This window comes from Talpa occidentalis, unplaced genomic scaffold (assembly GCF_014898055.3).
Source record: "Talpa occidentalis isolate TD23 unplaced genomic scaffold, MPIMG_talOcc4v2.1 talOcc4.9, whole genome shotgun sequence".
In the NCBI taxonomy this organism is placed as follows: domain Eukaryota; kingdom Metazoa; phylum Chordata; class Mammalia; order Eulipotyphla; family Talpidae; genus Talpa; species Talpa occidentalis.
This window is the reverse complement of record NW_023605305.1, coordinates 95,340,295-95,628,380: the sequence shown is the minus strand read 5'-3', so window position 1 is coordinate 95,628,380 and position 288,086 is coordinate 95,340,295. Positions and strand designations below refer to the sequence as shown.

The 288,086-nt window shown below is 43.2% G+C and overlaps 2 protein-coding genes and 2 pseudogenes across 3 annotated transcripts; 2 read left to right on the top strand and 2 right to left on the bottom strand.

Annotated features, from left to right (window-relative positions):
- Nucleotides 1–72,771: 72,771 nt before the first annotated feature.
- On the top strand, nucleotides 72,772–179,338 carry BCAR3 (BCAR3 adaptor protein, NSP family member). The gene is made up of 12 exons (XM_037500291.2): nucleotides 72,772–72,832; nucleotides 81,214–81,541; nucleotides 112,554–112,593; nucleotides 158,251–158,379; nucleotides 160,995–161,437; nucleotides 164,234–164,337; nucleotides 165,263–165,915; nucleotides 169,935–170,050; nucleotides 173,933–174,104; nucleotides 176,201–176,312; nucleotides 176,463–176,675; nucleotides 178,730–179,338. Exons 2-12 carry the CDS (start codon nucleotides 81,225–81,227, stop codon nucleotides 178,891–178,893), a joined length of 2,463 nt encoding a protein of 820 aa, XP_037356188.1. The 5' UTR covers nucleotides 72,772–72,832; nucleotides 81,214–81,224; the 3' UTR covers nucleotides 178,894–179,338.
- Nucleotides 83,000–83,923, bottom strand: LOC119236461 (glyceraldehyde-3-phosphate dehydrogenase-like; annotated as a pseudogene).
- A 6,669-nt stretch (nucleotides 179,339–186,007) lies between the features above and the next one.
- FNBP1L (formin binding protein 1 like) lies at nucleotides 186,008–274,560 on the bottom strand. 2 transcript variants are annotated; one of them, XM_037501074.1, is made up of 15 exons: nucleotides 274,370–274,560; nucleotides 229,714–229,829; nucleotides 223,107–223,160; nucleotides 221,462–221,609; nucleotides 220,646–220,708; nucleotides 213,088–213,192; nucleotides 210,930–211,058; nucleotides 208,094–208,240; nucleotides 206,253–206,456; nucleotides 197,371–197,480; nucleotides 193,791–193,923; nucleotides 193,356–193,450; nucleotides 191,055–191,203; nucleotides 189,575–189,733; nucleotides 186,008–188,291 (listed from the first exon to the last, which is right to left on the bottom strand). In XM_037501074.1, the coding sequence occupies exons 1-15, from the start codon at nucleotides 274,391–274,393 to the stop codon at nucleotides 188,284–188,286; spliced, it is 1,644 nt and encodes a 547-aa protein (XP_037356971.1). In that variant the 5' UTR covers nucleotides 274,394–274,560; the 3' UTR covers nucleotides 186,008–188,283. The 2 variants fall into 2 exon arrangements, with proteins under 2 accessions (XP_037356971.1, XP_037356970.1); XM_037501073.2 differs by having other exon boundaries at nucleotides 186,008–189,733.
- LOC119235847 (ubiquitin-40S ribosomal protein S27a-like) lies at nucleotides 239,642–241,581 on the top strand (annotated as a pseudogene).
- Nucleotides 274,561–288,086: the final 13,526 nt, after the last annotated feature.

Below are 288,086 nucleotides of genomic sequence, written 5' to 3'. Positions count from 1 at the left end.
CAGATCATATCAGGAGCTTTCTGGAGATGTTATATATATGTATATATATATATGTTCCATCCTTCAGGCCAGCCATACTCCAGTCCAGCTCATCTTCCCACAAAGGCAGCACAGGTTTTATTTTAATTCTGGCAGAATATCTTAAAGCTCAGAAGTTTCAATACGCCATCTTGGGTAAAGTAGACAGGCCAATGTCCTCAGAAATGGAGTCCAGTGGAAATGACAACCAAGAGGATCTGGCTAATTTATATGTGCCTGATTCATCTCTCGCCAACAAAAATGAAGCAACTGGCCCTCTCCTTGTTCCCTCACATTTCCCTCCAGTTAGAGATTCATTGTTTCCAGTAGATGCAAGGGAGCCATTCACAGGGAGAGGTGTTTTTCCTCCTCTTCCTCCTCTAGGAAGCATGAATGGAGCTTCCCAAGGTTATTCTCCTTAAAGAAATCTCCCTGGCACACCACTTACTACATTCACAGTGAGAAATGTCTATTCACGGAGAGGTTTTCCTCATTAAATTCCCCCAAGAGTTGGATTCCTTTCTCCCCGCCCATCCTGAAAATAGAAGTGAGTTACCTTTGGGGTAGATTCCACCTTCAGATACGCCCTACTGTGAAACATCCAGAGCCACGTGAAACTTAACAATATTTTTGGTCTTTCACCAAAAGTAATTTGGACTTAACTCTCATTTTCAGTTTAAGTAGCTGCTATTCTTTTTTTTTTTTAAAGATTTATTTATTTATGCATACAAGAACTGGGGTACAGACCAAAAGTGTGGTGAGTGAGAGGATCCACCAGAGACAGAGTGGGGAGCAGAACAGGCAGACCGACTGAAGAAATACACTGCTGAGGGGAGCAGCGGGCGAGACAGGAGAGGTCTGCTGTGCTATGTGGGTTGCTCCCTGGCCGGGGGTCGAACTCGTGCTACAGAGGCTGCGGACAGCTTCATAGGTTGTGTCTTAACCACCACTTGCGCCACCAGGGAGACCCAGTAGCTGCTATTCTTAAGTGATTATAATTTTGCTAAATTTAAGTTCAATGGAATTCTAATTCTAAGGATAGTATCTTGTAAATAAAAGTGATTTAGTATTTTTAAAAATTGCAGTTCAGTAAGTACTCTGAGAAACACTTTTACTGAGGGGTGGAAAGTCGTTTGCTTTAAATAAATGTCAGATGGTGAGCAGCGCCCTTGTCAAAGTTTGACAGGAATGTATAACTTGCCAAAGGTGACTCCCTGTGTAGGGCAACTTAATGCGAGAGCCAGTGTCTGAGCTAGGGGTGTGTGTGTGTGTGTGTGTGTAATGGGAAGGAGAACATCTAAGGGAATTTTGTTTTTAAGATTTATTTATGCATACAAGAACTGGGGTACAGGCCAGAGTTTTGGGGGGTGAGAGGATCCACCAGAGACAAAGTGGGAAACAGAACAGGCGACTGACTGAAATACACTGCTGAGGGGAGCAGCAGGCGAGTCAGGAGAGGTCTGCTGCACCATGTGGGTCACCTCCCTGGCCTGGCCGGGGATCGAATTTGTGCTGCAGTGGTGGTGGTGAGCTTCATAGCTTGCGTCTTAACCCCTTGCACTACCAGGGAGGCCCCTAAGGGAACATTTTTAACCCCCCTTCTCCTCAAAATTTCCTATGATTTGAGTCATAGTAACATTCCCATAAGTAGATACACTAAGAGCCCAAATGCCAGTCCAGTAGCCTTCATGGCAACTGGCAAGTGCTTTGGTCTTCCAGTAGCAGGAAGTACAACCTGCAGTCTCTCCTGCAGTCACTGGTTTTGGATGCTTATTGAAGCTCTAAGTGGAAGCATTCCCCCTGCCAAGTCTGGAACAGTCCTGACTGTGTGGGGGTCGCGGTTGGAGAAATGCCTGAATGTCTAAAGGAGAGGAGATTCTGCAGGTGGGCTGCCTCACAAAACAAAGCCAGGAAGGTAGACCAGGTAGAGTGAGGTTCACTTATCGTCTCTACCAAGAAACAGGCTTCCATGAGCCAGTGGAGCCGGCACCATTCCCTTTAGGTGTCAACATTGAAGATGTGGCTGCATCTTTGTCCCACATCCTCATGAGGGAGTTTATTACAATCTGAGAAACACAGTTTGGGACATGGAGACCTGGATTTGTAACCCAGCTCTGTGATTCATGTGCTGTGGTCTTGGAGCAAGACCTCTCTGAGGTCATTTCTTCACCTGTAGAGGGGGAGAAGGCCAACTTCAAAGGGTCTTAAATCCGAACCCACTAGAGTCAACAAATGTGAAAATTTTCTATAAGTTGAAAAAATCATAGAACTAGTGTTATTGAAAGGATTCATTTAACACAGTGTACCACGTGATTCACTGTGGGTCATCTGTGAGATATCAACTAGAGAGGTGAGGTTGCTAGTAATAAAAATGATGCCATAGCTGTGGCTAGGATGCTGATGTTTTCCTAAACAAACAGCAAATGGACAAAATTTTGCCAGTGTCAAGACAGTATTCACTTCTGTTTTGTCTGTTTCTTGAAAAGGTGTCCACCACCCAATAGTCCCTTCTCTATGAGAAAGGGTAGAGGAGTAACAACAACTTTGTGAGGCACCTGGAGTGTGGGTCTGTGTGACCTCACTGGTGGGCCCACAGTAGTTCTCAGCCTTTCCCCCATGAGGTGCAAAACAGGTGACTGTGTGTGACATCCCTCGGGTACCATTACCAGAGCTTGGACTGGCCTCCTCAGCCCTTGTCCTGTGTCAGAACAAGTGAGAGCAGCAACATGGTACAAAGGACCATGAATCTTCTCTTATTGCAAACCCTTCGTGCTTCTTTGTGTTGATAGCCAATCACTGTGCCACAGCTCACAGGCCCCTGACACCTGATGAGGTATCTGGAAGTCAAGACTGAGAACAGATGTCTTCTGTGAATAAGGGCAGGTGTTTGTCCAATGCATCTCAGATTTCCAGTGCTCGGCACATGGTAGAAGTTCAATACTGACTTGAACTGTTGGTGGCCATGGCTTATGAGGGAGAAACCTCCTAGTGCCCCACAGATGAGCTCTGGGGCTGTTCCAAGCCCAGAGGTGCTGGCTGGTTAGTCATACCTCTTTCAGGAGCCTTACGATCACCTAACAGGATGAGCCATGGCCTCTCAGGGATTTCACTGCTGAGACAGAGGAGCCAGCTCCCTTCACACTCTGTGGTAGTGACAGTTTTAAGTGGAAGAGTTAGTGCCTAACTTCTTTCATGTCTGCCTTTGAAGAGGGTGGCCTCTTGCCAGCAAGAGGTGCCTGAGGTCTGGGCTGGGTGAGGGCTGGACCAATTGGGTGAGCAGGTGGTACTTCGCAGAGAACAATGTGAAGCCAAAGTAGCATTTATGTGCGTGGCACTGAGTTGCATTCTGAACACTGTCCCTGAAATCATTCAGACATGTGCTTTTACCTGGGTCCCTTGGGTTGACCTGTGTACCAGAGCCAAAGCTGCATGGATTTTCTTCTCCAGGTTGGGAAGACCTTGCAGGGAGGCAGCCCGTGCCACACACCCTTGTGTGGGAGTAGTGTGGAGCTGGCAGCCTGCAAGAACTAGCTGAGAACTCTCGTATGTGGGCAACCTTCGAGATCATTTGTCACAAGTATGGTCATGGCTCTGAGGGCCAGGAATAAATGGGTCACACAGCATATTTTGAGATTAGGGTGTGAAAATGAGTTGCTCAGTGATTTATTTGTTATTTTCTCTACGCAACTCAGAAAAAAGCCTAAATCTGATGGGTTTGGCCTATGAGGCAAAGCAGGCTTCTTCCATGAAGCTGCACAGCTAGTTCAGCCTTCAGAGGAAGTAAAATGGCTGCCAAGTCTGAACATCTCCCTGGGTGGTACCAGGCCAGCTGATTAAGTTGACCAGATCAGAAAAGTGATAAGGTTTTATTCCATCTCTTGAAAGAAGAGGAACTATAAGCACATGGGAATAGTGAGGAACTGAGCAGACTGGGAGTGTAAAGGAAAGACCCTGGGCCTGGAAGGCCAAAGGTTTGCATTGCTGTCTGGCTGTCACTCTCTACATGGGAAGACCCAGCCTCTGGGGGGTGGACTATGAGGTCAGATGTCATAGGTCCTGGCCCTGTTGCTCATTCCCTGTGAGCTTGAGTAAACCATTAGTCTCTCTGAACATTTGTTTCCTCACTGTGAGAGGAGGACCATGGCTTCCCCACTGACTTCTGGTCAGGATACAGTAAGGTGTATGCCCTGCTTGCCACTGTGCCTGGACCAAGCATGATGCTTGATGTGGTTCCCGTGGTTGTTCTGGTGACTGTCACCCAGTGTGACTGTCTCCATCACTATGGCTATGCAACCAGCAGCACAAAACAGTGAGGGAAAAGCAACCATTTTATTATGCTCATGGACTCTTTGGGTCAAGAATTCAGAAACAGCACAGCAGGGATGGCTCCTCGCTGATATGTGATGTCTGGGACAGCAACTGGGATGGGTCCTTATCTGGGGCATCTCCATAATTGTGTCTGGAATCATCTGAAGGCTTTCACTCACATGTGGTGCCAGACCTGGGAGGGACTTGCCAACTGGGACTGCTGACCTGAGCAGAGGGCCTACATGTGTCCTCTCCATGTGCCTTCCTACACAGCAGCCCCAGGGGAGTGGCTTCACGAACATGATGTCCAGCTTCTTCCAGATTAAGCTTCCCAAGAGAAGGTGGTAGAAGCTGAATGCCTCTTCCCACCTGGCCTCAGAAGTCAGCTGCATTCTCTACGGCCAGCTGCCGATATTCAAGGAGGGCATTTTTGAATGGGAAGAGTTTTAAAGAATTCATCGACATGTTTTAAAACTACCAAAGTGACTGTAGAAAATAGTATCTTAAGCTTATCATTTTCAAAGCCCGTTCCCTCAGACCTCACCCTATCTCTGAGAGGCAGGCAGGCAGATAACATGACCCTGTTTTGCAGATGTGGAAACAGCCTCACAGAGGCCAGTCACTTCATTTCCCGAATGACAGGATAAAGAATTTATAGAAGATATCCTCTCTGGTCCCTTTCAGCTCTGAAACGCAGTGATTTTCTGCCTCAGGAAGCAGTCCCGAGGAGCTGGCGTTACTCAAGGAAGCAATGTGACTAGGCCTCTATTTACTGTTTCAACAATTTCTCTGACTTCCTGGGGCAAGCAGTAGTGCTCCCACTTAACTCACACCTGGATTCTGAAGGCAAATCATTTTAGATTCTTTGGCTCATTGCCAAGTATCAAAGACGAGTTGAAAGAAAACCTTTACTCAATTGAGTGCAAATTCCTTTGCTTGAGACCAATTCTGGTGCCTCATAGTAAGATAAGAAAATTCCCATTTATCACATATCTTTAAGCTGAAGCATTTCAACCAAAGCAGTAAAAGCAAAACATCAAAATCACTTTAAAGCAAATTACTCACTAAGCAAGAACAAAGACTTTTATGAATATAAAATTATTAAATTTGTACAGGTGCAATCACTTTATTCAATACTTGAGGCCCTAATTTAGTGAGTAGAAGTGAAACATTCTTACATTATTTTAAATGACTTGAAGGTATTATGAGAATGAAGGATTTCCTAGTTAAAAAAACAAACAACAATGACAAAAAAAAAAAAAAAAAAAAAAAAAAACCTGTGACAATTTACTTCCTAATCTCAGTTTTTTTAATTTGAGTTTCCGGAAATTGGGCTTCTTTCTAAAAGTGTGACCATACCATATCACATGGTTTCCTAGTCTCTTAAAGAATCTGATTTTAGATTCCTAAAATCCCTATCTGTAGATATATCCACCTTGAAGATATCAGTAACTGAATGTTTCCTTTTACTATATTCATGATTTATATTAAAAAATTACTGGGGGCAGGGTGATGAAAATGAGAATATGGAGGAATATTGGCCAAAACTTAAATTCAAACATGTTCTTCTATAGTAACTTTGAAAGGTTAAAACAAAATTACCACCACTCTCCCCATTGTTTTTTGTTGGAGGATACAGTACTGTGTATTTGAGAGGAACACGGTGCCCTGGAGCTGATGCAGATCATCTTGTGACTCTAACCTGAATGGTAATTTAAACATTTAAAGGACACTGAGCCTGTGCGGCGTGGTGGTAATGAGGCTGTGTCAGTGGCCAGTCAAGGTTGATTCAAATCCTCCCTTGTATTCAGCATCGTGCTGGGCACTGTGGGAAACCAAAGAAATGCGAGACACTGTTCCTACCCCTATACACTCAGTCACACACAGGCCACAGAGAACAATCCAGTTTCCCATACACCGTTAAATTAAGCAAGAATATGGTTCCAGGTATGTGATTGAAGAATACATAGGTCATTATATCAAGTGCTATTAATTATGTAGCACAGACAATAAGGACAGAGGAGAGTTGGTAAAGGAAAAGATGATATTAATGCCTTACATTTATCAGTGTTTAAAACATGTCCACAGTTTGCACTCCGACCAGCAGTGCAGGAGAGTTCCTTTTTCTTCACATCCTCGCCAACATTTGTTGTAGCTAGTTTTTTTCTAATATGTGCCATTCTCACTGGTGTAAGATGGTATCTCATTGTAGTTTTGATTTGCATTTCTCTGATTACAAGTGATGCTGAACATTTTTTCATGTGCCTGTTGGCCATTTGCATTTCCTCTTCGGAGAAGTTCCTTTTTAGCTCTTCTGCCCATTTTTTGACTGTATTATTTTCTTTGTTTTTGTTGAGTCTCAGCATCTCTTTGTAGATTTTTGTGATCAGTCCTTTATCATTACTGTTGTGTGCAAAAATTTTCTCCCAGTCGGTAGGGTGTCTCTTTGTTTTGGTCACTGTCTCTTTTGCTGTGCAAAAGCTCTTTAATTTGATGTAGTCCCAGCTGTTGATCTTTGCCTTTGCTATCACTGCTTTGGGTGATGTGTCTGTAAAGATGTATTTGATGTGCATATCATGTAGTGTTTCGCCTATATTTCCTTCTATATATTTTATGGCTTCAGGTCTTATGTCTAGTTCTTTAATCCATTTTGAGTTGGTTTTTGTGCATGGTGTGAGGTAGTAGTCAAGCTTCATTCTTTTGCATGTAGCGACCCATTTTTCCCAGCACCATTTATTGAACAAACTTTCTTTGCTCCATTGCATATTTGCTCCTTTGTCAAAGATTAGTTGACATTAATCTGTGGGTTTATTTCTGGATTTTCTATTCACTTCCATTGGTCTGTGTGTCTGTTCTTGTTCCAATACCATGCAGTTTTGATTATTATGGCTTTGTAGTATAGCTCGAAATTCTGGGAGTGTGATGCCTCCATTCCCTTCTTTATTTTCAGGAGAGCTTTGGCTTTTTGGGGTTTTTGGTGGCTCCATATGAATTTCATCAATATTTGTTCTATTTCTTTGAAGAATATCATTGAAATTTTTATTGGAATAGCATTGAATCTCTAAATTGTTTTTGCTAGGATGGCCATTTTGATAATGTTAATTCTTCCAATCCATGAGCAGGGGGTGTCTTTCCATTACAGTCATTATGTCATTTATTCCTGATAACACCTTGGTGGTAGCCTGAGCTAGGATCACAACTCTAGTATTAAGAATGAGCACATTGAGACCCCAGAGAATAAGTGGTTTTTATCTCAAGCATCCATGGACATGAACCCAGAGACCCTGAGTCCCAGCTTGATACTCTTTTCCCTAGATGACACTGACCCCAAATATGGCAGCCTTTTTAAGGGGAGGTTTTCCCAAGAGGGGCCATGAACTGGGTTTTGGGCCTTCTAAAAAGAGTGGACATTTGAAGAACCTATGAAGCTAGACCAGAGCTAAAGGGCCAACATGCTGGATGCAGGAGGCAATAGGAGACCAGCTGGACTATAGTGGGTGCTTTTCCTGGGGGAGAATTCACTGTCTTGTGTTACGCCACCAAGTCTGTATTAATTTGTTACAGCAGTCACAGGTAACTAATTCAATGGAAAATGATAACACTGGAAAAACAGATTCCTCTGGAGAAAAGGTATGATATGAGAGGAAGAGAAATTATGGTCATGCATACAGAATGAAAAAGATTTGGATGTTGAGGATGAAGGGAGGATTGACTGGACCTGGAACTGATTAAATGTGAAGGCAGTGGTGTACTGGAGCCAGCTCCTGCTGACTTGCAAGAGTCAATTGGCACATCTTTTTCTCAACTCCACTTTCAGTCCCATCATGTTCATGATTTGATATCAGTCACAATGAGAATATTTACACCATGGGACTTGGCAAACACAACAAAGCAAGACTTTTCTTCCAAAGAAGCAGTGGTTAAACATTTGCCAGCACGGCACCCAGTAAAGGGGAGAGGAAGGATGGAAGATGGGTTAGGTTTAGAATCTAGGACTAGAACACTAGCATTGTCATTTGTTCATCCCACTCCTTGCACAAGTAGTTATGTGTCATTGAAAGAAATGGGAATGTTAGAAGGATGATCTAATTTTAGGACTATGAATTTGATGTGAGGTTTGGATTTTTGCCTTGCATTTACTATATTTTCATTTATATTCTGTTCTACTCTGTCCCATTCTAGGATACACATAAGGGATACAATAATACTTTAGACATAGACCCAGCTTCATGAAGTTGAGTGAGGTAAAATGAATTATAGTAGAATTGGGTATTAATAAAGATATGAACATTTCACAGAACAAGTTATAGGGAAAGTGGGGATAGGGTTAGGACTCCCCTTAAGTGAGGACCTTTGAATAATCATAGTAAATATTTTCCAGACATAGAAAATCATGGTGGAAGAGTAAAGTATTATAAATAGCAAGACTTGCCGAGAAAGATGCTAATCAAAGAGGCTACTTCCCTCTACAGACAAGCTGGAAATGAATATCACAGAATCATTGTGATCATCTCTAGTTCAGCCTGAACTGGCATTAATAATCAAGGCATCTGACCCAAGGGATGGAGTCAGGCACAGAACCAAGGGCTTTTTAGAGGAACAGTTCTTGGGGACCAGTGAATAATAGAATCAGAGATTGAGGGTATCAAGCCAGGTGGATGAAAGGATATGGCAATTAAACTGCAACCCTTTGTGAGAGGAGAGTAAAAAAGGAGGTGGGAGCTGGCCAGTGGGGGAAAAGGGGAATTCTTGGAACTGACGTGGAATTCAAGACAGTGTAGAAACCCAGGCAAGTAGACTAGCCTCAACCAGTGGGAGCTCATCTGGCTCTGTGCCCTGGAAGACTGGCAGTGCCTATCTGTTACTGCTCAATCCCAACACCTACCTTAGTACCTAACATTCAGTGAACATTCAATAAATATGTGCCAAAGAAATAAATGAATGAGCTGGGATGAGAGAGAAAGGGAGGCTTCTAGAATGCTGTTTATTCCATGGGCACTGCATAGGATTCAGTGGAATAGACATTTTTCTTTTCTGAAAGTGAGGACCTTCCAGTGAACTCTAAGTGAGGACCAGTGAACTCTAAGTGTATGTAATGGTGCTGGGACATGGAGGAGACAAAATGGAGAGATTTAAGAGATACAGTAATTGATATGGGCAGAAGATAACAGCAAGGCATGTAATGTGATGCTGGTGCCAAGAGAAGGAACTTTGTAGAAAGCAGAGGGCTGGTATTACACTGATCACAGCCACAGCCTTTGGACTGGACAGTTAAGTGCTTTGTAGAAAAACTGGACGGCTCTTAACTGTCCAGGTTTTAACTGGACAGAGCATTTGCAAGGACAAGCAGGAGGGAAAGCCAGAGTATAGGGGCCTCAGGAGTGTGGGGGTTGAGTTAGCAAAGACAGAGAGTATAGACTATACTTTTGAGAAGTTTGACTGGGAGAGAAGAACAAAGAAAGAGAAAGCTGAAACTAAGGAGTGGCACAGTGGGAGGGTGTGGATTTGGGTTTTTGAGCCTGGAGCGCCTTGAGTGTGTTTATACGTGTATGTGCTGGGCCAACCCTCTGTTCCCCAAGGATGCCCACAGGCTGTGGAGAGAACCAATTTAGTAATGACCTCTCCCTTTCTGCTGCTCTGAGAAAGTTGCTCTGTTCAGCAAAAGGTATTAGTGTTCTTTTTAAGATTCTAAACACCCAGGAAGCTCTCCTTCTTTGGGGATTAAGAACATGGAAAGCCTCAAATTTACATCTGGTGTTTGCAAATGCTCATTGCGTGAGACATCCCGAAAGAGCTGAGCGGTGTATGGCTGGGAGGCTGTAACAGCCTGACCTTGCCGCATCTCAGCCTGGAGCATTCCTTCCCAGCTCCGGGACAGAAGGGGCACCAGCCCAGTCTCCTCTGGAATGTGACTGATGGCTGCTGCAGCCTCTTCCTTCTGTCCATGGACACTTGGCAAGGTGGGTGCACTCAACACCCTCCTACCCCATAAGATTGCAAACCCAATAATCGATCTATCAGCACCTGCTTCTCTCCAAGGAGGGAAGCCCATGAAAAGCATCAAACCTTGAATTATTCATTAACATTGTAATTTCAGTCACTCCAAAGACCCCTAACTGACTAACTTCTAGACTCACATAAACACTACCTGTGAGTGAATAAAAACTTCTCTCTTCTGAAGAGGTCTAAATACTTTTGCTTATATTATCACTATCAGAAATGAGCCCAGGAGTAAAATCAGAAATGATCTCACTTTTCAGATGGGGTAACCGACCAACAATTAAGACAAACAGGCATCCCTCCCCTCAACCCCATCCCTTAGCTCCCCACCTCCAAAGTTGTAGACATCTGAAAAAGACAGCCTGAGACTCCAGAACCCTTTCTTTGCCTATCAAGCAATAAGAGACCAAAGACACCATGGGAGGTTTATTTATTGAGCTGGAGAGGGAGAGGATAGATTCAGGAGGAAAAGGTGGTAGGTAGAAAAGAAATAAATGCATCTCATTTGCATGAAGCATTTTAGTCCAGTGTTTGATAATTTCTGAATAATCAGCCAAGGCTATGACAAAACTGAAAGCCACCGAGCAGTGAGCCACCCTGATCCCCCACCATTGCTGCTGACAAAGACACTGCTCGTTTGCTGCCGGGGGACATCATCTATCATCAGAGTCCCTAACTCCCTGGAAGCAGGCAGAGGTGGCTCTGACTGCCAGCCCCTGGACACTGCCAAACCAGAGCATCCTCCTCTTTCCCTCCACACATGGTCTCTTGACTGAACCAGCAGGAGCCTGGGGAAGTGCATCTGTCCCCCAATGTGGGCTCCACCTGGGGTCTTTTGCCACTAGCTTCCCGAGTGGGCCTGTTCGTTGGTAGGAGAGAGAGTCCCATCAGACGTCTGACCTCACAAGCCATCGGCAGGGGTGTACCTGCCGCGCAGGGCAGACGTGTGTGTGCCTGATTTCCCGCTATGGTTCCCTGGAGATAATTAAGTTAAAAAGAAATGCCTTTGAGTCTTGGCCCAGTTCAAAGTCAAACTAGAGAAGGCCTGGAAGGGGAAAAAGAAACTGCAGTTTGAACGAATCCCTTTCATTCACAGTTCTTTCTTCTTTCAGACACCATGTCAGCTTGCTTCCTAAGGGGATTTCCTTGTGGGGAAGATATGAAATCCATCGAATTTGGCTGAGCATCCAGTTTAATGAAAGAAATAAATCATGTCAGTGAGGGAGGTCTGGGAGAGGTGAGCACAGGAAGGCAGGATAGGGGTTTGCAGGAAGGGCGGACAGGCCACCCTTCGGGATCAGCATACTGGGGAAAGTGAAGGTTTCCAGAGAGTTGCCCAGGAGAGAGCCTGCAGGGAAGCTCCATGGCTCATCTTCATTTCTCGTGGGGGTGGGGCAGGCATTTTTTTAAAAACTTGTTCCCTTGTGTGCAAAAGCCCTGGCCTCTGGAGCGTGCCCTGCAGGTGGTGGCCTGTGTGCCATGACTGCAGAGATAGAGCAAGGGAGAGTCCCACATTCTCTCCTGCACTCACTTGTTGCTAATGTAAAGTGTCACTGTTAGACACTTTTGGTGCTTCTCAATGTACCAGCCCTTGAGATGAGCTAGTTTTAAGAATATTTACCCCTGTTAGAATGTGTCCGGAGGGGGATGACTACTACTGAGCAGGACAACTTCATCGACAGCAGTTCACCTAGAGCTGGCCCTGCAATCTAGCTCCTTTGGCAATGAGTGATTTTGCCATGAAGTCCTGATGTGATTAAGACCCTCTCCTATTCTAAACCTTGGCTCTTCTAATCTGCAAAATGGGGGTGATGGCTACCTAGCAGGGCCATTGCAAGGGCAGAACGAGGTCACAGAAGTGGAACCTGGAAAACTATAAAGTACAATGCAGACGCTGAGGGCGCCCAGCCTGCCACCTCTCATGACCTGGACTCTTTGGGCCTGGCAGGTTAGATCCCCGGATTTTCCCTACACTCTGGGTCACCTCACTCTGCATCATTATGTCCTTCCCAGCACCCTTTTATGTCATGTTATATTCTTGCCACCATTAAGCTTTAGCCCTCCTTTTCAAGAAACGAACAGCAATAATGTAGACAAGAGATGACAGGCACACAGACTAACTGACAATCTCTATACAAAGAGACTCACTAAATAAATGCCCGTTCACTTTATGGGAAAATAATGAGGTCAGTGTACTCAGGAGTAACTTGGTAAGCATGGGCTTGTCTGTACTTCCTGGGGGATTGACTGCTCCAAGCAAAGTCCTCACGACATTTTCCAAACAGAGGAGTTAACCTGGGAAAGCGTCACCTGCTTGGAACTGCATTAGGCAGGTGGCCTGAAGAAAAGCTGTATCAGCACATTTCCCTGTGGGCCACCTATTAACAATGAAAGAGGTTCATTGGATCCAGTTAAGAGGATTTATTTTCATGAAGCTCCTAGTGCGAGGTGGCATTTAGAATTGGAATAGGTGATTGCTACAAGTGCTGTTTTATAGAGCTGCATTCCTGTGCATCTGTGACTGAAAGCAGGCGTCATCTGTGATGCCCAGTCTCCAAGGTGATGCTTCCCTACTGGTATTCGTGCCCTTGTGGAGTCTCCTCCTGCACTGAGTTTACTAGATGGCATGGTTAAGGTCACTGCTGTTACTTACATCACTCTGGGGGAAGGCAGCCCCATGCTTTGAGGACACTCGAGCAGTCCATGGAGAGGCCCACGTGGAAAAGAACTGAGGCCTCCTGCTGACAGTACCACCTCACTAGCCAAGGGAGCGAGCCTCCTTGGAGCTGATCCCGCAGCCCCAGTTAAGCCTCCAGAAAGCTGTGGCCCTATTGCACAACCTCTGTGATCTCATGAGAACCAAAACCTGCCTCGTGGAAACTGTGAGAGACAATAAGTGGCTATTACCTTTTTAAAACCTCTAAGTCTGGGGGTGATTTATTACATAGCAATAAATAATGTGTAAAAAATACAGGTCCTCTGTTACCCAATCCATTTTCAGTCTATTTTCAATTTCTAAAACTGATCAAAATAATTTTTATTATCTTTTATAAGGGAACTTGACAGTCTATGATTCAATAAATACTATTTAATAAAATAGGTGGCATTTCTTAAAGTAAGGAATGGTTTTTTAAAAGGCTTATGTATTTGAGCAGGATATGCATTTTCTTTCCAGTTCTCCTTCATGTCAGTGACATTTTAACAAGTACCCTTTTCTTCAGCTGCCTTCTTTATATGGTGGCATTTTGGCAAGAGGATTTCTATTCTGTGTGGTGGCATTTCTGAAATAGTTGCGTGTGGGTTCCGTTGTTTATTTGTTTTCTAAATAGTAGGTTTACAGAAAAAGCTCCCTGTTTCAATTTGTAAAATAATGTACTTCAGCAGAAGCTTAGGATGGTTCTGTCAGTGTTTCTAAACACAAGCGATTTTTAGTACCAGGAATTTTATTCTCAGTCTAATTCCACTGGAGAAGCATTTCTTTCACCAAAACTAGGTGCCGAGGATGGCGCGAGGTGCATGGAGGACTGCTTCAAGGGGTGTGCCTTCCACTCAGCAGGCCCAAGGGCTCACACCAATTAGAGAAAGTGCAACCTGACAGATGCTTACCAGGGTCCTTGGGGAACAGAGGTTTTAATCACAGCCCATGTGACAAACAGGAGATCTGGGAGATGATTAGAAATCATTAGCACCTTGTCAACCACAGCAAGCAATAGCACCTTTTGCTTTCAACCTTGAACTACAGACTTCCACTGTTTCCCTAAGACTATGGAAGACAAGATGTGGGTAGTTACATGGAGCAACTCTCTTACCAAAATGCTCCTCTAAGCCGCTCAGTGGATTATAGCAGGAAGGAATGGGGCAAGCCCCATGTCCCTCACCTTGATCCTTTCCACTCCTGCAATCTTCTGGTTGGTAAATTGTTTTTCCAAAGAGATGTCTTCACTCTGACATCCTGTGTCACAGTCCTCCCCTCTCCAGTGCCCTGGGTAGATGCCAAAAGACATCTTTGGGGTTGGGAATGCAGGCTAGAGACGCCAAAGCCAGATACTGCTCCTTTCTCCTGTCTGCACTGAGGCATCTTGGTATGAAGGTGTGTACCTGGGCTCTGACCTCAATCAGAGTTCTGGCACTTACCATGCATTCCTTGAACATGTTATTTAACCTTCTGAGGCTAGTTTTTAATCTGTCAATATGCATTCCTTATAATGTCACTGGGAGGATTAAAAATAATAATTAAAATAACTGATAATTACTTAACATTTTCTGTGTGCCAGGCATTATTCTAAGTGTTTCATGAGTATCTGCACATTTCATTCTCACAACACCTTATGAAGTAGGCACTTTTATTATTGCCAATTAATTGATGAGAAAATGCCTAAAGGTCACTGCAGGGGGAGGTGCAGCAGAAAACTAAGGCACAGAGAGGTTAATAACTTTCCCATGGTTCCCATGGTTAACAAGTTCTAGAGACTTCAGATCTAGTCAGATGACCCTAATATCACACTGTAACATCTCCATTGAGGTACCAGGCATAAACAATAATATCAGCTCTATTATTTGGCATGTTCTTCCCAAGTTGGTCTAGGCCTTTGTTATCATAAGCAGGTTGATGGAGAAGGGGCCCAACCCCAAGTCTTCACCACTAGCTAACCGTCCTTAGAGCTTCCTCCAAGGCCCAGCATCTTGAATTATGTCTCTGCCTCTGGTGAACCAATTTTCTGAAGCCACCTGGCAGATCTGGGCACTAGTCATTTGATGTGGCCAAGTAAGGACCCCAGAGCAGAGACACTGAGGCAGAAAACCAAGCTCCGCCCCGGGTCATCTGCAGCTGTTATCAATAACTCGGGTAGCAGAGGATGTGGCAGTCAGCGGGAGTACTTTCATCCCCGGCTGAACTCAGGCTGTCAGCTGGAAACACAGCTAGTGCACGTGGGTAATTCCTAACTTCCTACTAGAAATAAACAAAAAGTCCACTCTACTGAAACTCCCACTTGGCTTGTCGACTTGGCAGCCAGTCCCTAGTGCCTATCACCTAAGATAGCACAGATATTTGGCCTGGCCACTGGACCAGAACAAAAAGGATGGGAGAGGCCATCCCCTGCATGACCTCTGCTCTGCACAGCGACTGATCCTGTGGGAATCCAGATACATAAGGGTTTTCAGGGCTGGAAGGGAACAGACTGTTGAGGTGGGGAGGGGAGAACTGAGCAGGAAGACAAAAGAAGGAAAAGGACGCTGAGTGAGCAAAGAGGACAGCGAAGCACCCTCAGCTTGTGGGAATCCCCAGTCTACCCAGGGCCCAGTGACCCCATCCATGGGGTGAAGGCCAGCACCAGCCATGACAGATGCGGGTGGGGAGACTGTGAGGTTTGGGAGGTTGTGTTCTGTGGGACTACAATGGAGGTCCAGACTTGGCCAAGACAAAAGGCCCCCTCTCTCCACCACACACCCTTGGGTCTGTGCCCTTGTAGCTGCCTTTCCTGGGCCTGACCTGCTGCTCCTACAGCCACATCAGCGTTTAGAGTTGCAATGAGCAGCCTTCCAGGTGACAAGGTACCAGCCTGATTGACTTGATTTGCCTCTCCTCCTGCAAATCCCTTCCTTCCTATAATTTTATGCCAGCACATCACGAGTTTAGGGTTTTCAAGGCTGGCATTTCAGAAGTATTTTTCTTCTTCCATGTACTAAAAACTTGCATCTTTGGCCTATTGCATCCCCTTAGGGCAGGGTTAAGTACATAATTGTTGAGACTAGGTGCAAAATGAAATTGTGGGGCCTCCACTTAAAAGCTATTAAGAATTCCAAGGTGGCAACAGCAGAGCATTAAACCAAACACGGGACACCAGCAAGCTCAGAGCCCTGCCTGGGCCACATCCATGCAGCTGGCTCTGCCTTGAGGCCCAGGATGCGGCACACCTATGGGTAGGTGAACTGAGGAAAAAATACGCAGTATACATGTTTAGTCACTTTTTATTTTTAGAAATAGTACTATTAAAAGATCAAAGCATAAAGATCTTGATCAGCCAATGCTAGATTGGTAAACATATACAGGACATTAAATTCATCACTGTATAGCATACCCTAATTTTCTCCCAGCCTTGGTAGTTCCCATCTCACAGACTAATCTGATGTGCCCCTACTAAGCCTAAGGATGTGGCAGCCACCTTGGAGCCACGCGGATCAGAGGAGACAGTTCCCAGGGGAAGGGATAGTCCGCTCACAGTGGCGCAGCTGGAAACCCAGTCACCACATCTGCCACAGAGGAAAAGTTCAATAGTTGATGGCCAAGTCGATTGGAATTTGTGGTTAGAGGCAGTGCCAGGTCTAGATCATCAATCTCCTGGGAACAGGGATGGGGACAGGGAGCCATGTCATCTTCAGAGAACCAAAGCAAAAGCACATGCACACATACACACACACACACACACACACACACACGCCCCATACCTGTTCTCCGGACCTATCTCCAAGGTTAACCTGTGTGCACCGGAAGTGTCCTAACTAAGGTTGGATTTAGCAATCAAACTACGGGACACCCAGTTAAACTGAATTTTAGATAAAAAATGTTTAATGTTTTAGTGTAAGTATTGCACAGGACATACTTATAACATCATTGATTGTTTATCTGAACTTGACATTTAACTGGGTGTCCTGTAATTTTTCTGGCAATCCTAGTTCTAGCCCTGAAATCCTCACCTGACTTAGGATAGCGTATCCACAGCTATAATGATGCCAAGGCTTCCCCTATCAATGTCTTCCAACAGACTTTCCTGGGTTGGCTGCTATTAGACCTTCGCCTGCCCAGCCCTCTGGTGACAAACTTCACAACCATGCTGTCAGAGAAGCTGTTACCCACCGTGGAAAATTCTGGTGCCACTGGAGACCCATGTCTGACCCTCAACCAGCTCTGCCCAGCCCCATGCATTCCTTTCCTGACTATCTCACCTTTGGCCCTACAACCAGAGGTGGGGAAGCCACAGCTCCAGCACCAACTGGCAGGGTGGGCTCGGGTGGGTTCCTCTGTGACTGCGGCTGGAGGGTACTTGTTAGACAAGTTCTTCTCAATTTAATTTTTAATCTTTCCTTTTGGAAATGAGCATAAAAAGTATCAAGTGTCAGGACTGTACATATTTCTTTATGGTATGTCATTTCATCCTCATCATCCCACGAGAGGATGGGCAATTTTGTTCCTATTTTGCAAGAGAACTTAAATGCCAGGTGCCAAAGTGCGAATTTGAACCTGAGTCTTCTCAAAGTTTGTGCTCTGTTACTGCCAACTTCATTGGTCATCCAAGCAGAAACTTTTTAATAATTGATTGTTCATACCTCAGTCCTTCTCCAGTCTGATCCCCAGTATTGTTCTGCTTCCAAAACACCTCTTAGTACTGATGTTTTTCTAGTCCAGGCTCTCACCATGACTGGATAGGACAGTAGGCCCCTTGGCTGATCTTGTTCAAGACTTTTATCCTTCCTCAGCTCATTCATTGCTCAGGACTTCCCTTCTGAAAAGCAAATCTGATCACTTATTCCCCAAACCTTTCAATGACCATATATCCCCATGTCTCCAGCTGTGGTTCTCAAACCTGATTGTGGAAAAGGATCATTCAGACTATCAGGCCTCATCTCAGAGATTCTGACTCAGTAGGCCTGGGATGAAGCCCAGGAATCTGCATTTAGCCAGCTCAAGATGAATCTCGTGCAAATGATCCATAGACCGCCTCTGAAATAGCTCTGTAAGATAAAATCCAAAATCCTAACATGACATTTAAGAATCCTCCCAGTCCAATTTCTCTTTTCTATTTTCAGTCTCATCATCCAATTTTCCAACTCCAGCCAAGAAGTCTGTGTCCAATCAACTAGATGGCTCCCCTACTAAACCCCCACCCCAGTCTACATGGGTCATGATGAGGAAGTTACAGATGGGGCTCTGAAGCCTGACTGGGCAATTACTTACCTCCCCAGATACCTCGGCCATGAAGTGGAAAGCTATTCTTGCCACAAGAGCGTTAAAAGGAGAATTACTAACTGTGAAGTGCTTGAGAAAACCTGGCACATAGAAAGTTAACCATTGTTATTTTTATTTATATAGCTTTGCCCATTTTACCTCATCTCCTGGGATTTTTGTCCCCTTCTATTATCACCTGGAGAAATTCCTTTAATCCTTCAAGATCCAGTTAAGAAGCCATCTGTGAGATCCCCGGGGCTCCCGTGGGTTCTATTAATTACTGTCTCCTCATCACACTACATAATTACTGCTTTGTGTTCTTTATTCACACTGTCGTATTATGCTAGGTAATCACACATATTCTCTCTACATACATGAACCCCCTGAAGGTTCCTCCCTTTCTGTAGGCCTTAGTGTAATGCCTGGTATGTTCTATAATTGAACTCTTCATCATGATTCTTCAGTCCATAATTGGATGTTCAGTCTATTTCAAGATAGAACTTTGGGAACTTTTTCTTAATTCAATAGATGTAGTATTAAATTAGCTCTTCATTCTTTTTTTTTTTTTTTTTAATAGAGGCATGTTTATTTATTTATTTGTTTGTTTGTTTGTTTTGTTTATACATGCACTGGGTACAGTCAGAAGCACGGGAGGGTGAGAGAATTCACCAGAGCCAGAGCAGGGAGCAGAGCAGGCAGAAGGACCGAAGTACACTGCTGAGGGGAGCAGCGGGCGGCAGGAGAGGTCTGCGCGCCATGTGGGACCCTCCTCCTGTGGCCGGGGAGCAGCCGGGGATCGAACCGCCGCCGCAGCGGTCGCCGGCAGCCTCGCAACCCAGCGCTCAACCGCTGCGCCACGGGGGAGGCCCAGCTCTTCATTCTTTCTAGCTCTTCCTACCACTCTTCCCCCAGATTCTTCAAGTCTCACTGTGCAAGTCTCACTAGTCAATGTGCAATGACTAGTCTGGTGGGATTGTTTTGCATTCCAGATGCCTTATTTAGGAGCAGCCCTTAATGCTGGTGCAGGAATGTTCTTCCTCTTTTGTGCCTACAGAATCCATAGGAAGACTGCCAACTGCTATGCTTTGAATAGATGTGTCCAGACTCCTATAGCAGATCTGGGAGTTAGCTGGTGGTTGGGCCATGGAACACAGCTACCGAGCTCCCAGGACTACTTTATCCGATAAGTGAAGTGAATGAGCTTTTTATGAGCCTATAAACAATTTTGAAACTCGAAAAATTATATAAACTTTTCAAAATAAGAAAATGAAACTGAATCCCAAATCAGTACGTGTTTAATTAGATGTCTACAGAATCTAACATGATTCCAGCTAGTCAGCTGCCTCTGAACACACCTCTTCCATGGTGATTATATTTCATGTGGGGCGAGAGCATATTTTAGTAATTTTTGATATGAAATATGGTTTCCAAAAGCAAAGTGCCTCAAAATAACCATGTGTTGTCTGACAGAGCAGAAGGCATGGACTTGAGGAGTAGAGGAAGAAGGTTCTTATCAGGACAGCCAGATCAAGAGAGACAGGTGGGATGACAGCAAAATTATCTTATGATTCAGGCTTCTGGCTCAAGGTAGTTTCTCAGCATTGGACACTGCAGCCTCAGGCCCACGTGGCCAGGTCCAGACTACTTCTGACCAAGTCAGAAGATGCAATAGAGGTTTAGACCAGAAGGACCCAGAACTCACATTGTTTTTATTTCATTGACAGATATTTACTGAGCCCTACTATGTGCTAGTGCTGGGGAATGCAGAAGTGAATGGAGCAGACAGGGCCCTGCCCTCAGGGAACTTACAGTCTTATTCAGAAGCAAATCTTGAGTAGCTAATCACCAGCGAAAAAAGTTCCTGGAGAAGTACAGCGTGTGATGTTCATCTAGTCTTAGGGCCAGGGAGGACTTTCCAGAGAAACTGACATTGAATATGATAACTGAAGAGTGAATAAGGAGTGATCTAGATAGAGGGCATTTCACACAGAAAGCTCTTGTGCTGCTTTTAATCCTGGTATTGGGATGCCAGGTCACCCCTGTGTGCCCACTACTCTGAAGCCCCTCCATGTTGGCTCAGTAATAACTCTGCAGTCCTGTCTTGACTGCCCTGTGTTCTGCTGCAAATACAACTATCGATACTTTGAGCATTTCACAGGGCTCTGCATGCCTGCCCGATCTGGCCTCTGCCATTGGTGGCCCCTGCAAAGCTGTAAGACTGCCACCACCTGTTTACAAGCACCACCACTGGCCAGAACACCACACCCCACCCACACCATTGGACCTCCTCAGATCACCACTCCGTGGGCCCCCCTGCTTTGGCCTGTGTGACTGCAGGAGCCACCCCATAGTGGTCCCTCCATTCTGTCTGGCTCCTGCCTGAGGTTCAGCCTCACTGTGTGGCAGATCCTACAGGAATACCAGGTGTCCCAAAGCAGTGTTACTCAAACTAGGATACCCAATGAACCCAAAAATATATCCATGTACCCCACTTTGATGAACACACCACTAAAAAGATACACTCAGTCTTTCTCGATGACATGATTATAAACACGAGCAGACACACATATGCCTGGAAGCCATGTCGTACTCGGTTGTCAGGTGGCCAGCCACATACTCCAAACATTTATTTTAGATTAGCATCAAAATGAAGAAAAAGTTCATAATTCTTTTTTTTTTTTTTTTGAGATTTATTTATTTATGTACACAAGAGCTAGGGCACAGGCCAGAGATGCAGAGGGTAAGAGGACTCACCAGAGAAAGTGGGGAACAGAACAGGCAGACTGACCAAAGCACACTGCTGAGGGGAGTAGCGGGTGAGTCAGGAGAGGTCTGCTGTGCCATGTGGGTTGCTTCCTGGCCGGCCAGGGATTGAAGAATCAAAGGATAGAACACATGCTGCAGAGGCTGTGGATCGCTTCATATTGGGGTGCTTAACCCCCTGCGCCACTAGGGAAGCCCGAAAAAGTTCATAATTTTTACAGAGCATGTTCATGGTTACCCTAAAAGTTTCTTCAACCCCTGTGAGTTTGGACTTTGCAACCAATAGCCTAACTTTTCTGCACCTCAAGCTTTCCAGTCTCAGAAATGGGTTTACATGCCCGCCTTGTGCATGCTTCCCTGGTGTGGCAAGTATCAATTAGGTGAGGTCTGTGAACCACTTTGAATTCCACCTGAAGATGCCATCCAGTTACAAATGTGTATCATTGTCTGTCTACATCCTGTCTGCCAGCCGGCATCCTGAATGCAGCTGCACATTCACCTCTGCAGCCTCCAACTTTCTCCCCCAATACAGACCCGATTCCACTTGTGCCCACAAAAATAGAAAAAAAAAGGCCACATGTTCAGGAGGAAAACCTCTGGTTTCTACTCCTCAGAGATTGAATTTGGATTTGAGGTTCTGCTTTTCAAACTAAACTTTATTCCTAGGTGACCTCATGCTTGGGGGGGGAAAGGATGTTTGAGTAATATTTAAATTACACTAATACCCAGTGGGCCAAGGACTCTGAGCAAATGAAAAGATCAGGAACACAAACACATGCAAGGTAAACACATATGTGGACACAGGTGTGCAGGGTAGAAACACATATGAACACACACACACACATACACACACACACACAACCCCCGTACTGCCTTCTGTGTGGAGGAGGAGGAACCTGTATTTACACTGCAGCTTTCATCCAAGGGGCTCAAAGCTGTTTACAGAGGGCGGGTTTATTGCTCCCCACACCTTCTGTGAGGCTGCTGCCCCAGTGCAGTCTATCAAGATGGTCTCTAAATGCTGCTCTAGCCCCAGACCAAGGTCCTCCTGTCCCTGCACCCTGCAGGGTGTTTTGTAATACCCATGACAGCTTGGGGAGGGTTGGGGGGGGGGTGTCAGAAAATAAATAGAAATAAATAGTTGCACTTTTCAGTGTGCTTTCTCTTAAGGACCTTTTGTTTTTGCAACAAAATTGAGAGAACTGTACAGAGATTTCCCATCTACCTCCTGCCCCCACATATGCTTGCGCCTCCACTATCAACATCCCTCCTCAGAGTGGAACTTTTTTAGCCAAGGATGAACCTACATTGACACATCATAATCACCCCAAGCTCCTAGTTTGCTTTTAGGATTCATTGTTGGTGTTGGGCGTTCTATGAACAGGGACAAATGTATAATAGCACATGTCTGGCATCATAGGATCATACAGAGTATTTTCATGGCCCTAAAAATCCTGTGAACTCTGAGACCTATTCCTCAGAGACCTTTTCAAAGCAGCCAAGAGTCTAGTGAGGATTCCCATTCCCAACTCCTTTCCTGGAAAGACCTGATAAATGCACATTGATCCCTGTTGTGTATTTTGTGCTGCTGCTTGGCAGGGAGCTCAGATACTAACCCCACTAGGAGAGGGTTTCAGATGCAGGGCAAACACTTCTTCCTCTGAAGCTAGAGTTTGCAGTTGGCTGATGTTTGTACAGAAATGATGGTTGGTGCAGGTCAGGGAGGGATGGAAGGAGGCCCATTGGCAGGGGACAGGAGACTCCTTTATTTCCTTTATGTCATTTGTGGGGATTGAGGTTTTGCAGCAGATGATGTGGCTGAAGGACAGAGGAGGTTGCCTCGGGGGCTGGAGAAGGTGAGGAGTAGCCATTGGCTGAGATCCTGGTGGGTGACAGAGCAGGCCGGACTTCACAAGGACCCAGCTTAGGTTCTGATTCCCCAGCAACTGCCAAATCTTTTTTTTTTTTTAAAGTTCGGGTCTTTCTAATCAAGTTTTCCTTTTCATTCCCCTTTCCTTCTCTGCCCACCCCTCCTCTCCACAGACTTTTCCTGTCTCTTTGGACATCCAAGTAGGCCTACAGAGGTCCTGCACTGAGCACATTGTCTAGAAACAGGTTTTACCCCCAGGCCCTGTCTGTGCCACCCAACCTGCTAATTTTGGCTCCACACAATGAAGCTGGTTCTGTGAACCTTTCTTTCCCCTAAATATGCTAATTCATTATTTTCCCCTTTGCTCTTTCTCTCTTTCCCTGGAGAGTATGCTCTCTTGGATCTGCTGACCTGAGGAAGAAGTCACCTGCCCAGGAGGCTGGCTCTCCTCAGTCCTGCTTCACTGTTTTGTCCGCCAGCCCCAATTCTGAGCATCCCTGGGGATCCTCAGGTGGCAAAGCCTGACTCCTCTTCCCAGAGCCGGTGGAGGTGAGGAGGGGCCTCTGAGAGCCTCTGAGGACTGGTCCCCCCACCTCTGCTCTCCTGGGGCCTGGGGCCTCACTCACTCCCAAACAGGACTGTTTGTGAGGAAATTCTGGATGTTCAGGCCATCCACACTGGACCTGACCTAGAGAAGGGATAGGGGGGTTTGTTTATTTATTTTGGGGGAATCTTTTAATGACACATTGTGTCAATGGGAAACAAAGTTGCTTAGAGTCAGATGGCATCAGAAATATTTACTTTATATCTACCATTTATTTATATAAAACACAGGCTTCCAGGGATGTTTTCATCCCATTTAGAATGTGTTTTTGTAGCTGAGCCCCTGAACTTGTACCTCCTTCCTTTCCAACCCCGGAACCCATCCACCACCTCCAAAATAAAATAGGCCCATCAAAGGGTTAAGCGACTTGCCCTGGTATAGAATTGTCATTGTACTTCTCCCAGATTTTTTAAAAATAGGATAGATTTCTGAAGGCCTCCCTGGTGGTGCAAGGGGTTAAGCACCGCAATATAAAACAATCCACAGCCTCTGCAGTATGAGTTCGATACCCTGGCCGGCCAGGGAGCAACCCACATGGCACAGCAGACCTCTCCTGACTCGCCCGCAGCTTCCCTCAGCAGTGTATTTCAGTCAGTCTGCCTGTTCTGTTCCCCACTCTGTCTCTGGTGAATCCTTTCACCCCTCTGCATCTCTGGCCTGTACCCCAGCTCTTGTATGCATAAATAAATATTTTTTAAAAATAGGATAGATTTCTATCTATAGCAAAGTTATAGACAGGACAGCTTTCCCACATCCCTCTCACCTAATATTCCCTACTGTTAACATCTTACATTCCCCTGGATGCTGGTTATTATTAAGAAATCAACACTGGTACATGGCTATTAGCTGAACTCCACCCCTTATTCAGACTTCACTAGTTTCCCTCCAAAGTCCACCCCCAGATCCCATCCAGGGCACCCCATTGCATTTAGTCAGCCTCAGTTTCCAATGACCTGTGCGAGTTTCTGACTTGCCGTTTTTGGATGATGTTAGCAGTTTTGGGAGGGGTGGTCAGGTACTTTTAACAGAATGTACAACAATTTGCATTTATCTAATGCTTTTCTCATGGATAGACTAAGGTTCTTAATTTGGGGGGAGCGTTATTATGCAGAGATGAAGTACTATTGTCATAACAATTTATCCAGGGTACATGTGGTCAATATGACTTGTTACTGATGTTAACCTGAGCACCTGACCTAGTGACCCCATTACTCTGCTGTCAAGTTCTTTTTCCCCCTTTTCTGCATGCTACTCTTAGGAAGCCCACAGTCAAGAAAAAGTGGGGGAAGGAGTTATGCTCCTTCTCTTGGAGGAGGGAGTGATACATGTATTATTTGGGGTCTTCTATTGGAGAGATCCTGTAGATGTTTTTGTTTGTTTGTTTGTTTTTTAAGATGTATTCATTTATTTGTATAAGCACTGGGTACAGTCAGAAGCAAGGGAGAGTGAGAGAATTCACCAGAGCCAGAGCAGAGAGCAGAACAGGCAGACTGACAAAGCATACCCCTGAGGGAAGTAGCTGGAAGCAAGAGAGGTCTGCGTGCCATGTGGGACCCTCGCCCGGCGGCCAGGGATCAAACTGGCACTGCAGAGGCTGTGGGCAGCTTCGCAACCCAGCACTCAACCAGTGAGCCACCGGGGAGGCCCCCTGTAGATGTTTTTAAAGCAAGCCAGAGATTCCCTCCAGCACTTATTAGGAGTCCAGTGGTGCTGGATGCATGGATTTTGCCATAGGCCCCAAGTAGAGCATCTCATGGGGCCATGTCCTGAGGGGCAAGGGAGGGGGGTCTCAGTTCCTGGGTATTAGAGCCATTTGGACATGCAGAGTGCAGGATAGAGACAAAGATAGAGATATGGATATAGATATATTAATAGATATAATCTCCTTGTATGTAGACTTTAACATAAAAATGATGTCATGTTTTGACAATAGAGTTATACTTTAAATAATCTGACATATATGTATGTTTATACCTATATTTGTATGTAGATACATATGTTTGTGTGTGTATAACCAGCATGTATGTACAACCACTGAGTCATTCAAAAATGTTTAATAACTGTCCCGGAATGGATAGCATTCTGCTTGGTGCTCAAGGAGTAGAATGTTAAATAAGACTCAATCTACAGACCAAACCAGGGCAAGATTCTGTGCAGTTCAAGAAGTGGGTCTGTGTGTTCACTGTCAGCCCAGGCCTGTAGTTGTGAAACAGCAATTGCAAGTGTGATGAGGAATAAAAAGGAAAAGTTCAAGGAACTAATTTAGGGACATCCACAATGGCCCTCTGTGAAAATGGGATTTCAGTGGAGACATGAAGGGAGCCCATGTGGGGCTCAGGGAGAAAAATCTCACCAGACAGAACAATATGTGTCAAAAGCAAACTAGCGACAAGAAAGACATCTGGAAGAATTGAAAGGAAATGTATGGCTGGAACTGTGAGAGGTATATATAGAAAGAAAACTGTTTCCTGGAAAAATCACATGCTAAGTCAGTCATATGGAATAGTTCTGCTTCCTTAAAATCAGTATGTTCTATAGACTTTAACACATAAAACTCAGTGATGTTTTGACAGTAGCTTTATACTTGAAATATTCTGCTAAATTTATAGGCAAGCATGTAAAGTTCAGGTGTTTCTGAAACCAAAGTAAGAACTCAAAATGTGTATTAGAAAGAAGTATAGAAATGACTAGAAGGGTATTTTAGTGCTGCTGCTGCAGCCTCAGTTCCTTATTTCGGCACCAGATGCTGGGAGGGGTGGCTGCGGAAGGTTCATAGCTGGGATCTCCCCTGGTCTTGTCCTCCTCTGAAGAGAGCTCTCCCATCGAGAGTGTAACCCTTCCACGGGGCTGCACAGATCCATCTGGTTGATGCTGAGTCATTAAAACCTGCCTCCTTGACTTCCAGCTGGAGAGCCTCTCCAGGTTCAGGGGCCCACATATGCCAAAGCCACAAGTCCAAAACCTAAGTGTCAGCTGGCCCACACTTCCCTGAATGCTCTGGGGGAGAATCCCCCCTTGCTTCTTCCAGCCTCTGGTGCTGCCATGCTTGTCTTGGTTGCAGCAAACATCGTTCCAACACCAATCTTCCAACACCATGTCTGTTCCCTTCTCTTCTCTTCTAAGGGCTTTTGATTGGACTTAGGGCCCACACTTAGCCAGGATGATCTTGAGCTCCTTAACTTAAATGTATCTATAGAGCCCCTTTTACCAAATAAGGTTACAGGTGGGCATATCTTTTGGGATGCAAACCACTATATACACTAAAATATTTTTTTAATTATTTCCCAGAATGGGGGTAAAACTAAGGCTTTTTCTTTGTACTTTTCTGTTTATTCCAAAATTTGTAGTTACTATGTATTATTTCTGTAAGAATAATTTCTTTAAGTTGGTAGTTTGACGTAGAGTATGCAATCTGGGTTAGAATGTACCAGCCCATTGGCGCAAAGGATTAAGATGCAGCGCTATGAAGCTATCTGTAGCACTTGTTCAATCCCCGGCCAGGGAGCTGACCCACATGGTGCAGCAGACCTCTCCTGACTCACCTGCTGCTCCCCTCAGCAGTGTATTTCAGTCAATCCGCCTTTTCTGTTCCCCACTCTGTTTCTGCTGAATCCTCTCACTACCCCCCCCCACACACACCTCTGGCCTGTACCCCAGTTCTTGTATGCATTAATAAATAGATCTTTAAAAAAAAAAAGAGTATGTACTAGCCCTGAGTGAAGAGCAAGAAGCAGTGACCACAGATATGCTGAAGGACCCTTCCATTAGAAAACTACTGGATCCTAAATTATGAAATAAAGTATAATTTATTTTTTTAAGATTTATTTATTTTTGTACAAGAGCTGGGGTACAGGCCAGAGGCACAGAAGGGTGAGAAGACTCACCAGAGACAGACCGGGAAACAGAATAGGCAGACAGACCGAAGACGCTGCTGAGGGGAGCAGCGTGTGAGGCAGAAGAGGTCTGCTGCTCCATGTGGGAATCTCCCTGGCCGGCCGGGAATCGAACCTGCGCTGCAGAGGCTACAAACAGCTTCACAGCACAGCGCTCAACCCGCTGCACCACCAGGGAGGCACAATAAAGTATAATTTAAAATACATTTCTGCATTTACAAGAAGTGTGGTATGAATCTCTAAGTTCTCTTCTATCTCTTTCCCCTGCCCAAACCTGGAATGTGAAACTAGACCTGGGTGGAGCAGTAAACAACCAAGAGTAGAAGTTGACCAGAGTAGAAGTGTCAATACAGAAGCTGGGAGTGTAAGCATCAGGCAACCTGCAATGCAAGATGGCTATGTCACACCCAAGGACCTCAAGGGGCTTACACAGCCCTACATCAATAGCGTTGTTCCGAGTCTAGACAGAAGCAAACACAAATTTTCTCTAAAGGAAAGCACTCTGGTTTAGGCCCATGGATGCCCACAGATTCAGATCAAACAAAAATGAAGTAAAGGGGATCACAATTAAATTTCACCAAACACACAAGGAAATGAAACCACCATGTACAAGTCAGTACAAGAGATTATGCAGTATTATAAAAATAGTTTCACAAGGTTGCTGAATATAAAATCAATACACAAAAAACCAGTTGTGTTTCTAGTCACTGCCTACCGATAGTTAGAAACTTGATGTGTGTATTTTAAGGATACCATTTGCAAAGCGACAACAGTAACATATTTCATGGAATCTAAGACACTCTTTGTGATAAGATGCCCCTGAAGAAAGATGAAAGCCTGCTGATTATAGTAACAAGAGGCCAACAATTGTAAGACACAACCTGAGTGATGATCAGAAATAAGGGAACTATGTGGATAAATTATAACTTTATGAAAGGTACTGAAAGAAGATCCAAAAAGCCAAGATGATCCATATGTATAAATAGGAAAACTCAGTATCATAAAGGTCATTTCTTCCTAACCTGATGGATAGGATCAATGCAATTCCCATCACAATCCCAATAGAATTTTGGAGAGTATTGCATAAGATAACCCTAACATGTAATGGAGTATAGTATAATGTTAAGGAGTGTCAATAACTCTGGAGAAGAAGAATAAGAGGAAATTGTGTTACCAAACATTAGGTTTTCTTATAAAGCTGTAATAATTAAGACAAAGTGTATTTGTTAGGGGGAAAGGATGACCCACAGCCAGGCAACCCGTTCAATATCGGGGCTGCCCTATAACATATTGATGCAGGGTTGGGAAAAAAATGCCATTGGAACAAAATAAATAGCCCAGAAACAGACCCACCCACATATGGAATTTTGATATATGACAGAGGTGGTGTTGCAAATCTCTGGAGAGAGAAGAGGCAGGTCAATAAGTGATAAGATAGCTGGTAATTAATAAGAAAAAAAAAATACCCCTGTTTACACTCCAAAACCAGTTCTTAATGGATTGCAGAAAATATGTGAAAGGCAAAACTTGAAGAAAAATACTGAAGAATATTTATTACCTCTGGGCAGAAGTGAGTCCTTAAATAATATCAGATTAACACTGATCCTAAAAAGAAAGATTTGATAAATTAAATGACATTAAAATTAATATAACATAAAGAAAAGTAAAAGATAAGCCCCCAATTGGGACATACACACACAACCAACAAAGGATTGGCTTCCAGAAAATATACAGGATTCCTACAAATCAAAGAGAAAAAGACAATCCGAGAGGAAAAATGGGCAAGAGGCATAATGAGGATTTTCACAAAAAAGAAACACAGAAGTCTGGCATCATATAGAAGGATTCCCAGTCTCATCAGCAAAGGAAGTACAAGGCCGGCCAGGCTGTTGTAAGACCATCATAGTCCCGACCTATGTTTATTCTGGGAGGCTTGGTCTCATATAATATTTCACATACTATAATGAATCTGTTATAGGACAGGGAGAGGGGCAGCCCAAACCCCGCAAACCTGCCCATTCTAAATGGGTTCTGCCATCCGCCGCATCAACACAAAACATATGAGACTTTAATTGGAAGGATCTTTAATAAAACTAGGAAACAATACAGGTAAGGCAAAGAGTCCAGTTTCTAAATGAAGCACCCAAAGTTACCCGTCCCCTCGTGGGTAAAAGTCCATCCAAATGGGATTGGCCCAGAGCAAGGCCCCAAAGCCTGCCACAAGTCTAAAGCATCTTCCAGTGGGGACCCACAGAAAAGAGTCAGAAACAACCAGACAAGCCCGGAAGGAAAAGAGCAAAATCAACATCAAGATAAAAGCTGCCATTGTCACCTCCCCATGGGTCTCACCCACATCTGTGTCACCCAGTCCACGACCAAAAGGCAAGCGCAGTTTCTTCACGTGTCTCTAGGTTCCATGCGCCTCCTCCAGGTCTCCTGGCTCCATCCTGCTTCCTTCCTCAGTCTCTTCTGCAGCTTCTCCTCTTCCTGCTCAGCTCCACCCTCCCTTGGGTGGGGCAGGGAACCTCCCCCTTTCCTGGGGACCACCCTGTTACAATCCCCCCTTTTAATTTTTATTGATCGTATAGTGGTTAGTATCCCCACCTGTCACGCGGGAGGCCGGGGTTCAATTCCCCGACGGGGAGCCAATGGCAGAACCCATTTAGAATAGGCAGGTTTGCAGGGTTTGGGCTGCCCCTCTCCCTGTCCTATAACACATCCATGTCCCACATTAAACTCATTCTCTCCCAGATGCCTGAAAATGTTCTATGTGCTTGAATGTACCGTGAGTAAGAGACAAAGGTCCCTACCTTCAGTGGGACAGAGCATAAGGCAGCGACTGTGTATATAGTGTGACAGGAGGCAGCATGGGCTGGGGGGTAGGGAGGGAAGTAGAGCAGAGTAAGAAGAAATGGGTTGCAGGACAGAGGCTCTGAGGATGGTATTTAAACAGTGGGTCTTGATGTGTCCCTTACTTGTGGATTTCTGGGTCTGTTAGTAGGTTGCTTCTTAAGGTATCAACTTAGAAGGCTCCTCTCAGAGATATTTTGTGGTGGTTAAGTGGAGGGAGAAGTCCTTAAGGAATAACCCCCTCCTACCCCCCAACCTGTAGTGTTCAGATATACATGGCAGGTCAAAGGCAGCAGAGGCAGTGCAGTGGGGAGTGGGACACAGAAGGGACATGCCAGCCCCCTCCCACCATGCTCTGCTGCAGCCATCTCCAAGAACTGGCCCACCTCCCTGAAGACCCTCAAGAAAAAGCTTCAGAGAAGAAAGCTCTCTGACACCAAGGCTGGCTGGCAGGCGTGGACCCAGAGTTACTCAGACTGGATAACGGTTGCCCTTGTAGGTGCAGCCTCGCAGTGCTGGCTGCAAGCAAGCTTTTTCTGAAATGGGGTAACTTGATGCACCCCTTTGCATGAGAAAGAATTGAAGGAAGCTTTCTGAATCCTGCAGGCTCTGCTTTCCTGTACAAGTTGGGTGGGAGTCGATCTCCTGGGAGTTACCAAACAATCCAGCAAACAAGTGTTCCTGTGTATAGACTGGCCCAGAGATAGTGCCATTGGAGGCAACTGCTGGCCAGGAAAGTCCTTGGAACACCACTGACAGCGGGACCTGTGTGGTGGTCCTTGCTTTATAAAAGCCCCTGATCTCTGGGAGGCCAGCGGGGTGGGGGTGGGGAAGCCAGTCTAGCAGCCACATGCCTCCCTCTGGGCTTCCTCATTACATGCTAGCACAAGCAGAGGCCTAGTGGGATCAGCTCTCAGCCTTTATTGCTACCTGAACCTGTTCACCCAAAGCCCCTCAGCCCGGGACAGAGGCTCAGTCCATTTCTTCCAGGTCTGCAAGGACAAAGCCTCTGTCATAAAGTCCCCATAGGAAGGTGGCGGAGTGGCGGCTCTTTCACACTGGAATGCGACTTCCCTTTTTAATTAGAGACCACACAGGAGGGAAAATGAAAGCAGGGAGGCCCTTCTAGTGTGAAAACCCATCAGCCTTTACCAGCGGGAGCAGTGGGGGGCCCTGCATTCCAGTCCCACCTGTTTAAAACTCTTGCCTCCTTCATCATCACTCAGGCTTTTTTTTTCCTTCTCCAGTCAATAGACCAAACTCAAGGCTCTGCCTCTGAAATGCTGTTCATTTTGCTAGACGTGTCCAGTCACCAGGATCAACCTCCTTACTGTTCTGTGCCTGGTGTAGCAGAGAAAGAGATTTTAGCCTTTTGAGACAAAAATAAAAAACTAAACCAAGCAGGAAGTTGGTATCTATCATTAATGATATGCATTCCTCTGTGGTGGGAGCCTCTCACCCACCCCCCACCCAAGGTAGGAAAAATGGGCTCAGGATCCTGGGGGCAGGAACAAAATGAAGGTGAAGGCATGAAAGGGGCACAACCCTGGACTGTAGTCACAGGGAAGCCCTTTGCATCCCTGGTGGGAGGATGGGGGGACCACGCCCACATAGCAAGCACCCCCTTGCTGAGCAGGGTCCCTGCGCTTAGACGGAGAAGGTGTCTATTTGCCTCCCTGTCAAAGGGCAGCGTGGCCAGAGGGCACTGGATTATGTTTTTCTATTTCCAATGTCCTTTCAAGGTCAGCTTTCCTAGCTAATGTGTAGCACTCTGCGAGAAGCATCCAGTCTCCAGAAGCACCTTGTTCCCAGGGTCAAGTCAGTGTTTGGGGGAAACTGTGTCCCTCCAGCCACACCTCTGGGGCTGCCGCTGGAGTTGGGGCCTGTTGGTTGCTTTCTCTCTCCAGGCATCCTGAGGTCTTGTCTGGGAGCTTAGCTTTCAGCCCAAAGCCGACTAATCGCGGCTGCCTCTTTGTTCTTCAGCCTGTGACCTTTGGTGACATCATCTCAATCCCTCCCCCATCTACTTGAATCCCCCATTCTTTTTCCCCTTTCTGGGTTGGAGTGAGGGTTTTACTCTCAGGGACCTAATCCTGTCACTCTTGTGTGTGACTAATTCTCTCCCCTCCCCCCTCAGCTCCTGGCAAAGAGGAAGGGGCCTGTTGGCCCAAGCAGGGGGTCTTTGCCCCTTGTCGGCAATCAAAGCACAAACACATTCCTCTGGGTGATTTCCTGCCCTGAAAATCAGTCCTTGAACACAGCCTCCTCTGTTTCCTCAAGGCCCACCAGTTCCCTGGGACCAGGACTTGTACAAGAAGAATTTACAATATAGAAAGTAGTAACTTACCCTTTCAACCTGCCAGCCTCTGGTGTGAAAGCAAATTGTATTGTTGTTCAGACAATAGGACTCCCCAGAGAGAAGAAATAGTGTCCCTAAGAGCATGTCCTCTGTGAGGAGTGTGCGAAGGTGACTCAGAGCAGGACGGATGCCTTGTCAGCCTCAAAGCACCCTATGCACCCCAGCGGCTCAACTTCGGCTGCCTGGTTTCTGATGTTTAAAAAGGGCATAATTATGGTATTGTTCGGCTGCCAAGAATTCTGGGTTAATCTCAGTTTTATTTTGACTGCTACCTAAAATAGCCTGTCCCCAAGGACAGCAGCAAAGGCCAGGAGACCAAAAACAGCAAGACAGGCATGAGAGCCAAGCAGGCCCTCAGTGGGAGTCCTGAACCAAGGTGCAGAGTTAGGGGAGGGGGCGGCTCATAAGTGCATACATGACATAAGGCCCTGGGACCTGGGCCTCCCCACCCAGCTCCCTTCTAGAGGCCTTGCCACTACCGCTGGCCCAGGGCTGCACCCTTCCTTGGACCAGGCCTGAGCCCGCAGGACATAATGAGGGTCGGTCCCCACCACACTCTGTCCCCAGCATGTGCAGCTGTGTCTCTGAGTTCTGTAATCTGGGGAAGACACAGCAAATAGTAATAGTAATAGTAATGAGGGCTTCCCCTGGTGGCACAGCAGTTGAGCGCTGGGCTGTGAAGCTGCCCACAGCTTCTGCAGCGCCGGTTCGATCCCCAGCTGCTGGCGAGGGTCCCACATGGCGCACAGACCTCTCCTGCCGCCCGCTGCTCCCCTCAGCAGTATACTTCGTCAGTCTGCCTGTTCTGTTCTCCGCTCTGGCTCTGGTGAATTCTCTCAACCTCCTGCGCTTCTGACTGTACCCAGTGCTTGTATAAATAAATAAATAAATCTTTTTTTAAAATAGTAATAATAATGATAATAGTAATATTATCGGAGATTAATGAGTACTTGTTACATGCCAGATACAGTTCTAGTAATCATTCATGTAGTAACTTCTTCTATTTTCTCCCACATCTTCCGACTTCTCCCACATCTCTGTGGGAGGTACTTCTGTCTGATCTGCTGGCAGGTGGTAGAGATAGAATTTGAACCCCAGAACTCCTTGCTGTGGGGGTTGCACCTCCCTACTTTACCACAGGGCCTCTCAGATGAGCAGTTGCAGCATCCAAAGGCTCAGGAGAAACAGTCAGCATTGGGATCTGTGGGAGAAATGGGTTCAGTTTGTAGGTGGAGGCCACTAGGAGAATGTGCCTGGCAAGTGGTGCTTCTCCTTGGAGCATGAAGAGAATGCTTGCCTGAGGTGTTCGCCATCATGTCCGACTCACAGGTATTCACTGAGGGTCCCACTGTGTCCCCACGGTCTTGAGCTGCTGGGCCCTGCTTCTTAGGAAGAATTCAGTGTGGTTAAACAGAATGACAGTCCAAGGCATGTGTACTTTTACAGAGGAATGCTTCCCATGTGGATCAGAGAGCTTCCCAGGGGAGGGGACATCTGGGTTAAATCTTAAAGGATGCTGGGATTCTTCTCAATAGACAAAGTGGACACAGGTTTTCTAGCCAGAAGGAATAACCTAGTCAGTCTTCTGCTGCATCCACCAGGCTCAAGATGCTCTTGGGGATTCTGAGCCACTGGCCCTGGGCTCCAGTCTGCAACGCATGGCAGGAACTGAGTAACCACCTGTCTACCCCCTTACTGTGCTGACTTCAGAGGAGCCTTCTCTACCCTTCCTTCCTGCCACACCTAATTACTTAGGAAATTTTTCCAGTTTGAGGCATTTCTGAACTTCTAAGTCATCTAAAGCGGCCAATCTAGCTACTGCAGGGTCAGCTACCTGTGCACCCTCTCAATCTCCCCTACGAAGGGTGAGCATCACCTCGGCCAGCAGCACCCTTAGAGTCAGTGCATGCTCACTCCAGTTGCCAACACCTACACTCCCCCCACTGCACCCCCAAGCCAACCCAGCAGGTGTCCAACAGCAGGCAAGGGCACAGCAAAAGGCACAGAGCACTGGCAGTGACTCTGGCTGCTGCTTCATTCCTTTCCTCTCCCCCAAGACAGAAAAAAGGAAAAAGGAAAGCTAAAGGACCAGGTTTCTGGAAACTGTGTGTGGTTTTGGGGGTCAGGGGGTGGCTTTTGCTCCTCAGAATGTCCTCTTCTTTTATACTGCTTGTTGTCATTCATTTGTTTTAACAAAAGTGATTCTGAATTCCCTGAATTGTAAAAAAATTAAGACAGAAAACAAAGGCAGATAGGAGTTTTGTGTATGTGCCTGTGGAGTGGCAAGAGGGGGAGCAGCTGCCCAGCCCCACTTCTGTTCCCCACAGGTGCTATGGCTGTGGGGGCAGGGGGAAGGCTGGCTGTGTGGGCTGCCCCCCAGGGAAGGCAGGTGTGGTGGAACAGGGCTTGTTACAATTGACAGAAGACACTCCTCTTACCCGTTCCATACAGAAATTCCAAAGATTTTAAGAGCTCTGTGCTGGGAACTGGGGACAAAGACCAATTTCTGATTGTATCACTGTGTCACAGGAGATACTTCCTGGAGGACAGGACTCATGAATCAAGAAAGGATGTGACTTTAGTGCTTAAATTGTCACAGTGCCTGACACTCTGTAAACTTGCAAAGTCAACAATAGTTGTTGTTATTATGTTCAAGGGGTGAATGCATCGGTTTGAAGGGCTGAGTGTGTGGGTGTGTGGCTCCCAGTGACCCTGACTCCTGGTGCACACGCCTGTGTGCAGCCCCCTCCTGCCCTGCTGCATGGTGGGTCTCGGCTGACTGTGGAATACAGCCTGGGTGTGAGCGGACCAATGTGGAGAGGCCGCCATACAACAACCTGGAGAAACTAGACTCTTCAACAGTAATGCAAGGAACTTGAAAGCAGGCCTTCCCACCCCAGTCAAGCCTTCACATGACCACAGCCCCAAGACAAAGTCTCTTACGGTAGTTCCCTGAGTTCCTTAAACCATCACCTACCAGTATAGTCTGCCTTTCTCTCTGGTCTTTCCTTGCCCTCCTTGTACAGGGGCCGGTTTCAGATTATACCTGGGCTGTGTCCCCATGTTCTGGGGACCTCCTCCCTCAGTTCCTCCCTCCTCCTCCTTGCAGTCCTTGCCCCAAACCCTTATCTAAGTCTCTGCTTTAGGGGAAATCTGCACTAAGACATGTGAGAGTTACATCATCCCTGATTTCATAGGCTGAGCTAATACATCACGATTAATTCTGCACTTGATTGAGTTTTAAGCGGAAGAAATTTTTGATTTAGAAGCCAGATTATTGACAGCATAGGAACTAATATCCAGTGACTTTCCCAGCCAATGCCCTTACATCAACTCTACACTGTTTCAGGCCTTGGATAAAGAATATGCGGATCTTTTAAATTTATTTTTAAGAGGAAATAAATACACATGGTGAAAAATTAGAAAAGCACCAAAGATCAGGTTTATTTTTGTAATCATTTTTATCACCAATGGCACATTTAAATAGCCGTTGTCTCTAAGAGTGTTTTCAGCCACTGCAAAGCTAACTCTTGACTTCTTGGAGGTCTCTTCTGCAGCCTGTCCTGGCTATTGCAGCTTTCCACTGCCTGCAGGCCTCTCTGCTGGAAGTGAAACAGTTGTCCTTCTGCTAGAAAAAGACACTGACATTCTTGGTCCAAAGGAAACTTGGCAGTGTTGGCAAGTGTCAACATCTTTGGTAGATGCCATCTTTGCTCTCTGTCACCACAGATAATTGCAAGTTGGCTGAGCGCTATCCAAATGCATTAAGGCTGGCATCTTGTTCTGACAAAATTCTGAAAAGTGCATCGTCAAGGCCAAGCTTTCAGCTTTTATCTGTGAGCTGGGAGAGGAAGAGAGCATGATTCACAACACCTAGGTCTTTACATTTCTCCCCAAGAGCCACCATCTGTCCTTGACATGAGAGAAGTGCTGTCAGGTTAATTGCCCTGCATCAGCCAAACCATCTGCATTTATTCAAATCATGTCAAGTTCATAAATAGTTTTTGAGAGTCTGCTGTGGGCCAGCTCCAAGCTCAGCTCTCTGGGGTATTGAGTGCCCAGCAGACCGGTGAAGAGTCAGGGCAGTGGCTTTGCAACCATGCAGGTCTATTGAGAATCCCACCCCCACCACCAGCCAGCTGAGAGATCATTGGGCAATTTAGTTGCTCTCCCACCTTTAAAATGGCCCTGCCTGTTGCACAGGGATGGGTGAAAATCCCAAACAGTGCTTTGTTTCCCTCATTTTCCCCTTGAGGAACTGACACCTAATTAGGGAAGAAGACTACCATGTGAAAAGTAAAGAAAGCAGCTCTAAGAGACCGTCCACAATTCAAAGCAAAGAAGGAAAAGGATAGGAAGGAATAAAGAAAAGCAAAGAAGGGCTTCCCTGGTGGTGCAGGGGTTAAAGACAGCACTATCAAGCAATCCCAGCCACTGCAGCATGAGTTTGATCCCCTGCCTTGCCAGGGAGCAACCCACATGGTGCAGCAGACTTCTCCTGTCTCACCTGCTGCTCCCCTCAGCAGTGTATTTCAGTAACTCTGCCTGCTCTGCTCCCCACTTTCTCTGGTGAATCCTGTCACCTCCCCACACTTCTGGCTTACATCCCACTTCTTGTATGCATAAATAAAAAAATCTTTAATAAAAGAAAAGAAAAGGAGATCTACACAGGGGTGGTGATAAATGACCAAATGTATTAGCTTGCAAAGTACCTCAGATGGGGTGACTTGAACAATAGAAATTTATTCTCCTCATAGTTCTGAAGGATAGAAAATCAAGACAAAGATATAAGCTAGCTTGGGTTCTTCAGGGTCTCTCTCCTTGCCTTGTAGATGGCTTTCTTCTCCCTCAGCTGATCTTTCCTGTGTATCTGTGTCCTAATTTTCTCTCATAAGAACACCAGTGGTACTGGATTAGGCCCATCCATATGATCTCATTTTACCTTAATTATCACCTTGAAGTTACTATCTCCAAGTGTAGTCACATTCTGATGTACTGGCCTTTAGAATTTCAAGGGAATGAATTTTGAAGGGACACAATTCAACTCCTAACACCAAAACATGATGTTTGCTTTGGAGGCTGAACCGAGGAAAATATCAGGGAGGGGAGAATAAGAAGGCATTTCTGGTTTGTAATTTTATTCAGCTTTAACCTAATATGGCATTGCAGTGCCTGGAATATAGTAGGCATGCAATAAATATTTGTTGAATGAGTGAGTGTTCAAATAAATGACAAATGAATGGTCTATAGAGTTTTTGTCACTGGATCTTATGACAGAGAAGAGTATATAGAGATGGAAAACAGACAGAATGGGTGATGTTCATATTTACTAAGTTGTTTTTTTCCCAAGAACACGTTCTGACCTGTAAAGGTATATGTTGAAATGGCATAGTGACAGTAGTTTATGAAATTGTGAAAAACTATCATAATCTTTAAATCTTTAGCAAACACTGTGTTATAAGAAGTAGAGATATCTTTGAAGTGTCAGCACATAAGCGCAAAAAAAAAAAAAGAAAAAGAAAAGAAAAAACAAAAAGAAAAAAATTGGGGTCCTGTTTGTGATCAGTGCATTTAGAGGATTTTTTATCCCTTAAACATGAGAAGCTGAAAATATAACTACGGCAGGGAGTGATTCAGTGAGTTCACGGGAGGCTGATCTCGGCTCAAGTTCCTCCAGATTCCTTTGGGATCTTGACGCTCTTGTTGGAGACAGACTGGTGGACTGTGCAGATCGTGAATGCAGCCAACTATCTAAGTTCTGTAGTTTTATGTTCCTTCAGGGAAATTTTATTAAGCTCCCACTATCTGCCAGGCAGTGTTCTAGGGAGCAAGCCCCCACATCTGTCAGACAATGTACCAGCCCTCAGCTTCCCCAACCCCCACCTCGGTCTAGAGAAAGAAGCAGATATGTGAAAGGATAAATTGCAGTTTGTTGAGGTAAGTTTCATAATAGAAATACAACTAAAGTGCTTCATAACAACAACATAGTTCTGACCACTAAATGGCAGCCTGTGCGTTAAAGGAACTTGACAGTATTTGATAAAGAAATGAATAAAAGATACCTGATAAAAGTTATTGAGATCAGGGGCTCAATGCTATATGTCCTTTAGGTTATTACCTATTTACTTTTCTAATTGGAAAGAAATTGAATCTTTAAAAGTTGTTTTTCCGTTTTTTTATCACCCCTCTTTCCCACCTTCATTTTAGAACTTCCTATAAATTCAGGAAATGCTTGTGGGCAAATGGATGGATAATTGTATGAATAAATGAATAAAATTTTTTTTTGCCTCTAGAATGGGACAGATCTTTCCAGTAGAAATGTGTTAATCTTTGAAGGTTCTCCATAATCAAATGTATCAAGTAACTGTTTCTGAGATCTCTATGTAGAAGTCCTGAAAGTTGTTTTGATTCAACATTTTAAAAATGACATTTCAGTCTCTGGGACCATTGCTTATGAGTTTTTAATCTGCATTTCTAGAAATTCTGTAGAGTGGGAAGCTCTATAGAATTGCAAACTATAGGTCAAAGATCATATTGACTAAATATTGATTTCAGCAGCACACTCTACAGAAGGAAATCTTTCTTCTGGGCTTTTTCACTCTCTCCATTCACTGGAAAGATATTTTAATCTGTGTGTTGCTAAGAAAGCTTCCCTCTGGACAGCCTGCATAATTCCTAGGACCTGGCATTCTTGATGACCTCGCCAGACATTTGGTTTGATTAGATTGAAAGGCAGATGTCCAAGAAAGAAGTTTGGACCAGGAATCTAGACATTATTAAGTGATTTTTCTTTTTGAGGCGTCTTAGTCTTAGATGAATATTTACAGGCATATTCTTCTGTAGTTTCCTCAAGTTGCCTCTTTCCCCATTTGTCTTTTCCCACTCACACTCCCCTCCCACGCCCCATGTACAGACATGGATCCTAGAGTTCTGTTGTCCAATATATTAGCCACATGTGGCTATTAAAATTAGGTCAGTTAAGGGCCTCCCCAGTGGTGCAGCGGTTGAGCGCTGGGTTGCGAAGCTGCCTGTGGCCTCGGCGGCGCCGGTTCAATCCCCGGCTGCTCCCCGGCCACCGGAGGAGGGTCCCGCATGGTGTGCAGACCTCTCCTGCCGCCCGCTGCTCCCCTCAGCAGTGTCCTTCGGTCCTTCTGCCTGCTCTGCTCCCCGCTCTGGCTCTGGTGAATTCTCTCACCCTCCCGCACTTCTGACTGTACCCAGTGCTTGTATAAACAAAAACCAACAAACAAACAAATAAATAAAACATGCCTCAAAAAAAAAAAAAGAGAAAAAAGAAATTCCCTTATAAAAAAATAAATAAATAAAATAAAATTAGGTCAGTTAAAATTAGATAGAATTCTAAATGCAGTTTCTGTCATACTAACCACACACAAAAGTGCTCAAAATTCCCATGTGGATAGTGGCCACCACAGTGGACAGAACAAAGAACATTCCCATCATTACAAACATTTCTATTGAACTGCATTGCCCTAGGGAAAAGGAAAATGAAGACTGAGGAGGAAGGTGGTAATTTTCAAGATAACACTAATAACATCTAGACCAGCTATGCAGAGAGGAAAAGGAATATTCTAGCTGGAAGTTGCCAGGCATACACAACCAGCAACCAGAGAAAAGTGGGTGTAAAGTGGGGAAGAGGGTGTAAACTTTGGGACTAGAATCCAGGGCTTTTTTTTAAGATTTATTTATTTATGCATACAAGAACTGGGGTACAGGCCAGAGGTGGGGGGGTTTGAGAAGATTCACCAGAGACAGAGTGGGGAGCAGAACAGGCAGATTGACTGAAATACACTGCTGAGGGGAGCAGTGGGTGAGGCAGGAGAGGTCTGCTGCGCCATGTGGGCTGCTCCCTGGCTGGCCCAGATCGAACTTATGCTGCAGAGGCAGCGTATTGCTTCATGCTGCAGTGCTTATAACCCCTTGTGCCACCAGAGAGGCCCTAAAATCCAGGTTTAATCCTGGTTTTACCACCCACTGAGTATACAGTATGAACAACTCACGTGAGCTCTCCAAACCTCAATCTCGGCATCAGGGAAATGGTGGTAGTAACAGTTCTTATGTCATAGAGTTGATGTAAGATTGAATGAAAGTTACTGTAAAGTACCTTGACATGCTGCCTGGTCCATGGGAAAGGTCAAAAATAGTAGAACTGGTGGTGAGAGATTAAGGAGAAGGGGGGAGATGTCAAGGAGAAAAAAAAAGGGAAAACAGAGAGATAAGCCAGTCAGCCTAGGAACAACAAATGTCTAGAGGATTAAAAAGTGAATCGTGAGCACTGTGCTAGTGGCTAGAGGACAAGCAGTCAGTATGATGGAGCAACAGAAGGCGGCTTGACCTCCAAACACCTGCAGGGCAAAGGGGCCTCAGGATAAATTGAGCCAGCCTGTGGCAAAAATCATCTGTGATCAACAATTTTCCTTCCCATTGTGGCAGCAAGAATTGTACTGCTAATTGGGGTTTAGCTGTGCTCACATCTATACCAGTGACAGTGTTCCAGAGACCCAGAAATGTGTGGAACAGATGTGGATTTCCTGGGGGAGCCAGGGCTGGGATGGAGGGGTCAGGTGCCAAGGTAATGCAGGGCATAAGGTTGAGGGGAGGGCACAGTGTTGTTTTGGGTCCTGTCATTGTATTCAGTGCTAATATATCCAATTGCACTAAGCCTTAACAGTTCTGAGATAGGCGCCTCCATTTTGTCAAAGAAGAAATTGGGGCTCAGCTGGGTACAAGAGTGAACTTGTGCAAGATCACACAGCCGGTAAATGACAGATTCCGGGTCCAATCCCTGCTCCATCAGATCGCAAAGACTATGTGAATCTATTGTGGAAGACTTCAGCTTTGAGGAAGGCAAAGTAAGAGGTGTGAAGAGAGTATGTGAAGAGTTCATCTGAAAGCATTATGTTTATTCATCTCCACTGGACCCAATGCCATCTCAATATTGTGGGGTCACAATATGTGGGGTGACCCACAATATTGTGGGGTCACAAACATGTGAAGTTTCCCTTGCATAGCAGTGACAAGCAGAGAGCAAAATAAGGATAATGAAAAGTAAAAATTTTCAAACTCATTCATTCAAGGAATACTTTTTTCATCGAGAGGCAACTATGTGTCAGGCACTGTATCAAGCTAAGGGGATACTGTGGCTTACTGATGTAAATTGTTTATCAGAGTAACTCCATTTCGCCCCTTCCCCTTATCTACACCTCTCTACACTGCGATTTTGCAGCATCTCCTATTAAATGGTTATGTCAGTTTCATCCTTTTGAATCTGGGCTTCTCATGTGACCTGTCTTGGCCAATAGAAGTGGCAAAATGATGTTGTGCCTTTTCCATATCTTGTACCTTTCCATTCTTACTCTGGAGACTACAACAGTATCATACAAGCATGCCTAGTCTTGCCTGCTAAGCAGTGACAGACAATGGCCCTTTCATATTATTGTCCCAGCCAAGGCCAGCCACCTCCCAGACAGACACATGAGACCATTTTAGAGCCATGAGTCCCACCCACCCCAATCGCTGAGGCCGGACACATGAGTGAGCCCAGCAGAGTCAGGTGAGCCAGGCCAAGTCAGAACTCCAGCTGACCATAGACACATGAAAAATAATAAATGAATGCTTTTTAAGCCACTGAGTTTTTGGTTTATTTCACAGCAAAAACTGATTTGTGAGCAAAACAGATACCAAATGTGAAGAAGCTTATAATCTAAAGAAGGGAACAAGCTTTAATCAGAAAATTCTATGAATGTTTGCTAAAGGAAAGGAAGTAGTGATTGAGCCAGCTCCCTCATCTCCTGGTTTTCACACCACAGCTGGTCTCCTCCACACTGTACCTGGTTCTGTCTCCATGTGCTTGACCTTCTGCTTATGGCAGAAGGGATGCAGCGTCACTTCTGAGATTAGGTTACAAAAGACTTCAGCTTCTATTCTGGGCTCCTCTCTCTTTCCTCATTTTAGGAGGAGTCAGCTGCCATGTTCTAAGGATGCTCAGATAGTGCTTAGAAAGGCCAATTGTTGAAGAACTCACCCCCCACCCCACCCCCACACACACACGCACATACACACACACACACACTGCCCAAAAGGCATTGAGGTCTCCCACCCACTGCGTGAGTGAACAGGAAAGGGGGTCTTTCCACTCTGGATGACTGACACCCTGACTGACAACTTGAATGTAACCTCTTCAGAGACTCTGACCCAGAACCATCCAGCTAAGCTGCTCCGAGATTCCTGACCCAAAGAAACCCAGATAGCAAATTCCCATTGTTTTCAACTGCTAGGTTTTTGAGGTAATTTGTTACACAGCAACAGATAACTAACCAAAGGAATTGACTAGATAAAGGGGAGGAGGTGGCGTGTCCCAGACAGGGAATAATAGCACGGCCAAAGGTGCTAAGGTAGGAGGGAAGGCAGCACATTTGAGAGACTGAGGGAGACCCATGTGGCGGGAGTCCAGAGAGCAAACATGGCGCCAAAGGAGGCTGAAAGGTGAGTGGCCCCCAGGTTTGGGTCTTCACAACAAAAAATCAGATTATTAGGGACCAACACTGCTGGCTTCAAGGAAGCCCAGACTCTCAGGCTAGCAGGGAGAGAGCAGTGACACAAATCTAAGGGGCGTTGTTCTTGGACCTTGATCACGAATTCTAACTACTAGATTTGGGGAAAGCCCTTGGAAACTAAATCAGGGCCCATTCAGGTGCCCTGGGTGTCAAGGGTGTGGTGGCGGTCGTGGGGGGCAACAGAAAAGGCAGAGAGTAAAGAAAGAGTATGGAAGAGAGAAAAAGGTGACAAGAAGGAGAAGCAGCCAAAGAGGAAAAGGGGAGATGCTGAAGAGAGAGGGCAGTGCTGGGGAGGGACGGGGGAGCGGGGATGTCAGGTAGGAGCCTAGGAAGTCTGCACCGTCACTCAAAGAGCATTGGAGCCATAAAGAGGAAGCCTGCATTGGGGGCAGTAACATGAGCTAGAAAGCCACCATTCCTGGGACTGCAGAGGCTTGTGGAAGGGCTTTGGGGAGCAGCTTCAGGGAATTCTCCATCTTAACAGCCAGTCCTGGAGGGAGGGGTGAGATCTGCGCTTGAGAGGGGCTTGTCCTGGAGGCAGAGTTCAGTGGAATCTGAGGCTTGGAGGGTTCTCCAGTTAACTTTGCTCCAAATTAGTCTCCAGATTAGTGACTTTGGGGTTACTTTTTCCTACTCAAAAAGTACCCTCGAGGGGTAAAAGAAATGGGGCCCAGCAGGGGGACAGCTTCTCCAGCCCCAGCCACACTGGGCACAGCATCTCTAGCCCTAGGCTTGCTTGGCTTCCTGCGCTGGTCCCTCTGGCAAAGACAGAAATGGGGTGGGTGGGGCTCAGGCACAGGGAAGGGGGCCACTGCCTGGCTGCCTCTCCAGGTTCTCCTCTCCTACCCTTCCACCCTCTGTTCCACCAAGAGTGGATTTCTACCATTTAAAACGTACGGCAGTACCTGGACGATTATTTCACTCCCTTGTGGATTTGTTCCAACTAGTCTAAGCTTTTCCATCTAAACTGCCTTCTTTTCTCTTTCCACATCTGGTTCAGGAGATAGTCCCCTCCCTCCTTGCAATGCTGCAGAGCTTGGAGAGGAAGGTGCCCAGTACCGCTGTCAGTCTGAATCTAAGGTCAGAAGTTCCAGTACTTGCTTGGGGTGGCCTGGGCTGGGAGGAGCCTGCCTGTTAAGGGAGCCTGCAAACACCTGCGCAGACCATGGCTCCGCTCTACTGAAGCGCAAGGGACCCATCTAGGCTAAGCGTGTCAGGATGTCAGTGCCGGCTCAAAGCCACTTCCTGATTAGGCAGATTCACTGGCCTCTCTTTCCCTTGAGTGTGCTTTGAATGGACCACAGCCTGGGAGGATCCAAAAGAAGGGAAAAGAAATGTGGCCACCAATCAGCATAGCTTCTCAACTCTCAGGATCAGAAAGTCAGTCCCTCCTAGAAGGAGAAGGGACATAGCCCCACTTCCAGGAAGGCCTGGTGTTATCCTTGTGCCTGAACAGTTAGGAGTGCTCTGCTCAGGAAGCCTTGGGACACCCCCTTGTGCCTTTCTCCTCCTGTGGCTTTGATCATCTCAGAAGGTAGGAGCCCCTAGGCTCCCCAGCCCTCCTTTCTCTAAACACCCTGAGGGTTTAGATTCAGACTCACATTAGATTCAGACTGACAGGTTGCTATGGTGCTTCTGGTATCTTCATTGCCTTCTTCGCATGTGCAATCAGTTCTCCTTCTGATACTTCATTTGTGACCCCTGTTTTGACTAAACCTGAAGCTTAGAAGCTGATACCCCACCAGCATGAGCAGAAAGCACCTGACCATTCTGCTCACTGTCAGCTCTTACAGAAAAACAAAACAGCTTGTCTGCTTCCTCCTGCCTGGGTCTCGGCACAGCCCTGGTGGAAGTCAAGGCAGTCCCAAGTCCCCATCTTCTTTTGGAAAGAAAGAAGCCATTCCAGCCAGTTCAGATGTTTGGAGGGTTGTTGCAATGACCTTTTCCAGGTGGATATCATGTGGTTTGTGACTAGGGTGAGCTTACTTTATGGTGGTTAACACTGGAAAAGATTGAAGGAGGAAATAAAACCAGCTTCAGTCAAATGTTTCATTCAGCCAGCAACAATTTCAGAATTTGCAAAACTTCTAAAATACAGAGTTAAAAATATGGCTGTGAGAGCCTCCCCAGTGGTGCAGTGGATTGAGTGCAGTGCTGTGAAGCTGTCCACAGCCTCTGCAGCACAGGTTCAATTCCCGGCTGGCCAGGGAGATGCCCACATGGCACGGCATACCTCTCCTATCTCGCCCGCTGCTCCCCTCAGCAGTGCTTTCGGTCTTTCTGCCTGTTCTGCTCCCTGCTCTGCCTCTGGTGAATCCTCTCACCCTCCCGTGCCTCTGGCCTGTACCCAGTTCTTGTATAAATAAATCTTTTTTAAAAAATGGGTGTGAAAAGGATTATGACAACTTGCAAAAGACCCACGGTTTGTTGGATTAGGGAAACTAGAGTATTAACAGGGGAAGGCTGGCAAAGCCAGACAAGGCACCTTGAAAGTTAGGTTAAGGTGGTTTTGGGATTCCTCCGACTTCTGTTCTTCAACACACAGAGGATTCAGTTTAACATTAGCCCCATCCATCAAGTGGCGCCTGGACAAAACAAGCTAGGGATTTGTGAATCCCGGGAACAGGGTGAGAAAAAGCTTGATGGAGCAGGGAGTCAGCCTGTTATTGAAGGTCATAGCTTAGGAAGTAGTTCTTGGCTTATTCTTTCCTCCACCCAAGTTCTGCACAAGTGAGCAGAAACGAGAGAGAGATCTCCTTCCTTAATTCTAAAAACCTCTAACGTTCTGTTTTATTTCCTTCTTGAAACTTCTGACTCAATGTCTGGGAGAACGCTCCCCCTACGCCACCCATCCTGTCTCTGCGTGCAATTTTTATGACTCCCCCTTCGCTCACCACCTTGCAACTTGCACTCAATTCACTGATTTCACACACTGCTATTTCTTCTTTAGTTTACATATGTGGGTCACCAGTTGCTTAGGTAAGCTTGAAAACTGTTGGTATTGTTACCTCTTAATTACTCCCAAAAGGAAGAGGGTGGAGCATATGCATATAAACATGTATTATTGTTATTGTTAATATTGATGCTATTCGGCTAATTACTAAAAGCATGAGGTAGTGATCACCTCCCCTCAGCCTCAAGTGATCTAGGTCTGGGGACTGTCAGTGCCCTTCTGATCATTAATATAACCGTTTTAAAGCACAGCCATTTAATCTGGATTATGCAGTCTACATTTGAATAATTGTCTTTTATTACTGACTAATTTTATTGTTTTTTAATTGCTAAAGTAATGCAAAACACTGAAAACTGAGAAAATAGAAAAATGCCCCTTTGATACACACTTTTAGTATTTTCTCAATGTATTTAGACTTCTTTCCTTTTTTTCAAGAACAGTACACTGTCATGTTTAAAAGTCTCTTTCACTTTGTAATAGATCATGAATGTATATCCATATTACTCTTCTATAATAGAGATTATAATAGATATTTTAATGACTGTGAAGTATCCCCTTATGTAGACTTTATGTAGCCAGTTCACCATTTTCGGGCATTTATTTAGCACTGTTCTATAACACTAATTTGTCCAGCATAACTCTAAACTCTGGGTAGATACTGCTTTTTAAGCCCTCATAGTACCCAAGGGAAGTAAATACAATTATTATCCTCATTTTGCATTTTTTAAATTAATTTATTTATTTATACAAGCACTGGGTACAGTCAGAAGCACAGGAGGGTGAGAGAATTCACCAGAGCCAGAGCAGGGAGCAGAACAGGCAGAAGGACCGAAGTACACTGCTGAGGGGAGCAGCGAGCGCAGCAGGAGAGGTCTAGCATCATGTGGGACTCTCACCCAGAGGCCGGGGATCGAACTGGCGCTGCAGAGGCTGCAGGGCAGCTGCAGGGCAGCTTCATAACCCAGCGCTCAACGGCTGTGCTACCAGGGAGGCCCTCATTTTGCATTTGAGGAAACTGGGGCACAAAGAAGTAAAATAACTTGTCCAAGACCACACCGTTTGGTAAGTGGTAGAGCCAGATTAAGATTCACATAATTTTCCTCTTAGTTCTTAGTCCTTTTGCTTGCCTCCCTCTACCTCCTCTAGAAAGGAAATACCTGCCTTTACCTGGGAGAATGGTTTAATATGCATAAAACAGTTCTGGCAGAAAAGGAACTGTTGTTCAATGAGTCACTCTTATTTAGAATTTAAAGATGAATCATCAGCTGTTGAGGCAGTGGGCAAAGAAATATCCAAGCTGAGTGTTGGCTCTGCGGCCCAGGACGGTAATCCCAGGAGAAGCTGAGAGCCAGGTCCAGCCAGCCTGAGACTGGGGGTATTCACACTCCAGCAGAACCCAGAAAGTGGCCTGAGCTACCATAACTTCCTCACACCAATCAAAAAAGGCCTTTCTTTTGTGTTGGCCCGAGTTGCTGCTGCACCTGGCTGAAGCTGGTCTCCAAAGAGGGACAGGTGAGGTAGGAGGCGACCTGGGCCCGGAGTTCAAGGCAATGCTGAGCCAGAGGAAACCACAACTTGCCGGCAGTGGGGCTGTTGGATCCAGCCTCCGGGATGACTTCTGGGGCAGGGCCTGGAGCTTAGGAAAATCCTCTGACTAACCTGCAAAGGCTCCAGGGTGGTTATTTCCTGTGTGACTGTGGATCCTTTCCTCGCCTGTCCAGTAATGAGAATGTGATGTCATAGTGGTGTTGAGGGTTCTGTTTTGCTTCTGCAATTCTAACATATTTAATTATCATAACAGTGTTATGAGGCAGAATAATAGTCCTCACTCATATTTGAGTGATGAAGAAAGGGAGTCTGAGAGGCTGGATAACCTGAAGGGGAAAGGGTATCAGGTATGGGGAACACCGGTCGATAGTGATGTTGACTTGGACCTGTACCCCAAAATAGGTCACACTCTGGGCCTCAGACGATAACTGTGGCTGGGAGGGAAACACTAGTTGGGCTGTCTTGTTCCTCTTACCCCATAACTTCTAGAAGAGAAGGTCTGAAAAAACATAGGAATTTGAGGGAGAGTGTGAAGAACTGGAGGCAGTTAGGTTTTATATGTATTTTAGATTTACATGTATTTTATATGAGCACCCTGGGCAATTGTGTGCAGGAGCGCAAAGGTTTATATGAAATAATATCCCTGCATCTCACCCCATGAGATCCTTCATTTGCAAGAGAACCTGGAACATACAGACACCACATCCAAAGTGAATGTCACAGGATAAATCGGTCTGAGGACCCATGGTTTTCACCACAATCCTAATATCCACTAAATGCTCAAAATCAGGATGCTACAGTCCATGCAGTTCTTTTCCACAACCAGGGTTTTTTACTGAAGTCAAAACTCTACCCCCTCTGCCCCCTTCCTAACTGTGGAAACTACCCTGACAGGACCAAAATTCTGAGTTTAAAAAGCTCATTGACTTAATTGGATAACAATCTAGAGAAAATAGAAAAGATGCTTAAATGGAAGTGAGTATGATTGGCAGAGACTGTTTTCTTATGGCAAAATGATTGTTGGGGTGTGTCTATTGAGTTTTGGAGTTTTTTTTAGAAACATGCATTGTTTCATCTGCACGTTGAAGTCCTTGGAGATAAGTAAACCAAAAATAAAATTTTAAAAATAACGAAAGTTCAATGTCAGAAAAGCTTTCCAAAATAAAAACCAGGAATGGCTGTTATTCTAGTTGCAGCCACAGTGATGTCATTGCTTGCCTGGATCAATGAAGTAGCCCCCCTACCTAAGCTTCTGTGGTTTAATTCTCCCTCTATGAGTAGATCGAGCACTTAAAAATGCAATAGAGGGGCCTCCCTGAAGGCATAAGGGGTTAAGTGTCAGCACTATGAAGCAATCTGCAGCCACTGTAGCATGAGTTCAAACCCACATGGCGCAGCAGACCTCTCCTACCTCACCCACTGCGCCCCTCAGCAGTGTATTTCAGTCAATCCACTTGTTCTGGTTCCCACTCTGTCTCTGGTGACTCCTCTCACCCCCCCCCCACCTCTGGCCGTACCTCAACTCTTTTTTTTTTAACTTTTTTTTTTAAGATTTATTTATTTATTTATACAAGCACTGGGTACAGTCAGAAGTGTGGGAGGGTGAGAGATTTCACCAGAGCCAGAGCGGGAAACAGAACAGGCAGATCGATGAAATACACTGCTGAGGGGAGCAGTGGACGCTGCAAGAGAGGTCTGCGCGCCATGTGGGACCCCCGCCGCCGGCCAGGGATTGAACCGGCGCTGCAGAGGCTGCGGTCAGCTTCGCAGCCCAGTGCTCAAGCGCTGCGCCACCAGGGGAGGCCCTGTACCTCAACTCTTGTATGCATAAATAAATAAATAAATTTTTTAAAATAAATAAAAAGAAAATTTATTTTAAAAAATGCAATAGATTAGGCACTCTCCTGCCTAAAATCTTGCAATGACTTCTATAATACCCACACAGGGTCCCAGCTGCTCACTGGGCAGCCGTGACCAAGCCCCTGACTCTGGAGTACAGTGCAACACAGTGGCTGAGCCCAGCCATGCCACCTGGTGGGAAGCTGGCTCTGCCCTCTTGCCAACTGTGTGCCTCTGGCTAAGTGTACCTGCTTCTCTGTGTCTCAGTGTTCGCATCCATAAAAGGAAGATGACAGAAGATGCCTGGCACATAGTGAGCATTCAGTAGCCACCAGCTCTTTTATTATTATTTTTGACCTTACAGTTCTCCATTCTCCTCATCCTCTAGTTCATTCCTTTGCCATCACACCAACCTTCTTTCTGTTCCTCAATTTTGCCCACACTCATGCCTATGTTTGGACCTAGCATGCCTAGACGTCTACCCCCTCCCCCAACCCCACCCTGGTCTGTGAGCTGTTAGGGTTTCACTGCAAGGCTCCGCCTATCTCCTTAAGTAGGACTCCCTGGCTACTCAATCTAGGTTAGTGCTAGCGCGTAGAAATCTCTGTGAGGCTGGGAATGTTTTCTATCTATACCAGTAGCCACATGTGGTTATTCAGAACTTGAAAATTGGCTGGTATGAGCTGAAGAACTGAATGTTTAATTTTAGTAAATTTAGAGTTAAATTTAAGTAACCATGTGTGACTAGTGGCCACCGTATAGGACAGGCAGCTCCAGCCCTTATCTGATTGTAGGATACTTGCTCCCCGAAAATATCTTACTGATTCACCATCTGCTGTTTATGGTCTGTCTCCCCAAGTAAAAAGTGAGCTCAGTGGAAGGAAGGTGTCTGCTGCCTCCTTCCCCCTCTGCGTTCCTCCTTGTTTAGGAAAGTGTCTGGACCTTTGTAGAGGCTTATGAAGAGTTATTTATTGAATGAATGGGCATATAAGAGTGCTTTGTAAGCCATAATGCTTTGTATATATGTAATATATGTTATCACTTTATATATTTATATCACTTTATATATTTATACATGTAAATATTTACATATATATATAATTGGAAAGCCTACACATTAGTTTTACTTTATAAAATTCCCTCGCATGCACATTAACACATGCACACATATAGCTATTATTCTTTAAACACGAATAATTTTTTAAACATACTTCTCTTTATGAATGTTCTCTTCATTTCTCCAAATGAGATCCGTCAACACCCAGCTTGTATGTAGAATCTACTTCCCTCTGGTAACTACAGGAGGCTCCATCTGAAAAAATCCCATTTCCTCTGACTTCTAACCTCCTGTCTTTGTGCAAGAGCTGGGGGCACCTGTGAGCTCCTCTCCCAGTGCAGCTTCTGTGGCTGCCCTGGACCACAGAGAGCAGGACCTCTCTGCTGGCCTCCAGGCCTGCTCATCTGCCTCCAGAAATCTCAGCTCTGAGCTCGACTGGGATCAAGTCTCTGAAGCCTCTGAAGGGCCTGGGTAGCTGCCACACTGGCTGTAATGAAAGCAGGTATTCCTAAGGAGAGTGCAGTCGTCTTGAAATTTAAAACAAGGTGGGAGCAAGCCCCCTCCTTCCTGCGGGAGTAGCTGAAGCAGGAGTGTGCAGAAACATGATGCCCAGGACCCCGGGGAGGCTGGACCCCGGTCAGTTCCGTGCCACTGGCTGGTGTCTGGTTTCCAGCACGGACTGAGGCTGTTATCTGACCTCCAGTATTAATGAAGTGTTTTGACTGCCCATCTGTCCACCTCTGAGAGAGCTCTGTGACTGGAACAGCAGAGTCAAATCAGGGACAGAGCAGGTAATGGCCCTACTTGTGCCTGACGTGCAGGGCCTACAGGTCAGCACTCACTGCAGGGCCTAGCAGCTGCTTGCAGGCTCAGTCAAGTGCTGGTCTCGGGGGAGCCAGATCAGCCTGCAAAGATGACCATGACCCTCTCCTTCCCCTTCCCCTGAGCTGATAAAGTTGGGGGCACTGAGATGAGACTGTTGAACTATAGTTGTTTTTAAATCTCCTTCCTGGACCTTGTGCTTGGATTTCTTGTCAACATTCTCCCTCCTTCCATGCATCCTGCCTTTCTGTCACCTCCCCACCCAACCTCCTCCTAGACACACATTTCCTTCCATATCAGATAGGATTCTTGATCCATGTAAAGGAAGTGTGGGAGTGGGGAGGCTTCAGGAAGGGGTATCCTGCAGTGCTGTGGATATACCCAGATACATAGGCATGGGATGTGTACAGGGGTGGGGGGTGGGGGTGTTGGCTATGAGCATTTCTCTCCAGAAATACAGGTGGGACGGTCATTACCACTAGGAAGGTGAGGTTCCTCTGTGGATAAAGCAGTGTGTCTGCTCCTTGCCCCACCCCGAAACTCAGGTTCAGCTTGATATGGTTCGTGGGTTCACCCAGGGCCTTCTCTTGGCTGGGTCCTGCCCTGCCTTGAATGTGATTCACATGCTCTTCAAGGAGAGGGTAGTCACCATCTCCCACAGGTATCGGTAGGATGACGGGTGGTTCAAGCACACAGGAAGTGGCTCTTCTGCCCCAGGCACCCCCTGCTTAACCGATGAGTCACCAGGGAATGTTGGGCCCCAGGGTAACTTCTGTGTCCTGTGGGCCTGTAGACACCAAAATAGAGGCAGATGCATCTTTGGAAAGTGGTCCTGGGGGTGGGGCCAGAAAGTGGACACAGGGAGGGCACCGAAGGTCACCCTGTCAATCTGGCTTCCTGGGGGCAGTGCCCTCACCACCACGTGTGCTCAGTCTGCACTGTGATAATGGTCTTGATTCACTTTTTTTAAAAAAATGTCTGTTAATTTTGCTTTGTTTTTCAAAATAATATGCCTTTATGAGGAAATATCCAAGGATCTGTGGGGCTTTTCCCACTGCCCCGCAGACATGATATGTGCGTGGAGTTCAGGATGGACCTTGAACTTCTATTACAGCTGCAGAACCTTAGCCACAGGGTGATCCTGTACCCAGGGCTCCCAAAGGCACATCTGGGGTCAGGTGAGGGCCTTAGGCCCCTTAGGAAGTTCAATAGGATCAGTGACCATGGACAACACATACCACCCCCTCCCCAGGGCTCATTTCAGGGAAAGCAAAGTGTTTGTGGTTATCCAGCACCAGGGAATGTTGGATGTTGCACCATCCAGGTGCTGTACTCTGTGCTCCCTTCTATGTTTCAGGGGGAGTCAGTCCAAAAGATCAGCCCTCTTATAATCCCTGTTTTATGGTGGGGAACTGAGGAATGGAGAGCAGCAAAGCAGTTTGCCTGAGGACACATAGCCTCAAGTGGCGGAGCTGGTCCTCAGGTTCACATTTGGCTGACTCTAGAGGTTGTGCTTTCCCTTACCACCCACCTGCCTTCTGCTCGATGCTGTCCACTCAGGGCTCCCCAACCCCACCCTGCAGATATCAGGGCTACGACCCCCCAAACTGCTTCCCTTCCCAAAAGTTCCAACCATCAAAATCCCCTTCACTGAGATAATGTTTCTTCCTGTGGAATCTGCTGAAACATCACTCCCAACTGTGTCCATTTGTTCTCCACGGGAGACTCCTGTAGGGGAAAGATTATCAAAATATTTGCTGGCCTTGCGGGGTATGCTTGGACTCGTTGCCAAGCACGACTGGACATGTGAGGTGCTCGCTGCCTCCTGGCTTCTGTTTGTATCCATCTGCTGAGGAGTGGGGGAGGTGAGGAATCTAATGGAAACTAAATTTAATTTCCAGGAACCCATTAGGGTTGTGAAAGTAGAGTGCAGGTGTCAGACAAATAAATAGGTATTTAAGAAATTTTCTAGATCAAACTGTTAGTGGGCATCTGGAATCTGAGCCTGGTGGAGTGCACTTAGTGCTTAGCACACTCCTGGGCTCAGGTGCCAATGCCCCTGGGTGGTGACTGGAGCCAGGGTTCCAGTCAGAAGGCTGGACATCTGCCTGCCGCTGGCCTTGGCTAGCTGGGTAGGTCCACTGCCCCCTGATCCCACATTCTGGGCTTCTTCTGTCACCCATAAAATGGGGTGGGGGCAGCAAGGAGAGTCCATCTTTGAGAGGCAGGGCAGCCCCTCGAGCCAGGCTGTATGAGTTGATTTCAAGTTCCGTCAGCATTCTGGTCTCGGTTTCCTCAGTTGAAGTGTGTGTGTGCGTGTGTGCGTGCCTGCGTGCATGTGTGTGTGTGTGTGTGTGTGTGTGTGTGTGGATTTAATTGGTCTCTATGTAATGTCCTGGAACAGTGCTTAGCTGTTACATAACAGGCACTCAGTAAACATTACTATTATTGTTTTAGCCCCTTCCTGTTACCTCATTTTATTAACTAAACTGGGTCTTTCTCTGATGGATGATGCTTTGGTTGAGCAGTGGGTGGGTTGAAAAGCTGGCTGGCGGGAAGTAAGATTCTTCCTCGTGGTTCATGTGTAGTAAACTCATGAGTCCTTCTGCTAACAGGCAGAATGAGGAGCACCCAGGACCCCGAAACCTTCCCACTCTAAATGGGTTCTAACGTCTGTCAGATCAAGACAAAACATACTCTTGTGTGTAAGACCTTCAATAGAAAAGAATTTTAATACAATTAGCATGCAATAGAGAGAAGAGAAAGAGAAAAAATGTAGTTTCCAAATCAGGCACCCTAAGTTACCATCGTCCCCTCATAGGTAAATGCCCAGCCAAACAGAATGGCCCAAAAAAGGGCAGCTGAGACCCAAAAGCTTGCACAAGTCTAAGGCACCTTCTGGTGGGGACCTAATGGAAAGGGGCAAAGGGGCAGGCAAGCTTGGAAGGAAAAGAGCAAAATCAAAATCATGATCAAGTCTGCCATCGTCAGCCTCCCACACGGCTCTCACCCATGTTGGTTTCAAGTGTCTCCTTCCATGTCCCCCAGGTTCTTGGAACAAGTCCAAGGCCGAGAAGCAAATGCAGCTTCTTCTTCATTTGTCTTTCTGCTTCGTGTGCCTCCTCCAGTCTTCCTCCATCTCGCGCAGATTCTTCTGCAGCTGCTCCTTTTTTCAGTCCTTTCTCCCCAGTCCTTATTACCTTCACTTCCCTGCCCTACTCTTCCTTAGGGTGGGCAGAGAATTTACCCTGATACACTTCTACCCACTCTCACAAGGTGCAACTTCGATGGAATGGTTTCACTTGTAGAAAAATCCTTGGTAAGGTGGGGAGGAAAGCTGGTGTCCTTGCTCTCCACCCAAGCTCTCTGCTAACAGCTGTCGGAGCTTAGCAGTACTCACAAGGCAGGTTTGGGGAGACCTCCTCTGTTGCTCAGGTAACTTCCACCCCACTCAAGAATTGGGCTACAGTAATGACTATGCTGGCCATTCCCCTGGCTGTGGAGTACTTGGAAGTCTGGGCATGGGCTAGGAGGAAGTGGGCTAGTAGAAAGGGAGAGTGACAGGGAGTAGAACACATCCTGGACCTGGGCAACATCTCAATAGGCTCAAATTCTGAGCCCCCACCCAGATGGTTCTGTGGGACTCCCTAAACTCTTGGTTTCTCTTGCATCTACCCAAGTTTTCTTATTGCTGCTGCCAACATTATCTCCATCAAAGTTGTGACTATTCCAAATGATGCCTTTTTGCAAATTAGAAACAGGTAGCAGGACACACAGTTTGGCCAGTGGGTGCTCACCCTAGATTTCAGCCCCCTTGCATTACTTCAGCTGAGCAAATTTGTGCAGTGAACAACCTGCACAACTGTGCACGACAGCCCTGTTTTCCCTTCTCAGATTCAATGGTCTGGATTAGTCATGATTTCGCCTCCAAACTTTGGCTGTTGCCCTTGTAACCCTTCCCATCGCATCACCAGCTTTCAATAGGTTACACAGGATAGCTTGTCACTGTCAGTTTTTCCAGTTTGTGGAACTTAGAGGAGCTTGTGACCAATTTTCATTATGATTGGGTCACAAGACATTTGAAGGGCTCTACAAAAATCTAATTCAACACTTTTCTTTCTTACATTCAGCACTCACTGCCCAGATGAACTTCTTCCCTGTCTTCCATGGTAGTGTGAATGCCCTGCTAGTCCAAGGAACTCCTGCAGATGCTAAGGGCATCATGGCCCCTCCACTGTGTTCAAAATTGTTCACCTTGGAGTGCTGAGGATTCAAGCATTCCTTCTCTTCACTTTTCCTTCCAGAAGGGCTAACAGGCTATTAGCTTGTAAATAGCCCTCCTGAAAGTCTGCTCTCTCATTTCCGGGTTCCTGACAGGGAAAGGTATGTGGATTAGCATCCTCCCTCCTACCTGGACATCCACACAAACAATATCCCCTGAGGTGATCTGGCCCTTGGGGTTCAGGGTGGTCCAAAAATATGCATTTGATGATTCCATCTCTTCCCCTCTTTAAACCCATAGCCCTGCCAGACTATCTGGACCACCTGTTAGACATGAATAGTTTGAAGCCAAGTTTCTGGTAGCTTTGCCAAAGGAGAGGCCACTCCCTTTGAGGAGCAGAGATAGAGGTGGATTGATCCTTGGGTGGTCCTTGTTCTTCACTGTGAGAGGCAGAGGGAGGGGAGAGTTGGCTTCAGACACATTCACAGGTGCCTGGAAGAGCCAGTGCAGTCACTATGGCAACAACGAGGGGTGGAGGGAGACTATACATCTGTAAAATAATCCTCAAACATTCTCTCTTTCCACAGTTAATGTCCAAATTTGTCGATGTAATCTGGTATGTGTAGGGTGTTAGAGGAACTCTTTCGAGAGGCCCTGACTCAGCTTTATAGAGCCTGGAAAGACCCGGGGGACAAGATCCTGGGCTGACAAAGCTGAGACCGTTGATTAGAGAAAGGAGGGAGGAAACAGAGAGCAATGGCACACAGGCATGTATGAAGTGATACATTTAGGGAGCCATCCTGAGGAGTTGGGACTTTAACCTGTGGGTGGCAAGTTCTTGAGGGACTTTAGTGGTGGAGAGATGGGGTCAGGCTTGATTTTAGAAAATCACTCAAGTGACTGTGTAGAGACAGATTGGAGAATGAAAGAATGGGAGGGAGCAGACCAGCTTGGAGGCCATGGACAGTCCAGTCAGGGAGGATGAGGTCCTTGACTAGAGTGGAGGGAGTGGTGAGGAGGGCATGCATTTGAAGACTCTTTTAGGCATAAGGTCCCCAGTCTTGGCGAATGTTGGTGGTGTGTGTATTTGTGTGGGGGCTGTGATGGAGAATGACTGGAACCTAGGGTGGCTCCCAGAATTTCAGCTTGGACAACCAGTTAGATGGTGATACCATCCTGACATATGGAAATAGGAGGGAGGGAGACCTGACTTTGGGGTGAGCTCATTTTGAACTATCCATGTCATTATCAACATTCAGCAGATCATTTTGAATATAAAACTAAAGCTTCAAGAGCAAGTTGCATTTAAACTATGGAGATGTGTATGATGGCCAGGGAGAGTGAACTGAGTTCAGACCCTAGATATTGCCACTATCAAGGTGGTTGGAGAAAAGGACCCACAAAGAGAATGGACTGGAAACTGTCCAAATAATAGGAGGAGAGTTGGGAAATGGTGTTTCAGGAGTCAAGGGGGTAGAAAGATTCATGAAGGAACAAGTGGTCATTAATGTCAAATGTAGCAGAAAGGCCAATAACATAAGGTCTGAATCATGCCCACTAGTTCATGCATTGCAAAAGTCAGCATTAGGGCCTCCCCGGTGGCGCAGCAGTTGAGCGCTGGGTTGCAAAGTTGCCGCAGCCTCTGCAGCGCCAGTTCGATCCCCGGCCGCCGGGAGATGGCACATGGCACACAGACCTTTCCTGCCGCCCACTGCCCCCCTCAGCAGTGTACCTCATCAGTCTGCCTGTTCTCTTCTCCGCTCTGGCTCTGGTGAATTCTCGCACTCTCCCACGCTTCTGACTGTACCCAGTGCTTGTATAAATAAATAAATAAATAAATAAATAAATAAATAAATAAATAAATAAATAAATAAATAAATCTTTAAAAAAAAAGCCAGCATTAACCCCAGGGAGAGCAATTTCAATGGCAGGGTGGTGGCACTGGGCGACTGCAGAGAATTGCAGAGTCTTTGGCGAAAGGAAGAAGAGAGATTGGGTGATAGAAGATGACGGAAGAAGTGGAGCACAGTGCAGGTCGCTGGAGTTGAGAGGTCAACGGACTTTGCAACTGGAGCTTGGAACATATTGCAACAGGAGAGCTGTGTGTGGCTTTGAGGACTGTACCCAGCTCCAGTGAGTTAGGACGAGTGTCTAACAACAGGGTAAGTCCTGTCCAGTATTTCCCAAACATATATGATCATGAGGCCATGCAGATCTTGTTAAACATGGGGTCTCCAGGTCACCACCTGAAGCTTTTCAATCCAGAGGAGAGGAGCCTTAGAATCTGTGTGTTCAAGTTTTCTAGGATGATTCTTACGATAAGGCAAATGTGAGGCTATTGACATCAGAAGGATGTAAGCCTGCACGGGTAGAGAAGGGTACTGCAGGGAAGAATGGATTAAGGTAAAATTTGGAAGTCACCTTGAGGTGAGATCAGGGAGAGTTGGCCCATGTAAGAAGAGGGCCTGGACAGGGGTGAGGTTCACCTTTCCGACAGAGAGCTAGGGCTGCTTCTGGAGAGCTCTACTGTGAGTTCATAATAGGAGACTCAACTTCTGGTGTCCTGCTGGGGAAGATAGAATAGTGTGCTCTGGAATAACTGAGTGTGGAATCATTTGTGGGTCTGGGTTTGGGTCTTCTCTCCTCTGAGAAGTTGTCTCACCTATAAATAGTAGAATGGTTGAAACTTGGATCAACTCCTCGGCCTTTCTTTCCATTGTCTGGATCCTGTTCATCTTTCTGTATCCCTATTGGCTGGCTGTCATCCTGGCATTTCCACAGAGAAAATGGCCAGCTCTTGCCTTGGTTTCAAATTCAGAGGTGGTTTGTTAGGTTGCCTTATCTCTGTTTCCACAGAGAACCAATAACAAGCTAAAAGTCCAGCTAAGAAGGAGTTTTCACCATCTCCACTGACATTTGGGGCTTAGGTAATGCTCCCAGAACTGGGAGTTTCCTCCTTTTGTCCCTTGGTGATTCATAAAGGCATCTCCAGATTCTGAAGCTGGCACTAAACGGATATGTAAGTAGAATCCATAGTCACAGAGGTGATGTGATAGATTTTGAGGTACCAAGGATGCCCTCCTGTCCCCTGTTCCTCAACTGAAATTCCAAAACAAGCCAGGCGAGATTAAAACAGTCAGGTATGGAGAGAGAGACTGGGAGTTAAAAATCCCCGACAGATCTGTATTCTGGTCCTCTGATACTTTCTATACAAATGACCTTGGGGAATATAACCTCCCTGAGCCTCAATTTTCTCATCTGTGAAATGGGGATAATAATACCTACCTTGGGGTATTGCAAAGCCCACAGTTGGAGTAGGTGCTTGAGCAATGTGTCAGGCTACTTACTCTCTCTGGTGAGGAGAGTGTGGATGCTGGAGCATAGGCTTTACCAGAAGTAGTGTCATGGACGTGAACACAGAACTTGTGTTTGAATTGGCTACTTCTGCTACTAGCATGGTGCAGGGGTGAGGACCTGATTCAGGGAGTAACAAGAAGGGAGACTCATCCTGGGAAAATAGCAGGGGTGGCAGGGATTAAGAGACAGTCCGGTGTTTTATTATGATAATTGCATGTTAATTTTCATGTGTACTTAAAAAAACATAAAAATGGATCATCAAATAAAAAAAAAAAAAAGAAAGAAACAAGTACTGGAGCAAAAGAGAGGGCTGATCCCTATTGGTCACTATTGGCTACACTCCATCGTGAGACCGCAGAACCCATAGGAATGGAATGGGCAGGGGAAGAGGAAGGGTAAAGGTCTCTGGAGCTAGTTTCTGCCTGCCAATAGTTCCCAAAATGACAGCAGCTCATGTTTACAAAGGCATCTGATTTCTATTTTATTTTAACTTTGTTACCTGAAGTGGTAACAACATAATCTCATTTTTGTATCAAGTGCCTCAAGGTCAGGGACCACCTGACCTAAGGTCCCCAGCACCTTTTATGTTGGAGACACTCCCTAGGTGATTGTTAATAGAATATTTTGAATTAAGAACTAGAAACCATAAGTCTAATCATCTGATATGCACACAGTCCCCAAGAAAGGTCAGTATGACTCACTTCAGAATGTACGAGAATTGTACATTTATTTCCTTCACGTGGCGCATTTGTCACTGCCTGGTCATGCACTGAGGAGAGCTCCTTTCACACCCTCAAGTTGGTGCACCCTGAGACAGAGGTCACATGGGGAACTCACAGGGGTTCAAACTTCCTGGAAATCCTGACAACTGAGAAGTCAGCCTCCCACTCCCTCCCCGCTCCCATTTGGAGGGTTCTTTGAGGGACTGGGGTGGGGCTGGGGGTTAGCACCTGGTCTCAGCTCTCAGAGGAAAGAGACATTTCCTCTGCTGCCCCTGTGAGGATGACTCCTCCACACTACCCATGGGAGGGGGGCTGAGCCAGGACAGGGCCTCGGCACCAGTCACCTGGGAAGATAGTTAAATGCCCTTCTGAGTCAACGGTCTGGGGTGGAGCTGAGGGTGGGCATTTCTGACAAGCCCCTAGGGATGATGCACCCAGACCTCTCTGGGGTGGGAAGGTGTTGGGGCTGTGAGACTCACACCCTGGACTCGGTTCTGTGAAACCCTTGGGGAAATTCAATCGTACGTGAAAGCCTGGACAATCTGCTAGAGACTCGCTCCGTCCCTACTTCTCCTCCCCCACCTCTCCATGCAGTTCAAGAGGCCAGTTCACAAACACCTGTTGACAGTCTCCCAAGTGCCAGGCTAAGGTTTTCCCCCTCTCCTCCCCAAGTTAGCGTGCTTCTTTTAAGAATCACCTAGCCATTCAACCCCCAACTGTCCTGCTCACTTGGAAAGAGGGGTTCACACCAGGAAGTGATGTGAGCAGCAGCCTGGGAATCTGGTCAAGGGGCCTCCCTTAGTTATGTGAACTTAGTTATGTGAACTTGGTTGTTCTGCTTCTGTTTTCTTACCCCCTAAAGTAAATATAGCTAAATAACCCCCTCTCCGGGTTGCTGGAAGGATTAGCTGAGACTGGCTTTGTGTAAAGCTTAGCCTGGTGTTGGTAAACATAGCTGTTATTATTCAAATTTAGGCTGTTTCCTCCCACAACCTCTGGTGCTTTGCCTGTGGTGCGGACACCTAAAGCAATGTTAAGTGTGCTTGACTGTGTTCTTACTATTTGATAACCTCAGTACTGTCAACAGGGCCATTCAGAAGAGTTCCAAACCATCACCACCCAGAGGAGTGCCCCATACCAACCACCCATACCATCCATGGGGGATGGGGGAGAGAGGAGGGGGAAGGAGAGGCTCATGTGAGGAAGGAATCAGAGAGGAAAGGACCAAATTGATGGCCTCCCCCAGGTCTCAAGTTGCTGCCCCAGCTGCTCTTGTTGACTGTGCAATAGCACAGACTGTAAAGAACTTATTTTAGAAATAAACTGGGGCCTCCCTGGTGGTGCAGGGGTTAAAGTCTCAGTGCTATCAAGCTATCACCAGTGACTGCAGCACGAGTTGATCCCCGCCCAGGGAGATAACCCATGTGGCACAGCAGACCTCTCCTGTCTCACCCTAGTGCTTGCTCCCCTCAGCAGTGTCTCAGTCGATCTGCCTGTTCTGCTCCCTGCTCTGTCTCTGTGAATCCTCTCTCACACACACAATCCCCACCCCAACCCTGGCCTACACCCCAGTTCTTGTACGCATAAATAAATTTTTTTTGATCTTTTAAAAATTTAAAATAAACTGACAGACACATATCAACTCACTCATGCTGATTTCACACACTTGCATCCCAAAGGAATTTTAAAAGATTTTATTTTAACATTTCATCATGGCATTTTCGAGCATACGCAACAGCAGAGAATAGTGTAATGATTAAACCCTTGCTTTAATAATTACCTATATTTTAGTAGTCAAAGGATGACTTGAGAGAAAGGAAAGTTGTGGGATCACACTTCATGCCCTGGGATCACACCCTGGCACTCACAAGTGTCACCTGGCTATTGTGAGTTTTATAATATTCGTGTCTTGTTGGAAAAAAGATTGAGGACACCAGGTCTTTCTGATCCATTTCCAGTTACTGTCTCTTCTCTCTGAAGAGTGGTGATGACCCCTAACTCGCAGGTGTTGATTGAACCTAAAAATGGGTATCATGGTCAGAGCTTCATAAATAGATAGTTCTTCCTAGGTTCTTGTTGACTTCCTGTGTTCTTGAGTCAAAAATGAGGATCAGGCAGAGGCAGGAGGCTGCTTGGCTGGGAGCTGGGGGCTGGGGCTGGAGGTTGGAAGCTGGGGTCTGGGGTTTGGGAGCCAGGAGCTAGGCTCCACTTTGGACCCTCCCACTGGCTTCCTGCAGCCACCTGCCAACTGAGGCCACCTGTCTCCTCCAGGAAGGATTGTGTCCTGTCTAGTAGAACGACAACAATGAATGCTCTAAAGATAAGCACCATAAACAGCAGAGAGAAAGGGACAGTGTAATCTGACCCTGGGCTGTGCAGACCCCCCATGAATTTGTTCAGCTTGGAGTACCTGGGAGGCCATGTTCCTCACTCAGCAACAGCAGCTTGTAGGTTGAGCAGACACTTCCCCCACAGGCCCGTACTTACTGCTCGCTCTTATCATTTCTTCTGAGAGGCCATGCTCACCACTCCCCAACCATCATGTCCCAGTATCCCAGCACCCACTCAGGCTGTTGTGGAAAAGGGGGGAAGGGGAGAATGGCATTAGAAAATCTAAATTCCAGGGCCTCCCTGGTGGCGCAAGGGGTTAAGCACAGCATTGTGAAGCTATCTGCAGCCTTCGCAGCACAAATTCAGATCCCTGGCCTGCCAGGGAGCTACCCACATGGCACAGCAGACCTTTCCTGTCTCTCCCGCTGCTCCCCTCAGCAGTGTATTTGTCAGTCTGCCTGTTCTGTTCCCCACTCTGTCTCTGGAGAATCCTCTCACCTCCCCCCCACCTCTGGCCTGTACCCCAGTTCTTGTATGCATAAATAAATCAATCTTTAAAAAAAGAGAAAATCTAAATTCCAGTATTGATTCTGTTAGTTGGTCTGTTGACCAAACCTCAAACACTGAACCTCAGAAGCCTCATGTTAAAAGTGGGGATGAGGACACTTTACTCCAGAATGATTTTAAACACATATAAATATTATTTGTCGGCCTCACCTGGTGGCGCAGCGGTTCAGCGCTGGGCTACAAAGCTGCCCGCAACCTCTGCAGCGCCGGTTCAATCCCTGGCCACTGGCGAGGGTCCCACATAGCACCACAGACCTCTCCTGCTGCACCCGCTGCTCCCCTCAGCAGTGTATTTCAGTCAGTCTGCCTGTTCTGTTCCCTGCTCTGGCTCTGGTGAATTCTCTCACCCTCCCGTGCTTCTGACCGTACCCAGTGCTTGTACAAATAAATAAATAAATCTTTTTAAAAATTATTAAAAAAATATTACTTGTGTTTTCTAAACTGGAGTGGCTTTCACAGGCCAAACTGAAAAAGGTGAAATGTTAATTCAATACTGAATTTTCTCAGTCTGAGCCAATTCCCCTCCATCCCCAAGCCCCTTTTTAATTACCCTGTCAGACCATCAATCAAGAAAGCAGCCTATTAAATTAATATTCATTAAAGGACTAGTAATTTAATCTAATTAAATTAGGTTAATTTAATTAATATGCTGAGCTCCTGGCACTGAGTGTATTTTGTGTTGTCCGTACAATGGTCTCATGAGGTATGTGTCAATCATCCCCATTTTACAGATCAGAAAACTGACCTAGAAGCAAGTAAGACACTTGCTAAGAATCACACAGACAATCAGCAAAAAGTAGGATTAAAATGCAGATGTGTTTGATTCTAAAAGTAGCACTATTTGTTTATTGATGTAATCTTTTTTGAGGTACAATAACCTAGTGATTAAGAGCTTGAAGTCTGAGCCAGATGGCCTGGGTTCAAAGCTCAGCACCTTTACTTACGGCTATGTAAGCGGGCAGGGTCTGTGTCTTTATCTCTCACGGGGAATAAGAACAGTGCCACCTCATGCAAGTGTTGTCAGAATTAAAGTAGTGAATATACACAAAGCTCTTGGACTGATACCCAGCACGTAGGAAACACAATGTAAATTATTTTAAATTATGAAAGCAATCAGTGCTCTCTGGAAAAAATTCAGAGTTTAGAATAACATCAAGGAGAAAAGTTCCCTTTGGTTCACTTGTCAATTTCAACTCTCAAATAAACAATTTGAAGGGAGGAAATTCTTCCAGGCAGTTTGTACATGTGGACACATCGTCCACACAAATGCATGCTTATTATTTTTGCGTTCATGGGGCAATTTGCTTTTTCTCACTTAACAATATTTCCCAGATATCTTTCTTTGTCAACATCTACAATATTACCTCATTCTTATCAGCTGCAGAATGTGTTCCATAGTATAGACATGTAGTCATCCCTTTGTAGATAAACTTTTTTAAAAACAATACTGCCACGAATGTTCTAGTGTTTACATGTGAGTGTTCCTATAGGACAAATTCCTACAAGTCCAGTTCCTGGGTAAAGGGCACATTCAGAGCCTTTCTATTAGATCATCCATTAAGGATTAACATTGTTTTACAAGAAGCCAGTACCTACCTCATGGAACCAGGCAGCTAATGATGGAATTTAAGTGATAACATTGTTAGCAAGTTTTTTGTTGGTTGTTTTTTTTTTTTTAAGATGGAAGGTGAATTCCACCCACCTCTCTCTCCCAGTCTCTCAGTTTGAAGTCACTTCGTCTGGAAGACCAACTTTGCTCTCAAAGATTGAATTGGTATATCCATGGAATCTGGTTTTCTGTTGTCGATCTGTTTCTCTGGATAGGCGAGCTGGTAGGCTTTAAGTTCCTTTTATTTCCTCCAATTTATCCAAGTTCCTCCTGCACTACAAGAGCCCTGGCAGGGCGCTCTCTGCCCTTGCTGAACTGGGGCAACCTGCAGCATCACACCCGACCTTTCCTGTCATAACTCAAGCAAGCTGCCAAGTGGCCATTGCAGTAGGTTTTACATACATTTATTTCCTCCCTTTTCACTTTTATAGCAAAGGACTCCCCCCCCACACACACATCTTCTCTCTCCTTTATTTTCACCAGCATCAACACTCCATCCACTCAGTCCTTTTAAATAGCTCCCTTCTTTGAATTCCCACAGCACAGTGGACCTCTGCCACAGCTGGTCCTTCTCTCAGCCCTGTTCTTGATGATATGCTTGCCTTCTTCATCTCTCCCCAGGGCTAGCAATGCCTTCTATATGGTAGGGCCTCAATGAATTTGTTTTTTTAAGTGAGATTTTTAATTATAAAAATAATACTAAAAAAGCTGAAAAGGAGAATTGAGTAAATAAGGAAATTCAAATCATCTGGAATTCCAAAATTCCAGAATTATTCTAGATAATTTTTAATTATCTAGAGACATTTGGGAGTATTTCTTTCTAAATGCTGAGTAAATTAAGAAGCTAATTAAAAAAAAGAAGCTAATTAATGCAGAGCTGGTCATCAGATTAATGAAGTAACTGGAGACCAGGGTTTAGGGTTCCGTGTTGAAGGAACATCTCAAATAGGAGGTTTCAGACATGGACCATCTGGTCTAGGTTCACCTTGTGTGGAAGATGAAACTGTTTAGTCAAGAACTGCATCTCTTTTTTACTCACTCACTCACTCATCCATCCAGTAAGTGTTTATTGAACTCTGTTCAGTCACAGCCTTTATCCAGTGGCTTCCCTAACCAGTATGATGGTGAGTTTGCAACTATCATACGGGCCTTTTGTAAGCTGACATCCCCACTTGGTAGACTGGGGATTTCCATGACACCAAGTCCATGGCTAACTCTTCAGGAACCTAAGATGGGAGCTTCTGATATTTCACATTTGTATCTTTGGTTCATCTCAGAATTGCCAGTTCTTTTTTTTTTTTTTTTAAGATTTATTTATTTATGCATACAAGAACTGGAGTACAGGCCAGGGGTGAGAGGATTTGCCAGAGACAGAGCAGGGAACAGAACAGGCATATCTACTGAAATACACTGCTAAGGGGAGCAGCAGGTGCAACAGGAGAGGTCTGCTGTGCCATGTGAGTAGCTCCCTGGCAGGCCGGGGATCGAACTTGTGCTGCAGAGGCTGCAGATAGCGTCATAGTGCTGTGCTTAGCTCTTTGCGCCACCAGGGAGGCCCAGAATTGCCAGTTCTTTGTGTCAGTGGTTAATTGTATATTACTTTAGAGAATTGTCAGTTCCTCTGTCATTGTTCAAGTTCAGATTTTCCATTTGGTCTTCATTGATTATGGCTTAAATGCTCTTGTTGCTTACTTATTACCATTTAGAGTTGGGCAGAGTTGGAATTTTAGGAGTTATTCCTCCTCAAAGTGCTTTTTGCCCAATGCCTATCCAAACAGCCTGCTAACTAATGATGTCATATTCCAACTGCCTGTTAACTCATGATGTATTACCCTAGCAGCCTGTTAACACATGTCATATCCCATCAGCCTGCTAACTCATGATATTATTGGATGGAGCACAACAAATTGCTCTGTGGCCGTGCTTTTATAGCACTCCAGGTTAAGTGTTCCCTGACAACACCTCTTGCCCAGAAGTCCTTATCACATGTTATGTTGTCCTTCCATATGTCTTTTTGACTGAAGTGACCCAGGGTTTTGATGTTTAAACATTAGTGTGGAGGATGACTGTATACTTGAAAAAATTTTAATCCTAAAAGTGTTTACAGGAACAGCCCACATCCATGGTATTCTATTTATTTAGTTTACAACGAGCCTTACAATGTAGTACAAAAATGAAAAGATGAAAAGAAAAACAGAGACCTGGAACTCATTCATTCATTCAATAAATATGTCCTGACTGTCAACAACAGTCACACCCCAAAGTAGACACAAAACTAAAGCAAAACCAGTCTTGTGTTTTAGAGTCTGTAGAGTAACAGAAATAAGTGTGTAATTTGAATGGTGACAAATTCCAGGAAGGAAGGAGGCTAATGCCACATAAGGAAGTAATCTGCCTTCTTCTGGGTTTCAGGGAAGGTTGCTGGGAGAACTGAACATCTGAACTGGGATTGATTGTTTAGATTCATGGTGCCTCAGGCTTCTCATCAGTGTAATGGACATCAGAGGCACATCACAGAGACATTGTGGGAAGAATGATCATGTATATGAAAGACTTTTAGAAATGCTCACTGCACCTTAAAGTGATCATATGGCTCTCCAGCCAGTGGCAGCTGTTCTCTGACTTCTCCATTTGTCACCAAACCAGTTATTACTCAGGCACTCAGACTGCAGACCTTTGATCATTTCCCTTCACTCTACTAGGCAGCTGTGGTCAGATAGAGCTGACATTAGCCTTGGTTCTGTTATTTACATCCAGTGTGAATTGGGTAAGTTACTTAACTGCATAAACTCACTTTAGTACCAGCAATAATAGTACCAACTCATGGCTTAAAGCTTATAAAGCACTTAGCATAGGATTTGCTTGTCGTTACTCCCAAACCATTGTGGTTATCATTGCTAATCATTAACTCTTGCTGATCATTTCTTGGTAATAACTTTGGTCTTTCACTTCCATTCCCACTACCAACAGTCTAGTCAAACCCTTTGTCATGTGACAATAAGGCCCTAGCCTTCTAATCAGTGTCCCGCCTTGGCTCTCTCTTCTCTAGTTCATTCTATGTCCTTTCACAATGGGCTTCCTTATATAACAGTGCTTTGCATCTCCATCTTTTTTTTTTTTTTAAGATTTATTTATTTATGCATACAAGAACTGAGGTACAGGCCAGAGGTGTGGTGGGTGAGAGGATTCACCAGAGACAAGAGTGGGGAACAGAACAGGTGGATCTATTGAAGTACACTGATGAGGAGAGCAGCAGGCAAGACAGGAAAGGTCTGCTGTGCCATGTGGGTCAACTCTCTGGCTGGGGGTTGAACTCGTGCTGCAGTGGCTGCAGATAGTTTCATAAGTGTGCCACCAGGGAGGCACTGCATATCCACCGTTTAAAAAATGTTACTATTGAAAAAAAAATTTCAGCTTACATCATAAAGCACTAAGCTTCCTTACATTGGAGAAGGTCCTAGAAAGTTAGTAATAAAGTGACCTCTAAATGGATTGAAATAATGGCAGTATGCATTCCAAAAAGGCAAACAAATGGCCACTAAACTAAAAACTTGGCAAGCTCACTCATTATAAGAGAAATACAATTAAAATTGCCAAAAAATATATTTTAGTTATCAGATTGATAAAAACTCAAAATTTAATAACACCATCTGTCCAGGATATGGAAAATAGGTATTTCCTTACATTGCTGGGTAATAGATGTGGGTACAATCCCCATGGAAGGTAGTTTGGCATTGCTTATCAAAGTTATAAAAGCTAGTGCTATTTGACTCGACAATGTTACCTCCGGAAATCTATCTTACAGATAGATACACTTGCACATAATGATGATGTATGGGCAAGGTTATTCATTGCAACGCTGTTTGTAAAATGAAAGGACTGGAAACAACCTACATGTCCATCCACAGGGCACTGATTGAATAAATATGATACATCTCTATAAAGGGATACCATGTACTGGGGAAATCTCCAAGATATATTGTTGAGTGAAAAAGGCAAAGTGTAGAACTATGTGTGTAGTATGTTACTTTCTGTATAGGGATGAGGGTAATATATATACATATAAAACTCTGGTAGGCACACATAACATTTACAGTAGTTGTTACCTACTGTGGGAATGGGACTGAGCTGATGGGAGACAGAGTAAAGAGGAGGACTTTTTACTGTATTCCATTTTTAAATATATACTCAATTTGTGAACCATGTAAATAGCACTATGGGCACTTAACAGTATAAAGAGGGTTAGGAGGCTCAGTTGTTCTATTTTTCTGTCTCTGTTTTTCTCTATCCAAAGGCTTATATCCAAAGACTTAAAAAAAACTCCTGATGCTCATACATTAGTGTATGAAGCACTTACAATATATTAGGCACTAGGGATATAAAGTCATGTGGTGGAAGAATTTGAAATTAAAATGCCTGATTCAAATTCTGCCTCTGCTTCCCACAAATTATGGATCTTGGCACATAGTAGGCATACAACAAATTTTTCTTTGAATAAATTTATGGATGAAGTCATTAGACTTTTCTGAGTGGTTTCTCCTATATAAATGGGGATAGAGATGCCTCCTATCTCACTGGATATTGTGAAGACAAATGATAGACTGTGTCATCAATTCTAATAGTTAATGTTATCTACCATATGGTAGACACTTTGACATTCATTGTTTTCTTTAGTCAGTCACTCATAAGGAAATGGAGGGGAAGGATGGAACAGCCACTTGCCCAAGGTCTTTCTGGTTGTCAGTTGCCTGGTGATCTTTCTTTATTGCTACCTCCCATGATGCTCCAAACAGCGAACACCTCACATATAAGAGATTATAAGAAAACAGACTAACTCAGGCCCTTTCCCCGCTTCCAAACTATAGACAACCAGTAACCTTGAAATGAATCTGTTGTGTTTTCCACCTTTCCCATTCTGCAAACAACAGATGGTTGGTAACTTTGAAAGTGCCTTGCATGGGCAACAGTGTATCAGCTATGTGACAATGGGCACATAACAATTCCTATCTTTCTCTCTGTTTTTCTCTGGTTAGCTGGCTGCCTGCCTGCCTGCCTATGTGTCCTGTCCCCTAGTTCAGCATTAAAGGCATGTCACATATACCTGAGGCTCCAAGATTCTTTTTCCCTCTGTTTGAATCAACAGTGAATCTGCCGGGCTTGAGATGGTTACACAACAGAACAACAGAGTTGCTCAGGGCATTTTGAAAACCAAGAAAAGACAAAATTACTTTTACTACTGTCCTCAGTGATACTTTACAGCAGCAGGAAGCAAGTAAATGCATTTCTAAATAATTCACTTTGAAATATAATATACTAAGTGGGTGTCTGTTTGACATTCACTGCAATAAGTTGGGGAAAACCGGGCCTCCCCGGTGGCGCAGCGGTTGAGCGCTGAGTTGCGAAGCTGCCCGCAGCCTCTGCAGCAACGGTTCGATCCCCGGCTGCTCCCCGGCCACTGGAGGAGGGTCCCACATGGCGCGCAGACCCGCCCGCTGCTCCCCTCAGCAGTGTACTTCGGTCCTTCTGCCTGCTCTGCTCCCCGCTCTGGCTCTGGTGAATTCTCTCGCCCTCCCGCGCTTCTGACTGTACCCAGTGCATGTATGAGCAAAACAAACAAACAAATAAATAAATAAACATGCCTCTCTATAAAAAAAAAATAAATGAGTGAATGTACAGGTAAATAAAATAGGAAGGTTCCTTTTTAAAAAAATAATAAGTTGGGGAAAGCCAACAAAAAAATAATGTAAAAAGATAAAGACCAACCCATAAAACACCCATTAAAAAATGTAGAGATTCATTCTTATATATTTGCCAATAGTTATCTTATGTACTTGCCAATAGTTCTTTCTTAGGGGGATGAAAATGATGTGAAATATACCCAACATGGCACAACTAAAAAAATTTTATTGAAATAAAACTTATCTTCAGAGCAATGCACAAGTTAGTTTTCATTAATTGAAAGAAAGTTAAATTTTATGAAATAGGACACATCTATGTAACCAACATCTGGATCAAGAACTAGATTATTACCAGCACCCAGAACAATATCTGGACTCTTTCTACCACTTTGTGTCTTAAGACCCTCAAGATAACCACTGTATTCATCAAATATCACAGATCTGTTTTGACTACTTATGAAGTTTTTGTCAGTGGAACCATTGTGTCCACCTTTCACTCAGCATCAAATTTGTGACAGTCAAACATCCTATTAAGTGTAATGTGATTCATTCATTCTTATTACTATATGGTTTTCCACACAGTTTCTCTCTTTTCCACTGATGGGCATTTGAGTTGTTTCTTGGGGCTGTTATAAAGAGAGATGTTATAAACATTTTTACACTTTTTTGTGGAATATGTACATACACTTCTATTTGGAGATTCTCTCTCTCTCTCTCTCTCTCTCTCTCTCTCTCTCTCTCTCTCTCTCTCTCTCTCTCTCTCTGTAATGCCAGGAAGGCACAGAGTATGATTTCTATGATCTGGGCAGATGGGTAAAGGAGAGTTCCAGAGCCCTCGGTGGCTTTTCAGGCATTTATTGAGCTTTTTACAAGGCAGGGGTGCTAGGAGGCTGGGAGGCCCAGAGGCTGACAGGTCTCCCAGCCCTCCACTAGTCTTCACTCTTTCTGGGCTCTCTGGTGTGCTCTCATGGCCTCTGTTTTTCCTTTGCTGCTCTGCTGGTTCTTCTCTCATTCTGCTGTTCTCATTCTACTCCTGGCTTCCCTGAGACGCCCAGTGTCTCAGTCCAGGTGTTCCCACCTATGCATGCCCTCACCCTAATCCAGGAGTCCGCCATCAGGCATGCACGCAGGACAGCAAGGATCCATCATTAATGCTAATGGTGGGAGGGCGGAAAGCTTGATAATTTTTCACTTACCCTACACACACACACACACACACACACACACACACACACCTCCTAGGGATGGTATTTCTGGATCCCAGGCTACATGTTCATTTAGTTTTATTATAAAATGCCAAAGAGGTTTCTAAAGTGTTATCGTTTCCTAATTTTAACCATTCTGGTGGATGTGAGGTGAGCTCACATTGTATTTCAATTTGCAGTTCCGGAATGATTCATAAATTGAGAACCTTTACATGGGTTCATTGGCTTTTTGGAGACATGACTATTCCCTCTTGAAAAAATGCCTGTTGAAATCTTCTGCCTATTTTCAATTGGATTTTCTGCTTTTTTCATGCTGATTTCTACGTGCTTTTTATATGTTGCCATTACAAGCCCTTTTTTGGGTATATCTGCTCCAATCATGGTTTCTCACTCTGTGGTTTGCCTTCTCAATAATGGTGCTCTTGATGAACAGGTGTTCTTAATCTTAACAAATAGTTACTACTATTTGTGTTTAAGAGGGCTTTACCTACCTCGTGATAATGAATACCCTCGTGATAATGAATACATTTTTTATATTTACTTTGGATAGTTTTGCTTTATCATTTTCTGGTATCGTATGAGGTAGGGGATCCAGGCCCTTCTTTTGTCTCTGTGGGTATTCAGTTGATGCACCATTATTTCTTGAAAGACAGACATCACATCACCCAGTGCATCACATCACCATCTTGCACATAAATCAAGTGCCCGTATACTGTTGCTCTGTGTCTGGACTTTATTCTGGTGGTTAGTTTGTCTATCCTTGTTGCCAGTTACTATTTCTTTTTTTTTTTTTTTTTTTTAAAGATTTATTTATTTATTTATTTATTTATACAAGCACTGGGTACAGTCAGAAGCGCGGGAGGGTGAGAGAATTCACCAGAGCCAGAGCGGGGAGCAGAGCAGGCAGAAGGACCGAAGTACACTGCTGAGGGGAGCAGCGGGCGGCAGGAGAGGTCTGCGCACCATGTGGGACCCTCCTCCGGTGGCCGGGGAGCAGCCGGGGATCGAACCGTCGCTGCAGAGGCTGCGGGCAGCTTCGCAACCCAGCGCTCAACCACTGCGCCACTGGAGAGGCCCGCCAGTTACTATTTCTATAGCTATCTAAGGTGACATCTGATAGTAGGCTGCAGTTTTTCACCTCACCTAGCCACCTAGCACTGCAAAGCAAATCCACGTCGCACTTTGCTTTCAGTACGTCCAGGCAGGTGTGACTGATTTGCCTTTCCATGGCTTGTCGTTTGCCGTACCTGGGTCTTTGTCCCATCAAAGTCAATTAAACGGAAACCCAACCAGGTGTCTGCAGGGGAGCAAAGCAGATCCACTGGGTAATTAAATAACGCTGGGGAAGGGGGAGGAGTGGATTGAGGGGGGTTTGTCTTTTAAGACGGGCAGGCTTCTCCAGGAGAGCGAAATTCTGAAGTCGGGTTAGAGGAGGGCCAGGCGAGGTCAGCGCATGTAAATATCGAGGGGGGGTTCCGCGAAGCCTCGCGAATCGGCTCGCCGGGGTGGGGCCGCCAAGCCGCAAATCACCAGTTGAGGGCCCGAGTGCGCGCCGCTCGCTCAGAGCCGCGCCAGCAGCTGCCGGCGCCGGAGCCAGAGCGGGAGCCGCACGCGGGCTTCTCGGCGCGCCCCGCCGACCATGAGCTGCCTCTGCCCCGGGAGCCGGCGCGGCGCGGGGTGGACGGTGTAGCGCCCCTGAACCCCCGCGGGAGCGCCCCGGCGTCGGGCGCAGCGCGTGGTGAGTTTCGGCCGCGCGCCCAGCGTCCCGCGGGGGGTGCGGCGCCTCCGCGTGGAGGGCCCGCTGAGAAGTTTGCTGGAGATTGCTGGGCTCTGGGGAACCTTGAACCGGCGCGCACCCCCAACCCCCAGCAGAATTGGCGTTTGGGGCGGGAGTGGCTTAAGGGGGGACGGGATTTGCGCCCTCGCGGCTGCGGGACGACGAGGGTTCCCCAGACGTGGCCCCTGGCGGGCGGCGCTCGGCGACTAGCGCGAGCATCTTTCTCCGGGCTCTGGAGCGGCAGCTTCCCGGGCACTGGCTCTCGCGACCCCCCTTGCGGGTTCGGGCGGCTCTGCCCCCTCCCCCGCTCCGGCTCGGTCCAGCTCTGCCTGGAGGCCGGTGGGAGTCGGGGGCGCGCGGGTCCAGGGGCTGGGCTGGTAGCGCTGGGCTCGGAGGAGGTGAGTTTCTCCGGTGGTCTGGCTCTTAAAAGTTTGCGAAGAACGCGAAGGAGGCTCCCCTGTAATTGTTGACAACATCTCTCCCCTCCTTTTGTTGAGGAAGAATGAATAGTGTTGTGTGCGCTCGCTGCGTCGGGCGGGCTGAGAAGGGGAGGTGAGGGCCTGGGAAGGAGGGGTGATGGGCGCTACGGGAAGGAGGTTCGACCTCGGCCCCCTGTTTTCTACCAGCTGAGGCTGCCGCCGCTTTGAAGTTGGACCAGGTGTAGGCACTCGTGGGGGGAGGTCGAGTGGGCTCCGAAGCAGCTGGCAAGGCGTTGTGTTCTGTGATCACACCATGGGTCGTGCCTCGGTATTGGGGCTGGAAAAGTCTGATTTGGGTGTTAATTCACTTGAAGCCAGGTGCGAAGGGAAGACCGTTTTTTCCCCAATCCCCGTCTGCTTTTCCCCCAAAGCTATTAGCCGAGATAGAACACAGAGCCAAGGGTGCAGAGTCTCTTTCAAATCTTGGCTCTTATCTATCAAGGCTGTCCAGATCTCTGCAAGAGAAATATTTGGGCGGGAGAGAAGGTCAGTTTGAGAGGATAATCTCCCTGCTAGTTGCCAAGGACTGCGCCTTGGTGCTCCGAGCGCACTGGGAGACTGAGCGAAGTTCTCAGTAAGAAGGGGCTGTTAAGTTAACGTGGAAGCCACAGGCCAAGTGGTTGTACAAGGGGCGGATGGAATATATATAACCTGACAGGTGTCCTGTGCCAGGGCTCCCCTCACTCCAACTTTCTCTACAACTGTGGCTGAGAAATCTGACATTTCCAGGATGACTCACCAAGATCTCAATCTTCTTTTCGTTTAGAAAGGGCTGCTTGTCAAATACATGCTAATCTTTAGAACCTTATCATGTAAATCCTGTGCTGGGTTGCTTGAAATACAATCTGTGGAAGAATTATTCATACTTCAGTCATTTGGCTAGACTTCATAAGGTTGCTTCAAAAATAAAGGGATATTCTTAATTCCTAAACCCAAGCAAAACTTAATTCTAAGTGGATTCGCCAATTTTATATGTGCTATTGTTTCATTTCCTCTCCCAGTTGGACTGCAGAGAAGATATGAAATTACAGATCCACACTGTAAATTCTCTGTCATGGTCATAATGAGGCAGTGGAGGCAATGACATTGCCAGTGTTTAAAATATGCTAGAAAGTTCTTAAAACCCTTACCAGATGACGAATACAGTTTAATCCTTGAACAACATGGGGTTGAACTGCTGGAGTCTGAATTCAAGGGTTCAACCACTGGCTACTGTGTAATGAGGAAACCCAAATACAGAGGGCAGAATGTGGGAGACATAAGTATCCCTGGACTTTGGGATAGGGAGGTGGTTCCTGAAACCTATTCCCTGTGAATAGCAAGTGACTACTGTGGGTCTGTTTTGGGAGACTCACAAGTTACACCAGATCTTCAACTGGGAGGGTTAGCTTCACTCACCACCCTTGTTCAAGGGTCAGGTGTGTCTTATTTCAGAAGTAAAACTAGTGGGCTGCTTATCTCTGCCTCTACTTTAGCGGACGTCATTACTGTCTTTGTATAGTAAGTGTTTTGCCTTTTTTATGGGTATTTCAAATCACAGCCACTGGCCAGGTCAGGAAGGTTGCTCCTTGATTTGAAGCTTGTTAGGCTCCTTGACCCTGATAATGATTTCAACTCTGAACGTTCACATGAGTCTCATATTTTCACATCAAGATACAGAGTCTTTGACCTTTGTATGTATTTGAGAATGTGGTATTAGACCAAGAAAGGACATCTTTACCTGCGCAGTAGAGAGAAGTGAAGTCAGATGGCCAAAGTCTCACCTGAGCTTTTCTTTGAAAGCTGACATCGGTGTCTGTGTCCTGCTTGGTTTGGCGTGTTTATTTCTGTTGCTGTAGGTTAAAAACGTTTGCCTCATCTTTTCTGACTGCAGTCATCCCCAGAAGCAATGATTTCTTTTTTAAAGATTTATAAATTTACGCATACAAGAGCTGGGATACAGGCCAAAGGTGTGGGGGGTAGAGGGTGTGTGTGAGAAGACCCACCAGAGACAGAGTGAGGAACAGAACAAGAAGATTGACTGAAATACACTGCTGAGGGGAGCAGCGGGAAAGACAGGAGAGGTCTGCTGTGCCATGGGGTCAGCTCCCTGGCCAGGGATCGAACTTGTGCTGCAGTGACTGCCGATAGCTTCATAGTGCTGACTTGACCCCTTGCGCCACCAGGGAGGCCCAAGAAACAATGATTTCGTTAGTGAATGCTCCTTGTAATAGGGACACAATGACAAGCAAGAAGACAGGTCCCTGCCCTGCTTAGAAGGGACCAGAGAGAAGGGGGGCGAGAAGGGTAGCAGGGGGGTATTGGCACGGATGGTTTGGTGGAGGGTGAGTGGAACATGTACATATATGGGAGAGCAAAGATCTAACACCATTAAAAGCGATGTGGAGAGTTTGAGTTGAGATGTGCTGTAAGTGGAGTACTCACCAGATTCCAAAGACTTAACATGAGAAAGAATGTAAAACAGCTCAATAATTTTCATTTTGATTTCTGTTGAAAAGAATATTTTGGATAGATTGGTTAAATAGTACACCATAAATTGAAAAAAGAGAAAAAGTTCCTCCAATTTTACAGTTAAAAAAAAAAAAAACAAGCTATAGACTGAGTGCTTGCTGTGTGTCAAGGGCTTTCCATACATGGATCACATATATTTTCACAAGTACCGCAACGCAATAGGTACTGTTAATTGAGGAGCTGATGGTCAGAGTTTGAGTTACTTGTTCCCTGCCATACAACTAGTAAGTCAGTGGCAGAGAGGGATCTGACTCTGAAACATATCTGCTTTGATTTTATGGAATCAAGTGATACATCACCAGCCACTGCAGCATGAGTTGCAACCCTGGCCAGGGAGCTACCCACATGGCGCAGCAGACCTCTCCAGTCTCGCCTGCTGCTCCCCTCAGCAGTGTATTTCAGTAGATCCACCGGTTCTGCTCCCCACTCCATCTCTGGTGAATCCTCTCACTCCACACCTCTGACCTACACTCCAGATCTCGTATGCATAACTAAATAAAAATCTTAAAAAAAAGAATATGACTAGGGGTGTGGAAACAGACATCTCCAAATGGAGGAAAAATGAGAGCCAGACACTGGAGACTTGGGTTTGGGCCCTGCTCTTCAACAGTGTTTTCCCACTGCAAGTTTATTCTGGGGGTGGGGGTTGGTGGGGGAGTGGAGTCTCACGTCATTGTTACCTCTTCAAAGAGGCCATCCCGATCACTCTGCTCTAAAATAGTCCTACATCCTCATCCCCATGGTCTAGCTTTTCATTCTGTTTTATGTTCTTCAGTACATTTGCAGCTGAGCTACTCCCTAGTTTGTGTTCTTGTCTATGGTTGAACTTCCATCCCAGAGTAGGTTCCATGAGAGTAGGGCCTTGTCTAGTTCATTATATCCTTAGCCTTGGTACACTGTAAGCCCTCAGAGAATATATTTATGTGAATGACTATTGATGTTCTTTATCTGGAATAATGAAGGCATTTGAATCTGAGATTCTCTTTTTTAATTTTTATTTTTTAAAGATTATTTATGCCTCCAAGAGCTCGGGTACAGGCCAGAGATGCCTGGGTTGGGAGTAGGTGAGAGGATTCACCAGAAACAGAGTGAGGAACAGAATAGGCAGGCTGACTAGAACACAATGCTGAGGGGAGCAGCCGGCGAGACCAGAGAGGTCTGCTGTGCCATGTGGGTATTTTCCTGTCCGGCAGGGGATTGAACTCGGGCTGCAGAGGCTGCGGATTGCTTCATAGTGTGTTGCTTAACCCCATGGAGGCCCATGAGATCCTGTCTTACCATGCTAGCCATCACATAGGGCAGGTGGCTATACAGCATGTACTTTCACCTCTTGGATTTCCTCCAAGCACTTGGAGTCGGTATGACCCCAGCAGTTGCAAATGAGCACCTTCTACCCCTAGTCCCCCTTCTCTTAACTTCACCTTTAGTTTGTTTTGTCTTTTGAAGTAACATGTCTGGCCCGGGCCCACTGCCCTGATGTTGGACCCACTCAGGCTTGACCCAGGGCTCAGGACTGAGCCAACCTTTCCAAGTGCTGAAACCCAGGGCAAGGCAGCATTGTAATGGGGGAGAGTCCCAAGTTAGAGGCAGTGAACTGCCGCGGAACCCCGATTTATCTATAGCTGAAATCTCTCTGGAAATTTCAGCTTGCATGATCTCCCTCCAGTTACTAGACTCTGCTTTCTATTCTTCAGGTCAGTAGCCCTTCCTCAGGGGAGGGTTGACTACATTGAAAAGGCTGTGCTGTTGTGTGCTCCCCTGGGAATTGCCAACACTTCGGGCCATTTGTTACACTGTGCTTCTGTTGTATCGTGTTAACCTCCTGAGGACAGTCTGACATGGTCCCCAACACCGCGCTCACTATGTTGGAGGCTCTCCGTAAATGTGTGTTGAATAGCAGAATGAATGAATGCTTTTATTAACCAAGTGACACATCTTCCTTATCATTCCATTTTGTTGCCTGGGTAGACAAATCTGAGCATCAGTTACTCTGTACCAAAGACACTCACCTAGCCACTGGCTCTCAACCCGTGTTCTACATTGGGCAGTACTGGGTAGCTTTAAAAAAAAAAAAACCAATGCCAGGACCCTACACACTGAAATTCTGATTTCATTGGTCTGGATCAGCGTGGGTGTTGGAATTTTAAGTTTCCCAGAGGATCCTTATGTTCGGCCTGGCTGAGAACCACCACTGTAAGTTTTCAGAACTCATTGCTTGCTTTGGTCCTCATAGACTTGACACGGGCATGGTGAGAGAGAGCAGGAATATAATTCGTGGATATTGTATGCTTCTTGACAGTTTAAGAGGTACTTTCACATCTGTTATCATATCTGATAATAACAAGTTAAGGAATCTACTCTCTGGTTTAAATATTCCCTTTAGGTTGATGAGTCTTAAAACTATGTCGTGTCCTGGCTCCTCATTGCACACATTGATAGTTAACCCCCTAGACCAAGCTGTACCCCCGGTACTTCATGCTCAAAGCTCCAGTGGGGAGCTTGTTACCCGCCCTCCCCAGGGGTCCTGTCACTTGACTTGCCAAATTACAGCATTGCCCCATTCTCCAGCCAGAGGCTCCAGGCTCCTAGCCCTTCACTCTTCTCCCCTTCCCTGGCTGCTGCTGGGTTAAAGTTCCTTACCCGACCTTGCTGTAGGCTTGTTGCCATCAGCCTGATGATCTTCCCACCTCCCTCTCTCACCTGCAGAATTACCAGAGCAACCTGCCTGGACACACACTGGATTCTATCTCTCCTCATCTTCTCTAGCACTTTAAGTCAAGTCCAGACACCTTGGCACAGCCTTGAAGAACTTCATGATCTGGTCCTAAGCTGTGCTTCTTCCTGGAAATGCTTCTGAACTTCTCAATTTGGGCCGTTCCATGTGACTTACTGTTTCCAGAGCCTGTGGGGCACTCCCATGCTGTTGATAGCACATCCTCTCAGAAGGCTCTTCCTATACTTGTGAGCCTTTCAAAACCCTCATCTGTGGTGATGCCCTCTCTGAGATCCTCCCCTTATCCTTTGTCAGAATTAATTGTTCTTTCCTCTAGCATGTCAAGGGTGTCTGTGGATCAGTTATCTGCTGTTAGAATTCATGGTTGGGGCATGGGCTTAGGCATCTCTGTTTCTCCAAGTATCTTAGTTGGAGTAGGCACTTACATCTTGGTTGGATTGACGGTAGGAAGTGCAGGTATTAATGTTCCCTTAATGCTAGGGAATTGACTGATGTATGGATAACTTGCCAAAGGACATTCTAGAGTATTTTTGCTCGATCTTGAAATCTAGGTAGATCCGGGATAAGCATGGAGGCAACAGGCTGCTGGAGACACAGGAGCCAGGGTAGCTTTTGTCCATCATAGCAGCCTGGAACTAGTCTCATGTGGCAATGTGGCCCTTGTAGTGAAGGCTCTGTGGGGTGGTCTAGGCCTCCCCATGAGATTCGTTGAAATGATCCAGGTCTGCTTGGGAAGAAACATGGTGTTGATGGTTTGAGCAGGCGAATGTTCACAGCCTTTGGTGGGGAGGGGAGGTATGAGCGTGTGCTTGTAGGATGAGGAAATCCTAGTCATCTTATGTCACTGGTGGTCAGGTAGGGAGGGCCAGGGAGTTTGGTTGTTTTTTTTTTAATAACCATGATTAATGTTAAGCAAGTGCTGACAGTGTGCCAGGTACTGGCCAGACCTGGGAGGGGCGGCATGGGGACTCAGTCCTATTGTTCTTCACCCGCTATGAGCCAGGCCTTCTGTGTGGTCCCGTTAGAAGTGGAATTAGCATTAGGAGAAACGCTCAGCATGAGCACAGTCAGCACCCAAGTTGGGCAAAGTCCTGAGGACAGGGCTGGGCTTGTATTCCAGAAGCTGAGGGTCTCCTTCCTCCCAGATGCCAGTACTTTTGGTTTCTCTCTGTTGCAGATGGCAGCTGGAGGATGGGGTGTGTTTTTGTTGCCACTTGTTTCCTTTGCAGGCCCACTTACTCTAACTCTGCACAGCGCCTTGTTTGTCTTCAGGCCACATCCCAAGCCCCCCAGTCTGTTGTGGAACTGACTCTGCAGTAGTATTGCAGCTTGATGGTTTTCTCTCAGATGTTCATACTGCAGTGGAAGCGTGTTCTGTCAGGAAGGGGGTTGCAAAGCTTGAGAACAGACAACAGAGCAGAGCAGTGTTCTCACCAGCCTCCAGGAAGGTCAGTGCATGGTGCTTAGTTACACTGCTGTGTTGTCCAGACCCGTCTGATGCCATGACTAGTGGTGCAGATTCTGGATCCTTCCTGTCTCCAGGGACTTGCAGTGCTTTTATTCAGGCTCCTGTTTCTTTATAGGTTGGCCCTTTAAAATATCTTACATAATTTGGCTTACATCAAAACCAAGGTTTGCTTGTGGGAGTCATGGGAGTGACCCCCAAAATGTTCACCCATGCTCAGGGTGAATATTTCTACTAATGATTGCAGCTGGGAACAATTGTTGGGCTACTTTTGTATATGACCTCATGTGCTATTTTCCCTTTCTTTCCCTGCTCATCCCCATCCTTTTATTTCCTTTTCTTTCTTTTTCTCCCTTCCCACTCTTCTCTGACTGCCCAGGCTCCCGTGTGCACTGCTGCTGGCAGGCACGTTCCAGATCCCAGTGGGAGATAATGTCCATGGAGCCCCATCCCCAATCTTTTCCCTGCAGCTGAGCCCACTGATGTATGGAGGAATGACCCACCTCCTGACCCTGGCCATCTTCGTTAATTAGAGAACATTAATTTATTAATAAGCATCAGGTCTTTGCCAGAAAAATCCAGCCCTGTCACTCTGGGTAACACAAGTGACTGTCCCAGGAGTTAAGGAATTCTAACCATCTCCGCCTGTTCTTATCATTTACGGGGGGTGGGGGTGGGAATATGTGAACTAATTATTTAGTATATTTAGAACATTTTTTATATGGCATTTGTGACTACAACCTTGAGTACAACCTCAGTCATCTGTTTTTGTTAGTCATGTTTTCTCAGCAGCCTCAGTCATCTGAAATAATATAAAGTAGCTCATAGTCTTCTAGGGCTCTGAGGTGTGTTTGCTCTTTTCTTTCTTTATTTTATTTTATTTTTTTTTGGTTTGCTCTTTTCTATTGAAAGATCAGCTGCTTGCCCTGGAGAATGCCTCTGTAGCTCCTTTAAAAAAAAAAAAAAAGGGAGGGGGGAAATGAGTAAACTTCCCATTCATAGTAAATTTTACTAGGGATGCCATTGAATGTTTGTCTTTTAATGCTCCGTGAAGCACCCCTTTGTTCTGCAGTCTGTTTCATTTTGTGGGTGGGAAGTCACTTTTTAGGATTATCTTAGATTTACACCATCACTCTTTTCTTTCCCCCCTTAGAGTTGGGAGGCATGGCTGCGGGAAAGTTTGCCAGCCTTCCCAGAAACATGCCCGTGAATCACCAGTTCCCCCTGGCCTCGTCCATGGACCTTCTGAGCAGCAAGTCCCCTCTCGCTGAGCACCGTGCAGATGCCTATCAAGACGTGTCCATACACGGCACCCTTCCGCGCAAGAAGAAGGGCCCTCCTCCCATTCGGTCGTGTGACAGCTACAGTCACATGGGGACCCTGCCCCACTCCAAATCCCTGCGCCACCACTCACCCCTGACCCAGGACGTCATCCAGGAGAACCCAGCGCAGGACTTGAAAGGCGAGATCTTCACCTTCAGGTAACTTTTGAAATTTCACGAGTGAAGATGAGCAGTTTAAAGTGCTCCTTGAAAATGTCTTGTTGTTAGAGGAAATGTCAAACATGTGCAAGGTAGAGCAAGTGGTTTAATTACCCCATGGACCCATGTCCTAACTTCCTGGCTTGATCAGCTCAGGGCACCGCTGCTTTTTCTGTGCTCCCACCTTGTCCCTTTCCCTGGCATTATTTTGAAGTAAATATCAGACCTCCTTTTTTCTAGTCCATACATGTTTTGATATGCGTCTTTTAAAGATAAGAACTTTTATTTTTTCAAAATACAGCCACAATTTATTAAAAAAGGGCACACCCCCCAAATGAACTGTTTCTTATCCTCAAATATTAGAAAATAATTATTTTATTTATTTAAAATTTTTTTTTTATAGAGGCAGGTTTTATTTATTTATTTATTTGTTTGTTTGTTTGTTTGTTTTGTTTGTTTATACATGCACTGGGTACAGTCAGAAGCGCGGGAGGGTGAGAGAATTCACCAGAGCCAGAGCAGGAGGCAGAGCAGGCAGAAGGACCGAAGTACACTGCTGAGGGGAGCAGCGGGCGGCAGGAGAGGTCTGCGCGCCATGTGGGACCCTCCTCCGGTGGCCGGGGAGCAGCCGGGGATCGAACTGGCGCCGCAGAGGCCGTGGGCAGCTTCGTAACCCAGCACTCAACCGCTGAGCCACTGGGGAGGCCCGAAAATAATTATTTTAAAAACCGACTTCCTGTATCAAGTTGCCCAAAAGGAAGCATGAGTATAAGCATTAATCATAACATCAGATTGTGAACCTCATCCATCCAGTTCTATAAATTTGGACCTAAATTTACTTGAATTTGGTTGTCAACATGCTAAAATAAAATTTTGTGTTGCTGCGTCATCAGGTCAGCTGCAGAATACTTTGAAGCAAGAATTGATTTCTATTTCTATCCACCAGGGATCTGGGTAAATAGCCTTAAGGATGTCAAAGCTGCTCTGGGTTTGTGATGGATCTGACTGGATTGGTTTCTGTTTGTTGGGGCTGGTTTAGAAACTGCCCTCCTTCCCCTCTGGGGGAAGATCAACAACCCTGACACCATCAGGCAAAGCAGGAAATGGAAGTTGTTTCTTCTGTTGTATCTCCTAGTAGCTCTTTGTCCAATTTTGTAGCAAAGAAAGCCACTCTGATCCTAGCTTATTTGCTCAATGTCTATATATTAAGTACGTTGATTTGATAAGCCGTGCTTCACGAGGAAAATTCTACCCATTTCCTCTGAGTATCTCTGTTTTTGGCTCGGTACAGTATACTTTATTGATGGCACCCTCAGGCCCTCCCCTTCTGCAGGGGGTCCGGGATGGAGCTGTGACAGGTCAGGGGACGCTGTGTGGATGAGCGGGGCAAGGGCTCCCCAGTGCTGAGGGTGCCCCTCTTCCTTTTGTACTCACTGGGGCTTGTGGCACAGGAGGTTCTTACTCCTTGGAGACCATGAGGTCCACCACCCTGTTGCTGTAACCAAATTCATTCTCATACCAGGAAATGAGCTTGACAGAGTGGTCACTGAGGTCAGTGCCAGTCCCAGCACTGAAGGTGCAGGAGTGGGCATCGCTGTTAAAATTGCAGGAGGCAACCTGGTCCTCAGTGTCGTGGAGAATGCCCTTGAGGGGGCCTTGTGACACCTGCGTTGCCACTTTCTTGATGTCATCGTATTTGGCCACTTTCTCCAGGTGGTACATTGGGGTGGGGACCCAAAAGGTCATGCCAGTTAGCTTTCCATTCTGCTCAGGAATGACCTTGCCCACAGCCTTGGAGGTATCAGTAGAAGCAGGGATGACGTTGTGGGCAGCTCCGTGGCCGCCATGCCCAGCTTCCCAGAGGGGACCTCCAAAACCTTTTGGGGGGCAGTGATAGCAGATACTGCGGTCATGAGTTCCTCCATGATGCCGAAGTTATCACAGATGTTCTTGGCTGGGGAGCCAAAGGTCGGTGGTACAGCAGGCATTGCTGACAGTCTTAAAGGAGTTGTACTTCTCACGCCCATCACAATTGTGGGAGCATGAGCAGAAAGGGCAAAGATCATGACCCTTGTGGCCTCAGCATTCAGGTGAGTCCCAGCCTTCTCCAAGGTAGTGAAGACACTTGTGGGTCCACAATATATTCGGCACTAGGATCACCCCATTTGATGTTAATGGGATCTCACTCCTGGAAGATGGAGATGGATTTTCCATTGATGACAAACTTCCTATTCTCAGCCTTGACTGTGGTATTGAACTTGCCATGGGTAGAATCATATTTGAGCATGTAGACCATGTAGTTGAGGTCGATGAAGGGGTCTTTGATGCCAACAGTATCCACTTTGCTAGAGTTAAAAGGAATCCTAGTGACCAGTGCCCCATCCGGCCAAGTCTTCTCACTCTGACCTTCAGCTGGTATTTCAGGGACACTAGGCACTGCATGAGACAAGGTGGCTGTCTGCAGAACTAGGAGGCACAGAGAACCTCCTCTGAGTGTCTTAATTGAAGGACTTCTCTGATACTGAAAATGTCCTAACTGCCAAATCATTACAATATCTGCTCTTGCCCTTTTGCAGGGTGGGGGAAATATGTGCTCTATAACAGGATATGAAGCATCTGAAACTGAGTCCTCCTAGAACTAATATTCTAGGGAGGGACCCAGGTAATATCAGTAAATAAAGAAGACAGTTACAACTTACAGTAAGTGGTACAGAAAAAATAGAGTGATAGGCTGGAGATTTACTGGAGATGTGTCTCTTTTATAGGGTGGACATGTCTATGAGGAGATAATATTTGATTTAAGACCTGCTTAATGAGAGGAGGCCTTGGGAACAGCCAGTGGAAGGCAGTTATAGCCACAGAGAAAGCAGTGCGCAGACTGGGGGTGGGAAGAAATTTGATGTGTTTGAAAAACCCTAAAGAACCTGGTGTGACTGGAGCTGGAACATAGCAAATTGATAGGGGAAAAGAGTATAGGTGCTGGGAGAGAGCAAAGCAGGCAAAAATTCAAAATTAGGTTTAGTTGCATGATTGCAGTTATAAGGAGACAGCGCATGGAGGCCCAGCTATTTTCTGTAGAAAGCGCTGGAGAACTCTGAAATGTTTCTGACTTCAGACCAGAAGGTTCCTGGGGGTCAAAAGCCTTGGACCTGCTCCACAAAACCGAGGTGAGGGACTGCTCAGTTCAGAAAGCGAGCAGGCAGCCTGCTGATGAACAGTAAGTAGAGATTCATGCCTGTGCCTGGTATTGTTAATGTCTCCTCCTTGGCACTCACACATGCGATGCCAAGGGGGCAATCATTGCTCCCTCTTATTATAAACACAAATAAATTCCAGGCTGCACAATTTGGAGTCAGAATCAACTGAAACCTGGCTCACTGGGCCTCTTTTCATTTATTAAACTCTGTATTGAGCTACATGCCTGCTATGTACCACACACAGACAGTTCAGACTCATTCCTTCCTTGAAGTTCTGAGGTCCTGGCTGGGTGCCGGCTGCTACAAGGGGAAACTCTGGGGGGTTGGCGTGGTCATAGTCACCCTTCTATCTTGAGGAAGTTCTTGATAAACACCCAAGGTCCAAACTGTCAACGTGCCAGGAGTTCAAAGCCTTTTGATTTGAAAACTGACTTGGACAGAGGTCAGAGCTCTGGAAAGATCTTATCAGAAGGTGGGCACAAGTCCTGAGTTTGAAGTCCAGGCTGTAGAAGACTTAACAAGCTCTGCTGACTTCGGTTTATGATTTGGAGCTATGCTAATCCAAGTTCACATCCCTTTTTCCCCTTAAAATAGCTTTTTGTTAAAGATGAATACAGGAAGTAAGAATGCCTTGCCTTCAAAATTATGTCGAATGAAAAGGCACATGGTTGTTTGTGTGTCAAAGAATCAAAGTCCTGGTCCCTTGCTCCTCAGTCTTATTAATTTTATTTACCTACCACTTTTAAAGTAATATCCTGATCTGTTTCTAATTTTAAGGAGTTCAAAATTGTGTGTGTGTGTGTGTGTGTGTATGTAAATGTTTTATCCTATCTGATCTTGTTAAGTATTCATGGTATGATTATGAGCTGCCCTGAATATTTTTTGGAACAAACTACAATATCAACAAATAAAGAGAGAGAGAGTGTGTGTGTGTGTGTGTGTGTGTAAGTGTGTGTGTAAAGCAAGGAATAAGCAGTACGAATGAGAACCTGAGGGTCCAGAGGAGGGGAGTTTCCTGAGGTACCACAGCAGACCTACAGGAAACACAGTGTTTCTATTCCTGACTCGGCACTTACAGCTTAAAGGAGCTGTGGAAACACCAACTAGTTAGGACTAGTTAGGTCTGCCTGTAACAAAATTACTGACTTTCTTTTGGTTTATTTTAGGTAACCTTTTTTTGTCTTTGTTCTTTTTTTTTTTTTTAAAGATTATTTATGCATACAAGAGCTTGGGCACAGGCCAGAGGTGTGGGGGGTTAGAGGATTCACCAGAGACAGAGTGGGGAACGGAATAGGCAGAATGACCAAAGTACACTGCTGAGGGGAGCAGTGGGCGAGTCAGGAGAGGTCTGCTGTGCCATGTGGGTTGCTCCATGGCCGGCCAGGGATTCAAACTCGTGCTGCAGAGGCTGCGGATGGCTTCGGCTTCATAGGTTGAGTCTTAACCCCCTGCACCACGAGGGAGGCCCTTCCTTTGTTCTTTTCATAGTGAATTTAGGAAGTAATTTCAACTAACAGTTAATTTAAACTAACTTACAGATGTCAAGTCTGCAAACCTTCCATTTGGTCCCAGTTTTGTTGACATGATAGTAGGGAGATAACAACATCTTCAAGATGTTGAAAGCAGTGACCTACTCTTCATGTGTACCCTACATCCACTCCAGACCCTGGGCAGACTTCTTTGTCTGGTTTAGGACCCCAATAATTACAAGTTGGCTGTTCTCCCAACAAATTATTAAAAAGTCACCTTTATTATCATTGAGTATTAATTGACTAGCTATCCCATGGCTTTGGCATACCAATTTGCACGATTAAGCTGTCATATAAATATGTGTCATATCTGTGCGTTATCGCTTCCATTTTACAGTTTTAAAATAACTTAAAGGACATGCTGATAAGTTCTCTCGCTTAGCCTTCCTAACCCCGTGTGAGACACATGGCCGATGTCATCATGAGCAGCATCGTTGTCATCACGTACAGTTCAGAAAATGGGTCAGGGATTTTGAAGCAGCTGAGATGAGACCCTAGAGGGTGACTGAGGGAGGATTAGAACCCAGAGAGGGCTGTAGGGCTGTCCCTAGACACTCTGCTCCACAGTGGCCTGAGAATGTTCGTCCAGTTGTAACTGACATCATCTGATGGGTCTTCTTGCATGGAAAGCAAGAGTCTGAATCCCCAGAGTCTGAATCCATTGCCCCTGATACTGCCTCCACCTTGGGGAGAATGGAGCATGGCCTCCAAGAGCTAGGAACCTGAAATGTTTCTGACTTCAGACCAGAAGGTTCCTGGGGGTCAAAAGTCTTGGACCTGCTCCACAAAACCGAAGTGAGGGACCGCTCAGTTCAGAAAGTGAGCAGGCAGCCTGCTGATGAACAGTAACTAGAGATTCACGCCTGTGCCCGATGTTGTTAATGGCTCCTTGGCACTCACACGCGTGATGCCAAGGGGCTAGGCAGAAGGCTGGACTGGAAGGGAGTTAGTCCTCTTGTCTGAAGACGGTACCTCTTGGCTTTGTTGTTGTCTTCGCTGCCCTTGTATGTACTTGTGATTCTGAAAGGTGGCCAGAGAGAGAAGCAGCTCACTTTTAAACCTGATGCTTGGTGTCACAGAAGGAGCCTTTGTTCTGCCAGTGGAGCTCGACTTCTCTGAGAGGTCTGCAGACAGGATTTCCTCTTGACCTCAGCATTGTTCAGCTAGTGTCCCTTTGATTCATTTATCTTCAAGGATGAATGTTTATTTGAATCTGGGACCTTCCTCGGGCCAGTCCTGTAGTTGAGATGTTCGAAGGATTGGCACTGGGAGACCCTTCTGGGTCCTTTTCTGCCTGTGGGCGCGTGGAGGGGTGCATTCCTGGGAACAGCTGCTGAGGCCCTAATTCTTTCTGCCCTTGTGTTGTGGGAGCATGTGGCAGGACAATGTGATGTTTCATTACTTTGCATGAGTTGAACTGACTGACTAGTCACAAGTGTTTTAACTGACAGAGGCCAGAAAGTCTGCAGGGTTAGCCCAAGTGAAAATCTGGTATACTTTCCCAGGAATTAAGTAACCCCGAGTCAGTATCAGCTTTTCAAAATTGAAGCAGAAGTGAAAAGCATGAGATCCACACAGACTCTTATCTAAACAGATTTGAAGACCCCACTCTGGGCTATGCCAGTGCCCTCATCTGAAAAATGTTTCTTTTGTCCTTCAGAACTGCAAAGTTCTGTAACTGCTACTTTTCTCCTTAAGAAAGTGAGATGTTCTCCCAGATAGTCACATAAATCAGCCTATAGCTCAAAGTTAATCAGAAGAATCTATCATGTGAAGGTCCACACACAAACATCTGCGTTTTATTTATACATGGGCGTATCTGCTGTCTGCAAATTGGAAGATTTTGGTGCACAGAGGAAAAGTTGGGTTTAGAATTGAAAAAAATCTAAATAGATTAATCGATTCTAGTCATAAAGCAATAATGATTTAACCCTTTGCACTCCGCTGCCCCTCACAGGGGACACTGGAATTCTAGCATATCACTCGGATGTCCCCTCTCAGGGGACATTGCAATTTATTAGTGATTAGAGGGAATTGAGTTATTTCAACGCAACTTTTTGAGACATGCATGTTTCCCTGAAGTTTTATCTTGAAATGGCACAAGAAATTAAATCAAAATATCGTAAAATTACTAAGATATATACAAGAAATGTCAGTGGGTTTTGTGTCGGACGAGAACGTGAGATGCGTGCTCATGACGGTCCGAGCACTTCGCGACGCCACTTGAAAAGAGCGATAAAGGGAGTTTGTAGAAGAAAGGTCGGTTTTCAAACATAGCGCGCACTGTGTAGTGAGATATATAATTACAAATAAACAAGTCTACATCTGGAGGAAAAGATTTTCAAAGCTGAGCTCATTTTGGTTTGAAGCTTGGAGCAGTGCACATAGATCTAACGAGGAGAAAATCGGAAAAGTGATTCTTTTCTTAGTGAATAAATTGTTTGGTGAAAGCTATTTTGGTAAATATCATCTTGTCAGTTAGTAATAACAATTAGAAATTTTCAACCCATGCATTTATTCATATTTTTTATTAGAACAATGGCAAAGCGTCCAACCACGAATGAGTCTCATGACACAAGTAGTAGTGAAGATGAGCTCCAGATAGACCTCCATACAGACATGTCAAACATGCACTAATCAGCCTGCAATGCATATTGGGGAGTGTTACAAAACTTATCATACTGTACAAAATTATAAACAATAAAATATTGGTTTTTTTTGCAAATATACATTCCTCGATGTCACCCAATTCATATAAGTCCAATATCATTATAATACGTTACTTGGTTCCAAAATTATACTAAATAATACGAGGGTCTGTAAATGCACGTTTCCGCCACAAAGTAGTGTCGAGTACCTGGTAGCCAATGTCCAGAATGGTTCGGAGTGCAAAGGGTTAATAGCCAGAAATGTCACTAGAAGGTCGTAGTCCATGCGTTGAAAAAAAACTTTTCAGTTGAGTTCTACTGGCATTTTGAAATGCCCCCTGGTCTTTAAATGCAGCTGTTGTGGATGGGTTGGTGAATTCCAAAGGACAGTGCATGTCTAGGCCCCAGTGGGCCCTGGTGTGCTGAGGCCAGGAGCAGCTGGGTCAGAGGTGAGCTCAGTCCCTGCTGGGCATCTTGCACCCCCCTGGGATGAGTGAGCAGGAGAAATGCCCACAGGTCTGCCAGCTGCTTGATAGCAGGCCTAAACCCTCTACTGACAGAGATGATTTGAACCTAAAGGCTGGGATCTGTGCATTCTCAGCTGTTCTGGGGAAAACTGAAGGATATTTGTTTAACTGATTGCAAACCGCAACCAAGAACATGATCAGAGAATTACACAAAAGAAGTCCTTGTTTAGTGGAGCAGCTCCCCAGCTCTTCTGGCCCGCCCCCACCCAGGACAGACTTGCTCTCAATCGTGTTTTTTCAGGTCTCCTGTGTTCTGTTTCGGAAAGGTCGGGTTTTTCTGCTTCCCAGATCAGAAACTAGTTGTTTCTCACCTCCCTCCTTAAATGTTAAAACATGCTGTAAACAGACAGCAGTTACAGATTACTCATGTCCTTATCACATGTGGATTTGGGAGCCATCCAGCCTGCCTGGAAGACGCAAACTGGAGATGCTGTAGTTGCTGCTGTTAATTGGAAGGAGACCTCCTTCCTGGGTGACTGATAAGCCCTCAGGCCACCTCCACCCTGCATGCCAGCTTCCGCTTGCTTCTAGCGCTTAGTCCATCACTAGTCAGTAAGAGGCCAGTGGAAGAGTGAAAGCAGAATCAAGGTCTTTCTCCTTAGAGGCGCTATAAACATAGGTAATTGTGATCTCATTTTAAAGATTTGCTATTAGTTATAAATCATAGAAATCTGTACAACCTTCCCTAATTGACCCAGCCACTGTGTAGCTTGGAATATCTGTGTTTTGAGATTTACCTGCAAACATAGTAACAAAAGGTAGGATAGCCCCTGCTGTGGAAAAAGCCAGACCTGTAACTCAGAAGTTGCAGTTTAGATCTAGTTTTTCCACTTACTAGACATGGGAACAAGGGCAAGATCTAAACTATAAAATGGGTGAAAAATAACCCTCCCTGTCTCAAGACTGCTGTGAAACCTGTGCCCTGCTGACTTTCCAACTTGCACCTGGTTCTGCCTCCTGGGCGTCACGGAGGCGTCCCCGCCCTGCTCAGTTCTGACGTCACCAGCAGTTTACTCTTCAGCCCCAGCCCTGCTGTGTGACGCCTGACCCTGAAGGCCTCGGACTTTTCTCTGGGACTTTGATGTAGGCTGGGATAGCACAGAAAGCAGCCAGTGACCTTGACGCTGGTTCTCAAAACAGACCTAGTATCTTGGTGACCTTGGATAAGTTTCTTTACCTTTCTGACATCCTCAAAGGGTAGCTGGAAGGTTGAGTACAAGTCCACGTGAGGGCCCCAGCACAGTACCTGGCATGGAAAAGGGGCTCAGATGTCAGTTTCCGGCCTTCCTTCCTCTTGGAAGGGTGGAGCTGGGAGGCTTCTAATCCTCATGTGTAACCTGAGATCACGTTCTATGCCCGTGGCTTCTGTGGGAGAAAGTTTCCCACATGTTGACAGTCTGGCTGGCATCCCTCTCTCTGGGTCTGCCCTAAGCTGCCCTGTTGCAGTGTGTCTTGGTCACCACGCATGGTTACAGGTGTAACAATAGTGAACTGAAAGATCACACCATTGTATGAAGACACAGCGCGGCCTCTCCTCTATGCACTCGCCCAGCCTCTGCCTGCTTATCTTTGTACTTAAGATCAGTGTCTTTGCTATTTATTCTTCAGTGAATATTAATTCAGCTTGCTTTGTGCCAGGCATGGCACTGGGTACCGGGCACCCAGTGGAGAAGGAAGGAGATAATGGGCCCAGTTCTTACCAAGCATGCAGACAAATACACCAGCAAGTCATAAGCAGAAGTAGGAGTGAGGAGTGTAGTTCAGACAGCCGGAATCCTTTGAATCAGGTAGAAGGTAAAGGTCTCTTTGGGGGCAAGAATACTCAGATATAATATAAAAGCATAATATGAAATAATTCATTGATAACTGTTATGTTACTATGTGTTGAAATGATATTAAATACTCAGTTCAGTGCAACTCAAAATAATTTCACCTATGTCTAGAAATACTAGAAAATTTAAGATGATGTGTTTTTCGTTTTTTCCTATTGGATAGCACCCGTCTAGACCTTTGTAAGGAGTTTAGATTTTCTCCCTCAGGCAAAGGGAAACCTTTAAAGGGAATTGCATGTTCTGATTTGGTTTGTAGATGATTGGTTGTGACTGATGGGGAAGAAGGGCTGTTGGTAGAGGTGGGAGACATTTGCAAAAGTAGAAGGGGAGCAGCTGGAGTCTGCTCTAGGGTGGTGGTGGAGGAGATGGAAAGGCATGTGCTAAGACGTTTGTGCCAGGTACTAGAGAGTCAAAGGCAGCCAGGGGCTCTATTTGATGAGTCGTAGGAGAAAGGGGTGCCCATTTGGAACCATTTGATCTCACCTGTTCATCTCCTTGGCTGCTAACCTAACTTGTCATCCTAATTGTAGCCTTTGTGTCATGCCTTGCAGTTAGAGTCTGCCAGATGTAGGGAGGGTTGGATGTGGTGGGATGAGGCAGAGAGACGGTCCAACATGGCTTGGGCAGCTGGGTGTCTGGGGTTACTGAGATGGGGCAGATTGGGACAGGAGCAAGACTACGTTGGTTTGGCTTCTTTCTCTTGGGGGAGGAGTGATGGTAGAGGGCAGAGAATGGAGACTTGAGTTTTGGGTTTGGTTTGCGACACGTGTGTGTGTAAGTGGAGGTATTAACAACCACCTCAACCTGGAGCTCTGAAGAAGTGGTCTGGGGCCTCCCCTGGTGGCGCAGCAGTTGGGTGCTGGACTGCAAAGCTGCCGGCAGCCTCTGTAGTGCCGGTTCAATCCCCGGCCGCTGGCAAGGGTCCCACAGGGTGCGCAGACCTCTCCTGCTGCTCCCACTGCTCCCCTCAGCAGTGTACTTCATCAGTCTGCCTGTTCTTCTTCCTGCTCTCGTGAATTCTCTCACCCTCCTGTGCTTCTGACTGTGCCTAGTGCTTGTATAAATAAATAAATAAATCTTTAAAAAAAAAAAAAAAGTGGTCTGAATTAAAGGTTATAAAGCTAGGAGTCTGCACAGAAATGATATTATAGCCATGGAAATGGATGCCTCACGGAGAGAGAAGTCTGTGTGAAGCCTAAAAGAGAAGAACCAGTGCTAGGGAATCCCAGCACTTCATTCCAGGGAGTTGGCAGAGGACACTGAGCCTTTGGTCTGGTGGGAGCAGAGAAAGATGTTCCAAAAAAAAAAAAAAGGTTATTTTTTTTTTTTTTAGATAACAGACAAAATTCACTAGGAAAAAATGTAATCTTTTAATAAAGCAAAGCACATTTCTTCATGACTCAATTTTTTTATAAAACAAATTTTGATTTGATTAAAGCAGACACATTCCTAGAGCCACCTCCCCGTGGACCTGCTGAGCAGCATGGTGATTGCAAGCTCAGGGGTCCTTCCCTGTGGTCCCAGCCTTCCCTGACAGCGCCACAGGTAGAGGAGTTACGTGGATGACTGTGCTTGCATTTTTGTTTTTGCCAAAAGGATGGGTGACTGCTTTTCCAGGGTTTTGGAAAGCAGCCACTTTGAGGGTGCCTGTCTTGGAAGGCAGGTGGAGAACATGTGTTCTATCTTATATCTGTTTGGCTGGGTGAAATCGTTCCTTTTAGAGGCCTTGAGGATGTTATCTCCGAACTGTCCAATTTTTAGTCCGTGTGTGAATTAGGTGAGAAGAGACCTTTCCCAACACACTCCTTTGCTGGGGGTGGGAAATGTTGGGGGACGGGTGGATGAGACCAGTGGGAGTGAAGGGGAGGGCAAATAGATCCCAGCCAAACAAAGCATCTGCTTTTATCGAAAGTACTGTGTTGGGTCTTAGCCTGCAGCATGATGACTCACTGATGCCAGACCTTCTGAGCCTGCCAAGAGACAGACTGGCCTTGAGACCGTTTTTCTTGTTCTTCTCTGTGCAGTTTGACTGACTGCTGCCAAGTTGAGATTTCAACAGTGGTTTTAGCTTAATGCCTGACCCTGGAATTCTGCTGAGCACAGGTTAACCCATGGCCGTGTCAAATTGTATCAACCAGCACCACTTTGTATTCGTCTCAGATTGCTAGGTAGACTCAGCACTGTGTAATACGGAGGATATTTATGCAGTGCTGTTTTGACATGATTAGGGAATCCGCCCGAGGAGGAGGTTTAATTGCCATTCTTTTAATATATGTCATGAACACATTCATCAGCTATTGCTGTGTTTTCAAAAGAGATAGAAACTGACTCAGAGCAGCAGGAATTGACTATTAAAATGAACAAAGCCAAAGTTTTAAAAGTAACCAAGCCGTGACATCTCGGTTGGCCAGGAAGGGAAAGGTGGCTTTCTCTGCTCAGTACTCTGGGCTGTTAGAGGAAAGATCCCCAGCATTGAGGGGTATGATTAAGATGACCCCCTGGCCTGAGGCAGGTCAGGAAACTGAAACTGTGTTAGGAGGAGTGGGAGCTATATGACCATCCAGCTCGCCTGTGTTTCGGGCCATCGGGAAGCGCTGTCGCCAGCCTGACGGACTTGTTCCCAGGCTCCTCCCATGTCCTGTGATGAGCCACGGCTTTTGGTTGTATCCACTCACAGGTATGTTGACCACCTACTGTGTGCTAGATGTTGTGCCAGGTACTAGAGTCAAAGGCAGCCAGGGGCTCTATTTGAGGAGTCCTAGGACAAGGGGGTACCCATTTGGAACCCCTTGATCTCACCTGTTCATCTCCTTGGCTGCTGAGCTAACTTGCCATCCCTAATTGTAACCTTTGTGTCGTGCTACTACTACTAATGCTACTTTTCTTAACCTCCGCCTGAACATCCTTCTGGGAATCTCATTGCATTTGTCCTTGCCTGGGCGAGTACAAGCTGTCCTCCTAGCAGACCCCTCCCTCTGGGTCTGCCACCTCTGTGCCAGTACTTTCTCTGCCGTCATGGCCCTGGACCAGACCCAGGAAAGCTCAGACCATGCAACCAAGAGCCACATCAGCATGGCTCTGCACTGTAAAAGAAGCTGTGCAGAATGAGCAGAGGATCGTGAAAAATGCTAAGGGTAACAAAAAGGACTTTCAGCAGCTATGTTTGGAACAAGAAGACCAAACAGAGCAGGGGAGGTGGGGAGTGAGGGCGACCAAACCACTTAGCTTTTGTTCTCCTTGCTTTTTCTTTTCTATCAAGGAAATGACTTCTCTGATTGCAAAGGGTAGGATAAAGGCAAAGGAAGTGAATTACCGGTGTGGCTTAGATAAGACCATGACAACAGGCTCTAATGGCAGCAATGAGGTGAAGCCCCCAGGCCTAAGAAGAGGACGATTGAGTCTAAGATCATCAGCCTGCAGCTCTGGAGGAATGTTGGCATAACCAAGAGCTCCAGGAGAGATGCAGATAGATAGGTATCTCAATTTTCAAAAAAAAAAAAAAAAAAAAATGGGCAGGAGAGATCAAATTGTAAGATTGATCAAATCTTGAGAGATCAAATTGTAAGCTTGATCTCCATCTTGAGGAATATTCTAAAAAAGGTAAGGATTATGACTTTTAAATACTTGGTGAAGGATGCAACAACCGTTAGTAATTAGCAGGGCTTCCCCAAAAGCAAGGATGCAGATTAACTTTCAAATTAACTTCCCTTCCTGGGGTTACTTTGGTGGTAGATTAGCAGGCTGATGAGAAGGTGAGCAGGCAGTCTTTGGTGGCGTCATGCTGTGAGGGGTTCAGGCCAGATGATAAGTGAAGCTTGCTGTGGTCCTTATCCCCATCTAGCCAATTTATAAAAAGCAGTTAGATATTAATGTTGACATACAGATCACATTGGTATATGATACGAATCTTGGAAGAATAATTAATTGGTCCACATTATAGAAATGAAATCCCACAAAGATCTTGGCATTTTAAAATGATAGAACAACTCTAACTGGACAAGACTGTAGTGAGAGAGGATTTGCACTTGAGTCAAAAAAAAAAAAAAAAAAAAAAAGCATGGCATTTGTTGTAATAGCCGCATGTGAAAAAATTATTCCAGGATTTGAGAAACTCAGCCTGAGAATGAGTCAGTGGTGTGCTATGGTTGTCACAGAAGGTAATGTGATTTTAGAAGCATTAATTGAAGTTTAATATTCAGACCAAAGGGAAGTGGTCACACTTGACTGCTTAAATCATGTGTGGTGAGTTGTTTTTAGCTCTAGAGACCTGAAGTAGAAAATGAATTCCCCCACCACAGAGCTTCTGTCTAGACCACTCTTGTGCTTTAAAGCAGATCTGTTGGTTTAATCATTAAAGAAAATCCCTAAGGTTTTTTTTTTTTTTTTTTTTTTGTATTAGTGAAAAGGAACTTCTCATGTCATGTGTTAACTGTGGGAAGAAAATACAAAAAACCACCAAGCTACTAGTGAAGCTTATTTTGTTAACAAATAAGGTCAATACATATTCTGTGAGATGTGGGAGAGTAAATCTCACCTATTTTGCAAGATGAGAAAGGAGTGTACATCTAGAAGTGTGGTATAGTTCTGGATTTGGTGGGGGGAGTCTTGTGGTTATTAAAGTATAGTTGACATAAAACTTTATTTTAATTTCAGGTTGTATATATTATTAGGCATTTGTATATATTGCAAAATGATCTTCACAGTTACATCTTTTGTTAGGAACTTTCAATTTTGCAAGACCATAGTATTGGTTATAGCCCCATGCTGTACATTACATGTCCTTGACTTACTTATATTATAACTGGAAGTTTATACCTCTTGATCCCCTTCACCCATTTTGTCCACCCCCAAACTCTCTTCCCTTCTGGTAACCATCAATCCATTTTCTGTGTATGATTTTAGTTTAGTGTTGTATTTATTTTTATTGTTTTGTCAATTTTTAGATTCCATATATAAGTGAAATAATACAGAATTTATCTCTCTCAATCTCATGTATTTCACTTTACATCATACCCTCAAGTTCCATTCATGCTGTCATAAATGGCAGGATTTAGTTCTTTTTCATGGATGTGTAATATTCCACTAGAGATAAATTCATCATTAGGGTATTTCATCCTGGTATAAATGTCAGAGTGTAATTAGACAAAGTTAATAGTTTATTCTATTACATAGGTAGCCTATATCCTGTACTCTCTTGGGGCCATTACAAGTCTATTGTTGATAGAAACGTTGTTAAACATTTTTCTTTTTCTTTCTGGCTTATTTCACTGAGCATGATCCCTTCCAGCTCCATCGATGTTGCTGCAAATGGCATGAGTTTATCTGTTTTGATTGCTGAGTAATAGTCCATTGTGTATATGTACCACATCTTCTTGATCCAGTAACCTATTTTGGGGCATTTGGGTTGAAAAAGAAAAATACCAGATGGCCTCACTCATAACAGGAATTTAGAAAACCTAAATAAGGGATCAGGAAAAGATTAATTATAATAAAGTAAAAATCAAAATCAATAGGCACCTATAAACCAGAGACACACTACGGGGGGAAGAAGGAAGTAGGATCAAAGCAAGGATTGTGGGAATTTTACGGGGACTGTAAGCAAGATGAAAATTCATACATTGCACAAAAATGAAAAATGATGTAAAAATGTATAAAATAATAAATTAAAAGAAAATTGTTAAGTAACACACTACTCTGTGTGTGTGTGTGTGTGTGTGTGTACACTTCATCATCTTTATACATTCATCCATTCACAGACACCATTTTGTTTCCATGTCTTGACTATTGTAAATAATGCTGTAGTGAACATTGTTCTGTGTGTGTATTTTAAATTTATAACAATTGAATTTTGAACTCATAGTAAAACTCTACATTTTTACTCCCCACATTTTGTTTTTATTGTAACATTTTACTTCCTTTTGTAAACTAATTCCATTTCCTTAGCTAATTTGTTTCATTTAATTTTTTTTGGTCTTAATTTTCATACTAGCCTTTCAGTGGTTAATCCACTGCCTTTACTGTAGATAGAGGTCTTTCCTTCTTGTGTTATTTCAACTTAGTGCCAGTTATTTTCAGCTTCAAGATCCTTTAAGATTTGTTAAGCTGGTTTAGTGGTGAATTCCTTTCACTTTTGCTTGTCTGTAAAGCACTTGATTGCCTTCAACTCTGTGATAACCTTGTTGGGTAGAGTATTTTTGGTTGGAAGTTTTTTCCTTTCAGCAGTTTGAATAGATCATTGCCTTTCTGGTATCAGAATTTCTCATGAAAAGTCTACAGTAGTCTTTAGGAGTTTCCTTATAGGTAACTTTTTTTTCTTGCTGCTTTTAAAATTCTTTATCTTTTTGTTTTGACATTTTGATTATTATGTGTCTTGGTGTGAATCTCTCTGGGTCCATGTTATTTGAAACTCAGTGTTTCCTCTATTTGGGTATCTGTTTCCTTCCCCAGATTAGGAAAATATTCAGCCATATTTTTTTCTTACAGGTTTTCAATCCCTTTCTGTAGTCTCTTCTTTAAATCCCTTTAATGCAGGTGTTGTTCTGCTTGATGCTTTCCCATAATCTAATAATTTTAAATTCTTTTTTTGTTGTTGCTGTGTTTAGATGAGCAGTCTCTGGGCTTGCAAATCCATTTTCTCTCTTTGTGAATTCTGTTGAATGCCTCTGTCATATTTTTCAGTTCAGTTATATTCATGAACTCTGTGATTTCTGTTTGATATTGGCTTATATTTTCTATCTCGTTGTTGAAATTGTCACTGTTCATCTATTGTTTCAAGTCTGGTGAGCATCTTTATGCCCACTACTTTGAATTCTTTATCTGATAGATTGTTGATCTCCATTTGATTTGTGCTTTTCTCTTGTCCTTTCATTTGGAATATGTTTCTCTGTTTCATCATTTTGCCTGAGACTGTTTCTCTGTGTCAGGTGAAACAGCTGCCTCTCCTAGTCTTGAAGGCGTGGCTTTGTAGGTCTTAAATCTTATCCTTCAACTTTGTTCTTTTTATTATTATTTTTTCCAAATTTCTGTAGTTGTGTCTTAATTTGTCCCAGTTGTTAAGGTATTCTGAATTCCAAAGGAAGGTACCTTAGTTAGCACTTACTTTAGTTGGAAGTGAGAACATCAGGGACAACTTCTGAACTATGCAGATATGTACAGTCCTATTGGAATGCAACCATTAACCCTGCTGGCCAGACCTAGTGATATGGAGGTGTTTTGTTGGGGATACCAGCAAGAATGTGGTTCTAGATAGTGTTTAATCTCCTAGTATCAGGGAGCTGTAGCAAGGCCAAAGGTGAGAAACTCTAATTTCCCCAAGAGCTCCCCCAGCCTTGGTGTTGCTATGGCAGGCCAGCATGGGGGATTTGGGGTGATTATGGTAGGTATGCCAGCTTTAGCAAAATAGGGAGAATACCACAATGGAGCCCTCCAGCTCTGGTTCAAGGTTATCATTTAAAAGCGAATATTATACCTGCCTGGGTCTCTGTCCCCAGTGAGAGTTCCAACAGACCCTTGCCCCACTTGATGATTAGCTGATAAGTCTCTTTCGTGTACGACTTAGGAGCTTTCCAAATTATTTTTTTCACTCTGGGTTCTGGACTAGTGAGTCTACCTGTTTGCCCTTCCAGAGCAGACTCTTCATTCCCCACCCTTCTTGTGTCTCCTGGTTACAAGCCAAATTCATCTTCAAAACTAGATTTTTGGGGGGACCTATCTCTCTGGTCTGGGTTGAGACCACACCTCTGCCTCTCTTACCCTCTTTGATGTGGTCATTTTGTCCCTCTTTGTGGAGGAGCCATTCATCTCATTCTTGGATCTTTTTTATAGAGAGTTGTGCTACAGAGTTGTGTATTTGGTCTGTAGACCTGGGAGAGGTGAACCAGGGATCTCCTTTGACACCATCTTGAACCACTTCTCTATAGTTCGCTTTTAAAAGCTACTTCTCTCTTTAAATTAGCAAAGGCCATTCACATAATATGCCCCACATAGAACGAGAGGGTAATGCTGTATTGGGACTTGAATGTGATCCCCACTATCAGTAAACAAACAAAAAAACCTTTGCATCTAATCACACACTCATACTTTTTTTGGAGATGTCATTTCTCCACTTCACTCTCCACTCACATTTCTCCACTTCAACACAGGCCAGCTCTGTTTTAACAATACATTTCTTTTCATTTTCCCATAAACAGATTGAAATAGCCCTCTGGTAAACTCTGTCCTCTTCCTTATCTCCTTGATTAGTTTCCTCCCCGGCAATTCAGACCTGTCCAGAGCAATCATTTTCAGCAGAAGCAGCCGGCATCTTAATGTCACTTTGAAAACATTTGGCTCAGTCGCGCTGGGGAGTGAGGCTCTGCAGGAGCTCTGTCTGAGACCATCACACTTCAGGCACAGGCCTATGGCTACATTATCTCCTTAAAGAGAAGGCCCATCAGTCCAAAATCAGTATTTCTGTCCTGTTCCTGCTCTCCCTCCAGTGTTGTTATTCTCTTGTTGAACGCATGGAGTGTGGTGGGAGGGAAGGGCTGGGATCTAAGTCTTCCACACAGTGAAGAGGAGACACACACAATACACACACACACACACTCTCTCTCTCTCTCTCTCTCTCTCTCTCTCTCTCTCTCTCTCTCTCACTCACTCTATGGCTTCTTTCTCTATAAGAACATAGTGATGTTAGAGATGGGTGGGTGTATACATACTACACTGAAGTGTAATTATTATAGTTTCATACTGCATGAAAGCAAGTTGAGATGGGCAAGGCTTTAAGCCTTGGTATCATCTAATAAAATATAAAGTGAGAATGCTCGACTGTCCCATACAGTAAACTTACTTAAAAGAAGAAATATTGTCTAATGTATGCAAAATTTTAGTAGATTCAAGCCTGCTGCTATCTAATCTTTCCCTCATCCCTCCATCCCCACTTTTCTTAAACCAAGATTGAGAGATTTGATGGAACTTCATGCTGGAGAATTAACAGTAATGGTGTTCTGTGCCAAGGCCATATCCATATGCAAATGAGCAGAAATCAGTGTGGAGCAAGCTTGCTTTGGTCCTTGCATTTACCTTCCTTGTGTGTGTGATGTTCATGGTACAGTTAAGCGGGATAAACCAATTGACCCCAAGACAGTAGTGCTTGCTCTTCCTTGACCTTACTATTTTAGGTAAACAGACGCAGCCTGTTGGTCTCACTCATCTCAAGTCTTTTTTTTTTTAATTTTCTAGAGGCATGTCTTATTTATTATTTGTTTGTTTGTTTGGTTTATACATGCACTGGGTACAGTCAGAAGCGCGGGAGGGTGAGAGAATTCACCAGAGCCAGAGCGGGGAGCAGAGCAGGCAGAAGAGCAGGCAGAAGGACCGAAGTACACTGCTGAGGGGAGCAGCAGGCGGCAGGAGAGGTCTGCGCGCCATGTGGGACCCTCCTCCGGTGGCCGGGGAGCAGCCGGGGATCGAACCGGCACTGCAGAGGCTGCAGGCAGCTTCGCAACCCAGCGCTCAACCACTGCGCCACCGGGGAGGCCCTCATCTCAAGTCTTTTTGTATTGCTTTTCAGTTAAGCGTTTTAAGAATGAGTTCCTAGAACTCATTGTGATGAACACCCACAAGCAAGAATGCCATCCATTTTATTTATATGTAAATATTGATATATATTATATAAATATTTGCATGTAAGTATATATTTAAATACATGTAAGTATTTATATTTTAAATATATACATATACATATAAGCTTTCTGGACCCAGCCCCCAGTTTTTTATCTAAGACTTTCTCCAGTGCTTTCATAGCCAGAAACCTTACTCTGCTTCCTTATAAGCTCTAGGTAGGTTTCTTTGTGTGATCTGTGTAGACAGTCATCATTTGCAAATTGTGATGGTTTTGTTGTCCCTTTTCCATTTCTTTTTTTTTTTTTTTAAAGATTTATTTATACAAAAACCGGGGTACAGTGGCGCAGCGGTTGAGCTCTGGGTTGCGAAGCTGCCTGCAGCCTCTGCAGCGCCAGTTCGATCCCCGGCTGCTCCCCGGCCACTGGAGGAGGGTCTCACATGGCGCACAGACCTCTCCTGCTGCCCGCTGCTCCCCTCAGCAGTGTACTTCGGTCCTTCTGCCTGCTCTGCTCCCTGCTCTGGCTCTGGTGAATTCTCTCACCCTCTTGCACTTCTGATTGTACCCAGTGCTTGTATAAATAAATAAATAAATCTTTAAAAAAAAAAAAAAAAAAAAAAAAGAAAAAGAACCAGGGTACAGGCCAGATATGTGGGAGGGTGAGAGGATTCACCAGAGACAGTGGGAAACAGAACAGACAGACTGACGAAATACACTGCTGAGGGGAGCAGCAGGCGAGACAGGAGGTTTGCAGCATGTGGGTTTCTCCCCTGCCAGCCGGGGTCAAACCCACGCTGCAGAGGCTGCGGACAGCTTCACAGTGTGGCGCTCAACCACTGCGCCACCAGGGAGGCCCCCTTTTCCATTTCTTATTCCTTCTATCTATTTTGCTTATTTAGCTCTACTGACTTAGACCTCCAGGTCAGTGGTCCCCAAAACAGTAATAGTGAACATCCTTGTCTTGTTGCTGGTTGATCAACTTTAGTAATTATCCTGATACTTCATCATTAAGAGTCAGGCTTGCTGAGCTTTCTGGTAGATATCCTTTGTCAGAATAAGAAAGTTCTATTTCCAGTTTGTGAAGTTAGCTTTTACTCAGCTAAAATCATGAAAAGATAATGATTTTTTTAAAATACTCCCCCCAACAAATAGAAACCCAAAATTATTTTTCTCTTTGAATATGTTAATATGGTAAATTGTATTAATAGGTTTCTTCATTTTAAACTGACTATTCCTGGAGTCAAGGTTCTTGAATATATATAATTTTCAAGGAACAATTTTACTATCACTTGTGAGGTAGTAAAACCTTCTAGGCCTATGCAGAGACATTGAGCTAGGCTTATTCAGTTTTATTGTTATAGGACTATTGAGATTTTCTGTTTCATTTTTAGTCTATTTTAGTGTTCTTTTTCTAGGAATTTGTTCATTTTTCCTATGTTTTAAATCTTACTGGCATAAAGATATTCATAGTGTTCTGTTACTGTGCTCTCTTCTGCTTATGAGGATGTTCCCCTTCATTTCTGTTTTGTGCCTTCTCTCTTTTCCCTACTCTCAATTATATTTGTCAGAGGTTTATTTTATTGGGCTTTCCAAAGAAACAGGTTTTATTTTTGCTTCCCTGTTGTGTTATTATTTTTAAATGTTTGTCCCTTTTATCACTGTTGTTCTCTTTTCCTTATGCTTGTTCTGTTCTCTTAAATTGTACACCTAATTAGATTCAGTCCTTCTTTTATAAAAGTAAGCACTTAAGGCTGTGTATTTCCTTCAAAACACCACTTTTAAGTCACCCTATGTGGACTGTATCCTACATTCTAAATATCTGTCTTGTGAATTTTGTCACACTTGCATCATTTAGTGATACATTTTGGTTTGTAGTAACTTCTTACTCTGTATCCTTCACACATTTTTCTTAAAATGTGGTTTTTAAAAATTGCTTATTTTGAATTACCTTTTTAAAATGCTCATTTAATGTTTAGTTTATAAATACTTCTGTATTTACAAAACACGAAGTAGAATAATACCTTTACTTTCTAAACAATACAGGGTCTTAGAATCCTAGGAGACTCTGGTCTTCTGTTTGACTTACTTGTCATTTTTGTCCTATATTTATTTTAGTTTATCTTTTAATTTGGAAAAAGACATGTAACCTAAAATTTGACATCTTAACCATTTTTAAGTGTATGATTCAGTAATGTTAACTATATTCACATTATTATGCAATCAATCTCCAGAACTCTTTTCATCTTGCAAAAATCAAACTCCATAACCTTTAAACAATGCCCTCTCCTGTCTTCCCCCCAGCCCCCGGAAACCACCATTCCGCTTTCTGTCTCTATGAATCTGACTACTCTAGTTGCCTCATATAAGTGGAATTATACAGTATTTGTCCTTTCGGGACTGGCTTATTTCACTTAGCATAGAGCCCTCAAGGTTCAATGCTACCATGTTGTAGCATGTGTCAGCATTTCCTCCTTTTAGAGACCAAATCATACTCCATTATACATAAGTGCCATGGCTTATCAGTTGCCTTTTGGTGAATATTGGTGTGGCTTCCACCATGGGTAGCTATGAACATGCATACACAAGTATCTTTGCGAAATGGTACTTCCATTTCTTTGGGTATATACTCAGCAGTGGGATTGCTGGAACGTGGTAACTTTTTTAATTTTTATTTCCTTTTTTAATGTTTTGAGGCCCTCCCTTAGTGGGAGCTCCATAGTGAGGACTTCAAAGTTTCTGTGCCATTTTATTATCCCACCAACAGAACACAAGGTTTCCAGTTTCTCCACATCCTTTCCAACACTGTTTTTAACCCCCCACGTAGATATTTATCTTGTTTAATACCACCTGTCTGGTTTGGAGTTACCTGTGTGCTTAGTTTCCTTGCATATCATTCACTCCAAAGCTTTACTTCTGATATTTGTTTTCTTCTCCCTGAAGGGTATTCTGTTTCATTGTTTTGGGGGTTTTTTTTGGGGGGGTGTCCAAAAATGTCTTTATCATCCTCATTTTTGGTAGTTTTTTGCGGGGAAAAAACTTTGAGCTCCACACTTTCCCTTTTTTTACTGATGAAATCTGCTACAGGTCATGCTCTGCGGAAACCTTTATACTTTGAGTACTTTTAAGACCTACCCTTTGTGTTTGGTCTGTACTTTGAGTCCATGGTGTCTAGGTTAGGGTGTATTTTTGTTTATACCGCTTAAGAGGCGGCATACTGCTTGGGATGCCTGAATCTGAGGACTGGTATCTTTCATTAATTTTGAAGATTTTCCAACATTATTTCTTTGATGATTGCTTTTTCCCTTTGTCTCCATTCTGTCTTTCTGGCAGTCTGGTTAAATTTAATTAGGCCTTTTTATTATACCTTTAATGTCTCTTCTACATTTTCTGTCACCGTTTCTTTTTGTGTTAAGTTTTATACAATTTCTTTATATATATTTTTTAATCATAAATATTTGGTCGTGTCTATTATTTAGCAGGTATTTATCTTTAATACATATTTTTTACTTGTATCTGTATATTATTTCTAGAAATAGGTTATTTTTATATCTGTCCACTTATTTTCCATCTTTTGCTTTTTAGTTAATAAATTTAAATGCATTTTTATCAAGATTTATTAATTCATTTACTATTGATTTATTTTTATTCATTTACTGCTTTTCTATTAAATTATCACACTTTATTGTGTATATCTGATATTACAATATCTGATGTCTTAAGAATCTCAATCTTACTATTTCTGCTGACTTTCCATCACTGGGGTTTATTTCCTATATATGGTTATTTCTGAAAAATTTAACCAAATTTGTGGATATCCTGAGTAGTGGTCTACTGGCAAAGTTTTCCAACAGAAGAAATTTACACTGTTCCCTTACAAACGGGCAGTACCAACTTCAATTTCTCAGTTTTGAATTTCTCTGTTGAAGTGGCAGGTTGACACATTCACATCCCTGGCCAACCTGAAAGCTGAACTGTCACTACAAATTCTTGGGAGAGGCTGTTATTTCTGCCACTTTTCATCAGAATGTGTCATGGAGGCAGTAGGTTTCCTTCCTGGTTCCCTTTGTTAGAGCATACAACATGTTTTTTAGGACATTCATTCTTTAGGGGACCCCAGGGGCCTTACTTGCCCTAAGGGCCCAGCTCATGTAGGGATCCAGGGCTCTGTGCTCACTTTTATGCACCCAAGTCTGATCCCCCCGCCTTACCTTTTTTTTTTTTTTTTTTTTTTGCTACTGTGTGTTTTATGTTCTATATTTGCTCTGTTTCTGTTTCTGTCTTGTATGTATGTGTGTGTGTTCTTTGAGAATTCCTTGTCTTGTGATTTCAATGATGCCTTTGAAAATTGAGTTATCATTTAGTTTTTAGACTATATGGTCTTATGTATGAAGCAAATGAAAGTGCCAGAGTGAAATGTCTAATTTTTTTGAGACCTTATTTGGATTATACAGTTATGAGATGAAGGTAGTTATTTGTGGTTTATGTTTTTACTCATCTGTTATTGCCCTTGTTTATTAACTAGCTGCTATGTGATAAGCTTTGTTCAAAAAAACTGAGCATACATTGATGAGCTAGACAGAAGTAGCCCCTGCCCTAAGGGAGCTTATAGTCCACTGGAAAAGCCAAACTAACGAGGGGGCAGCTCTCTGGATGGGTGACAGAGAAGGGCAGAGGCTGATATAAACTTGAGCAGTCTTGGCCAGTGTCTGCATAGCCACTTTATTGTGCTGTCTCGTGCATCTCCTGAGTTAACTGTTTTTTCTGGTGTGAAGGGAATTCCCTAAATGTTGTGTTTTATCAAATTGATGGGAAGATTTACAGGTCATAATTTGAGGAATATGAAAGATCCGCCTAAAAGCGACTTATTTACCAGTTGAGAAGGAAGGGGAGCTTACTGAGACTGCCAGAAGATGAATGGCTACAATCACGTGCACTGCTAACCCTGGGAAATGGGTGGATGTGTGGTCATGTCTTTAATTCAGATTCCCACAGTCTTACACATGACTATAGTACAGCTCTCGTGGCAGAGAGAGCTTATTCCTCACAAATATATTGAGTCCTAACCATGTGCTGGGCACCATTAAACTTAGTTCCCCTAGAAAGAATTCAGTGAATGCCTTTACCTCTCTCTCTTTTCACCCACCCAATCCAGTTATTCATCAAGATCTATCTATACTCACTTCTAAGAATCTCCTAAATGTACCCTGTCCACCACTGCCTCTGTCTAGTTCATGTCTTGTCATCTCTCACTCAACCCACTTGAGCACCCTCGCCTTTGGTCTTCCTAAATCCATTTTTTCCACCCCACTGCCCTGCCACTGTCTGCTTTCCACAGTGCTGCAGGTTGGTGTTTCTAAAGCACACATCTCAGATTATACACCAGCTTAAAATCCTTTAACAAATCCCATTGGATTTCATAACAAAATCTAAATGTGTTCACATGGTATCCAAGCCTCTTATGAACTGGCCCTGCCTCTTCTGCATCCTGATCTCCCAGCCTCCTGCCCTTCCTGCTCCTGAGGTAGGGGATCTTGGGAACGGGGCATCTTAAGAATTCTCCCTACCACAATGAGGTTGTAGCACTGGCTGGGTTCCATCAACCAGGCCCTCAAAGGCCACAGGGAGTGAGGACGTCAAGATTTCTTTTTTTTTAATGTTTATTTATTTATGCATACAAGAACTGGGGTACAGGCCAGAGGTGTGGGGGGTAAGAGGATTCACCAGAGACACAGTGGGGAACAGAACAGGCAGATTGACTGAAATACTCTGCTGAGGGGAGCAGCAGTCAAGTCAGGAGAGGTCCGCTGCACCATGTGGGCAGTCCCCTGGCCGGCCAGGGAGTGACCCTGTGCTACAGAAGCAGCGGACAGCTTCACAGCGCCATGCTCAACCCCTTGAGCCACCAGGGAGTCCCGAGGCCGTCAGGATTTTATACTGATGAGATGGAGCTATTAGATTCTGAGCAGCAGGGTCATCTGATTAAGGGTCTCTTACTATTGTGTGGAGATTGTGAAGTTGGAGTAGAACTTGGGGGGTATTGCAGGGGTCCAGGCTAGAGACAGTGGTAGCCTAGATTAGAATTAACTTGTGAATACTTGAGCTCCTCAGATGTACCCTGTTCTCTCATGTCCCCATGTGTTTGCATGTTTCTCTCATTGTCTGGGCCCTTGTTTATTAACTCATCCCCACCTACGCACAGCTCCTTCACCAGGACAGGGCCCACTTGGCCCTAAATACGCAGCTGGTTGCCTGAAAGGACCTCTGTGGTGTTTCCCTTTCAGTGACTCTCACTAACTTGTGTTGGGTCTATTGATTTGTCATTGGTGTGCGCTGGCATTGGTGTGTATGGCATATTGTACATGCTTGATGTTTGTGGAATGAATGTAAGAACTTTGGGAGATGCTGGGCATGAAGTAGACCTATCACCCCTTTGGAAGAGTTCACCTTGTAGAGTCGAGATATAGATATATGTATATGTATTTGTATATCTACATATATACATATATATACACACGTATATACATATATATACAATCTTAACGTACTCTCATTGCCCACACATTAAGATATCCATGTATACCTTTTGTCTTCTCCAAAACTTCACTTTTAGTAGTCCACTCTTGATCAGAAGCCTCACCAATAAACAACTGATTAACACATATTTTGTTCATATATCACATACTATATTCTAAAATAAAGTAAGCTAGAGAAAAGAAAATGTTAAGAAAATCATAGGTGGATTATCATAGAGGTCTTCATCCTCACGGTCTCCACATTGAACAGACAGAGGCCGAGGAGGAACAGGGCTGGAAATAATCTGAGTGTAAGTGGACCCACGCAGTTCAAACCAGTGCTTCTCAAGGGTCTGCCGTATGCAGCACCATGAGCCAGGACACAGACACCGTGGCTGTGAACACAGGGTATGCAGCTCTGCAGGTGACTAGTGTGTGTGGAATTGAAGGGGGGACCTTTATCCTCCGTCTGGAATAACTGGATCTAGTTTCTCACATTCCTCCGTTGCATGAAATCATCATCTTATCAGAAATGATTTCTTTTTATGTTCTATCCAAAAGGATGTTTGTTTGGTGACACTGTTAGCTATTAATTTATTCTGTGATGCTTAAAGTAAACATTCATTTAAAACATCCTATATTTTTTTAAAATAAATTTTATTTTTATATTCCCCATACAATTGCAATCCCCTTATTTTGACCGCAATCCCTCCCCTCCCCGCCCCCCACTCCCCATAGAGCGTCTCTGGTTCATAGTTTTTTGTTGATTTTGATTTTCACTTTCTTATAGTTATTCATTTTCCTGGTCCCTTATTTAAGTTTTCTAGATTCCTGCTATGAGTGAGACCATCTGGTATTTTTCTTTTTCTTTCTGCCTTATTTCGCTGAGCATGATCCCTTCCAGCGCCATCCATGTTGCTGCAAATTGTATGTGTTTATCTTTTTTGAATGCTGAGTAATATTCCATGGTGTATATGGACCACATCTTCTTGATCCAGTCATCTATTTTGGGGCATTTGGGTTGTTTTCAAAGCTTAGCTATTGTAAACGGTGCTGCTATAAACATAGGGGTGCAGGTGCTCTTTGGAATTGATGTTTCTGTGTCCTTTGGGTAAATACCTAGGAGTGGAATTGCTGGATCATATGGAAGCTCTATGTTTAGTAGGTCCAGAAATCTCCATACACCTCTCCATAGTGGCTGGACCAGTTTGCCCTCCCAACAGTGCAGGAGAGTTCCTTTTTCTCCACATCCTCGCCAACATTTGTTGTTGCTAGTTTTTTTAATATGTGCCATTCTCACTGGTGTAAGGTGGTATCTCATGGTAGTTATGATTTGCATTTCCCTGATGACAAGTGATGTTGAACATTTTTTCATATGCCTGTTGGCCATTTGCATTTCCTCTTCAGAGAAGTTTCTTTTTAGCTCTTCTGCCCATTTTTTGACAGGATTTTTTTCTTTGTTGTTGTTGAGTCTCATCAGCTCTTTGCAGATTTTTGTCATCAGTCCTTTATCATTAGTGTTGGGTGCAAAAATGTTCTCCCAGTCGGTGGGGTTTCTCTTTGTTTTTGTTATTGTCTCTTTTGCTGTGCAGAACCTCTTTAATTTGATGTAGTCCCAGCTGTAAAACATCCTATAATTTAAGAGAGACATAGGACTCTTCCTTCCCTATCTGTATCCCGACCATTCAGAAAAGGTCTTGCATTAGTGAAATTTTGCTAGTGTGTTCAAGATGGAGAAACCCTTAACTCAAAATAGCAAGCACTTACAGATCAAGAATCAAATATCCTTTTAATATGGAGGAAATTTTTAATCTGATTACCAATGAGAAAAGCTTAAATAGTAAACACAGCATTTCCATGATTCCCCATTAGACATCACTTGGTATGAACTTAAGAAAGTGGGACAGTGGAAAGAATGATTTAACCAGAGTAAAATACAGTGCTGTTATTTAAAACTTAATAACTTAAGGACAAAATAACAGGAGAGTCTGGTTTCACCCTCCTGCTTTCTTGCTGTCTGTGGGCCATGCGCCGCAGGCCAGCAGGCCTGGCGGAGGGGCTGTGGGCGCCTGCCAGACTCCCCGTTGTAAAGAGAGACGGATGCTCATCATGGAATCACATGGGTGGGGATTCATAATTGGCAAAAAAAAAAAAATTATTTTAAACTTTTCATTTATGCTTCCAAGTTCCTCTGTTTGTTTTCTCGTGATCTCTGCTGGAGAATATAAATCTGCAGTCCAAGAAGTGTTTGCTGCACAGCCTTGTATGAATAATTGAATATTCTATTTCAAATTAGAGGCTGCGCCTGCAGGGCAACTGCTCTGTGCTGTAGTTGTCTTCTCTCTGGTTAGGTGGGATGTGGTGGCTGGCTGAGAAGGGAGGCAGGCCATCCACATTTGAATATGATTTTAATTTGATCAAGGCAATGATTTTTAAAGCTTTTGGATTTGAGATGCCATTCGCTCCTTTTTATTGTCATCTCCGTGGTTCACTCCCTGCCTCTCTAAAAAGGATGGGCAGAAGGGTACGAGGATCCACTTGGGCACCCCTTGGAGCCTGAAGTAGAATTCACAACACTGGGTTCCCCTTTGCTCTTGTAACAGAAAGAAAGGGGTTCCCTTGGCAGCATGGCAGAGTTCATTTGGGGATGAGGTCAAAACGGGACTTCAGTTTTATCCCTAACTACTGCTTCTCGGTTTCCTTCTCTTCTGCCAAGAGAAGTGTGTCTGGTGAAGGATCAAACAGGAACACAGGGGGTTCATCCAAGGGTGGGGGGTATCTCGGGAGAACACCCCAGACTCTTAGGTACCAAGTCTCTGAGCTCCCTCAGGAGTCACCCAGGCATAGGGCCTGGCTATGTTGGTTCATCTCCCCGCTCCCCAGATGCTGATGACCCAATGTAATGTGGCACATCCTCCGACATCCGCATGCTGTATGTAGATCTAGATTATTTATAATATCTAATAGAATGTAAATGCTATTGTTAGTGGTCATGCTATATTATTTAGGAAACAATGACAAGGCAAAAAGTCTGTATAGTACAGATGTGGCCATCATAGACCTAACTACATAGTGGAACTGTGAGATTTGATTGAATCCTCAGATGCTAACACATGGGCATGGAGGATTGTTTATCTTAAAGGACAGAGCAATGTTTCAGATTTCAAAAGATGAAAGGATTTCATTGCTAAATATGGTGGCAAGATCAGATCCTGTACAAAATTCCAAATAAAATTTCCTAAAGAATGATAAATGGAGCCTGCCCCCGACAAAAGACTTAAAAAAATTGCAAATTATGATTATATAGTCTTGGTATTTAGCAGATATTTTCCCTAAAAGTAATAAAATTAAGATCAAGGAAAGATTTGACAGTGTTAGTTGCCAGTGAAAAGAATCAAGCTTTCAAGTGAAAATCAGAATTTTAGAAAACTTGTATTTTCTACCATGAACTTGATAATTCCCAATACTTAATAACTTCTGATGAGGTCAGTGATGATATTAACAAATGTGATTTTTTTTTTTCATATTGTAGTGAAATGGGTCAAAATTTAGAAGACTTGTATAACTCAATGCACCATTGTTTTCCAGAGTACTGGTTACAAAATCACATATGAATAAAAGGTTCATTCAGTGAGCAAGATAGATACAAAAGAGTAATAGATGTGACTTTAGATTCCACGTCACAAGGCGAGTTATAACTACAACTAGCCTTTCAGAAACTACCACTTGTGGAGTTTGGGTATGGTGTCAAAGGAGAATATCTATAATCATCTGAAAAGTCTATTAAAATGCCCTCCCTTTTCCAATTAATACCTGTGTGAGGATGGATTTTCTTCATTTATTTCAACCAAGACATATCAGAACATTGAATGCAGATATGAGAATTCCACTGTTTCTACCAAAGCAAACATTAAAAGGTTCATAGGGATATATGACAGTGTCACTCTCCTCACTAAATTTTTGTCTTGAAAAAATTCCTACTTTTTATAAGAATGTCACCTCTTCAACATATAATAGGTTTATTTTTTAAATTGAATTAATATTTAATTTTTAAATTTTTATTTAATTTAATTTAATTTTGTTTTAATTTCTAATATCAATAGTCAGTAAATAGAACCCACATAAGGAAAAGCTCTTTGGGGTTTGTTTTTTTTTTTTGTTTTGTTTTTTTTGGTGGGACCCTCGCCGGTGGCCGGGGACATGTTCTTTCAGTGGGCTTGCCAAGAGACTCTCTAGAAAGACTACATCCACAGGCTTTGGAGCTATTCTGTCTTTGAGGGGATGCTGATTTTTCGAAGTCTGGGTCTCTGGAGGCAGCTGCCTTTTCACATTCTCTGTTGAGCAGCACCTCCCGCTAACTCGGCAGCCACTGAAAACATGACTCAGGCCCCCTTCCTGCCCTTTGCCTTCATCAGACCCTCTTCCCATTTTCTATAATAAGTCAGCCTCGTCAGTGCCACCTCCTGGAACAGCAGGAACTCCTGCTGTTTCCTTTTAATTGTCTAGTTAATCCTGTCACGGTATCATGATGGGCATGTATAGACATGGGAGGGGCACCAGAGAAAATGAGGATGAATTGCTGGCTTGACACCAGTGCTGGATGGGCGATCGAACCAGACAAAAAATGGAAAGTTGTGGCTTAAAGCAGAACTGGGTACAGAGCTGTGTTCTCCCACTCACCCGTGTGCTCGGTGACCTTGGGGAATTGCTCCACCCACTGGAGTCTCCAGTATCTGGTTAAAGTGGGCGAGATGCAGCTGCCCGATCCAAAGTGCTGCCTGACTTGGGCATCCCATCCTGCCTCACTCCCACCTCTGGCCGCCTCTCAGCTTGTTGCTTCAGACTTCTAAGCTAATTTTTATGCTCAAGTGTATCTAGAATTACCATATATAAGTCGTCCTAACTGTTGGAGCCTGGATGTGATGGGAAAGCATGTGGAGACTAAGGTTGTGGTGCCAGCCTCCCCTCCCCAACATACACCATACAAGGAATTTGTGTGTGTTCTAACTTCTGAACTGTCTGCTCTGAGTATTGGTGGGGGGAGGGAGGTAAGCCCCGCTTAAAAAATTTGAATGAACAGGGTGAAAAAATGTTGTGTTTATTTTACTCTGCTAAGAATGCATTGCTTTCGGGTGTTCTCATATTTATATTTTCTCTTTTCAGGGATCAGCATCTTCTGGATCCGACGCCAGAGTATGTGAAGGTAGGAAACCAGGGTTTGACATGTCACTGGGGGCCAGGGTAATAGATTTTCTGTTTCTAAGGCAAGGCTGCCAAACACTGCTGCAGTCTGGGGGAGGAAGCTGCTTAGAATGAAACAACCAGAAGGTAATTTGACTCTTTTAGGCCTTTGGTTGCCTTTGAAGGGGCCTTACATCATCCTTGGGATGTGACATCATCCTCTTGTAAGTCTATAATCTCTTCCCCTTATCTGAAACTCTTGGACCAGGTGGGTTTTTAAACTCAGAATTTTTTTAGAATGGTAATATGGTCCATATTTAACACCCTCAAAGGGATCTGGGGCCGGCACCCATAACCAAATTCATGATCTCAGTAGCGAATGTGGGGATACTCACACTAAGTAGAATAAAATAGACTGGAAATGATTTCATGTATTTTGGTTTTGTTTTGCTACCCAGTAAGTTTGGATTTGTTTGCTGCCAAGTAAGTTATTTACAGATTTTCAATTTTCAGAGGTTTGGGGTTTTGGGTTGGTAGGTGAAGAGTTGCAAACCTGTGTTTTTCTTCAGTGGAGGCCTGAAGGTGCCTGAGGTTTGCTGAGCTGTCCCTCCCTTTCCAGCAGCCACTCTTTTGCTCAGTGGCTCACCTGGAAGCTTGCGCTGTGGCCATAGGCTGCTCTCCGGTAGATCTGGCGTTTGATGCGTCTAAATGCTCCATGTTTCTAAATAACATTTTCTTTCTGGGCAGAAAGAAACTTGTCATTTCCCTCTCCTCCCTGTTACTTGGGTGTACATGTTTGCTTTATTTTATTTTGAGAATTGTAACTCTGGTTCATACTACAGAAAAGAGAAGTCTAAGCTTGTTATGCTTTGTTTCTTCTTGGGTCTCTAAGGATAACACTTTTTAGGAGAAATCATAGCACATGTTGGGATTTAAGGTGGCTGTGTCCTTGGAGCCACACCTGTCTTCATTGTTCCAAGGGTTCATTGTTCCAGTTTGGGAATATTTGGCCCCAAAACATTTTTGTATATCTGTGCCTGCTTTTGCTGTTTCTTCACTGTTTAGACAAGATTTTGGATGGAAGAAATCACTAGTATTGATCATATCTCAAGTTGGTCATTTGAGGCAGTTATGTTTTTTCCCTCTAATGCCCAGATTATGTCTGAATGCAGTTTCACCACAGCAAGTGTGTAACCCTAAACCGGCAGGGGCACCACATCAGAATCTGGTCCGAACTTTGAGTGATGTGTCTGAATCCTTCCTGGGTGCAGCACATGTATATTTGTGCAGAACTTTAGGGGATTCCATTCACTGAGCCTGTGCTTGGACTTGACTGTCATGTTAAAAAAAAAAAAAAAAAAAAGTGCCCTGGAATTAGACAGCAAGAGAATCACAGCAGCCTTTTAAAATTCACTTTGTACTGTGTTTCAGAAATTGTCTGTCTCCCGTTGCAGACTCACAAAGCTGTGTTCAACAGGTACATCCCTGCCTCAGACTCCAGTTACTCAGTCTTTTACCAAAGTCCAAACCTTTTAAGATTGCCCAAAGATGAATTCTAAAGCTAAACAGGTTTTTGGAATGACCTGTTTTAGCATGATCTAAACAGTTGTATCTCATTCATGAATATGGGTCATTGTGAGTTGAATTCTATGGAGTAAGAAGAGATGTTGCAGTGTAGGTGGCTTTTATTTTAGCTGGGCTCTCCCCGCCTTCCCCAGCACTGGCAAGTTGATAGAACTGCTTCTGGTGCCCATCGGGGTGCTCCTTTTCAGAGGTCTGTTGGGTTGTTCAGAAAGTGCTCTTTGCTCCTAACCTTGTCTGAATCCGGTCGGAGCTTTATAAATTAAGCCTCGATATGTCCCTTCTGGGTGTGTCACTGTTTTTCCTTTCTTACTTTGCGCTTGATTTAAGAGGGATGGCTTCGGGATTTGTTAGGGGAATGTGGCGTATTTGCATTTGTCTCTACGGACACAGAAGCTCTAAAAGCATGTTCATAGAGGCCTTTGGCCTACAGGTCTGAATGGAGTCACCTGTCTGTCTTCTTAGGCCAGCACAGGACTTAGCTGCCCTGTTAAGCCTGGCTGGTGAGACCCTGCCACCAAGGCTTTTAAGTCTAGTACCAGCTGACTGGAGGGTGGCTGCAGATAATCAGGGGGAGGTAAGAGAGTTGTGGATAAAAAGGGATACAGTTTGGCAGCCACCATTACCTCCCTCACCCCACCCTTTGCGGTATTTTCTTCCCTACAAGCTCCTGCACATTTAAAACCTCTTGGGTATGGAGAAAGGTAGAGCTTGTAGGTTAAGTGTGTCATATCATGTAGGGCCCTTCTGGTAGAGTAGGACTTATCAATCTAAAAAACAAAAGTCGGGCCTCCCTGGTGGCGCAGTGGTTGAGCGCTGGGTTGCGAAGCTGCCCACAGCCTCTGCAGTGCCGGTTTGATCCCCGGCCACCGGGCGAGGGTCCCACATGGTGCACAGACCTCTCCTGCCGCCCGCTGCTCCCCTCAGCAGTGTACTTCGGTCTTTCTGCCTGTTCTGCTCCCCGCTCTGGCTCTGGTGAATTCTCTCACCCTCCCGCGATTCTGACTGTACCCCAGTGCTTGTGTAAATAAATAAATCTTTAATAAAAAAAAAAAAAACCAAAAGTCAAAATGCCTTATTTTTAGGGACTTAATTGTAACCTCAGAATGAGCGGATCTGGTGGCTGTCTGGGTCTCCTCCTGCTGTGTGCCCACTGCACACTCAGTTCTATCTTTAAATGCCACACTCCTTCCCAAAGAGACTTTCTGACAATCTCTTCCTGGCTTCCCTGTGTCCGTGTACAGTTATCTTGATCAGCAGGGGGTTTGAGCTGTGTGGATCCACCCATGGGGATTCTTTTGTCTTCATAGGTTCCTCATTCACATCTGACACCCATGGTTGGTGGAATTTGTGGAGGCCCAACCCATGGAGGAAGAGGGTCACTCTGAGTTAGCCCCCAGGGTTTGTTCAGGGTCAGCTGTCACTGACAAGTATGATACCACCTACTGCCTCCCTGGGTCTGGGGAAGGGGAAGCTGAAACTGGCTAGTGGGAGGATGGGGCTGCAGTGGCATGCCAGGAGGGAGCCAGTGGAGGGTGACCCCAAAATGCAGTCCTTTCCACTTTGTACTCTGTGTCCTGCTAACACTCCGGCATTTGGGGTTGCAGCTCTTTAATAGGGCGGCATGAAAGGGGACCCTGTGGTAGTTGCTAGGATACAAGTAGCCCTTCTGTGCACCCGGGGCTGGGAAGCCCCAGGACTCTGGAAAGGTCCTTTACCTCCTCCCAATAGCATCCAGACCTTAAAGGCTGAATTCCGTGCTTGGAGGCAATTAAAAAATTAGACCAGATCCAAAGAGCCCCAGGGATTTTGGAATCTCTTCCACTGTTTCTGTCTCCTTAATTCTCACTGTTAAAGAGGAAGCTTTGGTTTTTTCCCCTTCTTTTCTCTTTTTTCCTAGGCCTCTCCTTTTTTTCCCCTCTAAGTTAGCTCAAAACTTGATCGTCTTGAAGGTCCGATTTTTTTTTTTTTTTTGTATGATCATGAGATCCTTTCCCTTAATCTATTTGCTTCTCTTTCACTGTGTCTAAAAGTAACCACCTCTTCCAGGTGGGAGAGCAAAAACTCCACCTTTTTAGTCATTAGTGATTTGGTTAGTGGGGTATAGCTCTGGAATTTTCCTCTGCGTACTTAGCATACCTTACCCTGGATAAAACCAACTTTAAAAAAAAAAGTACAACAGAGCAAATAGCTTTCAGAGGGAATAGCCCTGGGCAGCAAAATTATGAAGTAGAGTTTGTCTTCTGGACTGCTCTACCTGTTTACTGCCCCATCTGGTTTTTGCCATAGTTTTGTCCCATTAAAATGCATTTACTCAGTGTCTAGTTTCTTGAACTTGTGTCAGATAACTACGTAGAACATTTGATTTTAAAAATTGTGCTAAAATGTGCTTAAATGTTAACCTTCCCAGATAGCGTTCCAGTAGGAGACTCCATGTTAACACTACCCATAAGAATCTCCAGGGAGGGGAGCCTGGTCCACCCCCTGTTTCTAATTAGCAGTGTGACCTTGGACTTATCACCTTCTCTCATGGGTCATGTCTTCCCCACTAGCAGGTGGGCTAGTGTCTCTTCTCACTTAATATTTTTAGACTTTCCCATGTATGAGATAGGTTGGAGGGGAAAGTTTGTTTTTTTTTTTTTTTAGCAAGTGGTAGGGGAGCTTTGTTACCATCACTGTTGACCATACAATTGCTACATTCATTGTAGCAGAGGAGGTACTGCACCATGTGACTCAGACATTATCACCACGGATGTGACAGATGATCATTGCCTCCCTGCCCACACTAGCTCAGAAGATTGGAGATAAATATCCCAGTATTCCTACATTCACTCTCGGGATCCATTACGCTTTCGATTTTGTGACCCCCCCATTTTGAACCTCTGAACCCTACTTTCACTCCATTTGTTTCCTGAGACTAGTTCTTTAATCCTCAGAAGTTGTACCCCCCTCACCCCACCCCCACAATAAATGTTAACATTATTTCCTGTCTCTTTTCCCCCTTACACCTATCTTCCAAAATAGACTAAAGATTCAAATTCTTTTTAACTTCTTCATACACAGCCCTACAATCATTTTGGTAAAGCATCTTTCCTGACAGCAGTGTAAAAGAGTATTTTTTAGGGAGTGAGGGAGTAGGGCACAGCTAGGTGATTTTTCTTCTACAAGAAATGTTTTTATAGATCTTCCATTTTAAAGTAAGTTGTCCTTAAGAAAGATAAACTGGAAAAGAGTGAACTGAAAATTCGGAATGACCGATTTACAAATTAGCTGAGATGTAGGCAGCACAGAACCTGCTGGGCACAAAGGCCTGCTCTCGAGGCGACCACAGGGAGCAGCTAGCAAGTGTCCCGTGGAATGCAGTCTTTTGTTCCTAGCCAGCTTCTCAGCAAACGAATATCCTCTTTTGCAGTCACCCTTGGTGGATCCCTGCACAAACCACTTGTGAGCTTTTGTAAATGACTTGCAGTTTCTGAGCTCCCTTTGCAGGTTAGGGGGAGGCTCAGGACTGGAGCTTTTGACTGCTTTCTCCACAGTGCCCCTGGCCTGGGCAGCTCTTGAGCACAGGGCAACTTAGAATTGGTCCTTAAGGGGTTAATGCTCAAAAAACGCGCTTTCCGTGAGGGTGTTATAGACAGGACACACTGGCCAAGACTCAGAACTCAGCAAGGCCGTTTCCTGCAGCCAACTGGGGCTACATTAGGTCACCCAGCAGATTAAAAGAGGAGTAATTATGCGAATTCCAGCGCCAAGAATAAGTGCCCTGGCGGTGGGAGAGCACGGTGGGAGAGGGGGCGGCAGACTGCAGCTCCCCTTTGTGCTCAAGATGGCCGCAGCCATGGTCACGGTTAAAATAGCTGTCTTTGAGGGAAAGCCTTTTCTTCCAGCAGGGAAAACAGGCCAGTCTGCTCTGAATTAGCCAGCTAACAAAGTCATGAAAGGGACTTACAAAAACAATGGTATGCTGTACATTCCGTGAGATTTTAACAAGTTATATGAACCAAATAATGGCGTGATTGGCTGGCTCTGCAGGTTTCTGCCTGAGAGTGTGCACAGCCATAGAGCGGGCGCTGTCCCTCTGGGACCAGGCGATCTGGCTGTCAGCGTGAATGTGAAACAGCCTTGGCTTGGCTGGGGTGTGCATTCGGAGGAACGAGGGCTCCCATCTGATTTTTCCCACTCTACCACAAAACGTTTTCTGTAATGTTCTTGTGGGGGATGTGGGGTGGATGTTGCTGCAGTTTTAAAAAAACAAACTGCTGAGGCGGGGTGTGAAGACAGAAGTTCGAACAGGGATGGAGGACAGACCCTCTCTCCATCAGTAGCATCTTCTCATCCTTCAGATCTGTGACAATGGTCATTTCTGAGAGTGTAACATGTGCCTATTTAAGAATCTGAATGCATATGTATATAGTCGCATTTTTATTTTTTTTTAAGATTTATTTATGCATTTAAGAGCTGGGGTACAGGTCAGAGATGCGGAGGGTGAGAGGATTCACCAGTGACAGAGTGGGGAACAGCACAGGCAGATTGATCGAAGTACACTGCTGAGGGAGCAGCAGGTGAGACAGGAGAGGTCTGCTGCACCATGTGGGTTTCTCCCTGGCCGGCCAGGGATTGAACTCCTGCTGCAGAGGATGCAGATTGCTTTATAGTACAGTGCTTAACGCCTTGTGCCACCAGGGAGGCCCTATAGTCACATTTTTAATTGGTAAAGACTGTAGACAACCCAAATGTCTTTCAGCTGGTAAAGGGATAATGGTATAGCCACCTTCACTGAGAAGAAATGGACTCCAGGATACATATAAAAACTTACCGTGACAGGAAACAGACCACTCACTTTAAAAGGGGCAAGGGGAGAGGTGGACTGTAAAAGGGAACTTGGGGAGATGATACGGCCTTGGTTGTGGCAGTAGTTAACTGATGATGGTGGTTTCAAAGCTCAGAGAACTGGACTGGAAAGGATGACTCTTACCACATTGCAAATTATACCTTGGTAAGCCTGACTTTAAAAAGCAAGCTAAAACCTTGTCATGGTTTAGCCCAGAAGTGCTGTCACCTCAATAGGGGAGATTTTGGTTTTGAGATGAGTCTCATCAGTGAAACCGGACTTCTGATCAGGTGGAGAAAGTGCTGGGCTCATCTCCTTCAGCAGGTGGGTTTGGACATACACCTTTAATTAGTAATTGCCCAGGCCAGTCATGTGGCTGGGAAGAAAGGGAGACGGAGAGCTACCCTGGATAGTGGCGGTGGAGGGAAACTCAGGACAGGCTCTGCTGGAAACTTTTTAGAGAAGGAATTAAGAGTCATTTTATTGGGTGAGTTGATAGTTCCTGGCAGGACTTACATGGAGGAGTTGAGGCAGAAGAAGCCAGGGGCCACTGAGAGTTCAGAGAGTATCTAGCCTCTTGCCAGAAGACGGTGAATATTTTAGAGGAGGAAAGGAGAAAGGAGATTTCCTACTGGAGACTTTGTTACCCCAATAATATTAATTCATGAGCATTTGGGGGATAGCATTGGGCCAAGGGTGGGGGAGAAAGCTGCAGCCTGAAGCCAGGTCTTGCCTGTGACCTGTTACCATACCACCTACAAGCAAAAAATGGAATTTTGTAATAGTTTTAAAAAATTGTACAAAAATCACAAAATTCAAATGTCAGTGTGCACAAGGTTTTATTGCAGCACAGCCATGTCCATTCATTTTCATGTTGCCATTCTCATCCCCAAATGGTTGAATTGCGTATTCGTGAAATAATGGGCAGCAAATCCCTTTGCAGAGAAGATTCGCTGACCCCTGCTGTAAGCTGTATGCACATACACTGTCCCGGTTTGGCTTCCCAATAATGTGTCGTAGGCTTTCAACAAATTTTCATCTTTTCATGCTGATACTTCCATAATGACACACTTCCTTGTGTCACCATCATCACCTTTCTTACCTGATGACACAGCAGTGCATCCTTGAGCACATGTGTGAACTTGCACAATCATAGAGATGTCACTTTGCCACCCTGCATGATTTGGATGCATCTCATCTCCTAGTTAGACCTGACTGTTCTTACCTAGGACCTGGCTGCATAACTCTTTAGGCCAGATATTGTTCCACCAGTGCAGCCTGAGGTGAGTTTTCTTTGTCTTCTGGATGCTCAGAAAACCACTCAGAAGTGGATTAACCCTGGGCCTCCTGATCTGTGTAGTTTGAGTCAGGGTCAAACCCTGGAGCCACCTCTAGAGATGGTTAAGGAGCCTGATCTGTCCTTTGAATAGAATAAAGCCAGATCCACATTTGTATTTGCTGCTGCAGGAAGAGGGCTCCTGAGACCCCAGTCAGAATGAGAGGTGACAAAAAATGTGAAAACGAACACGCAAGTAACAGTTAAAGCTTTGGTTTCTGATGGGACTCAGCTCTTCCCAGGGGACCTGTCTGCCTCTCACCTCATCTCCTGCCATACACCTTGTCACTGTATCCTCCATGCTGACTTCTATTTCCCCTCAGTCTTTGCCTCTCCCTCAGCCCAGAAGATACATTGAAGCCCTAATCCCCCACCCCCATGAGTGTGACTTCATTTGGAATTAAAGTCTTTACAAATCAAATCAAATTAAGATGAAGTCGTACTGGATTAGGACCCTAATCCAGTGCCTGGTGTCCTTATGGGAAGAGAGGAATTTGGACATGGAGACACAGGGATGTCAGCTGATAACAGAAGTAGGCTGGGGAGGTCCTTCCACAAGCCAAGGGCACCCAGGATTACCATAACCACCACAGAGTAGGAAGAGGCAGGAAGGATTCTCCTGGAGCCTGCAGAGAGCATATGGCCCTGCTGACACCTTGCTTTTAACTGCCAGAGAATTCATTTCTATTTTAAAGCCACCAAATTTGTAAGTTGTTACAGCAGCTCTGGGAAACTCATGTAGCTGCAAAACCCACCTTAGCCATTTCTTGGTTGTGTGACTCTGGGAAAATTTCTGAAATTCCCTGGGGCTCAATTTCCTTAGCAGTAAATGAGCTCATGGGGGGGTTAAATGAGTTAATATGCGTAAAGTTGTTAGCACAGTGCTGACATGTGGACAGTACCCTGTAAATGCAGCAGCCCCCTGCAACTCACCAAGAATACATTCCAAGACTGCCCCCGCCCCAGTAGATGCCTGAAACTGCAGAGCACTGAACTCTCTGTAAACTGTTTCTCTGTATATGCCTGCCTCACCTACAGTTTAATTTATAAATTGGGCACAGTAAGGTTAGCAACAATAACTAATAACAAAGTAGAACAGTAGTAACAATAAACTATAATAAAAGGTCTGAATAGGGTCTCTCTCACAGCAGCTTACTGATAGTCAGTTTAGACAGTTGGTTGTAGGTAAACCACAGCTAAGAGAGGTGATGATGCTAGTTTCATAGCTAACACCCTAGTTTTCTGGGTGGTTGGTTCATCTTGACTCAGATTTCACTGCCTCTGAGAGACCTTCCCTGACCTCTCCGCTAAAAGTAACCTCCCTGGTCACCGTCCTGCCCTCTGTATATTATCTCCATAGCACTTGCCCTGTCTCCTCCCCCAAACAGCTTCTCACTAGAGGTGAGTTCTGAAGCAAGGACCTTTTCTTATGATAAACGACAGATTCATCAGGGAAAGGAAATATGAAATATGGGGTTGTCGGAAAAGTCATGACATATTTTTTCCAAGCAAAAATACATCATGACTTTTCGACAACCCAATACTAGGGAAAGGGGGTGTTGAATTTTAAATGAGTAACCAGGGAAAGCCTCCTCCAGAAGGTGACCTTTGGGTGGAGGGGCAAGTGGAAGGGCAAATTTGATGTTTGTTAGTAAATATTTAATGACTGATGTGCTGAATGATGGCAGATAACATTCACATCTCTAGAAATTCTTCCGGAAGATCTTTAGTATTTTTATTTGGTGGTAGGGTAGAGTTCCCACTGCATGATTTTACTTTACCTTCTCTTGCCTACCTGGGACAGTCTAAAACCTGTGGGGTCATTGTTGTCACCTTAAATACTCACACATCTAGGCAGAGATAGACACTTTTTCAAATGTAGTTCTGGCAATCTCTGTTGCTCAGATCTATCTGTTCTTCAGGAATCTTGTTACCAGCTATAGGGTCCCAGTAGCTTTAATACCCAAAACCCTGGGAGGCCAGGCTCTTTAGTATTGGAATCCTTTGCTGTTAAATTCTGCCCTCTAGTGGTAATCACATGGCATAATAGTGCAGCATTTGGCTGCGTTATCTCTGCACATTCTAGGAGTTTTTAATATTAAATGAAATACTGTGCCATAACATTACAACTTCAAAATGAAGAGCTAATCTTGAAGCATATAAAAAGGAAAGTGGTTTTTATTGGATTCCTATTAAAAAAGGCTGAAATTGTCAGGGCTTTTTATGTTAGAATTAATTGTGTAACATTGTTGAACAAAAAGGCCCTCTTAAGACACTGAGATTTTGAGGGAGGAGGATTAGCTTTGATTGAAGTGTTACCTGTGGTAACCAAGAAATTTCCTGGGGAAAAAGTTGTATTTGAATTGTGATTTGACAGTTGGAAAAATAAAAGGCGGCTTGGCAGGAAGGAAGTTGGTATTGGGTGAGGCAGAAGATAAATATCAGCATGTTTGAGATTACTGGGGAGGATCCCTTACTGGTGGGACAGTATGTTCCTGGCTGGCTGAAACAGGAGGCAGCAGCAGCAGAAGGAGACTTGGGGGAAGAGAAGTTACTCTCATATTTCTTGAATGGGGCAAGCAAGAAAACTTAAAGTGTTCTTTGGAAATTCTGAGGTGGTCAAACTGTTAGGAGAGCAGGAAGGCTGAGTTTCAGGATAATTTATTGTTCAGTTGATGATTGACAAAGATAATATAGGACTGTATACGGCTTTGCTGCTTGCCTTTTGTCGTTGGACATCATGCCATGTTAAATATACGGGTTTACTTCTTTTGAATGGCTGTCTGGTATTCTGTTGTGTGAAGTGCAGCTATATTTAACCAGCGCCCTATTGAAATTTGTGTTCTTTTTAATGCCCTCCTGTTAAAAACAGTACGTAGTGATTTAACAAATATGCATTGTGCATCTGCCATCTACTGGTCACTGTTCAAGGAGCCAAGGATACAGCAGTAAACAATGTCCCTGTCCCTGTGAACTTTATGTTATGTGTGTGATGAGTTGCAAGCTGAAGAGATTCATCAGGAAGTGATATGTTGAATTTTAACCTAGAAGGTGACTTTTGAGCGGTGGGGCAAGTCAAGTGTAATGTCTAAGGGGGAGATGATGACACAAGGACAGGGCTATGAGCCAAGTTTACCTCTCCTTTTGAGGTGCCACAGCCAAGCAGAGGAGCAGGAGGGGTGAACTGAGTGACAGTGCTAGAAGCCCATGTGAGACAGTGATGAAGAAGGAGAGGCAGATTACATGGGGTGCATATTCACTTTTTGGAAGCAAGATGGGTGCCATCTCTGGATCACTCTGGCTTCCATGTTGCTAGCCGGTGCCAGCGGGCAAGAGTGGACACAGAAGGATGAGTTGGAAGTCTCCCTGTATTGTCCAGAGGAGAGGTGATGGTGGTTTGGACCTGTGAGAGCAGAAGGGGAGGTGAAGGTCGGGGATTCTGGGCTTATAACATGAAGATAGAGCCTCAGGATTTCCTGACAGGTTGGATGGAGAAAGGAAGAGTGTAGAATGTCACAGAAAGATGGTGTTGCTTTCGACCAAGGTGACTTGGTGTGCATCTGGGTGAGAATTTCTGATAACAGCCTCTGAGTGAAATGATTGAGTGCTGGGTAATAGGTCAAACTTCTGGAAACTAAGGCGTTTTTACTTTTTTACATTTCTCTCAGTTTCCAACTTGTCTATAAGAAGCATTACTGCTTTTATGGTGTTTTTAAAAATAAAGACACCCATCTATTTGTATACCTTAATTTACTCCATAGATAGGATACTGAAAATTTATGGCTCCCTCAAAATTAGATAAAACAAGAAGCTTAGGTGTTTTGTTATGTGAGCTTTAGCTGTTAGTATATTGCATAAGAAATTAAAATATGGGAGATTTGAGTGTTTAATTCAATTAAAAATGATAAACACAGTGTGAATATAAATATTTTTATGAAAAATAAACATTTTAATTGTTTAATGTTTAATGAATTAATAAGGAATTGTTGAACATTTACTGTTGAATCGTTTAATGAATAATGTTTCATAATGCTAAGCAAAATGCAGTGAGAAAAGTGGGACTGTGTTATGTTTCTGTGAATCTCTCTACTGTCTGGCCTAATCAAACACAGCTTGAGGCTCCTGTCTGCTTCAGCACTCAGTCTGTTGTGATATGTTGTTCTGGTTGAAGTCTGAAGAAAACCTGGCCTTGCACAGATGCATAGTTCAAAAGGAAGGAGTATTTTTATTAGCCTTTTCGGATAGATTTTTTGATACTATGGTAGAACTTGAAAATTTGTAGTTCCTTAAAGGTTAATTGCAGTGTAGGATCTTGAGACAATGTAATTGAACTTGATTTTTACTCGAGTCCCTTAACCTATGGTCTGTCTGTCCATTCAAATGGCTTTTGCCCCACGTGAGACTTTGCATTTGGTCATTTGAAAAATACTGATTTACTGACTTATGCAGATCTTCCAAATGTTAATGTATTTCACTACACAATATCAAAAACTGACAATCATTCATATCCCCACTCAAAAGGAAAAATCATAAAATATCGCAAAGCTGTCAAACTCATGGAGGAGAGTACAACTTCCCCCAAATTCCAATTTTCGGTGGCAAATACAAATCTTCCATTGCCAACAAGTACTATCAGTTGTTTTCCTTTAAGTGATGGACTCACTTTGTTCATTTTGCAGCAAATGTCTGCCAAGTAAATACCCACATCCGAACAACCGGAGTTAGAAAGACATTCCTTGAAGTCAAAATGGTGATCTGTGAAAAAGCAGCCAGTTGAGCTCACAGTTTAATTGCACAGTTGCTTCCCCTAGGCCAGGCTTCTTGTGGGCATGCTGTCTCACTGCACGGAATGTTAAAGAGACAGGGACTCAAGGGCCGAGATCCAATAAAGTCAGTATCTCTCGCTGCTTCAGCACGGATTTCTTAAGTGGAACTGGCTATTAAATTTTTTATTAAAAAATGTGTTTCAGATATAAAGTCAAGAAATGCCATGACTACTAATCCAGTGCGGTGCTGCTTTCTCCCTGGCCTTGTGCTAAGGCGCCAGCATTCCCCCCATCACTTCTGCGTAAATGTCAACCCAATGAAAGAGGCAGAAAAGGTCTCAGTATTATTATGAAAATGGTTTTGACCTCACAGACTCCCTGAAAGGCCCCTGGGGGCCCAGAGACCACATTTTGAGCATCAAGGTATTGGGCCCACTCCTGCTACTTGGCAGCCATTATAAAGCTGCAGAAACTCTTCAAATTCAAGTCATCTCTTTATCCGAGTCCATATTTTTTCCTAGCTATTTTAATTTTTTTTTAACTCCGCTTGCTCTACTTAATGATGCTGATGACATTACATTTTAATTTAGATATAAGGCAAAAATACAGCCACTGTCCTAGAAAGGTTCTCAGTCACGGGCCTGCTCTTTATAATGGAGTGGATTGTGAAGCCTCAGTAAATACCAACTATTTCACACGACTGAGTCATTGCTCACTGTATACTGTGAAGCGCCAGGCCAGGGCAGTTGCTGCTCTGCTCTAATCACTTTATATTAAAACCTTGAAAACCCCAGGCTTGGTACAGCCAGAGTCTGTTTTATGGCAAAGAGGCCCTGCTTGAACGTGAAAATGCAGTCAGGGATAAACTCATTTAGGGATAAATTCATTTAGGGATAAACTTACTTGGGGCGGGCTGAAAATGAGCATTCTCCTGATCCTCAAGCTTTTATTAATTGCCGCTGCATTTGCTTGGTTCTGCGCTCCAGGCGTGGATTAGCTGGCTGAGCTCCATTCTGTCCTCTATGTCAATGATGATAAGGATGTGTCAGACCCTGGGAACGAGAACATGCTGTTTGGCCCTTCGAGGCAATTTCCTTTCAAGCCCCAGCTCTCTCCAGATGGCATCTAATTGTTTCTTGAATGACCTCAGTGTCCAGGCCTGAGGAACCTGGTCTGAGAGGCCATTTCACATATTTATTAGTTTGTGGATGAGAACTTGCTACATAAAGCCCCCATTCACACTCTGAAAAGAGCTTTTTGTACTGAAGAAATGATGAAGCTGATGGACTGTTTCCTGTGGCCCCCGGTCTGGGGGGTTTCTTATATTTTTCAGGCCCAGGTGGGTGTTCTTCGAAGGGGTCTGTGTGGTCCAGCTGTGTCCCCTGTGGTCAGTCTCCTCATGGGCATACACTAAAAAGGGTCTTGGCAGAAAAAGGTCGCATCCCCTAACCTCCTGCAGAGTATCCCAGGATCAGTCACCCAGGTGTGTTCTGGAAGCCTCTTCCCTTTTAGAAACTCGGGTAGTTCACAGTTGAGAGTGAGATGCCCTGAGCTGGGAACTGGCACTAGCCTAGTGGCGGGTCTGCAAGGCTGGTCCTCGTGGTGAGGATGATGCCCCTGTGTCATGAGTCATGTCTCATTGTTCTTATCTGTTCAATGTGGGCAGACCCTGCCTCTTTTCAAATACACTAAGAACTCCATCTCCACAGAAACATACTTTGCATCTTTTTTTAAAAAAGATTATTTATGCATACAACAGCTGGGGTACAGGCCAGAGATGGGGGGGGGGTGAGCGGATTCACCAGAGACAGAGTGGGGAACAGAACAGGCAGACTGACTGAAATATGCTGCTGAGGGGAGCAACGGGCGAGTCAGGAGAGGTCTGCTGCACCATGTGGGTTGCTCCCTGGCCGTCTGGGGATCAAACTCGTGCTGCAGAGGCTGCGAATTGCTTCATAGTGCAGTGCTTAACCCCTTGTGCCACCAGGGAGGCCCCACACTTTGCTCTTAATTGCAAGGTGTGTGTGGACCCAGATTGAGAATCCTCAGACTGTCATCAGATGCTCATCAGCTGCCCTTACCCCCTCAGCAACTATGATGAGCATTGGGGTAGGGTCATGAATACGACAGGGGTCCTGAGACTGATAGACAGGACACAGGTCGTTTTCATGAGTGTTTCCATAGTGTCCTGTCACTGAACAACAGTTAGCTTGGTGCTTAGGCTCCTCACTGGGGTATAAGGACCATAACGGTAGGAGAGAAGCTCCAGGGGGCACACAGGCTGAGAACCCAGGTTCAGAGCCTCTTTCCAGGCCGTATTTAACTAAGAGACTACATACGGAACAAGCCTGGGAAGATCTGAAAGTAATTTGAGGGTGAAATTTCATTTCCTTTTACCTGGAAAGAAGTCCCGAGAGTTGCCCTGCCAGGTAATCAGTCGTACCTGCTCATGTTCACTGGGTCTTAGCAAGGGAGTGCCTCAGCCAGTGCCTCTGAATCCAGTGCTCTGCATTTCCACTAAACAGAATAACCTTTGGAAATATCCTGTAAGAACTTAAGATGGTGCTGTTGCCTGCATAAGCGGAGGGGAGCAAGACGTTTGTGAGTGAGCTAGCCTGAGAGGGCTACCTGGTGTGCAAGCAAAACTCACACCTGCATTCAGTGGCACAGAATGTTCCAGCCCCACGAAGCCCCCTCTCTTTTCCTTCAGGCATTGTCATGTCAGCCTTATCCAAGACAGCTCAAGACAACTCAGTTCTTTAGTTGTCTTTGGAATTAGCCCTGAAACACCATTTTTACCCATCGCTGAAACGTGAATGTACAGTCCTATAATGTGCATGTATGGTTTCACATAACCATACATGTGTATGTTTATGTCGGGCCCTGTTTTTACATTTCTCAGATAGAAGGATCATGTCTTTGACATGTGCACTCCAGGGAAGCCCAGCACAGTGTGTTGTATCTTGAGCTTAAGTTTTACCTAATATAAATGCTTGAACTGATGATGTGAATTAGGAAATTGACCACTGGGAAGGGCAGGGCTGGTGTGGCCTGGGTGGGTGACTGCTCTGGGGAAGGAAAACATCTTCGGACTCCCAGGCTGGATCCGCTGCTCTCAGAACACTGGTTCTTTCTCTGAGACCAGCTCCTCCATGTAGAGGGGGATGTGGCTGTTGGCTCACAGTTTTTGGCCCAGGAGAAGGGGAGCCTCTCTTGCTGCTCTAGTGTGAAAACCCCAGGGAAGGATTCTGCTTGGTCTAACTTGGGTCACCTGTCCACTTCTGAAACATTCTGTGTTCTGATTGGCTCATATATCCAGGACAAGTATGAATACGCATTCTGTGGGGTAAAACTTTTATTTTATTTTTTTTAATTTTTTTGAAAGCTCTTTAAAAAAAAAAAAAAGATTTATTTATGCATACAACAGCTGGGGTACAGGCCAGAGATGCGGAGGGTGAGAGGATTCACCAGAGACAGAGTGGGGAACAGAACAGGCAGACTGACTGAAATACACTGCTGAGGGGAGCAGCAGGTGAGACAGGAGAGGTCTGCTGTGCCATGTGGGTTGCTCCCTGGCTGGCCATGGATTGAACTCATGCTGCAGAGGCTGCGGATTGCTTCATAGTGCTGTGCTTAACTCCTTGTACCACCAGGGAGGCCCTGTGGAGTAAAACTTTTAAATGCAAAAACTATTACCTGCTATTTACATCATTCCCTCCCCCTGAATTCTCAGGATCAGAGTACACTGAGCTTTATTCCTGTTCTCTGTCTTTTCGGGGTGTTGGCATATGAAAGCTGGATTTTGCGAAACTACTTTCTTTTTGATCTTTTGAAGTCCCATCAGCATCTTTCTCTGGTTTGTCTCCCTCCTGGTTTATCTATGTGCTGCATACCCCTGGTCTCCCAGTTTGTCAGAGCCATGAGCATCACAAAGAAGTTATAGGTGGTGGTGGGGGGGGGGGGGGGAGAGGGCAAGGGGCTGTAGCGTCCCCTGTGCTTTGTAGTTTGATCCATTCCTGAATCTGTTGTCATGGCAGCCTGACCCGCAATGGCTGTGGCATGCCTAGAGAAGAGGCAGGTAGGTTCTTGCTGCTTGCCCTGGTCGCTCTCCCTCCTGCTCCTCTGGCTACACACTGGAAGGCTGGGGAATGCATTTGCCTCTGACCACTGGGGATGGGAACCTACCACCCCCACCTTGGGCACCAGAAGAGACAAGTGTACATCACATTTGTGGGCAGCATCATAATTGGCAGCTAGGAAGTGAAGAAACTGACTGGTAATCAGTACCATCCTTCATGGAACACCCTCTCTGAGCTGGCCCTTTCCTGTAGCAGAATGGGCTCCGTTGACTGACATCTCCATGTAGAACAAGGGTGGTCCCTTAGGCCTCTGGCATCGCCTGTACCATGGAACTTTGCTGCTTCCAGGCTCTTCCCACATTCTGGCCTCAGCATCCATCTGTGTATGTCCTGCCCTTTCCTATCAGTTATGAGTGGACTAGGACCTCTACCCAGGTTATTGACCGGGGGTGAGACCGGCCATCTGTGTTGCCAAGAATATCTGTGACTTGATTGGAGGATCAGGGCTGTTGCCACAGCCACACTTCCGCCTTTTGGATTTGCCCAAGATAAGGTATTCCAGGCAACCAGGTGGTGTCCATGCTTCCATTATCACATGTGATAGAGCCCGCCATTCTGAGTCATCGCTGTCTTAATGATTAACTTTAGGTCCCCTGTCACATGTGAGATGGAGCTACTACTGCTGTCTCCTAGTGTGAATATTAAATGAGACCCTCCCTATGGTAAAAACTTCTTTATAGATGCTGACTCTTGGGGGCCTGGCATACAGGGTGAGGGATGGGCTTCTTTGAGGAGCTCCCCCCAGGCACCCCCAGAGGTAGCAGGATGTCTGTGACTGCCACATCTCCCGGGAACACATCCCTAAAGTCTGTGGTTGGGGTGGAAGTGGGGGAAGACTGCTGGGAGTCCAACCAGGAGCTGTTCTGTACTCACTAAGTATCGCCATCTGGTCCCTCCCACCCCAGCTGGGTGAAGGGGCTCCCCTCCTCTCACAGGTGTTTAAATAAAGCTCATCCAGCAGCAGAAAGGGAAGTGACACTGCTTACCTGTCTCCTCCTGCGGCCACAGCCCTGCCACGTCGTGCTGTGTTGAAAGTGCCTGGCAGGGGTGGGATGGTACCTGTCTTTGCTCATGTCCATACTGACTAGGGTATTCTCACTTCTCAGTGCTATAAAACCCTGTTAAGACCTTCAGAAACTGCCTTTTAAGAGACTGAAAGTCTGTACCAGTGGGGATTTTTAGATCATATGACTCATTGAGATGTGGGTAAAGCCATGAACCCCTCACCTCTACAAAGAATCACCCAACAGGTTGTGTATAATTTCTAGTGGCTCGAGGAAGCAGCCCCTACCCCACGGCCCCCAGGGGAGAATGTCTGGTCCTGACTGTTTCTCATAGCTCTTTGAGCAGGATGCAGAATTGTGCAGCCAGTCACCCAGTTGAGTTTATGACTGTGAAAAATTCTATTTTCCCACTGAAATATTTTGTTCATGTGGCTGGATTTTGCGTGACAGCAAAGAAGGGATTAATAAGATCATTTTTCTCTCTGACTTCAGCCTGTTCTCAAGGCTAGGATGAGGGGGCATGTGGATGCCACGTCTTACCTGGGTGGCCCCGCCCCCAACCTTCTCAGACATTCTTTGCTGGCTACTTCATCACTCAGTTGGCAGCGTTTCCAGGTGGGAGGTGGTTGGGGGAAGAGGGGTTGGTGGTGCAAGAATGCACTGTGACTAGTGATTCCTGCCACTAAGGACCAGAAGCAGAGGTGTGGGCAGAAGGCAGAATCTGTACACAGAAGGCTTTGAGAGGGTAGCTGGGCAGAGCAGGCACAGTGTCAGAGGGACTGGACCAGGCATGGCTCCCATGCTAGAAATGGTTGGTATCAGAGTACCCAGAATATGGGCCTGTATGAAGGACCCAGGCATGTGGGAGGTGGTCTCCTAGGGACTGGCAACAGGCAGAAGATGTTAATTGGGGGACTAGGCAGGGGGCAAGGCTGGAGGAGCATCAGACCAGGCAGGACATAGACTGAAGGCCCAGTTCTGAGCCCAGCTCGGTGTGGGGGGCAGTGGGGAACAAGGGTCCCCAGGGTCCCCAGTCAGGTTGCCTGGGATGGGGTGGGACACCTAGATCTCCTTGTTGGGGATAGATCCCAGAGTCCTCCTGGGTGAGTGCCAAGTGGGTAGATGCTATGGATCTAGGTGCTGCCTGTTCAAACTAACAGCTCCTACAATGACAGACTCAAGCAGAAAATCATGAGAGACATCTGAGCAAGTGTGATTGAAACCATATGTGCAGTTTTAATGCGTGATCTTCAAACTTAAAGGCTGAAAACTATTTAGGGCTAAAAACACTTAGTCTCCTCCTCCCTGATCCCTGGCTTTCAAGGCTCAAGAGTCACTTAAATACCAGGTGAGGTCAGTCAGTGGCGCAGGCTGGGGCCATCCACCCTCTTCCTGTGGGGCGTGGCTCCTGTGGCCTGATGTTCGGGAGAGATTTAAGTGCAATTGGGTGTGTATCCTGCTGGAGGAAGGACCAGGAGACAGGCGTGCCGGCCCTTTCTTTGACGGGGAAGGGAAGCACCCATTTCCTGAGTGCCTACTGTGTGCCGGGTACCTTGCTCTTTATGTGCTACCTCATTTGATCCTCAAAAAAATCAGAGGTTCAGTAATTTCCTGAGGTCACCCACCCTCTGCTCTCCTACCTCCCAGCGCCACTTTTGAGACCTGCAAGTATCTGCCTCATCGTTCAGGTTGGAAAGGTGCCTTTCTGCACAAGTGGTTGGAGATGGGAGTGGGTGCCCCAGAGAGCCTTCCAGATGGTCTTGGCCCGTTTCTGCAGCTCTCTGCACACGAGGGACCTCTGAGGGGCTTATGTGGTCACTATTAGTTGCTTATATAGCTCACACCTACCAAGCGGAGGAAGGGAAAGAGACGTGTACAGCAGAGCAAATCTAGGAGCTGTTCTGAGGGTGAAGGCTGAAGAGTGTGTGTAATGGAGGGAGTCTGGGAGGCAGGTGGCAGATCATCTTGGATGAGTAAGATCCCCAGGGGCATGTGCATGGGCTTCTGGGGACATAGGAATCCCCTGAAGTTATATATAAAACATCAAAATAATGTGCCTTTTGTTCTGGGAGGAAGATCCCTGGTTTTCATAGACTCCCAAATAAGGCTGTGATTGCCAGAAAGTCAGAGTCTACTGTTTGAAAGGTAGAACTTACACCCTGTGTATCTTCCTTTAATGTTGCCTTAATGCTAAAAACAGAAAATTGAGCTTGCATAATATAGTGTTTCTGGAGTGATACAAGGAAATAAGCGGTGGCGGTGGAGAGAGATACGGGACAGAATTGTATGTGATGGTGCAAGAAGGCAAAATCAGGGTCAGGTGCTCCCCTACTTTTGCTTTGCATTATTGGTAATGTGGTTACCAGTTAATAGCCAGTTAGAGAAGCAAAAATTGTCTGAGTGTTGGGGCGGGGGGAACCTAAGACCCAATAGAGAGAAATCTGTTTGTGAACACTGTCATTAGTCTCTTTGTTTCTGTGCTAAGCAGATCAATACCACTTCCGGACAGAGACCAGTTAACAGCCATACTCTTTCATCCCCTTGAGGAATCTGGGGGGAAACGTCAGACTGAGATGTAGACAGCAAATCTCATAAATGTACCCTCTGTGTTTGCCAGCACAAGTGAATGTCTTATCCACAGCACTATACCAAGCAGCACGCAGAGCTGACTGGCGTTTCACATTCTCCTCCCGCTAAGTCCAGTTTGCGTTCCCTTTTGGAACAAAAAAATAAATTGCATTTGCATATAGGAAAATGTGTTGAACATCTTTGGCAACTTGTGTGGCTGCTGAGTCTGGTGTGAGGAGGAAGTGATCACTTCCCCAATGGCCTCTCCACCTTCCTCAGTGGTTTCCCGAGAATTCTGTTGGAGCCCTGGAGCTGTTATGTGAGGCTCTGTGCTTTGAGTCACACGAGCTCCCCCCTGCCACCTCGCACCCTGCTTCATTGTGTTCAGAATCAGGTGGACAGGCCGGATGCCTGGGAAGTGTTGGGAGCAGGGCTTCTAATAAATGGGTCCTGTTTGTGACCCAGGACTTCCCAGGCCACCCCTCACTTCCAGGAGCCTGCAGAGGGCGAACCTGGGCCTTTACTTGCTCACTGACCTACCAGGCTAGTGCCAGACAGGGCCAGCCAGGCTTCCCAGATACTGGGAGAAATGGAGTTGGTGTTAGCACCCGACTTCCAGCTCCTTAACGCTGTCTTTGTTCACCCAGAGCCTGATTGCTGGTTTGAGTGGCCAGGGAGGATCCATCTTTCCAGGGGGCTGAAGAGTCTCAGTGGTTGCCACAGGAGTTTGAACTGTTTTTTCCACAATGACGGGACACCCCTTGGTGGATGTTCTGAGCGTGTCCCCTGTGGGCAGAGCCAGGCCAGTCTTGTGGCCTTGGACCAGTGTCCTCCGGGCACAGCCCCTGCCCACCCAGTGGCAGTGTCCACACTGCTGTCCTCAAGCAGGACTGCTTGACAGTGATCGAGAACACCTCAGGGCTGGTAAGGCTTGAGGCCTTGATTCTGGGCAGTCTTTGGAGGGAGAGGGGTACGGAAGCAGTATTTTCGCCTTATCCTTAAACCATGAAAAACAGATACCTGGTAGGAACAACTTCCTCTCCAGCAACATCTCCCCCTGTGACAGGAGAGAGGGAGGGTTGGCTTCCCTGAGAGCCTGGTTTTCTAGCAGGGACTGGGCACTTGGTGAAAGGGTCTCTTTACCAGTTCTAGGTCTCTCTCAGCCCTGGGGCCGCTGCTGACAGGAAGCATGGGTCTGTGGAATACGACTGGCAGGCAGCTCTTGTTTCCATGGTAACTAAATAGGCAGGTTAGTATTAGGGCTGTCAAAGAAAAAAAATGGCATTGAGGGCAGTGCTTCTCCAGGGGTGGGGGGGTGCAGCCTACTTTTCTTCTTCCCACATGGGGTTGGCAACATTTGGCCTGAGGTAACAGGGATTTCCTTCAAGGGAAGCTCTGCCTGGCTTTTATCACAGGTGTTTCCCGTGGCACAGAGCAAGCCTCCCCCTCTGCAAGAGGGGGGGCGCTGGAGAGCACCCCAAGCCCTTTTGCAGATCTGCCTATGCCCCCTGAGGCTCTCTCTCCTGCCATCAGTCCCTGGGGGTTGCACTCGAGTCACCCCACCCTGTCTCCAGAAGGGTGTGGGGTTTAGAAAACCCTGAATCCAAATTTACTCCTAAATCATATGCACCAAATCATTAGGAGCCCCCTGCCTTTCCATAGGTTGGTGTTTATAGCAGGTTTAATTATAAGATGTTTAAAAATCCTATTAGTGTTTCCATGTGATCAGATACCAGGTTCTGTGATCACAGGCTGGAGTCCTCGGTCCTTTGTTCCCTGCTGAGTGACGTGCCGTTCTGGTCCTCTGTTTCTCTGCACTGAGAATAGAATAATCACTGTGGGGAGAATGTGGGGGAATTGATCAGTGGAGATGGGAGACATTTAAAAGCATAACAAGTCAGGGAAGGGCACTTTGTGAATTCATGCAATTATCATCTTTAGTTGCAATAACAACACGTTATTTTAGTCTCTCTCCTTGGCCATTTCAGGGGGAAAAAATTGATTAAAGCCTTTGAGTGCTGCTTCGGAAATTATTTTTGGTGTGGAACAAAAAAAAGTGCTTAGGAAACAGTTACCTAATAAGATTAGCCATTCTTTAATCCTGACCCAGCCAATTGTTGGGGCATTCTGGAGATGGTCTCAGTAAGCAAAGCCTCAGGTGATAAGGGCTGTGATTTCATTGTGACTTAAGTGCCTTATGTTTTGCTTTTACCCTGGCTCTTTGACCCTGAACCACTTGACAGGGTAATTCCATGTAATTTACATGTCTGGGTTATTTGCATATTTTCTTTCTGGAAGGCACTGCTGCTTTCTGATGATGGGATGTTGGGAGTCAGGTCTCTGGTTGGCTAATCTTACAGAATTTCGGCTTGGGATTTGGGAAACAGCTTTTCTCCATTCTCCCTGCTGGGAAGGGAGCTTTTCTAGCCTCTTGTGGTGTCTTAGCTTGACAGAACTTCCTGCTGAAGGGGAATAGTGGCGACAACTGGCCCTCTTTACCTGATAGGGCTCTTGGCTGGTTGATGATTCATCCCCACAAACCTGCTGGGGCCGTGTTGCTGGTTGCTCATGTGAATTTACCCTTTGGACCCCACCTAACAAGAGGAGGGCAAGAGAAAATGCGTCTCCTGGATACAGTACATGGACCTTGCTGACCCACTGGCTGGGACAGCTCCCAGGGACCCTCCAGCTCAAAACTCCCAGATTGTCCCCCACCCGTGGTGCTTATTTTCAGTTTCTCAAGTGGACTTCCCAGGACCAGGAGCTCGTGACTTCCAGGATCATGCGGGAGGAGCGAGGGAGGAAACCCACTCAGGGCACAGGAAGGAAGTCAGCCCTTGTTCTGCTGGTAGTAGATCTTTGTGGCCCCATCCCCACATCCCTTATTCCCTGAGCCTCTGCCCCTTGCGGGCCGGGTGAGCTCCGGGGCCTCCAAAGCCCTTATTCAAGTACAGGAGCAGCTCACCAGGCATTGAACAAACAAGCCCCTATTTTTACAGCCTGTCTTGATCTGGTGCAAAGACTGAGACTCTTAGGATTTGATATGAATCCTGTTGGATAGTTCTCATATCTCCCTCATGCCTCATCTGGTGGTGTTCCCCTCTGGACTGAATAGTTCTGTTTCTTCCTCATTACAAGTTTCTGCCTGTGTGAAGTTTTAGAAAGCTTTAGGACACATTCCACTCTTGTGTTGCTGAAGCCACAGAAAGTTAATATTTGGAGCAGTAGGAGAGGAAGAGCTACAGGCAGAAATGTGGGTTTGATAAAAAGCAGAATTGTTGAGCATCCACTCTAACTGGAATGAAAGAAGAAAAGCAATTACTTTCCCCTAAAGGTGTTAAGAAGCTCTTGCCAGGGCCAAAGGCCTCTCGCTGAGGGAGAATGGCTTGGCTGTGTTGTTGGACTGGAGGTTGGCAGGTTGGGGCTGGGGTAGGCTGAGTGGGCAGTTGATGTGGAGGAGGGGAGCGGGGCCAACAGTTGGGTCAGAAGAAGCTACAAAGCTGGTCTCCTGTCCTCCCACAGTCTGCTTGGCCAGGTGGGGAGGTATGGGGTGCTCGGAGTGTTTGCCGACACACTTGCTAATTAAACACCAAAAGGCAATATTGCTTTGCCAGTAGTGATGGCTGTGCCAGTGTTATCAGCTGCAAACTTGCTGCCAGGAGCATCCTAATCAAAAATAAACAGCTCTGTGGGTGGGCTGGGATGGGGGTGGGGAGAGAATTCTTCTGGGTTTTCTGGGGCTCCTAGGATTGTTGCAGTCATCCCTTGGTCACCTTAGGGTCCGATCTCCAAGGAGCCTGTCTCATCACAAGGTGACATGAGTGTGCTTCCCTCATTCTCAGGTGCTGGGGTGACCATGAACCCACAGCGCCTCTTAGAAACAGACTGCCTGATGCCTGTGCCCCGGGACAGAAAGGCTGCCTGGGGGACTGATGATCTCTGCTGGGTCTCTAAAGTGAGGGGACAACTAGAGCCTGAAGCTGCTTCTCAGAGAGGCTAGAATTTCATCAGAAAGCAAGTCTGGTCACATGAGAATTTCTGGCACCGAGTGCATGGCAGGCTGGACATTAGCCTGCCAGAACTGAGCGAGCGGATCGTATTGGCTTCAGCGCAGGGAAAAAGTCCCAGCCTGGCCTGGGGAGGGAGCTGCCTCAGTCCCCGGCCTTCAGCACTGCAGACCAGAGCGGGGAGCAGCCTGGCTGCTGCGGGGACCTGGGCTCTCTTAACACTGGAGTAGGTGCTTCGTCCTGGGATAGAGATGCCGAAGGAGTGCAGTGCTTTCCACGCCCTCTCGGCAGCTCTGTGCTGCTTCTACCATCGCAAGTCTTTCCTTGGGCTCAAGGTAGGTGCAGTTTGGAGAGGCAGCACATCTGAAATTCTGTTTGGGGTCTTGAAAGTGCTTGTTTTCTAAAAGGCACTAGAAAAAGTTGGCAGCCTGTAGCTAGACACACAGGTGCTTTCTTTGATGGAGCTTCATAAGCTTGAAGTGCGCGTGGACCTGCCTGCCCGTGGCAGGACCCAGCCTCGCGCAAGTGGGCTCCTTGTCTGTGTTCTGGGCTGAAGCTCTGTTTCTCAGGACACTTTGTCCCCCTGGTCTGAAATTTACATCCAAGTAAGAAGGAGCTGTTTCCTTTCTTTCTCTTGTCTCTGTCACTTGCCCTATCCGTGATGAGCGTGAGGCATCTGAGACCCTCCCTTCCCTGTCCCTTATATCAGCGACGTGTATAATGTACGGCCACTACTAAATATCTCCTTTGAAGTCACAGCCAGTTTCCAAATTATTTCAGAACTTTTTCTTTACTGCTCCCATTTTTAACCTTTGCTCTGACATCCATACCAAAGGTTTTGCGTCATGTGTCAATAGACTGTTTTGATAAAAATAATCAGAGCCTCTCTGGACTGATTGAGGACAGGCCTGTGTTCTGTGTTGCCTGCCTGTGACAACACTAAGAATTAGGTTAATTAGAGGCTCTCGCTGATCTGAGGTTTGTCCAGCAAAATCCTGGTGGCCCAGCCTGCCCATGGACCTCATTTATTCATGGGAAACAGGAGTGTGAAGGCGCTCAAGGAATTCTTCCCCTCCGGACTGCAGAGCTGTCTCCTGAGGGGCAGGCTTGCTCAGTGCCGTTGGAACAGCTGCAGCAGGTTCTAATGATCTGCTCCTTTTACATGCTGCTTAAGAAAGAAAAACTCAGGGAAATTGCCTATTAAAGGGAGAAAAAAACCCTCTATAGAAAATATACACAGGATGAGAAGCTGGGCTGTTTTGATTTTCCTGCCCTAGTGAAGAAAGTTTAAAGCAACTTTCTGAACATTCGGCAAAGACCATGTCTGTCTGTCTGTCTGAGCATCTGTAGGAGAATTAAGAGAGGTCCCTCTCTGACTTAAGAGCCCCCTGCTGTTCTGGAGCCCCGTGGGGTGATGTGAGGACCATGTGGTCTCTGGCCTAAATATGGATCGTTCTAGTGTGGGGCAGATGAAGTCATGCCATTAGCAGTGTTTTGAAGCTGTCAAAGATAGACAGGGCGGTCCCACAGGGAATGGTGCACTTTAGGGATTGGCAGTCGGATTTCACTCTAAAAGAAGACCTTCCGTGAGCCAACTTCTCCTAATTCAGAAAAGGGCAACTCAGCATTTGGTATGTGAGCAAATAGCCCATAAATACCTGGGTCTGCGATGACGTCTGTTTGGAGAGCCCTGTTGCTCCGCAGTCATGCCCCCCCCACAAGACCTGCCTGAAAATGGGAAATGTGGGTTAGTGTGAACCAGTGGCCTTCAGCTACCCTCCAGCGGGGTCGCTCTGGGTGGGTGACCGCCTGTGGAAATACCTTCCTCTCCACCCCGGCCTCCTACCCCACCCCAGTGTGTCCATCTTCATCACGCAGAGAGGAGCTGAGCTGCTCGCTTACCAGAAGAGGAAGCCTGCAGCCCACACACCCTCAAGATGCATTTGCGGGTCTTGTTTTGCTTAGTGACCTGGGAAGGACAGTCGCCTGCACTGAAACCCCTCACCCTCCGGTGTTGCCCCAATGATAACACTGCATTGCTTTATTGGCTCCCACTTTAATTAGAAGCTTCAGGTTTTGCCTCTCATAATTAGTTTCTGCTGCAATTAGAGTTTCAAAATTAAATTGGGATTGATTGCCTGATAGCAAAAGCGGAAATAAAGCTCCAGTTCTTGACCATGGATGCTGCTTCCCTTGGCATGATTTTCTCATACCAAAAATAACACTGTGGTAGCCATGGTAACTTTCCATTTGGTCTAATCCATATCATCTCTGGAGAAAGTGGAATGTTATTAATAGTGTTTGTTGTATGGGAAGAAAACTAAAAATACAAAAGTTCCTTCATTACGTAGGGGACCAATCACACTGGTGCTTTGAGGGAATAAGATCTTATTTGCAGAGATTTTGCAGAATTTAGAATGTAGTTAGGGGCCCCATGTGGACTTGTAAACAAAGGCCCTGCAAAGGAATTAAATGGGAGGCGGAAGATAGAGAAGAGGATCGCAGACATGGAGGGGTCCCTGACCCTCCAGTCACATTGAGGGTCTGGACGTGAACATCCCAGAAGGGTTCACAGTAGCTGGTCATTTCACAAACACCACATCAGCTGGTGGAAAAAAGGAAAGGATGTTTCGTTTCTGCCAATGGAAAAGGGTTTGCAGTCCAGATATTCCAGATTCATGACATCAGTGGAGTGGATTCACACTCAGAAGTTCCTGGCTGTCGAAGATCGTAGCTCCTTCTTGCCTAGGCACCCTGTTGGAGATGGGGTGATAAATGACAGCTGAGGCGCAGTCCTGCCTTTGAAGGACTTAGCGCAGGGCTTATGCAGCTTGAGTGAAAAGTCCCACTGTCATTTCATTACATTTGCAAAAGGCTTTCCAGTGTCTGAGTTCCTCCATAAATTGTCTCACTGGAATCTTGAAACAAGCTCTAAGAGGCAGGCAGGGCAATAGTTCACGCCTTTCCACAGATAAGAAACTGAAGCTCAGAGAAACAACTTGCCCCGAACCATTTAGTGGGAAACCAGGAGGAGAAATCAATTTTCTGGCCTTGAGCCCAGTGTCCATTCCACAATAACACATCCAGACAATTGAAACCCGAAACACGATGGCTGTATAAACACTTAGGTTTGCAGCTCAGTTGGGAACAAATACGGTAAACCTCAGCTTAAAGGTAAGATTTCAGGGAGGACTCAGGACTGGTTTTTGTGGGACAGGTAACTCTTTTAAAACAGTTCTTAATAATGCAGCATTTGGATGGGAAAAGGACAGGATGGTGTAAGGAAGGCATTCTAGACCCAGTGGGGGGGAGGATGGCGAACAGACCCAGTAGAGTCTGGAAGAATCCCTAGACATTATCCAGCAAAGCAGGGAAGTGGGATTCTGGTAGAGGAAGGAGCACACGTGGAAGCATAGAGACCTCGGATGGCCAGACACGGGCAGGGAAGGGCCAGACACGGGCAGGGAAGAACCATCCACGGGAGTGGGGAGAGGGTGGCAGGACCACCTTTATGCCCCTGGTGAACCACCAAAGGCATTAGGTGAGACGCACCGTGGGTTCCACTGCTGGAGCTGGCAGTGGGGACAAATGTCACCACCACTGTCCCTTGTGTTTGACTTTTCTTACATGTGGGCAGTTGAAACTGGCCACCTGAGCAGTGACTGCTTCTGAGGAAGATTAGTGTCTCAGGTAACTTCAGGGCCACCTCCAAGATGGGAATTATCTTGCAAGTGCAGAATAGCCACCATTCTGAAAGACTCTGGCAGAGACTGGAGCATGGAGTGTGTGGATGAAGGAGTCAGCACGTCTCAGCTCACCGTCCTTGAGCCCAGTGGCAGGGTCTGGTCAGCAAGAAGTTGCGGCTCGAAGACGATGGCTTTAAGTCTGTACACTCTTCTACTTAGATTTGACTGTCTTTGCAGCCACAAATGCTCTATAGTAGGAGGAGTTTTTATTGTGCTGTTGCTGTAGTGTTTTGTTTTGCTTAAAATCACTTCCCAGACCCCTGGAAATAGTTGGAACCCCCTGATGCACTCCCAGGCTGCGGTGTCCCACCTGCCCGCCCAGGAGGCTGGTCCTGGAACCTGTTTCCATTTGAATCTGCCTTTCTGTCAGAATGAGTGTCTTCCTGGGGCCTGTTCCTTGGTGCATGATGGGATGTGTCAGGGCAGATACACCTGTCAGCGTGGGCTGTGCAAGGTGGAAAAAGCTGCTTGGGGAAACCTCTTTCCAGGTGACCTAGCCCCTCCTTGTGGCGGCTAGTTGCTCAGTTACCTCTCCAGCCCTCCAAACAAAGCCCAGGGCAGCGTTTTTCAAGACCTAAATGCATTCATTGGCCTCTGAGCGCAGTGGGGTTCTGGTTTCAGCATCAGTGGGAGGGACACGCCCAGAGGGAGGGACGGGGCCTATGTCCCAGCACCCCCTTCCCCATAGACCCCGGAGCTTGGATCCTGGCCGAAGGCTTGTTTTTGTTGGAGAGACGTGGCTGGGAAGCAGAGACGAGACTGGGATCCTGGGAAAATTCTGTTAACGGGTTCAGCATCTCCAGGACTGCAGAGATGGGCTCCTGCCAAACGGGGCGGGGAGTTGGGGGGACTCTGAGAGCTGGGGCGCTTGGGGGCTTCTGCTCGACCATGTAGAGGGGCAGCCATGCCTGGAGGACCCAGACCTCCATGGCTCTGGGTGGTCAAAGGCATCTTTAGCTGATGCCTATTTTGGATGTGCCCAGTCGAGCAGAGGAGACGAGGGCTGTGCTGGCGGACAGGGCAGGGGAGGAGAGAGGACACGGGGTCTCCTGTGCATGTCCACAGCCCTGGGAACTACTGTGGTCTCTGGCCTAGAAATGTCACGGCTTATTTTTCTGGCTCACGAAAGAGCTGTAATCAGTCTTCTCATTTTTGTGGAGCGCAGCTTTGCCTGGTGTCCACCCTAATACGTACGTACTCCGACAACAGTAGAGAGGTGCGGCCCAGGCCCTAGAGTCTCAGTAAGATGGAATTGATTTGAGGGATCAGTGAGCCAGCCTCCCACTCAGAGTTGATCTCTCCAGCCACAAACCCCCACCCCCAGCTTGTGTATTGAGGGCCCACTAGGTGCCGGGTGACAGAGGGCAAGTTCTGCCCTGAGGGAGCCATTGTGTGTCTGTTGAGGGAACAGGACGCACAGGTGCGCTCTCTGAGGTTCCTGGCGGGTGCAGAGGCAGGAGGCATCCACGGTATGAGTGAGACCCCAGGAAATGCTGTGCACCCCAGCCTGGTCAGGATGCTTCCTGGAGGTGGTAACACGTGGCAGCTCCCGAAGAAACAGCAGGTACAGCGCTGCGGGGGAGGAAGGACATCCGGCTGAAGCCAAGGAGGGGACGACGACGAGGCCAGAGAGGTGCGGGCCTGGTACTAGGGCCAGCGGGGAGCCAATGACTACTTGAATGGGGAGTCGGATGAGGGTTTGGGGTTTAGTCCTTTTGTGCGTCGGAGGAGTTTGGGGACTATCACCAGCATCTTTGACGCCTCTATCAGCTTAGGTCATTGCTGTTTTCTCCTGCCACCTTCTCTGTAAGCCGTGTGTTTAAATGCTCATTGTATATATTGTTTCTTACTTCACAGCAGATTAAGACCATCAGGCATGATATTTTCTGTCCCACCCCCGCCCCCACAAACGGCAGCCACAGCCATTTCCATTTCCATGGTTTTTACTTCCTTCCTCCAGACTCTGAGGATGAGCCGTCCCCCTCCCTGACCAAGGCTGGTCCGGCCACTTGTGCTCATCACCACCCCCTCCTCCAGGACTCCTTCAGTCTGTCGCTACCAACGCTTTCCTCTTAGTGTGTAAACGTGCAGTCTCTGCCATCCTAACAGTAATCCTCACTCACATGTCTTCCTGGTCCTTCTTCCTCCAGCCAGAAGCCGGTTGACCCAGTCTACTTCCTCACTTCCCATTCGCCACTCTGCCCCCTTCTCCCCAAGCCCCACCAGAGACCTGCCCTTGCCAAGTCAAGTGGCTGTGGTCCAATTCTGATTTTATTGGCACTCCGCTGTGCTTGGCATCATTGGCCATTTCTTCCTGGAAGTCTGCTCAGTCAGCTTCGAGGACGTGGTACTCTGCTTGTTCTCCTGGACCTTCCTGATCCACCTTGAGCATCTCTGTCCTTGGCCTTTTTCTCCCTGTCTCTACCAGCAGTCCTGTGCTAACTGAGGCCTCATCAGTATCTCTTACCTGGAGTTCGGCACTAGCGTCCTCTCTGAAATCTTCAGAGGAGGTCATTTCATTAGCTTTGTGCTTGACATTTCCAAAGATGGGGATTGTACTGTGCTTTAAGGCACTGTGTTCCCACACTAGAACAACAGATTTCTAGAAGGTACCTCCTCCTATTAAATTAAAACCTGTGCATCCATAGTACCTACAGGGTGCACATCCTTCTGCAGTTAAAGGAGCGTAACAACAATTTAGGTGCGTGTGTTTTTCCCTCCATATGGTGAACATGTCTATTTTGAGGCCAAATTGGCTGGTATGAGTAGAAGCCTTGAAATAACACAGGAAGGATTCTGGATTTGTTTCCCCAGGGAGTTGAACCAAGAACATTTGACTCCTTGTTTTAGCACAATATCAGCCCAAGCCTTCAGATATTTCAACATAACCCTCACGTTCCCCTTAGGTCCTTTTATTTTAATGTCTTTTTCCTCCCAATACAGACTAAATATTGCCAATTCTTTATACACTTTGAGAGACTTGAATACCAATGTCAAGCAGTCGCTGACTTCATAAACCTGAGCAAATCAGGACAATTCAGGCTCTTGGTCATTTTCTCTTGCTAGATAGAAATATTCTTGCTACATGTTTACTTCACACAGACTGACCCATGAGATCGGGGCTGTATTGGGTGTATTGTCGTCCCTCTGAGTCTGCTGCTGCCTCCCTGTTTCTACATGACATCTTACATGGTTGGTTGGTTGGTTTTAAAGCTTGTTTGAGGTATGTGGGTGTCAAGTGCTCTGAGCTCCTTTGGAAGAAATATACCTTCCAAAGTGACATATGAATTGCATACTGAAGTGGCGAAGCTGATGCTTTGCCAAAACCCATCTTGTGATGAATCATTTTGTTTTACTGAGAACCTACTATGTAGTTGAGCCTGACATATGATGTACTTTGTCCCAAAGCAGATTTCTGAGATAGTTGCTAGTCATGGACTATTTTGGAGAAAGAGAATCTGGAAAGTCATTTATTCCACATCCCATGCTGGAAGCCTTTCTGATTCTGGATTTTCCTCTGTGTGTTTGTCATATCTTGTTTTCCCTTCCAATCATATCTCCCAGGGCCTTTTGTCCCTGATGCAGCTTATTTTTTTAAGAAACGCCTCGTTCACTCAGGTTGAATTAAAAAAGGATAGTATTTGAATTAAGTTGATTTTGATTTTCTGACCTCCTCATTGAATAGCAACAAGGGCATCTATTTTGGTGACCAGTTGTGTTCGGAATCACTCACAATTTGAATTCACAATTTGAATTAAGATGTTAAACAAGGTTGAATTACCGTGGTGAGGATTTCTGGTTTGGATCTCTGCACATTCTGAACTTTGGTCAGCTGATATTCAAACCCTTACTTTGGGGTCTGTCTGAGCCAGGACAGCCTCTGTTTTTTCATTCTCCATAGATGTTAACAAAGCACTAAACGGAATCTCGCTGCCAGACCCAGCAATTAATATTTCACTTGCACTGTCTCCTTCAGCCTGCTTTCCAGTCCAGTGCGAGAGCAGTGTTATCAGCAGTCACTTGAGGACGTGGTCAAAGGGGGTATCGCAGGTCAAGCTTGTGCTTGGCTCTTATTCGGAGCCTTTCATCTCACCAGCCCAATAAATGATTAAATGCAGCCAGTGACTTCGGCCTTCAGCTGAAGTGTGGCACAACTGCTTTCTCGCCAGGAAGAATCCTAGTAGATGGCAGCCTCGTGGGGGTGATTTGGATGCCTGTTCCTCTGCTGGCTGCTCCAGGCAGTCCTCATCTAAATTTGATCTAGAGGGGAAGCCATCTACCCCTGCTTTCAGCAGGGCAAGATGTTAACAACTATTGCGAATCTCCTCAAGTCTCAGTTCTCTGTTACTAGGGAAAGGGGAGGCCCCTTTGGAGCTGAGCCCTGAGTGGTCCCCTCGGTAAATAATGCTTTCTCCAGAGGTAAGAAACAAGACAGGCAAACCCATTGGGGCCAGGTAGGTGGGGAAGGAGACTATGGCGTAATGAGTGCATTGAGCAGTTTCCCCTGCATGCGGGTTACCTTTGTGAAGGAGAGAAGCCGCATTTGTCAGGGCTGGGGGTGCTGCATTCTACCAAACTTAGAATTCCTCCTCCAGTTTTCAGACCGAAAGCAGTCTCCTTCAGTGAAAATAATTTTCAGTCCCTGGTGTTTCATCAAAATAAAACTGAGTTTCAAAAGCAACAGCTTCCTGATCCAGCAGGATGGGATGTTGTAGAGGAAACCTTGCCTGGGAAATGATTGGGGATTAAAAGCAACAGGAGTTTAACATCAAAGGGAGCTGTGGGTCTCGATCAGAATGCTTCTGATATAATTAGTTTAGCATGGAGGATTAAGTTACTGTTGCCTGCTTAGAGGGTATGCAGCTATAGGCCCCAGTCTGCACAAATTAAAATTAAAGTAGTCTCTTTCATTTACACACACATAGGGCAGAATTTTAATGGGAATTTCTCAGAACCTTGATATGCAAGAAAATTTCACAGATAACCCTCTTCATATTTCCTGTTGATGGTTTCAGAGCCTCTTTTCGTAAGCAGTTGATAAGCATTTCAATGAGTAAAATGAAATCTCTTGGATTTGAGTAGGGGGAGGGGGTTGATAGCATTTTCTGTCTGTGCTAGGTACAGTATCATCATCTGTCTGTGAAATGGAAAATCACATATACAGGAAAAAGAGGCACCTTCATCTAACAGCAAATTGCAAATCAGTTTTTAATGGCACTGGAGTGAGAATCTGGCATAAAGTGTGATAAGTTACACAGATTTAATTACAGAATGGCAAAATGGCATCAAAACCCATCTGTGGAATCTGTGCTGAAGATGAGATTCTTTCTAGGATTTGGAAGAGAGATTTGTATCATCTGGGTACTTCAGCATTACCATCACACTGATGAAAGTTTTTCAGACACTGAAACTTACTGGGATTTTTATGAAATCTGTTACCGATTCCTTCCTCAGGAGTCAGAAACCCTTGCTGACCTCAGGTAGGATTGAGAACTTCAGCAAAATAACCTGTGACATGTACGTTTGAAAGACTTTCTGTCTTCTCAGCGGGATTGCAGCCTCTATCAGGCCACGGCATCTTTCTTATCCCCTGGCTGCTCCCCTTAGATCTCATGGGGGAGGAGGCTGTGGCTGCCTGGCACAGCAGGTTCTGGGTGGGTCCCTGTGCATAGCTGAAGGCACAATGGTCTAGTGTGGGTCAAGCTCTTGAATTTAAATCTACCCCCTGGTTAGTGCTGCAGAACTCTGGCTAACTGTGGGTTAGGAAACGGCCTTCAGAGGCTGCTTTCCTGAAAGGTCCCTATTTGTCAGAAGCTCAGCACATAAAGGCCAAGGCCTCAGGAACAGTCAGGGCCTCTGGCCCCGTACCATGCCTTTGAGTGAATTAGGCCCTGTGCGCTCTCCTTTGCACACTGGCTGCCCCCGGGCAACTCTGATAATCAATACAGAAATTGTCACTGTGTATGATGGGCAACTCCTTAGCTGTAGGGCCGCTGTGCTGTAGATTCTGGAGCCAATGGCCAGGCCCTGTGTGCGCCCCCCACTGACTGCACCCAGCTGAAGTACCCACTTGTCCATATGCCACCATTTGCTTTTTCTACCAAGCAAGAGCTATAAAATTTGATTCCCCCCCACACCCAGCCCCGGATTTTTAGTTACAAAGCTAACTGCTTACTGCAGAAAAGGCTTTGACTTTAGTCACAGTTACAGCATAAGACTCTGCACTTATCTAGCCTAGCACCTCCCAGAAAAGTTGGATTAATCATTTTAAGCCTTCCTTCATTTATTTTTGGATTATAATAAAATATTTTTAGGCACACACAAAGCCAGCAAGTACCAATAAAAGATGAACAGAGAACCCATTTCCTGCTGCATTGCAGAGCTTTAGGATTTACACACGTGACACCCCCTTTCCTTCCTTTCTGTCTCAGAGTGAAAATTGGAGTGTTTTCCTAAAAGTTTTTGTGTTTGAAACTTGTGAGGAACTGGATTTTTATTTTTCAACCTGTGAGCAGAGTAAGAGTGGCAGAAGTAGTTGAGATTTATTCATTCTGTGCGTTCATGATCATTAAGGCAGATTTTCAATGGCAAATTTACCAATTGGTTCTCTCGAAGTCCTTGATGTACTTTGGAACTTGCTTATAAACCTGTTCACTGTTTGAAGTTCAGCAGAAGGCAGGGACTTAAGGGGGCTGAGATTCTGAAATCTCCACAGAATTTCACTGGTGGGTGGATTACTTGCACGGTGATCCTAGAAGCAGCAGCCTCAGCAAGACTTGACAGTTATGTCCTGGTTTAGAGAACATGACTTTTCCAGGGGAGAGGGTCCATGTCTTCGCATGTCTGTGACGCCCTGGGCTTTGTGCTGCAGCACAGTCGATCTGAGATGCCAGGCTTTCTTTCTGGGCCACCTGGTGGCAAATCATGGCAGAGCCCCTGGGGCTTCCCATCCTGACCTCATCAGAGGACCCAGGCTTGGCTCAGAAACTAGACAAGCTTTACATGATAGTCCAGAACACCAGCCAGGCTTATATTTTTGCTTGCAATCATAATTTCTAGAAAAATGTGATCTGTGGAATTGTTTGGCACAGCTTGACTAGAAGCCTGAAGTGCTTTGACCTTTCCCGCAACTGAATAAACCTGTCCAGGGCAGAAGAAAGGAAGTATTTGTTTGCAAGCCCTGTAGCATTCTGGGGGAGGTGCCCTGAGCTCTAGCCAGGATAGAGTCTCCCCAAGCTTGCTCCCTCCCTCTCTATCCTCTCTCCCTCCCTCCTGCTGCCTCTTTCCATTTCCTCCCCCCTTTTTGAATTTCAAGCATGTAAATTGCCATCCTGATCATAGAATGGAGGACTAGAAAATCACTGCAATTTTTAAAATTAAACAGTGCAGGTGATGAAGCATCCAAGACCCTGAAGGACACGTGATCTCTATGCGAGGACCGCTCAGCCTGTGCAAAACAGGAAACTTTCTTGTGTTCTCTGGCCCTGGGGGAGCCTGTGCTTTTTATTAGCGAGATGAGTGCTTGCTGCCAGGGTGGGGCCCTCTGTCAGGTGGGCGGCTTCACCTGCATAGGTAGAACCATTTAGTGCTACTCAGAACCTCAGGAACTGTTGACTTGAAACTAAATAAGCAGAATAAGCAAACCTATGCTTAAGTAGAAATTGGTAGTTTGAAATTTGAGCTTCTCAAGATATTTCTAGAAACGTCTCATGGATTTCTAAAATAACTCCTTAGTGAAGTAACTTTGCATTTTGTGGCAACAAGTCAGCTTTGAAGAAGGAATCAAATCCCACGTTGTTTCTAATGAGTGCCTACTGTGTGCCAGACATGGAGCTGGGCTTTACCTGCGTGAGGTCAGGTGGTCCTGGGAAGTGGGACTTTAACCCCCAGGAACATACAGGCACAAACTGGAGAAGTCTAGAAAGGTGGTCAAGGTTAATCTCCCAACTGTCTTCTCCCCACCAGTGACAAGGAATCCACCACGTGGATGGCAAGAAGGCAAGCTTGGTCCTGGCCAGTTAGTGCTGACGGGGTACCTGCTGGTTGCTGGGCTCTGGGAGCCCAAAGCAGATAAGGCATCCTCTGCCCTTGGAGAACCTGTGCCAGGTAGACTGCCTGGCCCCACTGTGTAGAATCCATTAGTGAGTCCTAGTCTCTCTAGATAAAATCAGACCTATTTATCGTGACTTCACAACTCCTCCCAGAACTCTCCCCCTCCCCCAGCCAGGATGCACAGTCTGGCATCTCTGCACACTGGTCATGCTGTCTGAGGGGCCACGCAGCAGAGGCCTGGATGAGGGGCAGAAGGGACCTTGTGTACAGGGAACCATGACCATGTGACCAGGTGCCCCATCTGTGTACAGGAAGAAGGCCTTAGGACCACAATGGAAAAAGACCTATCTTAAGAAGTCTGGGTTTTATTTGTAGGTAACTGTGGGCCCTTGGGAGCAGAATCAATATTTCCCCAGGCCTTAGCTACCTGTGGACCAAAATAAAGTCCTAAGAAACTCCAGGGCTCCAAATCTGCTGACTCAAGCCCCACCTAGTATGATGGCAGTGGCCTTGCCTGTCTCCCCACAACCGAGCCTCTACAGGTTGTTTCTGCAGATTCAGGGCATCCCCCACATAGGGTCCACAGCCCATGTGCGATTGGGGCCTTCTGGCAGATTCAGACCCAGATCCCTGCAGGTGGTGTCAGTGTATGACAATGCAGGTGGCTCAGCTCTCTGCAACTTAAAGGAATGTGCTCAAAATTCAGGGATGAGGCAGGGCAGAATGGGGTTCTGGACCCAACCCCCACCCCCACCCCGTGACCAGGTCTGATGCCTGAAAGTGAAAAGTAAGCATAAGGAACCCATCCATTTGGGGTGGGGCTGGATCCCAGGTCTGCCCTAGCAGCGGCATGACAAGTGGCTTTGGGCCAGGGGTAGTTAAGTCTGTGGCATTGTGGGTAGTGGGTTGTAGGACCAAAGAATGGGCATAGAGAAGTCATTAAGAGGCTCTTGCAGGGGCCTCCCTGGTGGTGCAAGGGCTTAAGCACCGCACTATGAAGCAATCCGCAGCCTCTGCAGCACGAGTTTGATCCCCAGCCAGCCAGGGAGCAACCCACATGGCGCGGCAGACCTCTCCTGTCTTGTCCGCTGCTCCCCTCAGCAGTGTATTTCAGTCAGTCTGCCTGTTCTGTTCCCCGCTCTGTCTCTGGTGAGTCCTCTCACCCCCTGCATCTCTGGCCTGTACCCCAGCTCTTGTTTGCATAAATAAATAAATCTTTAAAAAAAAAAAAAGGCTTTTGCAGAGGTCAGGGAAACACAAAACCAGGTTAACCTCAGGTGGGGGTCAGAATAGATATTGGTAAGAGGTAGAATCAGGACTTTCTAAGTCAGTGACAGCCAATTCCGAGGATTCCTGTTTGGGTAATGAGGGCAGAGGAGGTGCCAGTGACTGAGAAAGGGGGAGAAGACCAGGCTTCACAGAGAAGATGAGTTCAACTTAATCGTGTTGACATCCAGGCTCTGCAGTGGAGTCGGGTAAATATCCCTACTGTGGCACCAAAGGACAAGATGGAGATTCGGGCACCATCAGCACATTTTTAAAAAGATGCTGAACTTGGCCTGGTGCCCCCAGCCCCAGCCCCATCCAATCCATTCCGCTCGCTGCAGTCACATCGATCTGTCTAAAAGCATCTTTTTGTACCTGTTACCTTCCAGGGCAGAGACTTGCAATGACTCTCACTAACTGGAGTGTGAAGGGTTAACCCCTGAGCCTGCAGAACCAGCCTTCCAAGATCAGGTCCCCTGGGGCCACAGGGGACTGGTGTCTAGTGCGAACTAGCTGAGGTTACAGGGGCGTGTACTGGGTGACGTCAACAGCACCTGGGGATGGGCATGCCCCGGGCACTTTGCTCTCCTGACATCTCCCCTTTGCTTGCTGATTTCATTCTCCCAGCCCACTCTGATCCTCCTGGCAGGAAACATGAGGTGAAGCTGCCTCCATACCAAGTCTCATGACACTGTCACCGGAGCGAACAAAATATTTTCTTCACACAATTCCACCTAGAAAACTCCCAGGGAGAACTGATTAGGCCCACGTGAGTCAGGGACATTATCTGGATCAGCCAGCAATGGCCAGGAAAGTGGAGTCTGATCCATGTGCTTCGAGGGAGATGAAGCTGTCCCTGGGGGAGGAGGGGTTAGGGGGAGTGTGTGTATTTTATAAAACCAGGTCAGCAGCATTGTAAGTCTCTGCTAGCAGTTAGCAAGGCAGTGTTGTGCACACACATGCAGATATAACACCATATGTATTGCAGGCCGCTTTTGTACCCTTGCATGCTTCAGCCCCTGCCTCCCCAACCAGACCTTCATCCAACCCAAACCAATGACTCTTAACTCAAATGCCCGAAATACCCATCCTGTTCTCAAGTTCTATCCTCAAGGGCCAACCCTGACCCCTGTTCTCTTCTTCCTCCTCCAGACTTCACATGGGGTCATGGTGACCTTTCTCGTGGCACAGGAGAAAACCAAAGGACAAAGGTGGGGTTGTTATAGGACAGGGAGAGGGGCAGCCCAAACCCCGCAAACCTGCCTATTCTAAATGGGTTCTGCCATCCGCCGCATCAACACAAAACATATGACACTTTAATGGGAAGGGACTTTAATAAAAACTAGGAAACAATACAGGTGAGGCAAAGAGTCTAGTTTCTAAATGAAGCACCCAAAGTTACCCATCCCCTCGTGGGTAAAACTCCATCCATATGGGGTCGGCCCAGAGCAAGGCCCCAAAGCCTGCCACAAGTCTAAAGCATCTTCCAGTGGGGACCCACAGCAAAGGGTCACAAACAACCGGACAAGCCCGGAAGGAAAAGAGCAAAATCAACATCCAGATAAAAGCTGCCATTGTCACCTCCCCACGGGTCTCACCCACATCTGTGTCACCCAGCCCACGACCAAAAGACAAGCGCAGTTTCTTCACATGTCTCTAGGCTCCATGCGCCTCCTCCAGGTCTCCTGGCTCCATCTTGCTTCCTTCCTTCCTCCGTCTCTTCTGCAGCTTCTTCTCTTGCTGCTCAGCTCCACCCTCCCTTGGGTGGGGCAGGGAACCTGGAACCTCCCCCTTTCCTGGGGACCACCCTGTTACAGGGTGACTTGCTCGGACCACAGCGCAGGAGAGGCAGGGATGAGGTCAGGCAGGGCGTCTCCAGAGATCAGGGGCTTGTTAAACTGCCTCTCTGGCTGTGTGTGGTCCTGAGGAAACTGAGGCTAGGGCCGGGGCCAGCATCCCTGGCTCGCAGCCCACAGTTGGCAAACTGCTTGTCATGATTGCTGATGGCCACAAACTGGCGCCTCTGAAGTCCTTCTATTCCCCCCCTCAGCTCTTGGGCCTGGGGACAAGATCTTTCCTGGTGATTTATACAATTTAAAATTCTATTCAAACTGGGCAGCTTTTCTTACAGGCAGGGACAGAGTAAAATAAATATTAATTATAATGCAGATGCCATCTTTTTCTAATCCTCTCTACTGTCTCCTACATGCAAATAAGTGTCCACAGCCTCCTCTGGGCTTTCCCACAGATGCCTGCGTGCACACCCTCCCTCATCCCTGGATTTAGGAACGCAAACCTCCTTAGGTCCAGCCCATTGTTATGCCTGATTTGAAATGCAGGCTTTAATGCCTCAGCCATTTCAAGACAAGGCCCCGACTTCCATTCCTCCCGGACTGGAACAGCTTTTTCTTTCTCGGAGAACTGTTGAAATGTGGGTTTCCGTGTTAATCGAGGTTCCCAGCACGTCCATGTTGCTGGCTCTGCGCCTCTAGAATGTGTTTTCCAACCATCTCCCAGGCTCCGGCTATTCTGGCCTGTCAAGACCAGACTTGCCAGGGACGTGCGGGACAGCAGAGACATTCATTCCAGATTCAGAGTGAGGTGCATGATTTCTGGAGCCTGTCTCAGCAAGCTAGGACTGGTCCTGTCCTTGTAACTGGACTAGAGGTGCGAGGCATGGGGGCAGGCAGCTAGGTTTCTCCAGAAGATTGAGGAAACCTGTCCAGGCGGCCAGCTGGCATCCACACAGGCACCCGGCTGCTTGCCTTAACTGCTTCCTTCCCAGACACCTACCCAGGCCTCCTAGCATCAGATCTTAAACACCCCAAATGTGAAGTTTGTTTTATCAAACAAGATGAACAGCATTCTGAGCCTCTGTTAACCAGTAAACAAGCCAGTGCTGTGTGCCGGGGTCTGTTCTTAGTGCTTCACAGATACAGATTTGTTTCATCCTTAATAGCATCACATGTTACTAGTCCTGTTTTGCAGCCTTGCCACTAGGCAGTTGCATAGGGACCTGTGGCACAGAGCACTGGACGAGGGAGGTGGCCTGCCTGTGTTCTTTAAATGCTGCTCTAACGTCTGTTGACATCATGTTCCTGACCTATCCAGGTCCTATGCTTGATGCTAAAGCCAAACCCTGAACCACAAAATTGTTTTTACAAAGGAAGCTTTTCATTAGGGAGAGGCAGCCCCTCAGGAGAACTATAGGAGTTACCTCTCGAAAGGTCCATGTCCTGCGTGGCGAGAAAAGGAAGATTATTTAGAAAAGAAGTGCAGGGAGCATGGGGTGGATTTCTTCATTCTCAGGTCCAAGAGGGAAGCAGGCAGGCAGCCACGGGGATAAGGATGCCCTTGCTGGGATAGTTGCCATCTTCTTCATTGTCATTTTAAAACGGCACTGACGCTAATGCTATCAACATCCTCAAAAGGAACAAAATTACCACCTAAAGCCTTGGGCAGCCTGTCAGGTGGCCATGCATTAAACTTAACTGCTAGAAGAGAAAGGAAGGAAGGGGTCCTACAGGGCCCTGGCTCAGGCACAGCCACAAGTCAGGGTTATTAAAATGCTGGTGATAGGAAAGATGTAGCTAAACTCAGATTTTCAAGAAAAGTGATAATTTTAGTAACTTATGAATTTTCTAACTGAACTTCAATTTGATGGAAAAGTGTGGGACTCCTCCACCCCCTACCTTTGCCCTAGTTAACAATCTACCTGCCTCTCATCTCAGACGTCAATGCTGATGAAGTGTTAGAAGGGAAGCCACGTGAATGGGTAACCATGACATAGTACTTTCTAACCCTTCCTTGCCTCGTGCAAGTACATCTGTGTTCTTTCCTTATACCCACTCCCAAATAAAGAACCACTTCCGGATTTCTGGTGCATCAAATTCATGACTTGCAGTAGGAGATGTGGGTCCTACCTGCATCTTTCTCTTCTGGTGGCCATCGGAGGATTTGGTCCCTGGAATGTACCTGGCAAGACCTGTGGGCAGAATGTTCTTGGTCCAAAGCCTTGCAGTTTTCCTTCCTCCAAGGGTGCACCCCAGCTGCTGTGTGGGGTGGCATTCAGGAGGGCTGGAGCCTAGAGCCCCTGCTGGAGCTGCGGAACCCAACTCTGTCTCCATCTTAAGCCTTCCCTGCTTCTCCTACCCCCCAACCCCACTCCCACCCCCAATCCAAGACCAGAAGGCTGGGAAACAAACAGGAAGTCAAAAGTCAGGGGTGAATAGATAATTTGAAATCAGAGAAAAAGTTGTATTCCTATAACGTCACTATTAACATAGCATTTGTGTGAGAGATCACTTATTCTTGAGTTTTCTTGCTGTCTCTGTCTGGCTGTTGAAGAACATAAAATCCAAAGGGCCCTTGAGTCCTGTGCTTCCACTCAGTGTAAACTTCCTTACAGAACACATGTGGGTTTTCCATGCTTGGGGGGTCACGCTGACCTCTGTCTCAGATGCCCGCTGTCCCAGGTGCCCGCTGTCCTTTGCCAACACAGGCATTGAGAATGACTTGGTCCAGCCAGTTTTTCAGGAGTATTGACTTAAGAAGATATCTACAGTAACAAGTGCAAAAGAGTTGGCGAATGTGAGCTAGGAGCAATGACTGCAGGAGCTAGAATGGATTGAGTGATATCCTTGTAGCCTCTTCATTTTCCCAAGATTGGAATCTGTGGGTGTGCAAGGACAAGACAGATCACATGTGTCTTTTTGTACTTCATTCTGGGCTGTGCACAAAAATAACAGTGCCTGTGACTGTTACGTAAGAATTTTTCTACCTTGCCTCAGAGTATAGTCTGAGGAAAGGCAAGAGGATTCTTAGGGAAATAGTAGAATCCATCAGGATTTCAGAGGACGCTGATGACTGCAAAGATGGAGTAAAGCCTTTGCTGAGATGCTGTTATGTCCTTAAACTACTAGAAATAATTTTATAGCCATGACCTAAAAGCTGGCCTCGGCTGTGATTGAAGTGACTGCATTTCAGGGAAGAGTTCAAATTCTTCCCATGTGGCAGCAGAAAGCTACACAGTGAGCACTGTTTGGTTGTTTTGGGGGAAGCCAACAGAATTCTGTCAGTGTCCCACATGGGAGGGGCATTGACCCATCCTAGAAGCAGGAATTTCATTCCTGGTCCCCAAGGAACACAGATGCCAATTCCGGGGCTCTCAGAAATATGTTTTGCCAGATTTTCTTATGTAGTCACCCCTCAGCAACCACAGGGTTGACAACCCATTAAAGTTATTATCTATAGCAGCATTATCATAGTTGACAAGCTCAAGTTCTCATAAAATACAGGCACTTGAGAAGAAAAAATAAAAGTTGTGTTGATATGTTTCATTAAAAGCGTTCTAGAAGGCTCCATCCCAGATAATTAATCACAAGGGCAACCACACGTTGGATGGCTTTCACATTGCCGTCTTCAGCTCTTTGGGACACACCGTCCCCCTCACTTGCTGAGACAGGAGCTCCAGCAGCTAGTGTAACTGTTTCTGACGCAGTAGAGCCCGGCCCTCTCAGGCTCGACGTGGTGCACACTTGGCAACTGCTTGCTGGCTCTGGGTCTGTCTCCCCCTTCCTTTCTCTGCCCCCTCTCATCTTCTTCTCCTCCCTGTGTCTTCCCCTTCTCGCCTTTAAAAATAGAAATCTAAGCAATTATGTAGCTCCTAACTTTCCACATATTATGTGTTCCTGATCTCCTTTCCTCTCCTCTCTGGGTATTTCCCTCTGCTGCCCCCTCTCCAGAGTCCACATGGGGAGAGCGGTGATTGTGCGTTTCCCTCTGAGGAGTTAGGACAGAAGTATCAAGATAACTGATTCTGTATTTTTGCTAAACAGTATTATGTCAAACTTGGAGTGAAATATTATTGTATATAAAATGATTTAAAAAAAAAAAAACCTTACAGTTTATAAGAAAGAGGTAGGGTGGTAGAAGTAGTCTTGAATATTGGGTATCAGAGAGGATGGAGAATGCAGAAAGAAAGAGGGGAATAACTCGTTTAATTTATGTGAGTAGTTTCCATGGACAGAAAATAGGGCCTGCTGACTTCTGTAGTTTCAGAGGTCAGGCCAAGAAATGACCCAGGGCATAGCATAGAGAGTTAGGCTACATGTATACTAACTGCCAGAGTAACAAGATAGGGACTAGAGTCACTGTATTGGTTAGGATTTAGCTCAGTGGCCAGTGACTGGAAGACCCAAAATTAAGGCTTAAATAAGTCAGATCACATGAAAGACCTGGAGGTGGGCAATTTAGGACGGGTGTGTCGGCAGTAATAACAGTAATGAGAAATGCAGGCACTTCTGGGCCTCCCATTCACCCATTCCTGGTGGTGTGGCTGCTGCCTCATGGTCCAGAATAGATTCTGCAGCTCCAGCTATCACATCACATCTCAGCTAAGACATCCCACCAACATTGTAGTACCTTGGCCAGAACTTAGTCATGTGACTACCTCTCCTTGGATGAGAGGGAGATTAAGGTGTGTCCATCCTTCAGCTGTGTTGCAAGCTAACCTAAGCCTTCAAATTTGAAGCCTATTTGAGAGGGAAAAGGAGAATTTGAGAGAGAAAAGGAGACTCTCCATATCTAAAAAAGGTCATGTTCCATTCCTCATCTTGAGGTATTTGTTCACTTGGTGTAAACTGAGTGATTTGTGTGTTCACACACCGCTTGGGGACAGTGGGAAAGGAAGAAGGCAGATGGGTTTCTGCTCTCACGAAACTTAGAATTTAGCATGAGGCAAGACAGACAATTATACTAACAGCAAATGTGGCCTGGTTGACGATCTACATTCTCTATCCAAGTCTTTCCAATGAACTGTCTTCCGACGTACCTGTACATAATAAATGACGGGAGCAGATGGTGTCAGACAGCGCTGCTACTGTCTGCAGGCATCTTGGGCAGCCAACAAGGCATCTCTTTGATAGATAGTCAGCTCATCAAACACTCCCCAGTGCGTGCCTCAGGAGAAGAGTGGTGGGGAGGGAACCAGCAATTAGAAAGTCAGCACCTCGCCTTGAAAGCAGTCCTGAGTCCTTGCAGCAGCTCCCGCAAGGGCCACCATCTCCGAAGACACAAGGATTAAGACTCCAGCTGCAAAATCTGTGTGTTCTCTTTGGTAGAGGAGTTGAGGCTTGTTCCTTGTGGTGATCAGAAAGCTGTGATCAGGAATGATTTTGTGGTTCCTACTGGCTTTTGAGGCCAAGCTGCGAACTTGGCAAAACACAGGACAGGGCCTTTTCCTGCTCAGGTGACCTTCAGCCCACGGTCCCTGAGCCTGTTTCGCTGGGAAGCGGGCAGGCATCCAAGTTCAGGTCACGTGTGGTGGTGTGGGCTCTACTGAACCCGGGGCCAGCATGGCCCACCCAGAACTGGCCTGGCCGACACTGTGACCTGGCTCGGTGGTTCTCAAACTGCCTGAGGGGATGTACCAGTATTTTGAGAAAAATGAGATTAAAAAGACATACACGGGCCTCCCCGGTGGCGCAGCGGTTGAGCGCTGGGTTGCGAAGCTGCCCGCGGCCTCTGTGGCGCCGGTTCGATCCCCGGCTGCTCCCCGGCCACCGGAGGAGGGTCCCACATGGCGCGCAGACCTCTCCTGCCGCCCGCTGCTCCCCTCAGCAGTGTACTTCGGTCCTTCTGCCTGCTCTGCTCCCCGCTCTGGCTCTGGTGAATTCTCTCACCCTCCCGCGCTTCTGACTGTACCCAGTGCTTGTATAAACAAAAAACAAACAAACAAACAAATAAATAAATAAAATAAATAAATAAATAAAAAGAAATCCTCTAAAAAAAGACATACAGAATACTCTTGCTTAACTTTCTACTTTCAGGTTCAAGAGACCGAAAATCTCTCTGTCCGGTTGTTTTAAAATAGCTCACTGAGCTCCTGGGCTGAGTTTGTCTGTAGCAAGGAGCTCCAGGCCCACCACCACCAGGGACCGCACTGGGCAGCAGTTTCCTACAGGCCTCCGACCTAGGCCCAGCTGGGGGCTGCTGTGCGGTTCATGCTCACTTCCCAGGACAGTTCTGCAGTTGTCAAGGAAGCTTCCCGGGACCTCACTGTGCCTCCTGCCCTGCACAGCTCTGCGGCACCTTCTGTCCAATCCCCATGTTTCCAGCTGCTGCCTGAGTAGACTGAAGAAAGGAGCAGCTTGGCTGACTCTCCTATCATATTCCCGCGTGCAGGTGACATTGTTACTCCACAGTTAGGGCCAGAGAAATGTAAGGTCACAGCCTATTATAATCATTATCCAGACTCCCCTCCCTGGATGGGTCTTGGCATACAGTGATTGATTAGCAAAGCGGCCAACTGCAGGACAGTCCGCCCCAGCTGGCAGGTCTGGCCTGGGTGGAGGTGACTGTTGTCTCTGTTTCTCTGTTGCAGTTCTCCAAGGAGCGGCATATTGCAGACCGGACCCCCGAGAGGCTGAAGAAGGAGCTGGAGGAGGAACTGCTGCTGAGCAGCGAGGACCTGCGCAGCCACGCCTGGTACCACGGCCGCATCCCCCGACAGGTACCTGCCCCTGCCGCGCACACCTGGCTGTTCTCAGGCGACACCTAGATGGGTGACCTTGCAGGCTCACGTGCCATGGCTGCATAGGAGCAAGTCCTAGTTGAGCCAAAAACAAGCACTAACAAGTAGTCGGCCGTGACCTCCTATAGGCCTACCTCTGAGGAGTCCTTGGGAGGAGCCACAGTCAAGCATCCAAAGCATGTCTCCACGTGCCGCTGAGTGGAAGAAGGGAAAGTAAGTGTGTTGTGGTCTGAGCACCCAGAGCGGGCAGGAGATGCCGCCGCAGGGTGGCAACCAGAGGACGAGGCTGTAGTTCAGGTCACTGAACTCGGGACCAGCTGCTGCAGCCCCACACCCTTGATTCTCCTTTAAGGCCGTGGCTTCATTTCAGGGGAAGTGAGGCTGCCAGCAGGGCAGGTGATGCCTGGAACAACCTGGCCACCTGTGCCTGGGGGGAGGGGGTTATTCATTCTCCTTCCCTCCCCCTCCATGGCCCTCTGGCCTGAGATGGAGAAGAGGAGGAAGTAAGCAGTGACCCAGCTCGTGGCCTAGAATGTACTTTGGATGATTGCATTTGGGTGACTGCTGTGTTTCTTATTTAATGGTCTAGCAATTGGAAAGATAGCTAAGTGCAGAAGGGAGGTGCAGAATTTCCCTTACATTTTTCTGGTAACCTGATCTGGACATGCACCCAGGACAACATGATGGGGGAAGAGGAGATGTGGGGGGGGGCTTCATAGTGTGAATTATTTCTTTTCATGTAGCAGATGTCCCAGCACTGTCAAAAGAAATAACCCATAGTCTGATTTTTTTCCCCTTCTTTTTATTAGTTTAATCTTAGTTATAAAAAATACAGAGAGCAAAAAAAAAAAAGGAAATTAAACTCTCGCCCATAAGTTTCCCTCCTGGAGATAATCACTATGAGCATTTGATATCTACCCTCCCAGCCTTTCTGAAATCAAATGTGAGACTGTGCTGCATGTGCTGTTGGTAGCCCACTTTCTTCACTTAATAATATTCTCCTCTTATAAAATATTCCTCTACACCACCCTACATTGTGTGGATGTCCATTCCATGCACACACCGCTATTTCTTGGACACTCTGACAAACATCCTTTAAGATAACGACTATGTTCTTACCTGCAAGTATTTCCTCAGGCTCAATTCCAAGAAATGGAATTTCTGTGTGAAAACATTTTTAAAGCAAAGATGCAATTTTAAAGTAACCATGCTTAGCATACTGTTCTATCTCATCAAATGTTGGAATTTTGGGGGAAAATTGTCAAAGTTTATAAAACCAACGGCTTGTCACCACCATTCTTCTTATTGTGATCATTGCATTTGTTTCCCACTTGCCATGAGGGTAAATTTCCAGCTAGATGTCGTCCCCAGATTGTGTGACTGAACGCTGTCATAACACTCATTAGCACTAATACGTTACTCCATTAAACCTCAAGCGCAGGCTCTGTAGGTAGTATCATTACCCCTGCTGACAGATGACGTAACCAAGCCACAAAGAGATGATATAACTTGTCCAAAGTCACACAGCAAAGCAGGATGCAAATCCAGGCTGTCTGGCTGCTGCACGTACACAGTCTCCTTTTGCCATAAACACCAGCAGCACCGTAGTTGAGTGTCGCTGGAGAGCCATGTGTGCGAGTGCCTAATCCCCCTGATAACTTGGTGGGATGAGACACCCAGCTGACTTGGTCCCAGGTCTTTGGAGAGTAATCGCTGTGCCAGAACCCACATTTGTGTCTGGCCTCCGCCTGGCTGTGGGCCCCTCCTCCGTCCCACCAGGCCTGGAGAGTTGCTGGTCAGGAGAGCACTCCAGTGACTGCTCGAGCTGGAGGTGGGGGGGGGGGCGGGGCTCGGACCCACCAAAGACAAATCTTCCTGTTATTTTCTGTCAGTTTCTATCCTCCAGGCCTGCGTAAATACCATCTTCTCCTAACATTCTCTAACCGCCCTATTCAAAAGACAGTCACAAGCACTTTTTTTTTCAAGATTTATTTATGCGTACAACAGCTGGGGTACAGGCCAGAGATGCAGGGGTTGGGAGGATTCACCAGAGACAGAGTGGGGAACAGAACAGGCAGATTGGCTGAAATACTCTGCTGAGGGGAGCAGCGGGCAAGTCAGGAGAGATCTGCTGCGCCATGTGGGTTGCTCCCTGGGCAGCGGGGATTGAACTCATGTTGCAGAGGCCGCAGATTGCTTCATAGTGCGGTGCTTAACCCCTCGCACCACCAGGGAGGCCCTCTCAAGCATTTCTTATCTCCCTCCCCGACTTTACCTTAATTTTACAACGCCTGACGTACCGTGTTTGTTGCTTACACAGCCTCACTCAGGCAGACACGCTCTGCTCAAAATAGGAGCTCCATGGTGGAGGGACGCTCATCTGCCTGTCACTGCTGTAAGCTTGGTGCCCCCTGGCACATAGTAGGCAGTCAGAAAATAGTTCCTAAATAAGCAAATGGGTCTTCTGAGATTTTGATGTTGAAAAAATAATGAGCCAACTCGGGGAGAAGAAACATGTCTTCTCTTGGCCCAGACAAGTGGGGAGAAATGCACCTTTTGAAAGGAACACGCCTCATTTGCCATTTGTCCCAAAGGTGTCAGAAAGCCTCGTGCAGCGAGACGGCGACTTCCTGGTTCGGGACTCTCTGTCCAGCCCCGGAAACTTTGTCCTGACCTGCCAGTGGAAGAACCTCGCTCAGCACTTCAAGATCAGCCGGACGGTCCTGCGGCTCAGCGAGGCCTACAGCCGCGTGCAGTACCAGTTCGAGATGGAGAGCTTCGACTCCATCCCCGGCCTGGTGCGCTGCTACGTGGGCAACCGCAGGCCCATCTCCCAGCAGAGCGGAGCCATCATTTTCCAGCCCATCAACAGGACGGTGCCCCTGCGGTGCTTGGAGGAGCGCTACGGGACCTCCCCCGGCAGGGCCTGGGACGGCAGCCTGGCAGAGGGGAGGCCCGACATCGCCAAGAGGCTGAGCCTCACCATGGGCAGTGCCCAGGCCCGAGAGCAGAGCTCGTCCAGGGGAAACCTCCTCAGGTGGGTCAGGGCCTCCCCGGGGGTGCAGGGCTGTGAGGGGCGCCCGGGGCGCGCCCAGGCTCAGGCAGCTTGCCCGGCAGCAGAGGGGACGATGAACACGGGTAACTGGAAACACCCGGTGCTGTGGATCAGCTGTCGCGAGGAGCGCAGGGCCAGTTCCCAATTGAGTTGATCCCAAAACAAGTGGTGACGTAGGAGAGAGGTCGGGCGGGCCGGGAGAGGCTCTGAGAAGGAGGGGGGACTGCGGCTGGTCTGCGGGGCAGGGGACATTGGCCAGAGGCTGCGAAGGGAGGGAGTGCGGGGAGCGGGCGTAGCATGAACATGAGTGTGGCCTTAATGCCAGGCTTCCGGTCTGAGGGGCCTTGGAGGCTGGACGTGGCGACAGGGTGCCCTCAGAGCAGAATGCGGGCGTGCTGGGCAGGAGGTGAGGAGAGCGAGGTGCTGGAAGACGAGTGCTCGCAGGTCAAGAACGTGGGTAGACCAGGGCGGGGAGAGGTGGCCCGGGGGCCGGGGTTCCAGGACTCTGGGGAGTGTCAGACAGACACTCTGGTGTCAGACGGAAGGTAGAGTTCGGAGGAAAGACAGCTGCTGTTCCCAGGTGGGATGTGGGCTTGCTGAGTGCCAGTGTCCACTAACAGTTTGGGGGTTCAGGAGGGAAGTTAGGCCTGGCGGCTTAGATTGGGGCTGGGTGCACAGCGAAAATAGACCAGAGTTCTCAGCCAGGAGAGCCTGGGGGCTGTGGTCTGAACCTTGGAGCATGGGGTGGAGAGTTCCGAGAGTGGGGCGTCCGGGTGGGGCCCTGCTGGTCACTGTCGGCGACACGCTATGTACACGTCACGCGGGCAGCTGAGAGCCCTGTGCGTGTCCGCTGCTGTGCAGGAGCGGCGAGCAGGGAGGAGGGGGCTCAGGTAGAAGGAAGACCAGCCCCCCGCTTCTTGGCGACACAGCTCCCCTCCGCCCTGGCTTCTAAGCTCACACGCTTAAACCTGCTTTATTCCACTCACTGGTTTCCTCCCTGGATCACGAGGAAATGTCCTGAACTGTCATGTCTAGACTTTAAAAATTTGGAAGCAAATACAAGACTCTGAGTAACACGGGTCACAGCTGTGCTGCCAGGACGCTCGGGCAGATGTTAGCAAGCACGCGGCCGCGGCGCCACCTGCCTGGGCTCCAGGGCTGGTTCCCCGGGGCAAGCGGCTTCCTTCTCTGCGCCTCGCTTTTCACCTGAATGATGGGGCCGTGGGGGTGAGTGAGTCAACAGAGCGTGATGATTCACCAGGTAAATGAGATAAGCCAACGTCTTGGAGCCAGCATGCAGCAAGCGCGGGAAGTGTTAATTATTATGGTTTACTGGGCAGTAGACCCAGGACCCAGGGAAGTTGCAGGCAGGGAGGCAGGAACTGATACCTAGAAAATCTCTCTTTCATGGTAATAAGATTGGACTTGAGACCCTTTTTCAAATATCAAAGGGCGCCTTTTCTTCTGTTTCTTTGGGGAATGGGGTTTAGCTGTTTAACTGATGAACGGGAAGTTTATTTCATGGGTGGCCAGGGTGAGTTTGACCTGCATAGGAGGGTGCCAGGAGGTCTGCCCTCAGCAACTCAGATTTTAAATACATATATTTTTTACAGTGAAAACTGAGGATGTCTCTGAAGTCCGTGAGCCGGCCATGCAGGGCACAGACATCAGGTCCCGAAAAGTCTAAACGTGGGGGTGGGGTAGGCTCACTGTGCCCGGCCCACTGCCCCGTGGGGCCCCCATACCTCCCTGACGTCAGGCCCGCTGGTTGGCTGGCAGCAGAGGTGTGAGCTCTGCCAGGTAGCATTCCAGGCCAGTTCTGGGCCATGAAGTCTGGCCACTCCTGGTGATCTCTGCTTAAATGTCACTTCACAGACGCCGTTGCCTTCGGAATTTGCCCTCTGTCCTGCCTTATCTCTGAGGAGTTGCTGGAATTTTCTCTGTTGCTGGGAGTTTGGGGGTTTTGGTTTATTTATTTTGTCCTTTGGTGCTTGCAAAGGTAGGAAAGAACTTCTCGATTTCTGTAACATAAGCTTGTGGGAGGGCCAGTTAACATGCATTAAAACCTGGCGGGTGCAGAGCTTTCTCTTAGCAAGAGAGAGTCTGTTCCTTGGTGCTAATTAGAGACATTCCCAGTCTGAATTGGAAAGGGACAGAAGGAACACAGCTAATTGGCAAGTTACCTGTCACCTTTTCCCTGGCGGCTGTGAGCTGTGCCTCCGGCTGCTGGGGGGGGGGGGGGGGCGCTGCTCATCCCCACCCCTGGGTGGGAACCAGGAGGACTGTGACAGCCTCAGGGTGAACCTGGCGCTTATTTTGGGGGGTGCTGAGATTTGCACGGAAATAGAACTTGCCCCACTGCGTCCTTCCTGGGACAGTGTGAAGCGTGGTCAAAAAAGCATGTTCATTCAACAAGTCATTTCTCCTGGGTCTGTAAGTAATTTGACTGTTAAAAGTACACATTCCAGCTCATCAGCGTTTCCTGAGGGCGTCACGGAGCCTTTCCCTTGCCCTGTGCAGGGGGTGGGAAGGCTCAGAGGTGGCCTCCGGGGGCTGGACAGGGCTGGTCAGGGCTGGTCGTGGGCCCTGGTGGGGCTGGAGCCCGCAGCCCTCACCCATCAGGCACTTCTCCTCCAGGCGACATTCCTGTTCCGATGGGGGGTGCTCCAGCCAGCACTCCCGTTCTGCGCGTTTTTTCTTTTAAAACTTTCCATGACGCTACATAAAGGTTTTTACGATTTAATGACACGTTTCTGCCCCGCTTGTCTTTTGCTTCAGAAACAGAGAGAAGAGTGGCAGCCAGCCCGCCTGCCTGGATCACATGCAGGAAAGGAGAGCCTTGTCCCTCAAAGCCCACCAGTCAGAAAGTTTCCTGCCAATTGGTAGGTGTTTGGGAAGTTTCGGGGAGGAGGCTGACCGTGTTACTCTGATTTCCTTCAAGGTTTTCCTGGCTCCATCTGGTCACCTACTGGGGCAGACATGGGGCGGGGGCGGGGGGTGCGGGGTCTGTAGCAGAATAGGGGTCACTGAGCTGCGTGCCTTTCCTTAGCTTTCAAACTTCACAGCAGCCTTCAGGATGGGCACAGTTGTCCCCTCTGTGCAGCTGAGGAAACTGAGGCACAGAGGTTATGTAACCTGTCCAGTCATCCATCTGGTAGGTGGGAAAGCCAGAATTTGAACCCAGATTTTCTGATCCTGGTGGTCCTCAGAAAGCCCATTTGTAACAAGTCGTCTTTATGGCAGGCGAGCTTGCTCCTCTGCCCCCTGCCTAGGCAGAGGGTGAGTGGCTGGTGCTGAGGCACCCAGGAGAGCGGATCCTCTCCATTGCCCTCACAGCCAGGAGGCGGGAAGGTGTGAAGTGTGGGCAAACCTAGCAGCAAAACCCCTTTGTAAACTGCTTATCTCTATGCCTTTTCCCCCATCCCTGTGTCTCCAGCTTCCCCTTGAGGGGATCCACTCTGGCTTGGAGTGACTCAGGGCCCTTCATGGACGTGGCTAAAGACTTGTCTGTCCCAGGGAGCGATTAGATTACTCACTGCCCTCCTAGCACAAGGTGTCTTCCTGTTCTGACTGTACCAACCGCCTGTGACCATGTAATGACATTGGATGGAATTTACAATGGCCCCCAGAAGTGGGGTGGGGCCGGCTTAGCCCTTGAAATGCTCGAGACTTCTCGAGGAGGGGCGAATTTGCTTTTGGGAGAGATCAAAACCCAAGGGCGTGACCTGAGCACCAGGAGCTACAGTAGTTTTGTTTTGAGTTCTCCAGACAACGAAGTGTGTTCTGACCCTCACTTATCTCCCACAGGCTGTAAACCACCCCCTCAGTCCCCCGGTGTGGACACAAGCCCCTGCCCAAACTCCCCCGTTTTCAGGACGGGCAGCGAGCCCACGCTGAGCCCGGCCGTGGTCCGGAGGGTGTCCTCGGACACTAGGGCCGGGGAGGCTCTGAGGGGCTCAGACAGTCAGCTGTGCCCCAAGCCGCCTCCCAAGCCCTGCAAGGCACCCTTCCTCAAGGTCCCCCCATCCCCATCCGCCTGGCTCCGCTCAGAGGCCAACTACTGTGAACTCAACCCGTCCTGCAGCGCGGCCGGTGACCGGGGGGCACGGCCACCCTTCCCCGCCCAGGACAGCTACGTGGAGCTGCTGACAGCCAAGCAGAACGGGGCCCCGGCGCCCCGGAACTCTGGCACCAACTACTTGATTCTTGATGACGACGATGGGACAAGGCCTTGGGGGCCCCTGGCCTCACAGATGGACAAGGGGCAGGAGGACAAAGGCACGTTTGCGCTGCCCCTCCTGGAGACGGCCTCCTCGTTCAGGCCCAATGACTTTGAGTCGAAGCTCCTGCCCCCCGAAAACAAGCCCTTGGAAACAGCGATGCTGAAACGCGCCAAAGAGCTCTTCACCAGCAGCCACCCCCGGGTCATCGCCCAGCACATCCTGAGCGTGGACTGCAAGGTCAGTGCCTGGGATGCGGGTTTTGTTCTGGCTTCTGAGCCCTTGGAAGGGGATCCGTCTGGGCCTTGCTCTGCCTCGCCCTTGGGGAGCTTTACTCACAGCAGCCCGAAGATAACCTGGGTGCTGATTTATTTAAGGGGTGGGAACCACAGGTCAGGACAACCTTTGCTCAGGCGGGAAGCTTGTAAAACTCACCTTGGACAGAGGGCTGGCGGGCCGCGGCTCACCCCACCCCGTCCCTGCTGGCATCTCCCCTGCGGGGTCCTCCTGCCTGGTGCTGATTTTAAAATTCTCCCCGACCTCCGCTCTGTCAGAGCTGGTAAAACCCGAAGGAGAGTAGATTAATGATAGAGGAAAATGTCGTCTCTGGAGTCGCAGAGCCTGGGCGATTTCTAGCTCGTTATATGTTACAGGTGTGCACGTTTACGTATTTACTTCATTATTCCTAAACTGGCCCTCAGGGTGAATGTAAAGTCGCTAGAGGGTGACGTGGACTCGACCCACCCCCCACAGTGACAGGAGACTGATCAGTGTTTGAGTAGCCGGTGAGGCCTGCGTGAGTCACAGCCCTGTTCCTTCTGGAGCTCAGTGTCATCGGGTAGCTCGTCCATCAGATTAGTCCTGAGGCAAAGAGTCAGGATTCATATAGGAACTGGGTTTTCTTAAATAAACGCCCAGGGTCATGAATCATGGCAGGAATTCTCGTCTCTGAAGACTCTCCCGGAAGGGCTTCAGTTGATGGAGGCTGCACAGAGGGGCCTGGGCCCTCCCAGAACAACCTCGAGGATAGTAAGGCAAGCCCTGGCTGTCCTGGGATGAACAACATCCTTCTGGAAAACCAGAACCACAGCGACAGGCCGGGAGCCTGGGGGTGACCCCATCTAGGGCCTCCGTAGGAAGCTCCTTGTGGAAACCTGGCTCTGGGTGCACAGAGCAGCGGCAGTCCCAGGAGGGGCTGGACCTTCTCCCTGCGGCCTGATGCTGTCCAGGAGGTGAGGCGCCTGAGCACCTCTGCAGGGCCTGTCCCACCACCGTGGCAGCCATGGAGCTAGAGCCCAAATCTGTTCTCGCCCAAGGGTCAGGCCGCCTCCCCTCGCTCTTGCTGTTTCTCTCACTGCACTTGGATCTCCTGGGGAGACCCACGCTCCTGTCTGCCTGGAAGAGGAACCGCTGGGAAGAGGAACTGCTGGGCCCCAGGCAGCAAGGCAGAACCTGGAGCGGGGACCTGGCTGGACTCTGCCGTCCCCAGCCCCCAAGGGCAGGACTGCTTCGTCTGCCTTCTCCCTTCCTGCGCCTGCCACCATTTCCTTACTCTCTTCCGGGAGCCACTGACTTCAGGGCTTTGCCACCTAAGCAGGCACAACTAGTATATCTAAGAAGGAAATAAAATTAGGGCCATTGTCATCCTCGCCAAATGCAGTGGCAGCCAGACAGGGCCACCCGAAAGCCGGGAGCAGGCGCCAGGCAGCATCTGGGGCCCGCATGCGGAATCCCACCCTGAGCACCAAGCCTGGGGCTAACGCCCAGAAAGGCCATCAGAACAACTGGGTGGTCCTGCGGACCCCTCCCCAGAGCTCAGTGCCGGGGTGGGGTGAGGAGACACTGCGGTTCCCCCCACCCTGCAAATGAGCATCGCCTTGGCCTCACCCAGCCCGCCTGGTCCACATAAGGGCCACCCTCCCGTCGCTTGTGCTGGCCCTAGCAAGAGGTGAGGCCTGGCAGCTGAGAGCCCTGCTAGGGGATGAGGTCTCTGAGTCTAGTGCTGCCCACACACCTGCCGCGCAGCCTCTGGGGGCTCCTCCCCACCTGCAAAACAGAAGTGAGTCTGACTACCCGGGCGGTGTGAGGACTCAGTAAGTTGACACATGGAGGCCTCTGCACCGGGCCTGGCCAGAGTGAGCTGGACAAGTGTTTATTTGTGTTATTACTCAGCCTGATTGAGTGCCTACTGCGTGCCAGGCGAGACCAGATCATGGTGTCTGCTGTGGCAGTGCCGGCTGCCTGGTGGGGGGAGAAGGGGATGATGCTTGGAGCACAGCAGGTGGGCAGTGCTGTGTGGGGGCAGGCGCAGAGTCGTGGGGCCTCCCCGGGGCAGGGTCTTGAGCCGAGCAGGATGTCTGGGGCCTTGAAGGCTGAGCAGGACTGGGCCCGAGGAGGATCGCGGAAAAGCATCCTGCAGGCGTCAAGCAGCGCACATGTGCAGACTGAGACGTCGCAAATGGCGACGGAGCTTTGGAGTACAGAGAATTCGCTTTGTGGGGGCGGGTGGAGGTGGGGCTGGTGTGAGAGAGGCCAGTTGCGCCCTTCAAATCTGGGGGGACAGGATCCAGACAGATCCGAGGCCCTGTGGAGGGCCGCAGAGATGGCACTCGCATCGCAACTTAAAAGATCCCTTGACAAGTGGGGGAGAGCTGGGCCAGGGCCCCGTCATGGCTCCCCCAGTCACTGCAGTGGGGCGAGGATGCAGATGTAGAAGATGGCAGGGCGGAGGGCGCCTGCCCTGGCGGGCCATGCTCATGGTAAATGCCCTAGAAATGCTTCTCCTCCTCCCCGGCATATGAGCTGTGTGGCCCTGGTTTGGGCCCTGCGGTGTGAGGTTAGGCGCCCCTTGCACTGTGAGTCAGCCGGAAGCGGCCGCAGGACTGCACGTTTACAGGGGTCACTCTGAAGGTGACGCTTCCGAACAAAACCCAGTGCTGAGCCCTGAATCTCATCACATAGAGGGTGCATGGATTGGGGGATGCCCCACAGATGAGCTGGGTCTGGAGCTTCTGACGGGGCAGGTGGCTGAATAGGCAAAGTGTGCGTGCCCACGGTGATGGGCTGTGCGTCGGGGGTGGGCTGCCTTGCCGGGGTCGAGGAGTAAATCTTTGCAGAGAGCAGGCCAGCATTCTTCCCCTCTACGTGGCCCAAGAGTCACAGCTTGTATGTTCAGATTGATTTTGGGGCTTTTAAGGGCAGCTGATCCTTTGCAAAGTCCTTGAGAAAGATGAACTTAACGGCTGTGTTTAGAAGGGAAACTGAGGCCCATGAGTTCTGCCTCTGGACAGCGAATTCCCACAGGCTCATTTCCTTGGGGTTGACAGTGGCTCCTTTGCTCCACCACAGAAGTTAAGGATCAGGATTAATAATGTCAGCTAACGTTCCAGATGTTTCATTATTTTTTCACCTATTGGGGAGACATCTGGTCTGTTTATGAGTCTGGGATAATTACAGCCAAGGATGGCGTCACCAGATCCAGGAGAGGGATTGTCTGTGCCTGCCGAGAGTCCGGGGTTTCCTGGGCCTGTCTCTGCTAGGGCTGAGGCCTCACCAGCCCCATTTTAGAGACACGCTGACGTAGTTGTAACATTTCGAGGCAACATGTAATAACTATAAATGGCCAACTAATTCCTAGTTCTGATGAACTGTTGATTACATGCTAGAACTGAAGTGGGGAGAGCCACTTGGGGCAAAGAAAGATCTCCTTTGAGGAAGCCTCTCAGGAGAAGCAGTGGGGGTGTGAGACCTCGGTTTTTAAATCTCCATACAAGTTCTAATAGTTTCCAGACGGGTGGTACATTTCCTGAGCCAGGAGAGGCTTAATGAGGGATCATAGCAGCCAGCCCTGCCGCTAAATGAGAACGGGAATGGCAGGCCGCAGCCGAGGAGCCCTTGGGCGGGATGCTGCTCCTTCGCTTAGGGGCTCGGTCAGCTCTGCGCCCCCCGACCTGCTGGCATCAGGGTGCTGCAGCGGGATCCCCTCGGAGAACCAAAGCACCCTCCGGTGGGAAAGAAACCCCAACTCTGTAGACTCTAGGACAGTTTCAGTGTTCCCCCCCCCAGCTTTACTATTCCAGTGTGTGTATGAAAATCCCCCAAATACACAAGCTGTACTTTCAGATGCTGCTGCTCAGAAAGCCATGCCCCGCGCATCAAGTGTGCGTCCACGCCGCCTGGCTCTGTGGGTCTCTTCCTCCCTGCTCCGGTCAGGCCTGCGTCACGCCACCTCCTGAGGCTGTGTGTTGTGTTCTCGCCAGGTCACTCGGATACTTGAAGTCTCTGACGAGATGAGGAGGAACATGGGCGTGAGCTCAGGCTTGGAGCTCATTACCCTGCCCTACGGTCACCAGTTGCGCTTGGACATAATTGAAAGGTGAGTCGCACTGTCCCTGCCTTTCCGTCCCTTGCTACTCCCCGCGGGCGACTCTCACCCCAGCCGCCGCCTCATTTGCACGGCCCCGTGCAGCGTTTCCCAGAAGTCCCCAAGGGATTCCTGGAGGTGCACGGAGACAGGACAGAGGAAGTCAGGGCCGTTCATGTCCCTGCTTCTGAGGGGCGGGAGGAGAGGGCAGTTGACCGGCCTGGGAGCAGGCGGGGTGCGAGATGCCCTCCTGTCACCTAGGGCCTCATTCAGCTGTGGCCCTTTTGTCTCTTTGGAGTCAGAGATTGCTTTTGGAACTAAGTGGGGCCTTGTGGGGAAGTTTGGTAAGATCAGAGTCTGAACAGTGTTTTCATTGAGGGGTAGACGAAACGGGAGTCAGAGATCAGGGGGTGACGGCCCCCAGCCTCCGCGGCATCACTGCCCTCTTCTCGTGAAAAGCCGGGGCTCTGGCGGGCCATTAAAACTCACACCCGGGAGTGCTGGGTGTTGAGAAATTACATAGGATACATAGTGATAAATCAGAAATTATAAAGGTAGCAATAATGACGCATGTTGTAAGAAACATTAGACTCTCCTATTACTGTAGAAGTTGATCTTTTTCTTTCTCACACACACACAAGTTGATTTGGGCAAGACTCCCTTGTTATCTTAAGTTCACTGTTTTCCAACCGATTTTGCAGTTGCCATTGTTGTCGGGCAGAAGGAGGGGCACCCTGGGGCTCCCCAACCTGCCTGTTCTAAATAGGTCTGCCATCCGCGGCATCAAGATAAAACATACTGTAGCGTGTAAGACATTAAATAGAAAATAACTTTAATACAATGAGTGAGTAATAAAGAGAAAAGAATGTAATTAAAAGAGTTCCCAGTTAAACACCCAGCGTTACCCAGCCCCTCGTGGGTAATGTCCAAACAGGGTTGGCCCAAAGCAGACCTAAAAGTCTGCCACACGTCTAAGGCACCTCTGGGACAGGAGCAAAACAAAAGGACAAGTCAAAATAAAGGCTGCCATCGTCAGCCTCCCCCACATCTGTCTCTTTCAGGGGTGTCTTTCCATGTCCCCCAAGTCCCTGGTGCAAAGTCTAAGGCCGAGAAGCAAGTGTAGCTTTTTCATGTCTCTGCTGCATGTGCCTCCTCCAGGTCCTCTTCTCGATCTCCTCTGTTCCTTCACCCCGTCTTCTCCAGCTTCTCCTCCCTGCTCAGCTCCACCCTTCCTTGGATGGGGCAGAGAACCTGGAACTTTGCCTTTCTCTGGGGACCTCCCTGTTACACCATGACTAGCCGCCCATGGCTTTATGTGCCCACCTCACATCTCGGTCGTCCAGTAGTGTCCAGCGCTGTCCATACAGCTTTCTGTGATGGCTGAAATGTTCTTATCACTGCAGTCACTCCCTCTATTGAGTGTAGACAGCCACATGTGGCTAGTGGACAGTGCAGTCCCAGGATGTCAGCCCCGAAAAAGTCATGTGGGTCTGTCAGCCTGGGGAGGCCAGTCCAGCTATTCCCATGGTTCCCTGGCTACAGGGGCTGCCGTGCTGCTCCTTGGCCACTGCTGCTGTGGCTTCACAGCCGCTCCATAGAAGCAGCCCGAAGCTGAATGTTAGCCTGAGGGCGCCCCGGCAGTGGTCTGGGCTGACTCTGGGTGGGCATGGCTGCTGTTTCCAGCACTTGGGCAGCTGTAGATAGGTCTGACTTCTGAATTGTCCTGCTTTGCTAGATTCTAACTTCTCCCCGGCATCCCCTTCCTTCCTCGGGAGCCTGGGGCTGGCTTCTCGTTTTCACTTCCCTTCTGGTGTGGTCTGGGCCCAGTGGTCACTGATTCAACAAGAGGAGCTGGGCTGCCGCATCGCCACCGCATTCCCCCGTTTCTCATGTGATCCTTCCAGCCTGAAAACTCCCCAGGTTCCAGGCCTTCCGTTCTAGAATGTGTGCTGGGCCCAGGCTGAGGTGGACAAGTTTGGGAGTCTCTGGAGACAGTTTTCTGACTCTCCCTTGTCTACATCCATTTCTCTTTCTCCTGATTTGTTGCTCTTCAGCTGGTGTCCTGCCAAGGGATCGACTGAGGACCTACTTGCTAGAGCCCGGGGAGTGGTTTTCATTACCATATGTTTACTAAATATAGCTATCCTGAAGTTAGGTGACGTCATCTTGCATTTGAGAATCAAGTGCAAAAACCACCCTTTATTTGTAACTCCCTGCCTCGCCCATCCCGGGCCTGAGTGGTAATGTCCTTCTGCATGACACTTAGCGCCCCTGCGGCAGACCTTCCAACGCGGAGTTGCATACACACGTTTCAGGCAAATGCTGGTTGAAATAATGGAAACCACTAACCCAGTTGACGGTTGCTCTACATCAGGTCTCACAGAAGTAGAGGACTTGTCTTTTATTGAGGGCCTTTAAAACATAGGAAGACGACACTGAATGAAGGACTGATCGAAGACCACGTAAGAGGTTAGTTTACTGTTAAAGAGACACCTGAAATGTTTGAGCCATAACACTATTCAATAAATACAGCAGATAATATAACATTTTAGTCTGTTAGAATCCATTAACGCCAAAAAAATAGTTAACAGGTAAATAGAGAAGAAAAAGAAAACAGGTAAATAGATTAAAACGTAGAGGGAGAGATGGCACACACCGGCAGGTGTAGAGCTGCTATAGGCCAGGGGCCGGCCAGGCACTTAATTTTTGTACTGCTAGATAGTGCGTAGTCCTTGTTGCAACCCTTGTTCCCATTTTACAGATGAAGAAATGGAGGTGCAAGCAGGTAACAGTGAGTAAGCTCCATAAATATGTATGTACAAACCATCTTAGACAGCAGAGCTCACCAGTGTAAAGAACATCAGAGAATGTGGTAATGCTGGGCACTGCCTCCCTTGGCTCATGGAGAGAGAGACCAACACGCATGGGCAGGAGAGAAGCGTGGCTGTGGAGCAACATCCTTAAGCTGTGACCTTTTAGGAGGTGGCCCCAGAGGCATGTTGTATTTTAATAACCACGGCTATGAATCGAAGTTTCACCACCACTTAGACTGAAAAAAATGTAACTCAGGCAGTTCTAGCCCAAGTCTGGCACCTCCCTGGTCCTGATGTACCGAAGGAACGAGAAGGCTTGCCGCCTGCGCCGCCGGCCACCACCGAGACTGCCGGGGCGACCCCGTTGACATCAGTCCCATTGTGGAGAGAAAAGATCTCTGCTTCCTGTCTGGGGCTGTGAGGCTGACCGTGTAGTTCAGGAGGAGAAAAAGGAGGATTGTTGGCAGATAGAAGTTTGCGATTTTATTAGGGTCTGGCCTTACAGGAAGTCCCGCCCAGTCAGCTATTCATTCTTTGTCGGCGTCTCATTTACTTTCTGGCCTCTGGAGAGTGGGCTCTCCGTGCTTAGCCTCTCATTCCTTCCCTTTGTTTGAACAGCCGTGTCGTCTTCCTGGAGCAAGCATGTGGTCTCATTTTCCTGTTCCTTGCGTTCCCCAGCCCCAGGGGCTCTCTGGAGGTGGCCTGGGGTTTCTCAGTGTGCATGCGTTGGAGGGCCCTGGTGTTCTTGGACCCCTCCACGTAGAAGGTGTAAGGAGCCACAGGCACTGAGTAGCCTCACCCAGGAAGGCCCTTTGTGCCCCCGTGTCCAGGACTATATGGCCCTTTTCTGGGACATCTGGCTTTGATTCTGTGCACTTGCCCCTCTGAGGTCTCCCCTAGGCCCTCTGCACTCAGTCTAGGTGCGGGTGGTCTCTGCTGAAATAAGTGATGAAACTGAGCTGCCAGCAGGTTGCAGGGCAACAGCAAGTGGTATGAACACAGTCTTTTCCTGGCCAATTTGGTTTCGGGTCCTCCTTGTCAGGTTGGCTCTTGATCTGACCACTGCTGTCCTTCCCTGCAGACACCACACAATGGCCATCGGCATTGCAGTGGACATTCTGGGCTGCACGGGCACCTTGGAGGAGCGAGCAGCCACCCTCAATAGAATCATCCAGGTGGCGGTGGAACTGAAAGACTCCATGGGGGACCTCTATGCCTTCTCAGCCATCATGAAGGCTCTGGAGATGCCACAGGTAAATTGTCTCGCTTTGAGCAGCCTTGTGTGTACTTCGTGCTCTGCACAGTGGTTTGTCAGCCTGTGCTACCAAATCAGACTTAGGCAAGCTTGAACAGGAAGATGACTCTTAGTGAAAGCTGCTTTGATTAGGAGGCAACCAAAAGCAGTGTCCTAAGTACTTGGGCTGTTTTTAAAAACAGTGCATAATTAGTGATAGCCCACACTTTCTCTTTGATGTACAATAAGAAAAACCAGTTGGGCTGATAGTTCTCGCGAAAGCGAGGCTGCTTCTAGCCCGGTCACAGGGCTCATGAGAGGCTGGAGTTATGAGTGGGACACTGAGGCGTTTGGGGAGCTTATATCTGAGAGTTCCTAGACTAGTTTATCTCGGGGTATACGCCCCAAGTCACCACATTCCTGTTAAAAAATTTGGAATCTTGGCCCATCTGCCATTCATTTCCAGAATTGGCACTTTATGAGTTTATCTGCTTTGATGGGCTGTTTTTAGGATGATTATCCAACCTGAGAATCTGTATGTGAAATTAGAGCAAAGTTGTCTTTGTGCGCAGCCTGCTTTCCTGCTTCTGTTTCGTAGCCCTCAGTGCTTGGAGGGCTTAGAGTAGGAAGTTACAAACCTGCAAGCCAAATCTGCCAGGGTCACATCAAAGCCACTGGTCATTTGGCCTCTGAAATCCTGGTGCTCACTGACACCCCATTACTGCTGAAGAGGGACACAGCAAATCAGCATATTAGGGACGTCATTTCCCTGTGTCACAGCAAGGTCACCTTAAAAATACGAAGGGCAACCATTGCCTTCACCAGAAAGAACTTTTTTTTTTTTTTTCAGGGCAGGGGGAGGAAACAATTATAATCCTGGGGCTTTCAAAATTCTTCAGGTGCAGTGGAATCTTGTAAAGTACTTGATGATATACTGATGTCTATAACAACAGGGATTATAATTTTTCATTCAGGTTTCAAATTTGCATATTTAGTTCCACTTATCAAAACGCTATTGAGAGGTAAACCAATAGGCTCCACTGCGTGTATGGCCCCTTGCCCAAAGCTTCCACAGGCAACTAGAAAAGGGGCTGTCTTGTGGGATCATGTGGTTCTGACTAGAGTCACATTTCCATGTCATCATCCAAACCTGCCCTGTACCTCAGTCACAGACGCTGCATTTTCTTCTCAGCTGCTAGTGTCGAGAACATCCAGAAAACAGGTGTAGAGACAAGGGCTTTTTTCCAAAAGATGGCCCTTCAGGAAGGGGGGACTGAGAAGTGAGAACATGGTGAGTGAGCAGAAGACGACCAACCCCACATCGTTTTCTGCTCAGCAAATCTGCTGCTGCCACTCTCCTGACTACATAGGGAGCGCGTCCTCTCTTACAGGCAAGGAAAGGAGTCTCAACTCTGCCCCTTACAAGCTGTGAAACCTTGGGCAATTTGTTTTATCTGTAAAACAAGGCCAGAACACCTGCTTTGCAGGGCATCGCATCGGATGCAGTCATGGCCCTCATCCCCTAAACATTAGGGCCCTTCCTTGTTCCTTGTAGAAAACATCACATACTTGGACTTGTTGGTTCTAAATAGGAGCATTTCCCTTAGGGTAGAGGAGCGGCATCTGCTGGTGTTACTCAGCTGTCCCAGAATGAATGAGTGGTGGCATCACACGGCCTGGGTAATCGTCTCAGCCTCGCGCACTTAAGACAGTTGGCAACACCTATCAAAATGTAAAATACATGTAACTCCAGTCCAGTAGTTCCACTCAAGGAAATTTATCCTCCAGATAGTTTCACACATGTACGTTTGAAAAAATCTTTGAGGAAAATGTTTAAAATTCTTACATATATACTAAATTTGGGTTTATCTGTATAGTGGATTATGCTGAAACAAAATAAGGTTGTTGTAGGTGTATGTTCATATTGATTTCTAAGCAAGGAACAGAAAAAGATGTATAATATGCACTTATTTTAAAAGGTTGTGAGGGGTTACCATCTTTTCGCTACATTCCTTTCAACTACTTAGAATTGTTTCTTAACCAGGTGCATCTATCACCTATTCCAAACTTACATGTAAGCAGACAGGAAATGTAACAGATACCTTTTTCTTCCAGATCACAAGGTTAGAAAAAACGTGGACTGCTCTGCGGCACCAGTACACTCAGAGCGCCATCCTGTATGAGAAGCAGCTGAAGCCCTTCAGCAAACTGCTGCATGAGGGCAAAGGTGAGGGCTGTGGGCACACTGGGGAAGGGAGGAGGGGTTGTTGGCCATCGGAGCTGTCATTGCATGACAGCACCACTCATAACAGGCCTTGGGCTACTAGTCCGCTCATTCCAGGCATAATTTTGGAAGAACTTTACCCCTTACTTTCAGAGTCCACCTGTGTTCCCCCAAACAATATATCGGTTCCGCTGCTGATGCCACTTGTGACATTATTGGAGCGCCAGGCTGTCACTCTTGAAGGAACGGACATGTGGGAAAAAAACGAGGAAAGCTGTGAGATTACGCTGAACCACCTGACCACAGCCCGCCGCATGGCAGAGGCTGCAGACAGCTACCAGAGGAACGCCGAGAGGATCCTGGAAGGTAAAAGCAGCTTTTCTCAGCTGGTCCTCACCTCCCTTACATTCCCTTCCCATAAACCATATACAAACCATGTATATTAGTGGGCAAGAACATCCAGCTGGGAAAGGCCAGTCTCCTCAGGAGAGCCACATGCAAACGAATGGAGCTTGATCACTCTCTTACACCACATACAAAAATTAACTTCAAATGGATTAAAGAGAGAAAACGAAACCACGAAACTCCTAGAAGAAAATACAGTAGACTCCTTGACACTTATCATGGTGATTTTTTTATCTGACCCCAAATATAACAAAAGCAAAAACCAGTAGGACCACATCAAACAAAAAAGCTCTGCAAAGCAAACACATTAACAAAGTGAAAGTGCAGCCTATTGAACAGGAGAAAATACTTGGCAAACCATGTATTTGATATGAGACTAATATCCAAAGAACTCAATAGCAGAAAAGCAATCCAATTAAAAACTGGATTACCACAATAAAAATTTTTAAAAAAGGAAAAGGATTGAAAATCTGAATAGACGTTTTTCAAAAAATGACATGCAAATGGCAAACAGGCACGTGAAAAGATGATCATCACTAGTCAGGGACATGCAAATCCAAAACCACAGTAACTATTTCACACCTATTAGAATAGCTATTATCAAAAAGACAAAAATGAGTATCGGTGAGGATACAGAGCACAGGAAATCTTTGTGCACACTTGGTGAGAATGTAAAATGGTATGATGAAATTGGTGTAAAAAATTGAAAATTAGAACTACCCTGTGATTCTACTCCTGGATAGTTATCTAAAGAAAATGAAAATGCTAACCTGAAGATGTAGGCACCCCAACAGTTTGCTGCAACATTATCTACAATGGCCAAAATACTGAACCAATTGTAAGTGTCCACCGAGAGATGATTGGTGGCTAGTGCTATATAGACACACACGCACAGTGTGGGATACACTCACAGTAAAAATAGTGAAATCTTGCCATTTGACAATATAGGTGGACCTGAGTATGTTATGCTAATATATGGTAAGTTGGACAAGTACGGTATGATTTTACTTACCTGTGGAATCAAACGAACAAAACTCAAATACAGGAATAGTCATTGCCGGAAGGTAGGGGATTAGAAGATACAAAGTTATACAATAAATCAATCTCCGGTATGTAAGGTACAGTAGATGACTATAGTTAATACTGTGTGCACTGAAATAGCGATGTACACCTGAAACTAATACATAAAATGTCAATTATACCACAATTAAGGAAAAATATTACTAAGTGAGCAGCATGTAGAGGTATATAACAATTTTGGAAAATAGTTTGATGGTTTTGTTAAAAATGTATATTTACCGTATGACCCAGTAATTTCACTTAGAGAAGTGAAAATGTGTTAGTAAAATGAATTATCCATAGAAATTGGCAACAGCCAGAAACTGGAAACAATCTACGTATCACTTGGTGAATGTGAATAAATAAAACGTGGACTGTCCATGTAACTGAATACTACTCAGCAATAAAAATGACATCTTGCTAACACACAATATGGAATATTCTCAAAAACATCATCCTAGTGAAAGAAGCTAGACACAATAAAGTCCACATTGTGTTTCAATTTATCTTATTTCCAGATAAGGCCAAATGATGATAGAGTACATCAGCAGTTGGCTGCTATCAGGGGTAGGACTAGGGAATGACTACAAGGAACTAAGTGAACTAAGTGAACTATTATAAATCAAATTGTGCAGTTAAAGCAGGTGACTCATGACATGTAAATGATAATAAAGCTATGAACAGACACACAAGGTACTTTTGAACACTCATTCCTATAGCCAGCAGCTTATGCATACAAATTTTACTCCAAAATCTGTATTTGAGTTGTTCTTTCTCCAGGGTGCTCAGGCCCTTGGAGGGAAGCCTAACCTTCTTTATGTAAAATAGATCCTATAGTTTTCTTGGAGGAGAAATGTTTTCATCTATGAGAGAAAGTGCAGTTTCATTTTGAATCTTATTTTCAACATTTGGTTTTAGGGAGAATTGAAGTTAACGTTTTGTTTTATTTTCATTAGGTTTTCAACCAGATGAAGAAATGAGTGAAATTTTCAAGACTGAATTTCAAATGCGACTGTTATGGGGCAGCAAAGGTGCACAAGTCAATCAGGCAGAGAGATATGATAAATTCAACCAGATTTTAACTGCCCTCTCACGTAAATTGGAACCTCTTCCTGTATAACAGGCGGAGTTTTGATCACTCTCCAGAGAACCATAGGATATATACTTCAAGCTTCTCCAGTTTCTTTGGGAAAGCTTATCATTTAAAGACATAATAATGTGCAAATACAACAACATACAAGCTTTTAGTATCCACAGGATATTAAACATGGAAGTTGCACACAGCACACTTATTTATAAGTTGTTTAAATTACTACTGATTTTTTAAATGAAAGATAATTTATTAAGTTAACTTGCTAATGCTGATCAGCAAATTTGAGACATCCTAGATATGTTGGTTGCTTTCTAGTAGTGAAGTATTTAACCACTTTAGTTTTTAATTATGTCAGATAAATGTAAATTTCAAGTTTAAAAGCATGAACCATTTCAAAAGGTATCAGTTGTATGATATTCTTTATATTTGAGAAATGTAAATAGTTATATGAAAATATATCTTTTTGTGAAACAAATGCATCCAGACTCTTTAATATTAAACAATTGAATGGAATAGTCATAACTCCACTGTCTGCCTCCCAGCACCCTCTTCCCCAGCCACTATGTCCTCATTGTGAACTAAAATCCATGAGTGGTACGGAAAATTTAAGGTTTCTAATTTAGGAGACAAACTGACTAGTGATACGGGGTGGGGCTGGCTCCAGAAGACCTATGATCAAACTCAAGCTGTGATGCTACTGGAAGTTTGGACTTTGTGATCACGTTAACCTCAGTCTTGTGTGCAGAGTGAGCACCCACGTTATATAGCATGCTTTATGCACCGTTTCACTTATTTCAAAATACCTCTAGGTAAGTATGTGACATGTTTCGGGGTTTTTTAACTGTTGTAGGAAATTTGCAACACAAGACTTTAAAACTTTCATTACTCTGTCACCAATCATCACTTAGCAATTTGCTTTTCTTCCTGTCACTGTCTGCTTAATAAAATGGAAGTAATAGTTTCAGTTCCTGAACTCTATTAACATGGCCTGGAATCATGAGGCCCATTACCATTTTTTAAAAGGAGACTGCCATCACACTGTTTATTTTTTATGTCTCATACAATGCACTCAGAAACCCATCTCACTACACTAAACCCTGAATAGATTTGTAATACAAGCATACCTTTTAATGGTTATTCTTTCACAGAATGAAAGGGACCTCTCCAAGGAACAATACTCACCTTCCCACCTCACTCTCCAAAAAGAACAGCTAATTTAAATCAACTCTTTAAGAGAATTTAAAAGCCTCGGTGGCCCTAGAGGCCAATACTGACATGAGCTCAGTGTCTTGGGAAGCTAAACATGAAATACCTCCATTAAGTAGGGATCCTTAAAGGGTTCCTGATACCAGGCTAGGGAAAACCACTAACCAGCAAAGAGTGGTTACCAGGAAACAGGCCTGTAGTTTCATGATAGCTTTAAGAAGAAATAATTATAATGACAACTCTCTTTGGGGAGGGTTTGACAAAATGTCCTCAAATAAATCTGGAATAAAATTTACTAAGCCCATCTTGAAATTTACTCTCTGAAGGAAAGCATCCAATATTCTCACAAATTTATATATATATATACACACACACACACACACACATATATATATATATATATAAAAAACATACCAAACACAAGCAGAAACACCACCATGAATAAAATTCTGACAAAATATTTAGATGCCCAAAACCTTCAGACACTAGGACGATCATTTTTAATACAATCATACTTTGGTGTGTATGAAGAAAAAACAAATTTGAGTATTAACAATGGCCAGATTTCAACAAAAACCAGGTAGAGATCTTTTAGAAGTATATGAGACTAAAAACTCAATGGGCACTAATAAACAGAAGATTAGATACAACTGAAGTTTTAATTCGCCTGAAGAGATACCTGAAACCAGTATCAGGATACAGCACATACAGGAAAGGAAAAGACAAGAAATTAAGATAAAGGATTGAAAATAGAATGACCCAATGCATCTCATCAGAGCTCCAGAAGGAAAAAGTGGGAAGATATTGACACAAAAGGTCTTAGGTTGGTGAGCAGAACTGGTAAGTTCACAGGTGTATCAAAGTGTCTACTATGTGAGACTTAAACAACAATTAAAATAGCACAAACCTGGAGTAGCTTGTGAGACCACACTCATTCTAGTGGCTCCCTTGCTAGAGTTCTGATGAAATCTTGATTAGCTTTGAGTATATAAAATGTTAAGGGTGAATATTACAAGAAAGAAAAACAGTCAAAATTTCAAACTAGTGGAAGAAAACAAAAATTATAAAGATAGACAGGAGAGTGAATAGATACAAAAAATCAGAGTAATCCAATCTTCTTAATAACCATTATAAATGTGAACAGACGACATGTCAGAGATGGCCAACTAGATAAAACTTTCTACTGTTCAGAAGAAACAGATAAAGCATTAAGACACACACAAAAAATTTAAAACTATAAGAAAGGTCAGGATAATTTCAAGAGGAAACAGGGAGTAATTTGTAAATGGATGTGGATTTTGGGAGTGCTAGCAATGCTTTATTTCCTGACTCAGATGTTGACTTTCTAGTATCTTAAGCTATACCCTTATGTCTCATGCATTTTTCTGAAGGATTACAATGAATATTAAAACATTTAAATATATAACATCTAGGAATATTTCTAACTGAATTTTTCTAACTTGAAGATGTTTTAAAACATTTAAAAGCCTGAAAAACACTAAGGAAAATAAACAGAAGCACCATGTTCTAAATTAAAAAATTCCATCAGAGATTAGTTTTTAAATTGACCTATAATCTCAATTCAATCCCAATAAAAATCCAACATGATTTTTCAAATTAACTTTTGTCAAGTTTTTCCTAAAACTTAACATGGCGAGGAATAGTCTAGACCATTCTAGGAAAACAAGGTGGAGGGGTGTGATGTAGGAATACATTCTACCAGATAGGAAACTTCTTTGTTAAGCTATGGTGATTAAGAAGTTGTCATTAGAAATTTGATATATGACAGAAATAATGCCAATCATTGGGGGAAAGGATGATTTCTTAAATAAAATTTTGAACAACTACTTAAGCAAATGAAAGGGGAGGGGGGGAAATTGTTCACTTCTTATCTTGCACCAGCATAAAATCTAAATGAAGAACCTACATGTGAAAGGAAAACCTACAACACTTTTTAGAAGAAAACAGAGTATCTCTCTTTACTTTGACTTAAAGAATTCCTTAAACTAGACCCAAAAAGGGGTTAAATATGAAAAGTGGATCTACATTAAAATCAGTTTCTAGTCATTAAAAGATAGCATAGACTAGAAAACTGGAAAGAACTGAAAAATGTTATTAGCAACACATAAAACCGACAGGATCAGTGTGGCACACAAACTCCAAGATGGTCCAAGTGTTCTCTGTCACCTGGCATTCATACCCCTGCACACAGGCACCAGGGTTGGTCTGCATCACCAAGTACAGAGTTGACAGTAATGGTTGTCACATCTGAGACTAGGTCATAAAGTGACTGCACTGCCCTCTTGGGAGTTTTCTCTGTTGAATCACTCACTTTGGGAAAGCAAGAAGCCAGGCAGCGAGCAGCCCTATGAAGAGGTCGACATGGCAAAGGACCACATCCTGCCAACAATCGTGAAAGATCTTGGAAGTGGACTCTCCAGCCCCAGCCAAGCCTTGAGAGGACTGCAACCCTAGCCGATACCTAAGCTGCAAATTCCTGAGAAAAGGAGCCACAGTAACCAGCTGTGTTACACAACAAGAAGAAACTAACACAACTTTTCCAAAGACAACCAACCAAAGTAAAAATGGGCAAAAGAGTCTTTTCACAGAAATGGAACCAAACAGTAAACATGAAAAGATACTCAACTTCAATAATCAGGGAAAAGCAAATTAAGATTACAATGAAATGTTACTGTACATCTGTTGAATTGATAAAAGTTAAAATGTTTGCCTCATAAGTGTTGAGCCTAAAAGTACAAAAATGCTAGTCACTTAGGAAAATGTGGCATAACTAAAGGTTGAAGTAATCCACAGCCTGACAATCCTACTCCCAGGTACAGTCCTTAGAGAAGCTCTTCTAGCAGTAAACATGCACACAAATATGCACAGCAGCACTGTTTATACTAGCCAAGTTCAGAAAATAGCTCAATGCCCATCAAGAGGCAAGTGGATAAATTATATACACTTAAATAATGGAATGCTATACACACTAAAATGAACTATGCACGAATAAATCAATCTTAGAACAATGTTGAGTGAAAAAGCAAGTCTCAGATGATACCATGCATTTCAGACATTTAACAAATGGGATGCTACTATATAAATCATCTACAAACGAGTAAATTACTATATAAATCAATGCAAAAAAAAAGTTGAATCATCATATATTTAATCCCTTTTATTGTTTAAACAAGCCATGTAATAAAACTTTATGAATGCTTTAACTAAACAGAACTGCACTAATCATTCCCAAATCATTTGTTTAAACGAACCGCTGACCACTGGTTGAATTTTTTATTTGACATGGCTGTCACCAGCTGAAGATCCTGCCCATGATTTGACACAGAGCTGCAAACCCTTACAATGACTTCCTTCATTCAATTAATAGTCATTAATTTACTAAAGCACTGTCTAGCACCTCAAGAAAATACAGCTAATCCCCATCTTACCTCAGGACTGTACCATCTGGGTGCTGGCTATAGATAAAGAGCCAGTGGTAGGCGATCCCATCTAGAGAGAAGTGGAGGGAAATGGGCATGGATTGATAACTTGGCTGCCAAAACTGGGAGCCTGCATTTCATGTTTATCTTATTCCACATCCAATGTGTCCTCCACGTTGGCCAACCAGGAAACCACCACTGATTGGTTGGGTGCCAGGTATGATAGAGAACAAAGGCAGAAGGGGAAAACAGGGAGGCGCACACATACTGCACAAGTCTCCCAGGGCTTCTGCATGTGAGGGTAAAGGTGAATTTGTGGAGGTGGAGAGGACAGACAAAAGTGATACGCCTGCTTGACGACCAGCTGTGTGAAAGGGGATTGGGGGGTGGGGGGGAAGGGGAGACTGAGCAAGAGTTGTGCTATTACTTTCAGGAGAACACACTCCTCTGGATAGTCAACAGTCCTGGATAGTCCCTCTCCTCACACCTATTCAGTGCAAACCATGTCATCCTCCACCAAGGCTGAGTTGTCAAATAAAACAAAACTTAAAAAGAAGCCAGCCACCTCAAAGAACTATATTCCCAAACACCCGTGTCTCCCCATATACTCCCTTCCAGTCTTCCCCAGCTGCTACCAGAGCTTAGTTGTGTCTTCTCCCTTTACGTAGGATGAGGCACTTCTCTGGAGGATGAACAGAGGAAGTCTTCCCCAGCTTGGTCCAGATCCCTCTCCCACCCAAAGGCTTATGAAACCACTGAAGATTCCAATACCTGAAATAATAGTAAATATATAGTTAGCCTACTTCAGTTTTGTCCCCAGTGCACAAACCAGAAATGTCTGAGTGTCAAGTGTGGTTTCTGAGAAAACCACATATAGCGGACTTAAATGATTCACGAGTTTTACTGATTTTCTAAGTTACTGTTCACCAACCAGCATGGAAATATTTCAACAATTAGCACTCACTATGATGACATCAGTGCGTAAAAGCTGAGTTACCAGTCCTGCTCATACAGAGTCTAACACTATTACAGAGCTCAAGAACAAGAGGGGCTAATCAGGTGTAGGAAAAAATACCCACTTGGTACAGCTAAGAGAAATAACTATACATAAAATTCAACATAAGGGAAGGAGAGGGAGCTGGTAATTTTCTATTCCTTAAGTTGAGTATATATTTATATTTATTATGGTTCATCACTTATTGTCCACAAGAAATGTTCCTAGGGTTGAAATTCTCGATTAACCCAATCAGTTTATTGCAAGCTCCCATTCTTTTTAAGCAATGCTATCACCATCTTACAAAACAAAGTTAAGATTTCTTGTCAAATACTGAAATCATGCTAAAATGAAGACCATTACATCTATAGTATTCTCCATTTGATCTAAATGTAAGAATAAGGCTATATTTGATGTGACTTAATAGGACCTAGATCAGTGGCTCATTATTTTCTCTTCTAAATATTGATAAAATTAGCTACCTTTTATATCATATAAATGATATAAAAGTAAATTCTCAGAATTTACGCTCCACAATTTACGTTTTCCCACTTTTGGCATCTCTTGTATTTTCTGTAGTTTCTGAGATTACTAACCGTGGCCATACTCAGGAATGTAGTAGATCCTAGCATGAGCTCAGTGAAAGAGATTTGGTATGATTTTAGCATATTTTCACCCAAACTAATACCTTCTTCACAAAGAAAAACTATCCTTTTCGACAAGTTTTTAGATCCTTTTGTTATTTTATTAAGTATGTTATCTTTCCCTAACAAGGAGGATTAGACTTCCCTGATCTTAGTTCAGATAGTTAAAGCCCTTTTCATTGTGTTGAGTTTTTTGTTGACACAGTTTTCCTGCTATTTTGTTTTGTGTGTGTGTCTACTTCCAAGCTTGGCATGGAGGTCTAAATGTTCATCTGAACAACTGTAACCCCTCATTGTTCAGGATCAGTCCTGAGTTTTAGTCTCTTTTCAGGTTTCTAAAAATTACTAGTCATAGTTTCATACTTGCCTTTTTAAAAGTAAATCTTTTGGAACAAAGAATTCCTAAAAAGATGTAATTCTGGCAAACGTTCTCCTTCTATGCTTTGAAATGCCGGACAGACACAGGTGCTCTGACCATCAGGAAGTAAAGGAACATAGAAGCAAAGGAAATGCTGGCTAGCATGGAGATTATCGGGCTACTGATAAGAGAGTAATTCTTATGGGTGATATAAAAGCAAAATCTGTACAACTAATGTAGAACAAGATTTAAAAAAATCAAATTATTAATCTCAATTTAAATTCACTATAAAGGTTTTTTTCCTTTAAAAACAGAGAAATGAAAATTAGTATACAATTTCCAAAATTGCTTTGCAAAAAAGGTTATCCAACACACATGCTTTCACTCATGAAACTACTCTGTCATCTACTTTGCATTATCTGAAATTGAACACATTCAAGAACAAAATCACCGTATCTCTTTAGTTCACACAGCAGTAAGAGATCACACACTATACACCTTAACTGACCATGAAAAGACTATTTTATTCCATGAAAATATTCTCAACAGAGAACACTATCTTAAACAAAGCATTTACCATTAAGAAATCAAATGTGCACAAAGAGTAAAAATTACTGAAAAATTAAAGATTTCTTTTGGACAATTCACATGTTCAAAATTTAAGAATGATTTAAACTGTGCAAGTACAAATGTCTTTCCTATTGTAATAACCCATATACAGGTTGCACTATTCCACATGAAGGAACTTGCCTCCTACGGAAGCAAATCCTGCTTTTAGAAAAACAAACAGTAGCTTGAAAAGAACAGTTAGTCCTTACAAGAAAGCCTTAAACTTTGCCCTCTGTGTCTGTGGCTGTTAGCCAAAAAAACAGAAGCACTTCAGGTTTTGTACAGAAGACAAACACAGCCAGATGACATTTCCTCCTCATTGCTAACCTTTAAAATAAAAATAGCACTAGATTTTAAAACTACTTTATGTAGTCTGTCAGTACTGAATAATGTCACATTATATAAATAACCCTGTAACGAGATTCAAAACCTAAACTTTACAGTTTACTAGCCTCAAAGGCAACACACTACATATCAGCTGTGTAACAGGGGCATACTCGATCTTATGAAGGCATTAACTTTCACACAATTGTCATTCAGCTTTAGTATAAATGGTAGCATGATTCAAATAACACTGGGAAAAATTTAGTCAAGCGGTCACACGGCAGCTAAAATATTGCTTAAAATCCAATAATACACAGACCACTTCACATTCTCTTTCTCCTCTCAAAACAGTAAAGAACCAAATTAGTGAAGATTCCATGGTACAAATTCCCCCCACCCCCCACCCATCTCTCCCTATTAAACACCACTAAGAAATTAGTTAAGATACAAGTCATTAACAGAATCACAAATGTGAGGCAGGACATGAGCAATAGGGGCACTAAGGACAATTATATTTACAAGTATAAACATACAGAAATTTCCATTTTACAAGTAAAAGTGCACGAAGATCATTACAAAGTTTCACTAAATTTTAACTGGTTCAAACAAAAGCATTACTTGGAAACAGACTACTATTGTAATAATCAAATGAGAACATGGTAACCCCAAATTAGAAGACAATGGCGGGGGTGGGGGGGAAGAGAGAGGGTCCATAAAATTTCCCATAAAAACACGAAGTAAAATGAACTCAGACATGTCTTTATAGTTTGATGCATAAATTTGAAGATGCACCATCATACATGGTAGAGCTCTAAAAGCCACCTACCGAGGCTACATCGGCAGCTGCAGCAGCACTGCCAAGTTAAAGGAGGTCGCACTGAGCTGACACATAAAGCCCTTTGTGGGATACTGTAGTGGTAGTGTTGGCAATCAACAGATTTAGGCACTCTAGTTTAAGGCAGCATTTGAATGGAAGCAGCTGACTTTTGACAACAGTCCTTTGTCTTGAGGTGGTGAGTATCTTCTGTGTTTATTATGCCAGGATTTCAGTGCTGACTATAGATTCTTCCCAGACTGAGGTGCTGAAGATGTATCACATTTCAAAGAGTTCTTTCAACTGGGCTGTAGACTAGAGCAGAGGTGTTTTCTTTTTCTTATCATAAATACTTCAAGTTCACAAACTACTTCTTCATAATGCCAAAACTGGAATGTTTTGTAGTGGGGAAGTTATAGCAGCATACATGAATACTAGGATGGAAACATTAGTGCTGAAAATGTTTGACAAAGTAATCTGCACTACAAATGTAAAACAAAACAAAGGCTTTGACAGGAACAAGGGATTATAAAGACATGCCTGAAAAATCTAGCCCAATCATTCTACACATGCAACAGGATGTTAAGCAAGCACAGAGGTGGCGCAGGCAGACACTGACAAATGGTAATGGTAAGGATTCTAACACACAATGGGTCTAAAAGCCAATTAAAACAGAGCTGAGATGGAGACAGTTCTGTTCAGACCATCAAATGTAAAACAAATTTAATGACAGCTCTGCATTCTTTCTGATTCGGACATCAGTAAATGGAAAAAGGGTTAGCCACTGTTGGCTTTTTTTCCTTCATGTGAATAAATGTGAATGAGAAAATTAAGGATTTGTATTATGATTTTTTTAAAACAATGTATGGAAATGCTAATGAAGTTAGTAAAAAAATAATCATGTCTGCATGCACTCATGCAACTTGCTTCTCTCACTCTGTTTGAGCCTGACAACTCTATACCCTCCCCCTAAAAGCAGCTGCATGTAACCTCCTTCAACATCTTGCCCATTTCCTCAGAAACCCTCTTCAGGAACCTGTAGTCCAGGAGGAAAAAGAAAAGAACAATTACTGAAGACCTTTGGTAACACCAAAAGTGGTGTTCAGTTTAAAGTGTCCATCCCAAGTCTCTAAAATCATTTTTTACTGTTAGTCATTGAAAATACCAGAAAAACTTGGAACAACAGCAAAATTAGAGGCCAGTCTCTTAATTGCTTTCTCACTTTCCCATACAACTGGCACTGCACAATTATTGATTGTATATATTTCCAACAAATGCTCATTAAAATTAACTGGAAAGAATGCTTTCCTGATAATTGGTTATTCAGTAAAAATGAGGACGTACCCTAAGTGGTAGTAGATATATGTTCCTCCTGCCCAGTCAATCACAGAAGTCGATTTTTTTTCTGCTCAAAGTAAAATCTGCCAGTACTTTTCCTACATTCTAGATTTCTCTTAGTTTATTTAGAATCTACTTCCTATGTACAAATGCTAAATAGCGGCTGAAGTATTATTTCCCAAAAGATTTTCAAGATAAAAACAAAGGCATTAATTTGGAAAGAAGCTTATATGCTATTGAAAATCACTATCCTAAAAATACTTTCTGGTCTCATAAAAAAGGTGCCTTACTCACATAAAAACTAGACTAGGTTGATTTTGCAGAACTCTTGACTAATCTACCACTTATACAGATTATTTATGTACTAGGCACTTGTCTTCTTCCTTTAAGAAACCAAAGTTAAGTATAGGGAGGAAGATGAAACGATTATTTTCTTATTTTTTCCAATTAGCCAACTATTACTTTCCTTCCTGGAAATTGCAGCTACTACTAAAACTCCTACACCAAACTGCTCTTTGGGGAGCCAGCTTCCTACAGCATTTCAGAGCAGTTTTACTTATTTGAATTCACTATAATCACTATTTTTTGAAGCAAAATGGTTGTGGTGGGGGATGCAGCAAGAGGCAGGGAATTTATCTATGGATTTCTGCCCAATAGATCAAATTCTATGACTTATAAGGCAGAAAAACACAAATTTGTCACACAGACTTAAGCAAGGACATAGAGCAAAAGGCATCAATTAAGCTTCACACCAACATCACTCAAAATGGTAAAGCATCAAGACAACAGTTTCTTGTGGTACTACTCACATCTCTAAGATCAAGCCTACACTCAGCTCACATAGTGAACAATAAATCTTGGGTGCTCTTTAAGTTTTCTTATGTTTCTCTACCCGTTGAATGTGTTTTAATTGTAAGTTATCATTCCTATTTCATACAAGTCACAAAGTTGCCTGGTTAGTTTAGATGTAAGTTACTGCACCTTTACTGTTTTTCTCTAGAGTTACATCTATGTATGACGTGGGAACGTAGCCTTCTTCACCATTCTGTCTCCGAGCTCTTGTCCACCCATCACCTTTGTCCTCCTCAATAATGTATAGAACTTCACCTTCCTTCATTGCCAGAGTGCCTTCATTATGTCCTAGATGAGAGTTTTCATAGCATAAGAATAATTTAAGCTTATCAGTAATTTCAAATAAAAGTTACAAATACAACACACAAAATAACATGCAAGCCTATTAGATTTCCATGTACCTAAGAACTATGAGCTCACGGACTCTTTATGTTGCTTTGTGGTTTACCCAGCTCTTTCATATACATTATCTTATTTGAGCTGGACAATAACCTGGTGAGGCTGGCCTCAATATCACCTTCATGTAACAGATGAAGGATCTGAGCCACAATGACATTATATGATTTGACAGGGTACTCCCATTTCATTATTCTAGCTCTTTTTCTAAATTTAAGTGGTGATGCTATCTAAAAAATTTATGGATCAGGAAAACAGTAACTGTGCAAGGGTGGGAAGAAAGAAAATAGCTTAAAGAGAGAACAGCAAGAAAAATACAAATTCAACTCTGGCAGAAGGAGAATGGTCACAGCCACAAAGCATAAACTTCCTTCAAAATCTGAGGGCTCCCTTACCTCCCCATCCCCAAAATTGTTAGCAGTAACAATTTTCACAAATGCATCTTCATTTAGCATATGTTAAATTCCTCCCTAACTCTCCAGATTCCATTATACCAAGATCCTATTTAATGGATTTTTTCAGAATGAGGAATAAATAAAAACTTAAATTTTAAAGCAAAAACAAGAGGATCTTATCATTTACCATTTTACTAGAACTCACTGGTGACATTATTACATTATTATTCTGCTTCTCTGTGAGTTGAGGAAAAGGATTTTTCACAGTCTGAGAGAAGGCTGACTAAAAATGTATAGGAGGGTCACAATAATACCTTCCTCTGCTCACAAGGCTGTTTAACTATCACAGGGAAAAAGATAGCATAGTCACAAGCTACCACTTTTTCCTACCACCTGAAAATGTGGCCTAGAGAATCAGGATATGGTGGTGGCATTTAGCTATGCCATTTGCCCATATCTATCTCTCAATGTTAGCAAGCTGCAAGGAAGAACATGAGGTGACATCTACTAGTCTCTGACTTCCTGGGTTGGAATACATGCTTAAGTTGATTCAACTATATTAAGTACATACATATAAAATGAGTAGTATCTCTAGGGGAGTCCTGTATTATGCAAAGTTGATAATTAAATAGTAAACTATATTAAGATGCTACAATTTTTTTTAACATTCATATATGGAAGAAAAGCTATTTATGCTAATGAGCTAGGATTATAAATTTCTGCCTATATTATTTATCTGAGAACACTAAAATGTTATGACTCAATATATGTAGAATTTTAGGTATCAATATTATCAAAATATATTAAGAAAACCATACCATCAAAAGGGTATATAGCCTTGCAGTGTCCAATAGCAGGCAAAGGATCATCATCTTCAAATTCATCATCAAACTCATTGTGGTGACTATGCTGTTGAGGTGGCCCACGGACCTCTTGGTTTGCATCATCAGTGTAACTTCCCTCAGGGCTGTAAAACAAAATTATCTCTAATCAAGTACCACAAACACAGCAACCTTTTATATTATCTATAAGCTGATCTCATCAGAATTAATTTAGCAAATCAACTATTGACACAATTCCAAATTTAGCCATTATGTTCTTGAACTGTGTGTGTGTGTGTGTGTGTTTTAAAGATTTATTCATTTATACAAGAACCAGGGTACAGGCCAGATGCGTGGGAGGGTGAGAGGATTCACCAGAGACAGAGCAGGGAACAGAACAGGCAGACTGATGAAATACACTGCTGAGGGGAGCAGCGGGTGAGATAGGAGAGGTCTGCCACGCCATGTGGGATGGAACCGGCGCTGCAGAGACTGAGCTATGATAGCTTCACAGTGCGGCGCTCAACTGCCTGTGCCACCACGGGGGGCCCTGTCTGTGTATATATTTTTATTTCTAAAATAAATGTATTTCTGTTGAATTTCCTGAAATTAAAAAATCAGAAGATTACAATATTCTAAGCACATAGCATGTATTCAATAAATGTCTATCACTAGATCCAAAGATAAAATGGAAAAATGTGGTAGGCAGTGCTTGTCTTTCATAATCCAGATTCATCATTCCTTCTTTTGGCAGAAGAACCCTACAATCCCTTAAGGGGTGGAACTACCCAGGTCCATGTCCAGTTCACAAGCTTCATGTGGAATTGCTTAGTCCTGTTTCTATAGGGCCCATGGTAGCAAAACACTCACATGGCCAGAATTTATGAGTAGACCTATAACCCAATTAGACACAAGAAATGCCAAAAACTTTAGCTTGGGACTATTGGAAGACAAGCTCTCTGCCTTTTCCACTGGACTTGATCCTGGAGGAATATTAGCCTGGACCTTTGGGACATCACCATATGGAGTCTTTAAATGAAGCTAAAACAGTAGAAAGCAGAACTGTGAGAGGGAGAGAAACTGAAGCCTGGGGATATAACCTGAGCTCCTAGAGATCAAGCACTCCCTGAAGTCAACTGATGAAATCCTGATTTTGTTTATGCCAGCACAGAAGTAGTATTCAGTCAGTCACTAAAAATTAAAGTTAATTTCCAACTAATCTTGTTATCAGGGAAGTTAGTAACAGAAAACCAAAAAGAGCAGGTAATCCAAAGTTTTTAATTTTTTTTTAAATCAGACAGAAATATTTTAATTTTGCTAAGGAATCAAACAATCGAATAAGATTTAATAAGGGAAAAATCTACATGATTAGATTTAGCAGCACTTTCAGTATGCCTAAAAGCCATGTTCTTAAATAATACAAACCAGAAAGACTACATTATTCTAACATAGGTTATTACTTAATAACAAAAAGCAGGTACTGGCAAAACTCAGTTCTCCTGCCTGCCTGTGACTATACAGATAACCTGTCCTTTTAAAAAGTAAAAAACAAAAAAACAGTGTACTTGTAAGTATCTCCATATAGTGAACGTATGTACTCTTTCAAGCAGTGATAAAAGAAAGGAAGAGAAGGAAGAGCTAACATTTGTCAAGCAAGTACTATTACCAAGTATTTTAATACTAGATGCTTTATAATATATGAAAAATCCTATGAGTATTTTAATCTCTATATTTTAGGAAACTGAAAAGCATTAAAAATGAACTTCTGCAAATTACACGTAATTTATTAGTAGCCAAGACTTTAATACTAGAGCTTTCAAATACTCTTCTCTAACATGAATCCTAATTTGTTAGATTATGGGAAAAAAAACATTATATGAGAGAGAAAATGCCACAAATAGTATGAAAACAGCAAAATGGCTTTTGGAAGCTGTGGTTCAAACTAAACACACATTATTTTTCTTCACCAAATTTTGAACGATGTGACAATTAAATATTTCTTCAGCATAAGCTACCAAGCTCCATCTAAACCTTCCCAGATCTGAGGAAACTATCCTCCCAAACTGTAACTCTTAATAATTTTCTGTTTTCAGATGCATAATATAATACAACTGAGTAACAATATGAAATCTCACACTTCACCTGTAGCGATTATAAAGAAATAGAAGAAAAGACAAACTTGTTAAAGAAAGAAGAACTGTATGAAGCTATAGACAACAGTGGAAGAAAATCTGGGTAAAAGACAATATACAAATAAAATGCAATATACAAATAAATGCAATATACAAATAAAATGACCTTTCTCGTCCTTGTGTTACAAGATGATTTATGTCACTGCTATGTCTTCTGTCTCCTCTCCCACCCGTTTTGCCTTCAACTTCAGAGAGCCAAGCCTTGGGGAAAAAATAAGTAAAACTGAACTAAGCAAGTATTTTTGAAAGACCATGAGATGTTCTACATTTAAAACGTGCTTTAAGATTTTATGATTATGTAATTCTCAGCAAAACCTTTATTCCAATTTGGCTAGTGATCAACTTTGCAGCTGATAGTATAAATGTAGTTTTAAACAAAAAAAAGCCAACATACTAATTCTAAAGATTATGTATACGATGATATCTTACTTTTAAATCATAAATCGTAAAATTAAATTTTTCAAGGTAATCCCAAGAAAAACTAATCATAATAGTTTATAAAAATGGATTATCTTAGATAACTGCTAAAGCACAAATCTACCTCATTCTTGTGGATTTCCATTCTCAGGCGGTCAATGTTATTCATAGTCTCTGCTAATTTAGGCTGCAAACTCCCTGGGTCCCCCATTTGTGGATTTTTCTCATACACATCTTTCATTTTGTTTAGTGCTTCTCTGAAAATAAGAAAATCGTAGAATTAGATATTCATTTCCTAAGTTACTAGGTAAGAGCTTCATCTGATTTTAGCATGCAGCCTAATCTTAGAGTTGTATCTCTTCTAAGTTTGGTCAAACATTACATGATTAAAGATCACCTGTATAAAGTTGGTAATGTGGCCTCCCTGGTGGCGCAAAGGGTTGAGCACTGTACTATGAGGCAGTCCGCAGCCTCTGCAACATGAGTTCGATCCCCGGCCAGCCTGGGAGCAACCCACATGGTGCAGCAGACCTCTCCTGTCTCGCCTGCTGCTCCCATCAGCAGTGTATTTCAGTTAGTCTGCCTGTTCTGTTCCCCACTCTGTCTCAGGTGAATCCTCTCACCCCCCACATCTCTAGCCTGTGCCTCAGCTCTTATATGCATAAATAAATAAATCTTCTAAAAAAAAAGTTGGGGGCCTCCCCTGGTGGCACAGGCAGTTGAGCGCCGCGCAGTGAAGCTGTCCGCAGCCTCTGTAGCACGGGTTTGATCCCGGCCGGCCAGTGAAGGTCCCACATGGCGAGGGGACCTCTCCTGTCTCGCCCTCAGCAGTGTATTTCGTCACTCTGCATGTTCTGTTCCCTGCTCTGTCTCTGGTGAATCCTTTCACCCTCCCACGCCCCTGGCCTGTACCCCGGTTCTTGTATAAATAAATAAATCTTTAAAAAAATAAATAAAACTAAGGGCCTCCCCAGTGGCGCAGCGGTTGAGCGCTGGGTTGTGAAGCTGCCCGCAGCCTCTGCAGCGCCAGTTCGATCCCCGGCTGCTCCCCGGCCACCGGCGGAGGGTCCCACATGGCACGCAGACCTCTCCTGCTGCCTGCTGCTCCCCTCAGCAGTGTACTTCGGTCCTTCTGCCTGCTCTGCTCCCCGCTCTGGTCTGGTGAATTCTCTCACTCTCTCGCGCTTCTGACTGTACCCAGTGCTTGTATAAATAAATAAATAAATAAATAAATAAATAAATAAACCTTAAAAAAAAATTGGTAATGTAGAGTTGGTAATGTATGGGGAGTCTTTTTAAAACATTTGGAATATTAAAAAATATGTAATTCTCATTTCTTGATTCCTAAGTGAGACTATATATACACATCTTTTAATCAAAGGCTAGAAGAATACTTCTCAATAGTCTTAAATTTATCATGTCCCAAATCAAATTCATCCTATGCCCACCAGCACATTATTCCAGTGTTCCTTATCTTAGTTCACAGCATCATCCTCCTCCCACTCATCATGCTAGAAATAGGAATGCCATCTTTCACCTGCCCTTCTCCCTCAAAATCCATTCATCTCCTCTTCACTTCTCTAATCACATTACAGTAAGTTATGCCTCAGCTCTCCTTCCCTCTCTTACATCTGACATTATCAACTAGCACGCCTTAAATCTCCTTTCCTTCTTTATCTCCTAGAGAGTACATTTTGTTTTCCCTTCTCATCTCTACTGTTTTATAACTCCTTCACTGGTTCCTCTGTGTGTGGGGGCACATAAAATGATGAATGTTTCTTCTCATCTCATCCTACATTCCTCCTTTATGAGGATGAACTCATTTCCTCCTCTCTCCAGTTTTGAGATACAATTGACATTATTTTAACATCACCTATATTCACATAATTCTCAAAAATATATCTCCAGTCCTCTTTAAGTTCTAGATCTAATTTCCAAAACCAACTGGCTACTTCCATGTGGATTTTTCACATATTTAAAAAAATCAACATAAATACAATTATTAATTTTTCTCTGTTTCAATTAAGTCTATCATTCTTTTGAACTAGAAGACCGATATTTTTTCAATGCCTTCATTTTTCTCCTCTCAGACATCCAACCAGGTATAAATGCTGACCTATTTAGTCATTGAAATGATTTTTAAATCTAGTCTTCCTTTCTATTCTCAAGTCTTAATGCAGGCCCTCTGCATCCCTTACCTGGATATTATAAAGGCCCCTACCTAAATGATCTCCCTGACTCAATGTATTTCCTATATAATCCATTCTTTTTTTAAAAAAATATTTATTTATACATACAAGCACTGGGTACAGTCAGAAGTGTGGGAGGGTAAGAGAATTCACCAGAGCCAGAGTGGGGAACAGAACAGGCAGACCGACGCAATACACTGCTGAGGGGAGCAGCAGGCGTGGCAGGAGAGGTCTATACTCCATGTGGGACCAGACAGCAACCAGAGCTCAAGAAGGCTGTGAGATGCCTTACAGAAAATACATGTGTTAGATAAGTTTTGTTCACACATGAGTTATTGTGTTACTGCCCCTGAGTTCAAGTTAATAATTCAACTATATTAAATAATGTGCCTTTATGTGTTTCTACACACATAAAACAAAATTATATACTGATTGATGAAAATGTTGTGACCAGAGGCTAAACTGGAACCCAAACCTATATTTACCATTTCAATATATGCTAATTCAGTGTTCACAGTGAATTTACAAGCTACAATTACCAAAAATAGTAAGAATCAACTGTATGCAATATTTCATTTATGATTAAGCACCCCATCTCATTTGATGCACAAGTCTTACTATCAAAACTTTCAACACATGTGCCAGAGTTTTAAGTTCCAATTTTACCTTCAGTTTAAAAGTAGACAGCAAGTCATCAAACCATTGTAATAACTATTCATCACAACTCTCTATGTCCACTAAAACAAAGCTGAAGCAGGGCCTCCCTGGTGGCGCAAGGGGTTAAGCACTGCACTATGAAGCAATCCGCAGCCTCTGCAACACGAATTCGATTCTTGTCTGGCCAGAGAGAAACCCACATGGCAAAGCAGACCTTTCCTGTCTCGCCCGCTGCTCCCCTCAGCAGTGTATTTCAGTCAGTCTGCCTGTGTTCTGTTCCCCACTCTGTCTCTAGTGAATCCTCTCACCCCTGCATCTCTGGCCTGTACCCCAGCTCTTGTATGCATAAATAAATCAATCTTTTAAAAAAAGCTGAAGTAAAGGAAACCTTTTGTAAAATTGAAAAAAAAAAAAAACTAAAACTGAGTGAATGAATCTGAAGTCTTAAGTTATCAAGCACTGCTTGCCAATATATTTTGCTGCTAACAAAATGAGTACAGCCATAGATTTCTATTGTACTTCATTTATACACCAAAGTAAAATGAAAATTCATCATAGTATACGAGATGGTTAGTGCTGGTGAAACTACTCTTGATAAATCATCAAACTATTTTGCAAATTCATGGAAGGCATAAAAATATACTTTTAGCATCCAATAAGTAATCTGCAACCTAAAAAACTCTAATGACACCACAACCGTAAAAATTTCCAAGTTCAGTTGTATATTTTTCCCCTCAAAAGATGTTTCAATTAGGATATATGATTTTTAAACCTTTTATACAAAATATTTAAATAACATCATTCAAAGCAGACCCTAATTGGAATAAAAATAGTGGAGAGGACTTAATGTAAAAATACTTTTGGTCTGATTCTTTTTGTAGTTCTCTGTTAAGTTCATCAATGCGTTGCTGTAGCTTTTTACGTCTCTGTTCTGGTGGCAGATGACTGAAATCCTCCAGTGCTGGGCCCTGAAAAGAGAATCTAAATCATTAAAAAAATCACTTTCTGGAAAGTTCAGTTTTTTTAAATACACCCATTACAAAAGAAGTATATCAAATTTAAGTTTAATTTAAAATTAGCCCCAAACAAGCCCTTAAAAAAAAAAAAACTACATAGATATTTATCTATATGTTAATTAAAATGAATGTATAGAAGAGCTCAAATTCCAGTTAGGTTATAAAATCACGAAACAGAATAGGTAAAAATATCAGCAAATACAGATAATTGGCGATGACCAGTATCAACATTATGTTCAGGTGTTGGCAGAGTTTTAAAAATACACACAAATCTTCTTACGGCAACAACAACAAAATGGAAACACATAACATTTCTCATCTATACAAATTACTATTTTATATATAACATATTACCACATCAAACCCATTACCATGAGATTATAAATGTTCAGACTCAAAATATGAGTTTATATATAATTAAGTAAGCAACTTACCTCAGAAAGACAAGATAATTAATGAAATGTATTCTAATAGTGCATAAAAGTCTCTGAATGTTTATGTTTATTAGAACATTCCATGTTTTGGAAAACCAAAACATACCTGGTCATTAAAAAACAAAAAGTAGAACTATCCACTGAGTGAAATCTAAGTAGAAATTATATTCCAATAAGGGGTCTATTGTAAATTATCCTTTTGTACAATCAAATACACCTCAGTTGTTCCTGAAAGAAAGATATAATCCAAACAAAGATATAATCTTTCTTTAATAAGGATGCTTGATATTTGAAAAATTTTTAATGCTTTAATATTCAAGAAACTATCACTTAAAAAAAAAATGTAAGTCTGAGTTAAATGATTTTCTCCTCTTAAATGTGAAATCACATCACATGACTTATATTATTAGAGATTATACAACAGAACGAATATTAGCAACTACTGATTCCATTTAAAATAAACCCATATTTACAATAAGTAACCCATATTAACATGTTTTTATATACCCCCCAAAACTGATGACACCTATCATTCTTCAATTTTCTTTTTAAAATGGTGATTTTAAGAACATGCAAGTCTGATTTTAACTCATTTGCTAAAATGTTTTAACATAGAATATTATGCTTGTAACACAGGTTAAATATTTTGACTTCACCATCAATAAGAATGATTCCCCACTTTTTAAAAAATGAGAAAAAACTTTCAGGATGCTATGATAAAATATCACATTCAATTAATAACAACATCTAGAATAAATCCCAAAAGGCCTGCATATAAGGGACATTAAACAAGCCTGGCTTTAAAAAAAAGCAGGGTATCTTTCAAAAGTGACCTTTGTTTTTTAATCTACCAATCACCAGAATTAAGAATCTGTCGATAAAACAAATCTAACCTAAAATAAACGCATGGCAAAATTTCCTATTAAACTTAGTGGTCAATAACAACTGTCAAATTCAATCTAATTTGTGGTACAAGTTTTAAAACCTATTATATATGTGCCAAAGATAAAACTTCCTAATTCATATTTTTTAAAATACTTCCTAAAATTTTGAAAAACTTGGTGAAGTACAGAAATGCATTTCAATGTGGTTTTTTGATGGTATTATAATAAACTTACAATCACCTATCAGTAAATCTGCCAGATATTCACTTGTCCTTAATCAATCCTTTTTCTTAAATCTATTAACAATAGGTACCTAGGCCCTTACATTTCTAATGTATCATTTGGGCATATAACCCATTCTTTTATAGAGAACTAAATTCAGTATTTCCATGGAGGTAAAGAAAACATCTAAGGAATTTCACAACCTCTTCTACTACAAAGGGAGTTTATAAAAGACCAAACTGCAGAAATATTCTATTCTCCAAAAATGAGAAGCTATATACAAGCACACCATAATTTTTGGGTTAGGTCTTCACAATGTAGTTCCATTAAATTATTTGAAATAAATGTATAAAGGAACACACACCACACACACACGCGCACACACACAATATTAAGGTGACGTATTTGTGCTTTCACTTCTGTTCAACAGCACAAAAGAAAGCACTGACTCAATAATGAAGTTTGTAGGGATATTTTCTTTCTTGGGGATATTTAATGATTCTTGTGATAAACTACAAGTCAAATTTATCTCATCTTTTTGAAGAGTGTTAAGAAAACTTACTTTTGTTCAATTTTTCTTCTATAAAAACATGGGCTTTTGTTATACCATGTAACTTTTAAAAATAATTTTAACTACAGTTTTATTTTCTGTAATAACGACAAGGACTCTACCAAATAACATTTAAGAACTTAGTAAGCTGATTACAGTTAGCCACATTATTTTCAAATTTTATGACATCAAGAGGTACTGGTTTATGTTGGACTATGGATTAAATTATAAAAAGAAATGACACATACAGGTGAAAATGTGGAGATGTACCTTACTATTTGTATTGAAATAAACAAAACAATGTTTTGAGATTACTTAATGTTGGCACAGTATATATAGATCAGCACATAAGGCTTACCATCTTCACCGACCACTGAATTGTTCAATGGAAAACAGAAAGAAATGGTAAATTATTCACATGAAACCATAATATAGAAGATGCAATAACCTCTATACCTTTTTACAATTTTAAAATCATGTACATTTCACAATCCAAACAATTATGCCAGAAAAACAATTTTAAGCACATTTTTGAAAAAGTAAATAACTTGCAAAAAAAACACTGATGATAATGGGCAGATATTTTCTACATGCAACTAAAGAGCAAAAGTAAATAGCAATCATTCTATTAGTAATTATGTTTTTCTTTCACACAAGGGGATTTTTATATAAGTGGATTGCACTTATATAGTTCTTCATTCTCAAAACACTAATATTTCAAAAGTTGAATATGAAAGATCTAATATCAGCCATTTTTAAAGAAATCTTATTTTTAAAAATGCAACACTCTTTCCAATACATTAAACAAAACATCATTACTTGAATATTACAATTCAAAAAACTGTTTTGGATGTAAATAAATCATGTGTGGGTGAAGATAAATTTCCACTTTAGGTTTAAGGTGCTTTTAAAAAATTAGACACATTAAAAACACTTTATAATCAAAATAAGTAAATGAATCATGAGAGTCAAGTTAGCCAAACATTTTTTTCTAATAGACAACATATATATGGATTGAATTTTGCTCTGAAGACACAGTTTCTGTTTTTTTAGTTTTTATTCTAAAATTCATGTGTTCTAAAAGCAAGACCAAAAATACCTCAATTTTTAGAAAATTGGTTAAAATTTATTCTTTCTGAAAATATGAAAAGGCCAGAGTGTTCTCATACAGGTTACATCCTGTTTACATATATATACATATACATATGTGTGTGTATACATATATATATATGGAATTCTGTAACTGGCCTTGCATCTATCCAGCATCCCAACTGAACACACATGCACTCACACTCATGCACACACATCCTGTGACCCAGAATACAGAGTAGAGTTTTTACAATGTGTATCTTCATCACACTCAATTACATTTGGTTAGCTGCCTCAAATTTTTATTTTCCTTGTTTTCTAAATCATGATGTTTTAGACACGGGGGATTATCAGATTGAATTTTACATAACAAATATGGATTTTATAAATAGCTAACAAAAAATATCTACCCCTTATCTCTGATGAATTAGCCATATATAATAATGGTTATGATAAGATGACATTTGCTATTCATTATCTTTCCAAATATGCTTAACATTCTTTAGACTGTCAGTAGTTTCAAAGAATAAAAACCACAACTTACTTTGCTATGACAAAAGTCATTGTGAGGAGGTGAAAAAGGATAAATTTTTAAAAGACATTTGTGGTCTCTTTAAATGTTACTAAAACAAAATTATATATAGGGCAAGAAACAAAATGTAAAGTATTTCAATTTGATTTATCTTTTATGATAGTTTTCACCAGCTAAAGTTCTAAGTAACGCAAATTATTTTTCCAGTTTCTAACATGTTTTAGAGAAAATATTAAGGTAATTACAACTGAAGTACCAAATGTTTCACTTTTTTGGCCAACCTAGTTTCACTATTAATAGGAAGATAAATTTATAGTTCATTATCCTTTTAATTTGGAGGTACAAAAAACCTCATTTCTTTTTAAAAAAAATTATATATATTTTTTGTTATTCATGTTCAATACAAAACTTACCCTCATATATTATCATCATATACCTGTAACTAGTGAATTTCATATACCCACTACACTTTAATAAATACACAACGAAGCTAAAAACGAAATCAGTTAGACATTTGAAATTAGATGTACTTCATTTAAAATTAGAAAAATCCTGAGAACTGTACTCTATAGATAAAAGCTTACAAAAATGACTCTAGAAGTCTATAAGCCCATGAATAATTTAGACAGAAAACATGGTCTTGTTATTGCTAGATAAATCTTTTAAAAAACAAAACGAGGACACCCCTAGTAAGTTCAAACAAAGTAATTATAGAGTAAAAATTACTGCTTTGTATATTAAGTAGTTGTGTTTTGGTATGCACCAAATATTTATTAATGGTTAGATCTTGACATCACAGAAGGAAATTTCTCATCCCTTAGAAAATGTCCAGTACCACTTAGAAAAGGTCTGGTATTTGACTGGTACCACTGTCAAATACAAAAACATTGGTCTGATAAAACATTTCTCATATCCTCAAAGACTGGGAAAAAGTATTCTCTAGGTTTGCTTTAAAAAAATTTTTTTAGAAATGCCAAAAGACAGATATTTTACAGAAAATTATGTAAAGCAACTATAGTTTAAAACAACTTTCTGATTTAAATGGTACAACTGATCAATTTTAAGAAATCTTAGTACTTAATTTTACATATAAATCTAAAAACAAACTGATTTATTATACCATCTCATTTTTGGGTTTTTCTACATTGAAAAAAATTCTTAAGTGGAAGGAAAACATTTCAGTGGGTCAATTTTGAAATAGTGTCTAGTAAACTATCAAATATCAACTGAAACAGAAAGAATGTTCTCAATACCAAGATTATAATAAACTTTCCTTTTCTTGTTCTATCCCCCAGTCCTCTAATTTGTTTGTATTTCCTATCTTGCATATTGCTGCCTTCTCTCGCATTATAATAAGAAAAATAAGAGAATTCTGGCTTCCAGACCTAGATCCTCTAAAAAACAATGTATTGGTTATTTTAAAACTAAAACAATATGGAAATAAGACAAATAATAACCAAGCAGATAATTTTAAGTTCTATAGTTATAAATTCTACCTACACATTTATTCAGTAATAATGATGTCACATATTTACACTTTCTTCTCCAGCGCTCACAGTTCAAACTGCCGAAACACTGCTTCACAGAATTATATTTATTTCATATTTCTATGACTATACTGTGTTGAGTATTCTAACTAGGCCTGGTAGACCCAATGTGTGGGATACATAAACAATTACAAAAATTGTGATTTCTCATGATTTATGCAACATAATATTTAATGTATTTTAAATCCTAGAGAGATATAAATTAATTCTACCCTCCTAACTTAAGCAACAGAAATCCCAAATGTGATTTCTTACAGGCTTTTGAAAGAGATCACAGGTTCCTGTAATGCATACAGGTATAATACAGACTCATTCACAGAAACTTTTCTAAATGTCATTAACTATCCATAATATCATCTACATGATTAGGTAAGATAGATAGCAAAGTTGTTCTTTTCATTATTGGCAAAAATGAAGTACAAAAAAGGACATAATAAACTAGAACATCTCTGCTGCATTACTGACATCTTCTAAGTTTGTTTTCATGGAAATGTAGGTAATATAAATTTGCCATTAAAAAAAGAATGAAAATAGAAAGCTACAAAAAAATTAAAAAGACAGACTAGACAGAAGAACAGAGAGAGAGAGAGAGAGAGAGAGAGAGAGAGGGAGAGAGAGAGGGAGAGAAGGAGAGAGGGAGAGAGAGAGAAAGATGGTGGTGTAGGGAAAAGGGAAAAGAAAAAGAGCAAGCAAGCCTAACAACAGGGTCTTACAGTAATTATTACGCTTATAACCAACAGATTCTGAGTTCTCATCTGTGGGTTATCATACCTGTTTTTTTTATACACCCAAACAAATGTTGGAATAAATATCTCATAAATGAATCTAAGTGATAAGCTATGAATGTGACAAAAATTTAAAATCAAACATAAAGAGGGCTTCCCTGGGGGCACAAGGGGTTAAGTCGCAGCACTATGAAACTATCAACGGCCACTGCAGCAGGAGTTTGATCCCCGGCCAGGGAGCTGACCTACGTGGTGCAGCAGACCTCTCCTGTCTTGCCCCCTGTTCCCCTCAGCAGTGTATTTCAGTCAGTCTGTCTGTCCTGTTAGCCACTGTCTCTGGTGAATCCTCTCATTCCCTTGCACCTATGGCCTACGCCACAGCTCTTGTATGCATAAATAAAAATAAATCTAAAAAAACCAAACATGAAGAGAAATTAGCCTAACATAATTGAATATTTGTCAGTAGTAATAACAATCGTTAGAAACAGGTTAACATTTGGTTTTTACTAGTCTACAATTTTTCATTTAGTTATAAGTAAATGCCAATTGTTGACCAATTTCTTTGAAAAGGGAAAAATTCTAGTAAAAAATACACTTTTTTGTTCAAGAATACAAATTCTTGAACAAAAGAATTTGTTATTTCCAAAAAAAGTACAAATATTACTCAATAGCGTCTAGTATCTTTTTCTTCTTTACGATTTACAAAATATCATTCTTTACTTTGAGCTACAATCTTGATATTTAACATTCCTATCTTTTTTTATTAATTACTGGATATTGTGTCTTATGCTTTTAAAAGTAGGGCAATTAAGGTGAACATGATTTTTTTCTCACTAGAATACTTTATAAATTGGCAGAAGTCATTAGTGACAAATTATTACATGAGTAACTCCAGACAAATTACTGAAAGTCTTAAAAATGTAAATACATTACAAGACAATGGTGAACATATGATTTCACATAAACAAAAAAAAATAGCTAATATGCTTGTACCCAGCACCCTCTTTATAATACCATTCTTTTATGGTTGAGTATTTCAAATATTCTATAGAGGAGTTATTTTTAACTTGTGGGCAGCTATTCTTAATTCTGTGGTGTTTTTTAAACTACATATTTATAGGAGAGAGCCTTATAATGAGGGTGGAGAGTATTAAAAGCCACACTACACACACAATAGGCCATCATGCATTTTAACCCATTATTAAACTTACCCCTCTTTTGAGGCTTCTGAAAGAAGGAATTCTGGGCTTCCCTGTTTTTATTTCATTCATACAATAATGCACGGGCTCAATGGAGAATGTGAGAAACTGGGACCCATTAGGAGTACTGGATGTGAATAAACTAGTAGGGGTTAAGGGTGGGGACTGTGGCTAATACAGAAATAAAGAAAGGAATCAATAAGCCAAATGTGCATAGTTTTTTCCTAAATGAAAATTCTATTTTTGGCAACATACTTTTCACAAAATATATGTCAAAGTTTTCAATAAAAATATTAAAAAGTTAACATAACTTTGCCAAAACTGTCGTGTTAAGTGAAATTTACCTTTAAATATGTACCATTTCATTTGATTTTTCTACAAACTGACAGATTAAAAACATACAGAGCACACAAATTATTTTAGAGAGCAATATGACCTAGAAAAAATTCTGATTTCTGGAATATTAATACCATCTAGTTAGTTATCCTCAACCTCTACTTGTCAGAGATAAAGGCAGTAGCTACAAAGATATCTAAACAGGCAATAGCTATTAAAATAAAACAGTAAGAATATAACTGATTATTCATAAATAGGCAGAAAAATTCATTATATATGTGGCTTTCCTCAGACTATTTCTACAGTCATCCTTATTGCATCTCATTTTGGGGTAAATTTCTGTATTCCTTTTTTTTTCTAAATTCTCTTAGCTACTCTGATCTGACTTTAAAAAAGTATCACCTCTCACATGAACAGTATTAATAAAAAGCCTGAATTACGCCTGAGTTAATTATAATCATGCTTTTAAAGATATTTATAGGTACATTTAATTAGAGTAAAATTTTATCTATATTCTTAAGTCAAGATCAGATAAATGAATTAAAACCACATACTTCAATAAATACAGCATAGATTAAAAGCATATATCCATTCTCCTACCAATGTCACTATCATAATTACTAAACTGAAAGACTAGCAGTTATCTATTCCATTTGCTCATTTGCTGACTAGATTTATCCAAAATAAACAGCACATCAAAAGATAAATTTCAACAAGAGTAAGACTGTCTTAATAAACTAGAGGCTTTCATAAACTTCAAATTACCACAAACACTGAGCCTTTCCCATAAAATATCCAATGGTTGACAAAAATAATTTTATTAATGATCAGACCTAATCTGACATTTACTAGTGATATGGTCATTCATTCCATAGAGAATTGCAGTTTTAGTGGTTTTATAAATAGGATTAGGTTTCCCTAAAAATTTGGATTAAAACTACATACAGATGAAATCTAAAAAACCTGTAATAGATATTAACAACTTATTTAATATTTCTATTCATTAGTAAGTGGTGGTCTACTGTTCAATCCAGAAATAATTTTTACTCTTGAGGTATAAAATTGTCTAATTGTCTAAGTGAAAAGTTAATCAAATCACTCAAATCAAAATATTCTCCATTATTAGTAAACCATTACCCATTTAATTAATAATTATATTGATTTAAATAACAAACTATTAGCATACAGGCATTTTATGAGTTTTACCTTTGGTTTCTTTCCAAAGAGCCACAATTTGCCCTTGGCCTTTCCAACTGTGGTTTTGGCATCCACTTTCCCACTCTCCTGTTTGGACGCACTGATAGTTCCATCAGAAATGGTTCTGTAAATATGCTGACTGTAATCTTCAAATGGAAAGTCTCCTGGAGGTTCAAATCCAGATTTGAAGGAATCTACCACCATTTGAGAGTCCTGTACACAAGAAACATGCTGAAACCATTTAATTTGCTCATAATTCCAAATTAGTTTTCAAAAGAATTCTAATCATTAGAGGTTTAAAGGAAATAATGTATTCCTGTGAAATTATAACCCTGAAATATTTTAATCCCAACAGAAACATACTAATTTACAAACAAGTTTCCACTTTATTAATTTATGATACACATGAATATTTTCAGATAGTTTTAACTCACTGAAATTCATCCAAGGACTAGTTAACTGACAAGAACGAGCTAAATAACAAAAAGAAATATACAAAAAGGTTATTCTCAAGTAGAATTTCTAAGAAGTTTTAAAGAAAAAAAGGCCTATTTTACTTTTCTAAAGATGACGACCACCTTTGAAAGAGAGGAAAGGATATCTAATTTTAAAAGAGAAACACAGAAAGGCTTTCTTTCATCCAACAGGAGAAAATATAAATTAAACATACTAATGATATCCTCAGGATTGTCAACAGAGCAATGACAAAACATCTCACAAACAGTAGTGATTAAAAAAAGCAACTTTGAAAATATATAGAGTTCAGTATTACTCACCTAAAACTTAAAAATTTCAAGCTCACATTAAATATTATATATTGGTTTTGGACATATATACCTCTATCTGAATGCTTTATCTCTACAAACTCCTCCCCAACCCCTAAGCATCCCTTCTCTTTTATTCCCTTTTCTGTTAATAGTACATTTTGCCTGTCATTTAGTCAAAAATCATCCTTAAGTCATGCCTTACATGCATCACTAGTGCCACCCACAGCAATCCTTTGCTAAAGGCTAAGGATGAGAGGGGTTAAATAATGTTTATAATCTTTGGAGTCAGCTATACCAAAATATAAATGCATCTTTGAATTCCAATTTAAGAGGCCTAAATCCTCTTTCCTTTTTTTAAATTTATGGCAGATTTCTATTTGTTATAGGAAGGATCCTCACTGATGTAATATCAACTTGCTGTAAAGACTAAAAGGTGGTACATATTTAGTACTCCCCAAATACTGGTTCTCTTCTCATGCTCTTCACAATCATAGCCCCAGTTTTTGCCAACTATCTTTTTTGTTTAATCACAACATTGTCTGAGAAATGATCTGATAACAAGACTCTGCTAGACCCTGATCAAAATATAATATGATTAAATACATTTACTTAAGGGGAGCAGGACTATGTTGTCTCTCCTGCTCATAATGCCCTCCTTTAAATTTCCCATGAGTCATCATTCCATACATTGGCGTGCTTCAAATTCAGCTCAAGTGCTATGCATCTAGGCAACTCCAGATCTGTCTGACCATTTCCTTCTCTAAACCTTCAGTAGACTAATAGTATAATACGGTTTGTAACATATAGCTTGACAGGTTAGTTATACTTTTGGAGTATTACTGCAAAATAAGTGGAGTATAAGAGGAAAGGGGAAAAACCCTCTTAAACAATTAGAAGTCTGGTATTTAGAATAGCCCTTAGAGTCCATTAAGAGTCTAATCTATTGCTAGATTATTTTCTACAAAATATAACTTAGAATAAACTAACAACCCATCAACTACTTCACCTCCTTCCCAACTCTTTTCATTAACTAATGTATCTAAAACAAAAACATTTATTAAAATATGATAATATAGCACTTACTCTTCTTTCATCAACTGATTTTGCTGCAAGAATCATTCCTTCCAAACATTTTGAAATGATAGGAATAACTTTACGTTCTGAGTCTGCAAATCCTCTGTAACATTCACTGAGTTTAATAGTTCTTCGTTCATCCATTTCTTGTAGTTGCTAATAATCAGAAATTTTTTATAAGATAAAGCTGAATTTCTTTTCATTCTGAAACAACCCCCTCAAAAGCAATTAAAGATTCTAATAGTTGTGCTGCTGTTAATACCTTTTAACAAGAACTATAGACATACAATACTTCAAACTAAAGACTTGTGAAAAAGAAAAAAAAACAAGGTTTTTAGAGACATCCTAAAAACGGTGACACTGATTTGCAATCCTTTAAAAGGGACTCGCTAGAGCTAACAGCTCTCTGCCTATATATCCATCTTCATCTTTCAATTTTTAGTAAGAACAATTGTTTATGTTTTCAGGAAAAATTTCATTTGAAAACATATTTTTGATTTTTTTTTTCTTTTAAAGCAACTGGCCTAAAACATATGTAAGTCTGAGGCTTCTAAGCCTTTATATTAGTTCAGATTATTTGGGTAAGATCTGGTCAGACCAAAGATCCATGGCTGACTGTATACCACCAGGTACCTTGACCCACCAGTCTATAGGTCAGAGTGATACAAAGGAAAAGAGAAGCCACAAGGTAAAAATGATACATATATAGAATTCCCAACAATTTAAAATTTCATTGGCACATGCAACTAAAAACTATGCTGAGACACACTAAGTCAAATTACTTAGGGGCATTGTTGACGCTTCCTATTTGCCAACACCAACCTTTCTTTCCTCTAGGAAGCAACTACACTGCTTCCTATACTGCTTCCTATACTATACTGCAACATATCCTCCATATCATCTTTTCCTCTTTAATTATTTCCCAAGTTTGGGGAGTTTTAGATTTGCAATTTCTGAAACAACTGAAAGCCCAGAAATAATATGACATAGATGACAAAGGAGCAAAGAATATACACTGGAATAAGGAAAGCCTCTTCAACAAATGGTGCTGGCAAAATCGGACTGCTGCATTGCAAAAGAATGAAACTAGACTACTATGTCACTACTAAACACTAGAAATGGATCTGCCATACGATTCAGTGATTCTAACCCTAGGAATCTACCCAAAGAACACAAAAACACTAATACGAAAGGAAATCTGCACTTTTACATTTATTCCAGCACTATTTATAAAAGCCAAGATATGGAAACAACTTTAATGCCCCAAAACAGATGAATGGATTAAGAAAATGTGGTATTATATATACACAATAAAAGGCAACATGGATGGAGCTGTAAAGGTTGATACTAAGCAAAGTTAAGTCAGAAGGAAAAAGATAAATATCAGATGGTTCACTTAAATGTTCAATATAGAGAAACCAAACAAAGGGTCAAAGACAAACCCTGAAAGCTGATCATAGATATGAGGCATCCATGAAAAGAGGGTGAGTGTGTGGGGTGGGGTGAAAACACAGTGGGAAGTATACAACAGATATGGTGATGGACTATGGAAGTTTTGGATGGTGGGAGAAATACAGTGACCATACCTGAGGGGGAGAAATGACATATTGTGCAAAAATTAAATAAAAAAAAAAATTGCATTTTCACAAAAGAATTATCTCCAAAATGGCAAGATTGTTCCAAAGCAAAGTCCAAAAAGCAAAAGGATCAAATCCCAGAACACAATAAGTAGTTGATCTCACAGTTAAGGTCTCCCCAGAATACAGAAGCTTTTGGCTCATAAACCCAGAAAAACACCACAGAATGAGGACTGGCAGGCTTGGAACTCTGGATTAAATGACTGGAATCTGATACCCATCTAGTGCACCACCTCTCACTATGCTTCCTTTGTGCTTCTAACTTGCCTTACAAGGAAATAAAAAAATACATCTGGGTTTACCCTCTTCCCACATAGGTTCTGTTCTTCCAGATACTACTACTTTCAACACTGGTTTCACTAAATCCTTTTATTTCTCCTTTCTAGAACAGGCAGTAACATCATTAACCTTCATATAAATTCTGGGTCTTTACTTGAGGCTATTTGACAAATGCTATCAAGTAATCCTGGATGGGATTTATAGATAAACTAATGGCCTGAATTTTATATATGATCTATCTGGAAGTTACAAAGACAAGCAGGTTAAACCAAGCTAGCAAATACGTCTTTTTTTTTAAGATTCATTTTATTGATTTATATATACAAGAGCTGGGGTATAGATCAGAGGTGCGTGGGGTAAGAGGATTCTCCAAAGACAGAGTGGGGAGCACAACAGGCAGATCTACTGAAATACACTGCTGAAGGGAGCAGCAGGTGAAAATAGGCGAGGTCTGCTGTGCCATGTGGGCTAGCTCCCTGCCTGGGGATTGAACTCATGCTGTAGTGGCTGCCAATAGCTTCATAGAGCTTGCACCACCAGGGAAGCCCATTGTAAGATTTACTTCTGCATGTGAACAAATGTCAATGATTCTAGTATAGTATCAAAAAGCTATATCCCAATTCTAGGTGACCAAATTACACTATATAATTCCAGTGAATTCACCCTATTACATAATGACTTATTGTTAATATGTATCCAGAAAATGTCCCTTTTAGTGGACTATTTATTATGCTAATAACAAACCTGTAGGAAAATTTGTGATTTCCAATGTAATGAAAATTTAACTCAAATCCTCAACAAAGAAATCTCATGTCATTCCGATGACTAGTGATTCTAGAAATATTCTGATCGATGCCTGAAATTTAAGTTTTACATCTAAAGACTAGTTCTTCCTAAAGCTCTATTAATTTCATATATATAAATTTTACCTTGTAAATCTGAGGAATCACCACATAGAAATGTTTGTGTTGTTCTCCATTGAAGTTTTGTAATTGTGCAGCATATTCATTTTTATTTTCATCAGCCATATGTGTACGCAGATTCAACTGTTGTTTAGCCTAGAGGCAAATTGAGTTGTTTAGCCTAGAAGTCCAAATCAGCATTTAAAAAAAAACCCAGTATCATAGCTAATTCACTTTTCTAAAAGCTATACCAAAACTAGTTTTCTTCCTAACTAGTGATACCATTTAAAATTTAAGGAGAAGTTTGCAGGTCATGCAGCCAGAGCAATCTAATATTCCCTTTCTCTCTTACTATAATAGTCTTCCCCTTACAATAATTCATTCAAATAAAGTTACTTACTAAGTCCAGATTCTTAAGAATTAAGTAAATGACATTATTGCTTCAAACAGTTAAGCTTTTAAATCAGAAGACAGTAACAGCGTCAGGAATATTTTAGACAAACAGTAAACATTTCTTTTATATGATATACTTATATCTAATTCAGAACTACAATGAAACCAAATGATTTAAAATGGGGTTTTTAGATAGGTAATATCCAACATGTTTGATAGAAAATTAAATGTATTCATAAAGAGTTAATATCAATCAGCAAGGAAGTTTCCCAAACAATGTTGTTTACAAGTGGTATTGCCTACACTTTCTTTACAGCAAGTAATGATAACACATTATGTGTAAAACAAGATGCTATGAAAAAAACTATGGTGGATGATCAAAATCAAGATCCAAAAATCTTAAAAGATTAAATATAATAATTGATACAGATATACATAAGCACTTAAAAAACCAAGGTACAAGTTCTGTCTGAGACAAATCTTCTCATACCACACCTATGTGTGAAAACACATAGGGATTTCAATTAATCATAAATTTAAGGGGAGTCAGTACAAACAATGTGGTTGCCCCAGAAGTCAATATACATTTAGGCTATAGTTAGTATTCAAAACAAAGGAGTTATCAAACTCAGATCTGATCAAACCATACCTGGAATATTATATCCAACTTGAGGTAATATGCTTTAAATGTGATATTGATGAATTAAAGGATATCCAAATCAAAGTAGTCACAATGAAAGGTAACTTAAAACTATTTCATATAGGAATAAAGAAACATTAATAAATCATTTTAGGGTAGATAATCTGCTATAACTATTTAAAAGGCTGTTATGAGAAAAAAATAGAGTTCTTATTTTTGTATGGTATACAAAAGAAACTAAAAGGAAGCAGGGTGACACGTGGGGTAAATACAAAGAAATATGGGTGGGTGGGGGTGTGTGTGTGGGTGGGGGTGTGTGTGTGTGTGTACAGACTGCCTGAAGCCTGTGAATTTCAATGACCTATTATTAGAGGTACAAGTCATTAAAAATAGGATAAACAAGATGTAAGCATCACAAGTTATACCAAAAGCCCTTTATGGTACTATAATATGGCATTTATATGATTTGAGGATTTCATTTTTAATTGGTAAAAAAATGGATGACAGAAAATAAATTATCTTTCCATCTCTCTTTTTTCTTGTTCTGATTATGTAGGGAATTACAAAATTCTGAGAATGATGGGCCTTTATATATACCAACAATGTGGAGGAGTAAGGTTCACCTACATTTCAAAATCACATTTCAACTCTGCCACTGTGTCAAATGTTCTAAGAGAAAGATTGCATAGCAGGCAAGAAGGTAAAGCTAAGCAGTAGTTACAGGGCTGATTCTAGCAGACAATTAGTCCCAGCATCAGTTAATGTGTGATGAGGATTCAGTTTTCCAAAATGAATAATCAAACAGTTAATATCATACTTCTTATAGTTACATCCATGTTTTCCCCGCTGTAAGGTTGGGGAATGCACACAACCCAACCCCACTTGCATACCCCACAGACTACAAAGTCATTCCCAACAGCAACTATTTCTTTATTATGCATTCTAAATGCAGTTAGGACATTAAAATAAAGTAAGTTAACACATATTAATTACTTTCCCAGAAAAGTATGAACAATTTTAAGTAGGCAAATAGTTGAATAGTATAGATTTAGATGCAATATATCTCTTGGGGAAACTAATACCAATCAAATACCATAACTACTCTATATGCAACTCAAAATTTTGGTATCAAAATCAGTTTGAATTATTTACCTTTTCAACATCTGCTTTGGTTGCATTAGTATCATTATCCAATCTTTCATAACTCTGTTGTGCTTTTTCTGCCTCTCTGCATTCTCTTTCAAATTTCTTTTTACTCTGTTAAGAAAATTAAAATATCACATTCAGAAATAAAATTACATCACATTTTAAAAAAATAACTAAAATGTTGCCACTGTGTACTATAAAGAATTGAAAACTGAAAGTAAAAATTTTCTAAATTAAAAAATTTTACTATAATTAATCCATGTACCTTAAACATCTGGCACTAATTACAGACAAAAGAGAAAAAACACATGCATGACTAATATTTATTATATATTTCCTTTCTTCCTAAGAAAGAAAAAATTGTATGTTTTGTAATTTCTTTATTATAAGCCTATCTTCAGCAGTATATTTTTGTGTTTGGTAGGCTGGTTTGAACACTTGCCTGTTTTTCTTTTTCTTTTTTCTTTCCAGTAGCCTGGGATATGAAAATGTCCCTCCAAAGAAGTTTTATGATATTTCTTTCAGGCGTCCCAGAACAAGGCCTTTAAATTTTTTATTCAATTCAAGTAACAATGACTTTGTAAAAGCTATTCACAACTGAGTCATGTGCCATGGTTCATTTCCTATATACATTTAATTTTTTTTTAAATTTTATATCTTTTTTACATCATTTTTCATTTTTGCACAATGTATGCATTTTCATCTTGGTTATAGTCCCCATACAATTCCCACCCCCCTTGTTCTGATCCTACTCCCTTCTCCCCTCCTCCCACCACCCCGTAGTGTGTCTCAAAACTGAAAAAGATAAACTCATGAAATTTGCAGCAACATGGATGGAGCTGGAAGGGATCATGCTCAGCAAAATAAGCCAAAAAGAAAAAGAAAAATACCAGATGGTCTCACTCATAGCAGGAATTTAGAAAACCTAGATAAGGGGCCAGGAAAAAAGACTAATTGTAATAAAGTAAAAATCAAAATCAACAAGCAACTATAATCCTACATACTTTTTTTAAATCCTGGATTAATGACTTTTTAATTTTACTTTGTTTTCACTGCATTTTTCTCCAGTTCAGCCCTAGCTTCTCCTACTTTAAATCTCTTTCCAGTCAATTCAAACACATTCTGAATGCTATCAATTTTATTTCTTGATTAAATCTTACCTGCTGAGAAGCTTCTGCCCAGGTGAAATTTGTACTGGTTCCTAATTAGATCTACTGCTTAGCTGCTACTTTGTGATTTCCCTTCACCATTATCCTGGAAATTCCTTTCACCTCTCCCTTAGTTCACACCTTCCCCTTTCGTAAATTTTGTTGGAATACACTGAGCAGTAACTTCCTCAAAAGAGGTTTGTGGGAGATAATTTTTTAAGTCTCCATAGCTAAAAATAGACTTTACAACCATCTTTTTTTTAACTACCCAATTTTTTTTTTAATTTTATTTTATTTATTTATTTACATCACTGTTCATTTTTAAAAAGATTTATTTATTTATGCATACAATAGCTGGGGTATAGGCCAGAGGTGCAGGCGGGTCAGAGGATTCACCAGAGACAGATTGGGGAGCAGAACAGGCAGACTGACTGAAACGCACTGCTGAGGGGAGCAGTGGGTAAGACAGGAGAGGTCTGCTGCACCACGTAGGTCAGCTCCCTGGCCTGGGATAGAACTCGTGCAGCAGTGGCTATTGATAGTTTCATAGAGATGCGACTTAATCCCTTATGCTACCAGGGAGGCCCCTCATTGTTCATTTTTGTACAATGTTTGCTTTCTTTTCTCAGGTGTAGTCCCCATAGAATTCCCACCATCAATTCACCCGTGCACCATCACCAGTCTCCTGTGCTCTTTCCTCCCCTGTTCTGGTCCCTCTCCCATCACCTCCCTGCCATACCATCATTTTTAACTGAAAAACTTTGGCTATGAGACTCAGTGGAAAACTGTCTTCCTTCAGATATATGAAAGTACTGTCTACTCCACTGTTGTCTAGCATCTTGTCTGATTATTTTCTAATCTGACTGTGATTCCTGATCCTTTGCATAAAAAAGTATGTTTGCTTTCAGTTTTGTTTTTCCTCTTAAGAGGCTACATTTTCTTTCTCCTAATTGCTCTGAAATTTCATAAAGATATGTCATGCTGGGCCTCCCTGGTGGCGCGAGGACTTAAGACGCAACCTATGAAGCTATCGCAGCCACTGCAGCACAAGTTCAATCCCCGGCCAGGGAGATACCCACGTGGCGCGGCAGATCTCTCCTGTCTCGCCCGCTGCTCCCCTCAGCAGTGTATTTCAGTCAATCTGCCTGTTATGTTCTCCACTCTGTCTCTGGTGAATCCGCTCACCCGCCACCCACCCACCTCTGGCCTGTACCCCAGTTCTTGTATACATAAATTAATCTTTTTTAAAAAAAGATGTGTCGTGCACTGGATCCACTATGCTGGACACAGGCAAAATCCTCACCGCCTAAAAACTGTGTCTTTCTATTCTGGGGAAATTTTCTTTATTTTGCCTGGCCATTTCCTATGTTTTCTCTTTTAGAGGGTGCTCATTATTTTGAAAATAAATGAATACAATGAGTCCTCTAAATTTCTTTCCACTTTCCTATTTTCAATCTGTCATTTAACTACTTTCTGAGAGATTTCTTCAGTTTCATTCTTTTAGCAAGTTTTTCATTTCTCCTTTCATCAAATTCCTTGGTCCTCAATGTTCCTTTACTCCCTTTGAAAGTATTAACAGTAGTGTTTTGTTTTGTGTTTATAATTCCCATTTCCTTTCATAGTCATTGTTGCATCAAACTTTCTTTCTTTGCTGTTTATTAGTTTTCACCTTTGGTGTTCACATTAGATGTTTTCTTTAAATGCCCAGACATCCTTGCTTATCTTTTTTTTTTTTTTAATAGAGGCATGTTTTATTTATTTATTTATTTATTTATTCATTTGTTTGTTTTGTTTATACATGCACTGGGTACAGTCAGAAGCGCGGGAGGGTGAGAGAATTCACCAGAGCCAGAGCGGGGAGCAGAGCAGGCAGAAGGACCGAAGTACACTGCTGAGGGGAGCAGCGGGCGGCAGGAGAGGTCTGCGCGCCACGTGGGACCCTCCTCCAGTGGCCGGGGAGCAGCCGGGGATCGAACCGGCACTGCAGAGGCTGCTGGCAGCTTCGCAACCCAGCGCTCAACCGCTGCGCCACTGGGGAGGCCCTTTTTTTTTTTTTTTTTTTTTTAAGATTTATTTATCTATACAAGAACTGGGTACAGGCCAGATGTGCGGGAGGGTGAGAGGATTCACCAGAGACAGAGCGGGGGAACAGAACAGGCAGACTGTCAGAAATACAGTACTGAGGGGAACAGCGGGCAAGACAGGAGAGGTCTGTCGCGCCATGTGGGTTGCTCCACAGCCAGTGGGGATCAAACCGGCACTGCAGAGGCTGCAGACAGCTTCACAGCACTGCACTCAACCGCCTGCGCCACCAGGGAGGTCCTCTTGCTTGTCTGGTCTTATTTAAAAAGCCAACTGAAAGCTCTACAAGTAGGTAGGTTTTACTCTTTTCCTCGAAGGTGATATGGTCAGGCAGTTTCCTTAGAGAAACCCTGGTATCAGTACCTTTCCTATCAAGTTAGATTCCCCAAAAGATGTTTCCGACTCCTCAACTGGAAAATATATTCCCTGTTATCCATATTCTGAGAATCCCTCGGAAAAGGATGTCAACATTTTCTGTTTAACTAACTCCCACATTAGAACAAATTAAGATGCTATTTTTTTTGTCTTGGGGATTACAAAACTACATAGATATTGCAAAGTTGGATTCCAAATTTCATAACTACAAGATCAAAAGGTTTAAATTTCTCACAGGATCTCTCTTCCTTTGAGCTTCAAACAGACAGGTGTCTGATACTTTCCCTTGGTCAATGAGTAGAGTTCTTATAGTCCACCTTTCACTAAAGGTTTAGTTCTCCAAAGGTTCAAACCCTCCACAATATCTGGAGCTAAAACTTAATCTCTGTCCTTATGTGAATATTAAAACCTAAGTCCTAAGCAAGGTCCACTGAACCAACACCTCTGCCCCCATTTTTCCAAATACAACTACCAGTTCATACATCTCTTGATCTAGCTTTTAGTTTACTTTTTAGCAGTTAGAGATTTCCCTTTCTTTCAGGTACCTCTGCTAAGAGCTTAAAATATAACAAAAATATTTTGTTATTCTATCTAGGTTAACCCAAAGGTTTCTAAGTTAGCTCAGTTTGCTATGTATCCAGAACTAGACATACCAATGATTTACAGCAAATAAATGTGCCCAAATGTACTTATTTTGGCTAGTATGAGACATCAAATGAGATACTGACACTAATAAGCACATAAATATATCTGTGTAACATGCAAAATGTCACTTTCCTATAAAGACAGATTAAACGTCCACATTTAATTCTGAAACTCAGTTCAGAGCTGTGTTTTCAAACTGAGAAACTATAGGTTACTAGTTTTGGTGCAAACTGAGGCTACTTAGATAAAGTATTTTTATGTTAGATGTTTTAGTACCTGTTGGTGGGGGGGAATACTACCTAATAATTTCCTTGCAATAGCAAAAGAACCACTGGTATAATAAAACCACTGGTATAATAAAAACACTCCGTCCCTGAAATATCCTCTAATGTTATACAAATAGAGAAATACACTTCAGAAAAGCCTCTTTCTGCATCCTTTTGTGTGGCAGAATAATAAAGAGGACTTCTATTCCATCCTTTCTTAGGAAAGTCCACCTCCTGGTATAGACATTGAAAATAGCTGATATTTGCCTTACTAGCCTCTCCATAGCCCGGACATGGTCAAGTAATCTAATTCTATAAAAGGGACCCATGAAGGAATATACTAGATAAGTTTTCCTTTCCTAGTTTAAAAAAAAAAAAAAGCGCAGCTGGGTTAGAAATGTTTCCTTTTCCTGCTTCTCAATGCAGCTGAATGACAGTGTGGTGCTTGGCTGCTTAAGTGTCTTTTTTTCTTTTTTAATTTTCTTTTTAAAATTATTTATTTATTTATTTATTTATACAAGCACTGGGTACAGTCAGAAGGGCAGGAGGGTGAGAGAATTCACCAGAGCCAGAGCGGGGAGCAGAGCAGGCAGAAGGACTGAAGCACACTGCTGAGGGGAGCAGTGGGCAGCAGCAGAGGTCTGCGCACCATGTGGGACCCTCCTCTGGTGGGCAGGGAGCAGCTGGGGATCGAACCAGCGCTGCAAAGGCTGCGGGCAGCCTAGCAACCCAGCGTTCAACCGCTGCGCCACCGGGGAGGCCCTGCTTAAGTGTCTTGACCATAAACAGAAAAGCAAACATGGCCAAGATGGCAAAATGGAGAGACAGAAAAGAGGTCACCTAGGTGACACCACTGAGCTACTGATCAACTCTTGGACCTGGCTCCATTTACAAGCCCAGTTTTCATAAACTTGTATACTGTGTTACATAGAACTGCCTAACTTACAGACTGAACATCTAAGATGCTTCTATCTTCTTAATTGCTATCAATTCTTCAAAATCTTCACAGGCTCTCTTTGTCCTCATCTTAAATGCTACTGCTGCCTATTTCATTAAACCTGAAACAAAAAATTGTCTTTTAAAAGTTTTTTTTCAGTTTTTAATACTTGTCATTAATTTAACTTGTCTCTCCCAGTTCTTTAAGTATCCTCTCAATTATTTCAAACATGTCAGAAATTCCACAAGTTCATTTTGTTTTAATCAAACAGGAATATGTGGACTAGGAAATGAGATCCTGCATATATTTATATATATTACATAAATATCGTATGTTTGTGTCCCTCACTAGACTGCAGGTTCCACAAACACCAGAACTACATCATATTCTACACTTGTACCTACTAGACTCAGTGCATGTCTAGCATGCCTTCAATAAGCATGAGTTGAATTGAGCTCACCTTTATTTCATGGTATTATTAAATGTCTTAAAGAAATCTCTCCTGCATTTCTTTTTTGATGTTTCTTTCTTATGACCCATAATTTTTGTTTAAAAACTGTCAATTGTTCTACAGGCAAGTCAGCACATATTAACAGGAATGATTTGTGCCAACACCAATTTTTAAAGGGCATGGTGACTCATGAGTGTAGGAGTCTGTTATTTTTTTGCAAATAAAAACACACACAAATACACATACACTCATTAGGAACACATAGTAAGGTGCTAGCTAAGGGAATTTAAAATTTAGTAAGTAAATACTCCCTTAAAAGTCCTTCTGAAACCAATTAGAAAGAAAATCAAAGCACAAACAAAACAAACTTAATATACTTAAGAATTCTAAATCAGCATTGGTGATTAGAATCTTACATTAGTGATATTTATATAGTAAACATTTTATCCTAAGCTTTGACTAAATATTTAAAAAGACTGAGAACAATGCACACACATGTATGAGATTTTTTAAAATCTCAAGTATAAATCTTTTTTCCAACAACCACAAAATAAACTGATTAACATGAAAAACTCCACCATAATTTTCAAGGAACTTTCCAATACAAATATATGCAAGCAAAGAATAAACTGTTCACTATCCTGAGAGTTCAAAAAGTATCAATCTTACACTACAGAACATTATTTGAGAGAACATTTTAAGTAAAGGAGATGACAGTGTTTCATGCAGACCTCTTGTTTTTCAAATCACTATATTGCAGAACACTACAAATAAACCACAGTAGGGGCCTCCCTGGTGGCACAAGGGGTTAGGATGCAACCTATGAAGCTGTCCGCAGCCTTTGCAGCACAAGTTCGATTCTCCCAGCCAGCAGGGAGCAACCCACATGGTGCAGCAGACCTCTCCTGGATCACCCAGTGCTCCCCTCAACAGTGTACTTCGGTCAATGTGCCTGTTCTGTTCCCCACTCTGTCTCTGGTGAGTCCTCTCACCCTCTGCACCTCTGCCCTGTACCCCAGCTCTTATATGTGTAATTAAATAAATCTTTAAAAAAACAAACAAACACAATAGACACACTCTTGGACAATTTTTAAGTAAATAATTATTACACTTTAATAATTTTGCCCCACAACATATTTTATGTCCTACAATAGGATAGTCTCTGCTCAGTAATAGCAACATTCACATTATTAGAGAATCACTGCACTAGAAGCAACATTTCATATAATCTAGTCCACTCTCTTCCATTTTCATATGCTAAAAATTAAGTCAACAGTAATCACATGCTAAAAGGAGATAGAACTAGAATAGAGGTCTTTCTCGGGCTCAATTGAATGGTTTTCTAAGATATAACCACTGTTTTCCTATTATTTCTACCCTTTATCAATATTTTATATTAACTGCTGCAAAGTCAAAAAGAATCTTTCCAAATGTTTACAATTAAACATTATAAAGATTAGAGAGTTAGTACAAGTATTGAACTATATGGGGAAGAGGGGACGTGTGACAAAATACTCTCACATTTTCTATTCACATCAATGTCAAATTATGGATAATCCATTGATAAACACTGAATTCAAATAGATGTGAAATATAAGAGAATTTAGGGTTAAACTGGCTTGCAAAATTTTATATTAACCATGAAAACATTATAACTCACATTATCCATCTGTTTCCAGCACATGTCAAGGTACTGTTGAGCTTTTCGTCCCTCTTGAAGATGCTAAAGATCGTTACCAAAAAAAAAAAAAAAAAAATTATATTTAAATACTAAGTTTAAAGTTCCAAGAAAACTTTTCACTTAATTTTTTTCAAGGTGCTAATTAATTATATAATCATATCAACACTTAGGAAGAAATTTATAGTAGCAAAACAAAACCCTCTAAAATGTATTTTACAGGATATTATTTGAATAACTTAAATATAACCTTTAAAAAAGATATAAGCTCCAGATAAATATTGTCTTGAATAGGGGTTAAGAAACATTTTCTATAAAGGTTCAGATAAGTATTTTAGGCTTTGCAAGCTGCATAGTCTCTTACAAATACTCAACTCTGCTGATGTAATAGAAAAGCAGCTACAGGCAATACTTAAGTGAGTATCAGTCCGTTTTTCCAATAATACTGTATTTTTCGTCAACAAAATCTGAACTTCATATAATTTTCACTTGTCATGAAATATTATTTTTCTTTTGATTTTTTTCAACTAAAAATGTAGAAACTGGTCTTAGCTTGTGGGAACTAGTAAACAAAAATAGGCAGTAGGCTAGATTTGGCCCAGAGGCTACAGATTTTGCCAAATCTTGGTGTTCAATCCAAGAGGATCACAAATTAGCAAGGGTATCTTAAGATAATTTTTAGGAAGAAGAAATTTAATGTAACAGAAAATCAATTTACACTGAAAATATATTATTTTAAAAAGCAAGTAAGATGTAAAAATATTTACATTCTAGCTGGATAAAAAGGATAAGGATTACCATTTTTCTTTCAGTTTTCAGATCATGAGCATATCTCATTAATTCACCATAAACTCTGTGTGCCATTTCTTCTGCCACGACTTCTCGCTGGCCTGCATAGTCATTTAACTCGTTAAGGATGTTCAAAAAGGCTATACACGAGGTAAACCTGATAAAAATATTAAGAAAAAGATGGTGAAATTTGATTTCATTTTTATTACAATTTTTTAAATGCAGTATGGCTTATACCTAAAACTCAACAATTTTTAATATACTCAACCTAAATCTCAGCTACTAGTCCTAAATTAACTTTGTATTGGCAAGAAACTTGCATTAAGCTCAAGTTGCACCTGTGTATCTTCAAGTAGTCTTAATATATAGAGAAATATTTGGGATCAAAAATAATAAAATAGTACCTGCAGGCTCTTTTGGCATAATGGAATATTTTAAGTTGCCAATGACTGGCCTGAGTGAGATTGAGAACGAACTTGTGGATTCCTAGGCTTGGCAGCTGAACCTGTTGCAGAGATGACGTGCTTGCTCTCAAGGACAGAACCTGCCAATCTTACCACTCAAATGGATCTCGATGATTAATCTACAGAACAACTTTGCTATCAGCGCTGGAAACAGCTGCCTGTATCTGCCCACGTCCTGAATGTCACTCAACCACTGCCATTAAGGTCATCACCAAAGGAGGATAAGAAGGGGCAAAAATAAGGGTAAAAAGTGTGTGTGGAGGGCATCCCTGGTGGCGCAAGGGGTTAAGCACTGCACTATGAAGCTCTCTGCAGCATGAATTCGATCCCCAGTCAGCCAGGGAGCAACCCACATGGCGAGGCAGACCTCTCCTGTCTTGCCCGCTGCTCCCCTCAGCAGTGTACTTTGGTCAATATGCCTGTTTTGTTCCCCATTCTCTCACCCCCCACACCTCTGTCCTGTACCCCAGCTCTTATATGCATAATTAAATAAATCTTTAAAAAAAAAAAAAAAGAATTTAAAAGTGTATGTTGAGAGGAGGGAAAACAGAATCACTGTATTAAAATGTATAGATCTACTTTAAATACTGCCAAAACATTTAGCAGTTGAAGGCAGAGCTCAGTTATGACTCTAATAACACTAAACCTGAGACTCCTAACAACTGACAATGAAAATTTCTTTGCTTTATGTTTATTTTTGTTTCTACAGTTTATACCCATCCATATATCTGTTTAAAACTATCCAAAAGCTCACAGGCAATTCCTAATCTTTTATATAGGGTTCCAAATTACCCTAAAAACCTCATTCCTTTTCATTATCCTTTTAAACCAACCAAATTATTTAACTATGTGAGAATAAAAGCAAGAATCTAACAAGCCGACAACTATAAAATAAACTAGAAAAAAAACACCTTTTTCTTGTGGAGACTAAATCACTAACGTGGGGTCTTAGTCTACATCTTACTTGGAAACCCGTATTTCAGCTACTTTAGAATAGCTGATCAGCTACTGATAAAGTCCACTGAAGTTTTTGTCCCAGTATATAATTTCCTATTTCAAAAGAACCTTTAACTGTAACAAACTTGAAATAGTTATAAAAATCTAACAACACAAATATATTTTACTAAATAACAAAAATCTACGTAGTCAAAAAACTTTTAATGAGAATAATAAACAGGTATATAATTTACCTTGGCTCTTCATCTTTGGAGGAACGTTTGGGACAGTACTTCTTAACCAGATTTCTATGGGAAGATGATTATTTTATTAAAAATACTGTTATTAACTGAAATACTCTAAGTTTTCAACTTCACTCAACCACTGCCATTAACATATGTTAAATATATATTACATTTATGTTTCATTCTTAAAATGTTTTGTTCTTGTATTTACTTATATTTTGTTCTTAAAATACTGCTACCTGTAGAGCGAAAGGTGATTTCTAAGTTTATATAAATTTTCATAACAATTTGACCATGCTATCAAATAAGAAAAGAGGTAAGAGGAAGATGAGAATACAGTATATGAAAATAAGTCAAGGTACAAATACCCGTATTTTCAAAGAAATACCGCCACTACTTTGTTTTACAAGTCAGAGATTTGAATGCTAAGGTAAATATAATCTACAAAACAGTAGTGACATTTAGGTTTTCATGAAAACAGAATCTGTTAATTATATAAAAGTACTCAGAAGAGTGCTGATACTTTAATGCTACATAAGTGTTAGTACAAAAAAAGTGCTTGCTCTATGACAGGCACTGTTCTAGAAATCAGGAACAAGCAGCACACATTAAAAAACAAAAATTTTTTCCCTTTCTGTAGTTTACATTTTAGTAGGGAGAATATATTCTAGAGTTAAGTCAAATTATTTAGCCAATAAATCATCTGCACCCAGAAAGATTCATTAACTACTGGGGACTGACAAGAATGAACAAGCTTCCATAAGATCCAATTCTATGAAGTGAATTTAAATTTCAAAATAAAGAGAACCGTTCCTCCTGCCTGTATCCAGAGGCCACTATTATTATAAAATTTTTTTAGGGGGGTATACTATTCATTGCTCAAAAGCCAAACTTATGAAGGAAATCAGGTTTAATCAGGTGCCAACAAACTTGAGGACATGGAAGACTACTGTGACAAAAGTCATATTCCTAACTGAGGGGAAGCAGGCACTTATATAAGTGAGTATGAAGGAGGAGGAGGAGAGGCTAAGGGGACTACACCAGGATTTCAGAGAACAAGCAGAATTTTCCAAGAACTGCATTCATGCCTCTTTTTCTTCCACATTTGGTCTTGACTGGATCTGTCCAGATACTGATAGGGTTATTCTGACTATGATAATAAGGTTGTGGCTTAACCTTTGTTTTACTTTAATTCCATCTTGGTTTCTAGTTTTGCCTGGTTTTCTGGTTTTGTCTGCAAGAAAAGATAAAGAGGAGCAGAGCAAGAACAGGGCAAAGACAAGGAATTATGGATACCAGGCCAGTGATGGTAACATTAGAATTTACTACATTAAGCAGTTGATCAAAAATTTCAGAGAAAGCCAAAGCAGCAAAGGTTAAACAATGGTTGACCAAAGAATGAAAGTAATCCCCACTTTCAAAAAGTCAGTACAAAGATGAGCTTCCTGGGTTCTTCTGAGACTAAAGAGTGACAAAGAAAGAAAATTCTTAAGAAAGAGGCATAAAACATTAAAGACTGACTAGAAAAGAGATTGGTTTTATTTGGATTATTCTCTTAGTAGAACAACCTCATTACTGTAATATACATGACACAAATAGTAGTATGGAGAGAATGTAGTACTTAGTCAAAGGTTTAGCTTATGATCAGACATCCTAATTTCTAAGCTAAAACCGAAACTTGTATTATTAAACTATTTACTCATTCACTTGACATTTACTCTTCAGAGGCACCAGCTATATTGCCACGCTTGGCACAGTACAGAAATGAACGTAAGACAGTCTTTGATCAAAAGGAATTTGGAGAGCATTTTTGCTCTGGTTAAGGGTAGTTTGCAGACTTCCTGTTGTCCAATCGACTTCTCTTACAGTTTACCACACAGCCACATTTTAACCAAGAAAGGAATAGCTTGGGGTGGAAGTAGGGGGACATAATTTCACATAACAAACTCTATGCCAGAATTTACTGTTACTAATTTTACTTAAAAGAAATTATCTATCATGTTTATAAGCATCTTAGAAATTTTAATCCCTGCCACAAAATATTGTAAGATTAACTAAAATTATGTCTGCAAACAAAAAACATCCTACCAAGACATAATGAAGTTACCACTTAATATCCAAATGGACATGATTCAATTGTCAATAACTATGTATCCAAACAAGACTAGGTGCTTTAATATTCCCATCCTCATACTAATACCAAAAATTAAAAAAAATCAAACCAAAGTCATCAAAATAGATGAACAGAAGAATAAAATAAGTGAGGGTTATCAATGACTGAGAAAGTCTAAATGTGCAATACATTTAAAGGTAAATGTTTAACATTCTAATTATGGTTATTAATAAGGGGGGGAGTTGACTCCTTATAAAAGATATTGCCCTCTGCAGTAGCAAAAACAGAAGGGAGTTAACCAAAAGAATTTTTCCCATTAAAGAAAAACAAACATGACAAACCTCTTCCCTTTGGACAAAAGAAATACTATAAAGAGCATCTAATAACTCAATCATTTATGAAGCATTCATCCAAAGCAGTAAATCCTAATGCAGAGGAAGAGGTATTTTTAAGTTCCACATGCCTCTTGCCCAACTCTTTCTTATTGGAATTTCAATAGAGAATCACTACAACTGAAAATCATTGTTAGGATGGAAATGTGTCAATTTTTTTTAGTGTACTGGGACAGAAAAAAAGATGCAAATCACTGATCTACAGCATCTGTACCTAATTAAACCTATTTTCACAATGCAAAATTATACCTTTACTTCAATGTAGGAGTGTTCTAATCTCTTTTTGCACATAAGTGAAAAGTCTAGTATAAGTCACAGAACAACAGAAAAGAAAACAAGTCTGCTCTTTGATTAGAGTCCTAATACTCTGGTAAGATCTTGGTCACCCCGAAACCTTTGAGGCCCAAGCTTTTCTGACAGTTAAATATTCTAGATAGCTGAAGTTTTAGCTCACAAATTACCAATCTTCATTTTGTAATTTGTGATAGGATTCTCTTTAGAAGTATACCATCTTCTTTGCTTAGGAACAAGTGTTTTTAAACATTATCATTGAAAAGGCTTCAACAATTCAAAAACGTAAGTAAAATAATTGTCTCTGCCCTTTTCATCTCCCTATTTGCACCCCCATGGATAACCAGTGTAAAACAATTGCGGGGGGGTAGCTCTTCAGAACATATACACATTTTATACCTAACTATATACACAAACTCAAATAAGCAAGGAGTTCTTGCTGTACATTTAGTTCTGCAACCTGTTTTTTACACTTACTGAAAAGCTGTGTAAAGTTTAAATATGCTAGTACACCTGACTTATTTAAAATGCATATACCTCAATGTTTTTCATCATTCTCTTACTAACTGATATAGGTGCTTTTAGGCTAGAGACATTTTTTCATCTGTTTTTCATAATATTTTAATCTTGTTCTTTATTGTCTCTTTATACTGCCATCACTGTAATATCAGTAGTAGTTCTTTTCCTCACATCTATCAGAGAAGTTGGCAACTCGAACACTTAATGTGCTAATATTAAGATCAAATTAAAAATTACATGAGAGAAATTTTTTATTATTCATATGTGAGTATATTTCTTGATTACTATTTTTAACTTCCAGGAGGTCCTTTATGCTTCTAGATTCTTAAAAATCTTAATTTTTGGATAGATGAAATATCATCACTAGTATTATTAATGTACCCTTAAGTTCCCTGTTGAAAGAACAAAAGAAGAAAATCAATCAGGAAATTAGCATGATGCCACTATTGCAGTAAATGTGTATCTAATATGTGTATCATTTACACATATTATAGTTTACCCCTAAACAACCCAGGGGCGTAAGGGATGCCAACTTCCATGCAGTCAAAAATCTGTGTGTAACCTGTAATTCCCAAAAAAACTTGAGTTCTAGTTGCCTATTGCAGATTGGAAGTCTTACTGATAACAAACAGCTGAGTAATACAGCATATGTTACATGTATTTTACATGTACATGTATTATAACTGTACATGTCTTATATACTATATTTGTACAATAAAGTAGACTTAAAAAAAAAATCAAAGTTGGTGCAGCAGGCCTCTCCTGCCTTGCCCACTGCATCCCTCAGCAGTATCTTCGGTCCGTCTGCCTGTTCTGCTCCCTGCTCTGTCTCTAATGAATTCTCTCACCCTCCCACACCTCTGGCCTGTGCCCCGGCTCTGGTATAAATGAATAGATATTTATTCATTCATGAATATATCTTAAAATATATATATATATTTTTTGGGGGGGGCCTCCCCGGTGGCGCAGCGGTTGAGCATTGGGTTGCGAAGCTGCCCGCAGCCTCTGCAGCGCCGGTTCGATCCCCGGCTGCTCCCCGGCCACCGGAGGAGGGTCCCACATGGCGCGTAGACCTCTCCTGCCGCCCGCTGCTCCCCTCAGCAGTGTACTTTGGTCGTTCTGCCTGCTCTGCTCCTTGCTCTGGCTCTGGCGAACTCACTCACCCTCTCGCGCTTCTGACTGTACCCAGTGCTTGTATAAATAAAAATAAATAAATCTTTTAAAATATATATATATATATAGTTTTGCTTAAAAAAAAAATTTGGGCCTCCCTGGTGGCGCAGCGGGTTGAGCATGGCACTGTGAAGCTATCCTCAGCCTCTGCAGCGCGGTCGATTCCCACAGGGCGTGGCGGGCCTCTCCTGCCTTGCCCACAGCTATGGCAGCGTCTTCGGTCCCTGTGCCTGTCCTACTCCCTGCTCTGTCTCTGGTGAATTCTCTCACCCTCCCACGCGCCTGGCCTATGCCCCGGCTCTGTTATAAATGAACAGATCTTTAAAAAAAAAAAATTTGTTTAAAAAAAAAGAAAATCATAAAGTAAAATACATTAATAGTACTGCACTATTTACCAATACCGTAAGTTTATATCACTTATTTATCCACATGTAAGTGGAGTCACATAGTTCAAAGGCCAACTGTAATCCATTCATCATACTAGTTTATTCCATCACTACACCCAGTCGGTTTCATAAATCACTACTACATAGTATACATAAGATACTTCCTTCTGAGCCCTACTACCTTAAATTTCTTTTGAGTAACTATCCCTCCTCCATCATTAGGTATAAGTTAATCCAATATATTCATTCAGTAAATTGTTCAGGATAAGCCTATAAACTAATCAGGGTTAGCATGACAGAAAAATCTCTGCTCAGATTTCTTGAGGGAAAGAGCTGCTTTCCTTCCACAGGCCCCCACTCCCTTTTTTTTCTTTCTTCTTTCCCATTTTTCTTCCTCTCTCCACCCCAAAGGTACAACAGAGAAGACCATCATTCTTTCCCACAACGTAGGATGTGAAGATATAAAATGTAGAGCTACGGGAGTAAAGAGGATGATACTGAACAGAATTCGAGGATAAAGACAACAAGGAGAAATGGGAACTGGACACATTTGACTCCTGGCTTGCTTCAGCTGGACTTTTGTCACTTGCAACACTGAGAGTCCTAATCCCTCCCTAAAGCCAGACTCTTTTATTGGTATCTAGTCTCAGACTTCAAGCACCATTTTTATTGAAAACTTTCCAGCAAAACTACTTGTCAAGCTGTGGTCTAATGATGATTTAACATAATCTTGACATAATCTTAAAATTAGTTTCATATGCTTTAAGACTAAAATTATGCCTTTAAAATGTTTATCTTGGGCCTCCCCAGTGGCGCAGCGGTTGAGCGCTGGGTTGCGAAGCTGCCCGCAGCCTCTGCAGCGCCGGTTCAATCCCTGGCTGCTCCCCGGCCACAGGAGGAGGGTCCCACATGGCGCGACAGACCTCTCCTGCTGCCCACTGCTCCCCTCGGCAGTGTACTTCGGTCCTTCTGCCTGCTCTGCTCCCCGCTCTGGTGAATTCTCTCACCCTCCACGCCTTTGACTGTACCCAGTGCTTGTATAAATAAATAAATAAATCTTTAAAAAAAAAAAAAAATAGGACTTTCTGAAGAGTCCATGTCTGTCTTCTCAAAACAAAACAAAATAAAATAAAATGTTTATCTTTAATTCTGACTTGCTTTACTGGACATTATTCTCTCAAATTCACTCCATTTTGTTGGAAATGGCTGTATTTCATCTTTTCTTATGGTTGAATAGTGTAGCTTATGGCTGAAAATTACCAAGTGTGGCAATATCACATCTTAATCTAATCATCTACTGATGAACATTTAGATTATTTTCATGTCCCAATTATTGTAAAGAATGCCGCTATGAACACTGAAAAACATACAGTTTTGTGCGTTGGTTTCACATTCTCTGGATAGATGGCCAAGAGTAAAATTTTACTTCTAATACATATTCCAAAATAATTCATCGGTAATATGTATCTGGTCTCTTAAAGAAACTCAGCACTCCTCAATTTTCAAGTCTTGGAAACTCTAAGTGACTTTCTGGAACAAAACTACTCATGATCTATCAAACCAGTATTTCTTATGGCACTAGGCAATGATTTAATTAAACTGATCACTGAAACAGGAGCGTTTTCAATATAATTCTGATGAAAAACATACGACTTAACCTCTAGTATATTACATTTATCTAACATCCAACTACTTAAATATGTAATTTCATTTTTAAGAATTGAAAAAAACACTTAACTTACCTCAATTGTTTTGCATAATTCTGTTCAATTTCTATCCTCTCTTTTACAAATTTGGCATATCTTTCCAAGAAGTCAATTCCCCACTGTGTATGTTTGTCTAAACTGTCGAACTGATCCTAGAAAAGAAAAAAACACACTGAAAATATAGAATTTTATCTACGAATATTTTAACCAGCTCCTAATATTTGACCAGACAAGCAAAAAGGTAGAAAAGGAAAAAAATCAGGCCTCCCTAGTGGCACAAGGGGTTAAGTTGCAGCACTGTGAAACTGTCCACAGCCACTGCTGCACGAGTTCAATCCCCAGCAGGCCAGAGAGCTGACCCACATGGCGTGGTGGACCTCTCCTGTCTTGCCCGCTGCTTCCCTCAGCAGTGTATTTCAGTCAATCCACCTGTTCCCCACTCTGTGGTGAATCTTCTCAACCCCCCCCCACAACACCTCTGGCCTACACCCCCACTTTTGTATGCATAAATAAATCTTTCAAAAAAGAAATTTATCTGTGTTCAAATTCTGGGCTCTTCATTTACCAGGTGTTTGACCATCATAATTTGGGAGTCCCATTAACCATCTCATAGTCTGTGGTGACACCATTGAGTAAATGTGATACATATAAAGCAACCTTGTATTGTGAGGACTCACAAAATATTTCCTTGTACATGTTACCTGAAATCATCATTTCCTACCCTTCAGGAAAAAAATCTCCAAATGGAATAATGTAGTGCTCTTTCCATTTCAAAAGTCTATAATGCTGGGCCTCCCTGGTGGCGCAGGGGTTAAGCACCACACAATGAAGCAATCTGCAGCCTCTGCAGCACAAGTTCAATCCCTGGCCGGGCAGGGAGCAACCCACATGGTGCAGCAGACCTCTCCTGTCGTGCCCACTGCTCCCCTCAGCAGTGTATTTCAGTCAGTTTGCCTGTTCCCCACTCTGTCTCTGGTGAATCCTCTCACCACCACCCCCACACCCCCGCATCTCTGGTCTGTACCCCAGCTCTTGTATGCATAAATAAATCTTTAAAAAAGAAGTCTATAATGCTAATAAAATAATCAATTCATCCCTTTCTATATTACCAATTGTTTCGTTTTTCTAAATCCCCCAGGGTTTAGTCACATGTGTTATTTAAATCACTCTAAAATTGCAGTAAATTCTATCTAAACAGCAGAGAACTCATCTGCTACCAGAGTTTTACACTACCACTCTAATTCTAGTCTTCCATGAAATTTTTTCATTATTGTTTTGCTTCCATGGTAGACTTGAAAACAGCCCCTCCAAAAAAAACTCTTTTCAGTAAACTTAATTGGTTTATTAGTACTAGTTTCCATTATATTCTTTCAAACTGAAAAGCTATCAATGGAAAGATCATTCCCCCAAAAAGCCTGAAGTTAAAACAATCATTCATTTTTTCCAAAATGCTTCAAAAGCTTCTTCCCATCAGCTTCTTGATCTTGTATTATACACCTTTATCTTTATAGATGAATCTCCAAATTGTTCTCACAAACCCCATCAGTAAAAAAATCTGAATACCTCTATTACATGTACACGTATAAATTATAGAATACCATTAAATAATTATAAAATCCACAAAAACAAATTTTAAAAAAAGTGAAAAATACACTTTTAAAATAGTTTTAACTTACTTAATAAACAAAAGCCTTAGGACTATGCCTTTTTAAAAAAAAAAAAAAAGATTTATTTATTTATTTATACAAGCACTGGGGAGTCAGAAGCGCGGGAGGGTGAGAGAATTCACCAGAGCCAGAGCGGGGAGCAGAGCAGGCAGAAGGACCGAAGCACACTGCTGAGGGGAGCAGCGGGTGGCAGGAGAGGTCTGTGGGTCATGTGGGACCAGGGCCGGGGAGCAGCCAGGGATCGAACCGGCGCTGCGGAGGGTGCAGGCAGCTTCGCAACCCAGTGCTCAACTGCTGCACCACCGGGGAGACCCCAGGACTATGCCTTTTTTTAAAGATTTACTTATGCATACAAGAACTGGGTTACAGGGGGTGAGAGGATTCACCAGAGACAGAGTGGAGAGCAGAACAGGCAGAGTGACTGAAATACACTGCTGAGGGGAGCAGTGGGCAAGATAGGAGAGGCCTGCTCGCCATGTGGGTCACCTCCCTGGCCGGGGATGGAACTCTTGCTGTAGTAGCTGTGGAATGCTTCATAGAGCCAATGCTTAACCCCTTGCACCACCAGGGAGTTCCCTGGGCTATGCCTTTTTAAAAGCTTAACAATCTCAGTGAGAGCAATGAATTCAATATGCTTCATTATATCTAAAATCTTGGTTTAGTATTTAATAGCAAAGCACTGAAGGTCTTGGTTTTAAAAGTGTGACATTTAGTTTTTTAGTAGCTATCATAGTTAGGGTAAAAAATGACATCTACTGAAGATATAAAGAACCAAACAGAAAAAGTTCACTTCTGACAATGAGTTTCCAATCCCTATTTCAATTTCATACACAAACATGCAAAGGATGTGAAAATTTAGCTAATATATGTCCTTTAAAACCAATCAGAAAATATTGCATCTTTATATATATGGGTTCAAACTACACTAAAATTGACTATGACGTGACTCTATGTGTCAATTTGGCTGAGGCACACTGCCCAGATAGTCAAATATTACCCTGGTCATTCTGTAAAAGTATTTTTTATATATTAATATTTAAATTGGTGAATCTGGAATAAAGCAGATTACACTCCACAGTGTCAGTGGCCTTTATGCAATCAGTTAATAGCCTTAATAGGACAAAAACTGACTTTCCATCTGCAAAAAGGAACTCTGTCAACAGACTTGTCTTTTGAGCTTGAACTGCAACTCTTCCTTGGATACACCCTGCAGAGTTTGGACTAGACAAGCATCTGAAATCATGTGACCTGATTCCTTATGGTCAATTTCTCTCGCCCCCTACACACACACACACACACACACACCCCACCACCCCACCCCCATTGGTTCTGTTTCTCTGAGGGAGCAGAATCCACTGACTAAAACAAGAAATTTCTGTTTCTGGTTGCTATTAAGTGCAGATATATCTGTAGGTGACAAACTATTTTTAGCAACTAAGTTACATAATGAGGGTGCATTTCCAAATATGCATCAAAATGATTTCCCCAGGGCCTCCCGTGGTGGCACAGGAGGTTGAGCTCTGCACTGTGAAGCTGTCCGCAGCCTCTGCAGTGCTGGTTCGATCCTGGCCGGCCAGCAAGGGTCCCACATGGCGCTGCAGACCTCTCCTGTCGCGCCTGCTTCTCCCCTCAGCAGTGTATTTCGTCAGTCTGCCTGTTCTGCTCCCCACTGTCTCTGGTGAATCCTCTCACCCTCCAGCACATCTGGCCTACACCCCAGTTCTTATATGCATAAATCTTTAGAAAAATAAAGCACCCATAATAAAAATATAATATGCTGTGAACTTCTGGCTTTATTTTCTTTACTTACATATAAAGACAACGTGAGTAAACTGTAACCATATCCCAATTTATTTTTTAAATTCCAGTCAATGTACCAACCACTTTACCAGTGGTTATGTTTTGAATCCCTTTTTGTTAAATCATTTACTGTTGAAAATAAATCAACACATCTTTCCTTTAGAACAAAAAAGTTGTTCTAAATATACAGGCATATTTTACTTTATTTCACTTTGCTTTCACTGTGCTTCACAGATGCTACATTTTATACAGAGTGAAGGTTTGTGGTAATCTTTTTGGTGCCATTTTCCCAACAGAATATACACACTTTGTAGCTAAGTCACATTCTGGTCATTCTTGCAATATTTCAAAATTTTTCATTATATGGTGATACGTGATTAATGATCTATGATGTAACTATTGTTAATTGTTTTGGCATACAGTGAACAGCACCAAAATGAAGAAATTAAAAGTGCTACTCCAGTGCACACACAAAAGAAAGCAAAATCGCCTTCTTGCTGATAAGAACAACATTTTAGTGGTCTGGATAGATCAAAACAGCCACAACATTCCTTTAAGTCAAAGCATTCCAGATGCTAGGAGTTTGGAAGAAGTTGATTCCAACCCTCATGGATGGCTCTGATAGGTTCAAGACTTCAGCAGAAGTAACTACAGATGTGGTGGAAATAGCAAGAGAACTGAATTAGAAGTAGAGCTTGAAGGGGTGGCAGATTTGCTGCAATTTCATGATAAAACTTGAGTGGATAAGGAGTGACTTCTTATGGATGAGCAAAGGTGGTTTTTTAGAGATGGAATCTACTGATGAAGATGTGAACACCACTGAAGTGACAACAAAACATGTAGAGTATTACATAAATTCAATTGCTACAGCAGTGGCAGGGTTTAAGAGGACTGACTCCAATTTTGAAAGCAGCTGTCCTATGATAAAATGCTGTCTAACAGCATGGCATGCTAGAGAGAAATCTTTTGTGAAAGGAAATCAACTGATGTGGGAAAACTCACCTTCGTCTCATTTTAAAAAACTGTTAGTCATCCCAACCTTCAGCAACCTCCACTCTGATCACTCAGCAGCCATCAATACTGAAGCAAGACCCTCCACCAAGTTAACATGACAATTTTAGCAAAAACGTGTTTTTAATTAAGGTATGTGTGTTTTTTTAAAGATGTATGCTGTTATACCTTAATAGACTATCCTATAATATAAATAAACGTTTTATATACTTTGGGAAATCCAAAAATTCCTACGATTTGCTTATTGCAATATTCACTTTAAGTGGTGGCCGAGAATAAAAACTACAATAGCTCCAAGATATACTTCATTATTGAATCAGAATCTAGGAAACAATACAGATGTTAGAAATTTTTTAGCTAGATTTATTAACTATAATAAATCAAGAAACAGTAAACTATTTCAATTCTACAAGTGATTTATGTTTTGAAAGTGATTAGAGAAATTAATTTAGCAATATTCATAAAAAGGCAAGGTAAATGATAAGACATCCAAACAAGATTCATGCTTGACATGTTAAAATATTCAATGAACAAATGCTCCCTCTTGGGACGTCCCTGGTGGTGCAAGGGGTTAAGTCTCAGCACTATTACCAGCCACTGCAACATGAGTTCCATCCCAGGCCAGGAAGCTAACCCACATGGCACAACAGACCTCTCCTATCCCACCCACTGCTCCCCTCAGCAGTGTATTTCAGTAGATCCACCTGTTCTGCTCCTAATTCTGACTGGTGTATCCTTTCAATCCCCGCACCTATGACCTACACCCCAGTTCTTGTATGCATAAATTAAAAAAAAATCTTTTTAAAAAATTTCCTCTAAACTCTGTAGTTTTACTAGATATTTTATTTTTTTTCCTCAGCAGAATTCAACAATTTTGATACTGCAAAAGAACTTCACCATAAACTTGGTCTCGTTACTCTGAATCCAAGAGACATTAGATAACAAAGTAAAGTTTCTTTCCCAAGTTTCTTTCTCATTTTATATACCAGTTTCCAAACAATAATTGGAGTAGTTTCATTTGTTCACAATGATTTTAAAGTTTATGGAATTCAATGACTTAATAAATGTTAAATCAGAAGAGATGACAAAATATACTTTAGCAGGCAGCTTAAACACACAACGCACATGCTTGCTAACCAAATCACCATTCTATTTGTACAATATTTCACAAAGTGTTTTCACATACATATACACCAAATTAAAAAACTAGCAGTAGAATAGTTTTTTCATTTGTAAAATGCCCTAAGTTTCTGAAATTAAGGCATTCAACCATTTTAAAATTTCATTTACTTTCTACTACAACATACCATTTTTAAATTAGTAATTAATGCTTATTAGTAAATAATGATCCCAGGCCCTTTATTTTATAAATATGGAAGCTGGTGCCCAAAATTAAGAGATTTGCCCATGGCTGGCTAACAACCAAAATGGGATGGGGCTAGATAAATTATCTCTTAAATTCACTGCCAAATTTATATTTTTAGTATTCCAAGGAATTAATTGTAAATATGGTTATTAAAAATAATACATTTCTTTGACCAGGAAAGAAATATATACTTGGAAAAAGTGTTAGACACTAAGGAGCTTGATAAAAGGAACAAATTAAAAACCTCAAATTTTGAGATTGCATAATACAAACACAAACTGAATGCTTACACTCTCCTTAGAACAGTCCAGATAAGTTTATCTGCCTTTCTACAGTGGTCATACCATACCCAGTGATCAAAATAACTTTAGAAGCATGAAAGAAGATGGTTGGAAGTCGAGGAATGAGTTTTATAACAACAATTTACAATAGAAAGCTCTTAAATTAAAATTTGAAAATCTGTATCAAAATCATGAAGCCTTAATTCTTCAAAATTAACACTCTCCAATCCCTTTCATTTCAAATCCTGAGATCACACTTATCCCTTACTCTACTAGCAAATACCTTAGAGTCTAGAAAGGGTCAGAAAAAGAATCAAGACAAACTAAAGAAGTAAAAATAAGTAATATTTTTAAACCATCCACGGATTAGAAATAAGTAAGAGTATAAAGTCACTAAAAGAGGCAACTTGTATTTTGAGGAACTTAAAAATTACTGTTCTATCAAGGTGACAAAAGCAGGATGTAATTTTTTTGGGTCCTTCATGATTATAACAAATTTTGTTTTTAAAGCTAAAAAAAGTGTTTTATCAAAAAAAAAGTAAAAAAATAAGATAAGCAACTTATCTTCTCTTCCTTCTAACTTTAGCGCTGCTCTTCATTTCTGTGAATTTACTCTAAATTACTAGCTGAATGTAACGTCTTTCCTTTTCTCCTGCCTTTATTATCCCCTTATTTCCTTTTCCAACATATCACTCTTACAACTTCTGTGAAAAGAATCTCCCCGTCAGTAACGTACTTTAAATCTTATCATCTCATATTTAAACTCAAAAGGTCTTTTCTGTTTCTTTCAAGCATTCTTTTTTTAATTTTGTAAAATGCTCAGTTATTTTAGCTTATTCATTTGTGAACACAAGAAAAACATTCTCAATTAAAGCTGGCATCAACATCAACTTAAATGTCCACTCTACTCATAGATTGCTATAAGCCTCTATTGTATAGTATGGTAATAAGTGTGGTAATTATGTAAGTGTGGTAATAAAGCACTTTAATCCATATATTCATATTTTAATTAACAAAGTGTTTTATATATCACAAAGTATTAGAATTTTTTTAGAAGTCACTAATATTTGATCATTTTTCTAATTACTTTAACACAGTCTTGCATCCAAATTAAGTCCCAATAAAGTATTTTTGGTAACACACCAAGGGGAACAAATGTTCAAAAAACAAAAAGACTTTCTTCACTAAAAAGAATAATGACTTTACTGTCCTAGTTTGTGCTTACTCTCTGGCTCTGATTTTCTGCCAAAGTTTCTCTTGCACTTCTGAATACCAAAGTAAGTACCAAAAACATTTTTAAGAAATAATAAGATTGACTTTTCTCAATCTTTGATTCATATGGGGCTACAGAAACTTTTTGTTTTAGTTAAGAAATCAATTTACAATTCAGGGTCAATATGTCCTCCCAAAGTTGAGGAATACTGCATCAACTTAGATCCTCACTGGTGGCGCAGGCAGTTGAGCACCACACTGTGAAACTGTCCACAGCCTCTGCAGCATGGATTCAATCCCGGCCAGCCGGCAAAGCAGATCTCTCCTGTCTCACCCGCTGCTCCCCTCAGCAGTGTACTTCGTCAGTCTGCCTGTTCTGTTCCCCACTCTGTATCTGGTGAATCCTCTCACTCTCCCATGCATCTGGCCTGTACCCCGGTTCTTGTATAAATAAATAAATCTTTAAAAAAAATCAACTTAACTATTTGAATTTGTTTTCATAAATCTAGTTTTGTTCTTTTGAAGCACAGAGGCAAATTTGTATTCTGGAGAAACTCACCTGTTATCTTTTTTTTTTAATTAAAATCTGAATTTAAATTAAACTTTTAATTACTTCAAAATCTAGCCATATCATCCTTCTAATTAATATCCTATTGCAGCTTTTCTACATCTGTCCCCATTACTTTCTCCTCTACTCTCCCTCAACTACTCACTTCAGTGGGTACCTCCCACTGAAGTCATCGACAATAACTGCAACATCCTTTCTCCCAATAAATTTCAAGAATCTCATTCTCTGATGATTAGCCGTGACTGTCAGCTCATTCACTCCATACCCCAGGGCCAGTACTTTTTTTCCCACCAGAGTCTCAATCCACTGATCCTGAAACACAGTTATTATTCCTCACCCTCTCCAGTTCATTTCCTTCTTTAACATAGTTAGGGTTCTGTAAGCCATCATTATAATCACTTCTTGCAAATACCCTCACTGCTCTTGCTTTCCCAGGCCAAATTTCAGTTCTATTTTTATATTCAACTCTTCACCCACCTTTCCTATGCTGCTGACGAAAAGGAAAAAGGGATAACAGAAACAAATAACCATGTTGTATGGTTATACTTTAAAATTTGTACCTATTAAGCTGATAGGCTTTAATGCTATTTAGGCTAAACACATTCACTATCCCTTAGCCTAGACAATTACCACAGCTGCTTCTTTCACTTTAAATTTAAACCACCTGCTGTCCATTCACTTTCAGCTCATCATCTCATTTCCTACTTCACCAAGAGAAAAATCAAAAGATAATTCCTCATTCTCCATCACTATGTTTACCACAAACACCTATGTGATTATATTTTGCCTTCTTGCCTGTTACTGCGGATAAGCCCTAGTGGTTTTGCTTATCTGAAGAACTAGTGTTGTTTCAGACACTGAGTCTACAGATGCTTAACGTATTCCAGGAAGAACAAGAATCGAGATAAGCAAGTTACAGTAAAAGGAGAGGAAGAGAAGGTGAAACAGGTGTGTGGCCTCAGAATGCAGAATACACATGACATATTAGCTACCATAAGAACCTTGCAAATGCACTGGAAGATTTGGAGCTAAGTCTGACATGACTTGACACAAGTTTTTTGGGTTTTTTTTTTTAAGATTTATTTATTCATCCATACACCATCTGGGGCACAGGCCAGATGGGCGAGAGAGTGAGAGGACTCACCAGAGACAGAGCAGGGAACAGAACAGGCAGACCGTTGAAATGCACTGCTGAGGGGAGCAGCGGGCACCACAGGAGAGGTCTGCAGCACCACGTGAGACCCTCACTGACTGGCCAGGATCGAACCGGCGCTGAGGTTGCTGACAGCCTCACAGCGCGGCGCTCAACCGCCTGTGCCACCAGGGGAGGCCCAACACAAGTTTTTAAAGATAGCACCCTGGCTTCTATGTTGATTAAAAAACTGACGCTGAACAAGGGAGACTTTTTTTGGGAAAAACTATTGCTAAGACGAAGATTCAGATGAAAGATCAGCCCAAGCTGGAAGCAGCAAAGTGGCAAAAAGCACTAAGACTTTGAATACAATCTGAAAGCAGTGTCAACAGAATTTCCTATATTTGAATGTGGGATGTGAAAGAAAAGACATTAATTTTTTTTTAAAAAAACCTTATCTTTTTTTTTTTTTAAGATTTACTTATTTTTTTTTTTTAATTTATACAAGCACTGGATATAGTCAGAAGCACGGGAGGGCGACAGAATTCACCAGAGCCAGAGCGGTGAGCAGAGCAGGCAGAGGACCAAAGTACACTGCTGAGGGGAGCAGCGGGCGGCAGGAGAGGTCTGCACGCCATGTGGGACCCTCCTCCGGTGGCCAGGGAGCAGCCCGGGATCGAACCGGCGCTGCAGAGGCTGCGGGCAGCTTTGCAACCCAGCGCTCAACCGTTGCGCCACTGGGGAGGCCCAAAAGACATTAATTTTGACCCACAAGAACTATAATGACAAAGTTGTTTTAAACTAAACTGGGGCAATTCAGTGAACAAGTTTGGTTAAGTGGAGGCAAAAGTTTTGGGTTAAGTTTGAGATATCCACATGCATATGTTGAGTAGGCAGTTTAATAAACATGTATGGGATTCAACAGAAATGGTCATCCTTCTGAAAATATATGGTAAGATATGAGCCTGAATGCAATCTCAATTAAGCTCTATCATACATCAATGTTTCAAGATCAAGGAACTGAGGATGTAAAAGCAAAGGATACTGAGGAGTGAGCAGTGAGGTATGAGTAAAACCAGAAAAGTGTGGTATCTTGAAAGCCAAATGAATAATGTATTACTTCAAGGAGAAGTGATCAGCTTTGTCAAGTACTATCAAAAGTTAAAAGAAGTGGGCCTTCCTGGGGGCTCAGGCGGTTGAGTGCCGCACTGTGAAGCTGTCTGCAGCCCCTGCAGCACGGGTTCGATCCCAGCTGGCCGGCAAGAATCCCACAAGGCAAAGCAGACCTCTCCTGTCTCGCCTGCTGCTCCCCTCAGCAGTGTATTTCTTTAATCTGTCTGTACTGTTCCCCGCTCCGGTGAATCCTCTCACCCTCCCACACCGCTGGCCTGTATCCCGGTTCTTGTATAAAAATAAGTAAATCTTTAAAAAAAAAAAAATGAAAATAGTAAAAGAGGCTTTTGGGATAGCCTAAAGAGAAAAAAAAAAAAAAAAACATTCATTTCATGGGGATCCCAGAAGGAGGCAAGAAAGAGAAGGCATAGAAATTTTATTTAAAGAAACCATTGCTCGGGTCTCCTGGGTGGCGCAGCGGTTGAGTGCTGGTTGCGAAGCTGCCCGCAGCCTCTGCAAGCGCCAGTTCGATCCCTGGCTGCTCCCCGGCCACCAGAGGAGGGTCCCACATGGCGCGCAGGCCTCTCCTGCCGCCTGCTGCTCCCCTCAGCAGTGTACTTCGGTCCTTCTGCCTGCTCTGCTCCCCGCTCTGGCTCTGGTGAATTCTCTCGCCCTCCTGTGCTTCTGACTATACCCAGTGCTTGTATAAATAAATTTAAAAAAAAAATCTTAAAGAAACCATTGCTGGTTATCATCTCCACCTAGGAAACCATCCAGACATCCTGATCCTGATCAAAGAAGCCCAAAGAGTTCCAAAAAAAATATTAAACAGAAACACAGTATCGCATACCAAACATCAATACTGAAATAACTATGCATAACTAATAAGTTAATGTTTTCTATGTTCGTTTAAGTATTCAGGTTATTTTTAATAGACTAGATCTACTTATAATCTAGTACAGGATCTATTTACAATTCTTTTTATCTCCCACCCAACCCAGTATCATTTACCAGTTCTTGATTACAGAGCCTCATGTTCCACAGCTGTAAAACTAAGTAATTATATGCCTTTAATGTGAGAATATTAAATGAAATGTAAATAAAGCATCTACGCAGTGCTTGGTATTGGTGGCTATTATTTATTTCATTGAATACGTGAATACTGAATTGGGCACTATGGATAATGTGAGTAATAATATACTTACTGAGAGCTGTGGTGACTACATGTTCTTTGGTCACTCCTCAGCCAGCTGCCTAGCAACCACACTTTGCTGTGTCCCCAACCCTAACCCATCTCTTCCTTTCCCTCAGGTGGAACTGCCTTGGGGAAGACTATCACTCTCAAAGGTGAACCCTCAAACACAATAGAAAATGTAAAGGCCAAAATCCAGGATAGGGAAGGAATTCCTCCTGATCAGTAAAGACTGATCTTTGCTGGCAAGCAAGCAACTGGAAGATGAGCTTAATTTGTCTGACTACAACACTCAAAAGGAGTCCACTTTTCATCTTGTCTTGAGGCTATGTGGCAATGCTAAAGGAAGATGTCTTACATCACACCCAAGGAAACTAAACATAAGAGAAAGAAGGTTAAGCTGGCTATCCTGAAATATAAGGTGGATGAGAATGGTAAAATCAGTCAACTTCAACAGGAATGCCCATCTGATGAATATGGTGCTGGAGCTTTTAAGGGCAGCCACTTTGACAGCCATTACTGTTGCAAATGCTGCCTGACCTACTGTTTCAACAAACCATAAGACAATTATGTATGGGTTAGTAATAAAACACAGTAAAATTTAAATATATGTATATGCACTTAGTGGGAAGGAGTATTACTAATCAAATATTCACAGTTTCACTTTAATATCATTGGCTGGTAATCTCAATAATATTAAATAAAGCAGTGATAGTTAACAATTTTTAGCAGCCACATTCTTACATTTGATTACACTACAGGTTTTATATCTCCAAGCAAACTCAATATAGCTGTATTTATAAGAAAATTAAATTACTGGATGATTGGACTCTGTAAAAGTCCTTTAAATAGTATGCATCTAAGCACATTTTATTCATCCAAAACAAACTGACATATTACAAACATGCCTGTTGGGTGAATCAAGGTCTTCACCAGTATATTACCTAACATGGCATTAAATTCTACATTTTCTGACAATACCACAGCATCCACAGGGAAGATACATCTTCCCACTGTCCTTCTCATTTCATTTTGGGGATCCTATAGATTAATTTTCACCTGTTCACATTGGCTTCTCTATTGCTCATCACTGCTCTGCTTCCCAAAGGCCAAACTTGAGCTCATAGGTTAGCGGAATACTGAAATTTGGGATTAACTACTTTATAGATAGTCTTTACTGTTACTTGCTGCCACTGATCCTCTGCCCTCACACTAATACAGTATCATTTTGCTGGAATTGACATTTTATTTGTCCTGAGATCAGAAAACATAATTAGCCAAAAAAGAGAGTCAAGAGCAGAGCCAGTCTCTATGTATATGTATTTTTAACATGAAATTCTCAGTAACAGTACTAAAGACAATCTGACTTCTTTCTCTCCACCCCCAGGCTCATTCTCCTCTTAACTCTAGTCTCTTCCCCCATCCCATTCCCCCACCATGCCATGTGAGTCTTAATCTACTTGATGAGTGAAATATAAGTATGAAATCTAATCACAGGCTTTTATGGCTAGAAGGATTTTCCGAGATTAGCCTCTGTTTACAGACAAGGAAACTGAAGCCCAGAGATTAAACTATTTGCCCAAGGTAACAAGCTAAGTAACAGTGAATCAAGAATCCAGATGTCTTAGTTTTTCCTGTTTTGTTCCTTCAAATCAGTACACACAGTTAAGTAAATACTCTCAGACTATATTTATTATTTAGAGAGCAAATGGGTTTCATGGCTTTAATCTAACATAAAGAGATACTTAGTAGTTGGTATATTTATGGGAATAACTCCACAAAGAATGACCTCATACTACTCTTAGCATATAATTATGGCTTAAACACAGATAATTTAACTCTAGCTGTATCTACACATATTCTTACTATTTTCTGAGAGAAGTAGAGCTGGCTCAGATGAACATTTATGATTTATTTTCATAAGATTTGGAAAAATCTTAATATTAAAAAATAAGAAATTATAATGCTCATATAAATTTATATAATACTCATTAATGTACATTAATGAGAAAAGCCTCCAATATCCAAAAGCAAGAATATTCAAAAAATATGTATATAATTTAGCTCTTCTTTCTTTCTTGTATACAATTACAATAAAAGTGGGAGGCAGTGAGTGAAAGGGAAATGGTCAAATGAATTATCTTGCATATTAATACAAACTAGGCATAATTAATACCAGTTTAAATTTAGGGGTCTCCCTGGTGGTGCAGGGATTAAATTCTCAGCACTGTCAAGCTATCACCAGCCACTGCAACTTGAGTTCAATGCCAGGTCAGGGAGCTCCCCACATGGCCCAGCAGACCTTGCCTGAGTCACTGGCTGCTCCCCTCAGCAGTGTGTTTCAGTAGATCTGCCTGTTTTGTTCCCAACTCTGTCTCTGGTGAATCCTCTCACCCCCCCCCACCTCTGACCTATACACCGGTTCTTGTATCCATAAATAAAAATAAATCTTAAAAAAAAATACCAGTTTAAAATCATATGACCACTCTGCCTATTCATATGATTCTATGTAGTTCTTATTTCAACCTCAAAAACTGCCTTATGATCAGGTAGGTGTTTATTTGCTTTTATTTCCATATATCAATACTATGCATAGAATTTTAAATGAGTACATAATTTCAGACTTTTTAAAAGAACTTCATGTTAAGACTCATTCTCCTTTACGCCTAAAAATCACACTGGAGTAAACCTTATATTTGTACGTACAAGTGTTATAGCTGTGAAATAAGCTTAAAAGGCTATTAAAACTCATACCCAGATCTTTTAATATCTATAGCTAGATGGCTATCAGTAGAAAAGACATTGCATTCTTTCATTTACAAGATTACTATTTGCATATGTATATAATAACAAAAGATATACTAGGGGAAAAGTACATACGTGTTAAAAGCTTCACAGATGAGGTGAAAATATAGGTTAATCCCTTTTCAAATGGAATAGAATGAAATTTTACATATGGAGCAATACTTTTTCTTTTACCATTTTTCGTTCAGGACAGTGAAGTGAGGACAACAACCAATTTTACAGAATTGGATTATTTACTCAATAATGGCAAAGAAATATAATTCAATACCAAAAGGTATTATAATTTGAGCAGAATTCTATTACCTTTTGCTGCATTCCCAGCTCAGAAGTGAAATATTTTGAACCACATTTTTCTTGAATTTTACTATGCCTTTATTTTAGCACAGAATAAACTAGAGGCGTAAAGTGTCACTTAATAAATTGATTCAAAATTTTGACTTGCTTCAAAAAAAGATACACTCATGCCATTCGCAGCAAAATGGATGGAGCTGGACGGGATCATACTCAAAGAAATAAGCCAGAAAGAAAAAGAAAAATACTGGATGGTTTCACTTTATGGGAAGAATGTAGAGGATCCAAATAAGGGATGGGGGGGATGTTTTTATAATAAAGTGAAAATCAAAATCAACAAGCAACTATAAAACAGAGACTATCTACCCCACCCCATTCTGCAGGTGGGGTAAGAGAATCAAAAATAGGGTGGGGGGCCTCCCTAGTGGCGCAAGGGGTTAACCTATGAAGTTATCCGCAGCCACTGCAGGAGGTGACCCACATGGCACAGCAGACCTCTTCTGACTCGCACGTTGCTCCCCTCAGCAGCGTATTTCAGTAGATCTGCCTGTTCTGCTCCCCACTCTGTCTCTGGTGAATCCTCTCACCTCCCGCATCTCTGGCCTGTACCCCAGTTCTTGTATGCATAAGTAAATCTTTGGGGGGAAAAGGGAGTGGAAAGAGCACAAGGGACTATGGTGATGTTACATGGGTGAACTGGTGGAAGAAATTTCAAGGGAGGGGACAATAACCAAAATGAGAAAGCATACATTGCAAAAAAAATGAAGAACGATGTAAAAACTACATTAATTTTTTTTAAAATTTTAATCCCACATTTAATGGGTTATTAGTTTCCTCAAAACATTTCAAGAAATCAATTGTTTTCCTTTCTTATACTGTTAATACCAAATTAGCATTGATAGGCTGGTAAATATTGTGCTTTTTAAAAATATTCCCTGGTTGGGCCTCCCTGGTGGCGCAGCTGGTTGACCGCCGCTCTGTGAAGCTGTCTGCAGCCTCTACAGTGCTGATTCGATTCCCGGCCTGCCAGGGAGAAACCCACATGGTGTAGCAGACCTCTCCTGCCTCGCCTGCTGCTCCCCTCAGCAGTGTCTTTGGTCCATCTGTCTGTTCTGCTCCCTGCTCTGTCTCTGGTGAATTCTCTCACCCTCCCACGTCTCTGACTGTACCCCAGTTCTTGCATAAATAAATCTTTAAAAAAAAAAAATCCCTGGTGGCGCAAGGGGTTAAGACGCAACCTATGAAGCTAACAGCAGACACTGCAGCACGAGTTGGATCGCTGACCAGGGAGATACCCACATGGTCAGATCTCTCCTGACTCGCCCGCTGCTTCCCTCATCAGTGTATTTCTCAGTACATCTGCCTGTTCTGTTCCCCACTCTGTCTCTGGTGGATCCACCTCTGGCCTGTACCCCTAGTTCTTGTATGCATAAATAAATGAATCTTTAAAATAAAAAAATAAAAATATTCAGAGTAGTATACAACCAGCTGCCTACTATTTTTAGCCAAAATAGCACACAAAAACCTCTAAAGACTACCTAACTGCCTGTATAGAAATTAAGACGTCCATTCCATGGTATGGAGGAACACCTACAACCAAAGGGGGTAAGTTTCAGCTACTTATTGATTGTGTACTTTCTTCTACTGCAAAGTTTATCTGGAGAGTTTCCACGGTAACACAAAATTAATAACTATGCATTGGAGGAAGTGATCAGAATTACTATTTTTTCCCCACAATTCTATCTTAACCATTATTTGCTCTTGTGCTAATTACAATGGTTGAAATACACACTGGAAACTCTAATGTGTGGAAGCTTGTTAAGTGGTTTCCTTAAATTAGGTGGTTTCAGAATTAAAAGACCCTGAAAAACCCAACTTGTATGAACTTCAGGATCATCAGCATGAAAGTATAAAGACAAATGGAGAGAAATACACTCCAGTTCCTTTGTGGAGAACTTTGTATGTATCATATTTAATTTTGATCCACAATCCTATGATGTCAATGGTATTATGCTTATTTTGAGAAACAGAAATGAGTTCTCAGAGGGTAAGTAATTCTAACGGGGACAGAGTTGGGAGTCTTTCCATTTGACACTGCAGGAAAAAGACGACAGAGTTGGGAGTCTTTCCATTTGACACTGCAGGAAAATGACGAAAGCACTGATTTTTGCCCAAGGCAGTAGCAGGCAGGTATGTGCACAAATAAGTGGTAAGAAAGGTTTACTGGTATCTCCTTAAAGAACTGTACTGACTTCAATAAAGTCAAACTGTTACAAATTGCAGTGCTTTTGGGAGAAAATAAAAGACACTTAGAAAAGTTACAAATTTTGATATATGAATCTTGCTTTAAATGTCAATGGCTGCCTTCTAGATGCAAACCTCAAGATAATGAGTCATCAATTATCTTTCCTGTCAGTATGAGTGTATGATTAAAGAAAACAAGTCAAAGTTAAACTTCCCATAAAAAACAGTATTCCCGGGAAATCTGGAAATGACTATGTAAATCTCAAAACTCCCCTGAAATTTCTGAGTACCTAAATTCTGTGTACTTGGCTTGGAAAGTACATACTCTTTCATAAAACTGCTAATATAAAAATTGAAAGATATATTATCTAAATCTTAGCATGGATTTGTTTTATGTTTAATTCTCGATAATGGTTAAGCCTATACAAAGTATTGAGTCTCTCATTTTTATATGAATAGATGCTTTTAAAAATTACAAAAATTCATTTATCTCAATTTAGTCTAAAGATCATTAGCAATAAATATTAATATGACCTATGTACATCAAGTTTAATATGAGATTCTCATTTAGGAGAAATTGACTGCCTTGTCACGGGTCACTTACCAAATGTTATAAAGTACAGTAGCCCCATCTCCTTTCCCAACCCCGAAGTTTCACTTTCCATGGTTTGTGTTGCCAGCAGTCAACCAGTGTTCAAAATTTATATATACGGTAAGATATTTTGAGAGAGACGACATTCACCCAGCCTTTATCACAACACAGTGTTAAAACTGTCCTGACTTGGGCCTCCCCGGTGGCACAGCGGTTGAGCACTGGGTTGCAAAGCTGCCCGCAGCCTCTGCAGTGCCGGTTCGATCCCCGGCCGCTGGGTGAGGGTCCCACATGGGGTGCAGACCTCTCCTGCTGCCCGCTGCTCCCTTCAGCAGTGTATTTCGTCTGTCCACCTGTTCTATTCCCCACTTTGGTGAATTCTCTCACCCTCCCGTGCTTCTGACTGTACCCAGTGCTTGTATAAATAAATAAATAAATCTTTAAAAAAAAAAAAAAAAAAAAAAACTGTCCTGATTTAATGTTGTTAATCTCTTACTGTGGATGTCACGTATTAAATTTTATCATATTGTATAAATATAAGGGTGCGGACTATCAAAGGTTTCAGAGGGTCCCAATGAGATACCTTAGCACACAGGGCATAAATCTAAGCCTGCCTGGAGTAGAAAGCAGGAAGAATGAACAGACAAGTTAAATTGGGAAAACTGTAACCTGGGGAAATTGACCAGCTTTGGTACTTAACCTAGCAGCTGAGCAAATTAAGGCAACGAAGGGGTTATTGGACTTTTGAATTTCATGGACTAGTACAATTTCAAATTATATTTTGAGGGCTGACAAGATTATCAACCACGTATTTGTCAGCTTTAAAAAATAAAATACAGGGCCTCCCTGGTGGCACAAGGGGTTAAGACACAATCTATGAAGCTGTCTGCAGCCTCTGCAGCACGAGTTGATCCCTGACCGGCCAGTGAGCAACCCACATGGCACAGCAGACCTCTCCTGACTTGCCCGCTGCTCTCCTCAGCAGTGTATTTCAGTACATCTGCCTGTTCTGTTTCGCCCTCTGTCTCTGGTGAATCCTCTTACCACCCACACCTCTGGCCTGTATCCCAGTTCTTGTATGCATAAATAAATCTTTAAAAAATAAAAATAAAATATGAAATACATAAATTAATCCTTCCACTTACTATCACTTTATAAAACAATGTAACCTTCCACCCCAAAAAACCAGGAAGATATAAACCCCACCACCAAATTATTAGTGTGAGTGGTGGTTTTTAAAAATTATTCAGTACTCATTTTTCTCATTAGGGAAACATTTGTTGTGGAACCCTCATTTAAGAATCAAGAATCCAAAGCAAAGATTCCCAAACATTGATCCTGAGTTAACAAGTATTTAGGGAGCTTGAAAAATTATGAATCCTGCTCCTAGACTAAGTAAAGCAATCTCCAGGGTTAGTTGCCCAGGATGTAGAGTGGTCTTGGGGACACTGGTCTAGAGTATATAAAACATACATCTGATATAGGCAGTTCTGGGCAACAAAAGCACCAGGAGAAAGACTTTTTGGGAAATCAAGTGGTGGTGTGCTTGGGGCTAAACAGCCCCAACAGATGGCTGTTTATTTATTTGGCAGATGTGCTAAGAAGAATTTATTTCACTTCAGTGGATGAAGCATACTAAGAACAGTTGTATGCCAAGAGCTGGAGTTTGTAGGCAAAGGTAGTTAGAGCCCTCTCCAAGGGGATTAAAATACTAGACAGAGAAATAAGATAACCAAGAAGAAACTATGGCAAAAACCTACCTCTTTAACTAGACCACTACAACATAAAGGGCAATGTTACTTAGTTACCAACACTCCAACACTCAGTGCCAGGTTTGGAGAATGCAATTTATTTTAAACCCTGTAATTTTAAAGCTCTGTAAGGATTAGCTAAGAAAGTGCTTGGCACAATATTAGTACATAGTAAAAATTCAAAAATTGAATATATGTTGAATAAAGTAAATTTTCACTTTAAAACTTTTTAACTATTTTTTTACATGCTTTGAAAGTTTTTGAGATTTTTAGGAAATGTACACAATTTTAAAAAGGAAAAAATAGATTTAATGTATCACACACATGATTTCAGCACAGAAATCCTTTCCCTTGTAAAAGCACTCAGAACAAAAATACATAATACACAATAGTACTGTTAATGAAGTCCTCAACACTTGATGCTGGAACACAGTTAACATTAAACTTTTATAGCAGATTAACTTTCTTCTCTTTGTTTTTGTTTTAAATTGTATTATTTTCTGAGGTGGTGGCTTACAATACCTCCTCAGATGTATGTTACCACTCCTACCACCAAATGCCTATAGTCCTCCACCACAGTTCACTGAGTCCCTCCCCATTTTACTCCCCAACTCCCACCTAGTAGCCTCAATTCCATGGTGAGATTTCTAGGGTTTTTCCCCTTGTTTTGTTTCTTTATATGCCATGTATGAGTGAAAGCATCCATTATTTGTCTTTCTTGACTTATTTCACAAAGCATAATCCCCTCCAGTTCAATCCATATTATCACAAATGGCAAGATTCCATCTTTTTTCTTACTAGCTTAGTATCATTCCATTGAGTATATAGACCGTATCTTTTTTTTTTTTTTTTTGGTGGGACCCTCGCCGGCGGCTGAGGAACGAGGTGGCTGAGGAACGAACCGGTGCTGCAGAGGCTGCGGGCAGCCTCTCAGCCCAGCACTCAACCGCTGCGCCACCAGGGGAGGTCCTAGACCAGATCTTAATCCATTCATTTGTCATTGGGCATTTAGGTTGTTCCCATAACTTGAGTATTGTAAACAGTGCCACAATGAACACAGGAGTGCACATATTCCTTCAAATTTGTGTTTCTGCATTCTTCAGATAGATAGCTACCAATGGAATCACTAGATCATATGGTGTATCTATATTTTAGGAACCTCCATACTATTTCCATAGGGACCAGACCAGTCTACATTCCCAACAGTGTAGGAGGGTTCCTTTTTTTTTTTTCAGACCCTTGCCAACATATGTTGCATCTGGTCTTTTTGGTATGGGCCATGCTGAAGGTGCGACGTGGTATCTCATTGTGACTGATTTGCATTTCCCTAATAAGTGATGATGAGCATTTTTTTCAGCTGCCTCTGGCCATCTGTATATCTTCTTTGGAGAAGTGTCTATTTAGTTCTTCGAGCAGATTAACTTCCCAAATATATTCTTCAGCTGACATTTGTATTGTGCATTTCTTCAGTTTACAAACCTGCTCATTTCGGGAAACTTGCAGATGAAGGTTAATTCAGGATTGAACATGTGTTACCAGCAAAATAGGATACAGATTATCAGAGTAGTCCACATTCCATTGCCGGACTGACTGGCTTTTAGTTCGAATGCCATCTCATACTGGATCTTGGACTCTGCTCAAACTAGTCTCTGTATCCCACTTTCCCCATATGTAAATTAGGGGAGAATATCTATTTCATGAGGTTTCATAAAAAGTAAATGACTATATAAAGCATGTATAATAAAAGGTTGATGTTCGTTATTTCTACTAGCTTAGATCAAATATTGACTACAGTTTCACAGAACGTTCTGACTATTTAATTGAATGAGAAAAATTTTAATTTCCATGATATTATCACATACACAGTAACAGGCAAGTTATAGCAAACACTCAATATATCAAAAATCCTGCTGTCGTTTTCAAAATTATATTACATCCAGAGATACCAATTAAGTTTCTGCCTGAGGATAAAGGCTATGGGAGGGAAGTGGTTCTTTGGATTCCCAGGCATTAATTAATATACTGAATAAAAGTAATTTTAATACAATTAGCACTTCGTGGGAATTCTAGTTTAGTTACTGCTGCAGAGAACCAAACTTGTTACTTCTTTTTGATTCTCAGAAATAAATAAGCCAGGGCCTCCCGTGGTGGCGCAGGCAGTTGAGCGCAGCGCTATGAAGCTGTCCGCAGCCTCTGGCCGGCGAGGGTCCCACATGGCGGGGCAGACCTCTCCTGTCTCGCCCGCTGCTCCCCTCAGCAGTGTATTTTGTCAGTCTGCCTGTTCTGTTGCCTGCTCTGTCTCTGGTGAATCCTCTCATCCTCCCACGAATCTGGCCTGTACTCCAGTTCTTGTATAAATAAATGAATCTTTTAAAATAAATAAATAAGCCAATGAGAATTAAGTCCCCATTTCTGATATAACATCAAAAGGAGAGTCAATATTGAGTAGTCTCACTTTGTCTACTCTAATAATCAGTCCCTTGCCAAGTATCTCCAACTTCCTTGCCCTTCTCTTACTTTGCTGTATGTCTGATAAAATCCCCCAACCCCAATTATATACAATTGTATATTTCCTGAATATCCAATCAGTTTAACAGGATGGAGAAAAACACCCATCCATATTGTTTGGTCTCACTTTTCAATTTCTGACCACAAACCTGATGAGAGGCTTCAGAATGTCCCTTCAATCCTGTATTTTCCTTGTACATTTCCTACTCTACAATGACTATTTTCCACTTCTTTCTCATGAAACCTCCAATACCATCTTTCCTTCTCACATTGTAAGTTAATTTAGTCTATTTTCACTAGGAAGACTGAAGCAATAATTACCTCATCTTCACATCACTAAACCTTCAAACCTGTACTCTACCTTCTGTTCCACTGGCCCCTCTCCTAAAATCAATTCCTTCATTTGTTCACTGATTCCACGCTCTTTCATACTCAAGTGCAATTCTTCTGAAATTGTACTCTGCTGTATTACCATTTTCTCTTTCCTCCAGATCTTTCTCACACACAAACATACATCCTGTAACACCATCTATGCTTTAAAAAAAAGTTCTTACCCCATGCTTCTATCTAGCCACATTTCTCTAAGTTGTATAATTGCTCTTTCTGCTTCTCACATTTCCCATTTACGTTTTTTTCCTTACCTCCAAATGCTTTAGCCTGTATTTTCTACCAACAAGGACATTCTCCTACATAACAACATATAACCATCAAAATCAGTAAACTGACCGTAATACAGTGCTACCATCTAATTTTCATATCCTATTCAAGTTTTGTCAATTGCTCCAATTACATTGTTTAGAACAGAAATGGGTCTAAAAAATGTATTATAAGTACTGTCATGTTCTTCAGTATCCTTCAATTTTTCACCTTGATAAAGGTTTCAAACTAGTTACTTTGCAGAGTGACCAATTTGAATTTGTTATTTCCCCATGATTCAGATTATGCATCTTTGGCAGGAAATGGAACCATTGCATCCAGAGGCACATGACTCCAATTAGCCTATTACTGGTGATGCTAACTGATCAACTGACAAACATGATAAATGCCAGGCATCTCCAGTGTAAAGTTACTCTTTTCCCTTTGTGATTAATTTCAAATTGTGAAATATTTTTATCAAACTTTCAATTTATTCATTTAATCGGAAAGGACTCTTAAGTTCCTATTTTATTCCACTTACCATCATTTATAACCATTACTTATTTTGATGCTCAAACTGTCCCACATTTGACCAGTAAAAGCCTCCTTAAGTTGGAGTCTATTTTGACAAGTCCTTATTCTGTGAGCACTGCATTCCTTTCTGGCATAAGACATTTTTTGCTCACCTTGTCCTTTCCCAGGACGACCCCTGAAATCAGCTATTTCTCCAAGAAACTCTGGTTCCTTCTAATGGACAAAGATTCAGAAGCTAAACAGTAAGTATATTCATTGTTATTGATGCATCACTACTTCAAAACCCTCTCAACAGACATATCTAGAGCACATGCACACAGAAAGATGGATATACACACATTCACCCCTTATTTTTAATCTGTCATATTACATATACTGACCACCATGAGTTTACCAGATGCTGAACATTTTTTTATGTACCTGTTCATCATCTGCGTGTCTTCTTTGAAGAAGTGTCTATTAGCTCTTTCGCCCATTTTTATGAGTTCCTTGTTTTCTTTTTGAGTTGTATCAGTTCTTTATAAATACTGGATTATTAGCCCATTGCTGGATGTACAATATACAGATATTTTCTCCCATTCAATGGGGTGTCCTTTTGTTTTAATGATAGCTTCTTTCACTGTACAAAGCTTTTTAGTTTGATGCAGTTCCATTTGTTTACTGTTCTTTTGTTTTCCTTTCCATTGGAGTGAGCCCCCGAAGTATACCAAACTCATTAAGAATGTTGTTCCTTTCCTTCCTAGTACATACTCCTTTGTGCAACTATTTGATTAATAGCTCCACTTTCACCATGCTCCTTTTTTCTCACACAATTATTACCCTTAGCACTTAGCTCAACAAATCACGTGTTGAATTAAATGAGTAACTGCAATCTGCACCAGGCATGGTGTTGTGGTTTTATGTATTTTCTCATTTAATCTCACTTGATGGCAGCTATAATTACTCTTTTTCTACAAATTAAAATTAAGGCACTGGTCTTGAGAGCTAGGAAATGATACTGGACTAGGTGGGAGATACAAAGAATTAAAACTGAACCTGCAATTAGAGCTGACAGTTTACTAAGAGCTGCATATATGTTGTAAGCGAACATATAGTCAATTACATATTATCTGTGCATTAGTACTGCCTTGTTGGTGTTTGACCTGACATATGATATTTTGACACACTAATATACTAACAAACAAGTAGAAAAACATGAGAAAGAAATTAGCGGTATCAACATTGCAAAAAGAGACTGCAGACTATAACTATTTGCAGATCTTAGACTTAAAATACCTGGAAAACTCAAGAATGACATAAAGACTACTACAAAAAGAAAAAAAAGAATTAGAGCAGAAAGGTAAAGAGTATGGAGGAAAAGATCACTTTAATATATACAACTATCAGAGTTTCTGATTTTGCGATTATTTCACAACCATAAACTAGAGACTAGAGTTAGCATCAGGCTGTTTTTTTCTTTTTAATGAACTGAATAATTCAAATGCTAGAGTTGTCAGGGATGCTTTTTCTTTTCAGAACTTTTTTTTTTTAAAAGATTTATTTATTCATGCATACAAGAACTGGAGTACAGGCCAGAGGTGTGGGGGGTGAGAGGATTCACCAGAGACAGAGTGGGGAACAGAACAGGCAGATGTACTGAATTACACTGATGAGGGGAGCAGCGGGTGAGTCAGGAGAGGTCTGCTGTGCCATGTGGGTAGCTCCCTGGCTGGGGATCAAATTTGTGCTGCGGGGCCTCCCCTGGTGGCGCAGCGGTTGAGCGTTGGGCTGCGAGGCTGCCCGCAGCCACTGCAGCACCGTTTCGTTCCCTGGCTGAGGCCCCTAACTTGGTTATTTTAAGTACAGGCACACTTCAGAAATACTGTACATTCAATTGGTTCCTCAGTGTATACAAAACTTATGTTTCCAATAATACGATAGTCTAAGTGTGCAACAGCATTATGTCTTTAAAAAAACATACCTACCTTAATTAAAAATATATTATTATTAAAAAAGGCTAACCATCATTTGAATTTCAGCCAGTTGTGATCTTTTTACAGGTGGAGAGTTTTTTTTTTTTAAGATTTATTTATTTATGCATACAAAAGCTGGGGTACAAGCCAGAGGTGCGGGGGGGATGAGAGGATTCACCAGAGACAGAGTGGGGAACAGAACAGGCAGACTGAAACACACTGCTGAGGGAAGCAGAGGGCAAGACAGGAGAGGTCTGCCTCGCCATGTGGGTTTCTCCCTGGCCGGCTGGGGATTGAACTTGTGCTGCAAAGACTGAGGATTGCTTCATAGTGCATTGCTTAACCCCTTGTGCCACCAGGGAGGCCCAAGTCTTGACTCAATACTGATGGCTACTGAGTGATCAGTGTAGTGGTTGCTGAAGGTTGGGTGACTGACAGTTTCTTAAAATGAGATGAAGATGTGGTTTGCCACATCCAATGACTCTTCCTTTCACAAAAGATTTCTCTATAGCATGCCATGCTGTTAGACAGCATTTTATCATAGGAGAGCTCCTTTCAAAATTGGAGTCAGTCCTCCCAAACTCTGCCACTGCTCTTGAAACTGAATTTAAATAATATTCTAGGACCTTTGTCCTCATTTCAGTGGTGTTCCAAAATCTTCACCAGTAGATTCCGTCTCAAAAAAAACCACCTTTGCTCATCCCTAAGAAGTCATTCCTTGGGCCTCCCCGGTGGCGAAGCAGGTTAAGCACAGCGCTGTGAAGCTGTCCACAGCCTCTGAAGCACCAGTTTGATTCCTGGCCTGCTAGGGAGAGGGCCACATGGCGCGGCAGACCTCTCCTGTCTTGCCCGCTGCTCCCCTCGGCAGCGTACTTCGGTCTTTCTGCCTGTTCTGCTCCTTGCTCTGTCTCGGGTGAGTTCTCTTACCCTCCGGCGCATCTGGACTGTACCCCAGTGCTTGTATAAATAAATAAATCTTTAAAAAAAAAGTCACTCCTTATCCACTCAAGTTTTATCATGGGATTCCAGCAAATCAGTCAGACCTTCCAGCTCTACTTCTAATTCTGTTCTCTTGTTATTTCTACCACATCTGTAGTTATTTCATCTGCCGAAGTCTTGAACCTCCCAAAGTCATCCATAAGGGCTGAACATTCAGAATGTTTTCAATTGACCTTGCCAAAATCCAGTAGAAGAATCACTATCAATGATAGCAGCCACAATCTTACAAAATATGTCTTAAATCACATGATTTGCAAGTCTAAATGACTCCTTAATCCATGGACCACAGAACGGATGCTGTGTTAGCAGGCAAGAAAACAACATGGAGCTACGTGCACTTCTCCATTAGAGCTCTTGGGTAACGAGGTATACTGCCAGTGAGCAGCAATATTCTGAAAGGAATCCTTTTTTCTGAACAGTAGGTCTGAACAATGTTTTTAAAATATTCAGTAAACTGTGCTGAAAACAGTTGTGCTACCCTCCAGGCTTTGTTGCTCCATATGTAGAGCTACAAGCACAGTAGATCTGGCATCATTCTAGGATTTTCAGAATGTTAATTGACCACTGGCTTCAACTTAGTCACAAGATGCATTAGCCTTTAACAAGAATCAGTCTATCCTTTGATATTTTGAAGCCAGGCATTGACTTCTACTCTCTATTTATTCAAGTCCTCCATGCCTTCTTTCAATACACAGCTGTCTCTTCTACATTAAAAATCTGCTATGGGGGCCTCTGTGGTGGCGCAGGCGGTTGAGCGCCGCATCGTGAAGCTGTCCACAGCCTCTGCAGCACCTGTTCGATCCCGGCCGGCCAGCAAGGGTCCCACATGGCGTGGCAGACCTCTCTTGTCTCGTCCACCTCCCTCCTCAGCACTGTATTTCAGTCAGTCTGCCTGTTCTGTTCCCCGCTCTGTCTCTGGTGAATCTTCTCACCCTCCCGCACATCTGACCTGTACCCCAGTTCTTGTATAAAAATAAAAAAATCTTAAAAAAAAAAAAATCTGCTGTCTGATAGTCATTCCTTGTATGAGCTTAGCGAGTTCTTCTGAATAACTTCCTGTCTTCAGTGGCTTATACATCAGCACTTGCTGCTTCACTTATACTGTGAAACTGTGGAAATGGACTGTTTCCTTAAACCTCATGCACCAATCTCTCTGCTAGCTTCTGTTTCTTCTCCAGTTTTCTCACCTCTCAGCCTTCACAGGATTGAAGAGAGTTAGGGCTTGCTGTGGATTAGGCTTTAGCTTAAGGGAATATTGTGGCTGGTTTGATGTTCTAGCCTGACGACTAAAACTTTCTTCTTACCAGCAATAAGGCTGTTTCAGGGCCTCCTGTGGTGGCGCAGGCAGTTGAGCGCAGCTGTCCACAGCCTGTGCAATGCTGGTTTGATCCTGGCCGGCCGGCAAGGGTCCCACATGGCGAGGCAGACCTCTCCTGTTTCGCCCGCTGCTCCCCTCAGCAGTGTATTTCATCAGTCTGCCTATTCTGTTCCCTGCTCTGTCTCTGGTGAATCGTCTCACCCTCCCGTGAATCTGGCCTGTACCCCGGTTCTTGTATAAATAAACAGTTATATATATATTTTTTGTGGGACCCTCGCTGGCGGCCGGGGAACAAACCGGCAGTGCAGAGGCTGCGGGCAGCCCCGCAGTCCAGCGCTCAACCGCTGCTCTACCAGGGGAGGCCCATAAATAAATCTTAAAAAAAAAAAAGCCTCCCCTGGTGGCGCAGCGGTTGAGCGCTGGGTTGCGAGGCTGCCCGCAGCCTCTGCAGCATCAGTTCGATCCCAGGCCACCAGCAAGGGTCCCACAAAAAATAAATAAATATAAAAAAGGCGTTTCACCTCTTATCATTCATGTGTTCACTGGAGTAGCACTTTTAATTTACTTCAAGAATGTTTCTTTTGCATTTACAATTTGACAAACTGGTGCAACAGACCTAGCTTTTTAGACCCTCTTCTTCTCAACATGCCAGTCTCAGTAAGTTTAATCATTTCTAGTTTTGGATTTCAAGTGAGAGACATGCCACTGTACTTTTCACCTGAACACTTAAAAGGTATTGTAGGGTTATTAACTGGTCTAATTTCAATATTTTTGTTAACAGGGTATAGGGAGGCCTGGGAAGAGGACAGCCAGATGGTAGAGCAGTCAGAACACACAAAACATTTATCAATTAAGTGTGCTGTCTTACACAGGTGTAAATCATGCCACCCCAAAACAATTAACCATAGTAACATCAAAGATCATTAATCACGGATCATCATAATAAAAGTTTGAAATATTGCCAAGAATAATCAGATTGTGACTCACAGAGACAAAATGAGCACAATTTGTTGCAAAAATCTTAGCAAGCAAGGCCCTTCAATTTGTGGGCCTCCCTGGTGGTGCAGTGGTTAAAGACAGTGCTATCAAGCTATAGACAGCCACTGCAGCACATGTTGGATCCCCAGCCAGTCAGGGAGCTACCCACATGGTGCAGCAGACCTCTCCTGTCTCGTCCACTGCTCCCCTCAGCAGTATATTTCAGTAGATCTGCCTGTTCTGCTCCCCACTCTCTGTGGTGAATCCTCTCACTCCCTGCACCTCTGACTTACACCCCAGTTCTTGTATGCATAAATAAATCTTTAAAAAAAAAACCTTCAATTTGTATAAAACGTAATATCTGTGAAGCACAATAAAATGTGGCATGCCTGTATTTTTATGCACAATTTCTTGTGTACAGGTCTTATCCTTTAGAAATAAAACTGAACTGACTTTACACCTACCATTTCTCATTTGTACTGAGGCAAAACACAAACATTCCTTCAAATGTGATGAATATATCTTCACTACACAAAATATTGTAATGAGATATTTTCCAGAATCTCAATCTTTTAGAGTTTCTTCAAGTTATAAGTACGTTTACATTTACGTCTCTCATTTCAAACTGCAACTAGAGTATTTTGAATATTTTATAGTTTTTGGGTTTATGAGTATCATGATTCTAGATGAGAAAACAATTAAATGGGTAGAGGTCATTAAAGATTCTGCTCACTTGAGAAAATCCAAAATGACTTAAGCTCTAGTCCTCAACTGGAAATTACCGAGATTAGAATGTAGTTACGAATTGAGACCTCAGAAGAAATACAGTGCTACTGTTATCACTTTTATTTCTCCTATCTATTTGATATCTACTTCCTACTGACCAAGTGGAGGTTCACAGAGGGGAATTAAAGAAAATAAATTAGGTGTGGGAATGAGAAGTGCTGTTGGAGAGAGGCAGATGCAACTACATAAAATTAGCAAGGTAACCTGGGTAAAAAATTTCCAAAATCAATCTATTATTTCAGAACAAGGTCCAAAATTTTGAAGAGTGATTTACAAGACTCTGTTCATCATCTTTCTAGCTTTATGTTATACCTAACCTTCAAGTCCTAGGCACCCTTGGCCTCTCAAGGCCCTAACAAATGATTGACAGAATCATCTGGGCTAGATTCTTTCAAAACAGTCTCCAACCCCAAACAGAATAAATCAATTATCTCTGGAGGAGGAAACAGGAATGTGTGTGTTGTTTAGCTTTAAAATAACCAGGATGTGTGAAGAATTTTCCACAGAAAAGTCTGCTCTGACTCGTCAGTTTAGGTACATCTACTACACATTTCCACAGCACCCCGTACTTAGCACTCCACACTTTTAATAATTTGCTCAATACTTATCCTGCAAGTTGGATGGTAAGCTCCTTCAGAGTAGGAGCACCTTGTCTGTGCTACTTACAATTTCCCCCTCCAGAGCCACCAAATTTTATCAATACTGCCATGTACCCAGTAAACTTTATCAATGGATTGGGTTCCCTTGCTCCCTAACTTCTTGGGTTCAGTCAATGGGCAGCACAAACAGATTGAAAGTGAGCTCATGGTTTTCATTCCGCCAATTTTCTCCCTGCCAGGTAACTGCAAATCCCCTAGGTTGCTCTACTGTAGGCAAGAGATCTTATCAAGTGTCCCTATGTTAAAGCTTCTTATTAGGAGTGTGATAACCTTCTTGCATAAGTACCCACGCCTGTATAAAACATGTCTTAATCAAATTCTCTCAAATGAATATATTAAATGTGCTACTTTTTACCAGGGCCCTGACCAATACAATGTCCAGTCAAAGGCATGCTAAACTCAAGATAAGGCAATCTAATCAGTGTGGCAATTCCTACAAGGCAGTACTAGACATGATGCTTTCCACCAAATAAGTCCTCCACAAATATTTGTTGACTGTATGATTGACCACAGCAGTGAAGGTTAAGAAATTGTTGGGTAAATAGATCCATTACAGGCACAAAAAGTACGTATATAGACTTTAGAGTCACTCAAACCTGGATTCAAATTTAGCTTTGCATGACAGAGAGTTAACCTTTGTTTCACATTCTATGAAATGGGAATACCACCACTTAACACACAGTTGGCTGAAAAAAAAAAAAAAAAACACCTACTGGATTGCCTGTGACACAAGTTCAAATTCTATGATCCTGCCTTTCCCAAATCAACTCTCAAAAAGAGTGATATACAGGGCCTCCCCAGTGGCGCCGTGGTTGAGCACTGGGTTGCGAAGCTGCCCGCAGCCTCTGCAGCACCGGTTCAATCCCCGGAGGGTCCCACATGGCGCGCAGACCTCTCCTGCTGCCTGCTGCTCCCCTCAGCAGTGTACTTCGGTCCTTCTGCCTGTTCTGCTCCCCGCTCTGGCTCTGGTGAATTCTCTCACCCTCCCCCGCTTCTGACTGTACCCAGTGCTTGTATAAATAAATAAATAAATCTTTTTAAAAAAGTGATATGTAAGATAGCTCAAAATCACTTAATTTACTTAACTTTCCTTTAAAATGATGTGTAAAGATAACACAGCAAGAAAAATTAATTTTGAGATGGGGAAAAAAATGAGAACTTTTAAATGATAGCAAGAATGAATCTGTAAACAAAATGCAGACAAAACTTTCCATACACTTGTTAAACATAAACCAGAAACCTGACTGTATAATTTTCCTACAGCAAATTCAAAATGGGAAATGCAAATAGTCATAAACAACTTTTTTAAAAAAGATTTATTTATGCATACAAGAGCTGGGGTACAGGCCAGAGATATGGTGGGGGAAGAGGGGAGTGAGAGGATTCACCAGAGACAGAGTGGGGAACAGAACACAGGCAGACTGTCTGAAATACACTGCTGAAGAGAGCAGCGGGTGAGACAGAAGAGGTCTGCCTCACCATGTGGGTTGCTCCCTGGCCGGCTGGGGATCGAACTCTTGCTGCAGAGCTGTGGATTGCCCCACTGGGCGGTGCTTAACCCCTTGCACCACCAGGGAGGCCCAAGAAACAACTTCTATACAACAAAAAAGCTTAGGAGAAATTTCTCCCATGGGTCTCCTAGAGAACATAGTATAGTATTGTGAGCAATATCCTAAACAAAGCCCTCATAGTAAACTGACAAATTGCTAGATTCTTTTAAAAAATTCTCACATATATGGCTGGTTTCTCAACAAAAGCAACTCGATAAATGGAATGCCATGGTAAAAAAAAAAAAAGTCAAGACTCTGAATAAAGAAAGCCCTGAATTTATATTTTAGTTTTGCCACTTACTATCAAATAGTTTGGGGCAGGATAATTAACCTCTCTGAACCCAATAAGTGAGATACACTACCTCAAATAAAGTTTTTAAAAATCATTAGATTATTCTTAGGAGCATCACAAAAAGCAACTCAATGGGAGTGGAAAGGGAATATTAAAGCAGTCCAAGTACAAAAAGTTTCCTAATGCCCTGGCTTATAAGCATAGATTTTAGAGCATAGAAAGCAATGGCTTTCAAACCTTGGTATTATCAAAATATGTAGGGTATTTATCAAAAATACAAAATCCTAGGACTCATTCCCAGAGATTCTGATTCAAGAGGTCAGCTAGGGCTTGGGAGTTTGTTTTGTTGTTACTGCCTTTAAATTCCCAAGATGATTCTAGAAATTATCCAGATTTGAGAATTGCTTGTTAACAGCAATGTTTCTGAGCCAGGGGTAAGAAACACAAGCTTCAACAAAGTCTTACAAAAACTCCAGGAAGCTGGCCATGCAACACCTCTAGAACATAAATCAGAATATCCAGGTCAAACTGGCCAAATGACCATGAGCAAACTGCAGTGAGAGCAGTTGTTAAATGGGAATATAAAACCCACAAAAGAAATCAATAACCTCTACACTTTTAGAAGTTGCATACAGGAACAGACCAAAATTTTACCTAACAAGAAACTAGATGAAAGAGAAGTAGGCTATAGACCCAGATAACAGTCTAAATACTAAAAAGAGAAAATAAAGATGTGACTTTGATTAACATAACTTTCTATCCACAGCATAAATGCATAAGTAACTGCAACATTTCTAATCTTGCATAAAGAATATTGCCATTATTCTTAGACGATTTGCCATTATTCTTAGACAAGCACTGAAAAACAGCCAAAATACCTTAGCTACAGGAATTAACTAAATTATGCATTAAGATTCAGAATTCTGAAGGCCATAAGAATTATGCAGGTTTTTATTATTTTTAAATTTCTTTTACCACCCCTTTCCTGGCCTTTCATAGCTAAAACTACTGAGATCTAACATAAAAATGCTTTAGACCTAGATAACAAGGGCTGCTGTCACAGAGGTAAGGGAAGCAAAGTGAAGTGCCAGTTAGCTAAAACTTTCCTCACAAAGGTAAAAGAATAACTAACATTTACACTTGGAGTCTAAGTTTCTCTAATTTAATGCCAAAATTAAACATCTCCTTAGTTTGAGTAGCTGACAATTTCGAGGAGAAATATCAAATTCAAGAATCTTCTTAACATTACAATTAAATATCTCCTTTTCTCAAAACAGTACAACTGCCATTAATATTGGTTGGATTCATATTTTATTAATACATACTACACCAAGGGAAATTGAGGCAAACATTATTTAAGAAATAACTAAGAAGAGGGCTTCCCTGGTGGCACAAGGGGTTAAGCACAGCACTATGAAGCTAATCCCCAGCCAGGGAGCAACCCACATGGCACAGCAGACCTCTCCTGTCTCGCCTGCTGCTCCCCTCAGCAATGTATTTCTTCAGTTACTCTGCCTATTCTGTCCCCACCCTGTCTCTGGTGAATCCTCTCACCCCCCGCCCCGCATCTCTGGCCTGTACCTCAGATCTTGTATGCATAAATAAATAAATCTTTAAAAAGGAAAAAAAAAACGGGGCCTCCCCTGGTGGCACAGCAGTTGAGCGCTGGGCTGCGAGGCTGCCCGCAGCTTCTGCAGCGCCGGTTCGTTCCCCAGCTGCAGGCAAGGGTCCCACAAAAAAACGAACTAAGATACATCTCTCCAAAGATAATACAAATTTACAATAAGCTCATGAAAAGGTGGCTCAACATCATTTGTCGTTTATCATCATTATGCAAATCAAAACCACAAGGAAATACCATTTTACATCCACCACGGTGACATAATAAAGTAGTCAGATGATACCAAGTTTTGGAAAAAATGTACAGAAATCAGAACCCTCATACATTGGTGGTAGGAATGTGAAAATGTGAAACAATTCACAATTCCTCTAAGAGTTAAACATAAAGTACCATATGATTCAACAATTCCACTGGTAAGTACTATTAATTATCATTTATCAACAGGGATATGTTCTGAGAAATGTAACGTTAGGGATTTCCTGTTGTTCAAATGTCACAGAATGTAATAACACAAATCTAGATGGCATAGCCTTCTACTCCTGGCTATATGGTATAGCCTACTGGGACCACTGTCATGTATGCAGTCCAGTGTTTACCAAGCATCATCAAGCAACACATGACTGAATGTGAACAAGGGGAATAAAAACATGTCTACATAAAAGCTTATAGAAAAATTCTCATAGCAGCATTATTCACAAGAAATAACCCAAACTTCGTTAAAGGTGGTGCCAGAGTAGAAGTGACCACAGGAACAAGAAAACATAAACCTAATAAAATGGAATATTATAAATTAGCCACAGGATGATTGTCACAGACCCATGTTAAGTGGAACTCAGATGCAAAGAACATATATGGTATGCTTTATATGAAGACATTTAAAAATCTACAAAATTAATCAAAGGCAGTAGTCAGAACAGTTGTTACATTCTGAGGAGGACATTTATCAGCAAGGCATGGCATAAAAGAAACTGCTGTATTTTGATCTTAGTGGGAGTTAGAGGAGTGTATTCTCTTTAAAATTTAATGTGCTACTGGCCTCCCTGGTGGCACAAGGGATTAAGACGCAACCTAGGAAGCTATCTGCAGCTTCTGCAGCAGGTGTTCAATCCCCAGCCAGGGAACAACCCACATGGCGCAGCAGACCTCTCCTGACTCACCTGCTGCTCCCCTCAGCAGCATATTTCAGTCAGTCTGTCTGTTCTGTTCCCCGCTCTAAATCTGGTCAGTCCTGTTCTGTTCCCCGCTCTAAATCTGGTCAGTCCTCTCACCCCCCACACACCTTTGGCCTGTACCCCAGTTATTGTATGTATAAATAAATAAATCTTAAAAATAAAAATTTAATGTGCTACATAAACATTTATACACTTTAATGTATCAATGTTGTATCTTGTTTTTTTAATAATTAAAAAAGAAATTTTCAGATTAAAAAAGTCAATTTTAATTATATTCGGCCTTGGCAAGTAATAAAAGACGTCAACTTAATTTAGTTGGTGGTCTCAAGTCCAGAAGGTTGATTTAAATGTAATAGTTTCTGTGTTTATTTAAAAGCTATTTATCATGGCTATTTCAATTACTTTGATTTTTATAATTTATACCAGAAACTCAATAAATCACCATTAGCATTTTTTAAAAATCTCTCAGAAGCACCTTAACACACTTGTACTCCCTGAAAAGCAATCTTTTATATTTTTCCAATTCATTATCAGACAACTTACATTTACATTATTTGTATGTATTTACCATCCATGGAAAGTTAATGTAACAAACTGAACATTCACTACTTTCTTAGACGTTAATGGGTAATAAAATATGCGATCACTAAAGACAATAATTTTACTCAAATAATCAAAGAAATAAGAATTCCAAACCTAAATAAAAATTTTCATACCAAAAGGCACAAGTTAGATTTCCAAATAATAGAAAGGATTCCAAAGGTTCAACAAGATGTAAAGTACATACACTGGGGGAAAAAACCTAACCCTCGTATGCAAAACATAACTTGATAATCATTATACCAATTCAATGACTCCCCCATTCAACAAATATTCCAGTGATTATATGCCTATTTCTTCTGTATAAATTAGGAATACAACAGGGATAAAAGAGATGACTTCTCACTCTCCAGAAACAACAAAATAGTAATGTGCCATAAAAAGGAAAATCTGAATCTATACATTTATGCCTTTCTAAGCTGTAATATATAATACTGACACTTCACATATTTCATGAGGTAGTGCTAGTCTCATGATTAGCTCTGTTTAAAAAACTTAAGGAAAAATTGCTCTAAAACTCCAAATTTTATTAACTAATTTGGAGTCAATAGTGACATTTTACAAAACTTTTTATTATAGATTCCTTTCTCTTGGGTTCGATACAAATTCTAAATGCTGACTCTCACATTACAAAAAGCAGTTCAGATAATCTTACAAATCCCGAGAGCAACCCCCCCTCCACGGTGTGAAAAGGGGTGGTTTCAAACAAAGAGTAAATAAAAGCTCTATAATCACAGAAGTAACACAACTATAGAAAAAGAAAAATACCAAAAAGCACAAATGACAATATTTTGTGTGTGAAAATTGGCAAATGTCAGTTTGTTTTTTCTTTATTGAGGTAACATTGGTTCACAATATGTATGATTTATTTTTTTTTTTTTTAAATCTTTTTTTTTTTTTTTATAGAGGCATGTTTTATTTATTTATTTTGTTTGTTTGTTTGTTTTGTTTATACATGCACTGGGTACAGTCAGAAGCGTGGGAGGGTGAGAGAATTCACCAGAGCCAGAGCGGGGAGCAGAGCAGGCAGAAGGACCGAAGTGCACTGCTGAGGGGAGCAGCGGGTGGGGCAGCAGGAGAGGTCTGCGCGCCATGTGGGACCCTCCTCTGGTGGCCGGGGAGCAGCCGGGGATCGAACCGGCGCCGCAGAGGCCGCGGGCAGCTTCGCAACCCAGCGCTCAACCGCTGTGCCACCGGGGAGGCCCTCACAATATGTATGATTTAAGGGAATAGGTTCACACCTCCTCAGATGCGCAAACAACATTAAAATTAGCGTAACCCCAACAGATTTTTAAGCAAAATTTGCAATTTTAAAGTATCATTCATTCTATCACTAATTAAGAAGTGCTACCTCAAAATATTCCAAAATATCTTTGTTATATGAGAAACAACTCATAAACCAGTTTATGAAAACTAGTAATTACAACAAAACTTAGGGGCCTCCCTGGTGGCGCAAGAGGTTAAGCACAGCACTGTGAAGCTGGCGCAACAGACCTCTCCTGTCTCACCTGCTGCTCCCCTCAGCCATGTATTTCAGTAGATCTGCCTGCTCTGTTCCCCACTCTGTCTCTGGTGAATCCTCTCATCCCCCCCTGCATCTCCAGCCTGTACCCCAGCTCTTTTATGCATAAATAAATCAATCTTAAAAAAAAAAAACCAAACAGCGATTAAAACCGAAATTCCGAAAGAACACCCTCAGAAAATTAGCACTGGAATTAAACCGATATGAAAGTAAAAATATTAATAGATGGGGGGGGGAACAGTACAAACACACTGCAGGAAAAACACATTTTAAAAAATACAACTGATAACAGAACCAATAACATATTATTAAAGGAAACAGCATCCTTCATATACTCTTGCAGAGGTTTACAAAAAAAAAAGCAAAGTAGGGCCGGGCCTCCTTGGCGCAAGGGGTTAAGCAACAGCACTATGAAACAATCCACAGGCTCTGCAGCAGGAGTTTGATCCCCATCCCTACCCTACCAGGAAGCAGCCCATATGGCGCAGCAGACCTCTCCTGTCTTGCTCGTTGCTCCCAGCAGCAGTGTATTTCAGTCAGTCTGCCTGTTCTGTTCCCCTCTGTCTCTGGTGAATCCTCTCACCACCCGCACCTCTGGCCTGTACCCCAGTTCCTGAATGCATAAATAAATCTTTAAAAAAAAAAAAAAGGCAAAGTAACTTTCATCTCCTAAAACCCATAGGAATTCTTCCTCCCACCACTAAAGGATGAGAAAGGAAGCAATAACCCCTTTTATTAACACAAACTAAGATTTCCTTCTGTGGGGCCTCCCCAGTGGCGCAACAGCTGAGCGCCGGGCTGTGAAGCTGCCTGTAGCCTCTGCAGCACTGGTTCGATCCCCGGCCACTGGCAAGGATCCCACATGGTGCGCAGACCTCTCCTGCCACGCCCACTGCTCCCCTCAGCAGTGTATTTCGTCACTCTGTCTGTTCTGCTCCCGGCTCTGGTGAATTCTCTCACCCTTCCGCGCTTCTGACTGTACCCGTTAGGGGGAAAAGGCGGTCCCAAAGCAAATTCCATACAGGCTTTGTGGACTCCACCCCCACAGCGAGGGTTACCAGGGGCTCCGAGGGGGTTATTTTGATGGGTTTAAGATCTAGTGGAACCCCTGGGCACCCCTATTCTTCATCTGAACCTTCTCCATAAACTTTCATTTGTCTCCTTTCCTCCACACTTGGCTCCCGATTCCTTTTACTCTGTCTATATTCCCTCCTATCTTCACCTGAGACCCTACTCTGTGCTATCACTGGTCTCCTGTCCTCTGTGCTGGGCTCTCGATTCCTTCTCCGTCCGTATTCCCTATCATCATCTGAGCCTCTACTCTGTGCTAACATCTGTCTCCTTTCCTCTGTGCTGGGCTCTCTATTTCTTCTCCGTCCGTATTTCCTATCATCATCTGAGTCTCTACTCTGTGCTAACATCTGTCTCCTTTCCTCTCTCCTTGGTTCCTGGTTCTGTGTACCCCTCCTATATTCCCTCCTGTAACCCCTACGTGAATCATCCTGTCGTGGTGTCCTCAGTGTTCTATCCTGCCTTCTGTAACCTGTTTGCCTTGTTTGTAGGGTTCCAGAGACCTCCAAAGAAGGTGAGGAAGCTTGCCTCCATTGGCAGGACTGGACAACCCGGCCAACGAAAATGCCCTGGTACCCTCGAGAAGAGGAAAGCCCAGGTGGAGTCTGATGAGACCAACTTTATACCTGAAGCATACATCGACTGGATGCCACCGGTTCGCTCTGATCCTGTATGGAATATTTCAACAAAGCCAGCTAAAATTGCTGTTAGTTATTTCTACTCTGTGATTTTATGCAAAAATAAGAAAAATGATTTAAAAGTAGATTTAGTTTGCAAACTTTTGCTTTGCTGTTAAAAGTTTGGGATCAAGGTTGAGAAAATTTGTGTTTTTACATCAGTTGAACCATTTTAAGATTTTTTTTTTTTCCTGAAATTTTTACATATCTGCTGACTTGTTTTGGCTAACGCCTCCAGATTTTTTTTTTTGCTTAAACTGATGAACTATTTTTTCCTGGAGTGGAGGACTTTTGCTTTCCACAATGGACAAATACCTGGAGAGACTGGTTTTCTTTCACACTGGAACCTGACAAAACGTTCATCTGAGACTGCATCCCAACCTCCATATATTTGATCTTCATCACCATGGAAATGGTGGCAAAAAGTGAAAGGGGGGAATTGTTAGGGGGAAAAGGCGGTCCCAAAGCAAATTCCATACAGGCTTTGTGGACTCCACCCCCACCCCAGGTCAAAGCCAAAGACACTGGGAACTCCAAATCCCATCACCACCAAAGGGAAGGTGGCTGGGACCTGAGGGTGGGGTTAAGCAGCCAGGTGGATACAAAAGGCAGACACGTGGGCTCTGGGCCAGCGCGGAGCCTCCGGCCAGCTCTGGGAGTGACTTTGGGTTTCCAGGTCGTTGGATCGGGTAGGACGCATTAAAGACTTTATTTCCCTATTTTCTCCCTGAGTTGTACATTTTCCTTATTTCCTTTCCTCTTGTAAATAAACCTTTTATTAACCCTTTTGTGTGTGTCTGTAGTAGAGTATTCATAAGTCCTTTTAAAGCGCGCGGGTGAGGACCCACAGCCAGGAACCCGTTTAATATCGGGGTTTGCTCTATAACATACCCAGTGCTTGTATAAATAAATAAATAAATCTTTTAAAAAAAAAAAAAGATTTCCTTCTGTGGATTTTAAGTGGTCTAAAAACTGAATAAATTATATGCTAATACATAACACACACACACGTGGGCACGCACACACAGCATTCAACCAAATCAACCTTTGAGCCTGGTCCCAGTCTATGCTTTATCACTATTTTCAGGCATTTTACACTCAAATTCATGTCAAAGTTAATCACTATATCCAGGTCAGTTCAGCAAACATTTATTGAAGATCCTGGAAGTGTCAGGCTCTATGCCAGGCAGTATGCTGACAGCTGAGGATATAACAATGAATTAAACAATGAATAAGCAATGAATAAGACAGAATCTCTGACCTCTAGGAACTTCTTAGAAACCCCATATGAAAAATTACTTATTCTAGAGCCCACACCAAGTATCTTTGATGTCTGATATATGCAGCCTACACGAATAGATGATATAGCCTTTGCTTCCTATAAAACAAAACCTTCATATAATCTTTTTCAACTAATTTTTAATATACTGCAGGTATGATTACATTTTCCAAAACAACTTCTTTTTTTTGCTCTTGTGCTGAAAATATTTAAACACTGAAGATTATTAGATAACATACCATACGCAGGTGTACAAAGAAGGTCCTCCATAAGATAAACCACTACTGTTCTCTTGTCCTATTTTCTGCCTGCAATCAGGGTCTGATATATAGGGAAAAGGAGGTAGAACAGGTTTTCAAGCTTCCACACAAACCTACACATTTTAGGCTGGGTGAAGGAGAAAGAATGTTTTAAGAAAAAGGGAAATGGAAATTAGGGGTTTAAAAAAGTTAAGAATGCAGTGGAGTGGATACAGGAAGTTCTCCAGCTTCCACCTTATTACAGTCAGGTCCACATGGTGGCATAAGGAGGTATCTTGGTAACACTCACCCTCTCTAACAAATGTCGTCTATAGGGGGCCTCCCTGGTAACCCAAGGGTTTAAGCACCACACGATGAAGCAAACCGTAGCCTCTGCAGCACGAGTTTGATCCCTAGTCTCTGCAGCACGAGTTTGATCCCTGATCAGCCAAGGAACAACCCACATGGCACAGCAGACCTCTCCTGCCTTGCCCGCTGCTCCCTTCAGCAGTGCATTTCAGTCAGTCTGCCTTGCCTGTTCTGTTCCCCACTGTCTCTGGTGAATCCCCCCCCCTCTCACACACACACACACACACACACTCCCTGCGCCCCCCCCCCACCGTGGTCTCTGGCCTGTGCCCCAGCCCTTGTATGCATAAAAATAGTGCCTAAGGGCCTCCCCGGTGGCGCAGCGGTTGAGCGCTGGGTTGCGAAGCGGGCCTCTGCAGCGCCGGTTCGATCCCCGGCTGCTCCCGGCCACCAAAGGAGGGTCCCACATGGCGCGCAGACCTCTCCTGCCGCCTGCTGCTCCCCTCAGCAGTGTACTTTGGTCCTTCTGCCTGCTCTGCTCCCGGCTCTGGCTCTGGTGAATTCTCTCACCCTCCCGCACTTCTGACTGTACCCAGTGCATGTATAAACAAAAACAAACAAACAAATAAATAAAACATGCCTCTATTTAAAAAAATAAATAAATAAAAAATAAATAAAAATAGTGCCTGAGGGCCTCCCTGGTGGCAGGTGGTTGAGTGCAGCACTGTGAAGCTGTCCCCAGCCTCTGCAGTGCAGGTTTGATCTCCTCTGGCCTCAGAGCAACCCACATGGCGAGCAGACCTCTCCTGTCTCACCCGCTGCTCCCCTCAGCAGTGGATTTCGTCAGTCTGCCTGTTCTGTTCCCCGCTCTGTCTCTGTTGAATCCTCTCACCCTCCCGCGCATCCGGACTGTACCCCGGCTCTTGTATAAATAATAAATCTTTAAAAAAAAATAGTGCCTGAACATCGTAAACATACACTGAGACCTGTTATCCAAATGAACTACGCCTCATTTGTTATGTATTATTATTTAAAAAAATGGGGCCTCCCCGGTGGCGCAGTGGTTGAGCGCTGGGTTGCGAAGCTGCCGGCGACCTCTGCGGCGCCGGTTCGATCCCCGGCTGCTCCCCGGCCACCTGAGGAGGGTCCCACATGGCGTGCAGACCTCTCCTGCCGCCCGCTGCTCCCCTCAGCAGTGTGCTTCGGTCTTTCTGCCTGCTCTGCTCCCCGCTCTGGCTCTGGTGAATTCTCTCACCCTCCCGCGCTTCTGACTGTACCCAGTGCATGTATAAACAAAAAAAATAAAATAAAATAAAAAAAAATAAAAAAATGTCTGTAGTACAATATTGAACATGACAGTGTCTACCAACAAAAAGGAATGTAAGCTGTATTTATACCAGGACAATTTTCCAAAGATAAAATGTACAATAAATAACTGTAAGGTGGTAGTCCCATAAGAAAGATAATTTCCAACTGTGAGTTTGAAGAAAGAGAGCTAATAGGAACTGGTCAACAGAGGACATTCTGGACAGTGATATCAATGTAGGACAGTATTTTGGGCTTAGAAAAACAGTATCACTACAATATGACTCAAGTTTCTTCACAGGAGAATGGACATTAAGTCACCACATATTGCAAAGTGCTTCCCTGTAACAAACACTATTGTTTAGGTAATTCCTACAGGCAGTCTCATGGCCTTTGAAAAAAGGAGTAAAATTCAGAGAGATAGTTTGTCAACCTTCTTAAAGTAAGTGCCCGCTAAAAAACCTGAAGTAAAACTAAAGTCAATATTAAAATATGGTCTATTACAGACTACAATGGAAACAAATTCCCTTGTTCTAGACATATTAATAATGTGACCTTAGACTTTACCAGCTATTAATATTTTCACAGTCACATCACCAAGTTATCAGGTAAATTCACAAGAACTACCTCTAGTTTAGTTCTCCCCAATCTGCAAAACTTGATTTTTGTTTCATCTTTGTAGGGGCAGGACGGGCCACTGGGCAGGTTTTCTGATCCAGCAGACCTGGTAAAGGAGGAGTCCTGGAGCCCTCAGTGGCTTTTGCAGGCTTTTATTGGGATTCATCAGGCACACGGCAGGCAGGGGCACTGGGCGGCCGGGAGGCTGGCAGGCCTCCCAGCACCCAGCAAGTCTTCACTCTGGGCTCTCCAGCCTTCTCTCACGTTCTCTCTGCTCTTTTCATGGCTCTGCTTCTCTCTCAGCTTCTCTGCCCCTTTCTCGGGTTCTGCTGGCGTCCCTGTGACGCCACCCTTAAAAGCCCGTCTTAGCCCAGGTGAATCCCATCTACCTATGCCCACACACTACTCCAGGTGCCCGCCATCAGGCATGCATTCCGGACCACAGGGTTCCGTCATCTATCCTAAAGGCGGGAGGGCAGACAAGCCTGATACTTTTACCTTACCCTACAATCTTGTTCCATCTTGAACTGTTACTTAAACCACCTTTCTACTATACCTAGAGTATAGTAGGTATAGAAGGCCTACACGGTAATGCAGTGAACTATTAACTCAATTGGGCAAAACATGCATTATCACCTACAGGCATTGTTTTAGTCAGTGAAAACAAAGGAAAAGATTAACCCAATTCCTACACATAAGGACTCAAAAGTCTAGCACACTTACAATGTACGTGTCATCTAGAAGGGAGCGTGAAGGACTGAGATTGGGGTATTACAGAAAGAATCCACTGAATCTATCATACAATGCACAGGTTTCCATTTCTTCCAAAGAGGCAGCATGAGTTGTCAGATGCACTTAATAATAGGATTAAAATAACAGTGGCTTTTAAATTATTCTCTCTTAAAACTAAAGGCAAAAATCACACAGATCATGAAACTAAGTCACAGAAAGGGTTAGAAGACCCTACATATTAAGTCAGACATTTGAAGCTATTTTCTAACTTCTAGTCTAATCACCTCATTTCCCTTTGGTAGTAAATTTTTTTTAAAATCAGATATGAATGCGATGTGCTGAACCATATTGTTTTCATATCTAGACATACACTCGCTATCCATAAACAGATTTTTTTCCTGTGAACTTTGACTCCTGAAAAAACTTAAAAAGCTTTCTCCTAATAATGCTATTTATAAAAACAAGACTTCAATCTCTGATTTCCTTAATTGTAAAAAAAAAAAGTTAATTACCAATCTGTTTTGTGCAATCATTAATTCATATTTAGATGCTTTTTGATCCTACCATTCTTCCTATAGTAATAAAGAAATCAACACACCTGAAATGCTATCTTATAATTACGTTGCATGCTAAAGAAGACAGCTGTCATCTCTTTGTCTGAATCCAGAATTGAGTCTTAAAAAGCTCATTTGGAGCACCGGAAAGCCCTTAAAGCACAGTTGAAATTTATTATCAGTTAATTCCTATCCCCTTACAACTACACAACAAAAATCTGGCACAATCCACTTAGCCTATTACTCCTAGTTATGTCCCTCTGTAATGTGGTTATTGAAATATGTAAAAACAAAAATATTTTCTATTATAAAAACGGAAAATCAAACTATACTCATCTCCTTTAATAGATGACTCTGAAATCAATCATAGAACGTGGGTGGGGGGGTGAAAATGCCTGAGAATCTAAACAAAACAGAGGTCAATTTGTATATAATTCATTTACTAAAAAATCCTACCCAGTAAAGAGCAATTAATGCTATCTAAGAAAAGAAATGGGGAGAGTCCTGAGATACCTCCTCTTGGGTGGTGTGTTTACAGACATGGCAAACCACTTGTGCAGAATGCTGCAGGAGATTCCTGGGCCGGCTGAGTACGAGCCTGATCCTCAGTCCGAGAACTCCCAATTTGTGATGTGTGAAAAATAAGAAAACATTCTGCCCTTCAATTAACCCACCTGCCTTCACTCCCATCCTAACGGCTCGTAGCTACACAGACAAAAAAAGTTCTCTTCCCTTCCCGGGGAATGATTTCAGGAGCTCCTCGTTAACAAAAGGCACGGCAAACACGCACAGGTGGGCTGGAAAGGGGAGTGGCTGAGGCCGGCAGGCTTGCGGGACAGCGCCCCCACGCCCCCTGTCCCTCCGGCACCTGGGAAATCACTGCGCCCCACACCTCCACCCTTGCGCGGCGACGCTGCGAGGAATTCCTCGCCCTCTCGCACTCCACCCGCACCTTGGCTAGGCAGCGGGCATTGTCTGGAGCCTCCCGTGCCCGAGAAAGGCAAGGAGGAAAAATGAAAGGAGCAGAGAATAAAGAACGGAAGGGAGGGAAGGATAAAGCAATTTGCTCCTCTGGGCAAAACCGGCTTCTCCATCGATCACCCGAACCCAATGCCCCGCCCGGCCCGAGGGCAGCCGCCGGACGACCCCGCGGAGCGCGGCCGGCGCGGGGCGCGGGGAGGGAAAGGGCGTGCGGCGGGGCCTGGCTGGCCGGAGGCGGCCTCGGAACAAAGCCGCCGGCTCCCCCCTACCTGGGGCGCGGGGCGGGCGCGGGCGGCGTCGCGAGGCTCCCCGCGCCGCCCCGGCCCGGCGCCGCCCTGGCCCCGGGGACTCCCCCCCGGCTGGGGGCCGCGACGGCCCCGAAACCGCCCGCGAGCGGCGCCCCTTCGGGACAATGGGCCCCCCCCCGCCTCGAGCGGGGCGCCGGGGAGGCAGCGAGGCCGGCGGCGAGGGGCGTCGGGAGCGAGGCTGAGGCTGGGGCTGAGGCGCGGGGCGGGCGCGCGAGGAAGGCGGCGGCGCGGGCGCCCGGGGGCCGCTCCCGGACGGTCCCGGCGCTCCCCCGGCCCCGCCGCCGCCGCCGGGCGCGGGAGCGCAGAGCCGCGGGCGCCCCGGCCGCGGGGTCCGCACACAAAGGGGCGCGGGGTCCCCACCCCTCGCCAGTGCCAGGGGCTGCGGCGGCCCGACGCGCTCCGGCCGCCCGACGGGCGCTCGGGCCCGCCCAGCCCGACCCCGCCGCGCGACGCCCCCCGCGACTCACCCACAGCTCCGTGCCCCAGCTCATGGCGGAACTCCCGGCGGGCGGCCGTCCAGCTGCCCGCGTCCGTCGGTCTGTCGGCGCGGCCGTCAGTCCAGGCGACCTCCCTCTGGCCAGCGGGCGGACGCGCGGCTCCGGCTCCGAAGGCACCGCCACCGCGGGGCTCCCCAGTGAGCGAGAGAGACGCGACTGAGGAGAAGCCGCCGCCGCCGCGTCCCCGCCTCCCGGAGCCGGCTGGGAGGGGGCTCGGGGGAGGGGCGCGGCGAGGGGAGGGGCGGCGCGGTGCACCCTGGGATCGGGGCGGACCCGCTCGCGCCGGGCCGCGGCCCGCAGGGTCCACTTGCGCGAAGGTGCCTCTCCCGCTGGCTCCGTTCCCGCCCGTCCCTGCCCGCTCGACTGTCCACGGCCCCGCTCGAAATTCTGTCTCCAGTGTGGAAAAGGAGAGGAGAGAAAATGCCTACCGCCCTTCTTCACCCCGAGCCCCCTCAGACGAGGCAACTCCAGTCACCCGCCCTTCCTTCCTGTTCTTACCTGCTCCACTGGGGAGAAACCTGGCTAGGAACCCTCGTCCAAATCCTTGGGTTTAGAATGTGAAAAATTGTTGGAAAGAAAAAAGGTGTGGCTGTGTTGAGGCGATCTTGGCAATCACCAGATAGGTAGAGATGAAACGTCAAATATGAATGCAATGTGCCCCCCAATTCTGTCTCTAATAAAACATTTTAATTTTGTAAGCTCTGTCAGGAAATCATAAAAAGAGCCAAATCTTGCAGCATTCCTTTTGGGGTGTTGCCATGACACGGGATGGAAGACCATAGACAAATGTAAGCCGAACTGTCACCTGTAGAAGAGAACCCCATTTCTGAAATGTGTTTCTTGAGGGGGTAGAGGGGAGGGAAATGGAAGCCACACTCCTTGGAAATACCACGAGCCTAATCAGAGATCTCTCAGTAGCTGAAGCTGGGCGGCAGGTCCACCATTTCCTTTTTCCTCTGTGGAGTTATTTCCCGGCCTTTCTGAGCAATCATTAACTGATCAGCAAGTTTGGCTGGTGCTACTAGGTATCAAGTACGCTTAGCAAGTCCTTAACATATGCTTTATGCTTTAGCATTAATTACTTGTGTAACACACACACACGCACACACAGTCCAGTCACAAAGTATTCCTATATGTGACACTACAGCTGGGTGTCTTTAGTTCTCACTATTGCTTGTCAGCATTTGAAACTCCTCCCCTTTAGGACCTGCTCCTAAGCCCCAACCTCTTCCGCTTCAATCCTTGTCCCTGTCTAGCTGTTCTCCCTTGGGGTTGAAGCAAATAACATGAGCCTTCCTAACAGACCAGTCGCCAGTCTTGCTGAATTCTCTGTCGCTTTTCTCTAAGCCCAGCTTGAGCATACAAATACTCTCTTCCAAGTGGGTTCAGACCACTATTTAAATGCTTAAGTGTGCCATGAATTGAAAAAACTTGGAAGAATTGACTGAACACTTTCTAATATTCTTTACTGCCTCCATTTCAAGTAGAATTCCTTCAAGTTATATCATCTAACATTTACCTCCCCTCTCTCTGCCTCACTCCACAGACATCATGAATGTATTTAGTAATTACCAGTAACATTTATTTGTAATGGAAAATACATGTATTGAATTGATGTCTTATTTTTAGAACAATTGCAATACTAAGATTAATTGTATCTAAGTATTGCCATTAATGTTAAAACAAATGAAACATAATTTAAGCCAAAATTACATGCTTCCCCCTTGAAAAAGTAAAACACCATTTACATTAAAGACTATCCTCAACCATCCTATTTACATAATTCCCCAACTGAACAATCTTCTACATGAACATTTTCTTCAAAGTTTCTGGACAGCACTCCATCCTTTAACAACTCATTTCTCTTCAAAATGTTAGGAAAATTCTTTCTATATTACTATAAATTTAAATATAATTCACATGACTAGTTTAACTCTCCATTAAATAATTATTTGTAATTTACAAAATTTGTCTACAATATTAAAATTCACTACTTAATAAAGTCTTTAAGTAAAAATGATTAAAAAGTGAAAATACCACAACAAAACAATAAATTTTTAGTAGAAGAACTGGGTTGTAGGTCAGAAGTGGGGGGGGGGAGTGAGAGGATTCACCAGAGACAGTGGGGAGCAGAACAGGTGGATCTAGTGAAATATACTGCTGAAGGGAGCAGTGGGTGAAACAGGAGAGGTCTGCTGTGCCATGTGGGTTAACTCCCTGACCAGGGATTGAACTCAGGCTGTCAGTGTAGTAGGGCAGAGACAACCACTAGGCCGCAAGGGAGGCTCCCAGAGATGTTTCATACTCATACAGTCATATACACAAATACATACTATCAGCATGGCAACTTAAAAGGCTGTTGATTATTTAGATAATCAGAAACTGTTGGGGATTATTTTTACATACAATATTTACTCTTACAGTCATTTAATTTTAATTAAGACAACAAATATCCAATTTCTTGTTAAACCCTGAATTTGACTTTTGCCTGGAGAAGCTGGTCCTATAATTGTAATCTAGGTCATCTCTAATAGAGAACACTGTAGAAAGAATTAGTTCAAATAGCTCCCAATGAGGGCCTCCCTGGTGGCGCAGGTGGTTGAGTGGGGCACTGTGAAGCTGTCCGCAGCCTCTGCAGCACTGGTTCGATCCCCGCCGGCAGGCGAGGGTCCCACATGGAGCTGCAGACCTCTCCTGTCGCGCCCACTACTCCCCTCAACAGTGTATTTCGTCAGTCTGCCTGTTCTGTTCCCCACTCTGTCTCTGGTGAATCCTCTCAGCCTCCTGCGTATCTGGCCTGTACCCTGGTTCTTGTATAAATAAATAAATCTTTAAAAAAAAAAAAAGAAACAGCTCCCAATGAGTCAAACTTTTCTGTAAGGTCTAGGTTTAGCAAATAAAAATGCAGGGCTCTCAGTTACATTTGAATTAAAGACATTGCAAATGTTACAGGGGACATAAAAGAAAAATAGTTGTCTATCAAAAATTTGAATTTAGGGCCTCCCCTGGTGGCGCAGCGGTTGAGCACTGGGCTGCGAAGCTGCCCGCAGTCTCTGCAGCGCCGGTTCGTTCCCGGGCCACAGGCGAGGGTCCCACATGGCACTCAGACCTCTCCTGCCACCCGCTGCTCCCCTCAGCAGTGTACTTCGGTCCTTCTGCCTGTTCTGTTCCCCACTCTGGCTCTGGCGAATTCTCTCACCCTCCCGCGCTTCTGGCTGTACCCAGTGCTTGTATAAATAAATAAATAAATCTTTAAAAAAAATTTGAATTTAACTAGGCATCCTATATTTTATCTGACAACACTCAGGATGATCTTAGATTAAACAGCCTGTGTCAGGGACTCCTAATCAGATGAATTTAGATCAAGGGCTTGAGGGAGCTGATGAATACCTAAAGCTGGATGTAAAAGATTTTTAACAGATTTGTTTGTGGGGTTTTTCTGGGAAACAGAAGCACAGCTTTTACTAGTGGTTTTTAATGAAGAGTTCACTTCAAAATCTCTTGGAAGCTTTTCCTTTTTTTAATTAATTAATTTTTTTAAAGATTTATTTTTTATTTATTTATACAAGCACTGGGTACAGTCAGAAGCGCGGGAGGGTGAGAGAATTCACCAGAGCGGGGAGCAGAACAGGCAGAAGGACCGAAGTACACTGCTGAGGGGAGCAGCGGGCGGCAGGAGAGGTCTGCGCACCATGTGGGACCCTCCTCATGTGGCCGGGGAGCAGCCGGGGATCGAGCCGGCGCCGCAGAGGTCGCGGGCAGCTTCGCAACCCAGCTCTCAACCGCTGCGCCACCGGGGAGGCCCTCTTGGAAGCTTTTTAAAAACCTGCACCTGAGAAGGTTCAGAGCAGTAAGTATAGGATTCTATCACTTTTGTTTAACAGAGGAATTCGTTGTATATTTCCACAAACTATCTCTGGAAGGACACACAAGAAACTGGAAGTAGTGGTTACCTTTGTAGAAAACTAGGATACTGGAGTGAGAAAACTTTCTTTTCACTATTACTTTTTTGCACCATTTAATTTTATTGCCCGGGGCCTCCCCGGTGGCCCAGCAGTTGAGCGCTGGGTTGCGAAGCTGCCCGGGGCCTCCGTGGCGCCTGTTGGATCCCCGGCTGCTCCCCGGCCACCAGAGGAGGGTCCCACATGGCGCGCAGACCTCGCCTGCTGCCCGCTGCTCCCCTCAGCAGTGTACTTCAGTCCTTCTGCCTGCTCTGCTCCCCGCTCTGGCTCTGGTGAATTCTCTCACCCTCCCGTGCTTCTGACTGTACCCAGTGCATGTATAAACAAAACAAACAAACAAATAAATAAATAAAACATGCCTCTATTAAAAAATAAATAAATAAATAAAAATTATAATTTTATTGCCCGCTTTTTATGTATTTAAAAAGTTTAAAATTACAAAAATAACAATAGTGCCTAGGCCTTACTCTAGGCCTATTCAGTCAGAATTTCTAAATTCCCAGTGATTGGGCCATGTTTGTTTTAAACTCCACAATATACTTTGATTCTATATTGAAATCTCACAGAGACACACTGAGACTTGCCCAAAAGACCTCGCAAATACACACACCCACGAATACACACACTATTCATTGTATCTTACAGGAGAGAATTAGAAAATGAATGACTCTCTTAAGTTAGTCTGGAGAGGTTCTGTTTAAAACAGGTAGGGGGTGAGTCAAAGCAGTTCACTCTCCAGTGGTGAGATAGGAAACTGCTCAGCGTATCAACTTCAGCCTATCAACTGATGGCTTAGGAGACTCAGCAGAACCCTAATTAATGTTTTTGGCCACTAGAGTATACACTGGGTGGTTGCCAATCCTTCTATTAAGTAACCTGCTTCTTGCACACTTTTGTGGGTGGGGCCAGGAGTGGCAAGGACCTGCCACTACTGGAAACTCTTCCCCTTCATTTTGCGTCATAGGAATTTGCCCAGCCTGGTTCAAGGAGACAGCCCCAACCTGTTTACAATCTACCTCATCCTACCCACTACCCTGCAACTAGCATTGATTGTTCTACAAGTGAACATCATGTTGAAATCTACAAAGAAAACACCTGCCCCCAGCCGCATGTGCTAGAATACTAACTACTGCCTGTTTCCGTCTCTTGAAGTCAACCTGAAAAAATGGTGTTTCTTCTTCACCCATGCTCCTCTTCATGTCGGCAAAATTGGCAGCAAAGAATTTCTTCATAAGTGAACAATCTGAGAAAAAAATAATTTTTTGCATTTATCTAGTGTTCTTTTTGTGGTTCATTGTGTCCAAAGAAAAGGAATGCCGCAAATGACATGACTCTACCAAAATGTATGCAATGCATTTCATTCACAGAAACAACTGGTGAGTTTTTTAAACCGATATACTAGAAAATAGTGTCTGGTATTATCAGTGCTGGGTGTGCTTAGCATCCCTTCTTCAGCTTCTAATTTGGTCATTTCTGAGGACGTAATGAGTATTTCACTTATCCTCCAGAAGAGACTGATCCAAAACTTCTCTTGATAGTCCTAAATAGTGTGTTAGTTAGAGAATCCAGGATGGTCTTTCTAGGATCTGTCAGTTGCATTTTTAATAAAAAGTATCATTACAGAACTGTGAATTCTGTATTTTCTATAGAAATTATAAAAATTGCAGACAATTCAAATGGTCTTTTGACTTGACTGTCCCTTTAGGAAAGGACTATTCCTGACATGGAATAGGCATTTAATTAATATTCTATAATTAAATATCAAAAGTTCTAAAATAATAAAAGAAAGTTAACTTTCTACACTGCTTTAAAATTGACCAAAGATGTAGATAAATTAAATTTCTGGGACTGGGCCCCCTTGGTGGCGCAAAGGGTTAAGCACAGCACTGTGAAGCTATCCATAGCCTCTGCAGCACAAGTTTGATCCCCGGCCAGGGAACTACCCACATGGCTCAGCAGACCTGTCCTGTCTCACCTGCTGCTCCCCTCAGAAGCATATATCAGTAGATCTATCTGTTCTGTTTCCCATTCTGTTTCTGGTGAATCCTCTCGCATACCACCGGCACCTCTGGCCTGTATCCCTGTTCTTGTATGCATAAATAAATAAATCTTTAAAAAATTAAGAAAAAATTTGTGGGGCTGATTCTTGGATTCTTTTACCCTAAGTATGTATTATCCCAATCTTATTTGCTTTTGAAATAACTAGAACCAAATAGATGAAAAAGAAATATTAAAATGAAACTATTTATGAAATAATAGTCTTAATTTTACTCTTTAGGGGGAAGAAAAGTATTGGCGAGAGCTAATAATTTTAGATTTGTAAAACACACAAAAAATTCGTAAATTTTTTAAGTGAATAAATCCCTCAAACTTGAAAGTTTTTGAAATTACACATAAAAATGATGTTAGTTACCATTTTAGAATTTGTTTCAAAATTCACATTAAAATACATTTTTAAAAAATTAGTAAGTGCCTCCCTGGTGGCACAAGGGGTTAAGCACTGCATTATGAGGCAATCTGCAGCCTCTGCAGCACGAGTTCAATCCTCAGGCGGCCAGGGAGATACCCACATGGCGCAGCAGACCTCTCCTGACTCGCCTGCTGCCCCCCCCCCAGCAGTGTACTTTGGTCAATCTGCCTGTTCTCTTCCCCACTCTGTCTCTGGTGAAGCCTCTCACCCCCACATCTCTGGCCTGTACCCCAGCTCTTGTATGCATAAATAAATAAATCTTTAAAAAAAATTAGTAAGAGAAATTCAGAAAGCTCAAAGCAAACATGACTTGCAAATTCCTGACAAAAGTTCAGCAGAGGTGGGTTAGATGAATGTGGGAGAGTGAATAATCCAGAAAAGGAAAGGAAATTTAAAGCTGATTTTCTCTAAAGGATGCAGAAAGCCAATTCAATAATAACTTCCTGACTTCTAATATGCTCTCCTTTCTATTGTTGCTTTCCTAAAGAATTATACTTGTTGATATATAATATAATTAATCAAAATAGTACATGTTAACTTATTTAAATATAAGGGATAATTTGGCAAGACTTGAATAGAGAGACAGCTGGATAAGACCAAATATGAAAATATATAAAATAATTCCACAATTCTTGGAAACTGTGACTTTAAGACATTATGCAGGAGAGTTTCTTTTTTTCATTAACGTTGAAACAAAACTGAGTCTAACAAAACAACTTACTCCAGAACCTGCTATCATCATAAATTCAAGAAATGGTAAGCAAGTTCATCTATACTCAAATATAAAAGTTATGAAGTATAGATATTATTTTGGAATACAGCACCTCTTGTTTAAAACCCCACATTAGAGTTTAAAAACCACAAATACAGTTTTTTAAATATGAAGGGACAAATTTCATGGTTTGTTTATTTTCATCTTTTACCTAGCCTAAAGAATTAACAGTGGAAACATTTAATTTTATATTGTTGTTTGGATGTGTTCATGTTTCCCCAGCTCAATGCTAACATCTTCAAAGTTTGGGATCAGGTCAGTCACAAGGTAGATTAATAGAAGCTTTGACTTTAATTAATTGATTTTAAAGTACCAGCAGGATATCTCTAAGCCTATATAATCTGCTCACTTCAAGCAAATTGTTTATCCTTTACTTTTAAATTCCCCGAGAAAGGAAAAACCCAGAAAATGTAACATATTTTTGATTATATGTTTAGGTTTTGTCAAAACCACGCAGCTGTCTACTTATGAAAGGATTTTAAGAAAAAACTCTACCAAATGATAAACTTTTGCTAAACCTGCATATGTTCTATTTTACACAAACCTGATATGGTCATAAAAAATTTGAACATTAAGCAACATTAATGCTGGCATTATGGAATATGAAAGTACACTTGATCTTAGCCAAAAGGCCGAGAAGCGATGGAATATGAAAGTATTAACTTCTTTAACAAATAGTACTGGATCAACTTTTAAAAATCAACCGGATATCCATAGGGGAAACAAATCTTGACCTCCTATCTCAGGTGATATACAAAATTCAATTCCAAGCAACATTTAAATCTAACTATAAAAATATGTATAGTGACAATTCCAGAACCTAACCTACAAGATCACCTTCCTCCTTTTGATGTAGGCATGAAAATTTAAATCAAGACTCAGAAAGCACTAATGATAAAGGGAGAAATGATATATTTTTTTAAAAAGATTTATTTATTCATGCTACGAGAGCTGGGGTACAGGCCAGAGAGGATTCACCAGAGACAGAGCAGGGAACAGAACAGGCAGATTGGCTGAAATACACTGCTGAGGGGAGCAGCGGGGAGACAGGAGAGGTCTGCTGCACCATGTGGGTCACCTCCCTGGCCGGCCGGGGATCGAACTCGTGCTACAGAGGCTGCAGATTGCTTCATAGTGGGGTGCTTAACCACGTGCACCACCAGGGAGGCCCCAGGAGAAATGATATATTAGGGTATATTAAAAATATATCAAAAAGTGCTTGGAAGAGAATGAAAAGGTAAGTTCAAAATGGGAAAATATATTAGCAATATATATACCCAACAAAGAACTTGTATCTAGAATATTTAAAGAACTCCTACGAAACTATAAAATAGACAATATGATAAAAAAATTGGTGAAATACACGAGTCAGTATTTAACATAAGAAAATATTCAAATGGGGCCTCCCCGGTGGCGCAGTGGTTGAGTGCTGGGTTGCGAAGCTGCCTGCAGCCTCTGCAGCACCGGTTTGATCCCCAGCCACCAGAGGAGGGTCCCACATGGTGCGCAGACCTCTCCTGCCGCCCACTGCTCCCCTCAGCAGTGTACTTCTGTCCTTCTGCCTGCTCTGCTCCCCACTCTGGCTCTGGTGAATTCTCTCACCCTCCCGCGCTTCTGACTATATCCAGTGCTTGTATAAATAAATAAATTAATTAATTAATTAAAAAAAAGAAAATATTCAAATGATCTACAAGTAACTTTACAAGTGGATAACCATATTCAATATCAGAGAAATGTACATTAAATGCGCCAACAAAATATTTCTACGTATGGCTAAAATTAAAACTATTGATAACAAGTGGTGAAAATGTGCAACAATGGAAATTCTCACACACCACTAGTGGAAGTATGACTTGATATAAACTGGAGAAATATTTGGCAATATCACATACTATATGACCCAAAAAGTCAATTCCCAGATATGCCTAAAAGTAATACATCTATAAGTTTACCAGGAAGCGTGTGCAAGGATGTTCATAGCCCCAGTTACTCAAACAACTGAAGACAAGAAACGACCCAAATTTCCTTCAGTAGTAGAACGGATAAAAGCAGATAGTCAAAATACATGACAATACAGTACCACAGAGAAAAATAATGAGATATAGTGATAAGCAAAAGCAATAAGAAACATTGAAAGAAGCCAGACATAAAAATTATATAATACATTCATTAAATTTTTCAAAACAGAAAACCTTAAATTTTCTGTTAGAAGTCAGGACGATCTCTGCAGAGAAGGAAGACAGTAATGACTGGAAGATGGCACAGGCGGTCTTTTAAGATGCTAGAAATGTTCTTTGATTTTGTCTGGGTGATGCTATGACAGGTGTTTTTACTTTGTGGTGATATTTCAAACTGGTGATATTTAGGTTTGTGCATTTTGAATGTATGTTATAATTCAATTGTAGGGTAAATGATTCTCAGGGTTTTCTGCCCTCCGACCATTAGGATTGCATGCCTGATGGGGCACCTGCATTTGTTACATTGCTATAAGTTGTGTTGTTTACTTCTGTGGGCCTTGAGTGCAGTATTGAGATATCTGCCAGGAGAAGCAGAGGCAGGAGAGAGGCAGGAGAAAGAAGGGGACAAAGAATGCCAGAAAAGCCCAGAGTGAAGACTTGCCCTGGGCTTGGGGGCCTGCTGGCCTCCTGCTCCACCACCCCCCCAGCCTCCCACCATGTACCTGTTTGCTGCACTACTTGTGAAAGCTCAATAAAAGCCTGAGAAAGCCACAGAGGGCTCCATTACCCCGTCTGCGCCCATCATAGATATCCTGCTGTGTCCCATCCTGCCCCTACACAATTTTCAGAATTTTTTTTTTAAATAACTGATCTCATAGGGATACTTACTTTACAAAATAACTCTGGCTTGCTAAAGGAATATTGGATCATTCCTTTAGCATTCAAAACCATTTACAATGGTTTCCAATTTCCACAGAACTTTTCAGAAACATGTCCACTAAGTAACATAGTTGTATTTATGCAAATTGTTATTAAAGGAGTTTAATCATTGCATTAGTTTTGACTGCCATCTAATGGCAAGAACGCTACACTATCCAGAAGCCAATAACCCGTCTCTGCAGTGCGCAAAAAAGAACATTGATTTTGAGAACAAATTGCATGATTACTTTTCTGTAGAATTTATTATCTGCAGATATGTGGTTTTCTGCAGATATGATATAAATACAAAATGCAATATTTGGACATGCAAATATTAGCACATGATGGATATTATGGCATTCATTTAGGATTATTAAATCTGAAATAAAGCAGAATTTTGCTCTTCTTTGTGTAAGAAATTCATGATCCTATTAGAATTTTTATTCTTTCACTTGACCATACTTCATAGTCCTTACAGATTACAGCCCACTTAGTACAGCAAATGTCAGGCAGCAGGGCCTTCCACCTGATGGTGCAAGGGGTTAAGCACTGCACTATGAAGCAATCCGCAGCCTCTGCAGAATAAGTTTGATCCCCGGCCAGCCAGGGAGCAACCCACATGGCTCAGCAGACCTCTCCTGTCTTGCCCGCTGCTCCCCTCAGCAGTGTATTTCAGTCAGTCTGCCTGTTCTGTTCCCCACTCTGTCTCTGGTGAATCCTCTCAACCCCCACACCTCTGGCCTGTACCCCAGGTCTTGTATGCATAAATAAATCTTTAAAAATACATATCAGGCAGCAACATAATATATATTTAACTTACCATAAAAATCCAAAAGGAAAAACAGACTTAATATTTCAATTCCTTGAATATAAGCAGTGCTCCGTACAAAGCATTGGATTAATGTGCTGCATACAGCTTTCTACTTGGCCCTAGTTTTTCAGTGGGATTTTGAAAGCAGAGGCCTATATGACATGTTGGTATAGTCTCATATAGAAGGTACACACACTAATGAAATCTGCAACTAAAAAATGTAGAAAACTCTCAGGTGAGATTAAACACTTTTGAACCGCTAATATTTACTAGATACTTTGAAAGCAAGCAATAATTTCCTTAGACAGAATCCAAGAAAGGCCCTTTGACAACTAGCAATCCTTTTGGTGGGTTTCAACAACTTCTAAGAAAAACAAAAAAGGAGAGAAAATTGAAAAAATTTTTAGTTTTCTTTTCTCCTGCATCCTGTTCCTCATCAAATCCAACCTGTTTTTCTTTGTTTGAAGACAAAAAAAATGATTCTCTGGATACTCCAGGAGGAATCATTTTTATCAAAACAAAACAAATGAAACAAAATAAAACAAAACAAACCCTTGTCTTTAGCCCATTGAGATTGACTTTGAACTTCTGACCTCCTAGGCATGCTTCTGTGTCCTATTTAAGAAATCGTTGCCAAACCCAAGGTCAGGAAGATTTTCTCCTGTATTCTTCCAGAAATTTTAAGATGTTAGCTTTTAAATGAAAGTCTATGATTCATTTTGAGTTGGTTTTTGCATAGTATATATACTGTGAGGTAAGAGTACATAGAGTGTGTATATTGCAAGGTGCATTTTGACACATGAAGCTATACAATTGTTTCAGCTTCATTTTTTTAAAGTTTGTTATTTCCCATTGAATTGCATTGATTCCTTGTGAAAAATCAATTGACCATATGTATGTGCTCTAATTCCAAACTCTCTACCCTGTTCCGTTGTCTGTTGTCACTTGTACTGTACCCTTGGTTATTATAATTTTTAAGTTTTGGAATAAAATTGTATTAGTCCTCCAACTTTAGTCTTCAAAGTTGTTTTGACTGTTTTTTATTATTTGCATATACATTTAGAATCAGCTTATCAGTTTCTATTAAAAAATTCTGCTCATCTTTTAAATTAGAGTTATGGGGGAGAAATGTCATCTCAAGGATATTGAGTCTTTTGTACCATTTCATTTATTTAGGTCTTCCTTAATTTATTTCTTTTCTTCCTTAATTTTCTTTGTCCTTATCAATGTACAGGTTTTCAACAGCTTCCATCAAATTTATTCTTAAATATTTCATATTTTCATTGCTATTAAATTAGCATAGATTTTAGATGATTACTTATTATGAATAGTATTTTTATGTTTTCTTCAATAATATATACTTACCTACCTCAACAATAGCTAACTTCTTAGTTATTGTAGGCTTTTTTTTTAATGGGATCTTTGGATTTTCTACATAGATGATTATGCTATCCACAAATTAAAACAAATTTTTCCTTCTATAATCTATGTGATTTTTTTTTTTTACTTCTTTTAACAATCTTAATACAATGTTGAATAAAAGAGCTTGGACATTTCTTGTTTTGTTTGTAATCTTAAGAGGTAAGAAAATTGTCTAATTTGATTAACTATGATTCTAGCTGTAACTTTTCCATACATGACCTTTGTAAGTTTGAGAAAGTTCCCTTCTATTTCTACTTTGCTAAAAGTTTTCATTAGGATTTAATGTAAAGTATATTGAATGTTTTTCCTGCCTCTATTGAAATGCATTTGTCTGTGTGTGTGTGTGTGTGTGTGTGTGTGTGTGTGTGTGTGTGTGTGAAAATGGTGAATTAATTGATTTGTATAGTTCTTTTGTCTTGCACTCCTGGATAAAATTCCCTAGTCATCATGTCCTATCCTTTGTACATATTATTAATTTTTTAATTGCTAAAATTGTGTTAAGTTTTGCCTTTATGTTCATAAGGAATATTGGCATTTAGTTCTATTTTAGCCTGTTGTTTTCACTGTTTGGTACCAGGTTAAGGCTAGTCTCATTAAGAAAATTAGGAAGAAATATTCTAAACAAATTCTCATTATTTCTATTATATTTTAATAGACAGCAACAGAAAAGCAACCTGGACCAGAAGTTATCTTTGAGAACTCTTTTAAATTAAAGATCTGATTTTTTCATAGATATGAAACAACTTTTCAAATTACCTAATTCTTCTAGAGTAAGCTTTGATAGTTTTATATTTTATCTAAATTGAATTTATTGGTGTGAAGTTGTTCATATTACTTCCTTGTTATCTTTTCAATGTATATAGCCTCTAGTGATGTCCCTCTTCCTTGGTATTGATGATTTGTGTCTTCTTTCTTTTGTACTTCATTAGTCATGCTAGAGATTTATCAATTTTATTGATCTTCTCAAAGAACCTGCATTTGACTTCATTGATTTTCTTTTGCTTTTTTTCTATTTCATTAATTTCTGCCCTAATTATTATTTCTTCATTTCTTTGTCTAATTTGGATTTAATTTACTCTTCCTTATTTCTACTTAAGAACCATTTGCAGGCTGTCATTCAGTGAACATTTTGTTAATAGAGTCACCCATAATAAACTTCCCTACATAGACAAAATGAGATCTAGGCTGTTATTTGTATTATACATAACACATGTATTTGTATTATACATAACCCTCACCCCCACCCCCAGTTGGCTACAGATCATTAACTTATTCAGAAGAATATTTAATCAAATAATCCCAGCTTTTAAAGTCATGAATTATATATAATACCAAGATATTTATCATCAGTGTCTGCATTGTGAGGTAGAGTCT

Bases quoted from the DNA above. Each gene is read 5' to 3' on its own strand.
- BCAR3 (XM_037500291.2), top strand. From the start codon at position 81,225: ATGGCTGCGGGAAAGTTTGCCAGCCTTCCCAGAAACATGCCCGTGAAT. The intron at 81,542-112,553 runs GTAACTTTTGAA...TTCTCTTTTCAG, and splicing joins GGCGAGATCTTCACCTTCAG to GGATCAGCATCTTCTGGATC. The intron at 165,916-169,934 runs GTCAGTGCCTGG...TGTTCTCGCCAG, and splicing joins TCCTGAGCGTGGACTGCAAG to GTCACTCGGATACTTGAAGT.
- FNBP1L (XM_037501073.2), bottom strand. From the start codon at position 274,393: ATGAGCTGGGGCACGGAGCTGTGG. The intron at 213,193-220,645 runs GTGAGTTATAAT...TTTTCTTAACAG, and splicing joins GCTGGAAACAGATGGATAAT to AGTAAAAAGAAATTTGAAAG. The intron at 206,457-208,093 runs GTAAGTGCTATA...TCTTGTGTACAG, and splicing joins AATCAGTTGATGAAAGAAGA to GACTCTCAAATGGTGGTAGA.